This window comes from Anomaloglossus baeobatrachus, chromosome 10, assembly GCF_048569485.1.
Source record: "Anomaloglossus baeobatrachus isolate aAnoBae1 chromosome 10, aAnoBae1.hap1, whole genome shotgun sequence".
NCBI classification, from domain to species: domain Eukaryota; kingdom Metazoa; phylum Chordata; class Amphibia; order Anura; family Aromobatidae; genus Anomaloglossus; species Anomaloglossus baeobatrachus.
Window position 1 is genome coordinate 207160561 of NC_134362.1, and position 288358 is coordinate 207448918.

The following is a 288358-nucleotide window of genomic DNA, read 5'->3' on the forward strand; positions in this document are numbered from 1 at the left end:
CTGTGATCTTGAGACCGTGCCATGAACGTCGGGACCTTGTTGTTGTGCCGGGACGCCATTAGGTCGACGTCCGGCATGCCCCAGCGGCAACAGATCTCCTGAAACACGTCCGGGTGAAGGGACCATTCCCCTGCGTCCATGCCCTGGCGACTGAGAAAATCTGCTTCCCAGTTTTCTACGCCCGGGATGTGAACTGCGGATATGGTGGAGGCTGTGGCTTCCACCCATAGCAGAATCCGCCGGACTTCCTGGAAGGCTTGCCGACTGCGTGTCCCGCCTTGGTGGTTGATGTATGCCACCGCTGTGGAGTTGTCCGACTGAATTCGGATCTGTTTGCCTTCCAGCCACGGCTGGAACGCCTTTAGGGCAAGATACACTGCCCTGATCTCCAGAACATTGATCTGAAGGGAGGACTCTGTCTGAGTCCAAGTCCCCTGAGCCCTGTGGTGGAGAAAGACCGCTCCCCACCCTGACAGGCTCGCGTCCGTCGTGACCACAGCCCAGGATGGGGGCAGGAAGGATTTCCCCTTCGACAGAGAAGTGGGAAGAAGCCACCACTGAAGGGAAGCTTTGGCTGCCCGAGAAAGGGAGACGTTCCTGTCGAGGGACGTCGACTTCCTGTCCCATTTGCGGAGAATGTCCCATTGAAGTGGGCGTAGATGAAACTGCGCAAAAGGAACTGCCTCCATTGCTGCCACCATCTTCCCTAGGAAGTGCATGAGGCGCCTCAGGGGGTGTGACTGACCATGAAGGAGAGATTGTACCCCTGTCTGTAGTGAACGCTGTTTGTTCAGCGGAAGCTTCACTATCGCTGAGAGAGTATGAAACTCCATGCCAAGATATGTCAGTGATTGGGCCGGTGTCAGATTTGACTTTGGAAAATTGATGATCCACCCGAAACTCTGGAGAGTTTCCAGAGCAATGTTCAGGCTGTGTTGGCATGCCCCTTGAGAGGGTGCCTTGACCAGTAGATCGTCTAAGTAAGGGATCACCGAGTGTCCCTGAGAGTGTAGGATTGCCACCACTGTTGCCATGACCTTGGTGAAGACCCGTGGGGCTGTTGCCAGGCCAAAAGGTAGTGCCACGAACTGAGGGGGTTCGTCCCCTATGGCGAAGCGCAGGAAGCGCTGATGCTCTGGCGCAATCGGTACGTGGAGATAAGCATCTTTGATGTCTATTGATGCCAGGAATCTCCTTGGGACATGGAGGCGATGACGGAGCGAAGCGATTCCATCCGGAACCGCCTGGTTTTCACATGCTTGTTGAGCACCTTTAGGTCCAGAACGGGACGGAAGGATCCGTCCTTTTTTGGCACCACGAACAAGTTGGAGTAAAAACCGTGACCCCGTTGCTTAAGAGGAACCGGGATCACCACTCCTTCCGCCTTCAGGGTGCCCACCGCCTGCATAAGAGCCTCGGCTCTGTCGGGGGGTGGAGATGTTCTGAAGAAACGAGTCGGAGGACGAGAGTTGAACTCTATCCTGTAACCGTGACATAGAATGTCTCTCACCCATCGGTCTTTTACTTGTGGCAGCCAGATGTCGCAAAAGCGGGAGAGCCTGCCACCGACCGAGGATGCGGTTTGAAGAGGCCGAAAGTCATGAGGAGGCCGCTTTGGGAGCGGTGCCTCCGGCGGTCTTTTTAGGACGTGACTTAGACCGCCATGCATCTGAGTTCCTCTGATCTTTCTGAGGCCTTTTGGACGAGGAAAATTGAGATCTGCCCGCGGTCCGAAAGGACCGAAACCTCGATTGTACCTTCCGTGGTTGAGGTCTGTTTGGTTTGGACTGGGGTAAGGATGAATCCTTTCCCTTGGATTGTTTAATGATTTCATCCAATCGCTCACCAAACAAGCGGTCGCCAGCCAATGGCAAACCGGTTAAGAACTTTTTGGAAGCAGAGTCTGCCTTCCATTCACGTAGCCACATGGCCCTGCGGAGTACCACCGAGTTGGCGGATGCCACCGCCGTACGGCTCGCAGAGTCGAGGATAGCATTAATGGCGTAGGACGCAAACGCCGACGCCTGATTGGTTAAGGACACCACTTGTGGGGCAGATGTACGTGTTACCGCATGAATCTGCGCCTGACAGGCTGAGATAGCTTGGAGTGCCCATACGGCTGCGAATGCTGGAGCAAAAGACGCGCCGATAGCTTCATAGATGGATTTCAACCATAGCTCCATCTGTCTGTCAGTGGCATCTTTGAGTGAAGCCCCGTCTTCCACTGCAACTATGGATCTAGCCGCCAGTCTGGAGATTGGAGGATCCACCTTAGGACACTGAGTCCAGCCCTTGACAACCTCGGGGGGGAAGGGATAACGTGTGTCCTTAAGGCGCTTGGAAAAACGCTTGTCTGGACAGTCCTGGTTTTTCTGGATTGCCTCTCTGAAGTCAGAGTGATCCAGAAACATATTTAATGTACGCTTTGGAAACCTGAAACGGAATTTCTCCTGAGAAGCAGACTCCTCAATTGGAGGAGCTGGGGGAGAAATATCCAACACCTGATTGATGGTCGCTATAAGGTCATTCACTACTGCGTCACCTTCAGGTGTATCTAGGTTGAGAGCGGCTTCAGTATCAGAATCCTGATCTGAGACCTCCGCTTCATCCTCCAGAGAGTCCCCCTGCTGGGACCCTGAACAGTGTGATGAAGTGGAGGGAATTTCCCAGCGACCCCGCTTGGGCGGCCTGGGACTGCGGTCCGTGTCAGAGACCTCACCCTGGGACAGGTGGGTTACCCCCGGGGCACATTGCTGTTCCAATTGAGGGGGACCAGGGGTCAAGGATTGGATAGTGCCCGGGGCCTGAATCACCGGTCTGGACTGCAAAGCTTCCAGTATTTTAGCAGACCATTTATCCATAGTGTCAGACAGCTTGTCCGCAAAGGCTGCAAACTCCGTCCCGGTCACCTGGACAGTGGTAGCAGGTGGATCCACCTGGGCCACTTGTAGCAGAGGCTCCGGCTGAGTAAGCGCAACCGGGGCCGAGCATTGCACACAATGAGGGTCAGTGGACCCTGCCGGTAGTACAGCTGTACATGAGGTACAGGTTGCAAAATACGTCTGTGCTGTGGCACCCTTGCCTTTTGCAGATGACATGTTGTCTCCTCTGAGAACAACCAGGAGGGTATATAGCCAAAACTCAACAGAGCGACCGTACAGTGCAATGTATAGCCTAAAGAAGGGAATTTTGTTTACTTACCGTAAATTCCTTTTCTTCTAGCTCCAATTGGGAGACCCAGACAATTGGGTGTATAGGCTATGCCTCCGGAGGCCGCACAAAGTATTACACTTAAAAGTGTTAAGCCCCTCCCCTTCTGCCTATACACCCCCCGTGCTCCCACGGGCTCCTCAGTTTTGGTGCAAAAGCAAGAAGGAGGAAAAAGAATTAAAGAAGGGAATTTTGTTACTTACCGTAAATTCCTTTTCTTCTAGCTCCAATTGGGAGACCCAGACGATTGGGTGTATAGCTACTGCCTCCGGAGGCCACACAAAGTATTACACTAAAAAGTGTAAGGCCCCTCCCCTTCTGCATATACACCCCCCGTGGATCACGGGCTGCTTCAGTTTTAGTGCAAAAGCAAGAAGGAGGAAAGCCAATAACTGGTTAAACAATTCAATCCGAAGGAACATCGGAGAACTGAAACCATTCAACATGAACAACATGTGTACTCGAACAACCAAAAAATCCCGAAGGAACAGGGGCGGGTGCTGGGTCTCCCAATTGGAGCTAGAAGAAAAGGAATTTACGGTAAGTAACAAAATTCCCTTCTTCTTCGGCGCTCCATTGGGAGACCCAGACGATTGGGACGTCCAAAAGCAGTCCCTGGGTGGGTAAAGTAATACCTCAAGTGAGAGCTGCAAAACAGCCCTGTCCTACGAGGAGGCAACCGCCGCCTGCAGGACTCTTCTACTTAGGCTGGCATCCGCCTAAGCGTAGGCATGCACCTGAGAACGCTTGGTGAAGGTGTGCAGACTCGCCCAGGTAGCCGCCTGGCACACCTGCTGAGCCGTAGCCTGGTGTGTAATGTCCAGGACGCACCCACGGCTCTGGTAGAATGGGCCTTCAGCCCTGATGGAACCGGAAGCCCAGCAGAACGGTAGGCTTCAAGAATTGGTTCCTTGATCCATCGAGCCAGGGTGGATTTGGAAGCCTGCGACCCTTTGCGCTGACCAGCGACAAGTACAAAGGGTGCATCCGAGCGGCGCAGGGGCGCCGTGCGGGAAATGTAGATTCTGAGCGCTCTCATCAGATCCAACAAATACAAATCCAATTCATATCGATGAACTGGATGAGGACAAAAGGAAGGTAAGGAGATATCCTGACTGAGATGAAAAGGGGGATACCACCTTAGGGAGAAACCCCGGAATCAGGCGCAGCACTACCTTGTCTTGGTGAAACACCAAGAAGGGAGCTTTGGATGACCGCGCTGCGAGCTCGGACACTCTCTGAAGAGACGTGACCGCTACCAAAAAGGCCACTTTCTGTGAAAGTCGAGAAGTGAAACATCCCTCAGAGGCTCAAAGGGCGGCTCCTGGAGAGCAATTAGTACCCTGTTCAGATCCCATGGGTCTAACGGCCTCTTGTACGGAGGGACAATGTGACAAACCCCCTGCAGGAACGTGCGTACCTGAGGAAGTCGCCCTATGCGCTTCTGAAAGAATACAGACAGCGCTGGGACTCGTCCGTTAAGGGAGCCGAGCGACAAACCTTTTCCCAAACCAGATTGCAGGAAGGAAGGAAAAGTAGGTAATGCAAATGTCCAGGGAGACACTCCCTGAGCAGAGCACTAAGATAAGAATATCTTCCACGTCTTGTGGTGGATCTCGGCAGACGTCGGCTTCCTAGCCCGTCTCATGGTGACAATGACGTCTTGAGATAATCCTGAAGACGCTAGGATCCAGGACTCAATAGCCACCAGTCAGGTTCAGGGCTGTAGAATTCAGATGGAAAAAACGGCCCTTGGGACAGTAAGTCTGGCCGGTCTGGTAGTGCCCACGGTTGGCCGACCGTGAGATGCCACAGATGCAGGTACCACGACCTCCTCGGCCAGTCTGGGGCGACGAGGATGGCGCGGCGGCAATCGGAGCTGATCTTGCGTAGCCCTCTGGGCAACAGTGTCAGAGGGGGAAACACATAGGGTAGCTGGAACTGCGACCAATCCTGAACTAAGGCGCCTGCCGCCAGAGCTCTTTGATCGTGAGACCGCGCCATGAAAATCGGGCCCTTGTTGTTGTGCCGAGACGCCATTAGGTCGACGTCCGGCCTCCCCCAGCGGCTACAGATTTCTTGAGACCCGTCCGGGTGCCGAGACCATTCCCCTGCGTCCATGCCCTGGCGACTGAGGAAGTCTGCTTCCCAGTTTTCTACGCCCGGGATGTGAACTGCGGATATGGTGTATGCTCTGTCTTCCACCCACATCAGAAGCCGCCGGACTTCCTGGGAGGCTTGCCGACTGCGTGTTCCGCCTTGGTGGTTGATGTATGCCACCGCTGCGAAGTTGTCCGACTGAATTCGGATCTGTTTGCCTTCCAGCCTCTGGTGGAAGGCTTGCAGGGCAAGATACCCTGCCCAGATTTCCAGAACATTGATCTGAAGGGTGGACTCCTCTGAAGAGAGTCCTTGCCCGTCTGAGAAAGGGGTACGTTCCTGTCTAGGGACGTTGACTTCCCATCCCATTGGCGAAGAATGTCCTATAGAAGTGGACGCAGATGAAACTGCGCGAAAAGGACTGCCTCTGCATGAGGCGTCTTAAGGGGTGTGACTGGCCTTGAAGGAGAGACTGCACCCCCGTCTGTAGTGAACGCTGTATGTCCAGCGGGAGCTGCACTATCGCTGAGAGAGTGTGAAGCTCCATGCCAAGATATGTCAGCGATTGGGTAGGTGTCAGATTTAACTTTGAAAAGTTTATGATCCACCCGAAACTCTGGAGAGTCTCCAGCGCCACGTTCAGGCTGTGTTGGCATGCCTCTTGAGAGGGTGCCTTGACAAGTAGATCGTCCAAGTAAGGGATCACAGAGTGACCCTGAGAGTGCAGGACTACTCCCACTGCTGCCATGAACTTGTGAAAAGCCGTGGGGCTGTCGCCAGACCGAAGGGCAGGGCTACGAACTGAAGATGCTCGTCTTCAATAACGAATCGTAGCCAACACCGGTGCTCTGGAGCAATCGGCACGTGGAGATAAGCATCCTGATGTCTATTGACGTTAGGAAATCTCCTTGAGATATGGAGGCAATGACGGAGCGGAGGGATTCCATCCGGAACCGCCTGGTTTTCACGTGCTTGTTGAGCAGGTTTAGGTCCAAAACGGAACGGAAGAGCCGTCGTTTTTTGGTACCACAACCAGATTGGAGTAAAAACCGTATCTTGTTCCTGAGGAGGAACAGGGATTACCACTCCTTCTGCCTGCAGAAGAGCATCGGCTCGGTCGGGAGGTGAGGAAGTTCTGAAAATCTAGTCGGAGGACGAGAACAGAACTCTATCCTGTACACGTGAGACAAAATGTCTCTCACCCACCGGTCTTTGACCTGTGGCAGCTAAATGTCGCCAAAGCGGGAGAGTCTGCCACCGACCGCGGATGCGGAGAGAGAGAGAGATGAACGTCATGAGGAAACCGCCTTGGTAGCGGTTCCTCCGGCTGCCTTCCTTGGGCGTGATTGAGCCTGCCAGGAATCTGCGCCTCTCTGAGCTTTTTGAGTCCTTTTGGACGAGGACAATTGGGACCTGCCCGAGCCTGGGAAGGACCGAAACCTCGACTGTCCCTTCCTCTGTTGGGTGTTGTTTGATCTGGGCTGGTGTAAGGAAGAGTCCTTACCCTTGGACTGTTTAATGATTTCATCCAATCGCTCACCAAACAGTCTGTCACCAGATAACGGCAAACTGGTTAAGCACTTTTTTGGAAGCAGAATCTGCTTTCCATTCCCTCAACCACAAGGCTCTGCGTAAAACCACGGAGTTGGCGGACGCCACTGACGTACGGCTCGTAGAGTGCAGGACAGCATTAATAGCGTAAGTCGCAATGCAGACATTGCGAGGTTAAGGACGCCATCTGCGGCACAGATGTACATGTGACAGTGTCCACGTGCGCAAGACCAGCTGAAAAAGCTTGGAATGCCCATACGGCTGCGAATGCCGGAGCAACCGACACGCCGATAGCTTCATAGACAGAATTCAACCAGAGGACCATCTGTCTGTCAATGGCATCTTTAAGTGAAGTCCCATCTTCCACTGCAACTATGGATCTAGCCGCAAGCCTGGAGATAGGGGAATCCACCTTTGGACACTGGGTCCAGCGCTTGACCACGTCAGGGAGAAAAAAGGATAACGTGTATCCTTAATACGATTGGAGAACGCTTATCTGGATAAGTGTGGTGTTTCCGGATTGCTTCTCTGAAGTCAGAGTGGCCAGAAAAGTACTCAATATACGCTTGAGATACTGAAAAGGGATTTCTCCTGCTGTGAAGCTGACTCCTCCACCGGAGGAGCTGAGGGAGAAATATCCAACATTCCCTTGATGGACGCTAGAAGATCATTCACTATGGCGTCACCATCCGGAGTATCCGGATTGAGAGCGGTCTCAGGATCAGAGTCCTGATCAGCTACGTCTGCCTCATCATACAGAGAGTCCCGCTGGGACCCTAACCAGTGATGAAGCCGAGTGCCGCTCCCAGCGAGCTCGCTTAGACTGTCTGGGACTGTCGTCCGTGTCAGAGCCTGCGCCCTGGGATGCATGGGACCCCCCCGGAGCACTGATTTGTTCCAAATGAGGGCGTATCAACATTGCCCATGGTCCGTCTGGACTGCAAAGTCTCTAAGATGTTAGTCACAGTCACAGACCTATCAGCCGAAACTGCAACTCCGTCCCTGTCCCTGGACAGGGTTCACAGGTGGTTCCTTTAGCCACCTCTAGCAGAGACCCCGGCTGACCAAGTGCTACAGGGGAGCATTGCACACAATGGGGACAGTGGAACCTGCCGTGTGGAACAGTATCACGTGCAGTACAAGCAGTACAAGCAGCAAAGAAAGCCTGTGCCTTGGCACCCTTTCTATTTTGCTGCTGTTGTCTAGTCATCTAGAAGCATATAGCCAAGAATAGCGACCGTACAGTGCAATGTATAGCATACAAGCAGAAAGTACAAATGAACACTTCAGCACATGCAGTACAAGCAGCATAGAAAGCCTGTGCCTTAGCACCCTTGCTTTTTTGCTGCTGTTGTCCAGCCATCTAGGAGTATATAGCCAAGAATAGCGACCGTACAGTGCAGTGTATAGCATACCAGCATAAAGTACAAATGAACACTTCAGCACATGCAATACAAGCAGCCTAGAAAGCCTGTGCCTTAGCACCCTTGCTTTTTGCTGCTGTAGTCTAGCCATCTAGGCATAAAGTACAAATGGCATTAGTGGGGTCAGCACTTCAGGTGCTGCTTACCGCCCGCCCAAAGGCGGGTGTGTGGTCGCCCGAATCCTGTGACTGGTTGCCCAGAGCTTGTCTCCCTTCTCCAGCCCAGACTGCGTGCAGGAATGGCTGCCGGCGTCTTGTGAAGAGGGGCGGGCCGTGGGCGTGCCCCAGACAAGAGCGGGAAACTGGCGTCCCACTGTGTCCAGTGAAGGGGGCTGGAGAATGCAAAGCAGACTCCAGCTCTCGGCGCTGACTGTCTGTACAGCGTCCCGCCCCTCCCCTGACTGGCAGGGCTGGGGGCGGGAACGAAGTGAAAACTAGGCCGCAAAGCCGGGGACTCGAGTAATAAGCGCGGCCGTCCTATGTGCACGGCCAGCGCGGAAGTCCCCGGCGCACCACAAGTCCCAGCCGCGCCACAGTGTAAAAACACCCCGCAGCGGCCGGCGCGGCAGTTTCTAACACATAAATTCACTCAGCTAAGCTGCAGTGAATAATAGCACAAGCGCTCCGCGCTGTTGTCCCCGGCGCACTAGCACTCCCAGCAATCCTGGTGTGTGTGTGCGCGATGTGTACGGGGACACAGAGTACCTTAATGTAGCAGGGCCCTGTCCCTGACGATACCCAGCTCCATATCCAGCAGGATCTCCGGGTCTGTGGATGGAGCCCGGTCTCAGTGCCTGGAGACCGGTAAGATCCCACTTCACCCAGAGCCCCGAGGGGGGATGGGGAAGGAAAACAGCATGTGGGCTCCAGCCTCCGTACCCGCAATGGGTACCTCAACCTTAACAAACACCCGACAAAAGTGGGGTGAGAAGGGAGCATGCTGGGGGCCCTAGTATGGGCCCTCTTTTCTTCCATCCGAAATAGTCACCAGCTGCTGCTGACTAAAAACAGTGGAGCTATGCGTGGATGTCTGACCTCCTTCGCACAAAGCATAAAACTGAAGCAGCCCGTGATCCACGGGGGGTGTATATGCAGAAGGGGAGGGGCCTTACACTTTTTAGTGTAATACTTTGTGTGGCCTCCGGAGGCAGTAGCTATACACCCAATCGTCTGGGTCTCCCAATGGAGCGCCGAAGAAAACTGGTTTAAAGTAACTTCAATCCGAAGGAATATCGGAGAACTGAAACCATTCAACATGAACAACATGTGTACACAAAAAAACAGGGGCGGGCGCTGGGTCTCCCAATTGGAGCTAGAAGAAAAGGAATTTACGGTAAGTAAACAAAATTCCCTTCTTCTTTGTCGCTCCATTGGGAGACCCAGACAATTGGGTCGTCCAAAAGCAGTCCCTGGGTGGGTAAAATAATACCTTGTAAGAGAGCCGTAAAACGGCCTCTTCCTACAGGTGGGCAACCGCCGCCTGAAGGACTCGTCTATCTAGGCTGGCATCCGCCGAAGCATAGGTATGCACCTGATAGTGTTTCGTGAAAGTGTGCAGGCTCGACCAGGTAGCCGCCTGACACACCTGCTGAGCCGTAGCCTGGTGCCTCAAAGCCCAGGACGCGCCCACGGCTCTGGTAGAATGGGCCTTCAGCCCTGAGGGAACCGGAAGCCCAGCCGAACGGTAGGCTTCGAGAATTGGCTCCTTGATCCACCGAGCCAAGGTTGATTTGGAAGCCTGTGACCCTTTACACTGGCCAGCGACAAGGACAAAGAGTACATCCGAGCGGCGCAGGGGCGCCGTATGAGAAATGTAGAGTCTGAGTGCTCTCACCAGATCTAACAAGTGCAAATCCTTTTCACATTGGTGAACTGGATGAGGACAAAAAGAAGGTAAGGAGATATCCTGATTGAGATGAAAGGGGGATACCACCTTAGGGAGAAATTCCGGAACCGGACGCAGAACCACCTTGTCCTGGTGAAAAACCAGGAAAGGGGCTTTGCATGACAGCGCTGCTAGCTCAGACACTCTCCGAAGTGAAGTGACTGCTACTAGAAAAACCACTTTCTGCGAAAGGCGTGAGAGAGAAATATCTCTCATTGGCTCGAATGGTGGTTTCTGAAGAGCCACCAGCACCCTGTTCAGATCCCAGGGTTCTAACGGCCGCTTGTAAGGAGGAACGATGTGACAAACCCCCTGCAGGAACGTGCGTACCTGTGGAAGTCTGGCTAGGCGCTTCTGGAAAAACACAGAGAGCGCTGAGACTTGTCCCTTAAGGGAGCCGAGCGACAAACCCTTTTCCAGTCCAGATTGAAGGAAGGACAGAAAAGTGGGCAAGGCAAAAGGCCAGGGAGAAAAACCCTGAGCAGAGCACCACGACAGGAAAATTTTCCACGTCCTGTGGTAGATCTTGGCGGACGTTGGTTTCCTAGCCTGTCTCATAGTGGCAATGACATCTTGAGATAACCCTGAAGACGCTAGGATCCAGGACTCAATGGCCACACAGTCAGGTTGAGGGCCGCAGAATTCAGATGGAAAAACGGCCCTTGAGATAGCAAGTCTGGTCGGTCTGGTAGTGCCCACGGTTGGCCGACCGTGAGATGCCACAGATCCGGGTACCACGACCGCCTCGGCCAGTCTGGAGCGACGAGGATGACGCGGCGGCAGTCGGCCCTGATCTTGCGTAACACTCTGGGCAACAGTGCCAGCGGAGGAAACACATAAGGGAGCTGAAACTGCGACCAATCCTGAACTAAGGTGTCTGCCGCCAGAGCTCTGGGATCTTGAGACCGTGCCATGAACGCCGGTACCTTGTTGTTGTGCCGGGACGCCATGAGATCGACGTCCGGCACCCCCCAGCGGCAACAGATCTCCTGAAACACGTCCGGGTGAAGGGACCATTCCCCTGCGTCCATGCCCTGGCGACTGAGAAAATCTGCTTCCCAGTTTTCCACGCCTGGAATGTGAACTGCAGAGATGGTGGAGGCCGTGGCTTCCACCCACATCAAAATCCGCCGGACTTCCTGGAAGGCTTGCCGACTGCGTGTGCCGCCTTGGTGATTGATGTATGCCACCGCTGTGGAATTGTCCGACTGAATTCTGATCTGCTTGCCTTCCAGCCACTGCTGGAACGCCTTCAGGGCAAGATACACTGCCCGTATTTCCAGAACATTGATCTGAAGCGAGGACTCTTGCTGGGTCCACGTACCCTGAGCCCTGTGGTGGAGAAAAACCGCTCCCCACCCTGACAGACTCGCGTCCGTCGTGACCACCTCCCAGGATGGGGGTAGGAAGGATTTCCCCTTCGATAATGAAGTGGGAAGAAGCCACCACCGAAGGGAAGCTTTGGTCGCCTGAGAGAGGGAGACGTTCCTGTCGAGGGACGTCGGCTTCCTGTCCCATTTGCGTAGGATGTCCCATTGAAGTGGACGCAGGTGAAACTGCGCGAACGGAACTGCCTCCATTGCTGCCACCATCTTCCCCAGGAAGTGCATGAGGCGCCTCAAGGGGTGTGACTGGCCTTGAAGGAGAGATTGTACCCCTGTCTGTAGTGACCGCTGCTTGATCAGTGGAAGCTTCACTATCGCTGAGAGGGTATGAAACTCCATGCCAAGATATGTCAGTGATTGGGCCGGTGTCAGATTTGACTTTGGAAAATTGATGATCCACCCGAAACTCTGGAGAGTCTCCAGGGTAGCGTCGAGGCTATGTTGGCATGCCTCTAGAGAGGGTGCCTTGATCAACAGATCGTCCAAGTACGGGATCACCGAGTGACCCTGAGAGTGGAGGACCGCTACTACAGTAGCCATAACCTTGGTGAAAACCCGTGGGGCTGTTGCCAGGCCGAACGGCAGTGCCACGAACTGCAGGTGTTCGTTTTCTATGGCGAAGCGCAAGAAGCGCTGGTGCTCTGGAGCAATCGGTACGTGGAGATATGCATCCTTGATATCGATCGATGCAAGGAAATCTCCTTGGGACATTGAGGCGATGACGGAGCGGAGGGATTCCATCCGGAACCGCCTGGTCTTTACGTGTTTGTTGAGAAGTTTCAGGTCCAGGACAGGACGGAAAGACCCGTCCTTCTTTGGAACCACAAACAGGTTGGAGTAAAAACCGTGACCCTGTTGCTGAAGAGGAACAGGGACCACCACTCCTTCTGCCTTCAGAGTGCCCAGCGCCTGCAGAAGAGCGTCGGCTCGCTCGGGAGGCGGGGATGACCTGAAGAATCGAGTCGGGGGACGAGAGGTGAACTCTATCTTGTAACCGTGAGACAGAATGTCTCTCACCCAACGGTCTTTTACCCGTGGCAGCCAGGTGTCGCAAAAGCGGGAGAGCCTGCCACCGACCGAAGATGCGGAGTGGGGAGGCCGAAAGTCATGAGGAAGCCGCTTTGGTAGCGGCACCTCCGGTGGCCTTTTTAGGACGTGACTTAGACCGCCATGCATCAGAGTTCCTTTGATCTTTCTGAGGCCTTGTGGACGAGGAGAATTGGGACCTGCCCGCGCCCCGAAAGGACCGAAAACTCGACTGCCCCCTCCTCTGTTGGGGTATTTTCGGTTTGGGCTGGGGTAAGGATGTATCCTTTCCCTTGGATTGTTTGATGATTTCATCCAAACGCTCGCCAAACAATCGGTTGGCAGAAATTGGCAAACTGGTTAAGCGCTTTTTGGAAACAGAATCTGCCTTCCATTCCCGTAGCCACAAGGCCCTGCGGAGTACCACCGAATTGGCGGCTGCAACCGCCGTACGGCTCGCAGAGTCCAGGACAGAATTAATAGCGTAAGACGCAAATGCCGAAGTCTGTGTGGTTATGGACGCCACCTGTGGCGCGGACGTGCGTGTGGCTGCGTCGATTTGCGCTTGACCTGCTGAGATAGCTTGCAGCGCCCATACGGCTGCGAATGCTGGGGCAAAAGAAGCGCCGATAGCTTCATAGATGGATTTCAACCAGAGCTCCATCTGCCTGTCAGTGGCATCTTTGAGTGAAGCCCCGTCTTCCACTGCAAGTATGGATCTAGCTGCCAGTCTGGAGATTGGAGGATCCACTTTGGGACACTGAGCCCAACTTTTGACCACGTCAGGGGGAAAGGGATAACGTGTATCCTTAAGGCGCTTAGAAAAACGCTTATCTGGACAAGCATGGTGATTCTGGACTGCCTCTCTGAAATCAGAGTGGTCCAGAAACATACTCGGTGTACGCTTGGGAAACCTGAAACGGAATTTCTCCTGCTGTGAAGCTGACTCCTCCACCGGAGGAGCTGAGGGAGAAATATCCAACATACGATTGATGGACGCAATAAGGTCGTTCACTATGGCGTCCCCGTCCGGAGTATCAAGATTGAGAGCGGCCTCAGGATCAGAATCCTGATCAGCTGTCTCTGCATCATCCACTAGAGATTCCCCCCGCTGAGACCCTGAACAATATGAGGATGTCAAGGGAATTATCAAGCGAGCTCGCTTAGTCGGTCTGGGGCCGGGGTCTGTGTCAAAACCCTCAGCCTGGGATCCATGAGACACCCCAGGAGGACATTGTTGGTCCAACTGAGGTGGGCCAGGGGACAAAGATTCAACAGAGTCCCTGTGCTGAGATACCGGCCTGGACTGCAAGGCTTCTAGTATCTTAGCCATAGTCTCAGAGAGTTTTGCAAACTCTGTCCCCGTCACCTGAACAGTGTCAGCAGGTGGCTCCCCCTGGGCCCCTCTTAGCAGAGGCTCTAGCTGAGTAAGTGCCACAGGGGCCGAACAGTGCACACAATGAGGGTCAGTGGAACCTGCCGGTAGCGGGGTCATACATGCGGCGCAGGCAGCATAATAAGCCTGTGTTTTGGCACCCCTGCCTTTCGTGGGCGCCATGCTATTATCTTCCCTGAGTAACACAATAGGGTATATAGCCAGAAATCAACTGTGCACCATACAGTGTAAAATATGTATACCATAAACATATAATTTTACACTACTGCACAATGGGGCTAGCACCACAGGTGCTGCTTACCACCCGCTTAAAGCGGTTGTGAGGCCACCAGAGTCCCTGCCTGAGTCTCCCACACTTTGTCCCCCTCTGTAGCGTCCGAGGAGCTGACAGGAATGGCTGCCGGCGTCCTGAGGAGAGGAGGGAGCCGTGGGCGTGACCCAGAAAGTGCGGGAACTGGTGCCCGCACTGTGCACAGTGAGAGGGGTGGAGTATGCAAAGCATGCTCCAGCCCTCAGTGCTGCTCGTTCTGTGCAGCGTCCCGCCCTTCCCCTGCCTGTCAGGGCTGTGGGCGGGAGGAAAGGAAACTAGGCCGCAAAAAGCCGGGGACTCTAGTAATAAACGCGGCCGCCGTAAAAGCGCGGCCGGCGCGAAAGTCCCCGGCGCACTACAAGTCCCAGCCGCGCCGCAGTGTTTCCCTGGCAGCGGCGGTTAGTGCGGCAGTCCCTATACATGAACACACTCAGCAGCGCTGAGTGTGTAATGGCACATATTAACCCTGTCAGCGCCGCGGTCCCCGGTGCACTAGCACACCCAGCAATGCTGGAGTGTTGCTGTGCGCGGTCCCCACAGGGATACAGAGTACCTCCAAGTAGCAGGGCCATGTCCCTGAACGATACCCGGCTCCTATTCAGCAGTCTCCCAGGAGTTGTGGATGAAGCACGGTCTCAGTGCCTGGAGACCGATAGGATCCCACTTCACCAGAGCCCTGAGGGGGATGGGGAAGGAAAACAGCATGTGGGCTCCAGCCTCCGTACCCGCAATGGATGCCTCAACCTTAACTACACCGCCGACAAGAGTGGGGTGAGAAGGGAGCATGCTGGGGGCCCTATATGGGCCCACTTTTCTTCCATCCGATATAGTCAGCAGCTGCTGCTGACCAATCTGTGGAGCTGTGCGTGCGTGTCTGACCTCCTTCGCACAAAGCAAAAAACTGAGGAGCCCGTGGGAGCACGGGGGGTGTATAGGCAGAAGGGGAGGGGCTTAACACTTTTAAGTGTAATACTTTGTGCGGCCTCCGGAGGCATAGCCTATACACCCAATTGTCTGGGTCTCCCAATGGAGCGACAAAGAAAGCCTATATATATATATATATATATACACTTCGGTACTCAGTGGGGCCAGCACCACAGGTGCTGCTTACCGACCGCTCAGAGCGGTTGTGTGGTCGCCAGATTCCCTGCCTGGGTCTCCCTGTGTTGCCTCTCCTCCTCAGCGTCTGAATCGCTGACAGGAATGGCTGCCGGCATTCTGTGAGGAGGAGGAGACCGTGGGCGTGCCCAAGAAAAGTGCGGGAATCCAGCGTCTTACTGTACTGAGTGAGGAGGGAGGAGGATACGAATGTATGCTCCAGCCCTCTGCTGACGATCCGTGCAGCGTCCCGCCCCTCCCCTGACTGGCAGGCCTGTGGGCGGGAAAGAACGACACTAGGCCGCAGAAGCCGGGGACTAAAGTTATAAGCGCGGCCGGCAATAAGCGCGGCCGCGCGTAGTCCCCCGGCGCACTAACACCTCCAGCAGTGCTGGAAAGTGTATGGCACTAACGTTTCATGTCCGGCGCACTAACACACCCAGCAGAGCTGGAAAGTGTCTGGTACAAGCACTCCATGTCCGGCGCACTAACACACCCAGCAGAGCTGGAAAGTGTCTGGTACAAGCACTCCATGTCCGGCGCACTAACACACCCAGCAGAGCTGGAAAGTGTCTGGCCCAAACGCTCCATGTCCGGCGCACTAACACACCCAGCAGAGATGGAAAGTGTCTGGCACAAGCGCTCCATGCCCGGCGCACTAACACAACCAGCCGTGCTGTAATGTGTATGGGACCAGCGCTCCATGCGCGGTCCCCACGGAGACACAGAGTACCTTATAGTAGCAGGGCTTTGTCCCTGACGCTATCCAGCTCCTATCCTGCAGATTCCCAAGGGCTGCGGAGGGAGCACGGTCCCAGTGCCTGGAGACCGATCCGGATCCCACTTCACCCAGAGCCCTTACGGGATAGGGAAGGAAAACAGCATGTGGCTCCTGCCTGTGTACCCGCAATGGGCACCTCAACCTTAACAACACCGCCGACAAGAGTGGGGTGAGAAGGGAGCATGCTGGGGGCCCTGTTATGGGCCCTCTTTTCTTCCATCCGACCTAGTCAGCAGCTGCTGCTGACCAAGCAGTGGAGCTATGCGTGGATGTCTGCCTCCTTCGCACAAAGCAAGAAAACTGAGGAGCCCGTGAGCACGGGGGGTGTATAGGCAGAAGGGGAGGGGCTTTACACTTTTAGTGTAATGCTTTGTGTGGCCTCCGGAGGCAGAAGCTATACACCCCAAGTGTCTGGGTCTCCCAATGGAGCGACAAAGAAACAGGGTATACAGCCCGACCGAACAGAAATATATATATATATAAATACGTATCTATTCCGGCACCCTAGGGGGGACCAGCACCGGGTGACCGGTGTGGCTCACCGACCGCTAACAAGCGGAGTGTGTGCCTCCAGATTCCCAGCTTTAGGTCCCCTTGGAGCTGCAGAGCTGTTCCTGAGAATCCTCCACCGGCAGAATGCTCAAAAAATGGCTGCCGGAGATCTCAGGGGAGGAGTGGAGCCGTGGGCGGCGCCAGGAAAGTGCGGGAATCTGGGGTCCCCACAGTGATCAGTGAGGGGGAGGAAACATGCAGGATGCTCCAGCCCTCACATCCGACGTCAGGTCGGCAGTCCCGCCCTTACCCCTGACAGGCAGGCCCGGGGGCGGGATTTTTGCGACTAGGCCGCGATGAAGCCGGGGACTAAATTTGAGACCGCGCCCGACAAGCAGGCACGGTCGGCGCGGAAGTCCGCCGGTCTTCTCAATTCAGCAGCTGCCGCAGCGTCCGGGAAGAAGGTGCGCTCCTGCACATTCCCCAATGGGGACACAGAGTACCTTATAGTTGCAGGGCCCGGTCCCTGAGGTTGAATAGACTCCGGTCCGGCAGATTCCCACAGGGGCTGCGGAGGGAGCACGGTCCCAGAAACTGGATGACCGTTCAGGATCCCACTTCTCCCAGAGCCGCTAAGGGATGGTGAAGGAGACGGCATGAGGCTCCGGCCTTTGTACCCGCAATGGGTACCTCAACCTTAACAACACCGCCGATGTAGTGGGGTGAGAAGGGAACATGCCGGGGGCCCCTTGGGGGCCCTCTTTTCTTCCAAACGACATAACTAATATGAGAATGCATGAGTGGATGTGTGCCTCCTTCCACACAAAGCATAAAACTGAGGAGCCCGTGATCCACGGGAGGGTGTATAGGCAGAGGGGAGGGGTTACACTTTTTAAAGTGTAATACTTTGTGTGGCCTCCGGAGGCAGAAGCTATACACCCAATTGTCTGGGTCTCCCAATGGAGCGACAAAGAAAATCTGTTTGGCGGGCTGGAAGAGAATTCTATCCTGTAGCCGTGAGAGATGATATCTCTCACCCACTGATCGGAGACTTGTTGAAACCAAGCGTCGCCAAAGTGGGAGAGCCTGCCACCGACTAAGGACGTTGCTGGAGCGGGCAGAGAGTCACGAGGAGGCTGCCTTAGTGGCAGGACCTCCTGCGGTCTTCTGTGGACGCGCTCTTGAGCGTCAGTTGGATTTCTGGTCCTTAGCTGAGTTAGCGGACGAGGCGGAGGGCTTAGAAGACGACCAGTTGGAGGAACGAAAGGAGCGAAACCTCGACTGAATCCTACCCTGGGCAGGTTTCCTGGCTTTGGTTTGTGGCATGGAAGTACTCTTCCCGCCAGTAGCTTCTTTAATAATTTCATCCAGCTGTTCACCGAACAGCCGGGAACCAGCAAAAGGAAGCCCAGCAAGGTACTTCTTTGAAGAAGCATCTGCCTTCGACTCTCGAAGCCAAAAGATCCTGCGGATAACGAGGGAATTAGCCAAAGCCACCGCAGTGCGGTGAGAAGCCTCTAGCATGGCAGACATGGCATAGAGGAAAAAGCTGAAGCTTGAGAAGTTAAGGCAACCATCTCGGGCATAGATTCCCTGGTGAGGGAATGCATCTCCTCTAGAGAAGCAGAGATGGCTTTGAGGGCCCACACTGCTGCAAAAGTTTGGGAAAACGCGGCCCCCGCTGCTTCATACACGGATTTGGCCAGAAGGTCAATCTGACGGTCGGTGGCATCCCTAAGGGAAGTGCCATCAGCCACCGACACAACGGTCCGGGCTGAGAGCCTAGACACCGGAGGGTCTACCTTTGGGGAGTGAGCCCACTCGTTGACCACCTCAGGTGGAAAGGGAAAACGGTCATCAGAACCACGCTTTGGGAAGCGTTTGTCAGGGCAGGCCCTGGGTTTGGTCACAGCGGCCTGAAAACTGGAGTGGTTAAAGAACACACTCTTTGCTTTCTTAGGCAAGGTAAACTGGTGCTTTTCTGCCAGAGAGGGTTGCTCCTCTGATACTGGTGGATTGAGATCCAGTACAGAATTAATAGAAGCAATCAAGTCACTAAGTTCTGAGTCACCCTCGGAAAGATCAATGGGGCACATGGAGTTAGCTTCCGAGCCCCCTGTAAAGGCATCCTCCTCATCCTGCGAGCCAGCTCTTGAATCAGAGCCGCGGGATGAGGAGGGAGAGGAAACCCTGCGGCGCCTCTTAGGAGGACGGGGTCTGTGCCCTGATGATGAATCCTCTGTGAGCTCCAGTGGACGGAGGTCAGAGGATAGATATCCTAAAGGACCCTTAGCAAGGGCATTAGAGGCACCCTGTGAAGGGGGCTGATGCATATTCATCAAAGTCCTGGACAGAAGTCCCATGGACTCAGCAAATGACTGGGAGATAGACCTAGAAAAGGATTCTACCCAAGCCGGGGGTTCAGCCACAGGTGCAGAAGCAGCCTGAGAGACCACTGGGGGTGAGACTCCAGGCTGTGGCACCTCCAAGTTAGAGCAGACATCACAATGTGGATAGGTGCTCGGTTCAGGCAGCAGGAGCTTACATGCAGCACATACAGTATAAAAGTTTGGAGCCTTGCTCCTCGTGTGAGACATGCTGCTGGAGTGGGGAAACAGCTTCTACAAAGAGAATGAACCCCAGGGAGTATATTCAGAGGTCCACAACCGGAGACCGGCTGTGTCTTACCAGACCGCTGGAAGCGGTGTTGTGTGCCCTCCAGATCCCGAAGCCCGGACCCCCAATGCACAGCACCTCAACAGGGACGCCAGGATGGCCCAGCGCAGAGTGAACCCTGTCCAAGAAAATGGCCGCCGGAGCGAAGAGAGGGGGCGGGACGGGGGCGTCCCTGTAGGAAAGCGGGAACTGGAGGGCCATAGAGACCTGCAAGGGTTGGGGGGGGGGCGGGGGGGGGGGGTAGTCACACACAAGCAGTGGGGTGCGTCCCTCCCCTGTGCAGGACGGCCGCCGGGAGGAGCCGTGCCTCTCCCTCTGTATGAGTGACATGCGAGGGCAGGAAACAGAGACTAGGCCTCCGGCGAAGTTGGGGCCTAAATTTGAGCAGCGAGGCCGACGCGCAGGCACCATCGGCGCGGTTCTCGGGCGAAAGCCAGAGGACCCGCCGGAAATGCCAAAACATATACAACAAACACACTCTCCCCATACAATAAAGTACAATAAGGTACAGGGACCCCCAACATAAGAACGTCTCAGGTACTTAGCTGCTGAGACGCAGGGCCAGGTCCCTGGGGATGAGTGCTCCGGTCCAGCAGAGTCTTCAAGGAGCTGTGGACGGAGACCGGTTTCCTGCCAGGCATGGAGACCGCGCTGGCTCCCACTTCAATCCAGAGCCCAGGAGGGATGGTGAAGGAGCACGGCATGTAAGGCTCCAGCCTTGGAAATCAACCTTACAAACACCACCTACACAGTGGGGTGAGAAGGGATATGCCGGGGGTCCAGACGTGGACCCGCACTTCTTCAATCTTTGTCCAAAAGAAAAAAAATCATATGAGAATGCATCTGTGGATGTATGCCTCCTGAACACAAAGCGATAAACTGGCTGTGACTGGCTCACCAGGGGGTGTATAGGCTCAGAGGGAGGAGCTACAGTTTTAGGTGTAGTACTTTGTGTGTCCTCCGGAGGCAGAAGCTAAACACCCAAGGTCAAGGTCTGGGTCTCCCAAAAAAACGATAAAGAAATAGATTATCAATAATCATATAATACAATACGTTATGATTATGGTAAACTAGAAAATTACAGATAATGTATCTCCTCGAATCAGGTGAGAATTTTTGATCGTTAGCAGTCGCTCGTAGGTGTCACTCGCTAACGAGGCCGGATGTGCGTCATGAATTCCGTGACCCCAGCGACATCTCGTTAGCGATGTCGCTGTGTGTAAAGCGGCCTTAATAATAGAGCAGCCATTATAGCAAGAAAGACCGTAACCAGTATGATATATGAAGAAAGCATAATCCAGACCGACCTAGAACTGATGCTGCAATGGCAAGTGCCGCCTCCACCTTAATGTGCTCCGACTGAGAGTGCCGCAACAACGCGATCAGGAACTTCAGCCCCCGGGAACTGGCGACAGCGCTCTGGATTCTTACATGAGGAATAAAGCCTAAGAAAGAAAAGAAAAAATATATCTTAGTACCGTGTTAGCCAGTAGAGATAAAAAAATTGTTTAAAAAAAATTGAGACTCTCAGTTTAAGAAAAAATATGTCACTTGTCATTATGTAAAAATACAATTGGATTTTTGCACATAACGTAAATCCTTTTCCATTGAATATATTTTTGGACAGAGGACCATGGGTATACATTCCCCGGGGAATCGGAGTCCAGGAGGGGAGAAAGTGTCCCATCTGCTGTGCCGCCATCCTGGAAGTGATCCGGGGAGCCCTAGGAGCAGCTACGGAGCACAATCATTCAACTCGTGAGCGCATCTTGCAGGAAGGTGGGGTTGGCTCCTCAGGTTGTGTGTCAGAAAGGAGAACAGACTGCTTAGGCCAGCGAGCACTGCTGGCAAAGCGCTCCAGGGAATCGAGTATAGATTGGATTGGATAAGATGGGGCATTCATGAGGAACGCAGGTCACGAGGTGGAAGATCTGAAACATCCTAAACAGAAAGGGGGTTAAGGCACTGGGGCGTATGGAGCCTGATTGACCACATGGTAAATTTTTGTTGCTGCGTGAACAAATGAAATAGGTGGCTAATAGGTGACACTCGAAAGACAGAAAGGACCAAAGACTGGAAAGAGGGGGCCAGGAGATTTACAGGGGATGGTCAACTGTCTGTGCCCCCCCAAAGCATGAAATGTCGTGCTGCAAGAAGCACATTAAAATGGGATCAGCCGACCCTTCAAAAAAGCAAAAGAAAACAAAAACACAACATGGAAAACTGGGGAGCCCCAAGGTGGAAAGAAGAAGATCCTTCGATCTTTGGACGTCCATTGCGTCAACCCTCCAAGGCCTCTCACGATTGTGGGGACTCAAACACTCCACTGCAGCATCAAGGCACAGCGGAGCGGCACAGACATGGTGTCTGCAAGGAGGTATGCTATAATGGAGTGCAGGGTAACCTCCTTGGGTTTAAAGGCCTGAGTCACATTTGCAAGTGGCCTCACGTGTAACTCGCACGAGTCTCTCATTGAATCACCCGACACGGCCGCACACTCTCCGGACAGGAGCGGGTCGGTTGCATGTATCTCTATGCAGCTGAGATGCTCCTGTCTGGAGAGCGTGTGGCCGTGCCGGGTGATTCAATGAGAGACTTGCGCGAGATACAAGCGAGGCACTCGCAAGTGTGACTCCGGCCTAAGCAGGATTTCAGCACCACCCAGCTACGGACACAGTCTGAGCAGAGGAAACTGCTCACTTTGTTTTTCTCACCTAGACCCGAGCCTCCGAGTAGCAGAGCGTATACCCCTGGTCCTGTGTCCCCCAATTATATTAACAAGAAAATGTCTGACATTCCCAATCAGTTTGGAGAATGTATAGATTGTGTGCATTTAGGAGATTTTTATAGCCATTTCTCAAAATAGGACCAACAAAGATATTGCTAAAAAGCAGACCATGAAAAGAAGGGAATTTTGTTTACTTACCGTAAATTCCTTTTCTTCTAGCTCCTATTGGGAGACCCATACAATTGGGTGTATAGCTTCTGCCTCCGGAGGCCACACAAAGTATTACACTTTAAAAAGTGTAACCCCTCCCCTCTGCCTATACACCCTCCCGTGGATCACGGGCTCCTCAGTTTTGGTGCAAAAGCAGGAAGGAGAAAACTTATAAATTGGTCTAGGGTAAATTCAATCCGAAGGATGTTCGGAGAACTGAACCATGAACCAAAAGAACAATTCAACATGAACAACATGTGTACACAAAAGAACAACCAGCCCGAAGGGAACAGGGGCGGGTGCTGGGTCTCCCAATAGGAGCTAGAAGAAAAGGAATTTACGGTAAGTAAACAAAATTCCCTTCTTCTTTGTCGCTCCATTGGGAGACCCAGACAATTGGGACGTCCAAAAGCAGTCCCTGGGTGGGTAAAAGAATACCTCAATAAAAAGAGCCGAACGGCCCTCCTCTTACAGGTGGGCAACCGCCGCCTGAAGGACTCGCCTACCTAGACTGGCGTCTGCCGAAGCATAGGTATGCACTTGATAGTGCTTTGTGAAAGTGTGCAGACTAGACCACGTCGCTGCCTGACACACCTGCTGAGCCGTAGCCCTGTGCCGCAATGCCCAGGACGCACCCACGGCTCTGGTAGAATGGGCTTTCAGCCCTGAACGAAGCGGAAGCCCAGAAGAACGGTAGGCTTCAAGAATCGGTTCCTTGATCCACCGAGCCAAGGTTGACTTGGAAGCCTGCGAACCCTTACGCTGGCCAGCGACAAGGACAAAGAGCGCATCTGAACGACGCAGGGGCGCCGTGCGAGACACGTAGAGCCGGAGTGCTCTCACCAGATCCAAAGAGTGCAAATCCTTTTCACATTGGTGAATTGGATTAGGGCAAAATGAAGGTAAGGAGATATCCTGATTGAGATGAAAAGTAGATACCACCTTAGGGAGAAATTCCGGAACCGGACGCAGAACCACCTTACCCTGGTGAAACACCAGGAAGGGGGCTTTGCATGACAGCGCTGCAAGCTCAGACACTCTCCGGAGTGATGTAATTGCCACTAGGAAGGCCACCTTTTGCGAAAGACGTGATAAAGAGAGACCCCGCAGTGGCTCGAAAGGTGGTTTCTGAAGAGCAGTTAGCACCCTGTTAAGATCCCAGGGTTCCAGCAGACGCTTGTAAGGTGGGACTATGTGGCAAACTCCCTGCAGGAACGTGCGGACCTGCGGAAGCCTGGCTAGACGCTTTTGAAAAAATACGGAGAGCGCCGATACTTGGCCCTTGAGAGAGCCGAGTGACAAACCCTTGTCCATTCCGGATTGGAGGAATGAAAGAAAAGTGGGTAAGGCAAACGGCCATGGAGAGAAACCGTTATCAGAGCACCAGGATAAGAAGATTTGCCAAGACCTGTAATAGATCTTGGCGGACGTTGGCTTCCTCGCTTGTCTCATGGTGGCAATGACATCCTGAGATAACCCTGAAGACGCTAGGAGCCAGGACTCAATGGCCACACAGTCAGGTTGAGGGCCACAGAATTCAGATGGAAAAATGGCCCTTGTGACAGCAAGTCTGGGCGGTCTGGAAGCGCCCACGGCTGACCCACCGTGAGATGCCACAGATCCGGGTACCACGACCGCCTCGGCCAGTCTGGAGCGACGAGAATGGCGCGACGGCAGTCGGACCTGATCTTGCGTAACACTCTGGGCAGCATCGCCAGAGGAGGAAACACATAAGGCAGTCGGAACTGCGACCAGTCCTGAACTAACGCGTCCGCCGCCAGGGCTCTGTGATCCTGAGACCGTGCCATGAATGCCGGGACTTTGTTGTTGTGCCGTGACGCCATGAGATCGACGTCCGGCGTTCCCCAGCGGCGACAGATCTCTCGAAACACTTCCGGGTGCAGAGACCATTCCCCCGCATCCATGCCCTGACGACTGAGAAAATCTGCTTCCCAGTTTTCTACGCCCGGGATGTGAACTGTGGAGATGGTGGAGGCTGTGGCTTCCACCCACTGCAGAATCCGCCGGACTTCCTGGAAGGCTTGACGACTGCGAGTGCCGCCTTGGTGGTTGATGTATGCGACGGCAATGGCGTTGTCCGACTGGATACGGATCTGCCTGCCCTCCAGCCACCGCTGAAAAGCCAATAGGGCTAGATACACTGCCCTTATTTCCAGAACATTGATCTGAAGGGAAGACTCTGTCGGAGTCCAGGTTCCCTGAGCCCTGTGGTGGAGAAAAACCGCTCCCCACCCTGACAGGCTCGCGTCCGTGGTGACCACAGCCCAGGTTGGGGGTAGGAAGGATTTTCCCTGCGATAGAGAATTGGGAAGGAGCCACCACCGAAGTGACGTCTTGGTTGCAAGGGAAAGAGACGTTCCTGTCGAGGGAAGCCGACCTCCTGTCCCATTTGCGGAGAATGTCCCATTGGAGCTGCCGTAGATGGAATTGCGCGAACGGCACTGCCTCCATCGCTGCCACCATCTTCCCCAGGAAGTGCATGAGGCGCCTTAAGGGGTGTGACTGACTCCGAAGAAGTGATTGCACCCCTGCCTGCAGAGAAAGCTGTTTGTCTCGCGGTAGCTTGACTACCGCTGACTGTGTATGAAACTCCATCCTGGAGGTAAGTCAGTGATTGGGTCGGTGTCAACTTGGATTTTGGGAAGTTGATGATCCACCCGAACTGCTGGAGAGTCGTCAGAGCGACTGTAAGGCTCCGACGACTCTCCAGCAAGAGTAAGGCAACACATGACACGCCACCCGAGAAGGGGCCCTGACTAGATCGTCTAGGTAGGGAATCACCGAGTGGCCCTGAGAGTGTAGGACCGCCACGACGGATGCCATGACTTTGGTGAAAACCCGTGGGGCTGTCGCCAGGCCGAAAGGCAATGCCACGAACTGAAGGTGTTCGTCCCTGATGGCGAAACGCAAGAAGCGTTGATGTTCGGGTGCGATCGGCACGTGGAGATAAGCATCTTTGATGTCGATCGATGCTAGGAAGTCTCCTTGTGACATCGAGGCGATGACCGAGCAGAGAGATTCCATCCGAAACCTTCTGGTTCTCACGTGTCTGTTGAGCAGTTTGAGGTCCAGAACGGGACGGAATGATCCGTCCTTTTTTGGCACCACGAACAAGTTGGAGTAAAAGCCGCGACCACGTTCCTGAAGGGGAACGGGGGTCACAACTCCTTCTGTCTTCAGAGCGTCCAGTCCACCGCCTGAAAAAGTGCGTCGGCCTGAGCGGGGGGCGGAGAGGTTCTGAAGAAATGAGCCGCAGGACGGGAGCTGAACTCTATCCTGTAACCGTGAGACAGAATGTCTCTCACCCATCGGTCTTGAACATGTGGCCACCAGGCGTCGCCAAAGCGGGAGAGCCTGCCACCGACCGAGGATGCGGTTAGGGGATGCAGAGAGTCATGAGGAGGCCGCCTTGGAGGCAGTGCCTCCTGCGGCCTTTTGGGGGCGTGACTTGGACCGCCACGCATAGGAGTTCCTCTGGCCTTTCTCCTGCCTGCTGGACGAAGAGGATTGGGGCTTGGCGGAGGGACGAAAGGACCGAAACCTCGATTGTATTTTCCGTTGTTAAGGTCTCTTAGGTCTGGACTGGGGTAAGGAGGAGTCCTTTCCCTTGGATTCCTTAATAATCTCATCCAATCGTTCGCCAAACAAGCGTTCGCCAGAAAACGGCAAACCGGTTAAGAACCTCTTGGAGGCCGAGTCTGCCTTCCATTCGCGCAGCCACATGGCCCTGCGGACTGCCACAGAGTTAGCGGATGCCACAGCTGTACGGCTAGCCGAGTCTAGGACTGCGTTCACGGCGTAAGAAGAAAAAGCTGACGCTTGAGAAGTCAAAGACGCAACTTGCGGAGCAGAATTACGTGTGACAGCATTAATCTCAGTCAGACAAGCCGAGATAGCTTGGAGTGCCCACACGGCTGCAAAGGCCGGGGCAAAAGACGCGCCCGTGGCCTCATAGATGGACTTCACCAGGAGCTCTATCTGCCTGTCAGTGGCATCCTTTAGCGATGAGCCATCTGCCACCAATACCACAGATCTAGCCGCCAATCTAGAGACTGGAGGATCCACCTTGGGACATTGAGCCCACCCCTTAACGACTTCAGCGGGGGAAGGGGTAACGCGTGTCAGTGAGGCGCTTAGTAAAGCGCTTGTCCGGAACCGCTCTGGGCTTCTGGACAGCGTCTCTGAAGTTAGAGTGATCGAAGAATGCACTACGTGTACGTTTGGGGAACCGAAACTGGTGTTTCTCCTGCTGAGACGCCGACTCCTCCACAGTAGGAGGCGGGGGAGAGAGATCCAACACCTGGTTGATGGACGAGATAAGATCATTCACTAATGCGTCCCCCTCAGGTGTATCAAGGTTAAGGGCGACGTCAGGGTCAGAACCTTGAGCTGCTACGTCCGCCTCGTCCTCCAGAGAGTCCTCAAGCTGGGAACCCGAGCAGCGTGAAGAAGTCGGGGAAGATTCCCAGCGAGCCCGCTTAGCCTGTCTAGGACTGTGGTCCTGGCAGGAGTCCTCCGCGTGGGACCTAGGGCCCAACCTGGGAGCGCGCTGCGGCTCAGATCGAGAGGGGCCTGGAGGTGACGATCCAACAGGGGCCGGGGCCTGTGTAAGGACCGGTTTGGACTGCAAGGCTTCTAGCAGCTTGGCAGACCATTTGTCCATAGACTGAGCCATGGATTGTGAAAGTGACTCAGAGAGTTTCTCAGCAAAAGAGGAGAACTCTGTCCCTGCAGCCTGGACAGGGGGAGCAGGGGGGTCTACATGAGCCGAGGGGTCCACTAGTGACCGAGGCTCCGGCTGAGCAAGTGAAACAGGGGTCGAGCATTGCTCACAGTGAGGGTAGGTGGAACCCGCAGGTAACATAGCCCCACAAGAGGTACAGGCCGCAAAAAACCCCTGTGCCTTAACAGCTTTGCTCCTTGTGGACGACATGCTGTTGTCTCCTAGGAGAATGATCACTGAGGGTATATGGGCAAAGAAGGGAATTTTGTTTACTTACCGTAAATTCCTTTTCTTCTAGCTCTAATTGGGAGACCCAGACAATTGGGTGTATAGGCTATGCCTCCGGAGGCTGCACAAAGTATTACACTTAAAAGTGTTAAGCCCCTCCCCTTCTGCCTATACACCCCCCGTGCTCTCACGGGATCCTCAGTTTTGGTGCAAAAGCAAGAAGGAGGAAAAAATTATAAACTGATTTAAAGTAGATTCAATCCGAAGGAATATCGGAGAACTGAAACCATTCAACATGAACAACATGTGTACACAAAAAAACAGGGGCGGGTGCTGGGTCTCCCAATTAGAGCTAGAAGAAAAGGAATTTACGGTAAGTAAACAAAATTCCCTTCTTCTTTGTCGCTCTATTGGGAGACCCAGACAATTGGGATGTCCAAAAGCAATCCCTGGGTGGGTAAAATAATACCTCGTAATAGAGCCGAAAAAACGGCCCCTTCCTACAGGTGGGCAACCGCCGCCTGAAGGACACGTCTGCCTATGCTGGCATCCGCCGAAGCATAGGTATGAACCTGATAGTGTTTCGTGAAAGTGTGCAGGCTCGACCAGGTAGCCGCCTGACACACCTGCTGAGCCGTAGCCTGGTGCCTCAAAGCCCAGGACGCGTCCACGGCTCTGGTAGAATGGGCCTTCAGCCCTGAGAGAACCGGAAGCCCAGCCGAACGGTAGGCTTCGAAAATTGGCTCTTTGATCCACCGAGTCAAGGTTGATTTGGAAGCCTGTGACCCTTTACGCTGGCCAGCGACAAGGACAAAGAGTGCATCCGAGCGGCGCAGAGGCGCCGTACGAGAAATGTAGAGTCTGAGTGCTCTCACCAGATCTAACAAGTGCAAATCCTTTTCACATTGGTGAACTGGATGAGGACAAAAAGAAGGTAAGGAGATATCCTGATTGAGATGAAAGGGGGATACCACCTTAGGGAAAAATTCCGTAACCGGACGCAGAACCACCTTGTCCTGGTGAAAACCAGGAAAGGGGCCTTGCATGACAGCGCTGCTAGCTCAGACACTCTCCGAAGTGAAGTGACTGGTACTAGAAAAACCACTTTCTGCGAAAGGCGTGAGAGCGAAATATCTCTCATTGGCTCGAATGGTGGTTTCTGAAGAACATCAGCACCCTGTTCAGATCCGAAGGTTGTAACGGCCGCTTGTAAAAAGGAACGATGTGACAAACCCCCTTCAGGAACGTGTGTACCTGTGGAAGTCTGGCTAGGCACTTCTGGAAAAAACACAGAGAGCGCTGAGACTTGTCCCTTAAGGGAGCCGAGCGACGAACCCTTTTCCAGTCCAAATTGAAGGAAGGACAGGGAAGGGGGCAAGGCAAATGGCCAGGGAGAAAAAACCCTGAGCAGAGCACCACGACAGGAATATTTTCCGCGTCCTGTGGTTAGACCTTGGCGGACGTTTGTTTACTAGCCTGTCTCATAGTGGCAATGGCTTCTTGAGATAATCCTGAAGACGCTAGAATCCAGGACTCAATGGCCACACAGCCAGGTTGAGGGCCCCAGAATTCAGATGGAAAAAACGGCCCTTGAGACAGCAATTCTGGTCGGTCTGGCAGTGCCCCCGGTCAGCCGACCGTGAGATGCCACAGATCCGGGACCACGACCTCCTCGGCCAGTCTGGAGCGACGGGGATGACGCGGCGGCAGCCGCGGCAGTCTGCCGTGATCTTGCGTAACACTCTGGGCAACCGTGCCAACGGTGGGAGCACGTAAGTAAGCTGAAACTGCGACCAGTGTTGAACGAAGGCGTCTGTCGCCATAGCTCTGGGATCTTGAGACTGTGCCATGAACGTCGGAACCCTGTTGTGGTGCCGGAACGCAATTAGGTCGACGTCCGGCATGCCCTAGTGGCAACATATCTCGTGAAACCCGTCCTGGTGAAGGGACCCTTGCTCTGCGTCCATGCCCTGGCGACTGAGAAAGTCTGCCCCAAGTGTTCCACGCCTGGGATGTGAACTGCGGATATGGTGGAGGCTGTGGCTTCCATCCACAGCAGAAGCCGCCGGACTGTAAGCCACCGCTGTGGAGTTGTCCGACTGAACTCGGATCTTCTTACCTTCCAGCCACTGCTGGAACGCTTTTAGGACGAGATACACTGCTCTGATCTCCAGAACATTGATCAGAAGCGAGGACTCAATGGTGAGTCCACGTACCTTGAGCCCTGTGGTGGAGAAAAATTGCTCCCCACGGAAACCTACTCACGTCCGTCGTGACCACTGCCCAGGATGGGAGAAGGAAGGAATTTCCCCTCGACAATGAAGTGGTATGCCTGAGAGAGGGAGACGTTCCTGTTGAGGAATGTCGGTTTCCTGTCTCCTTGCGTAGGAGTCCCTTTAGGACGCTGATGAACACTGCGTGAAAGGGACTGCCCCCATTGCTGCCACCATCTTCCCGAGGAAGTGCGTGGGGCGCCTCAAGGGGAGTGACTGACCTAGAGATTGCACCCCCGTCTGTAGTGAACGGTGTTTGTTCAGCGGAAGCTTCACTATCGCTGAGAGGGTATGACAACTCCATGTCAAGATATGTCAGCGATTGGGCCGGTGTCAGATTTGACTTTGGAAAATTGATGATCCACCCGAAAGTCTGGAGAGTATCCAGAGTAGCGGTGAGGCTGTGCTGGCATGCCTCTTGAGAGGGAGCCTTGACCAGCAGATCGTCTAAGGAAGGGATCACCGAGTGACCCTGAGAGTGTAGGATCGCAAGTACTGCAGCCATGATCTTGGTGAAAACCTGTGGGGCTGTCGCCAGGCCGAACGGCAGTGCCACGAACTTCAGGTGTTCATCTCCGATGGCGAAGCGCAGGAAGCGCTGATGCTCTGGAGCAATAAGTACGTGGAGATAAGCCTCCTTGATATCGATCGATGCAAGGAAATTTCCTTGGGACATTGAGGCGATGACGGAGCGGAGGGATTCCATCCTGAACCGCTTGGCTTTTACATGTTTGTGGAGCAGTTTTAGGTCCAGGACAGGACGGAAAGATCCGTCCTTCTTTGGGACCACAAACAGGTTGGAGTAAAAACCGTGACCCTGTTGCTGAAGAGGAACCGGGATCACCACTCCTTCTGTTTTCAGAGTGCCCAGCGCCTGTAGAAGAGCATCGGCTCGCCCGGGAGGCGGGGATGTTCTGAAAAATCAAGTCGGAGGACGAGAGTTGACTCTATCCTGTGACCGTGAGACAGAATGTCTCTCACCCAACGGTCCTTAACCTGTGGCAGCGAAATGTCTGAAAGGCGGGAGAGCCTGTCTCCGACCGAGGATGGGGTGTGAGGGCCGTAGGTCATGAGGAAGCCGACTTGGTGGCGGCACCTCCGGCGGTCTTTTAAGGGCGTGCCTTAGACCGCCATGGATCGGAGTTCCTCTGACCCTTCTGAGGACGTTTGGGCGAGGAGAATTGGGACCTGCCCGCGCCCGGAAAGGACCGAAACCTCGACTGTCCCATTCTCTGTTGGGGTAATCTTGGTTTGGTCTGGGGTAAGGATGTTTCCTTTCCCAGGATTGGTTGATGATTTCATCCAGCCTCTCACCAAACAAACGGTCGCCAGAAAATGGCAAACCGGTTAAGCACTTTTTTGGAAGCTGAGTCTGCCTTCCATTCCCGAAGCCACAAGGCCCTGCATATTGCCACCGAATTGTCGGCTGCAACCGCCGTACGGCTCGCAGAGTCCAGGACAGCATTAATAGCGTAGGACGCAATGCCGAAGTTTGAGAGGTTACAGACGCCACTTGCGGCGCAGACGTACGTGCAAGTGCGTCAATTTGCGCATGACCCGCTGCAATAGCTTGGAGCGCCCATAGGGCTGCGAATGCTGGAGCAAAAGGCGCGCCGATAGCTTCATAGATGGATTTCAACCAGAGCTCCATCTGCCTGTCAGTGGCATCCCTGAGCGAATCCCCATCTTCAACTGCCACTATAGATCTAGCCGCCAGTCTAGAGATTGGAGAATCCACCTTGGGACACTGAGTCCAGCCCTGACCACGTCAGGGGGGAAGGGATAAAGTGTATCCTTAAAGCGCTTGGAAGAAACGCTTATCCGGACAAACTCGGCGTGTCTGGACTGCCTCCGAGACGTCAGAGTGATCCAGAAACCTACTCGCTGTACTCTTGGGGGACCTTGAGAAGGTGACCCTTCTGCTGGATGAGCCTGAGAGAGAAACATCCAGCATCATTTTTATGGACGCAATAAGAGCATTCACTATGGCGTCCGCCTCAGGGATATCAAGGTAGAGAGCGGCATCAGGATCAGAATCCTGATCAGCCACCTCCTCTTCTGATACAGAGAGTCATTTCTCTGAGACCCTGAACAATGTGATGAGGTCGAGGGGGTGTCTAAGCGAGCTCGCCTAGGCGGTCTGGGACTGCGGTCCGTGTCAGAGCTTCACCCTGGGACCTATGAGACACCCCGGGGGAACATTGTTGTTCCAACTGAGGGGAATAGAGGGCAGTGATTGTACAGTGCCCATGGTCTGAGATACCAGTCTGGACTGCCAGCTTCTAGTATTTTAGCCATAGTCTCAGAAAGTCTGTCAGTAAAAACTGCAAACTCCGTCCCTGTCACCTGGATCTGTTTGGTTGTTGTCCCTGGGACCCCTTGAGCAGAGGCCAGAACAAATGCCACAGGGGTCCACCATGAGGGTCAATGGAACCTGCCGGTTTGCACATGCAGCGCTGGCAGCTCAGTAAGCCTGTGTTTTGTTGCCCCTTGAGCCACACCACAGGGTATATGACCAGAAAATTGACTGTGCACCATACAGTGTAAAGTATAGCAAAGATATAAACTCTAAACACACTACTACACCAGGGAAATCAGCACCTCAGGTGCTGCTTACCGCCCGCTGAAAGCGGTTGTGTGGCCCCCTGAACTCGTGCCTGGGTCCCCCAGAGTTTGTCTCCCCTCTGCAGCGTCCTAGGAGCTGACAGTAATGGCTGCCGGCGTCCTGAGGAGATGAGGGAGTCGTGGGCGTGACCGAGAAAGTGCGGGAGTTGGAGTCACAGTGTGCACAGTGAGGGGGGTGGAGTATGCAAAGCATGCTCCAGCCCTCAGTGCTGCTCGTCCTGTGCAGCGTCCCGCCCTTCCCCTGACTGGCAGGGCTGAGGGCGGGAAGAACGGAAACTAGGCCCAAAAAGCCGGGGACTCTAGTTATAAGCGCGGCCGCCGTAAAAGCGCGGCCAGCGCAGAGTCCCCGGCGCACTACAAGTCCCAGCCGCGCCTCAGTAAAAACAATGGCGGCGGCGGTCAGCGCGGCCGTCCCCATACACAAATACACTCCGCACCGCTGCAGTGTATAATGGCACCAAAGGCGGTCAGCGCCGCAGTCCCCGGTGCACTAGCACACCCAGCAATGCTGGAGTGCTGCTGTGCGCGGTCCCCACGGGGACACAGAGTACCTCAAAGATGCAGGGCCCTGTCCCTGATCGATACCCGGCTCCTATCCAGCAGGCTCCTCAGGAGTTGTGGATGGAGCACGGCCTCAGTGCCTGGAGACCGATAGGATCCCACTTCCACCAGAGCCCTGAGGGGGATGGGGAAGGAAAGCAGCATGTGGGCTCCAGCCTCCGTACCCGCAATGGGTACCTCAACCTTAACAACACCGCCGACAAGAGTGGGGTGAGAAGGGAGCATGCTGGGGGCCCTATATGGGCCCTCTTTTCTTCCATCCGAAATAGTCAGCAGCTGCTGCTGACCAATCTGTGGAGCTATGTGTGCAGGTCTGCCTCCTTCGCACAAAGCAAAAAAACTGAGGATCCCGTGAGAGCACGGGGGGTGTATAGGCAGAAGGGGAGGGGCTTAACACTTTTAAGTGTAATACTTTGTGCAGCCTCCGGAGGCATAGCCTATACACCCAATTGTCTGGGTCTCCCAATAGAGCGACAAAGAAAACAGGGTATACAGCCCGACCGAACAGAAATATATATATATAAATACGTATCTATTCCGGCACCCTAGGGGGGGACCAGCACCGGGTGACCGGTGTGGCTTACCGACCGCTAACAAGCGGAGTGTGTGCCTCCAGATTCCCAGCTTTAGGTCCCCTGGAGCTGCAGAGCTGTTCCTGAGAATCCTCCACCGGCAGAATGCCCAAAAAATGGCTGCCGGAGATCTCAGGGGAGGAGTGGAGCCGTGGGCGGCGCCAGGAAAGTGCGGGAATCTGGGGTCCCCACAGTGATCAGTGAGGGGGGAGGAAACATGCAGGATGCTCCAGCCCTCACATCCGACGTCAGGTCGGCAGTCCCGCCCTTACCCCTGACAGGCAGGCCCGGGGGCGGGATTTTTGCGACTAGGACGCGATGAAGCCGGGGACTAAATTTGAGACCGCGCCCGACAAGCAGGCACGGTCGGCGCGGAAGTCCGCCGGTCTTCTCAATTCAGCAGCTGCCGCAGCGTCCGGGAAGAAGGTGCGCTCCTGCATATTCCCCAATGGGGACACAGAGTACCTTAGAGTTGCAGGGCCCGGTCCCTGAGGTTGAATAGACTCCGATCCGGCAGATTCCCACAGGGGCTGCGGAGGGAGCACGGTCCCAGCAAATGGCTGACCGTTCAGGATCCCACTTCTCCCAGAGCCGCTAAGGGATGGTGAAGGAGACGGCATGAGGCTCCGGCCTTTGTACCCGCAATGGGTACCTCAACCTTAACAACACCGCCGACATAGTGGGGTGAGAAGGGAACATGCCGGGGGCCCCGTGGGGGCCCTCTTTTCTTCCAACCGACATAACTAATATGAGAATGCATGAGTGGATGTGTGCCTCCTTCCACACAAAGCATAAAACTGAGGAGCCCGTGATCCACGGGAGGGTGTATAGGCAGAGGGGAGGGGTTACACTTTTTAAAGTGTAATACTTTGTGTGGCCTCCGGAGGCAGAAGCTATACACCCAATTGTCTGGGTCTCCCAATGGAGCGACAAAGAAACAGAGTGTTCGCTGCCCCATATTTCTGCGTATGACGCAGCGGAAGATACAAAGGTCATCATGAATCCCCTACAGGTTCTGATATACTGGACCCTGACCCGGAGGAGACGATCTGATCGTCCAGGTCTGTAGCCCGCCATTGTGCCGGTTCGTGTTGGATACACGGCTGACTTCTATTATGTGTTTGCCTACAAGCTTTATGTTTGGCCACATGTCAGTAATATACACTGTGAGCCTGACGGATGCTGTTTACTTTCCAGAATGACCGCTTCCAATGAGATCTATCAGGAGCCATTGTCCCCGAGTCTCGTTATAATGGATGAGGCCCGGGCGCTGAACAAGGTGCGCACAAAGCTAAAAATCAGATCATACAACATGTAAAATAATACTTCTGTGTTGAATTATAAAGATCTGACTGTTAATACAGACATACAGCTATGGATCTTCCGTGCTTGGGCGAGAACGATTACCTTCTATTCTCTTTAGTGTTTATTGGAGTTTACTTCCCATCTCATCACAAAATGTGCTACTTTTTCTCCCATGCTTTACACTGCAGCTTTGCTGCATAAGGCTATTGTCGTGATCCAGGCTGGTATCTGCCGCTGCGGTTTCACCCAGCTCTGACCTGGTCATGTCAGGGGTTAATTCCTCCCTGCCTCGTTCCGAGATGCTCTATCTTGGCGCTGCACCTCCGGTTTAGCGCCAGTGATAGTTTATGCTCTGCAGCGTGTATTACTGGCTCTGGTGAGTTTCCTGATCTGTTCTGCTTCCTGCTACCTGGTTCTGACCTGTACTCTCCTCGTTCGTCCGTCTGTCCCAGTCCCTAACTACCCACTCATGTCTACAGTGTACCCCTCCCTGTCTATCCTCCTCCCTGGTTTGCACTTGGACTTCCCGGCATCTGACCTGTATCCATGTTCCTGACCCCGACCTCCGTCTCTCCCTTTGGCTGTACCTGTGACTTCCCGGCTTCCGACCCTCGGCTATCACCAGACCGCTATTTGTCTATCCCTGTGCTATTGATGAGATCTCCTGCTGCTGACCCGGTATGCTGACTACTCTATTGCCCTCTGGTGGTTTACCTGCTAACTGCACTCTGAAGGTACATTGCATGTAACTTCAGCTTCTCCTAGTGCAGCGTGACAGCTATGTTGCACAGCTGTGACCAATTTATCCAGCTTAGCTGTTGCAGTCTACTAGAGTCTAAATCCACCTCGCGTCTCATCATAGGCTAATAATATGTCCTCCTTCCTTTACACTTCAACTGTGCTCATGACAATGACTTTATGTACAAAGAGGCTAAACCCCTAATAAAACACCTGTCCTCACCTGTTGTACCACCACCCATTCCCTGTAGACTGTGAGCCCTCGCGGGCAGGGTCCTCTCTCCTCCTATACTAGTCTGTTTTGTACTGTTGATGATTGTTGTACGTATACACTCTTTCATTTGTAAAGTGCCATGGAATAAATGGCTCTATAATAATAATCATAATAATAATAAAAGGTTAGACAGCCCCTCCGTGCCCCTGGCATCTCTGCGTGAGGTCCACATACCAACACCAAGGCAAATGTGCTGCAGAGCTTGTATGGCACTGAGGACGACATCCTCCCGGGGAGATCTCAGGAGGCGCACGAGCTGACGGGCCCCATTAGCAGACATAACTGCGTTCCTCAAGTCATAGGCTCCTTGTATCAAGACCCTCAGTCCCCTGGTTCCAATCAAATTAAGGATGTAAGATGGAGAAGAGAGAAATTCAACCAGGAGAGGTATGCCTGGAAAATAAGTGAACAGGTTTAAATTAGAGAGTAAATACCGTATGTAGTGCAATTGATTAGCGCCACTGACGGTTTCTACTATAAACTATAAACCACAGCAGCACAGATTGTTTTAAGGAGGAGAGTAATTTCTTTATGTTTAGGTTTCCATGTAGTTTTCAGAATTAAATCCTATGTAATTACTCTTATTAGTGCTCACTACATAATCCACCATTCATGGTCAGGACACTTAACACCCACACGTCATGGCGCCTTGTAACACGATAAATACAGGACACAAAAAGTAAAAATGTCACCTGACACTCACCTATCCTGGCCGCCACCATCCTCTGAGTCTCTGGATCCAGTCCGGACAGGGTCCACAGGGTCTTGGCAATGGCTTCCTGTGTGAACTGAGACTTGCTCCTTCTTAACAGATGTATGAGTGGAGAGAAGTTCTTAGACTCAATGACTTTCTTCTGTGCCTGTGGATTTCCTTCCACAAGTCTGGAGAAAAAAAAAAAAAAAAATTTAATTAGTATATATTAATGAATAAATTCCTTTATACATATGGATATCAAACCCTCACAAATCTGATAACTGAGAGACCTGTACGTGACCGGGAATTGGCTCTGTTTGTGGTTCCAGATGAAGAATTCCCAATGAAGCAGAAACATCTTAGTAAACACCCTGGGGCGATTCCTGGAGCGAGTCGTCCCCTGCCATGAATTGTGCAGGTATTATAATGAATTAATATTGCTACAAGTGGACAAGAATCCTGTCTGCTCGGAGATTAACTGTGCTTTGAGGTGAAATATCTATCAAGTAGTGACAGACCCGGTAATGTGTGAGATTACCTTGTGGGGCAGCTTTACATTGCATTTATCTTACTGTTCATGACCCGGTCATGTCACAATCCCCGAAAAATGGGATTCAGATCCTCACTGAGCCATAAGATTAATTAGGCAAACGAAGTCCAACACTTGCAACTTTGGATTCCACTTGCCTCATTGAACTTAACGGCTCCACCGGAAACACATCTGAGTCCGGTTATTGGGGATCGAGAAGGAAGCCCCTGATTGAGTCATGAACGTGGAGAGAATCGTGATGTTAACGGGCCTTAAAGGGGTTTCCACCACTTGGCTAACCCCTTCTCATTCTCTTTGTTCGCCCCCAAAAAAATAATAATCCTATAGTCGCCTATGGTGCGACCTCAGTTCCAGCAATATCTGATGCCAAGTTTCCAGGGCTCACGTGACATTGACACGTGGGCGCCACAACCAGTCAGCGCCGACTTCCTTCTTCCCGCCTTTGGACGGCAATAAGTCAGCGCAGCATTCACATCCTGCTCAAATGTCCAAAAGACAGACACCAGGCTTCAGATATCGCTGGAACCACGGCCGCACCGGAGGAGAGTATAGGCTTATTTATTTTTACGAGGGCAAAAAAGGGGAATGAGTAAGGGTTGTCCAAATCGTGAACATCCCCTTTAAATTGGCCATTAGATAAAGGCTTAAGAGGTCACAGTTCCTGGTCACCTTACACAGTCTGCTGATGGTGGTGCACGGTATCCCACCAATTTACTAAATTAAGTGGTCACTGCCCACCACGCTATGACACATGTTGCTCATTTGTTACTGTTGTGACACAGACTTAGGGAAAAGACAGTGTGAGGAAAACACACAACTGACAGGGGTTTTACCTAGACAAACCGGGGTACACCAGGACATTTTAACAATGGTGGGTCCTGATGCTAGTGAGAGGGAAGCTGGACACCTCCTCCACTTACCTGCCGCTGTACCCTGCACTCCTAGCCATTTCCTATACAGGTTCCTCACCTGTCGCTGAACAGGAACCTGAAGGCCTGAGAGACCCTCCACTAAGCCCCGGCTAGTTAGTGGGAAGGTAAGGATCACTAGTCCTATCAGTGCACTGAAAAAACACACCAAGGGAGGCAAGATAGACAGGGGGGAAACAACAGACTGACTCCAACAACTGGGATGCAGACTACACCACTACCAAAAGCAATGACTCCAGCAGCTCCTTCCACCTCCAGGCCCATAATCCAAATGGCAAAGCGAATAATCTGCACCCTCTGCTGGAAGCAGAGGGTCTATAAAAGGAACTGGGAGTGGTCACAAACCGGAAACACCTGACAAGGAGTCAGAAGCTGCTGGCAAGGAAAACTGACATTAACCTTTGTCACACCTAAAGAAAGAAAACACGTTTAATATGTAGAGTCTCGGATGACAATACGAGACTCTAGTACTGAAATGATTCACTTTTTTTATCATCACACATTGTGGATGTGCTGAGGTTTTTCTTCTTTTTCTGTGAGATCACACATAGGTAACTCCCCCAGGGACCCAGAAGACCAGTGCCGGTAACAAAACATTACAGTTAATCCCTGTTTTTCCCCCAATTCCCCAAAGACTGGTGCCAGACTAGGGTTGGACTCAATGGATGGCCACCTAGAGGATGGAGCCGATCCAGTCCACTAGACTACCAGGAGGGAGGGGGCAGACAGTAGAGAGTCAGAGAGTGAGGAGTGCGACAGTGACCTGCGGGCCCAGGCGTGTGGTGGAGTACTCCCGGAACCATAGTGCCAACAGGGTACAGAATCCTAGGTCAGGCAGACCTGATAAAATCTGCACAGTGAGGGGTCCATCAAGGACCTCACTGACCTTGAAGTTCGGGACACAGTAGCAACGGGAGAACTGGGGACACGGACCAGAGAAACCAACCCCACAGGGTTCACGCTACCATCATATGGACTAAAGTTGAGAGACCACCAGGAAGGGACCCCCAGACACTCCAAGCCACGGGGACCCACCAACCAGAGACCGGTGCAGGGGAAAGAAGCCACCAGGTCACTACACCGGCACTGGGACTAAGGGGACCAGGCGGCCTCGGGTGACCAGTTTCCATCTCACTGTGAGTAAAGGAACCAGTTACACTGCAATCCCTTGTGTGGCCTGCCTTCTTTCTGCACCCATCAACATCACCTATCGTCTGGGGCCTGGCCCTACTTGCGGAGAGCCCAACATCCAGGCTGCCACCAACACCATCCCCAGTAGTGAGAACTCTACAGCGTCGGCTCCATTAAATAGCCCGCAATAAACTTTATTCTAATCTGCCCTGTACATATACCCCTTTCAAAGCTTTCCCAGGGTCACGGAACCGGGCAACGATCACCAAGTGACATCTCCCCAGCAATACACCACCCGGGACAGAGTACCCCATAGCCCTGAGCGACATGTTAGCACTTGGTAAAAATGCTACATGTCAACCCTTAAGTGTTTCTGGCATACTACATCGCCCTTATTCATAGGGAAAATACATTTTTTATCATCACCATTGTGGGTGTGCCGACATTTGTCTTCTTTTTTGTGTTATTTCTGCCACACTGCAGCATCGATGGGACCCGCCTTCTATGTTCGGACATGGACTTGTGATATACAGCATTGTCAGCTAACTATCTACATGTCTGATCTCATACATTGCCGTGTCAGTTGTATTACCTGTACAGAGTTTTCACTGCAGACATCTGAAGGTCTCTTTTATGGGATTTTAACATTTGATGAAGATATGAACCAATATTTTCATTAAGAAAACTATCTTGATTGCTTCTGTTTCCTTCAGAGATGCTGTCAATAGCTCCGCTCCAAACCGTCAGTAAGGAGCGTGCTTGACAAGCCTTAAAGAGTTTTACGAGGATGCCAAGAAGACCGGATTCTTTACCAATACTGTCCTTACATATTGCCGACCCGGCTGCTAGAAGGCCCAAGACTTTTAATGTTGACTGGAGAACATCATCTTGGTTGTCCTGCTCTAAATTAGAGAGCAGCTTGATGAGCACCGGCATGACAGTTTTCGACAGGTCTTCTGCAAAGTCTTTATCTGCTGCCAGTTCGTAGATGCAGCCCATGACTCCAGGGAGGAGCAATTTATATCCTTTGAAGATTAGAGACACCAGAACCTGGAGCCTTCCTCCTCCACCATCTTTCTTCTCACATTCTTATTCTGCAAGATACACTTCAACAGATTTAAGGTTTGCATCTTCAGATCCTCAGCAAAATTTTTCTTAAGTATATCGACCACCTTGGATACAAGCCCCTCATCTACAAGATGGTTGAGATGACAGATTGACTCCTGCTCCTCCGATTGGCGGGTCAGCTCCAACATGACCACACAAGCCCCTCTGACGGTGTCGTCTGAATCGTCGTCTAGGAGAGCTGTTAATTTTTTATACACATTTAAGTTCCTATTATGAAGGCTCAAAAAGTATCTGACAAGGTCGGAGTGATGAAAAAGAGCAGAAATCTCTATCACCCCCTGCCGGGAGGTGTTCATATAGGAGACATCAGCTCCATGACTGACCAATAGTTGCACCATAGGGAGACTTCCACGACAGACGGCCAAAAGCAAAGGAGTGTTCTGACTATCATCGTCGGTCTTCTCCTCGAGGTGCTCGTAACCTGAAGATTTAATTAGACGCTCTGCAAGCATCGGATGGTTTTTGGAGGCTGCATGATGGATTGGAGACCACCCAGAGTCATTCATAGCTGCCATAGGAAACAATCTGTGACAAAGCAGAAGATTTGAGATATTTTGTTAGTATAAACACTCTATAAATGCTATAAAAGTATCCCTGTTGGTGTCATAAAATATATAAAGGGAAGTGTTGCTACAAGATTCTTCCACTTTAAGAGAATTTAACTAACTAGAAATATGTAATGCGCTTGTATTGTGCACAGAAGCTATAAAAGCCTTGACGGGAATGGAGAGAAACGCAGTTAGAAGTTCTCCTGCTTCTCTGACTCATGACTTTTGCGGAGTTTTGTGCCATCGCCGTCCTTGCATTCACATGGTGTGTGTCATCCGTGTTCAGCATATTGTCAGATAAGTGGCTTTCATCCGCAAAGCAATGAAGACATCCTGGAACCAGGCTCACAGTCAGAGAATATTGCATTTTAACAGTGTACGGTATATACAATTTGTAAGCTCTTTGCAGAAACAAAAGTTTTTGGGAGATTGTCAATTATAGATATTGTCATTTAGCATCTCTACAACTTGCATGAAAGAATGTTTCCTTCTATAAAGAAAAATCTTTTACGCAAAATGCAGAGAGCCAATTCCATGACATAAGACTGTAAAATTAAAGGAGCAGCCCCACATAAATAGCAGATTTAGCAGAACTACAGAGTGTGCTACCGCGACCAGATCGCAATGTTCGAAGATCCAAAAGTCTCTCAGACTGCTTTCACACATACGTTTTTTTGCCGTCAGGCACAATCTGGCGAAATGCGGATAAAACGGATCCGGCGCCGGATCAGTTTTGTTCCCTATTGACTTGTATTAGCGCCGGATGGCCTTGTGTTGCATCTGGCGTCCACCGGATTTGGCAAAATGTCATCGTCCGGCTGCCGGAAAGGACGCAGCATGCAGCGTTTTTTGTCTCTAGGAAGAAAACCGGACCACACCGTATCCGGCATGTTGTATAATGTAATGGAAAACTATGGGCGCCGGATCCGTCATCATCCGGCATATGACGGAATCCAACAACGGATCTGGTTTTTTTGAACTGAGCATGCTCAGTATCACAACGGATCCGTCAAATAACAGAAGGAACGCATGGAAAAATCTGATGCAATGGATCCGTTTTTTCGCCGGATGGCTAAAAGCGGATGTGTGAAAGCAGCCTAAGCTGGTCTGTTAGGATGACTATACCGCAGCCCATTCACTTGGAAAATTCACCACGAGCAATGACTCAGTGGACAGTGTCATTATGACTGCAAAGCTGACTGCCGGCTGGTATATAGCTGCATTAATGCAGGATATTGTTATGTCCAGAAATATTGGGCCAGGTATCTACTCTTAGAGATTTCAGCTCTGCAGGTCTCTTAATTTTTGATTTAGATGAAACAACTAAGAAGTGGAGACATTCAGGTTTAATGGGGTTGAAGAAAAATATTCTGTAAAATGTTTAGGAATTGAAGCCATTTTTCTACAAATCCTCCTCATTTCAGGGGCTCAAAAGTAACTGGACAAAGTAACTTTACAATAAAATGTTAGTTTAATCCCTTTCTAGAGAATACTTTGCTGCAATGACTGAAGTCTTTCCTCCATGGACATCGCCATCACTGGTTTCTTCCGGTGTGAGGTTTTGCCGCCTTTAGTTCAGTTGTTTCTTGTTTGTGGCTCTTTCTGGCGAGGACTCGCAGAATATTCACCTTCTTCGCTTTTGCAGGATACTTTGGGTCATTGTCCTTCTCCAGACTTTGTTCTTCCATCATTCTGGTACAGGTTGATCTTAGGCTCATCCGTTCTCTGCTGCTTTTCCAGAACAGAGCGGCTTCTTTAGTTATTTTTTGCAAAGTCTAATCTGGCCTATTTTTTCGGTCTGATGAATGGTTTGCACCTTGAGGTGACACCTCTGTATTTGCCCCTTGTGGTGACACCTCTGTATCTGCTCCTAGTGGTGACCCCTCTGTATTTGCCCCTTGTGGTGACACCTCTGTATCTGCTCCTTGTGGTGACCCCTCTGTATTTGCCCCTTGTGGTGACACCTCTGTATCTGCTCCTAGTGGTGACCCCTCTGTATTTGCCCCTTGTGGTGACACCTCTGTATCTGCTCCTAGTGGTGCCCCCTCTGTATTTGCTTCTTGTGGTGACTCCTCTGTATTTGCTCCTTGGGGTGACTCCTCTGTATTTGCACCTTGTGGTGACACCTCTGTATTTGCCCCTTGTGGTGACACCTCTGTATTTGCCCCTTGTGGTGACCCCTCTGGATTTGCCCCTTGTGGTGACCCCTCTGGATTTGCCCCTTGTGGTGACCCCTCTGGATTTGCCCCTTGTGGTGACTCCTCTTGATTTGCCCCTTGTGGTGACTCCTCTGTATTTGCTCCTTGTGGGGACTCCTCTGTATTTGCCGGTTGTGGGGACTCCTCTGTATTTGCTTCTTGTAGTGACTCCTCTGTATTTGCCGCTTGTGGTGACCCCTCTGTATTTGCTCCTTGTGGTGACCCCTCTGTATTTGCTCCTTGTGGTGACCCCTCTGGATTTGCCCCTTGTGGTGACCCCTCTGGATTTGCCCCTTGTGGTGACCCCTCTGGATTTGCCCCTTGTGGTGACTCCTCTGTATTTGCTCCTTGTGGGGACTCCTCTGTATTTGCCGGTTGTGGGGACTCCTCTGTATTTGCTCCTTGTAGTGACTCCTCTGTATTTGCCGCTTGTGGTGACCCCTCTGTATTTGCTCCTTGTGGTGACCCCTCTGTATTTGCTCCTTGTGGTGACCCCTCTGTATTTGCCCCTTGTGGTGACCCCTCTGTATTTGCTCCTTGTGGTGACCCCTCTGTATTTGATCCTTGTGGTGACCCCTCTGTATTTGATCCTTGTGGTGACCCCTCTGTATTTGATCCTTGTGGTGACCCCTCTGTATTTGCCCCTTGTGGTGACTCCTCTGTATGTGCTCCTTGTGGTGACCCCTCTCTATGTGCTCCTTGTGGTGACTCCTCTGTATTTGCCCCTTGTGGTGACTCCTCTGTATTTGCCCCTTGTGGTGACTCCTCTGTATTTGCCCCTTGTGGTGACACCTCTGTATTTCCTCCTTGTGGTGACTCCTCTGTAATTGCCCCTTGTGGTGACCCCTCTGTATTTGCTCCTTGTGGTGACCCCTCTGTATTTGCTCCTTGTGGTGACCCCTCTGTATTTGCCCCTTGTGGTGACCCCTCTGTATTTGCTCCTTGTGGTGACCCCTCTGTATTTGCTCCTTGTGGTGACCCCTCTGTATTTGCCCCTTGTGGTGACCCCTCTGTATTTGCTCCTTGTGGTGACCCCTCTGTATTTGCTCCTTGTGGTGACTCCTCTGTATTTGCCCCTTGTGGTGACTCCTCTGTATTTGCCCCTTGTGGTGACTCCTCTGTATTTGCTCCTTGTGGTGACCCCTCTGTATTTGCTCCTTGTGGTGACCCCTCTGTATTTGCTCCTTGTGGTGACTCCTCTGTATTTGCCCCTTGTGGTGACTCCTCTGTATTTGCTCCTTGTGGTGACTCCTCTGTATTTGCTCCTTGTGGTGACCCCTCTGTATGTGCTCCTTGTGGTGACTCCTCTGTATTTGCTCCTTGTGGTGACCCCTCTGTATTTGCTCTCATGTTCTCTTTATGGTGGACTTAGATCCTGAAACACCGGGGCGGGGAGCGCTGTTGTAGTTTTTCTTCACCATGGAAAAGATTCTGTGATCATCCACCACTGATGTCTTCTGGAGAGATCCAGGCCTTTTTCACTTCCCGACTCACCAGTTCCACTTTTGCAGAATGCATCAAACTGTTGATTTGTCCTCTCCTAACACTTCTGGTCTCTCTGATGGATTTCTTCTTCTTTTTTAGCCTAATGATAAGACTGTTTCTCGTTCTCTGACCACATGTTGTGGGTTCACAGCAACAGCTCAAAATGCAAATGCCGCACCTGGAATCAGCTCTAAACCTTTTACCTGACTAATTGATGATAGATCAATGGGGGAATCACCTATGAACCCAGTAAAGAGCTTCAGAGATAATTGTCCAATTACTTATGGTCCCTTAAAAAAGAGGCAGCGACATATTAAAGAGCTGAAATCTCTAAACCCTTCTTCTAATAAGGATGGGAATCCCTCAAGCTAAAGCTGGGAGCTGGCACTTTATGCCCAGATTGTTATAGAACGGAGTCTGGAATAAGTTTTGGTAAAAAGCTAAAATGACAAAAACTTGTGTCACCGTCCAGATATCTCTGGACCTAACTGTATCCATAGAGGACCCAGCACAGATCCTTTCTATTGCTTTAGCTTTCAGGCTCTGTAGGCAGACTGGACTCTTACCTGTGTTGAGCTCTCAGAGGGTGATCAGGTCCAGTTCAGCTTGTTGTGCCCTGGTCCATTCTGTGCAGGATTATGTAGGAAGGTCTAATTTATGAGCCCACAAAACAGCGATTGGAGGGAGTGTCGGAGCCTGTCCTCCGTGTGTACAGGGCTGAGCTGTCATTAATTACACAAGCTCTTAGCAACTTCACATGTGCACTCAAGTAAATGAAAATCCAAACTTTCTTCTCAGGCTGGTTTCACAAGAATCAAAGTTATTTTTTCTGTGTTTTTTCCTGCCATATTTTTGTGATTTTTTTTCCCCTTTTTTGCACTGTGACCAAATGTGGCTTGTAGCCAATAGCAAAACAGAAAACACAGGAATTGTAGTCTGTCATAGCTGTCGGGACCAAGCTGATACTGGAAGATCTGGGCCTTTGGAAATAAAAGGTATATTAGTTCTCTCCATATAATCATACTAGGCAACATCTAAAATTAATTTTCTTTAAACTGACATCTTGTAACGTCAGCATTCTGGTTCCATACTTACGGCGTCCCAGCGCCAACTTCCTCGCGTTCTCCTCCCTCCTCCCCAGCTGGGATACCATTGCAATTTCGTTTTGAATGATTTCGTGGATCCCTGCTCTGCCACTCAGGTGTTGTTTGGTCCTCTGCTGTCCCGTACAGCCATCCACGTGTGTTCAGTCCCTGGGTCCCAGGCCCTGAACTTGTCCTGATAGGTTCTTGGTTAACACCAAGGGTGCGAGCACGCTCATCTTCTCCGCTTATATTAGGGCGGTGCACGCACCTTGAATTGGTGTCCCCGACCTATGGCTGGGAAGCATCTGGTATAAAAGTTCCCTTCCCTCATGGGCATGGCTGAGCAACTGCTTTAGGTTCAGTAACCTAGTTCTGTGTTGGTCCTGCCATGTTGCTCTGGTCTCCCCATATCCAGCTTCAATCCGGACTACTTTAGTTCTGGTATGCTGATGTCTGCCCTGGACCCGACTTGTCCATGTGTTCCCCAGGTATCAGTCTGTATCCTGTACCTGAATTCCTGATGTTTTCTGTACCTGAATAACTACTGTGTTGTTTCTGTAACCCTGCTGTGAATAAAGTCCTGTTTGAAGAATGTGTAACAAATACCAATTAGGTTGTAGTGCGAAGCAATGGTATTAAAAAAATGGTAGTGTAATGCAATGGTATTTAATACCATTGCTTTACTCTAAAGTCCTGTTTGTGTTTTAAGCCTGAAGTCTGGATTTCCTGCTGTGCCTGCACCACCCTGTTGCGGTCCAAGCCCGCTGCGCCTGTACCACCCTGTTGCGGTCCAAGCCCGATGTGCCTGTATCACCCTGTTGCGGTCCATGCCCTTGCCTGTACCACCCTGTTGCGGTCCAAGCCTGCTGTGCCTGTACCACCCTGTTGCAGTCCAAGCCCGCTGTGCCTGTACCACCCTGTTGCAGTCCAAGTCCGCTGGGCCTGTACCACCCTGTTGAGGTACCAGCCCGCTGGACCTGTACCGCCTTGCTGCGGTCTGTGCTTATTTTGCCTGAGGTCTGGTGTCTGATGACCTCTTCCCGATGTCTGGAGCCTTACCCGATGTCCAGTGTCTGATGACCTCTGCCCGATGCATGGCCTGATGACTTCCGGTGTCTGTCCTGTTCCTGAGTCGGTTGTCCTGTGTTCCTGTGCGTCTCCATAGCCAGGACCAGCCAGTATGGCTAAGAACACACATCCGGCTTTTCTCACGTTTGTCGGATGCGGCGCACTCCCGTACAATTTATACAGTACAGTGGCTGCGCTGCAACTTCCTGGTCACATGCTCCGGTCACATGACAGCACGTGACCGGAGCTTGTCGCGCAGCCACTGTACTGTATAAACTTTACGGGAGCGCGCCGGATCCGACAAACGCGAGAAAAGCCAGATGTGTGGCGCCCTGGACTAGCCAGGTCATCACAGGTACTATAACACACACCCCCACCCTGAGACAGGCACATCAGCCAGACACAAAATCCTTGTTGCCTCCCTCCAGGGGCTGATGTCCACACCAGGTGGGGTGGAGCCAGGCGGTTGGCCCCACCCACTGAGGAGTTCACAGTCCTGGAGGCGGGAAAAGGAAGGGAGTTGAGTTCGGTTAGGGAAGTGTGAGGAGTGAAGTAGTAGTGGAGGAGTAAACTGACCGTGTCCGGGTGCGTGGCCCGGACACCTACAGCAAGGTTGGCAGACGGTGGTGGCCGTCTGCAGGAGAGGCCGATCAACGCGGAACCGTAGGACCAGGGACGGGCGGTGGCCCGCCGGTACCGAACCGGGGAGCGAGGTGAAGCCAGCACACACAGGCAGGGCCTGCGGACCCCGACCAGGCTTGGAGCCGCCGTTAAAGGTCAAATCAGTCAGTGACCGGAACCCCAGGGGTTTCCTAGCAGCCAAGACCCGATAGAAGGCAACCGTCCGACCAGAGAAAGGAAATACAGCTACCGCCACAGCTAGAGTTCCGAGGGCCAGAGCCTGCGGGCAAAAGGGGCTCCTCTGGCACCTATACGCTGGGGAGCGGGTTACCGGTGGGAAGCCATCGGAGCCGAACACAAACAGGTGCAGGGAAAGACAGCCGCCATCAACTGTCCGGGAGAAGCCACAGCAGCCGGCTGCGGGACCCGTCCATCCAGCCGTTTGGTTTACCAGAGACTTAGCGTGTATCTGTTGCTGAGTGAGTACACCAGTGCCATCCGGCACCGCGCCGCGCTGTCCCCGCGACCCTGCACCTCGCCAGCCCTGCTTCCCCGTCACCTCACCGGGCCCCGGGACCACCAACCCCTACCCACGGAGGGGGAAAAACATCTCAGCTGCTCTCTAACAACGCTCCCGGGATCCCCGTCACCAGCAGCGCTGGTGCTCACCTTCACCACAAAATCCCCAAACCAAACCACCCCTTTCACTCACGGGCGAGGAGCGCAGCTCGAGTTCCCGGATCCGGCCCACCGCTCGAGCCACCAAGCAGCCGTCGCAGCAGCGCCAGACCCGAGCGTACAGCGTGAGCAGCGGTGCACCCCCCGCCCGCGACAGATGTGTGTTCGTAGCCTATCCCTGAACCGTCCTGCCTGAGTTTCTGGTCCATTTCTGTGTCCTGGGACCAGCCTGATCCTGACCCATTCCTGAACTGTACTGTGTTCCTGTGTCAGTCATGTCTGTCCCCCTGTCCAGTAGTAACCTAGCCCCGGCTCAGCTGCCATAGTCCCTGGATGCCGCTCTTCCCTTCTCTTGGTGAGTCCGGGTCCCCCCTGTGGTGCAGTGGGTCCACCTCACCCTTGGGATGCGTCATATCCCTGCGCTCGCCGCCTCATCCCCGGCAATGAGTGTGACACCTCCTTTTAGGATTCTATTCCAAGTCTTGAGTAGAAACAAAAACTACCTGGCGTGATCAGTGAAATATTACATAAGAAGCCATTATACATGAAGTGAGGGTGTCCAGTGCCATAAACTTGAAGATACTTGTATTTGTATCTCCTCTATCTCCAGAGCTTGTGCTGCTGTTATATCCCTGTATCATAGTATAAAGAAGCTGAAGTAACTGTTCTGAAGATGTCTTAACTTAATTGCTTGGGATTAAAGTTTTTTTATGCAGGGATTAATCTGTAGCTTTGAAGGCCGATAGTATCACATTACATTGTACCCCCTGGTGAGATGTCGGGAAATATCCTGCGGGTTGATAATAATGCAATTGACCTTGGAGAACAATATGGATGTTTAGTTTTCATAAACTAACAGATATTTGGATACATGACAATACCCCCTGTGTGTCCCACATTCATTGGGGCAGTGCCAGATTATCAGCAGACAGCAGGCCCCCCTCCATGACATTATAAAGTGGATTTCAGTTTTGACGTTATTTTTAGGTAATTTCTATATGTAAATTTCTTTCTTGATTTTGGCTTGAAATGTAGACACATATTTCACTTACTCCATTATATTGGCGGCACAGCTAATTAGAAGCCTCCCTGAGGGTATTACATGATAAAGGAGTATCTGCCTGGATTTCTTAGTGTCACGTCCAGATGACCAGACAAAAGGAAAGTGGGTCCACTGGTCCAAGATACCGTTCACTGACCCGGAGGAGCGGACCTGAGCGGCTACTGAGACTGCACCACAACCACAGGAGGTGGAAGCAGACAGATCACTGATAGGTAGTGCGCCAGGAGGCAGCCCCGGGGGATCCCCATAGAGAGCAGCGCGGCCGTGCCCTAAGCGCACTCACGAGAGCCCTACTGCTCATGCGCAGGCCTCAGAAACGAGGGGAAGGAACGGGACTCTTAGAGCAGGAGGAATGTTGGTGCCCCTGACACACAGGGAGCGGGGGTGCAGATGGAGGGACAGGAGGGATCCGGGGACTGCACCGGCACTACCAAGGCAGTGGAGATGAGCAGGTAAAAGCGTCCTGGGCTGGGAGCGCCAACAATCTAAAAGGCAGGTTGAGGACATCAAGAAATAGGCAATGTTATTGGCTCTATCTGCACAACCTACAACTACGGTATCTTAAGACCATCCTGTCTGCTCAGCCCTCACCAGTGACGGACACATAAAAAGGTCCCTGTGCAAGAGCAGTATGTGGTCCCGTTACAGCCCAATAATTCTGACAGTAGCTACACATTGATTTAGAGGTAGCGGTGTACCCCTTTACCCCTGCCCCCCTGGTTCAATGTTACCGTCTCCTCAAAACCAGTAGATAAACAAGCCTGTCATCCATGGAGTGCAGTGGTCACAGCGATGCTGAAATGAGAGAAATACAATGTCAGAAATTCTCACTGGTCTACATTTTATCCAATTATATTACTCACCCTTGGCCAATAAATGTGTCTCATACATTGGCTTTTGCAGTGAATGTACAGACCAATATATAGCAACATATCAATGCGTTATTGTCTCAATATATGGTGACATAGATACTAAGTACACCTTTGAAACAATCTGTTTTATATCTGCCAACCCATTTAATAGCAAGCAGACCAATAGTGGTTTGGGTCCTGAGACCCTCACAAATTACTCCTCCCCTCACCCCAGAGAGGTGCGCAGCTCAGGAGACAGTTTACTTACTCTAAGGTGGTTTTTCAATTTAGAGAAACAGTCCTAAAAACATATACATACAAGCTACAATAAATAGATTCAAGTCTTTCATGTAATGTACAGTATACGCTGACGGACACAGTCATAAGTACTGGGGGGTAGGTGTGGTCCTCCAAGACCTCCCTCTGGAACGTGTGGTCCTCCAAGACCTCCCTCTGGAACGTGTGGTCCTCCAAGACCTCCCTCTGGAACGTGTGGTCCTCCAAGACCTCCCTCTGGAAGGTGTGGTCCTCCAAGACCTCCCTCTGGAAGGTGTGGTCCTCCAAGACCTCCCTCTGGAAGGTGTGGTCCTCCAAGACCTCCCTCTGGAAGGTGTGGTCCTCCAAGACCTCCCTCTGGAAGGTGTGGTCCTCCAAGACCTCCCTCTGGAAGGTGTGGTCCTCCAAGACCTCCCTCTGGAAGGTGTGGTCCTCCAAGACCTCCCTCTGGAAGGTGTGGTCCTCCAAGACCTCCCTCTGGAAGGTGTGGTCCTCCAAGACCTCCCTCTGGAAGGTGTGGTCCTCCAAGACCTCCCTCTGGAAGGTGTGGTCCTCCAAGACCTCCCTCTGGAAGGTGTGGTCCTCCAAGACCTCCCTCTGGAAGGTGTGGTCCTCCAAGACCTCCCTCTGGAAGGTGTGGTCCTCCAAGACCTCCCTCTGGAAGGTGTGGTCCTCCAAGACCTCCCTCTGGAAGGTGTGGTCCTCCAAGACCTCCCTCTGGAAGGTGTGGTCCTCCAAGACCTCCCTCTGGAAGGTGTGGTCCTCCAAGACCTCCCTCTGGAAGGTGTGGTCCTCCAAGACCTCCCTCTGGAAGGTGTGGTCCTCCAAGACCTCCCTCTGGAAGGTGTGGTCCTCCAAGACCTCCCTCTGGAAGGTGTGGTCCTCCAAGACCTCCCTCTGGAAGGTGTGGTCCTCCAAGACCTCCCTCTGGAAGGTGTGGTCCTCCAAGACCTCCCTCTGGAAGGTGTGGTCCTCCAAGACCTCCCTCTGGAAGGTGTCATCCTCCAAGACCTCCCTCTGGAAGGTGTCATCCTCCAAGACCTCCCTCTGGAAGGTGTCATCCTCTAAGACCTCCATCTATTAGTCTCCAGGTTATCTGAAACATTCTTGCATTTGTGGGTTGTTTCATTGATTATTTGAAAGCTAAAATCACCCTGAAGAATAGAATAACTGGTGCAGCCTATATTACACGGGATCGAGGCCTCTCCTACATTACACAGGATCTAAGACCTCTATCATCCTCCAAAAGCTCTATCTAGAAGGTATCATCCTCCAAGACCTCTCCCTGGAATATGTCATCTTCCAAGACCACTACCTGGAATGGGTCATCCTCCAATACCTCTATAGGGAAGGTGTCATCCTTTAAGACCTGTATCTGCAAGGCGTGGTCCTCTAAGACCTCCATCTATTCGTCTCCAGGTTAGGCGGCTTTCACACATCCGGCTTGAGCTCTGCGGCTCAATCCGGCTGTGAAACCTATTCAACGGATGCGGTGAAAACACTGCATCCTTTGCATAAGTTTTTCCCATGCGGCCCGTCCGTTTTTTGCTGCTTGCGGCATGCTACTGAGCATGCGCAGTGTCAAAAACCACACGCGGCGGCCGGATGCGGTGTTTGCCGCATCACGCCGCATCCGGCCGCCATAGGCATGCATTGAAAAATGCGCCGCATTGGCCGAATGCGGCGCGCTGCGGGTTTTTTTGCCGCACGAAAAAACGTGCCAGGCAACGTTCCATCCGGCCGCCGCATCGGCTAAATCTGCCGCATGCGGCAAAAAACGGATGGAACGCAAGGCCTTGCGGCACAATGCGGCACTAATTAAAGTCTATGCAGAAAAAACGCAACTGGCAGCATAAAAAAACGGTTGCGATTTTCCTGCAAAGTGCCGGATTGTGCCACATTGCAGAAATCGGATGTGTGAAAGCAGCCTAATCTAAAACATTCTTGCATTTGTGGGTTGTTTCATTGATCATTTGAAAGCTAAAATCACCATGGAGAAAAGAATAACTGGTGCAGCTCATACCAGTCAGTTAACACTAGGTGGCGCTATAATCACTCACATTTCCTCTATTTCTCTCCTTTTTTCTATTGAACGGTAGCATTGCTGAGGTGCAGATGCATTTACCTGTCTAAAATCTGCAACACGGCGACCCTCCAGTCCTAACCTGCATCAACACACAAAGACGTCCACCCACAGAGGCAGCAGGTATATGTACCCTGGATACATACAGTGGGGTTCCCCTATTACCGGAGAATCCTGCACTTATATGGCAATGCCGGCAGACAACGTCATCAGATCAGAGACGCCTGACTAAAAGGAGGCAGCCATGTTAACCCTTTCACTGGAGTGTACAGGCTCAGTTTATTCAGGATTGATCAATTTAATGATTTAATATCTCGGCTGCTGCAAATTGTGCTAAATTATGTATAGAAGTATAACTGCATTTCACACACAGGCAATCACTCATTAACACTAGAACTACTGGACTCGTGACACCTATATAGAAATACATAGTGCAAAGTAGTCAAAATGACTACCTCAGTAGTTCTAGTGTTAAAGGGCTTGTGCAGGAATCTGATCTTGATGTATAATTCAAGTGACTGATCTGAGCTGCAGTACCTGGGAACGGCCACTGCACAATGAGCGGAGCTGTGGGGATCTGGCTGCCATGGGGGCTGCATACAGCAGATCAGTGGGGCGCCAGGTGTTGCAGACCCTCCTTGTATCGATGGTGAGAGTTGTAGTTTTGCAATAAACCACCACTGTACTGACAGGGGGCTGAAGACACATGGGCTCTTATAGTCAGGGCTAACAGCAGACACCAAAAGGCAGAATGAAGCTTTGGATAGGACTAGAGAATTTTCAGTGCCACAAATTCCCCAACTTTCCATTTATCTGAATGGGGTTTGCAGAGATGCACATTCTTATTTAAAACAACCTCAATCAGCTCAATGAAACCGCTTTAGTGGCAGAAATTTAGTAGCGTGCAAATATAATATATTACTGATTTTGGTAATAAGTGTCGCAGATGAGTGACAATCCGCGGCTGAGTCATCCTAATTGTTATGGATATGAGTTCTTCTGAAGAATTTCCCCTGAAAAAACAGCAATTAGGTCGCTTTTCATTTATCTCCACAGTCATCTACTTAATTCAACATAAATAATGCTGAAGATAAAGCTGCAGGTGGGTGATCGGAGAACAACGCTCTATATAGAGTATTAACCTGCACGAGGCTGACAGCACTGTGCTAGCCGAGGAGGAAAGGCTCCCGGCCACCAGCCCATCGTCTGCTCCTTAGTGACGGCCATCCTGACTCTAGTGAGCTGGATCGTTTGCTTCACGTCACTCACAAAAGCTGGCACTTTTCAACAACTCTTAAGCCCCCCATACACACTCGGTTCATGTTGGCCAGAATGTCATGAACTATATCTGGGGAACCGCGGGGTCCCTATACTGGTCCTCAGGTTATAGAGCCATAGCTGTCCCTTATCAAAGAGGTACTTCTGATAGTGAAGAGGTCTGGACCGCCAGCCTAGCCCTGTTCTAATACCCCCCTCTCCACCACCCCAGGGAAGGGCCAGGACAGGAGTGGTTAAACCCACACAAATAGACTTTTGGTTTCCCCGTTTGTCTATCTCACAGCAATCACACACAGAGGTATAGACATTACATGATCAGGAGGAAATAAAGAGCAGGGAGGGAATAATAAGATGACAAGAGAATTCCCACAACGCACCAAACAGCACTCAATAGTTCAACAGTAACTGGATCACAATAGCACATGGGCCGGTATAGCTTAAAGCTATAATCGGCACAGGAAGTCAGTTTCCACCATCTTAAAGGGGTGGGGAGAATCTGTGATAGGTTTCTCATAGCATGTGAACCAAAAGGTAACCAGCAGGCTAGGAGAGATTAATTCTTGCCAGTCCGATCACTAATGAACACATAGCTGGTTGATGCCCCAACCTGCCTGTGCAACTCAGAAACCCCAGAGAAACCACAGTGTGGAGTGTCAGAGGTGTGAACAGCGTCAGATACCGCCATGACACTGGGCGAGTTTTGAGCCAAACGCCATGTGACACAGACCTGCTGATATCGACAGTCTAATGTGTACGGGGACCACGAACAAATGACATATGAGGGAGTTAAGGGTGGTACGGTAGCTCAGTGGTTAGCACTGCAGTCTTGTGGTAGCTCAGTGGTTAGCATTGCAGTCTTGCAGCACTGGGGTCCTGGATTCAAATCCCACCAAGGACAACATCTGCAAGGAGTTTGTATGTTCTCCCTGTGTTTGCGTGGGTTTCCTCAGGGTACTCCGGCTTCCTCACACACGCCAAAGACATACAGATAGGGACTCTACATTGTGAGCCCCAATGGGGACAGTGTTGCCAATGTATGTAAAGCGCTGCGGAATTAATAGCGCTATATAAATGAATAAAATTATTATTATTATTATTATTAGTTAAGGACTCGGTCTTTCGATCCTTTTGTTCTCCCTGAGATAAGTAACCGCTAGACCACAGACAAGGGAACGCTCAGTCAAACCAATGTTCATCCCACAGCCATTAAAGGTATATGAGGGACTTATATTAATACTAGTTAAAATACACATGTGCAAAGCAAATCAAGGAAAAAGTGCAGTGTCCTGCCAATAGGCCAATGGCTTCAAAATTTTTAGGATACAAATCGAGCTGCTGCATGTGTGGGACGGATTTTGGCCACATTAGAAGCCAGGTAACATTATTTTGCAATCAGTCAGAGCCAGATCATGGAGCATTTGTGGCTTTCGATAGACAAGAAGATTTGCAGCAGCGGCATCGGTTGACGGTGGACCGAGGCAGTGCGAACGTCCCGCTACTTTCAGCAGCACATCCTCTGCTGATCGGCCCGCCGCTGGGCCTACATTTCTGGCACAGCCGCCACCATTTGAGAATAACCCTAAAGTCATCAAAAAGTATTTTACATTTCACTCTAAACACTCCCTTTATTAGGACTGGCTTAAAAATGCCAGCTTTGGGGGCGTGGCCGGAGCTTCATGGAGTAGGACGCCTGAGGGTTAAGCTCCTCTGCCCGGGAGAAAAATAAGCCCATTTATACTAGCTTGGAGTGCCCAGGATGGGGAAGAGGAAGCACCTTAAGACCACCAGAGACCCAGGAGCCCCAGCACCGCTTACCCTGGACTCCTTCCTAACGAGAGAGCTGCCAGGGGAACAGGATCAGGAGGACGCCCGGACGGCTGGAGCGCCGCATCACCTGCTTCCACAGACGGCGGCAGCACCAGGAGGTATGGGAGGCAGCAGACGGGGAGAGCCGGTCCACGTCGCAGACGGAGGGAGAGGTGAGGAGCCCGAAGAGACCGACGGCGCAGATGGAGGAAGAGCCGGAGATCCCGCGGACGCCGGCAGGAGGGGAGTCAGCCTCGTGGTCAAGATGGCGGCGCCGGAGAAGACGCAAGGTGACTCACCTGCTTGCGGGCGGGAGCGGGACTGCAGCGAGCTGGCTGCGAGCGTGAGCCCGGGGACTACGGGACCGGACAGGAGGTACATGTTCTCCCTGGACACGAGCTCCGGCGGTCACACGGAGATGGTGGAGATGCCGCCCCTCCCCCCTCTAGAGATCCTGGAGAGCAGCAGCGGTTGGAGCCCGTCGGCTCCTGTGGAACACTCACAGGGGGAGTCCGGTGCCATGACCTGGTGCGGCGGGAGTGGTGGAGCCCCGACTGTGGGATGTTGGATGGCGGAGGGGGGGACTGGGGAGAGGCACAGAAGGAGGCTCGAGAGGCCAGGAGTGAGGCCCTACAGCCTGCTATAATTCCCCAGCCTGTGTGGGATGACCCTGAATCTCCTAAAGATGCCCCCCTGTCCTCCCCACTGGGACCACCAATATTACAGAGTGAGTCTCTCACTCCCAGGCCCCAAAGAAGCCAGAACCTATCTGGAGATACAGGATCAGGGAGCCCAGCCCCTGTGGCACAGCTTAAAGGGACCTCCAGGACCCCACTGAGCTCGCCTGCTAGAGAAGCTTCCAGGAAGGGAGCTCCGGAAACCCTGATCGCTGCACCCACACAGCCTCCATGTCCTCCAGCGGATTGGTGGGAATTTGTGCGTCAGTTTCCTACAAAAAAGGACTTCCAAGCACTTATCTCTGAAGTAAAAGACACCTGCAGGTCTGAAATAGCGGCGGTCCGACAGGATGTAGTCTCTATCTCCAAAAGAACAAACCAGCTGGAGACCGACCATAATGATGCTAGAACAACCATTCGCTACCTCCAGTCCCATACCTCCTCCCAAGCAGACGCCATAAGAGAGTTACAACGTCATATTGAAGATCTTGACAACAGAGGCAGACGCCACAATATAAGGGTCAGAGGTGTTCCTGAGGCCCAAATAAAGGAGGACGTTACAAAAATCCTGCAGACCATATTTAACTCACTCCTCCAGCGTCCTCCTGATAGCCCAATTCCTATGGACAGAGCACACAGGGCCTTGCGCCCCAAAAATTTGACAGGGAACCCGAGAGACATTATCTGTCACATCGTGGACTTCCAACTTAAAGAGGAAATAATGTTCAGAGCACGACCGCCAAAACAAGCGATGTACCAAGATACTAAGATCAGGGTGGATTGATTTAAATCACGCCGATTTAAATCATGATTTAAATCACGATTTAAATCAAAAGATTTTTTTCTATTTAAATCGGATCGATTTAAATCATGATTTTAATCATGATTTAAATCACTGATTTAAATCAAAAGGGTTTTTTTTAATATAAATCACGATTAAAATGAGAAGTGAGAGCAGTGTGCATGTGCGCCCATAGTTACACGGACGAAACTAGGGGCAACGATCTAACGCCAGGGTGAGGGGGGGACCCCAAAGTAAGTAAAAATCTTTTTTGTTTTACTATATGGCAATAGGTAGGTGTTTAAAAGCAGCATGTCTTAATTGTATAAACTATTAATACTGAAATTGAAGTGTGAATCTGCACCATTTCAAAAATACATGTTTGCAGATAACGTCGTTAATGAACTAAAACCACTGGACTGGTGGAAGTCGCAATCACTTGTTCTTCCAGCAAAGATAATAAATCTAGCTACTCAGCTACTGACTGCATCGGCTTCATCCGCAGGAGTAGAGAGATTGTTTTCTTCATTTGGTTTTGTGCACACAACAGTCCGAAACCGCTTAGGAACTGCTAAAGCAGGACAACTGGTTTTCCTATTAAAAGTCCTAAATAAACAGTAGGCTTAAAGGACTGATGTATTCACTGAAGATGTTTGCTTACTTCAAACGTTAGAGATAGGCTATTGTTAAAAAGTACTTACTCTCTGTAGTTCAATTCTGAGTGTTTAAAAGTGCAAATAAAAATTATTAGGTTTCATAATCAACTGTTTTAATATTTTTATTTGTGTAAAACAATTAGATTTGCAAAAAGACAAAGTTTTGCTTGTGTACAACTTGATTAAAAAATCTGATTTAAATCAAATGATTTAAATCAAAAAAATCTGATTTAAATCAAAAAAATCTGATTTTTTTGATTTTTTTAAAAAAATCAAGATTTTTATCCACCCTGACTAAGATTCAACTGTTTCAGGATCTCTCATGGTTGACACTACAGCAGCGGAGGGCCCTTCGCCCATTACTGTCATCCCTAAAGGCCAATAATATCCTCTATAGATGGGGGTTCTCGTTCAGCCTATCTGCACGGCGGGGGGAGACGTCGGCCAGCCTTCGGACCCCTGCAGACTTGGAGTCTTTTTGCCGGGCATTTGACCTTCCTGTCCCGGACCTACCAGATTGGACTTTGCCCCAACAGATACCGCAGCTTCCTCAGACCTGGCAACCAGCTACAGCAACACGTAAACGGCGACCTAGAGGCCCAAGAGCGGAAAGACCTACCTGATTGCTTTTTCCCATGATTTTACAGTCATATTTTGATCTCATATGGGAATCCCAGGGGGTCAACTGGTCTGCTTATATTGCTTCCCTTTTTCCTGGGACTTTCTCCTTCTTAAAAAATCCCGGGGGGGGGGGGGGGAGGTTTGGATCCCTAGTCCGGTTTGTGAGGTTCCGCCACTCACCCTTCTGCAGAGTCGTACCAATTGATTCGCACTTTGGTTTATAGTGCAGGTTATATTTAGTGAGATACCCTTAACTTTGTATAAAAGTAAGTCGACTCTGCTGGTGGGGTAGTGGACGGTCGGGGTTGATTCCATACCCTTATTGCATAATTGAAGAGTTTCTATTTTGTAGTAGAACATAGGTATGTTTTGGTTTATTCTTTATTGTTCTGGTTGTACTCACAGGTATACAACTTACTATAGTAGAGGCGCTCTGTTTCAGAAGGGCCCAGGGAGTATATCTACCTTGCATATCAAGCGACAGTCTCAAACACTAGTCCTCACACTAGCTTACATTAAGGCACCGGGATGGCTACGTTGATGAGCCTTAACGTGAAGGGGTTGAATTCTGATGTTAAAAAGGAGGCTGGTTCTCCAGGAGATGCGAAAATCACTGGCGGATGTGATGTTTCTGCAAGAGACACACTTCACGGAAAAAAGCTCTTTTAACTTTGCCCGCCATTGGTTTCCTCAATCCTTTTCGGCTACAAACACAAAAAAGAAAGCTGGGGTGGCTATACTAATTTCCCGCACTTGCCCGCTCCAAGTGAGTAAGTGGGAGGCAGATCCCTCGGGTCGTTACCTGATCATCCAGGGCACGCAATCAATGTCCCACCCAGATAGAACAACAATATTGAATGATTATTTGACTGACTGTCACCTTCCAAAACTGTCCCAGGAGGCTCTGGAGGATCTTAACCGAGAAATAGTCCCAGACGAGATCCATCAGACCATTAAAGACCTCCCAAACCACAAAGCTCCGGGCCCGGATGGGTTTACTTACCTATATTATAAAGCCTTCCTGGGAGAACTGTCACCTCATTTGACTCATCTTTTCAATCTTTTTATGAAGGGTGAGGACATCCCAAATACTTTTTTACACTCTTACATAACTGTCATCCCTAAAGTGGGTATGGAATGTGCGAGCTATCGCCCTATCAGCCTCTTAAATTCTGATCTCAAAATATTCACCAAACTGTTGGCGGACAGCCTAAATAATTGGCTTCCACAGCTGGTCCATAAAGACCAAGTAGGTTTCGTTCGCTATCGACAGGCGGGGGACAACACCCGAAGGATCTTAGATCTGGTGGAAGTGGTGAATAGGGAAGGAGTAGAAGCACTTCTTCTGGAACTAGACGCGGAGAAGGCTTTCGATAGGCTGGATTGGTCCTTCATGTTTTCTGTGTTGGACCACTTCGGCCTGTCGGGACCATTTGTCTCAGTCCTGCGGGGCTTGTATTCTCTCCCTGCGGCGACAATTCGCCTCCCTCATGCACACTCAAATCCCCTGCCCATCCGAAATGGAACTAGGCAGGGCTGTCCTCTGTCCCCTTTGCTATATGTCCTAAGCATTGAACCACTGGCAGCACATATTCGACTCAATCCGGACATTATGGGGGTCAAGGTTCGGGATAAATCCTTTAAAGTGGCCCTATTTGCAGACGACGTTCTGTTGTCCCTGACTAATCCCGTCATTTCCCTACCAAACTTACACGCAGTACTAACTCAATACGCTAGACTCTCGGGTTATAAACTTAACTCCGACAAAACAGAGGCCTTGCCGCTCAACATCCCAGAAACTAAATTACAGACCCTCAAACAAAATGTTAAGTACTCTTGGCGTTCAGATTCCCTACGATATTTAGGTGTCAAAATAACCCCCAGTTAGTTATAAAACATTATACCAAGCCAATTTCCCGCCCCTGATACGCGAAGTGGAAAATAGTCTGAAAAAATGGTCATCATTACAGATCTCTTTTTTGGGTAAAATCGCTACAATTAAAATGTCAGTCAACCCTAAATTTCTGTATCTGTTTGAAACAATCCCGGTGCGGGTTCCCCTGGGGGTACTGAAAAAAGTCCAATCAAAACTCTTGCAATTTATATGGCACTCAGGAAGGCACCGCATCCCAGACTCAGTACTATATGCACCACGTACAAAGGGGGGCTTGTCGTGTCCGAATCTTAAGCTTTATTACTATGCCGCACACCTGCGCAGCCTGGCGTCATGGACGACCCTGCCGGCTTTTAACAAGTGGACGGAGATAGAAAAGCTTTGGATGGCACCTTTCCACCCCAGCTGTCTAATATGGGGACGCCCTAGTGAAACCCCCTCCAGAGACCACCTAGGCCCGATGGCATTTACAAGAGAGGTGTGGCGACAGTGTAGAATGAAGTTCCAGCTGGCCTCGCAGTCTTCCCTATTGACCCCTTTCTTGTTCACACCACACTTGACAAAGGGCATGAATCCGGGGGTGACGGGGCAGTGGGCAAAGGCAGGCCTCTACTGTTTTCGGGATGTGGTCAACCCGGCTACGCTGAAATTGAAGCCATTTTCTGATTTACGATATCAATACAACCTACCTCTCCATCTATATTCCTCATATCAACAGGTATCACATTTTTTCGCAGACATTATGGGACAGGCGGGGGTGCGGCGTCCCACAGCATTCGAAACCCTTTGTTCTGGCAGGACCTCGACCAGGGGACTGATCTCGGCCATCTATAACATTCTGATAATCGGGGACTCACCGGAGGCACTGAAGCATTCATACATGAAGAGATGGGAGGGATGGGTTGGACGCCCCCTTTCAGACGCATTCTGGTCAGTAATATGGGCTAGGACATTTCAGTCCTCAATTAGCACTCTTTATAAGGAAAACCAAGTAAAGATCCTCATGACATGGTACCACACACCAGAACTCCTTCACAAATTTAACCGTACCTATCCAGACGTGTGTTGGAGATGTGGCCTTGGGGGAGCATCCCAGTACCATATATTTTGGACATGCCCGACCATCGATGGCTTTGGGAGGAGGTGGAGTCCCTGATTGACAGTTAAGTGGGTGGTAATGTGACCAGAGATCCGGTAGTGTATTTGCTGAATGCCCTTCCATCGTCTTTAAGCAAACCTGAACTAAAGCTTTTACTCCATGTCCTTACTGCGGCCAAGTGTCTAATTTCTCTGTTCTGGAGAAGGGTAGCCCCGCCCTCTGTCTCAGATCTATATGCCAGAATAAAGGATGTCAGGAATATGGAAAAGCTCACAGCCCAGCTCCATAATACAATGGATAAGTTCACAGTGACATGGTCTCTTTGGGATGCCCTTGTGGACACCTACCAGATGTTGGGTCGGATATAGGATTGGAGTGACTGATACTCGGGATTTAGACCGGTTTCAAGTGTTGCGAGAATTTTTTTTTTCTAGGCCCCCCTTGACTGAGCCCCGATATCTCCCTCCTTGGGGCCTGTTACAAGAGTGCACCTTCCACCTTCTATTTGACAATTAGAGTGTTAATGATATAGCCCATCTGTAAGCATACTTGTGAAATGGTACATCTATTCATGTAATTGCATGTCTGTGTGTTTTTCTTTTCCTTTTTGTTGTAAAACATGTTTAAAAAAAACCTTTTTCAAAATAAAAAGTTGAATAACAAAAAAAAAAAAAAAATGCCAGCTTTACTGTATCAGTGCTATAATTTTAAAATAATTATTTCTGATCGGGTAACTGGAGTAACACATAGGGCTAACTGGAAAGTTTTCTCGACTCACTTCTGTCATTGCAGACCCTTTGTAATATATCGCCCACCATAATCCCTGCAGACAAGTGTTATGTGTTAGTGTACATCCACCACAAATACAGAGCGCGTTGCAGGGAAATCTGCATCAAAATCAACTAAAATAATAAATCTATATACTCACCTTCCCACTGGTAACATAGTCGATGTCCCCGGCGTTGTATGTCCACCCAGCCTCCAACGTTGACCTGGTGACAGGCAGAATGTGACCACAGAGTCATTACTAGGGGCTCGGTACACAACACATTGACGACTATCCGCACTGCAGACTTTACAGTGGATACACAGGTACCTGGAGCAAAATGTGAAGTAAAACTGTTTAACTGCAAATGTATGTCTAAAATGAAAAGGAAAATAAATGTGCAAAACCAGCTGTTCTTTCACCTCCAAAACCACAGGTTTTTTTTGTCATTGTGAAGTTCACAACTTTGGGATATCCATAGTGGAAAGGTCCAGTGTGAGTGTACCTCAAAAGTGGAAATCCACAACAAATCCATGCTTTTCCTCCTTTGTATACTGACATTCTGTGGATGTAAAAAACAGCATTGCAGCGTATGGATAATGTTGCCATAAAGCCCCGGAGGGTGCAGTGTTTGTGCTGATGTTACCAGAGGAGGTCTGCAGTTATGCGGCAGTACAACGGTGGATGCTTTTCTGCCCTGTGCTCCTCAGCACTTGGTGACCCCCTCTGTAGAGCTATGGGGTCTCCACTTCATGGCTGTGGTCCCTTCCACTTGTCAATAATAATGTCTCCCAGCTAATGAGGTAAGAAATGTCATGAACGGACCTGTTACACCATCATTTAGCTCTTTTTCCAAGACCAGTACTGTCATACGTTAGGTGGTAGACAGCACAATGTGCGGCTGGATGCTGAACAATGGGACTGAAAGAAAAAGCAAACCAGAATTGAATGATTTAGGCTGCTTTCACACCTCCGGTTTCTGCAATGCGGCACAATCCGGCACTTTGCAGGAAAATCGCAACCGTTTTTTTTTTTGCTGCCGGTTGCGTTTTTCCTGCATAGACTTTAATTAGTGCCGCATTGTGCCGCATGGCCTTGCGTTCCATCCGGTTTTTGCCGCATGCGGCCGATTTAGCCGATGCGGCGGCCGGTTTGAACGTTGCCTGGCACGTTTTTCGTGCGGCAAAAAAACCCGCATCACGCCGCATCCTGCCGATGCGGCGCATTTTTCAATGCATGCCTATGGACGCCGGGTGCGGCGCGATGCGGAAAAAATGCATCCGGCCGCAGCATGCGGTTTCTTCCACTGCGCAGGTAGCGTGCCGCAACCGGAAAAAACTGGACCGGCCGCATGTAAAAACTTATGCAAAGGATGCGGTGTTTTCACCGCATCCGTTGCATAGGTTTCACAGCCGGATTGAGCCGCACGGCTCAAACCGGATGTGTGAAAGTAGCCTAAGGCTACATGCGCACGCTGCTTCTTTTTCGTGTTCACAAACTGCAGCCAAAACGGCAGCCAAAACTGCACCTTGTCAGAGAGAGCCTGGAAATATCACAAAAAATGTAGGTGCTTTTTGGTGCGTTTTTGCTGCTTTTTTGGTGCGTTTTTGGCTGCAGTTTTGTCAACAATTGTTTCATGTATTTTTCAGTTCAAACAAGCCCATAAAGCTTGTTGAATTGAAAAAAAAAATTAGAAATAAATAATTAAAAAAAACTGGCGTGCGGTCCCCCCCAATTTTAATGCCAGCCAGATAAAGCCATACAGCTGAAGGCTGGTATTCTCAGGATGGGGAGCTCCACGTTATGGGGAGCCCCCCCAGCCTAACAATATCAGTCAGCAGCCGCCCAGAATGGCCGCATCCATTAGATGCGACAGTTCTGGGACTGTACCCGGCTCTTCCCGATTTGCCCTGGTGCGTTGGCAAATCGGGGTAATAAGGAGTTATTGGCAGCCCATAGCTGCCAATAAGTCCTAGATTAATCATGTCAGGCGTCTCCCCGAGATACCTTCCATGATTAATCTGTAAATTACAGTAAATAAACACACACACCCGAAAAATCCTTTATTAGAAATAAAAAACACAAACACATTCCCTCATTACCAATTTATTAACCCCGACAAAGCCCTCCATGTCCGGCGTAATCCAGGATGCTCCAGCGTCGCATCCAGCTCTGCTGCATTGAAGTGACCGGAGAAGCAGCAGACACCGCCGCTCCGGTCACCTCCATGCAGCTAATGAAGGCAGCCGCGCGATCAGCTGAGCTGTCACCGAGGTTACCCGCGGCCACCGCTGAATCCAGCGGTGGCCGCGAGTAACCTCAGTGACAGCTCAGCTGATCGCGCTACTGCGTGGAGCTGACAGGAGCGTGGAGGACGGGACTTTCAGCGGTGGCAGTGAGAGGGGTCCATCATCTCCCCTGTGCGGGGACAGCGGTACTTCGGGGAACACGTGGAGGACGGGACTATCAGCGGCAGCAGCGAGAGGGGGATGGACATTGGCAGCTAAAAACATTGATTTTTCCCTCTCGCTGCTGCCGCCGCTGATAGTTCCGTCCTCCACATCTCCCCTGTGCCTGCATGCTGGGGACAGTGGTACTTCGGGGAACACGTGGAGGACGGGACTATCAGCAGCGGCGGCAGCGAGAGGGAAAAATCAATGTTTTCAGCTGCCCATGTCCATCCCCCTCTCGCCGCCGCCGCTGATAGTCCCGTCCTCTACATCATCTCCCCTTTGCGTGCATGCTGGGGACAGTGGTACTTCGGGGAACACGTGGAGGACGGGACTATCAGCGGCGGCGGCGAGAGGGGGATGGACATTGGCAGCTGAAAACATTGATTTTTCCCCTCTCGCTGCCGCCGATGATGATAGTCCCGTCCTCCACATCATCTCCCCTGGGGACAGCGGTACTTCGGGGAACACGTGGAGGACGGGAGGGACCACTTGCCTGACCTCACTTCCTGACAAATCACCTGCGTTTTTGGTACCAAAAACGCAGGTAAAAGGCAGGTAAAATGCACCACTTTTGATAGCATGCATTTTTCCTGCGTTTTTGATGCCCTCATTGATTTCAATGGGTGACAAATGTTGACAAAAACGCAGGAAGAATGAACATGCTGCATTTTTTTTGTCACAAACTTTTGACAAAAAAAACGCTGACAAATAAACTGTAATGTGCGCATGACAAAAGCAGCGTGCGCATGTAGCCTAAGACATGCGGCTACTTTTCTCCATGTATTATAATCATGTGACATGTCCTTCTTCACACGCTGTATTATGAATTACATCCACTAGATGGCGATCACTTGCAGAGATTGGAAGTTATTAGACTCATGGAGTCAGGATGGCGGATAGCTCAGCAGGTGAGGGGAGGATGGCGGATAGCTCAGCAGGTGAGGGGAGGATGGCGGATAGCTCAGCAGGTGAGGGGAGGATGGCGGATAGCTCAGCAGGTGAGGGGAGGATGGCGGATAGCTCAGCAGGTGAGGGGAGGATGGCGGATAGCTCAGCAGGTGAGGGGAGGATGGCGGATAGCTCAGCAGGTGAGGGGAGGATGGCGGATAGCTCAGCAGGTGAGGGGAGGATGGCGGATAGCTCAGCAGGTGAGGGGAGGATGGCGGATAGCTCAGCAGGTGAGGGGAGGATGGCGGATAGCTCAGCAGGTGAGGGGAGGATGGCGGATAGCTCAGCAGGTGAGGGGAGGATGGCGGATAGCTCAGCAGGTGAGGGGAGGATGGCGGATAGCTCAGCAGGTGAGGGGAGGATGGCGGATAGCTCAGCAGGTGAGGGGAGGATGGCGGATAGCTCAGCAGGTGAGGGGAGGATGGCGGATAGCTCAGCAGGTGAGGGGAGGATGGCGGATAGCTCAGCAGGTGAGGGGAGGATGGCGGATAGCTCAGCAGGTGAGGGGAGGATGGCGGATAGCTCAGCAGGTGAGGGGAGGATGGCGGATAGCTCAGCAGGTGAGGGGAGGATGGCGGATAGCTCAGCAGGTGAGGGGAGGATGGCGGATAGCTCAGCAGGTGAGGGGAGGATGGCGGATAGCTCAGCAGGTGAGGGGAGGATGGCGGATAGCTCAGCAGGTGAGGGGAGGATGGCGGATAGCTCAGCAGGTGAGGGGAGGATGGCGGATAGCTCAGCAGGTGAGGGGAGGATGGCGGATAGCTCAGCAGGTGAGGGGAGGATGGCGGATAGCTCAGCAGGTGAGGGGAGGATGGCGGATAGCTCAGCAGGTGAGGGGAGGATGGCGGATAGCTCAGCAGGTGAGGGGAGGATGGCGGATAGCTCAGCAGGTGAGGGGAGGATGGCGGATAGCTCAGCAGGTGAGGGGAGGATGGCGGATAGCTCAGCAGGTGAGGGGAGGATGGCGGATAGCTCAGCAGGTGAGGGGAGGATGGCGGATAGCTCAGCAGGTGAGGGGAGGATGTCGGATAGCTCAGCAGGTGAGGGGAGGATGTCGGATAGCTCAGCAGGTGAGGGGAGGATGTCGGATAGCTCAGCAGGTGAGGGGAGGATGTCGGATAGCTCAGCAGGTGAGGGGAGGATGTCGGATAGCTCAGCAGGTGAGGGGAGGATGTCGGATAGCTCAGCAGGTGAGGGGAGGATGTCGGATAGCTCAGCAGGTGAGGGGAGGATGTCGGATAGCTCAGCAGGTGAGGGGAGGATGTCGGATAGCTCAGCAGGTGAGGGGAGGATGTCGGATAGCTCAGCAGGTGAGGGGAGGATGTCGGATAGCTCAGCAGGTGAGGGGAGGATGTCGGATAGCTCAGCAGGTGAGGGGAGGATGTCGGATAGCTCAGCAGGTGAGGGGAGGATGTCGGATAGCTCAGCAGGTGAGGGGAGGATGTCGGATAGCTCAGCAGGTGAGGGGAGGATGTCGGATAGCTCAGCAGGTGAGGGGAGGATGTCGGATAGCTCAGCAGGTGAGGGGAGGATGTCGGATAGCTCAGCAGGTGAGGGGAGGATGTCGGATAGCTCAGCAGGTGAGGGGAGGATGTCGGATAGCTCAGCAGGTGAGGGGAGGATGTCGGATAGCTCAGCAGGTGAGGGGAGGATGTCGGATAGCTCAGCAGGTGAGGGGAGGATGTCGGATAGCTCAGCAGGTGAGGGGAGGATGGGGGATAGCTCAGCAGGTGAGGGGAGGATGTCGGATAGCTCAGCAGGTGAGGGAAGGATGGCGGATAGCTCAGCAGGTGAAGGGAGGATGGCGGATAGCTCAGCAGGTGAGGGGGGGATGGCGGATAGCTCAGCAGGTGAGGGGGGGATGGCGGATAGCTCAGCAGGTGAGGGGGGGATGGCGGATAGCTCAGCAGGTGAGGGGAGGATGGCGGATAGCTCAGCAGGTGAGGGGAGGATGGCGGATAGCTCAGCAGGTGAGGGGAGGATGGCGGATAGCTCAGCAGGTGAGGGGAGGATGGCGGATAGCTCAGCAGGTGAGGGGAGGATGGCGGATAGCTCAGCAGGTGAGGGGAGGATGGCGGATAGCTCAGCAGGTGAGGGGAGGATGGCGGATAGCTCAGCAGGTGAGGGGAGGATGGCGGATAGCTCAGCAGGTGAGGGGAGGATGGCGGATAGCTCAGCAGGTGAGGGGAGGATGGCGGATAGCTCAGCAGGTGAGGGGAGGATGGCGGATAGCTCAGCAGGTGAGGGGAGGATGGCGGATAGCTCAGCAGGTGAGGGGAGGATGGCGGATAGCTCAGCAGGTGAGGGGAGGATGGCGGATAGCTCAGCAGGTGAGGGGAGGATGGCGGATAGCTCAGCAGGTGAGGGGAGGATGGCGGATAGCTCAGCAGGTGAGGGGAGGATGGCGGATAGCTCAGCAGGTGAGGGGAGGATGGCGGATAGCTCAGCAGGTGAGGGGAGGATGGCGGATAGCTCAGCAGGTGAGGGGAGGATGGCGGATAGCTCAGCAGGTGAGGGGAGGATGGCGGATAGCTCAGCAGGTGAGGGGAGGATGGCGGATAGCTCAGCAGGTGAGGGGAGGATGGCGGATAGCTCAGCAGGTGAGGGGAGGATGGCGGATAGCTCAGCAGGTGAGGGGAGGATGGCGGATAGCTCAGCAGGTGAGGGGAGGATGGCGGATAGCTCAGCAGGTGAGGGGAGGATGGCGGATAGCTCAGCAGGTGAGGGGAGGATGGCGGATAGCTCAGCAGGTGAGGGGAGGATGGCGGATAGCTCAGCAGGTGAGGGGAGGATGGCGGATAGCTCAGCAGGTGAGGGGAGGATGGCGGATAGCTCAGCAGGTGAGGGGAGGATGGCGGATAGCTCAGCAGGTGAGGGGAGGATGGCGGATAGCTCAGCAGGTGAGGGGAGGATGGCGGATAGCTCAGCAGGTGAGGGGAGGATGGCGGATAGCTCAGCAGGTGAGGGGAGGATGGCGGATAGCTCAGCAGGTGAGGGGAGGATGGCGGATAGCTCAGCAGGTGAGGGGAGGATGGCGGATAGCTCAGCAGGTGAGGGGAGGATGGCGGATAGCTCAGCAGGTGAGGGGAGGATGGCGGATAGCTCAGCAGGTGAGGGGAGGATGGCGGATAGCTCAGCAGGTGAGGGGAGGATGGCGGATAGCTCAGCAGGTGAGGGGAGGATGGCGGATAGCTCAGCAGGTGAGGGGAGGATGGCGGATAGCTCAGCAGGTGAGGGGAGGATGGCGGATAGCTCAGCAGGTGAGGGGAGGATGGCGGATAGCTCAGCAGGTGAGGGGAGGATGGCGGATAGCTCAGCAGGTGAGGGGAGGATGGCGGATAGCTCAGCAGGTGAGGGGAGGATGGCGGATAGCTCAGCAGGTGAGGGGAGGATGGCGGATAGCTCAGCAGGTGAGGGGAGGATGGCGGATAGCTCAGCAGGTGAGGGGAGGATGGCGGATAGCTCAGCAGGTGAGGGGAGGATGGCGGATAGCTCAGCAGGTGAGGGGAGGATGGCGGATAGCTCAGCAGGTGAGGGGAGGATGGCGGATAGCTCAGCAGGTGAGGGGAGGATGGCGGAAAGCTCAGCAGGTGAGGGGAGGATGGCGGAAAGCTCAGCAGGTGAGGGGAGGATGGCGGAAAGCTCAGCAGGTGAGGGGAAGATGGCGGATAGCTCAGCAGGTGAGGGGAGGATGGCGGATAGCTCAGCAGGTGAGGGGAGGATGGCGCATAGCTCAGCAGGTGAGGGGAGGATGGCGGATAGCTCAGCAGGTGAGGGGAGGATGGCGGATAGCTCAGCAGGTGAGGGGAGGATGGCGGATAGCTCAGCAGGTGAGGGGAGGATGGCGGATAGCTCAGCAGGTGAGGGGAGGATGGCGGATAGCTCAGCAGGTGAGGGGAGGATGGCGGATAGCTCAGCAGGTGAGGGGAGGATGGCGGATAGCTCAGCAGGTGAGGGGAGGATGGCGGATAGCTCAGCAGGTGAGGGGAGGATGGCGGATAGCTCAGCAGGTGAGGGGAGGATGGCGGATAGCTCAGCAGGTGAGGGGAGGATGGCGGATAGCTCAGCAGGTGAGGGAAGGATGGCGGATAGCTCAGCAGGTGAGGGGAGGATGGCGGATAGCTCAGCAGGTGAGGGGAGGATGGCGGATAGCTCAGCAGGTGAGGGGAGGATGGCGGATAGCTCAGCAGGTGAGGGGAGGATGGCGGATAGCTCAGCAGGTGAGGGGAGGATGGCGGATAGCTCAGCAGGTGAGGGGAGGATGGCGGATAGCTCAGCAGGTGAGGGGAGGATGGCGGATAGCTCAGCAGGTGAGGGGAGGATGGCGGATAGCTCAGCAGGTGAGGGGAGGATGGCGGATAGCTCAGCAGGTGAGGGGAGGATGGCGGATAGCTCAGCAGGTGAGGGGAGGATGGCGGATAGCTCAGCAGGTGAGGGGAGGATGGCGGATAGCTCAGCAGGTGAGGGGAGGATGGCGGATAGCTCAGCAGGTGAGGGGAGGATGGCGGATAGCTCAGCAGGTGAGGGGAGGATGGCGGATAGCTCAGCAGGTGAGGGGAGGATGGCGGATAGCTCAGCAGGTGAGGGGAGGATGGCGGATAGCTCAGCAGGTGAGGGGAGGATGGCGGATAGCTCAGCAGGTGAGGGGAGGATGGCGGATAGCTCAGCAGGTGAGGGGAGGATGGCGGATAGCTCAGCAGGTGAGGGGAGGATGGCGGATAGCTCAGCAGGTGAGGGGAGGATGGCGGATAGCTCAGCAGGTGAGGGGAGGATGGCGGATAGCTCAGCAGGTGAGGGGAGGATGGCGGATAGCTCAGCAGGTGAGGGGAGGATGGCGGATAGCTCAGCAGGTGAGGGGAGGATGGCGGATAGCTCAGCAGGTGAGGGGAGGATGGCGGATAGCTCAGCAGGTGAGGGGAGGATGGCGGATAGCTCAGAAGGTGAGGGGAGGATGGCGGATAGCTCAGCAGGTGAGGGGAGGATGGCGGATAGCTCAGCAGGTGAGGGGAGGATGGCGGATAGCTCAGCAGGTGAGGGGAGGATGGCGGATAGCTCAGCAGGTGAGGGGAGGATGGCGGATAGCTCAGCAGGTGAGGGGAGGATGGCGGATAGCTCAGCAGGTGAGGGGAGGATGGCGGATAGCTCAGCAGGTGAGGGGAGGATGGCGGATAGCTCAGCAGGTGAGGGGAGGATGGCGGATAGCTCAGCAGGTGAGGGGAGGATGGCGGATAGCTCAGCAGGTGAGGGGAGGATGGCGGATAGCTCAGCAGGGGAGGGGAGGATGGCGGATAGCTCAGCAGGGGAGGGGAGGATGGCGGATAGCTCAGCAGGGGAGGGGAGGATGGCGGATAGCTCAGCAGGGGAGGGGAGGATGGCGGATAGCTCAGCAGGGGAGGGGAGGATGGCGGATAGCTCAGCAGGTGAGGGGAGGATGGCGGATAGCTCAGCAGGTGAGGGGAGGATGTCGGATAGCTCAGCAGGTGAGGGGAGGATGTCGGATAGCTCAGCAGGTGAGGGGAGGATGTCGGATAGCTCAGCAGGTGAGGGGAGGATGTCGGATAGCTCAGCAGGTGAGGGGAGGATGTCGGATAGCTCAGCAGGTGAGGGGAGGATGTCGGATAGCTCAGCAGGTGAGGGGAGGATGTCGGATAGCTCAGCAGGTGAGGGGAGGATGTCGGATAGCTCAGCAGGTGAGGGGAGGATGTCGGATAGCTCAGCAGGTGAGGGGAGGATGTCGGATAGCTCAGCAGGTGAGGGGAGGATGTCGGATAGCTCAGCAGGTGAGGGGAGGATGTCGGATAGCTCAGCAGGTGAGGGGAGGATGTCGGATAGCTCAGCAGGTGAGGGGAGGATGTCGGATAGCTCAGCAGGTGAGGGGAGGATGTCGGATAGCTCAGCAGGTGAGGGGAGGATGGCGGATAGCTCAGCAGGTGAGGGGAGGATGGCGGATAGCTCAGCAGGTGAGGGAAGGATGGCGGATAGCTCAGCAGGTGAAGGGAGGATGGCGGATAGCTCAGCAGGTGAGGGGAGGATGGCGGATAGCTCAGCAGGTGAGGGGGGGATGGCGGATAGCTCAGCAGGTGAGGGGGGGATGGCGGATAGCTCAGCAGGTGAGGGGAGGATGGCGGATAGCTCAGCAGGTGAGGGGAGGATGGCGGATAGCTCAGCAGGTGAGGGGAGGATGGCGGATAGCTCAGCAGGTGAGGGGAGGATGGCGGATAGCTCAGCAGGTGAGGGGAGGATGGCGGATAGCTCAGCAGGTGAGGGGAGGATGGCGGATAGCTCAGCAGGTAATACCCGATACTGCAGGGTACCTTTCCTTATTTTACCATAGGGGTGATATACAACAACTGGTAGTCTAAAGTTAGCCATAAACATTAGATGGATGTTGGCTGGATGATGCTTTGACTGATAGTTCAGCCAACAGCCATCTTATTGATACACGAGCGCTCGTTCAAATGCCACAGACAGACATCTCCAGGAGAACTAAAACTTTTTGCCCTTTGTAACTGACCCAGAAACTTTCTGAAAAAGACGTCGGGGCTTAGCAAAAAAGGTTGTGGCCTTCGGCTACTCATCAAATCTACTGTAAAGTACGTCAGAAAACTGTACGTTGTAACGGGAATGTTCGCCAGTTCCGGCTCATAGAAGGGACTTATCTTCATTTTCTGAAGCATGGATTACCCCAAATATACTTTGACACCTCTTACTCCACTGGGCTAAAGAGGGAATACATCAGAGGAGAATTTTTTTAAGTCACTTTTGCTTGTGTTGCTGATATTTCCACCAAACACGTGACCCCGTGTTTGATAAATCTGATGCATCTTTACATATAAGGTTGTGTGCAGATTGAGAATATTTGTTGTTTTTTTAGTTTTTGTTTTTTTATAGTTCTGCTTAGAAAAAAAAAATGCACACACATTACTTAGAACTCTATCCTTCAAGCCACACATCCAAGCCCCTTCCACCTGCTTCAACTCAAAAATATCTTCCGTATCGTATTTGTGCATTCCTTAACCAAGAATCAGGAAAAACACTAGTACATGCCTTCATCATCTCCCGCCTCAACTACTGCAACTTCCTCCTCTCTGGCCTCCCTTCTTATGCCTGCTTTACATGCTTCAATAAATCTTTCAATCCGTCGTCGGGGGTCAAGTTGTAAGTGACGCACATCCTGCATCGTTCATGACGTATTTGCGTGTGACACCTATGTGCAATCAAGATTGAACGAAAATACGGTGATCGCATACACGTCGTTTATTCCTCATACATTGGACGTTTTGTTGTATGAACCTAGTCAATTGAAACGTGTGACATCCCTCATATGATTGTGATGTCTGATGCTATGTGCGCAGGTGTGCGCTCTGCACCGCAGCTTAAAAAAGGTCCGCTTCAGAGCGCAGCTGAAAAGCTGCGTTCTGAAGCGCCTCACAATGACTGTCATTCACTAATCTCTGTCAGTCGGTCACTATCTCTGTCCCTCTCTCTCTGTCCATGTTAGTCTATCCCTCTTACCCCCTCTCTCATACTCACCGATCCCCGATCTCCGGCGCGGCGCTGCACGGCGTTCACACTGCTCCGGCGGCTTTTAGTATTTTGAAAAAGCCGGCTGCCCATTAACACTAGAACTACTGGACTCGTGACACCTATATAGAAGTACATGGTGCAAAGTAGTCAAAATGACTACCTCAGTAGTTCTAATGTTAAACAATCTCGTATTCCCTGCTTTCCCCGCCCACAGGCGCCTATGATTGGTTGCAGTGAGACACGCCCCCACGCTGAGTGACAGGTGTCTCACTGCAACCAATCACAGCAGCCAGTGGGCGTGTCTATACTGTGCAGTGAAATAAATAATTAAATAAAAAAAACGGCGTGAGGTCCCCCCCTATTTTAATACCAGCCAGATAAAGCCATACGGCTGAAGGCTGGTATTCTCAGGATGGGGAGCTCCACGTTATGGGGAGCCCCCCAGCCTAACAATATCAGCCAGCAGCCGCCCAGAATTGCTGCATACATTAGATGCGACAGTTCTGGGACTGTACCCTGCTCTTCCCGATTTGCCCTGGTGCGTTGGCAAATCGGGGTAATAAGGAGTTATTGGCAGCCCATAGCTGCCACTAAATCCTAGATTAATCATGTCAGGCGTCTCCCCGAGATACCTTCCATGATTAATCTGTAAGTGACAGTAAATAAACACACACACACGAAAAAATCCTTTATTAGAAATAAAAAACACAAACATATACCCTGGTTAACCACTTTAATAAGCTCGAAAAAGCCCTCCATGTCCGGCGTAATCCAGGATAGTCCAGCGTCGCTTCCAGCTCTGCTGCATGGAGGTGACCGGAGCTGCAGAAGACACAGCCGCTCCTGTCAGCTCCACGCAGCAACTGAAGACAGCCGCGCGATCAGCTGAGCTGTCACTGAGGTTACCCGCTGTCACTGGATGACAATCTGTGGGCGGCTTCCACTAAAGACGCTCGCACTCTATACTTGAGAGTATAAAGTGAAAGATGCCGCAAAAGTGACTGCAAAACTGCTTGGGAAAGTAACAGCCGACGTTGTCCTGAAGCGGCTTCGCCCAGGAATACTTGGCGGGTGCACAGGCACCTAAATAATGTGTGCACAAAGCCTAACACTACTTCCCAGAGATGGGTCTCCAGACTTTAGGCCAGGGCTACACGTCTCGTGCAACATTGCACCTAATAGTTTTTTATGGAGACCTGCAACAGAGTCACAAATGTTTCCAAACGTGATGGATTTTCTGCAGCCAGCGGACAACTCACGACTGCAAAATGCCTGCGACTTGGCCGACTTATTCAGAGCTGGAAAACTAGTCAAAAAAACCTGTCCAATAACTGCTGCCTTCAGGTGGGGGCTGTTCAGAAATATGGCTGTGAAACAGGAAAAGATCACTATATACTGCTGCTACATCACATCACCAAACCAGTGAGCGGGGTCAGACCGTGACCACAACAAGCAAGTTGGCAACTTTGTGTGACTTGCTTGTTGCGATGTGACCGGCTTCACTGCCAAAGTCGCCGTGGAGCCACAAACTCGAGCGAGAATTGATTATATTATTTTTTTAAACTTCTTAATCTAGACATAATGTACCCTTAGGCCACATTCACACATTGCGTATTTGGTGATTTTTTTTTTTTTTTACCTCAGAACTTGTAGCAAAACCAGGAGTGGGGCAATCAGAGGTAAAGTAGAATAGAAACATGGGCACCATTATTCACCCACTCCTAGTTTTGGCTACAAATACTGAGGTAAAAAACCCCTCACCAAATACGGAGGTAAAAAAACCCTCACCAAATACTGAGGTAAAAAAAACACCTCAACAAATACTGAGGTAAAAAAAACACCTCAACAAATACTGAGGTAAAAAAAACACCTCACCAAATACTGAGGTAAAAAAACCCTCACCAAATACGGAGGTAAAAAAAAACCCTCACCAAATACTGAGGTAAAAAAACCCTCACCAAATACTGAGGTAAAAAAACACCTCAACAAATACTGAGGTAAAAAAAACACCTCACCAAATACTGAGGTAAAAAAACCCTCACCAAATACTGAGGTAAAAAAAACACCTCACCAAATACTGAGGTAAAAAAACCCTCACCAAATACTGAGGTAAAAAAACCCCTCACCAAATACTGAGGTAAAAAAACCCTCACCAAATACTGAGGTAAAAAAAACCCTCACCAAATACTGAGGTAAAAAAAACCCTCACCAAATACTGAGGTAAAAAAAACCCTCACCAAATACTGAGGTAAAAAAAACCCTCACCAAATACTGAGGTAAAAAAAACCCCTCACCAAATACTGAGGTAAAAAAAACCCCTCACCAAATACTGAGGTAAAAAAAACCCCTCACCAAATACTGAGGTAAAAAAACCCTCACCAAGTACTGAGGTAAAAAAACCCCTCACCAAATACTGAGGTACAAAACCCCTCACCAAATACTGAGGTAAAAAAACCCTCACCAAATACTGAGGTAAAAAAAACCCTCACCAAATACTGAGGTAAAAAAAACCCTCACCAAATACTGAGGTAAAAAAAACCCTCACCAAATACTGAGGTAAAAAAAAACCCTCACCAAATACTGAGGTAAAAAACCCCTCACCAAGTACTGAGGTAAAAAAAACCCTCACCAAATACTGAGGTAAAAAACCCCTCACCAAATACTGAGGTACAAAACCCCTCACCAAATACTGAGGTACAAAACCCCTCACCAAATACTGAGGTAAAAAACCCCTCACCAAATACTGAGGTAAAAAACCCCTCACCAAATACGGAGGGAAAAATTCAAACACTGAATGTGTGCACGTGGCCTAAAATGGGATCAATAAAAACTACACGGCCGTGTTCACACATTAAGTAAAATGCTGCATTTTTCTTCTGCACCATAATAAGCAATACAGGTTTTTACAGGTTTTTGATGTATTTTTTCCGTTTTGTTTTCTGCATTTTTGGTGCAGATTTGAAGCGGTTTTTTGTTTTTTTTTTTAGTACAGAAAAGCTTCAATTCTGTAACTGTATTTTTTAAGTTTTGTTTTTTTTTAAGGCTCCACATAGCATAGAAGCCGATGAGGGGGAAAAAAAATTGAAAACGCATAAAAAAAATTGTTTTTTTTTGCCTCTTTCAACCACTAAAAAATTAAAATGTATAATAATAATAATAATAATAATAATAATAAAAACTCCACAAGTTTGGTACTGCCATAACCGTAGTAGTCTGGAGAATACCATTACCGTCTCTTTTTTTCAGCACAATGGTTGCCGTAAAAAAAAATGACACCCCCCCCCAAAAAAAATAATAAAAAATAAAATTGGAGGAAGATGAGGAAAAGAAAGAGCAAACACATTTTTTTATAACGGTGTTAGGTTTCCGCTATCTACAGATTATACGTCGGCCCGTTACATCACCTGGCGCCATGTTACCTCACCGAAGGACCAACAATCCGGCCACTGCCCTGTGGAAGGGACAAACAACCATATTTCTGAGCAAAATAAACATTGTTATGACATAAATCTGCATGTTTGCTGCTTTTCCTGCTCTGGCTGTTGCCATGGATACAAAAATCAGCCTTCAGGTGAAAAATTGGAAAACTTTTACCTCAGAAATCATCAAATGTTTCTTCACATTTTCCTCAAGTCACACCTGCCCCGCTGGACTACATTTCCCAGCATGCACTCCTCCACAGACACTGGGCAGATGGCTGTGATTGGTGGATCCTACGCATGCTCAGTGCGGGCTCTGATCATCTGGCACTCAAAAAAGACCGCTGGGAACTGGTGAAGGAGACTCATGAGAAGACATGTCAGGGACATGCCCATAGCAACCAATCAGACAGCAGATCCCATTCGTTAGGAACAATGTAAGCTAGTACTTGATTGGTTGCCTTGCATTACTGTCTGTAGGCACACTCCCTATAGCAACCAATCAGGTAGCGTAATAAGTCCTGATCTGCACTAGACAGATAGCAACTAAAATCTCATTGGTTCAGGTTGCTGGTGAGTAACCAATCAGAGCCCTTTGAGGGTGAAAGCCGACCAACTCGGGTCATGTTGTCCCTGAGGAGCCATGTCTGAGGGGAGAAGTGATGAGCGGTTTCTGAGGTAAATTTCTCTTGGTTTTTGTTGCTGATTTCTGGAGAGTTCTCACATTAAGAATACTTTATATTACAGATATTTTCCCTTTATCTTCCTGCTCCTTCAATTACATCGATTATGAGGGAAGGAAAAAGCCTCAGAGACCAAATCTGAAGTTCCCACCACCATCTTACATGTTTGCATCTCCTAATTCTTTCCCTCCTTTCTTCCAAGAGCCGGGACTTAGTGTTTTTCTATCAGGGCTTGTTTTTTGCAGGACGAATTGTAGGTTATCATTCCACCATTCATTTTACCACATAATATACTGAAAAACAGGAAAAAAATAACAATTCTCTTCTTTTTTTTTTGGGGGGGGGGAGGGGGGGAGGGTTTCGTTTAGACGGCTTTGTATACTAAAAATAACCAGAAAACATAATTCCCTAGGCCAGAGCCATCGCTGTGATAATATATATATATATATATATATATCTATATATATAATTGCCTTATTCTGTCTGTCTGTCTGTCTGTCTGTCTGTCTGTCTGTCTGTCTGTCTGTCATGCTCCGAAATTGTGTCCTTACGGTGACACAAAGCTGATTGGCCGCTGGGCTCGCCATGGCCCCGCCCCCCCACACGGATTGGCCTCTCGCCCCGGCTCTCTGCAGGCCCCGCCCCCTCACGCAATGCACGCTCGCTGTGGCCCAACTGACACGGGGCTCCGATTCCCAGGTGAGTACACACACATCAGATCACACTCACTCTCACACATCACATCCACACACTCACAACATGCTGGGATATCGCTTGCTTCTACACCGGCTCCGTCAGGATCCCGGCAGCGCCAGACATAACCTTGCGATGCTGGGATCTTAACGGAGGCCGTGAAAGCTGGTAACCATTATACACATCGGGTAACTAAGGTCCCTTAGTTACCCGATGTGTATCATAGTTACCAGTGTACACCGGCTCACACTCACACACACATCACATCGCATCCACACATCAAGGTCCTGCAGCTGCAGAACATACATAACATAACAGCACACACACACACACACACACAAATCAGATCACACTCACACACACCTCACACATCACATCGCATCCACATACTCACAACATCCTGGGATATCGCTTGCTTCTCGGCGGCGGTACTGTGCTGTGAGCTTCCAGGACCTGACGGAGGATCACATGGCCAGAAGCATGTGATATCCCCGGATGTTGTGAGTATCAGCGCGTATGTGCAATATCGTCAGTGTCTGTGTGTGTGAGTGTATGCGATCGGGTGTGTGTGAGTGTATGCGATCGGGTGTGTGTGTGAGTGTATGCGATCGGGTGTGTGTGAGTGTATGCGATCGGGTGTGTGTGTGAGTGTATGCGATCGGGTGTGTGTGAGTGTATGTGATCGGGTGTGTGTGTGAGTGTATGCGATCGGGTGTGTGTGTGTGAGTGTATGCGATCGGGTGTGTGTGTGAGTGGATGCGATCGGGTGTGTGTGTGAGTGTATGCGATCGGGTGTGTGTGTGAGTGTATGCGATCGGGTGTGTGTGTGAGTGGATGCGATCGGTTGTGTGTGTGAGTGGATGCGATCGGTTGTGTGTGTGAGTGGATGCGATCGGTTGTGTGTGTGAGTGGATGCGATCGGTTGTGTGGGTGAGTGGATGCGATCGGTTGTGTGGGTGAGTGTCGGCAGAGGAGCACGGCGTGCTGGAGGAGGCTGGGAGCAGAGAGGCTGATCTTGGGGAAGGCTGGGAGGGGGGGGCTGATGCTGAGGGAGGCTGGAAGGAGAGAGGCTGAGCAAACGTGCTCCATCCGCCATACTGCGCACTCCCCATCGTGCTGCATCCCCCATGCTGCGCACTCCCAAACGTGGTCCATCCGCCATGCTGCGCACTCCCAAACGTGGTCCATCCGCCATGCTGCGCACTCCCAAACGTGGTCCATCCGCCATGCTGCGCACTCCCAAACGTGCTCCATCCGCCATGCTGCGCACTCCCAAACGTGCTCCATCCGCCATACTGCGCACTCCCCATCGTGCACCATCCGGCATGCTGCGCACTCCTAAGCGGATGGAGCATGATGGGGGGTGCGCAGCATGGCGGATGGAGCACGTTTGGGAGTGCGCAGCATGGCGGATGGAGCACGTTTCGGAGTGCGCAGCATGACGGATGGAGCACGTTTGGGAGTGCGCAGCATGACGGATGGAGCATGTTTGGGAGTGCGCAGCATGCCGGATGGTGCACGATGGGGAGTGCGCAGTATGGCGGATGGAGCACGTTTGGGAGTGCGCAGTATGGCGGTTGGAGCACGTTTCGGAGTGCGCAGCATGGCGGATGGAGCACGTTTGGGAGTGCGCAGCATGGCGGATGGACCACGTTTGGGAGCGCGCAGCATAGCGGATGGAGCACGTTTGGGAGTGCGCAGCATGGCGGATGGAGCACGTTTGGAAGTGCGCAGCATGGCGGATGGAGCACGTTTGGGAGTGCGCAGCATGGCGGATGGAGCACGTTTGGGAGTGCGCAGCATGCCGGATGGTGCACGATGGGGAGTGCGCAGTATGGCGGATGGAGCACGTTTGGGAGTGCGCAGCATGGCGGATGGAGCACGTTTGGGAGTGCGCAGCATGGCGGATGGACCACGTTTGGGAGTGCGCAGCATGGCGGATGGAGCACGTTTGGGAGTGCGCAGCATGGCGGATGGAGCACGTTTGGGAGTGCGCAGCATGGCGGGTGGAGCACGTTTGGGAGTGCGCAGCATGGCGGATGGAGCATGATAGGGGGTGCGCAGCATGGCGGATGGAGCACGTTTGGGAGTGCGCAGCATGGCGGATGGAGCACGTTTGGGAGTGTGCAGCATGGCGGATAGAGCACGATGGGGAGTGCACAGTATGGCGGATGGAGCACGTTTGGGAGTGCGCAGTATGGCGGATGGAGCACGTTTCGGAGTGCGCAGCATGGCGGATGGAGCACGTTTGGGAGTGCGCAGCATGGCGGATGGACCACGTTTGGGAGCGCGCAGCATGGCGGATGGAGCACGTTTGGGAGTGCGCAGCATGGCGGATGGAGCACGTTTGGAAGTGCGCAGCATGGCGGATGGAGCACGTTTGAGAGTGCGCAGCATGGCGGATGGAGCACGTTTGGGAGTGCGCAGCATGCCGGATGGTGCACGATGGGGAGTGCGCAGTATGGCGGATGGAGCACGTTTGGGAGTGCGCAGCATGGCGGATGGAGCACGTTTGGGAGTGCGCAGCATGGCGGATGGACCACGTTTGGGAGTGCGCAGCATGGCGGATGGAGCACGTTTGGGAGTGCGCAGCATGGCGGATGCAGCACGTTTGGGAGTGCGCAGCATGGCGGGTGGAGCACGTTTGGGAGTGCGCAGCATGGCGGATGGAGCATGATAGGGGGTGCGCAGCATGGCGGATGGAGCACGTTTGGGAGTGCGCAGCATGGCGGATGGAGCACGTTTGGGAGTGTGCAGCATGGCGGATAGAGCACGATGGGGAGTGCGCAGCATGGGGGATGGAGCACGATGGGAGGTGCACACCTCCCCCCAACACACACACACACACACACGCACTGCACAACACACACACACTAGGAATCACAAACAACGCCCTACACAGACACCCACACACACAGACAACGCTGCACACACAAATATACGCACATACTGCACAACACACACATTGCTCAAAACATACCTCCCCCCAAAACACACCACACCCACACAAACCGCACAACACACACACACAACGCTACAGACACACAGCGCTCCACAAACAACGCAACACACGCAACACACATACAACACCGCTCTCACCCCCCGCGACACTCAGAACATGTACAGCGCCCTACACAAACACTTCGTAACTACACACAACAACATCTATATATATAACAAAAATCATACATGAACTACACAATACGTAAATTCTAGAATACCCGATGCGTAGAATCGGGCCACCTTCTAGTATATATATATATATATATATATATATATATAAATATTCCTAAAATAATTCCAAATTAAAAAAAATAAATTTGGTAGCATCATTTTCCTGAAATTTTTCTGTGGGAGTCTTTTATTTATTTATATGTAGTTTTTATTCGTATTATTTTGGGGTACATGTAACATTTTTATTTTTTATGGCCTTTTTTTATTGCTTTCTTTTTTTTTTCTGTGCCAGTAATAAAACAAAAAACAGGAATTTTTGTTTTGCTACATATAGTATACGAGTTGCTAAATGTTATATTTTGATCTGATTTTTATTGTAGCTGCCACAGTGCATATGTTTAGTTATAGAGTTTTTGTTATTTTTTTTTTTTTTTTTTACAGAAAAAAAATGCTGGGATTGAACATTTTAAAAATTTAGGCGGCACAACGGACAGCACTAGGCGGCACAACGGACAGCGCTAGGCGGCACAACGGGCAGCACAGAGAGCACTAGGTGGCAGCACAGGGAGCACTAGGTGGCAGCACAGGGAGCACTAGGTGGCAGCACAGGGAGCACTAGGTGGCAGCACAGGGAGCACTAGGTGGCAGCACAAAGAGCACTAGGTGGCAGCACAAAGAACACTGACAGTGACAGCACAAAGAGCACTGACAGTGACAGCACAGAGAGCACTGACAGTGACAGCACAAAGAGCACTGACAGTGACAGCACAGAGAGCACTAGGTGGCAGCACAGAGAGCACTAGGTGGCAGCACAGAGAGCACTAGGTGGCAGCACAGAGAGCACTAGGTGGCAGCACAGAGAGCACTAGGTGGCAGCACAAAGAGCACTAGGTGGCAGCACAAAGAGCACTAGGTGGCAGCACAAAGAACACTAGGTGGCAGCACAAAGAGCACTGACAGTGACAGCACTAAAAGGCAGCATGGAGAGCATTAGGTGACAGCACTAGGAGGCAGCAGGGAGAGCACGATGTGGCAGCACTGACAGCACTAGGAGGCTGCACAGATTACACACCACTGAGGGGTTACACACAGTACTGGGGGGTACACAGCACTTGGGGCTACACACAGTACTAGGGGGTACACAGCACTGGATGGGGGGGCAGCGATGGGTTGCATACTCACAGTACAAGGGGAGGAGGAGGAGTTACATAGCACAGGTCCGGGAGGCATGTACAGCAGGAAGGCATGTACAGCAGGAAGGCATCTGCTGCACCTCTTCTGCTGTGACTGGAGCACAGCGCGCTGTTTACCCCGCCCTCAAGGTAAACCCTCAGCATGCGAGCACAGTCCCGGGTTCAGTCTAGAATGTATGGGTTGTAGTCAGGTCCCGAAAAGAGCCCGTACATTCTAGTACGGGCTGCAATCAGGATCTGTAAATACATTTTAGCATCTACCCATAACACACTAGGATTTTAAAGGGCCGGCGGCTGGAAAAAGCGCAAGTGCCGCTCGAGCACTGGGGTAGCCTGGAATGTGCCCGGGGGCCACATTAAATGTCATGCGTATGCGGCCCGCGGGCCGGAGGTTCCCCACCCCTGGTCTAATTGATGCCGGCAATTCCGGGCGGCTGCAGGCTGATATTTTTAGGGTAATAACGTGGAGCTCCCCATCCTAAGAATACCAGCCATCAGCCGTGTGGCTTTACCCTGGCTGGTATCAAAATTGGGGGGGGGACCGCACGCTGTTTTTTTTTTTTTGTTTTTTTTTTTTATTATTATTATTATTTATTTATTTAACTTCATGATATAGACTCGCCCACCGGCGGCTGTAATTGGTTGCAGGGAGACAGCTGTCACTCATTGTGGGGGCGTGTCTGACTGCAACCAATCATAGGCGCTGGTGGGCGGGGAAAGCAGGGAATACGAGATTGAATAATGAGCGGCCGGCTTTTTCAAAAGAGGAGAAGCTGCCGGAGCAGTGTGAACGCCGTGCAGCGCCGCGCCCGTGATCGGGGATCAGTGAGTATGAGAGGGGGGGGAGGAAGAGACCGACATGGACAGAGAGAGAGAGATAGAGAGACCGACTGACAGAGATAGACCGACATTGTGAGACCTCACTCATTTCCAGTGTTTTCTGAAACATGCGATAAATGTATTTAGAAAAACGGATGACACTAGGATGGTGTGTGTGCGCCATCCGTGTGACATGTGTTTATTTACCCGCTCCCTTAGCGTTGCATTGAAGAGACTCGCACGAGAAACTCTCCAAAACGCAGCATGCTGCGATTTATTTATTTATTTTTTTCTCAGTCCGATTTGGACTGAAAAAAAAATAGGAGATGGGAGCTGCCTCATTGATTAACATGGGGCCGATGCAATGCGAGAATTTCTCGCATTGCACTCGTGTGAGTTAATCGCAAGTGAGAAGCCGGCCTGAGGGAGAGCAGATGGTCAGCTTTTTTTCTCATCCTGGTTCTGGATGAACAAAAAGTCGCAGCATGCTGCAATTGTCAGCGAGAGATGTGTCACATCGGGCTGCACTCAGATGACATCCAAGTGCAATGCAATATGTCTCATCAGGTGACAATGGGGGAGATTAATCCCGACCCCTCCTCCGCAGCTGTGACCTGATCACAGGATCAGATCACAGTTGCATGACACTCGGCTCTCGCATCGGATGTCATACGATCGTCTGAATCTAGATAAAGTCTTTGGAGCCTCATTTTTATGCTTTATAGACTCACATTATGACAGCTCACACATAAATCTCAATGTGATCCAAAGAGTCAGAATTGCAGTCACGTGACCCAGAAGATGACCGGATTGGTGCTGGAAACCGAAGAAGACATTGATCGCGAAGTATGTTATTGCATATATGCTGCAAAATATACACTTACACAGAATTAGGGCATACAATCTTCATGGGAGTGCATCTTTAATAAGTAATAAAAAGTATACAGATGGTAACCTGTGTGTGAGCTGTGATTTTTGCACACCCATTGATTATAATGGGTGAGTCTGGTCTGAAATAGGGATTAAAGTCGTGTATGAAGCAATTTTTTTTCCCCCTATGCAGACCATCAGTCCAGGATCAGACATACCATTGTGCAACTGTATAGCCACACAAGCTCAAAGTAGGCGGAATTGGGAACTGTGATGAGAAAACAGCCTGCAAAGGGCTCAAAAACGGCTGTGGCCCTTTTCTGTCTGGTTCCCTCCTGCATTGGTCCATATGTAAAAACTTTCATGTGAACGACCACATTGACTTACATTGGTCAGTGTGCTCTCAATACACTACCCACTTAACACACAGACTGATGATACATTCGTCCGAACAAGCCCTTATGTCGGGTTCAAATAATTGTATTGGAAAGTGGGCATAAGCACAATTGTTGTAGACATGATGTGACTTGGCATAACGTGCATTATTCGGGTCTGTAAAACGGAAAGTGTGCACATTTTTTTTCATTTAGACTATTGGTCCACGTGGAAAATCGACCATGTGCACTTGCTGGCTATAATGCGTCCATGTACTGTCCGTGGCACACACAGACGGCACTCACACCGATTATATGCTCTGAACAAGTCTGGAGAAACTTGACATTTTTGTATATTTTTTTTTTTTTTTTTTTTTTTTTTAAAGCATATGAGAAAATCACTGATGAAACATAATAATAACTGACACACTTACCAAATTGTTATGAAATTGGGCCATTTTTTTGCATCGAAGAAAAATTACTGATGTGTGAATGAGGTCTAAGACCTTGAGATGATTCCATGTGTGTATATAATATATTTGTGTGTTATTTGCATTTGCCCTTTCCAGCTCCAGCCCTTATGCTGTATGTGCAGATAATACTATACATGACAGTGAGCACGGGTGACTACATATTTTCCATGTCATTTGGCTGTGCACATATCTCAATGGGTAAGAGTGAATTAGGTTATATTTAGCCTGCGACATATTGCCCTGCTATAAACAGCGAGCCTTTCTAATCACAGCCACGCTGCTCATTGAACTTTCTAAGTCTGTGCTCCAAAAATAGCCAGCAGGTCAATACCTCCCAACCGAAGCGCGGCTATTAACAGGCCCCACTTAGCCCGCAGAGTCTTCTCATTGTTCGCTTTTTTTTATTTTATTTTTTTTTGTTTTATTGCTCGAGGTGTTGACTGCCGCCTCTTATATGCCAGGCCGATAGATCTACAGGCGGCTTTGTTGTTCCAGGGAAGGCTGTGTGTCAAATCTGTCAAAATCCAAACGCAAATGGAACTCAATCAATACAACAAACACGCTTTCAGCTGCCATAAAACAGAACAGTAAACTGCAATTGTTAAACAAAAGCAAAAGGGACGAGAGGATATTATTTTTTTCCCCCAGTATTTTCCACAAACAAAAGAGAGATGAGGTTATTAATTAAATTCTTGTGAATTATTAATGAATAATGCAGCATGAAGATATACAGTTCTTTTTATTGCAGTGTGGTCGCTGCTTTATTGTAGCCCTACTCTTGGCTTTTTAGTTTTGTAGACGCTGCGTATGGATCTGCGTATCTGCCTAACGGTTGTGTAGTGGCCAGTAACTTGTCATTGCTGTTCCTTTTGGCAGTAAGCAGAGAGAAATACCTAATAATTGGAAGTGTAATGAAATATAAAACAGGTGAAATAAGTATTGAACACGTCACCAATTTTAAAAGTAAATATATTTCTATAGGTGCTATCGACATGAAAGTCTCACCAGATGTCAGTAATAACCTATCCAATCCATAGAGGCAAAGAAATCAAACCATAGATGTCCATAAAATACTGTATTTTCCGGATTATAAAACGCACTTCTCCCCCAAAAACTGGGGGTAAAAGGGGGTGCGTCTTATACTCAATGTATGGCTTGCCGGAACGGCAGTGGTGGAGCGGGGTCACAGCAGGCAGGGTCGGCATTACTGAGGGCTCAGAGGAGAGGGTGTTGCTACAGTGGAGCAACTCAAGAGGGTCGGCCATGCAGCGGGCACCATTGATCTGACATTGGACTTGTAGACTCCACTAAATCGCCTGCAGTTGAAGAACTTCAAGAAAATTGCTGCGGAGGCGGCGCATCTGCAGATTGATGCGATGGACTTCAAGAAAAGGCCTATCTGCACACGTGCCGCCTCCGCGGCCATTTTCTTGAAGTCAATCTTATCAACCGTGGGCGATTCAATGGCACCCGTAGTCCGCCGACAGATCAATGGTGCCTGCCACGACACCCCTGAGCCCGCAGTATCGCCGACCCTCCATCCACTAACCCTCCTGAGATATTATAAGACGCACTAGGATTGTAATACGGACCCTCATTTTAACATTAAAAACTATTTTTTCCTATCATCCTCTTCTAACTTTGGGGTGCGTCTTATTAAAGAAAAAATACAGTATGTGTAATAATAAGCAATGACACAGGGAAAAAATATTGAACACATTACTGAAATGTATTTAATACTTTGTACAAAAAATCTTTGTTGGTGATGAAGCTTCCAGATGTCTCGTTTATGGAGAAACTATTCGCCTGTATATACACTGTGTGAAGAATTATTAGGCAAATGAGTATTTTGATCACATGATGCTTTTTATACATGTCGTCCTACTCCAAGCTGTATAGGCTGAGAGCCAACTACCAATTAAGTAAATCAGGTGATGTGCATCTCTGTAATGAGGAGGGGTGCGGTGTAATGACATCAACACCCTATATAAGGGGTGCTTCATTATTAGGCAACTTCCTTTCCTTTGGCAAAATGGGTCAGAAGAGAGATTTGACAGGCTCTGAAAAGTCCACAATTGTGAGATGTCTTGCAGAAAGACGCAGCAGTCTTGAAATTGCCAAACTTTGGAAGTGTGATCACCGAACAATCAAGCGTTTCATGGCAAATAGCCAACAGGGTTGCAAGAAGCATGCTGGGGAAAAAAGGAGCAAAATAACGGCCCATGAATTGAGGAAAATCAAGCGTGAAGCTGCCAAGATGCCATTTGCCACCAGTTTGACCATATTTCAGAGCTGCAACGTTACTGGAGTATCAAAAAGCACAAGGTGCGCCATACTCCGGGATATGGCCAAGGTAAGGAAGGCTGAAAAATCACCACCTCGGAACAAGAAACAGAAGATAAAACCTCAAGACTGGGCCAAGAAATATCTGAAGACTGATTTTTTTTCAAAGGTTTTCTGGACTGATGAAATGAGTGACTCTTGATGGGCCAGATGGATGGGCCAGAGGCTGGATCAGTAAAGGGCAGAGAGCTCCACTCCGACTCAGACTCCAGCAAGGTGGAGGTGGGGCACTGGTATGGCCTGGGATCAGCAAAGATCAGCTTGTGGGACCTTTTCGGGTTGAGGATGGAGTGAAGCTCAACTCCCAGACCTACTGCCTGTTTCTGGAAGACAACTTCTTCAAGCAGTGGTACAGGAAGAAGTCGCTATCGTTCAAGAAACACATGATTTTCATGTAGGACAATGCTCCATCACATGCATCCAACTACTCCACAGCGTGGCTGGCCAGTAAAGGTCTAAAAGAGGAAAAAATGACATAACCCCCTTGTTCACCTGATTTGAACCCCATAGAGAACCTGTGGTCCCTCATAAAATGTGAGATCTACAGGGAGCGAAAACAGTCCACCTCTGGGAACAGTGTCTGGAGGCTGTGGTGGTTGCTGCACGCAATGTGGATCGTAAACAGATCAAGCAATGACAGAATCTATGGATGGTCGCTGCTGAGTGTCATCAGAAAGAAAGGGGGCTATATTGGGCAATTTTTTGGGGTTTTGTTTTTGCATGTAAGAAATGTTTATTTCTAAATTTTGTGCAGTTATATTGGTTTACCTGGTGACAATAAACAAGTGAGATGGGAATAGATTTGTTTTTTATTAAGTTGCCTAATAAGTAATAGTCACCTGCACAAACAACCAGATCTAAAAAAAAAAAAACCACTCCAACTGCCAAAAATATTAAGCTTTGAAATTTATGAGTCTTTTGGGTTGATCGAGACCATACAGTCATGGCCAAAAGTTTTGAGAATGACACCAAAATTATATTTTCCCATGATCTGTTGCCCTCTGGTGTTTAATTGTGTTTGTCTGATGTTTACATCACATACAGAAATATAATTGCAATCATATTATGAGACCAAAAGGTTCTATTGACAGAATGAGTTAATGCAGCAAGTCAATATTTGCAGTGCTGACCCTTCTTCTTCAGGACCTCTGCAATTCTCCCTGGCATGCTCTCAATCAACTTCTGGAGCAAATCCTGACTGATCGCTGTCCATTCTTGCATAAGCAACACTTGCATTTTGCCAGAATTTGTTGGCGTTTGTTTGTCCACCCGTCTCTTGATTGCCCACAAGTTCTCAATGGGATTAAGATCTGGGGAGTTTCCAGGCCATGGACCCAAAATCTCTATGTTTTGTTCCATGAGCCATTTAGTGATCACCTTTGCTTTATGGCAAGGTGCTCCATCATGCTGGAAAAGGCATTGTTGGGCGCCAAACTGCTCTTGGACAGTTGGGAGAAGTTGCTCTTGGAGGACATTCTGGTGCATTCTTTATTCATGGCTGTGTTTTTAGGCAAGACTGTGAGTGGTGCGATCCCCTTGGCTGAGAAGCAACCCCACACATGAATGGTTTCAGGATGCTTAACAGTTGGCATGAGACAAGACTGGTGGTAGCGCTCACCTCTTTCTTCTCCTAATAAGCTGTTTTCCAGATGTCCCAAACAATCAAAGGGGATTCATCTGAGAAAATGCCTTTCCCCCAGTCCTCAGGAGTCACTCCCTGCACCTTTTGTAGAATATCAGTCGGTCCCTGATGTTTTTTCTGGAGAGAAGTGGCTTCTTTGCTGCCCTCCTTGAAAACAGGCATTGCTCAAGCAGTCTCCGCCTCACAGTGTGTGCAGAAGCCCTCACACCAGCCTGCTGCCATTGCTGCGCTAGCTCGGCACTGCTGGTAGTCCCATCCCGCAGCTGAAACAGGTTTAAGATACGGTCCTGGCGTTTGCTGGTCCTTCTTGGGCGCCCTGGAGCCTTTTTGGCAACAATGGAAGCGCTCTCCTTGAAGTTCTTGATGATGCGATAGATTGTTGACTGAGGTGCAATCTTTGTAGCTGCGATACTCTTCCCTGTTAGGTCATTTTTGTGCAGAGCAATGATGGCTGCACGTGTTTCTTTAGAGATAACCATGGTTAACTGAAGAGAAACAATGATACCAAGCACCAGCCTCCTTTTAAAGTGTCCAGTGGAGTCAATCTTACTTAATCATGACTGATCGCCAGCCCTGTCCTCATCAACACCCACACCTGTGTTAATGGAACAATCACTAAAACAATGTTAGCTGCTCCTTTTAAGGCAGGAATGCAATGATGCTGAAATGTGTTTTGGGGGTTAAAGTTCTTTTTCTTAGCCAATATTGACTTTGCAAGTAATTGCTGTTAAGCTGATCACTCTTTATGACATTCTGGAGTATATGCAAATTGCCATTAGAAAAACTGAAGCAGTAGACTTTGTAAAAATTAATATTTGTAGCATTCTGAAAACTTTTGGCCATGACTGTAGTTGTTTATCAATAATAAAAAAAAAAATCCTGTAAAATACAACTTGCCTAATAATTCTGCACACGGTGTATATCTGCATCTCAGGCTCCATCCGTTCATTCTCGATAGCTCCACATGACATTTCATTTGTTGCAAGTTTTAAGGACTTGAGCACACGGAACTTTTTTCCTCCTTGATAAGTCATTCTTTACTGCTGGGTTACACCAGGTTTACGCATATATTGGCCAGGCCACTGTCAGCACCAGGATAATGTGCACAGCTGCCATGACCAACTTGATTTCAGTTTCCCATGGCATTAAGGTCAAATATTCTGTGTTCTTACGAAGGCAAAGGTAGGTTAGAAACTGGATTTTATTTTATTTTTGTCACTGAAGTGTTATTCATTTTTGTATTTTAGATGCATTCACAGAATGAAAATATATAGTGATAGCAAAAAGAAAACACTTGAGACCGTGTTCAGATCTGCATCGAAACCGAAGTCACAGATTTTGTCAAAATGATGGAAAGACACCAAGTGTAAGTTGATTGTGTCTATTAAGTAATAGTGGTGACTGTTATGTGGCGGATCAACTGTTGCATTTCTTGGTGATATTACACTGATACTTGAAAGTTTGTGAACCCTACAGAATATTGCATATTATGCATAAATTAAACCTAAAAATACAACAGATTTTCACACGAGTCCTAAAAGTAGATAAATAAGCCAATCAAACAAATGCATAATAAATATTAGACTTTAAAATGATTGCGGAAAATGATCTGCTATTGCATGTCTGAGTGCAGAAGTACAGTGGGTACGGAAAGTATTCAGACCCCTTCACATTTTTCACTCTTTGCTTCATTGCAGCCATTTGGTAAATTCAAAAGTTTATATTTTTCTCATTAATGTACACTCTGCCCCCTATCCCCCATCTTGAGAGAAAAAAAAAACAAATGTAGACATTTTTGAAAATGTATTAAACAAGAGAAACTGAAATATCCCATGGTCATAAGTATTCAGCCCCTTTTCTCAGACACTCATATTTAAGTCACATGCTGTCCATTTCCTTATGATCCTTCTTGAGTTGGTTCTACTCCTTCATTGGAGACCAGCTGTGTGTAATTAAACTGATAGGTGTGCACCTTTCCAAATCAATTCCTATCTATATAAGACCTCACAGTGCATGTCAGACCAAATGAGAATTAGGAGGTCAAAGGAGCTCCGAGACAGAATTGTGGCAAGGCACAGATCTGGCCAAGGTTACAAAAGAATTTCTGCAGTACTCTAGGTTCCATAATCCTTAGATGGAAGAAGTTTGGGACCACCAGAACTCTTCCTAGACCTGGCCGTCCAGCCAAACTGAGCAATTTTGGGAGAAGAGCCTTGGTGAGAAACGTAAAGAAGAACCCCAAGATCACTGTGGCTGAGCTCCAAAGATGCAGTAGTGAGATGGGAGAAAGTTCCACTAAGTGAACTATCACTGCTGCCCTCCACCAGTCGGGCCTTTATGGTAGAGTGGCCTGACGGAAGCCTCTCCTCAGTGCAAGACATATGAAAGCCCTCATAGAGTTTGCAAAAAAAAAAACACATTAAGGACTCCCAGACTATGAAAAATAAGATTCTCTGGTCTGATGAGACAGAGAGAACACTTTGGTGATAATTCTAAGCGGTATGTGTGGAGAAAACCAGGCACTGCTCATCACCTGCCAAATACAATCCCCACAGTGAAACATGGTGGTAGCAGTATCATGCTATGGGGGCAGGGACAGGATGACTGGTTGCAATTGAAGGAAAGATGAATGCAGCCACGTACAGAGATATCCTGGAAGAAAACCTCTTCCAGAGTGCTCTGGACCTCAGACTTGGCTGAAGGTTCACCTTCCAACAAGACAATGACCCTAAGCACACAGCTAAAATAACAAAGGAGTGGATTCAGAACAACTCTGTGACCATTCTTGCCAGCCAGAGCCCTGACCTAAACCGAATTGAACATCTTTGGAGAGACCTGAAAATGGCGTCCACCAACGTTCACCATCCAACATGAAGGAACTGGAAAGGATCTACAAGGAGGAATGGCAGAGGATCCCCAAATCCAGGATCCCAAGAAGACTCATGGCTGTACTAGCTCAAAAGGGAGGGCGCCTCTACTCAATACTGAGCAAAGGGGCTGAATACTTATGACCATGTGATCTACTGAGCAAAGGGGTTGAATACTTAAACATTTCCGGTAATTGTATAGACGAGGGAGAGACCTGTTAATCACTTGGGGCGGCGTTGGGAGAAGCCAGCCGGCGGCGGTGCTAGTTTTGTCTCCAGCTATGGTTTTCGGCCCGATCTTCACTACACTATGCCGGGAAGGTTTTCAGAGAAAAATATAGCTGGCTGCAATTATACTGTCTGCGATGATAGGTTTCCTTTCATTGTTCTTTTGTAGAATGTATTGTGGCTTTGGGTCGCTGTCTTGTTGCATGAGCCACATTCTCTTGAGATGCAGCCCCTGGACAGATGTCATCACATTTTCCCTTTAGAATTTGTTGATGTAATTTTGCACTAATTATTCCATCAATGATGGCAGCCATCCTGGCCCACATACAGCAAAACTGGCCCAAACCATTATACTACCGCAGTGTTTCACAAATGTGTGATGCTTTTATGCTGTAATGCAGTGATTTCTTTCTCCAAACATATTGCTTTTCCTTTTAAACCAAGAAGCTCTATTTTGATCTCATCTATCCACAAAACAATGTTCCAATAGCCTCCCCTCTTAACCAGATGGTATTTACCAGGTTGCAGATGGGCAGCAATGTTCTGTGTGGAGAGCAGTGGCTCTCTCCTTACGATCCTACCATGCAGACCATTGTAGTTCAGTCTCCTCCTGGTGGTGGGACTCTTGAACCTTAACATTAAGAGGCCTTTAGTTGTTTAGAGGTTACCTTGGTTTCCTTTGTAACCTTGGACTATTTTATGTCTTTTAGCCCCCGTCACACACAGCAAGATCACTAGCGAGATCGCTGACACGTCACAGGTTTTGTGACGTATCAGCGACCTCGCCAGTGATCTCGCTGTGTGTGACAGGCAGCAGCGAGCGGGCCTCTGCTGTGAGGTCGCTGATCGTTACAAAACTATCAGGACCATTTTTTTGCTCGTTGGTCTTCTGATGTGTAGCACGTATCGGCGTGTTTGACGGCGGGAGACCAACTATCTGAATGTGCAGGGAGCCAGCGTCTGGCAGCCTGTAAGCGGCGGTACGCTGGTAACCATGGTACACATCGGGCAACTATGCAAAGCGCTTTGCTTAGTTACCCTAATGTATACCATGGTTACCAGCGTACGCCGCTAACAGGCTGCCAGGCGCCGGCTCCCTGCACACGTAGCCACAGTACACATCAGGTAACTATGCAAAGTGCTTTGCTTAGTATCCCGATGTGTACCCTGGCTACCAAGCACAGCTTCGTTACACGGGTCGCTGGTGGCTGTTCGTCGTGGAGATCTGCCTGATTGACAGCTCACCAGCGACCATGTAGCGACGCTCCAGCGATCCCTGCCAGGTTGAATCGCTGGTCGCGTCGTTACGTATAACGGGACCCTTTCTCTCTGACTAATCTTTGAAGGTTGACTATTCCTGCGGAGGACAATAATGGTTATTTCTTCCATTTGTACACAATTTGTCTGACTTGAGTAAAAAACGGTTAGAGATGTTTTTATAACCCAACTCTTATTTGGATCTCATAAATCCCCTTTTTTCGAGCCATTATACACTTCCACAAATGTATTGTGAAGACTAGATTTAGATAGATCCCAGTCACATCTGAATGTCATCTCATTGATTGAAGCCCCCAGACTTGCAAACGTGTGATATTACACAGCTTTCCCATTTAAAAAAAAAAAATCCTCATTTGTTTTCATTTTAGCATTTATCTTGTGTAAAAATCTGATGTTGTTTTAGGTCCAATTTATGTAGAAATACAGAAAATTCTGAAGGGTTCACAAACTTTCAAGCAGCAGTGTCATTGTGAGAGAGGTGAGCGCCATTACCTGTATTAAGGCCCTGCTTAGTTGTGGAGCCTCAGAATAGCATTTCTGTCCGTAGTAATAAATATAGCCCAGTAATAATAAATATAGCCCAGTAATCCCTGTTTGGTTTCCCCGCCTGTGATAAGTGCGTTACTCGAGCCCTCATGAAAGGCCCTTGTTCAAATATTTGTAACGTTTAATCTGTCAGGGGCCACAGAGAGGTCCAGAGTCTTGCAGGATTTACAAGATTATATTTAAACATCTCCCCACGGTTTTACACTTAAAGGGAACCAATCATCAGGATTTTCGTGTATAAGCTGCAGCCAGTGCAGTGCTGGCACTATCATGCACATTGTGTACATACCATCAGGGGGCAGCTCGTGTGTTTAGGCAGTGAAATACAACTTTATAAAGTTTGAAATTTCGTGCACTTTTTGATTGACGTGTGCACCTCTGCAGATAATGTCCGGGCGTGTTATGCAGGAGTTCCCCGCCCTCCCACCAGCCTGTTCCTCCCTCTCTCCTGATGTCCGGGCGGGTTATGCAGGAGTTCCCCGCCCTCCCACCAGCCTGTTCCTCCCTCTCTCCTGATGTCCGGGCGGGTTATGCAGGAGTTCCCCGCCCCCCCACCAGCCTGTTCCTCCCTCTCTCCTGATGTCCGGGCGGGTTATGCAGGAGTTCCCCGCCCCCCCGCGCCGCCTGTTCCTCCCTCCCTCCGGCTGAATGTAAAATGCTAATCTTCAGAAACATGGCGCCGGAGTGGGCCTCTGCGCATAGCGCTTATCTCCGGCGCCATGTTTCTGAAGCCCGCATTACACAGCTTGGTGTCTGCAGACTGCAGAACAGCTGATCGGAGGACGCGATCAGCTGTAGCTATGATGACGTGCCGCCTCAGGACACCGGGCCAGAACAGGAGCCTGCCAGCGACATCGGGGGTCAGGTGAGGTAAGTTCACAATGGACTCACATGACCCCGTGACGGCAGTGCTGCGAGACCCGGTCACGGTAGTGATATCGGGTGGCACTGTCTTCACGGGGTCAGGTGAATGAAATTACTAGCACCTGTGATGTCATTGCCCCAGCAGGCACGCACACATTATACACACACACATACACACACTATATATATATATATATATATATATATATATATATATATATATATATATACATATATATATATACACACACCCACACTGCTGTGTGTGCGCCCCTGCGTTGACCTGGGCTCACCTTCTGAGTTCCAGGTCACTGCAGGAAAGCACTCACAGCTGTGTGTGTATAATGTGTGTATGCGCGTGTGTATAATGTGTGTATGCGCGTGTGTATAATGTGTGTATGCGCGTGTGTATAATGTGTGTATGCGCGTGTGTATAATGTGTGTGCGCGCGCGTGTATAATGTGTGTGCGCGCGCGTGTATAATGTGTGTGCGCGCGCGTGTATAATGTGTGTGCGCGCGCGTGTATAATGTGTGTGTGTGCGCGCGCGTGTATAATGTGTGCGCGCGCGCGCGTGTGTGTGTGTGTATAATGTGTGTGTGCGCGCGTGTATAATGTGTGTGCGCGCGCGCACGCGTATAATGTGTGTGTGCGCGCGTGTATAATGTGCGTGCGCGCGCGTGTATAATGTGCGCGCGCGCGCGTGTATAATGTGCGCGCGCGCGTGTATAATGTGCGCGCGCGCGTGTATAATATGCGCGCGCGCGTGTATAATGTGCGCGCGCGTGTATAATGTGCGCGCGCGCGTGTATAATGTGCGCGCGCGCGTGTATAATGTGCGCGCGCGCGTGTATAATGTGCGCGCGCGCGCGTGTATAATGTGTGCGCGCGTGTATAATGTGTGCGTGCGCGCGCGCGTGTATAATGTGTGTGTGCGCGCGCGCGTGTATAATGTGTGTGTGCGCGCACGCGTGTATAATGTGTGTGCGCGCACGCGTGTATAATGTGTGTGCGCGCACGCGTGTATGTGTGTGCGCACACGCGTGTATAATGTGTGTGCGCACACGCGTGTATGTGTAGTGTGTGTGTATAGTGTGTGTGTATAGTGTGTGTATAGTGTATAGTGTGTGTGTGTGTATAGTGTGTGTGTATAGTGTGTGTATAGTGTATAGTGTGTGTGTGTGTATAGTGTGTGTTTAGTGTATAGTGTGTGTGTGTGTATAGTGTGTGTGTATAGTGTATAGTGTGTGTGTATAGTGTGTGTATAGTGTATAGTGTGTGTGTATAGTGTATAGTGTGTGTGTGTGTGTATAGTGTGTGTATAGTGTGTGTATAGTGTGTGTGTGTGTATAGTGTGTGTGTGTGTATAGTGTGTATAGTGTATAGTGTGTGTATAGTGTATAGTGTGTGTGTGTGTATAGTGTGTGTGTGTGTGTATAGTGTGTGTGTGTATAGTGTGTGTGTGTATAGTGTGTGTATAGTGTGTGTATAGTGTGTGTATAATGTGTGTGCGCGTGCGTGTGTATAATGTGTGTGTGCGCGTATAATATGTGTGTGTGTGCGCGCGCGCCTCTCTGCTGGGGCAATGACGTCACAGGTGGAAGTGAGGGGCTGCTCTCACAATCAATGGGGGACTTTTAGTTCTGCATTAAAGGGGTGGTTCACCCATTTTTTTTTTTCCCCCCAATGATCAGATGATATTGGATCCGGATTGGACGGCGCGGGACCCTAACCCAGGATTACTGCGGAGGGGGGTTTATTTCAATAAAGATGGAGTCACTAATTGTGTTGTGTTTTATTTCTAATAAAAATATTTTTCTGTGTGTTGTGTATTATTTTTTTTTTTTATCATTACTAGAAAATCATGGTGGCCATGTCTAATATTGGCGTGACACCATGAATTTCGGGCTTAGGGCTAGCTGATAATATACAGCTAGCCCTAACTCCATTATTACCTGGCTAGCCACCCGGCATCAGGGCAGCTGGAAGAGTTGGATACAGCGCCAGAAGATGGCGCTTCTATGAAAGCGCCATTTTCTGGGGTGGCTGCGGACTGCAATTCGCAGTGGGGGTGCCCAGAAAGCATGGGCACCCTGCACTGTGGATTCCAATCCCCAGCTGCCTAGTTGTACCCGGCTGGACACCAAAATTAGGCGAAGCTCACGTCATTTTTTTATTTATTATTTCATGAAATTCATGAAATAATTAAAAAAAAAAAAAAAAAAGGGCTTCTCTATATTTTTGGTTCCCAGCTGGGTACAAATAGGCAGCTGGGGGTTGGGGGCAGCCCGTACCTGCCTGCTGTACCCGGCTAGCATACAAAAATATGGCGAAGCCCACATCATTTTTTTTTTCTTTTTTGGCAAAAAACTGCATACAGTCCGGGATGGAGTATGCTGAGCCTCGTAGTTCTGCAGCTGCTGTCTTCTCTCCTGCTTACACTAGTGAATGGAGGATACTGAGGCTTGTAGTTCTGCAGCTGCTGTCTGCTCTCCTGTATACACTAGTGAATGGAGGATGCTGAGCCTTGTAGTTCTGCAGCTGCTGTCTGCTCTCATGCATACACTAGTGAATGGAGGATGCTGAGCCTTGTAGTTCTGCTCCCCCTGCCTCTCCCTCCAGCATACAGTCCTGGATAGAGCATGCTGAGCCCTGTAGTTCTGCAGCTGTATGCTCTCCTGCATACACTAGTGGAGAATGAAGAACATATTGAAGAAGGAAATTACTTCAGACCTTTTTTATTTTTTTTTTTTCTTTCAACAATCTTTCTCTGATAAAAAAAAGCATAAAAACACAGAGCAAAAAACGCACCAAAACCCGGTAAAAACGCGTCTGTTGTTTGCCACGTATGGTTTTTTGACGCAAAAAAACGCACAAAAACACCGCTTAAATAAAACGACGCAGTGTGTGAACTTAGCCAAAATCCACACTGTTACTTGTCATGCATGGGACTACAAGGCTCAGCATCCTCCATCCAGGACTGTATGCAGTTTTTTACCCAAAAAGAAAAAAAAATGACATGGGCTTCGCCATATTTTTGTATGCTAGCCGGGTACAGCAGGCAGGTACGGGCTGCCCCCAACCCCCAGCTGCCTATTTGTACCCGGCTGGGAACCAAAAATATAGAGAAGCCCTTTTTTTTTTATTTTATTTCATGAATTTCATGAAATAATTTAAAAAAAAAATGACGTGAGCTTCGCCTAATTTTGGTGTCCAGCCGGGTACAACTAGGCAGCTGGGGATTGGAATCCACAGTGAAGGGTGCCCAAGCTTTCTGGGCACCCCCACTGCGAATTGCAGTCCGCAGCCACCCCAGAAAATGGCGCTTTCATAGAAGCGCCATCTTCTGGCGCTGTATCCAACTCTTCCAGCTGCCCTGATGCCGGGTGGCTAGCCAGGTAATAATGGAGTTAGGGCTAGCTGTATATTATCAGCTAGCCCTAAGCCCGAAATTCATGGTGTCACGCCAATATTAGACATGGCCACCATGAATTTCTAGTAATGATAGATAAAAAAAAAAATACACAACACACAGAAAAATATTTTTATTAGAAATAAAACACAACACAATTAGTGACTCCATCTTTATTGAAATAAACCCCCCTCCGCAGTAATCCTGGGTTAGGGTCCCGCGCCGTCCAATCCGGATCCAATATCATCTGATCATTGGGGAAAAAAAAAAAAAAAAAAAATGGGTGAACCACCCCTTTAATGCAGAACTAAAAGTCCCCCATTGATTGTGAGAGCAGCCCCTCACTTCCACCTGTGACGTCATTGCCCCAGCAGAGTGGCGCGCGCGCGCAGACACACACATATTATACGCGCGCACACACATTATACACACGCGCGCACACACATTATACACACACACTATACACACACACTATACACACACACACACTATATACACACACACACACACACACACACTATATACACACACACACGCGCGTGCGCGCACACACATTATACACGTGTGCGCACACACATTATACACGCGTGCGCACACACATTATACACGCGTGCGCGCACACACATTATACACGCGTGCGCGCACACACATTATACACGCGTGCGCGCACACACATTATACACGCGTGCGCGCACACACATTATACACGCGTGCGCGCACACACATTATACACGCGTGCGCGCACACACATTATACACGCGTGCGCGCACACACATTATACACGCGTGCGCGCACACACATTATACACGCGTGCGCGCACACACATTATACACGCGTGCGCGCACACACATTATACACACACACAGCTGTGAGTGCTTTCCTGCAGTGACCTGGAACTGAGAAGGTGAGCCCAGGTCAACGCAGGGGCGCACACACAGCAGTGTGTGTGTGTGTGTATATATATATATATATATAGTGTGTGTATGTGTGTGTATAATGTGTGCGTGCCTGCTGGGGCAATGACATCACAGGTGCTAGTAATTTCATTCACCTGACCCCGTGAAGACAGTGCCACCCGATATCACTACCGTGACCGGGTCTCGCAGCACTGCCGTCACGGGGTCATGTGAGTCCATTGTGAACTTACCTCACCTGACCCCCGATGTCGCTGGCAGGCTCCTGTTCTGGCCCGGTGTCCTGAGGCGGCACGTCATCATAGCTACAGCTGATCGCGTCCTCCGATCAGCTGTTCTGCAGTCTGCAGACACCAAGCTGTGTAATGCGGGCTTCAGAAACATGGCGCCGGAGATAAGCGCTATGCGCAGAGGCCCACTCCGGCGCCATGTTTCTGAAGATTAGCATTTTACATTCAGCCGGAGGGAGGGAGGAACAGGCGGCGCGGGGGGGCGGGGAACTCCTGCATAACCCGCCCGGACATCAGGAGAGAGGGAGGAACAGGCTGGTGGGGGGGCGGGGAACTCCTGCATAACCCGCCCGGACATCAGGAGAGAGGGAGGAACAGGCTGGTGGGGGGGCGGGGAACTCCTGCATAACCCGCCCGGACATCAGGAGAGAGGGAGGAACAGGCTGGTGGGGGGGCGGGGAACTCCTGCATAACACGCCCGGACATTATCTGCAGAGGTGCACACGTCAATCAAAAAGTGCACGAAATTTCAAACTTTATAAAGTTGTATTTCACTGACTAAACACCCGAGCTGCCCCCTGATGGTATGTACACAATGTGCATGATAGTGCCAGCACTGCACTGGCTGCAGCTTATACACGAAAATCCTGATGATTGGTTCCCTTTAAGTTTTTGTTGCTCATATTAGTGACCACTTAACCTAATAAGTCCCAGGATGAAACCAGGATCTTGTGTAAGGGCATCATTAGGTGATTGTGTGTTCTGAGAAACGTTTCTTGTTTTTTTTTGTTTGTTTTTTTTAAAAGACAATGTGCACCAAAATCCACTCCCCAAAAAAGTTCAAATACCGTGTGAACACTTTTTCCATTTTAATTTCGATGAAGCACTTCTTTGAGTATGTACGAGGAATTTTTCTTTCGGTCGGATACCTCGTGGAATCCACTTTAAACTTGACTGTCAAACTGCTGCAAAAATCCTCTTCGGGGAAAAAATACAGTTAAAAAAAAAATACAACAAGAAAAGTGGCTTTCCTTATGCGGATTCTGCTGTAAAACCTGTCCCACTTGATTCAACCACAACTGACAGAGATGCACAGCCAATAAAGCGGTTAACACTGTTTACAGTGATGGTGGATGGGGCTAGAAACCAACCAGTGCAACGTTTGCGTACAGCAGGTTGACACTGAAAATTGTTTTCACTCCTGGGAAAACTGTAGCACCTTATTAGCCTCAAAATACTTGATGTAATAGTGTATAAAGCCTTTACAAGAAGTACAAAGGCTTTATACACTATTACACCAAGTATTTTGAGGCTAATAAGGTGCTACGGTTTTCCCAGGAGTGAAAACAATTCTGTAATTTGGCTATAATATGTTACTGCTTTGCAAAACCTCTTTTGAGCACCTTCTCTTATGTAAAAGTCTGGCTGTTGATGGGCCCCTGGGAACCCGTTTGGCAAAACCTTTGTCCTAGATTTTTATACGTCCTACTTTACCTTTATGGATTTTCCTATGGGCATTCCAGTTTTTCTCGATATAGACCTACTACTAGATAATATTGTAGTAGATTGTAACGATGACTATGGGGAAAGCAGGAAACCGCGGCTCCTACGCTGACCCTCAGGCTAGGGGGCCCTATGCTATCCCTAGTCTTAGGGATACCCCTAAAGGTGGGGATGTCGTAGTCTCCTTCCTGGCTTCATTCCTGAACAGCCCTGATCTGATATCCCCTCCCCCAGGGATTAAACTCAATATAGACAGACAAGGGAAACCAAAACTCTGTCACACAGCACGCGCTCACAGAGGTATAAAACAATCAAATATAAGGAGGAAAACAAGAGCAGGGAGGAAACAACAAGACAATGGGTAAACTCTACAACCAATACAGGCAAAAAGCAACCCTTTTGAGATAGTCTGGGACACCAAAGCACAAAGACCAACACAGTAAAACCTATAGCTGGCGTAGGTAGAAGATTTAAGCCAGCTTTAATATGAGGGGAGCAGATGTGATTGGCTTCCTCACAACATGTGATCAAAGGAGCGTAACAATCAAGCTAGCAGAGGTTATCTCTTACTAACCTGACTATGACTGAGCACACAGCAGATCGATGCCCAAGTCTGCCCGTGTTGATGAGAGAAACCATCGGTTGGAGTGTTAGTATCTGTAATGTGAACAGAACCTGATGCCACCATGACAGTTGGCGAAGTTCGTGCAAAACTCTGTGTGACATAGGTTTCCTTGGGAATTCCTTACAAGATTATATTGTAATCTCCACTAATTGACAAAGTATGTTGGTTCTGGTCACTGGGTCTTAAGGCTGCTTTACACCAGACAATCTATCGTGCGATAGATCGTCGGGGTCACGGTTTTTGTGACGCACATCCGGCATCGCTGGCGATGTCGCCTCGTGTGACACCTCCTAGCGTCGCAGTATCGCTCACAAATCGTGAGTCGTGTACTGGTCGCTAGGTTCCATAATATCGGTTCTGAAATCGTGTGCCGGTTCTGAAATCGTTCCCGTGGCATCACACGTCGCTCCGCTTGACACCACGGGAGCGATGAACATCGCGTACCTGCAACCCGCGTCAGCCACCGGCTCTATGTGGAAGGAAGGAGGTGGGCGGGATGTTTACATCCTGCTCATCTCCGCCCCTCCGCTTCTATTGGCCGGCGGCCGTGTGACGTCGCTGTGATGCCGAACGTCCCTCCCACTCCAGGAAGTGGATGTTCGCCGCCCACAGCGTGGTCGTACGAGAGGTAAGTATGTGTGACGGGGGGTTACCGACTTTGTGCGCCATGGGCAGCGATTTGCCCGTGACGCAAAAAGGACGGGGGCGGGTACAATTGATTGTGAAATCACACAATCGGTCGTACCATGTAAAGCAGCCTTTACTCCAGTATACACCCAATTAACAGAGCAAGGGATGAGTGAACAGTCCCAAGAACCTTTTTTATTACATGCAAACTGAAAGGTCCATAAAACAGTCCACCACACAAAGGGTAAAATAGTCCAGGAACACTGGTATAGTCCAGTAACAAGATAAATATGCTCTGGGAGAGGAGTCAGTCCTCCATTTTTTTTTTTTTTTTTTTTTTAGGGTAATCAGAGTTTCTCCAAGTTTCCAGGGCGTTATGGCCATAACATCAGCGTCCCACAAAGGATCAGTCCCCTGCTTCTGACGTTGTCCTCGATTTTATGTTTGGACGAAATAGTCAAAATTGGCTTATTTGTCTGACTTTTGTGTGTTCAGACGCCATTGGAGGAGTATTAGGCTATGTGCCCACGTTGCGTCCAGTCCCTGCAGAAATTTCTGCAGCGATTTCACAGTACATGTGCGCGGCAAATCACTGCAGAAACACCGATTTTCATGCGCTCTGGATGCAGCCCCCACCATAGACAGAGCGGGAGCTGCAACCAAAGCGCATGGAAGAAGTGACATGTTGCTTTTTATAACGCAGCGATTTGGCAGCATGCAAATCGCTGCATTCTAAAACGCAACGTGCGCATGTATTATGCACAATCTTCATAGATTGCTCAGGACGCATACAGTTACACTGCACGCAAATACGCAACGTGGGCACAGAGCCTTACAATTGCATTCAAGACAATGAAAGTATACGTGGAAAACAATCAGAATTCTGAATTTTGCCCAGAACCCTCCTGTAACCGCTTGTCAATATTCACTCTTCAACTATGTGATCTATCAGCCCTGCAAATGTATATTTAATCGCACTACATCTAATACATCTTTTTTTGGTTTGGGCTTGTAGACAACTACTAAACTGTGCGAACAAATTATAGTGATTGAATCAGTCATAGTCAATTATGGCAAAAAACGCGCAGGCGTCATTGACTTGGTTTGTAAATACCCTTTATTGCTTTGTGAGATACATTTACAAAGGTCACAAGTCTGTGTATACCATTCTTATAATTTACTACTGACCACTATAGTTATTGGATCTATTTGTTTTACGTTTTGAATAAAGTCTTCCATAATGACCAGTCGGGGAGCAGGTTATGATCATGAGTGATCTTTATCCAAGCATTGTTGCTGGTCAGACTGATACCAGCAAAGGCTCCAGAGATCAGGTGTCCTTTATACCTGACTGCTCTCCATGGAAAATCCAGTGTTACAAAATGTAAATACAAAGACCTTGGTCAGATAAGTTTCACTTGACTATTCATAACAGACTAGAACCTTACACCGGCGCGGGGTCTTTTCTACAATCCCACCATGAAAGATAGATGAACTTCTGACAGCCTATTATGAAGTTCAAACTGTGCCAAGTTTCCAGGGAATGTAAGTGATAAGACCCGCAGAAGATACTAACCTTGTGTGTGGGAATAAGTCTTGGCGGAGTCGAAATAGAAACCGTTCTAAGTTTAATGCAGATAGCTAAAAACAGGCGGCTTCACGCCTGCTATAATTAAGCATCTCATACAAGGTGCTCTTGTTAAAACCCATGGACACGGTCCTATATTTGGCGTGACACGCGGGCTAAAGTGATAGTAGCAGAAGCTCCTTGGATACGCAAACAAACAAAGTTAATCAGCATGGGGTGGGATGTAGGCCAGGAGCGAGGGAAGTGTGATTCCAAAGAAAAGACAGGGAAGACACCGTGCCCCTGTCATGTGGCCATGCTGCTCTGACTCCTAAGAAGAACAGATATTAATACTAACTCCTTTTTTATTCAGTCCCATGAGACCTGAGCTATATATACTGCATATCTGTCCAAACATATACTGTAATATATATATATATATATATATATATATATATATATAAAAAAATCTGTCTATATAAATTTATATATCTCCTTTGTCATCTAAATGTTATAAAATATTTTCCTTCAACTAGGGACATACAACTGCATGTCAATAAATTAGAATGTCATTAAAAAGTTAATTTATTTCAGTTATTCAATTCTCTATGGGGTTTAGGTCAGGCGAGTTTGCTGGCCAATCAACCACAAGTGACACTGTGGTTAGTAATCCAGGTATTGGTACTTTTGGCAGTGTGGACAGGGGCCAAGTCCTGCTGGAAAATGACATTTCCATCTCCAAAAAGCAGAGGGAAGCATGAAGTGCTGTAAATTGTCCTGGTAGACGGCTGCGCTGACTTTGGTGTTGATAAAACACAGTGGAGCTGCACCAGCAGATGACACGGCTCCCCAAACCATCACTGATTGTGGAGGCTTCACACTAGACCTCAGCAGCTTGGATTGTGACCTTCACTCTTCCTCCAGACTCTGGGACCACGATTTCCAAATGAAATGCAAAATGTACTTTCATCCGAAAACAACACCTTGTACTACTGAGCAATAGTCCAGTTATTTTCCTTCTTGGCCCAGGTAAGACGCTTCTGGCATTGTCTATTGGTCATGAGTGGCGTGACACAAGGAATGCAACACTTGTAGCACATGTCCAGGATACGTCTGTGTGTGTGGTGGCTCTTGCAGCGCTGACTCCAGCAGCGTCCACTCCTTGTGAATCCCCCCCAAATTTTTGAATGGTCTTTTCTTAACAATCCTATCAAGGTTGCAGTTATCCCGGTTGCTTGTTCACTTTTTTTTTTACCTCTTTTTTTCCTTCCATTCAACTTTCCATTAATATGCTTGGACTCTGTGCACTCTGTGAGCAGCCAGCTTCTTTAGCAATGACCTTTTGTGGCTTATACTCCTTGTGCAGTGTGTCGATGATGGCCTTCTGTACATCTCTGTCAAGTCAGCAGTCTTCCCCAGGATTGTGTAGCCTACAGAACCAGACTAGGGGACCATTTTAAACGCTTAGGAAGCTTTTGCAGGTGTTTTGTGGTAATTCTAATTTTCTGAGATAATGACTTTTGCGCTTTCATTGGTTGTAAGCCATAATCCTCAACATTAACAGAAATAAACATGTGAAATAGATCACTGTGTGTAATGGCTCTATATAATATATAATAAACACGTGAAATATATCCCTCTGTGTGTAATGACTCTATATAATGTTTCCCTCTTTGTATTTAATTACTGAAATAAATTACCGTAACTTCTTGATGATATTCTAATTTTTTGAGATGCACTTGTAAGTATTCTATCTAATATTCAAAGCATCAAGTGACATTACCTTAGGCCTCTGCCACACTCACGTGAAATTCACGCACGTGCCGAGAGACACGTATTTTCCCTGCGTGTTGCGTGCAGGTAAGTACGTGTCTCTGGTACGTGCGTGACACGTGTGTTCTACGTGTGCTATCCGCGATAGCACACGTAGAATCGGTAATTATTATACTCACCTGGTCCTTCCTGATGTCCACGCTGCTGTCCGTGGTGCTGATCCTCGGTCTCCAGCCCTCCCGTCTCCCCGCTGCTGCTGCTGCCAGGCAGTGAAGTGAATATTCAATGAGAATAATGAGCGGCGGTCGGCAGCAAGAGGCAGCAGCGGCAGAGACAGGAGGGCTGGAGAAGGTGAGTTAATGTTTTGTTTTTTTTTCAATGACATGTGTGTTTTCTCCGGCGCGTGTCACACGGGACCGCATCCACACTACACCCGTGTGGTGCGGGCCGTGTGACACCCGTGCTGCCGGTGAAAAAACGGACATGTCAGCGCTTTCAAAAACGCACACACGTACAAACGCACACGGACACACGTTCCGTGTGGTTTTACGTGTGTGTGCCTGCTACAATAGGGTAGCATTGGTTAAAGTGTCTCCGTGCCGCCGGTACGTGTAAAAAATGACAAACACGTGCCGGAGGCACGGATGTGTGGCGCAGGCCTTACAGAGCATTTTATCCAAGAATCAAAAGGTCCCCAGTAAAAGGCCTCATGTTTACTGATCTATTAGGATGTGTTACTCTTGAGGGGAGCACTTCATGGCCTATAAGTCTCCCTATGCGATCGTGGTACCCTCCACACAGAGAAATGTTACCTCTTAGACATCTTATCAATGGCATCTCACCCAACCAACAACTACTCCTGCTTTGCAAAAACCCCAAAACGCTGCATATGGAGCTTCAGGTGTGGCTTTTTCTCTTAAGTGAGTTTGCAAGGCCTTTTAAAGGGAACCTGTGATCTCATTCAAAGTGCCCCAACCATGAGAGGCATGAAACACATTCTGGCTGCACAAAATATTTTTCAGACTAGACACTTTTGTGTTTTTTCTCTTTCCCAAATTTCGAAGGAAAGTTGGGAGGGGGTGCATCTTATAGTCCGGATCACAGGAGGCAGGATGCAGTGGTGGCTGGGGTTAACACATGTACCACAATTAAAGAAAAATGACTATTCACTGTTCCCCATGTCTATAATCCCACCCAGCTCTAAAGCCAACGCCAAGAGGTAGGCGGGATTAGGGGCATGGGGAGGGGTGAATAGTCATTTTCCTTAATTGTGGGCACACATGTTCACTGTAGCCTCCGGCTACCTGCAGCTGCTGGGGTGATCCTGTGTCCGCTATTAAAGAAAATGAATATTCACTGCTCACCACACCCTTGGTCCCTGGCTTGGGAAGCCGTGAATATTCATCTTGGATTATCTAGCAGCTGACTTTGGCGTGTAACTTCAGGAGCATGGCACTGACGTTGGCTCTGCCCCACTTACACACCAAAGACAATTCCGGCATCAGAAGAGGACGCCGCCCACCGGGGAAGAGGAATGAAGGTAATTGTTTATATGTGAGGCATATATACCAGGGTGGGCCCATGATGAGGAACATATATACCAAGATGGGGCCTATAACGGGGAACATATATACCAGGATGGACAACATGTATACCAGGATGGGGGACATATATACCAAGATGGGGCCTATAATGGGGAACATATATACCAGGATGGACGACATGTATACCAGGATGGGGGACGTATATACTAGGATGGGACCATAATGGGGAACATATATACCAAGATGGGGCCTATAATGGGGAACATATATACCAGGATGGACAACATGTATACCAGGATGGGGGACATATATACCAGGATGGGCCCATAATGGGGAACATATATACCAAGATGGGGCCTATAATGGGGAACATATATACCAGGATGGACGACATGTATACCAGGATGGGGGACGTATATACCAGGATGGGCCCATAATGGGGAACATATATACCAAGATGGGGCCTATAATAGGGAACATATATACCAGGATGGACGACATGTATACCAGGATGGGGGACGTATATACCAGGATGGGACCATAATGGGGAACATATATACCAGGATGGTATAAATATGGTATTTTTCTCTGAAACGCTCTGGTGTTTCAGACAAACTATCCTTTGAAGATCTGGCTATAGAGGAGAATGACCGGTCTCACTATCGTGTGTGCGTACATAGGGATAGAGCTGTCAGTCACCTGCAGCAGCACTGGGAAGAGCCGACTGGGAGCAAAGACGGGGGAAATCTTTACACTAATGTCTCTCTGAAACGCAGAGAAAAATATACATTGCTGTAATCGTGCAGCGAGGCCCTGATTTATGCTTCCTGCGGATCGGGCAGCATGTATCAGATGCAGGTTCATTATTGACTTAGTGTTGCAACCTCCAATATGTGGCATTACAGTCCCTGTTCTTTTGCTCTATGAAGAGTCTACTAGATACTGTAAAGTAAAATATGGAGCGAGAAGACTTAATATGTCACTGACATAATCTTGGACTGTGCCTTTTGGGTATCATATGACTTACGCTGTAACGATGGTCAAAATAGTTGTCACCCGGCTGTCCTGAAAATACATCGCAAAGGTTTTCTATTACCTAATACAATCTGAAGTCTTCTACTGACTGTAAAGTTTTCTTTTTATAGTGAAATATCTATAAATTGTCTATTTTACTTAAAATAAACCTCTAATGATCAGTAATTTGTGTGTAATTCAATCACCACTAACACTTATACAAAGATGGATTCTTTTCTAAGTACATAAGATGGGTGATGCTGGTTCTGCAGTTTATGACATTGGGCGCTCACAACATAAAACCTCTGCATTTAGGGTAAGAATTTTGTACAAGCTGTTATTTTATTAGCAGCCGAGAGCCGCTGCCTCCATCTGATTTATGTCCTTGGTTTGAGTTTGGAGGAGAATGAGCTTTTTGTTTGCTCGGAGCTTAAGGCATTTTCCATCCACTTCGATTTAGTTCAGATTTATTTTAAACAATAGCACATCTTCACTTACTAAATCAGCGCAGCAGGAAAACTGTGGACTATTTAAGTGTTAGTTACTTTTTATTTACCCCAAGTGACACCGTGTCATCGTTCTGTTAAGGCCCCTTTACACACTGAGACTTTCTAGCGATCCCAACCTGACCGGGATCGCTACAAAGTCTCTGGTGAGTCTCTGGTGAGCTGTCAAACAGGCATACCTGGAAAACAACGCAACAGCGATCCGGACCTGCAGAACGACCTCGCTAGTCATTGGGGACGTTGTAAAGCAGCTTTTTGAAAGGGAAGTCGCTAACGAAGTCGCTGTAAAGGCCCCTTTACACTCTCAGACTTTCTAGCGATCATGCTGCACAGCGGGAAACAAAGGACCAAAGAATGGTCCTGAGAGATGTGTAATGATCAGCAACTTCACAGCAGGGCCAGGTCGCTGATGTGTTTCACACACTGAGATAAAAATGCTAACTCCGTTGTTTTCCACCAGGTGGCGCTATAGGTGGTTTCATTGTGTAGCGCATGGCTACTTTACTATATCTAGACACCACTTCTATGCCTATAGCTGCCGCCGTTCTCAAGTTAATGGCGGTGGACAGGATATGGGTGGACACACTGTATATACAGTTAGGTCCAGAAATATTTGGACAGTGACACAAGTTTTGTTATTTCAGCTGTTTACAAAAACATGTTCAGAAATACAATTATATATATAATATGGGCTGAAAGTGCACACTCCCAGCTGCAATATGAGAGTTTTCACATCCAAATCGGAGAAAGGGTTTAGGAATCATAGCTCTGTAATGCATAGTCTCCTCTTTTTCAAGGGACCAAAAGTAATTGGACAAGGGACTCTAAGGGCTGCAATTAACTCTGAAGGCATCTCCCTCGTTAACCTGTAATCAATGAAGTAGTTAAAAGGTCTGGGGTTGATTACAGGTGTGTGGTTTTGCATTTGGAAGCTGTTGCTGTGACCAGACAACATGTGGTCTAAGGAACTCTCAATTGAGGTGAAGCAGAACATCCTGAGGCTGAAAAAAAAGAAAAAATCCATCAGAGAGATAGCAGACATGCTTGGAGTAGCAAAATCAACAGTCGGGTACATTCTGAGAAAAAAGGAATTGACTGGTGAGCTTGGGAACTCAAAAAGGCCTGGGCGTCCACGGATGACAACAGTGGTGGATGATCGCCGCATACTTTCTTTGGTGAAGAAGAACCCGTTCACAACATCAACTGAAGTCCAGAACACTCTCAGTGAAGTAGGTGTATCTGTCTCTAAGTCACCAGTAAAGAGAAGACTCCATGAAAGTAAATACAAAGGGTTCACATCTAGATGCAAACCATTCATCAATTCCAAAAATAGACAGGCCAGAGTTAAATTTGGTGAAAAACACCTCATGAAGCCAGCTCAGTTCTGGAAAAGTATTCTATGGACAGATGAGACAAAGATCAACCTGTACCAGAATGATGGGAAGAAAAAAGTTTGGAGAAGAAAGGGAACGACACATGATCCAAGGCACACCACATCCTCTGTAAAACATGGTGGAGGCAACGTGATGGCATGGGCATGCATGGCTTTCAATGGCACTGGGTCACTTGTGTTTATTGATGACATAACAGCAGACAAGAGTAGCTGGATGAATTCTGAAGTGTACCGGGATATACTTTCAGCCCAGATTCAGCCAAATGCCGCAAAGTTGATCGGACGGCGCTTCATAGTACAGATGGACAATGACCCCAAGCATACAGCCAAAGCTACCCAGGAGTTCATGAGTGCAAAAAAGTGGAACATTCTGCAATGGCCAAGTCAATCACCAGATCTTAACCCAATTGAGCATGCATTTCACTTGCTCAAATCCAGACTTAAGACGGAAAGACCCACAAACAAGCAAGACCTGAAGGCTGCGGCTGTAAAGGCCTGGCAAAGCATTAAGAAGGAGGAAACCCAGCGTTTGGTGATGTCCATGGGTTCCAGACTTAAGGCAGTGATTGCCTCCAAAGGATTCGCAACTAAATATTGAAAATAAAAATATTTTGTTTGGGTTTGGTTTATTTGTCCAATTACTTTTGACCTCCTAAAATGTGGAGTGTTTATAAAGAAATGTGACAATTCATACAATTTCTATCAGATATTTTTGTTCAAACCTTCAAATTAAACGTTACAATCTGCACTTGAATTCTGTTGTAGAGGTTTCATTTCAAATCCAATGTGGTGGCATGCAGAGCCCAACTCGCCAAAATTGTGTCACTGGCCAAAGATTTCTGGACCTAACTGTAGGTGCAGTGTATACAGGATATGGGTGGACACACTGTATATAGGTGCGGTGTATACAGGATACGGGTGGACACACTGTATATAGGTGCGGTGTATACAGGATATGGGTGGACACACTGTATATAGGTGCGGTGTATACAGGATATGGGTGGACACGCTGTATATAGGTGCGGTGTATACAGGATATGGGTGGACACGCTGTATATAGGTGCGGTGTATACAGGATATTGGTGGACACGCTGTATATAGGTGCGGTGTATACAGGATATGGGTGGACACGCTGTATATAGGTGCGGTGTATACAGGAGATGGGTGGACACGCTGTATATAGGTGCGGTGTATACAGGATATGGGTGGACACACTGTATATAGGTGCGGTGTATACAGGATATGGGGGGACACACTGTATATAGGTGCGGTGTGTATACAGGATATGGGGGGACACACTGTATATATATATATAGGTGCGGTGTATACAGGATATGGGTGGACACGCTGTATATAGGTGCGGTGTATACAGGATATGGGTGGACAGCCTGTATATAGGTGCGGTGTATACAGGATATGGGTGGACACACTGTATATAGGTGCGGTGTATACAGGATATGGGTGGACACTGTATATAGGTGCGGTGTATACAGGATATGGGTGGACACACTGTATATAGGTGCGGTGTATACAGGATATGGGTGGACACGCTGTATATAGGTGCGGTGTATACAGGATATGGGTGGACACACTGTATATAGGTGCGGTGTATACAGGATATGGGTGGACACACTGTATATACCGTACTTTAGATCCTTTACATGTTTGGGTTTTTTTTAGGTTAGATCACAGTGATATAAAAAATGATGAATTTAAAACAATTTATTAAAAATTACATATTTTATACACAGTGACTTTGCTTAATTTATAATGAAATTCATCTCATTTGTTGTGCGTGGTACAGTCATGGTCAGGATTCAGTCTAATAATTTACATTGATCTTTTTAAGTCAGGAGATGACATTGTGATGATAGAAAGCCGGTCAATGGAGAAATCTTGGCATTACTGACCTATTTTGTTGGTCACGAGTGGCACGATCGGACGTATTGCAATCAGATTGCATGCCGAAGTGGAGTTTAATTATCTTATTGTCAATCATTGCCATTAGTTAAAAAAGGCTTTGTTGCTGGTAATGGTGGCAAGTATATGTAATCTGTCTGAAATATAATCCATTACAATCCCATGTCTGAGCTCAATGGCAGATGGTGAAAGATTCAGAAGGCTGCAAGGTACAGGAGCAGTGTATAAGAACAGTGATATGGCGCACCCGTGTTTTGGCAAAGTACTTGTAAATGGGAAAAACCCTTTTTCGAAGAGAGATTCAGCCGAAAAGACGTTCTACCTGCACACAATCATCCAGACTATTGTGCATTTCCTCAAACTCTAAATACTTCATCACAACTATCTCTGGCTGGATGGGCTCACTTTCTATGTTGGGAGCTCCAATTCCCTCTTAAATTTTATGTAGAGGATAGTTGAGTCACATCCCCCTGAGAATGGTTGTAATATTTTTTGGCTACCCATTATTCCACCTAGCCATCTTTAAAAGCATGCGTCCAGTGATCCACTTAGAAAACATGTTAGAATATACAGCCCTTTTGCTTCCTCCTGATTAAGAAAAGGCTAAAGAGAGATTATAATATCTCTGGAAAGTCAGTTCCCTAAACACACACGATGTTCTTTCTAGTAAAGTCCTGTGATCACAGCAGCATCTGCAGTGATATTGTCCCGATTGTCTCCCCGCATGTTGAGACCAGACACAGCCTTTAGTCTGGAGCCTCTCATCTGGCTCTTTACATTTCAGGGTACTCTCACACTTGCGTTCAGCGCAGTCCGTCACTATGAAGAATAGTGCAGTCAGTCCGTTAACGCACTGCGCTATTCTCCATAGACTTGTATGGACGACGCACTGTAACGCAAGTGTCAGCGTTTCATCCGCTGGACGATGCAGCATCGTTATTTTGACGCTGCATCGGGTGGAATGAACGCAGCATGTAACGTTTTTTTGAGCGGCGGAAACCTTTATTTTTCACTGCGCATGGTCATATTTTTTTTTTTTTTTAAATCATAGAAACTTTATTTTGTTTCTCGGTGGCCGAACGTTAAGCTGAGCGCCCGACCGCCGGCATGTGAGAGCTCTCAGCTGAGCCGCTGGCATGTGAGAGCTCTCAGCTGAGCCGCCGGCATGTGAGAGCTCTCAGCTGAGCCCCCGGCCACCGGCATGTGAGAGCTCTCAGCTGAGCGCCCGGCCGCCGGCATGTGAGAGCTCTCAGCTGAGCCGCCGGCATGTGAGAGCTCTCAGCTGAGCCGCCGGCATGTGAGAGCTCTCAGCTGAGCCGCCGGCATGTGAGAGCTCTCAGCTGAGCCGCCGGCATGTGAGAGCTCTCAGCTGAGCTCCCGGCCGCCGGCATGTGAGAGCGCTCAGCTGAGCGCCCGGCAGCCGGCTATTGAGAGCTCTCAGCTGAGCCCCCGGCCGCCGGGTGATCAGCTGATCGTTCACAATAGTCTGCTGCCGGTAAAACTGTAAAGAAGAAAAAAAATTTTTAAAAAAAGCTTTCCGTTGTTTTGCAGCATCCGTTGTGCCATTATATGCAACGCATCCGTTACATCCGTCACACAACGCAATGCAACGCACTAAGTAGTCACACCATTCAGCTTTAAATAGTGGTGTATCCCAGCATTCCCTGCTGAAGATCCAAAGTCATTTGTGTCCTGGCCACCTTTTGAGGAAGGTTCTGCTAGTCTAGTTCCTGTGCTCAGGCTATATCCTTTTGGTGGTTACTTTTCCCCATGTTTTGTATTTATTATTATCCTGGTGTGTTGTTAGTTCAGCGGTGAGGACTAGTGAACCCCACCTGCCCCTCACTAGTCAGGGTTACTATAGGGTCTTTCGAGAGTCTCAGGTTCCTGTTCGGTGACAGTTGCAGAAACTGTGTAGGGACTGGTGAGGAGAGAAGGGACAGTTGCAGGTGAGGTTCGGAGGTGCCCACCTTCCCCTCTCACTAGTTCCAGGGCCTCCTGTTCTTTTTGTGTCCCCAGTGCCCCCTTTTCTTGTGTTATTGTTGTGCTTCATACTCACGTAATTCTGAATGCACCTCGCCGCACTTGCTAAACCCGGTGAGTGTGACAGATATAGGCATTCATTGTCTCTGCAAGACAATAAGAGTTGAGGGGAATAGAGATGGAGGGTATAAACTGCGGCACGATGTCACGTGAGGCCGACTTATAGACGAGAGTAATGGGGACTGTACGGGAGACAATTACAAGTTTGGAAGAAAGCCATGCACAAACCTTTTGAGCTTCAAAGGGAAGACTTCACAAAGGGCCTTTAGGAATGGATCAAAGAGTGATGTTTGCTGTACCCGCTCTTCACCCACTTTTTGTACAAGCAGATTTCTGACTCGTGCAGATTTATTAGATATTTCCCATTGTGTAGGTCGCCTGAGCTATAGCTTGTTTGTTCAAACGTAATAAGAATATCTGTGTATATAAATAATCAAAATGTAGATGTAGTTGCATAATTATCTGTCTGTCTATGTAGCCATCGCATAGACCCATAATGTAATTCTAAGCTGTATAGTCATGAATGAGTTAACCAAAGATAATGAAGCCAGAATGTGAAGCTGCAAAGTCTTATCAGTAGCTTTCACACAGAATGTACAAGAAACAAACAATGTGCTGGGAGAAAATAGGGAGTGAAATACTCCTTATTCCCTTGTTCTAGCTTCAAGGTTAGAGATGCAAACTGTATAATTGGTTGTCTTGCAATATACGAGTTCAGTTGATGACGCTGGCTCAAGGAGAACATGTCTGTGTCCATTGTCTTATACATTGATATATCGGCACTGATAAACAGCTAATATGGCACCGTCTCTGGATATCCCAAACAAAGACTCCATTAGCAGTCTTTACCTAAATTCCTCCCTTGACACCATCTCTACATAATTTGCAGCTCTCATATTTGACATGTTTCTTATTTTTTTTTTTTGTCCCCCTCCCCCCACATTTCTGTCCCATAAGATGTCAATGTGTTAATCATTTTGAATCTTGTAAAGAATAATATAAAGTGATTTACTTCTATTGTATTAGTTGAACAATTAAACAAGCAATTAACATTTAGCAAGTAAAACACTGTCATTAATTATCATTAAGACTAGCAAGGATACTTTTGAAAAATGAACTTCATTTTGGGGAAGGAAAGGAGAAAGGAGGGGGGTGATGTATAAGTGAAGATCAGAACAGTCTTTATCCCGGAGTGCATTGCTGACATTTTGTACTGGAACACTAATGACTGTAGAGCCAGACAGCGCAGGAACGAGGGGGTGTGACGACAGCATCTGAATTACACCGACTTTAATTACAAATTCGGCTGCTTTGTCAGCCCTTCTTTTTTTAATTACTGGAGAAAGATTACAGCGTGAGAAAGCTTTTGCTTCATTGAAGGTCTCGACAGAATTAGGAAATTCTGTTAGGAGAGAAATGCACAGAATTTGTGAAACACAAAGGGAGGATTCATTATGATTCTCCCATTAGGTTTCTACTTTATAAAAGTCAAAATTTTATTTTTGCATTATGTAGTTTACACTTCTTTCTACAAAATTTGGCTCCCAACATGCCAATTGTTTGCAGTCACCGGCTTTACACAGTGCTCCAAGCCAGAACATCACCGCTGCATTGTCACGGGTGACAGTCATGGGATTTCTGGCTATAGAAGGTCACAGCGTTTGGCTGCGCAAAATGCTCCCTGGCTTTCTATTATTCCTGCTGTTAGTGTTTGTTTTAATAAGTAGTTTTCCTTCTGGATTTTCATCTCTTCCCCTTTAGGACCCAGCGGAGCTCTCCTTCCATCCAGCTTCTGATTATCAGTATTTTTTATCTCTTTAAATATCTTCCCAGGACTTGTGTTGGTGATATTATTCAATTCATTCAAGCTCTGGTTGCAAGCAGATGGCTTGCTCTCATCTGTAGTATCGTGGCTGAAACTTTGCCGAACTTCTAACTGAGTCATCTGTGGATAAGTAATTCATGCTTTTCCCCCTGCGTGTCCTCCTTGTGTCTTCTTTAATGTTTAGTGGGGTTGACAAAGAGCTCATCCCACCCGTTCCCTATTTAGGGCCCAGCACTAGGGATACTTAGGGTAACACATCTGGCTCGGCGCATAGGTGCGGAACCTATCTAGGGTGGTGAGGGACCCCAGGGACCATAAGTAGGTTTGGTCAGGGGTCACTATTTCCCCCTTCCCTACGATTTCACTTACCATTTGCTGTTCGCTTGGTACTTCCCCGTACCTAGCGTGACATCTATACCCAGCATAGTGGCCATTATCTGTTACAGCTATGTGCCCACAGTGCTTTTTTTTTTTTTTTTCATGCTTTTTTACTTGCTTTTTTTTTTTTAATCAATATAAAGCAAAGAAAATGCATCCTAGCAAAGTCTATGAGAATCGTGACTCACTGTGCCCACATTGCTTCTTTTTTTCCTTGCTTTATTTGTTGCTGAAAAAAGAAGCAACATGTCAATTTTTTCCGCTTTTTTCCCTGTTCCCCCCCCCTCCCCCTATCTCAATAAATAAAAAGCATGAAAGGAAGCGTGAAAGCATGAAAAGAAGCATAAAAAAAGTTTGGTTTTTTTTGTGCTGAAAAAAAAAAGCACTGTGGGCCTTAGAGCTTTCCTCCTTAATGGGATATAAGTTGCAGTACCCGGGAATGGCCACTGCAAAGTAAACTAGTCTGTACACGACTACCGCCAGAGCCACAAACAGCTGATTGGAGGGGGTGTCAGATCCCGCGGATCTGATATTTTAAGAACAGTATCTAACTCCTGGATAACCCATTTAATGAATTTGGTGCATCTTACACCAGCAGAGCAATGTTGCTTTTTTTCCACTACAGGGGTTAATAGATCACATTCTTCCATTTGCTCAATCCTGAAATAAATGACATTTTCCTTTTAAGTCCCATTCAGCATTTACTTTTTGGCATCTAATATCAACAAGTGAGGACAATAAGGCTATGTGCCCACGCTGCGGATTTACCGCGGATTTTGCCGCGGATTTACCGCGGATTTGCCGAAAATCTGCAGCAGCAGCACTTCCAAGCCATTTCAATGGCATTTTGGAAATGCTGTGCCCATGCTGCGGATTTTTCCGCGGCGGATTTGCCGCGGATTTTGATCCGGAAAAATCTGCAGCATGTCAATTGTTTGTTGCAGATTTGGTGCGGATTTTTGGTTTTGAATGGGGAAAAAAAAAAAAAAATCCGCGGTAAATCCGCGGGTGCGGATTTGCCGCGAAAGTCGCGGATTTTCAGGCAGAAAAATCCGCAGGTACATTCTACCGTGGGCACATAGCCTAAGTGCGATAATAAGTAAGAGCTCTTCTACGATTCAGTCACGTGTCCTGCCGCTTCTTATTACATGGAGAGTGGAGATTTATGATCTCTTGACTGGAGAGAGATATTTATTATAATAAAACACCGTGGAAGAAAGAATGGAAAATATTATTCATTCTCACATGTCACCGAGCGCCATGGGGGGAGGGTTATCAATACTGGTGAGACACGGACAGTATGCCCGCCTCTCATCCAGAGATTCATCAAAGCCACGATATTCCTGCTGATGCATTTGTCATGGTCCTGACATAACGCCAGTTTGTATAAAAGCTTTGGAAATCAGGCAGAAATGAGTCACACGAAGGGTTACTCGGAAGCTTCATGAGTATGGCATTGTGCATGAGATCAGTAGTCTTCTGTATATTTACCGTACACATTTTTCTGCCTCCGTTAGTGCTGATCAGGAGCCATAGCTAGAATTTTATAAAATGCCCAGGTTATATCAGCATGAAGAGGATGTATAACTTTTAAACCAGCTGTGCATATGTAACTATATACAGGAGATGCCCAGGTTATACCAGCTGTACATATATAATTATATACAGGGGATGCCCAGGTTATACCGGCTGTACATATATAATTATATACAGGAGATGCCCGGGTTATACCGGCTGTACATATATAATTATATACAGGAGATGCCCAGGTTATACCAGCTGTACATATATAATTATATACAGGAGATACCCAGGTTATACCGGCTGTACATATATAATTATATACAGGAGATGCCCAGGTTATACCGGCTGTACATATATAATTATATACAGGAGATGTCCGGGTTATACCGGCTGTACATATATAATTATATACAGGAGATGCCCGGGTTATACCGGCTGTACATATATAATTATATATAGGAGATGCCCAGGTTATACCAGCTGTACATATATAATTATATACAGGAGATGCCCAGGTTATACCGGCTGTACATATATAATTATATACAGGAGATGCCCAGGTTATACCGGCTGTACATATATAATTATATACAGGAGATGCCCAGGTTATACCGGCTGTACATATATAATTATATACAGGAGATGCCCAGGTTATACCGGCTGTACATATATAATTATATACAGGAGATGCCCAGGTTATACCGGCTGTACATATATAATTATATACAGGAGATGCCCAGGTTATACCGGCTGTACATATATAATTATATACAGGAGATGCCCGGGTTATACCGGCTGTACATATATAATTATATACAGGAGATGCCCGGGTTATACCGGCTGTACATATATAATTATATACAGGACATGCCCAGGTTATACTGGATGTACATATATAATTATATACAGGAGATGCCCAGGTTATACCGGCTGTACATATATAATTATATACAGGAGATGCCCGGGTTATACCAGCTGTACATATATAATTATATACAGGAGATGCCCAGGTTATACCGGCTGTACATATATAATTATATACAGGAGATGCCCAGGTTATACCGGCTGTACATATATAATTATATACAGGAGATGCCCAGGTTATAGCAGCTGTACATATATAATTATATACAGGAGATGCCCAGGTTATACCGGCTGTACATATATAATTATATACAGGAGATGCCCAGGTTATACCGGCTGTACATATATAATTATATACAGGAGATGCCCAGGTTATAGCAGCTGTACATATATAATTATATACAGGAGATGCCCGGGTTATACCGGCTGTACATATATAATTATATACAGGAGATGCCCAGGTTATACTGGCTGTACATATATAATGATATACAGGAGATGCCCGGGTTATAGCAGTGTTATACAGTGAATAGTTGCTGTATGAAGCCCCTTGCAGAGCTCATTCTGTGCCGCTTTCTCGGAGGGATGAATGTCCTGTGATTGGTGCGGCCATCGCTCGCCCTGTCCCGTACAGCAAGACTCGCCGTTCGTTATCCACTTATCGGGAGGCCGGCGGCGGAGCGACTCGGGATACACAGACTTTTCTGGAGTGAGTTAACCACAGCTAATGTTTCTGTTACACAACGCTCTGTCGGGGCATTTAAGAAGTGGAAACTTCTTTAAAAGCAAAATGGAAAAATGTTTGTAGGCTTTTTCTGTGGCTTGTTTGATCAGTTGTCAGGCGCACTGGTGGCTGCAGATGAGATTTTCCTCGGTTTAATGTAGCAAATGAGTTTCTTATGTTTCATAAGATAGAAACATATAAATAGATCGCTTTGTAAAACTAATTATGTCAGAGAGGAAATTTGCTTAACTGCTACCCTAGTGGGCTGATGACTATTGCAGTCTATAGTCGGGTATGAGAGACTTTGTCAATGGCCATTATTTGTAAGGACTTGAGTTATCATGATCTTCCCCAAAAAATAATTTACAGGGCATTTCTTATACAATATAGTATAATTAATATAAAGGCTTTATTAGTCAGCATCTGTGAAATAAATATCAGTCATAGAATGCTGCAGGCGTACATTGAAGAGAATGGTCCCATAACCATGATCAAGATACGCACCCACCATTGGGCCAGATAATTTGGACTTCTTTACTAAGTGACTAGAAGGACTTGTGCTGATTTCATACCCATGTGACCAGAAGGAGCCGGGCCTCAGCCAACAGAAAAATAATGTTGCTTCCTGGTATCAGCTATGTTGGCTGAGCCAACGCCCCTTCTGGTCACATGGGTATGACATCAGCACAGGTCCTTCTTAGTAAATCGATTCTATAATAGAATTAGCATAAATAATAGGTTGAGGACAGACAGACAGGGGGCGGGAATCACTATCAAACCCCACCCCAGCTATTAGTTGATTGGCAGCTGCTGCCACTCAAAAAGCTGCTCATTTAACAAACTTTACTTGCTTGTGTTTCAAAACCTATACATCCTAGCTGACACCTAAAGGTATGTATAGAATCAGCCTGATAGTGCCAGTATAGCACTGTATGTATAGAATCAGCCTGATAGTGCCAGTATAGCACTGTATGTATAGAATCAGCCTGATAGTGCCAGTATAGCACTGTATGTATAGAATCAGCCTGATAGTGCCAGTATAGCACTGTATGTATAGAATCAGCCTGATAGCGCCAGTATAGCATTGTATGTATAGAATCAGCCTGATAGCGCCAGTATAGCGCTGTATGTATAGAATCAGCCTGATAATGCCAGTATAGCACTGTATGTATAGAATCAGCCTGATAGTGCCAGTATAGCACTGTATGTATAGAATCAGCCTGATAGTGCCAGTATAGCACTGTATGTATAGAATCAGCCTGATAGTGCCAGTATAGCACTGTATGTATAGACTCAGCCTGATAGTGCCAGTATAGCACTGTATGTATAGAATCAGCCTGATAGTGCCAGTATAAGCACTATATGTATAGAATCAGCCTGATAGTGCCAGTATAGCACTGTATGGATAGAATCAGCCTGATAGCGCCAGTATAGCACTGTATGTATAGAATCAGCATGATAGTGCCAGTATAGCACTGTATGTATAGAATCAGCCTGATAGTGCCAGTATAGCACTGTATGTATAGAATCAGCCTGATAGTGCCAGTATAGCACTGTATGTATAGAATCAGCCTGATAGCGCCAGTATAGCATTGTATGTATAGAATCAGCCTGATAGTGCCAGTATAGCACTGTATGTATAGAATCAGCCTGATAGTGCCAGTATAGCGCTGGCATTAGGTTATATAGGAAAATCCTGGTGATTGGTGCGCTTTAATCTTGCCCAATGGTAGAAATTTTTATAAGTAGATATGCCGTATACAGTTACTAGGGATCTTTACGATGCGAACAGTTATATGAACCGGTGACTTCTCACTGTTACCCTGACTATGGGTTTAAAAAAAAAAAAAAGTGCCATATGATCCCAGAGATATGGGCCTTTTTTATTTAGTGCAATTTTTAAATAGTCTTCATCAAGGGGGCTTGGATCACAAGGTTATAATGCAGAACAGCCCAAAGGCACACCTAAGCTGGCCACTTCTGGTGACTGCTCCTGTTTAATATCTAAGCTGCAGGGAGCAACATATAGTATAGAGTCGCTTTTTATTCTAAAAAAAAAATACATATTTTTTTTCAAAGTTTATTAGTAAATACAGAAAGCAAACATGCCTAAAACAGGGGTGGGGTGGGGGGCTCCTGTGTCATGCCTCCTTCACATGTATTTGAAAAAAATGGTACTGTGTCATCAGTGTGTAACGCCTGCCTGGATCAACAGACTCAGGTGGGATGTAATGGACAGACTAGAGGGAAGCCACTCACCAAGCAGGACCCCCAGAACCCTGAAACCCTTTAACCCCTATATAGGGATTTGGAATTACACAGGGCCCGGGAGATCACTACCTGTGGAAGGCTGCAGTCCGATGAGAGTAGTCGTCAGGCAGGGTCAAACCAGGAATAGCAGAACAGGGACAGAATCGTCAGACAAGGACATAATCAGAAAACGTAGCAGAGGTCAAATCTGGATCGGGCAGCGAGGTACAAAAACAGCAGGCAGAAGGGTAGTCAGAAAACACGCAGAAGTCAGCACACAGGAATCACAAAACAGAATAGGGCGGACCAGGAGCCAGGAAATCAGAACTATCTCTGGCAGTGGTCAGCAGACAGGAGGGGAGCTAAGAAGAGTGTGGTGTCTTCCCAATGGCTGTAGCTGAACGCTGGCAACTTCAGCTGGAAGACACACGCCACCCACAGTCAGCCAGTGGTACTGCATATCCCAAGATAACCCAGCCCAGTGGATGATCGGAGCCTGCGCCCACCGGTGCCGCTGGCATCGACTCCTCTCCCATCACCAGCACCATCCACGACAGGAACACGGCGTCGCCTGGCAATCGGAGCAGAAGTCGCTGGAGTGGACTCCGGTGGGGACGTAACACAGTGTTTTAGATCAAGGTGTCATTGGTGTATCGGCCATGTGTACGTTTTTACCATCAGTCAGCAGTGTTTTCCATGGATGGCTAAAGAAATGACGAAGCTTCGATACTTTTCAATGTTACACGTACAGCACATGGATGTTCCCCGGCAGCTGTACGTATTTGTCACAGAATCATAGACTTGTATTGGCGCTCGTCATCCACGACATAAGATCAGCCCCACAGGTTATAATGGGTGCATGTGATATCCATGAAAAAAAACCGATATCCCACGTATTGGGAAAAAGTACATGTGAAGGAGGCCTTTTATAGTGATTTCTCTTACAGACACAATGTTCCCCAAAAAACAATATGTGAATAGCACCATAGACTTTAATGGGCACTTTGTTTTACCTGTGAAAATCATGGATAGATCACATATAGTCATGGCCGAGAGTTTTGACAAACTTGAAATTGTTCCAGAAAATGAAGTATTTATCCTAGAAAATTATTATAATTACACATGTTTTGTCATACATAGGTTTGTTTTCTTTGTGTTTATTGGAACAACACATAAAGAAACCAGAGAAATAAAAGGCAAATTGGACTTCATTTCACACACAACTCCAAAAATGGGCCCAACAAAATTACCGCCACCTTTCCAAAATTGTGGGTTAACAACTTTTTTTCCAAGCCTGTGATGCTCGTTCAGACTCACCTCTGGCAAGTTACAATTGTGGGCAATATGAAAATCATACCTGAAACCAGATAAAAAAAAAAAGGGGAGAAGTTGACGCAATCTTTGCATTGTGTGTCCCACACTAAGCATGGAGAACAGAAAAAGGAGAGCGAGAACCGTCTGAGGACTTAAAAAAAACCAAAATTGTTGGAAGAAATATCAAGAATCTCAAAGTTACAAGTCCATCTACAGAGATCTTGATGTTCCTTTGTCCACGGTACATAAGATATTCAAGAAGTTTGCAATCCATGGCGCTGTAGATAATCTCCCTGGATGTGGATGGCCGAGAAAAAAAAACTGCTGAAGAGTTATAACGCAAAATAGTCTAGATGGTGGGTATTCCGTTCCAAAGAAATTCAAGCCGCCCTACAGGCTCAGGAACATCAGTGTGAGCGCAAGCTATCCTCCCACAGATGAATGAAATGAAATGCTGTGGTGGAGACCCAGGAGGACCCCACTGTTGACACAGAGACAGAAAAAAAGCCAAAATATACGTGAGTAACCAAACTCCTGGGAAAGCGTCTTGTCGGACAGATGAGACCAGGATAGAGCTTTTTGGTAAATGACATCAGTCTACTGTTTACAAAAAAAAAAGAGTGAAGCTAACAAAGTAAAGAACACAGCACCTACAGTCACATATGATACAGGCTCAGAGATATTTTGTTATCTCTGCCTCTGGGGGCCTTGACTTTGCGCAAGACATAAAATCTGAAGATTACCAATATATTCTGGGTGGCAATGTAGAGCCCAGCGTCAGAAAGCTGGAGAGTGCGTCCTAGGTCAGGGGTCTCCAGCAGGTCAATGACCCCAAACACTTCAAGAAGCCCCAGAAATGGCTGGAAACAAAGCGCTGGAGGGATCTGAAGAGGCCGCAATGAGTCCGGATCTAAACCCCATTGACCCCTATGTGGAGAACTTGAAATTGCTGCTAAGAGGAGAGGAGACGCCTTCAGATACGAGAGACCTGGAGACGTTTATAAAGAAGAGTCTGAGATTCCAGGTGAGAGGAGGAAGAAGCTGTGGACGGGGACAGGAGGCGACTGATGGAAGGGATTTATTCCAGAGGTTGGAATCAAATATTAAGTTGTGAGTGCCAACAATTTTGTCCAGCCCATTTTTGGGGTTTTGTATGAAATTATGTCTAATTTGCCAATTTATTTATTTTTTTATAATTTGTGTTGATGCAATACACACATAGAAAATTAAACATGAGTAATTGCAATAATTTTCTGGGAGAAATACTTCTTTTTCTGGTACAATTTCAAGGGTGCCGATACTTTTGGCCGTGGCTGGGATTTATGGACATCTGAATGAAGTCTTGCTTTTATCAACGGCGTCAAAATCTGGAATCTTTTCCAATACTTTCTAGATAGAACTAAAGAGTGAGGAGGACAGACCCTGAGATACATAAATATGTTACAGGAATAGTCGTTACCAATCAAAGCAGCACCGAGTACAGAAGTGAAGAGAAGGAAAATCTGGCTTTGTTGCTAGAAAATGCTGACCGTGTCCTCCTCCACCTGACAGCGGCTCATTCAGGCCACGCTCCGCAGCGGAATAGCGTCCGGCGTGTCTCTGCTCTTAATCGGTTGTGAATGGGCCAAGCGACAGAAGACAATGATGAGAATAAGACCTGAAAGAAAGTAACACATACAGCAATATCTTATAGCAGCGTTTCTTAATTAGAAAATGTTTGTAATTATGTAGATATCGTAGAATAACTTGGACTATATGGTGACCAAAATATTGTTTTTGCTATCTCATTTGAGAGCAGCATAACGTTGGCATAGAGGCCCTGAATCCAACAATGTATCATTTAGTTTACTGGACGCAGTGTTTCTGACACTGAGATTTTAGATTTTTACATGCAACAGAGCTGAGAAAGCTGCTGTCGCCCACACCAGGCTCTCTATATACTATGACTGTCACGTGAATAAGGACAGACTCGGGGTCAGCGCTCTCATTTACCATCTGGGACCAGCCACTTTTACATGTAGTTTTTTTTTTTTCTTCAGGCACATTAAGAGTTAATTCCTGCAGACTTGCTCAGCTCTCAGCACTTAATCACTTCTGTCTGTGATATAAGCCCTCTGCTTCCTGGGTATTGTGCTGGTTATTCTATTCAGTTAGGAGCTAGCCTAGGAGCAGAGAGGACGTGGTGGTTGCTGCTGTGCTGTCTGCTGTGATCTGTGCAAGGTGAGGGTTTTTGCTCTACCTCATTTACCTTATTATTCCTCACCCGTATTTCCTTGATTGCTTCAGGTGTAAGTTTTGGTGTGCATGAGTTTTTTTTGTTACCCCATCTGTTGTTCTGTGTTGGTGGGCTGTTAGGCTCCATCCGCGTCCATCCCCTGGGTGGTAGGGAGGCAGTTATTAGAGTCTGGACAGGAGACAGGGTCATGTTGGAGGATTGACCCTGACTACCACTAAGTCTACCATCGGGATAAGGTACAGCTCAGTGTTCCTAGTCGTAGGGTCAACCTAGGAACCCTGTATCATCCTATTCGCCGTATTACCCCATGACAATGTCTATAAACAGTGAGCTGCTAATCACAGAAGGGGGTGTACTGGACTAGCTGATGTAGTCCGGCAATAATAATTTCTGAAGCTAAAACAAACATAGTAGGTAAACAACAGTACACAGTTTGATAAGACATACACTGCTGAAATCTGTGTGTTAACCCTTACAGCATGCTGTATTCAGACTGTAGAGCAAAAACCAGCAGACAGATTGCCTTTAAACATCACATCTAACAATTACGACCCACAGTCTACGGCAGAGTTGAGTTTTGGTCTCAGATCACACATGACTTTTTGCATCAAGTGGTTTTCAAGTTTGCAACGTCTATGCAGTTTGATTGTAATTATTTTAGAGTTGCCAAAACAAAGTAAGGAGTCAAATGTTTTTGATCATACAACTAGTCTAAGAATTGTCTCCGTGTAGCCCTAGCCTTAAAGGGGTTATCCAGGACTGTAATATTTATGGCCTATCTTTAAAACAGGTAACGTATTTTTTGTTTTATAAGACACAGTGAATTATAAGACGCACCCCAAATTTAGAGGAGGAAAAAAAGGGGGTCCGCCTTCTAATCCGGTGGTGTCTTACCAAGGGGGGCGGCAGTGGTGGTGGAGCTGGAGGCAGGGGCGGTCGTGGAGCAGGGCGGTGTGACGGCGGTGGTGGAGTGGGTGTCACAGGAGGCAGGGGCGTGGAGCAGGGCGGTGTGGCAGCGGTGGTGGAGTGGGCGTCACTGGACGCAGGGGCGGTGGTGGAGCAGGGCGGTGTGGCAGCGGTGGTGGAGTGTGCGTCACAGGAGGCAGAGGCGGGCGTGGAGCAGGGCGGTGTGGCAGCGGTGGTGTAGTGGGTGTCACAGGAGGCAGGGGCGGGCGTGGAGCAGGGCGGTGTGGCAGTGGTGGTGGAGTGGGCGTCACAGGAGGCAGAGGTGGTCGTGGAGCAGGGCGGTGTGGCAGCGGTGGTGGAGTGGGCATCACAGGAGGCAGAGGTGGTCGTGGAGCAGGGCGGTGTGGCAGCGGTGGTGGAGTGGGTGTCACAGGAGGCAGGGGCGGGCGTGGAGCAGGGCGGTGCGGCGGGTGTTCCAGATGCTTGGCAGCGCTGTAAAGCAAAGAAAACATCCAGGACCGGTCAGTTGTGCGGGCTTCAAAGATATGGCATTCGGAGTTGGCGTGTGCGCAGATTGCGTTTATTGGCTCAATGACAAGCCGAGAGCTCATCTTCACCTCCGGGCGCCATTTTCCTTAATTCCGCTGCTGGGACATCAATGGGTCGGAAGCAACGCGTGCGCAGATGAAATCTTGATCGAAGAGCACCATTATTTGAAGCCTGCACCGCCAACGTTTTCAGGATGGTCCCTGCCTCACCGCACAGAGCAGCGCCTTCTGCCGCACAGCCCTAACATATCACAGTCCGCAGCATCGCCCCTGCCTCCTGTCCCCACTCTCCACCACCCCTCCGATAACCTACACTAGGATTATAGGACTCGCTCCTCATTTTCCTCTTATAATTGGAAAAATACGTTAATTAATATCAGGTCATCAAGGGGACAACTCCCCACCAATCCCAGTGCAGACGCCAAGTGTACACAGTGTACAGACCCGAGCGGCACGTCTTCGTACATTGTGTAGTGCACGCTCTAGGGTGATACCATCCGGCTCCTATTTACTTTAATAGGAGCTGAGCTACAGAACTGAGACGTGCTGCTCCTCAGAGGGAGCTAATGACCGCTAATCAGTGGGGATTGCAGGAGTCTGTACCCCACCCATATGGTATTAATTAGTCATCAATATCACAGGTCTGGACAACCTGAGATGTATAGGATGCGATGATAATGAGGCCTTACCTATAGCTGCCAATGTGCCCAGGATGATGCCCAGGGCTGACGAGACTGTGGGCATGCCCTCCATCCGGTCTACGTTAATCTTGCAGTGCCCTCTGGTATTACAGTGACAGACCTTAACTGGGAGGAAACAAGGAGAATAGTCAGATACATACAGTGGGGTCCGGAGTAATCTGGGGTTGATAACTATGTGTTGTTGACAACCCCTTAAAAAGTTACTTAAGGCTAGTTTCACACTTGGGTTGGGCGAAATCCGCTGGGTCCGTTGCTGCGTCGTTTTGACGCATCCGTTATTTTTGTGGTGTCAACGGATGCAACGGATCCGTTATTTCACAGTAATCCGTTAGCTGATTCCTGTGAAATAACGGACCGTTGTATCCGTTTGGCATCCGTTAGGCGACCGTCTAACGGAATCCGTCGGCTCTGTTTTTTTTCCATTTTTTTTTTTTCATTCTGGGCATGCTCAGTAGAAATTAGCGGAATCCAGCAGCGGATTCCGTTGTTAAGCACTTAGCAACGGAATCTGCTACCATAGGGAACCATTATAAATTTTAACGGAACCAACGGAATTTGACGCAAGCATTTAACGTTACATTCTGCGTTGCTTCCGCTCGAAGCAACGGAGTGTCGGCCAACGGAAGCAACGCAGGTACTTTTGGCACAATCCGTCATCAATGCAAGTCTATGGGAAACAGCGGAATCCGTTAACGGATTCCGCTGTTTCCCAAGACAGCGGATTGCGGCAAAAAAAAAAAAACAACGCAAGTGTGAAAGTACCCTTATCCACAGCAACCAGATTGTCCCCAAATACTCAACTAAACCCTCATTGTCAGAGTCACCAGGCGCAGCCGTCACTTCATCGTCATCTCATGAATAGGGGGGTTTATAAAAATATATGTGCATGGGAAATCTCTCTCAACTGGAAATTATTTTTCTCTCCCACAACAAACCATATTACAAGATATAAAGAGCGGTCTGACACATGATTAGAGAGGTTGGAGGTTGTTGTCCACGTTTTCACACTCGGCTGAAGTCCTTGTGTCAGCTGTAATAAGTTCTGCCGGCCTGAAAAACCCACGTGAAGCACGAAGAAGCCGCTTTTCAGCCTAATTGGCACATGGCAATTACAATAAGTTACCGAGCGCTGGGGATGCGAGCTGAGTCACTCCGGAGATAATGAGCGCACTCTTTGTCCACATTCACACCGCTTTCAATTTTTCTAAAAATTATTTCCACATCAAACTCAATCGAGAGAGTTGAGAGTCTTGAATGAAAGAACAAGGCTGGCGTCCCCCAGTGACTTCAAGCCGAGCCGCGGGACCACCGGCTGCTTCTTGTAACTAAATGATCTGTCCTCGGAGACGTTCGTTGTTACATACATGTGTTCTTATATAAAGACCAGCAACAGCCAATGTGATTAAAACGCAACCCTCAATCTATTGTATTACTGAGCGGAGGAGAGGCCATGGCAAAAGGCCCAGTCACACTAAACTACTTACCAGCGATCCCAACAACGATACAACCTGATAGGGATCGCTGGTAAGTTGCTAGGAGGTCGCTGGTGAGATGTCACACTAAGCGACGCTCCAGCGATCTCACCAGCAACCTGACCTGGCAGGGATCGCTGGAGCGTCGCTACACGTGGAAGCGATGCTGCGCTTGGTAAGGTAAATATCGGGTAACCAACCCGATATTTACCTTGGTTACCAGCTCACACCGCTTAGCGCTGGCTCCCTGCACACCTAGCCACAGTACACATCGGGTTAATTACCCGATGTGTACTCTGCTACGTGTTCAGGCAGCAGGGAGCCGGCTTCTGCGGACGCTGGTAACCACGGTAAACATTGGGTAACCAAGAAGCCAGGAGTCAGGAAGGAATTTTTTTTCCCCATTGGAGCTTATTTGACACATTGGGGTTTTTTTGCCTTCCTCTGGATCAACATGTTAGGCTACGGGTTGAACTAGATGGACTTAGTCTCCCTTCAACCTTAAAAACTATGAAACTATGAAGCCCTTCCCTTGGTTACCCGATATTTATCTTCGTTACCAGCGTCCGCCGCTCTCACACTGCCAGTGCCGGCTCCCTGCACTCCTAGCCACAGTACACATCGGGTTAATTACCCAATGTGTACTCCAGCTACGTGTGCAGGGAGCAGGGAGCCGGCACTGGCAGCTGAGAGCGGCGGACGCTGGTAACGAAGGCAAATATCAGATAACCAAGGGAAAGGCTTCTTGGTTACCCGATATTTACCTTGGTTACCAGCGTCCGCAGAAGCCGGCTCCCTGCACATTTAGTTGTTGCTGTCGCGCTGTCACACACAGCGATGTGCGCTTCACAGCGGGAGAGCAACAACTAAAAAATGGTCCAGGACATTCAGCAACAACCAGCGACCTCACAGCAGGGGCCAGGTTGTTGCTGGATGTCACACACAGCGACATCACTAGCAAGTTGTGCCTCAGCAGCGATGTTGCTAGCGATGTTGCTTAGTGTGACGGTACCTAAAGACTGTAAGGTATTGTGAAAGATGATAAAAGGAAGTTTTATCTGGAGATTGCTGGGCACAGAAGCGCCAAACTTGTCACTGTGCTGTATTGACATGCTGGCAATTGGGATACTGGACACTGACTCTTAAGGGTGCTTTACACGCTGCGACATCGCTAGCGATGTTGCACGCGATAGCACCCGCCCCCGTCGTGTGTACGATATTGTGTGATCGCTGCCGTAGCGAACATTATCGCTACGGCAGCGTCACACGCACATACCTGGTCAGCGACATCGCTCTGGCCGGCGATCCGCCTCCTTTCTAAGGGGGCGGTTCGTGCGGCGTCATAGCGACATCACACGGCAGCCGTCCAATAGCAGAGGAGGGGTGGAGATGAGCGGCAGGAAAATGTCGCCCACCTCCTTCCTTCCTCATTGCCGGTGGAGGCAGGTAAGGCGATGTTCCTCGCTCCTGCGGTGTCACACATAGCGATGTATGCTGCCGCAGGAACGACGAACAACATCGCTACTAAGCAGACAACGATATTTGGTTTTTGGACGACCCCTCCAAAAGCAACGATTTTGTCTCTTTGCGATCGTTTAAGGTCGCTTGTACGTGTCACACGCTGCGATGTCGCTAACTGCGCCGGATGTGCGTCACTAACACCGTGACCCCGACGATAAATCGTTAGCGATATTGCAGCGTGTAAATCCCCCTTTACACTGACACTCTGGGTACAGGATATTGACACTGCTACTTGGGGTACAGGATAATGACACATTTGGGAGGCAAGATTATGACACAGACACTTGGTGTAATACTTATATATGTTCTGAGGATTTCGATAGCGTAGGGCAATGACAATCAGAGACGAGTTCTTGGTACAAGATATTTTATAATATGTAACCACGGTAGATACACAACGGAAAACACAGCGGTACAAATACACACAATACCTTCCCGAAACGGAGCGAAGGGAATTCCCGGGGCCACGCACCGGACTCCCCCAGGGAGACCACCAGAGCGAACCCCTATACAGGGACTGTCCGGCAATCACCCCGGAAGGCCTAAATGCGCAGCAGCCGGGACACAAGGGGCAAGCGGTAAAAGTCCAGGAGTGTCCGTACGGGATGAATGTCCAGAGTGGTTACGAACCAGAGAGAACCGGGCAGAGTGCTGACCGAAGATGGCAGACGGAATCCGGGCACAGCTTGAGAAACCGGGTAAGGTCCAGAGTCGGTCGGTCGGTAGTCTTTAGGAGGATCCAAAGGCAAACAGGATTTGCAGCAGCAAAGCAGGAGCACACAACAAGCAGTATACTCAGGCACTGGACTAGGCTTAGAGGCGGCCTTTTAAGCAGCTAGACAGGAAGTAGGGCAACAGAACAGTAAACTCCATGTTAACCGAGGGCAAGCTCATTCAAAAGAGAACTGGAAAACCTGGAAACCTGACACTTGGAGGCAAGATAATGAAGCAGACACTTGGGGTGTGGGAGAATGATACTGACACTTGGGGGCAGGATTATGAACGGACAATCGAGGTACAGGATAGGATAATGACACTGGGTGAGCAGTATAATGACTCTGATACTTGGGGTACAGGATAATGATACACAGACATTTGGGTAACAAAGATGGGCGAACCCGTGGTTGTTCAGTGGCGTCCATCCATCGCTACCTGTTCAGGACCAGATTGACCCCGGATTCCAAACCCCATTTAAGTATATGGAAACCTGAACTTGAGTGTTATAAAATGGTGATAGTAAGGGCGAGGGGGCTGCAAAAGGAAGCAAAATGGGAATAAAGCAGGACAATTAGACTGTGGATTACATCGGATATGCAGGTGTCTTTTAGGGGTTAATAAAATGGAGAAAGAGGGTTTTTTTTAAAATAATTTTTCTGTGTTTTGGGTTTATTTCTTTTTACTTAATTATAAATAGACCCCCTACAGATAGACCTCTCCCCGTTACTAACCTTGAGCTTGATGACAACTGTGATTTTTCTTTTTGACAAATCATAGCTAAAATTAACCCCTTATATTACACTGATTGCCACTGCTCCAGGGTAAAGTGTCGGGTTTGTCGCATCTAATTGATGTGCCAATTCTACGGCAGCTGCAGGCTGCTATTTTTTGGCTGGGTAGGTCCAATAACCATGGACCTCCCCAGCCTGAGAGTACCAGCACCCAGCTGTCTGCTTTATCTTGACTGGGTGTCAAAATTGGGAGGGAGTGACTACACAATGCTTTTTTTTTTTTTTTAAATTTTATTTAAATAATTAAAAAATAATAAAGCTGCAATGGGTCCCTTTTATTTTGATACATGGCCAAGATAAGCATACGGCTGGCAGGATGTCCCCATAAAGGGCTATTAATAAACACAACCATTGGTGGTGAGTGCCGCACATTCAGTCATGGAAGTTACATGTCTTTGCCTGAGCACAATGTATACCGGCTAATGCCTGAAAAACATCAGATTCCTTGTGTGCTCTTTATTAGTTTTATTTGCCTATGCAGCAGTGCCGGCGAGCATCATTATTTCTACTTGGAAACCTGTACACATTATGCAGCTATTTTTGCTCACATCTCTGCCTGTTGCGTTCTCAGCTGTCAAGCATAAAAATATCCATTATATGCATTAATGATTCTCCTATACTTTACTCAGCCTGGTATAGAAAAGCAAATTATGTGAAGTCGACTTTTCCATTTACCCTGAAAGGGGTTTTGGCCGCTGTGCATTTACAAGAATGTAACAGCAACGGCCGGGTAATATGGAATGGACCAGCAGGGGGCAGAGTAGATTCAGGTGGAGCCGGGGCCCTGCGCAGCGCTGACTTCACTTTACAGATGTGAAAGCCCCATCGCTCAGCTGCCAGGAGGATCACAGCTGCTGCCAGGAGGATCACAGCTGCTGCCAAGGAAGAAATGAATGCATTGTTATGGTGATTGTTTTTTTCTACTTGTCAAGCATTCGAACATTCCCCAGCCAGGCAGCGCTAAATGTCAGGGAATTATACAAAATAATATAATAATGGAAGCACCAAACTGATGTGAACTTGCTTATTATGTAATTATACGTGCCCTTTACATGTGGAATAATAATCACTTTACATCCAGGGGGTTTAATCTGCAAAAGGCTGATCCCTACTGGAAGCAACAAAGGTTACCACTGGTTTTAGATCAGATCACTTCATGGGTGAGATACACTGCGAGCTCCGTTATTAAGCGGTCAGTATTTTCACCATATTATCCTTTTTTATGCACATTTTTCACCTCCAGGCTATAAAATCGTGAATGCCTATTGGACCTATACCTATAGGTGATATGCTTATGTCGCACACCCTCATTAGGCTAGTTTCACACTTGCGTTGAACGGCATCCGTTGCATTGCATTGTGTGACGGATACAACGGATGCGTTGCATATAATGGCGCAACGGAAAGCTTTTTTTTTTCTTCTTCTTTACAGTTTTACCGGCAGCAGACTATTGTGAACGCTCAGCTGAGCGCTCTCACATGCCGGCGGCCAGGCGCTCAGCTGAGCGCTCTCACATGCCGGCAGCTGGGCGCTCAGCTGAGCGCTCTCACATGCCGGCGGCCGGGGGCTCAGGTGAGCGCTCTCACATGCCGGCAGCCGGGCTCTCAGCTGAGCGCTCTCACATGCCGGCGGCTGGGCGCTCAGCTGAGCGCTCTCACATGCCGGCAGCCGGGCGCTCAGCTGAGCGCTCTCACATGCCGGCAGCTGAGCGCTCTCACATGCCGGCGGCCGGGCACTCAGCTGAGCGCTCACATGCCGGCGGCCGGGCGCTCAGCTGAGCACTCTCACATGCCGGCGGCCGGGCGCTCAGCTGAGCGCTCTCACATGCCGGCGGCCGGGCGCTCAGTTGAGCGCTCTCACATGCCGGCGGCTAGGCGCTCAGTTGAGCACTCTCACATACCCGCGGCCGGGCGCTGAGCTGAACGTTCGGCCACCGAGAAACAAAATAAAGTTTCTGTGATTAAAAAAAAAAAAAAAAAAAAAAGAGCATGCGCAGTGAAAAATAAAGGTTTCCGCCACTCAAAAAAGCGTTACATGCTGCGTTCCTTCTGCCCGATGCGTCAAAATAACGACGCTGTGTCATCCAGCGGATGCAACACTGACACTTGCGTTACAGTGCATCGACCATACAAGTCTATGGAGAATAGCGCAGTGCGTTAACTGACTGCGCTATTCTCCATAGTGACGGACTGCGCTGAACGCAAGTGTGAAAGTACCCTTACATAACTGGACATCATACCCTTTATCAGGGTGTGCAGAATTAAGCAGCTTGTGCTTATGTTTTTCTTTTCTCGGGCAAAATGGGCCAAAAAAGATATTTATCTATATATATTTAGTATATTTACTATTTTTAGTATAAGGTGTTCAGTGATCCGAGACACAGCCGAGGTGAGGATGCTGAGCCCGACCACCACTGAGCAAGACCCAGAAGTACAAGGTGTTCAGTGCCCAGAGACAAAACCGAGGTGAGGATGCTGAGCCCGACCACCACTGAGCAAGACCCAGAGCTATAATGTGTTCAGTGATCCGAGACACAGCCGAGGTGAGGATGCTGAGCCCGACCACCACTGAGCAAGACCCAGAAGTACAAGGTGTTCAGTGCCCAGAGACCCGGTCGAGGTGAATAGGCAGACCCTGACCAGCACTGAGTATGACACAGAAGTACAAGATGTTCAGTGCTCAGAGACACGGCCGAGGTAAGGAGGTCCGAAGCCGACCACTACTAAACAAGACCCAGAAGTACAAGGTGTTCAGTGCTCAGAGACACAGCCGAGGTAAGGAGGTCCGAAGCCGACCACTACTAAACAAGACCCAGAAGTACAAGGTGTTCAGTGCTCAGAGACAGCCGAGGTAAGGAGGTCCGAAGCCGACCACTACTAAACAAGACCCAGAAGTACAAGGTGTTCAGTGCTCAGAGACACGGCCGAGGTAAGGAGGTCCGAAGCCGACCACTACTAAACAAGACCCAGAAGTACAAGGTGTTCAGTGCTCAGAGACACAGCCGAGGTAAGGAGGTCCGAAGCCGACCACTACTAAACAAGACCCAGAAGTACAAGGTGTTCAGTGCTCAGAGACACGGCCGAGGTAAGGAGGTCCGAAGCCGACCACTACTAAACAAGACCCAGAAGTACAAGGTGTTCAGTGCTCAGAGACACAGCCGAGGTAAGGAGGTCCGAAGCCGACCACTACTAAACAAGACCCAGAAGTACAAGGTGTTCAGTGCTCAGAGACAGCCGAGGTAAGGAGGTCCGAAGCCGACCACTACTAAACAAGACCCAGAAGTACAAGGTGTTCAGTGCTCAGAGACAGCCGAGGTAAGGAGGTCCGAAGCCGACCACTACTAAACAAGACCCAGAAGTACAAGGTGTTCAGTGCTCAGAGACACGGCCGAGGTAAGGAGGTCCAAAGCCGACCACTACTAAACAAGACCCAGAAGTACAAGGTGTTCAGTGCTCAGAGACACAGCCGAGGTAAGGAGGTCCGAAGCCGACCACTACTAAACAAGACCCAGAAGTACAAGGTGTTCAGTGCTCAGAGACACAGCCGAGGTAAGGAGGTCCGAAGCCGACCACTACTAAACAAGACCCAGAAGTACAAGGTGTTCAGTGCTCAGAGACAGCCGAGGTAAGGAGGTCCGAAGCCGACCACTACTAAACAAGACCCAGAAGTACAAGGTGTTCAGTGCTCAGAGACACAGCCGAGGTAAGGAGGTCCGAAGCCGACCACTACTAAACAAGACCCAGAAGTACAAGGTGTTCAGTGCTCAGAGACACGGTTGAGGTGCGGAGGCAGAGCCCGAGTACCACTCAGCAAGACAAAAAACATCAAGACTGGGCCAAAAAGTATCTGAAGACTGTTCATTATGTACTGATGAGATGAAAGTGACTCATTCCGTAGCAGATGGATGGGCCCATGGCCAGATAAGTACCTGGCAAAGAGCTCTGCTTCCACTCAGACCCCAGCAAGGTGGAGGTGGGGTCCTTCTATGGACTGGAATTATTAAAGTTGAGTTATTTGGACCTTTTTTGGTTTGAAAATGGTCTCAAAATCAACTCCCAAACCTACTACCAATTTTTACAGGACACTTTCTTCAATCATTGGTACAGGGAGAATGTTTGAATCTATCAAGAAAACCCTGGAGAATTATCCTGCAGAACAAAGTCTTTACTGCTCGGTGCTAGTAAAGGCCTTTAAGATGAAGAATAAGGACTCTGCCCCTTCCTCACCAGACCCTACTGAGAACTTCTTACACGAGAGATTTACTTTGGTGAAGGAGAACCGTCCGCTCTGGAAACTGTTGGAACATAAGTAGTCAGAAAGTTGGACAAAACCTTACTGTAAAGGGATAAGATGTGAGATAAGATTGGTAAATGTTTCCCCTCAGGACCGTTCCTTGCTCCTCTGACGCCTTCAGTCTCCAGAAGCCCACAGCAAAACTAAATTTAGCCCTGCGTGTCTTCACCTCCCCGGTCCCAGGAGATGTGCGGCTGTGTTTGTGTCTAGCACTCAGCACTATCCTGCCGTAGTTCACCGGGAGATGTATGGGAGCGAGCACTCAAAACACACTGAAAATAGAACGAGGAGTCAGCCCCGAGGCCCAGGCAGCACCACTCATTAGTAACACCAAGCCTCGCTTGCCAAAAGCAATGTTTATTGGGCCAGAGAACCATTTTTTCTGTGTGACAAGCACACTTTAGCCGACAGATCATGTACACAGACTTCAGCGAACGTGAAAGGGTCAGGAGTACACAAGCCTAAATATTAGAGAATCTGCAACGTTATGCCTCCACGAAGAAAGTCGTCAATAAATCAAATGGCCGTACAGCCTGTCCACGGACGATGTGTGATTTGGATCCCGCAGTGATAACGATTCATGTATTTTTCCATGATCTTACCTCTCAGTTGCACTTGTTGACTTTGTGGATCCGTCCCATTATCAGTAATGAGGATCCGCATGTGTTGAACCGTAGGTTCTATATAATGCACCACCATGGATAGATACGCATGGGTACCTGCGGAGTAATGGCAGCATGATACAGTATAATATGTATATACCTGTCACCTAATGGGTTCATTGTAGCAATATAAAAAACATCATTTTCTCCAGAGCTGCACTCCTTTTCTATGCCAGTATATAATGCAGCCTGAATACAGCTGTAATTTCCCTCATATCTGATACAACTTAGAATATAATAAGTGCAAAATGTAATATACGATATAAAGCTCAGTGTATGTATGTGTGTATGTCCGCTAAAGAAATTTGCACCGTCGCATTTACAATCACGAAATTTTGCACAGGCGCCTTATGTGACTCAGGGAACGTCATAGACTACGTTTTGACGGGAAAATGTAACCCCGCGCTTTACAGTTACTCTCCAAAATCCTGCCTCCATTAAACTGAATGGAGGTGGGAGCTACAGGCTATTAATAGCAACTGTCAGTGGTTGCTATAGGAACAAAATAAACTGTTAGTATAAGAAGCTTATGTGTGAGGTTATATGATGTCGGTGGGGAGACGGATAAAGAGAGACAGACAGAGACAGCCCTGGCAAGAGACAGACGGGGAAAGAGAGAGACAGACAGACACTCATATAGGGACAGACACATAGAGAGAGACAGACAGACACAGATGGAGACAGACTAATACAAATACAGACAGAGAGAGAAACAGACAGAGACATAGACACAGACAGACAAACAAAGACACAGTCAGAGAGACAGACAGCGACACAGAGACTGGGAGAGAGACAGAGACAGTTACTATCCTGGGCAATGCCCGGGTACTACAGCTAGTGGTTTATAAAATCGTGCAACATTTTATTCCTGTGTGCTATTGTGTAGTCCAGTACCTACCATTCAAAGCAGTCACCTTCCACTGTCGGCGAAGTGCAGTATCATCGGGAAGCCTGAATGTGAAGGGGGCGCTGTATCCTCTGTCACAAGCCCTGAGGACAACTCTTTGCGTTTCTCGTTTCGGTGTGCAGACATGCGCATTTATGATGCCAGCGGGACTGTGGTTGCAAGAAACGACATCGTCGACCTCCATTAACCGTATTGTCACATCTGCGGTAGCTGATAGGCCGCCGACATCTGAAAAATGTCAATAAGCTTTGGATTTCCATTGTTTATCTTTACCTTTCTATACATGGAGATGAGAGGTTTTCTTTCCTAATCAGAATTTGCAGTCTTATATCCAACAAGGTTCCTGTGCTGCCAATATAAGCAGTTATATAGCATTCTGCGTCTACTCACCTGCTCTAACAATTGCCTGCATCGGTAAATTCCACCCCTACCGTTTAAGCTTTTTCCCCTATTTGTCTCATAGGAAGTCAGCAGTGCCCTCGGGCGCTCGCCCCTTTCCCTTACACCCCACTGCTGCCAGCTCTTGGCTTTGTGCATTTGCTTTGTGCCAAGCAGATGTTCTCGGCCTGGTGACTATGCGCCGCTCCTGTTGGGGAAGTAGGCGGTTCGAGGCGAGATTAATTGTGCAATCATCTACATTTAATCTGCATGCCAATTATCTCAATTATTCCTAATATGAAGGGAGGGAGGGATGAGTAACTGTGTGGGTAACATGTACCCATTACTTTCAGTGTCTGAGGACACAAAGACTGAGCCGGCAGCAGCCTCCCCCAGCACTTTATATTTCAATGCTTTTTTTTATTAAAGATGTAACAAGCATAAGAAAAGTATAGCGGTATAAATAGCAACATAAAGCGAGTGCTGGGAATGTGATCAGATATTAACATCGCAATTCTAACAATAGCAAAGACTCATGAACAGCTCGCAAGTTCACAGGAGCGCCATCATGTTTTATTTTTATTGAATTTTTTTTTTTACATTTTTATGTCAACCAGATGAGTTCAACCTGAACCCCCTTATCCTCTATGGCGTCCATATACCCTGACAGTGAACTACATTAGCATGTCCCCAAAAATCTGCAGTATGTGATCAGATATTACATGAAATAATGGAGTTCTGAATCTGGACCGGGTGCACTCAAATGGATTGACTGACCACGGGTCCCAAACCTCAGCTGTGACTGGTTTGACACGGTAAACAGGAGTGAGGGGCACCTAGACCGGTCCTCAGACTTAAACTGTCTCTTATTCCAGAAATAGGCTTGATGGTAGACATGTCTGGACCGCCAAGATAACCCTAACTCCTGCACAGTCCTGGTCTAAGACCCCTAGGGAGGGCTGGGACAGGAGTATAGAATCGCACAAATACCGACAGACATGGGAAAACCAAGGCTAAAACTCACTGCTAGCACACACAGGGGAAAATACAATACCTGCTCAGGGAGAAATAAGTTACAGGGTGGAAATAAAGAAACAAGGATATTTCCGCAGCACACCAAATTGCATACAACAATTCACCGACAACTGGATCACCACGCACAAAGACCAATAACGCTGGAGCTATTTTCGGCATGTGAGGCTGGGCTTCACCATTTTATATAAGGCGGAGGCGGCTGTGATAGAACGTCAGCAACCTTTGACCTCAGCAGCCATTCCCCAGCCAGCAGGAATGAACTCTTGCTAAACCGAGGGCCACAGAACAGAAACAGACGACGCCCGGCTCTGTCGGAAAAACTAAGACGCATCAGGTTGCCTTCCAGACTCTGCAATGTGAACAGAGTTTGGAGCCGCCATGACACCTAGTGAGTAAGGGGCAGAACACCGCATGACATCAGCTTGGCAGCCTCATGGACATGGCACACTGTCACAATTCCTCTGTGCAGAGCATCTTACACTGTGTTTTCTGGACTGCTGAACTGGCAGGTTGATTGACTGTGCAGTATGCCATTCTGTTCTGCGATTTGTGTACTCGGGTGTTTAATCTTTCTGGTTATTGCCTTGTTGCTTTACTGAGCATGCTCCCCCACAAACTTGCCAGTCGTACATTCTGGTTTGGTAGTCGTATTGCTACCCTGTGTCTTAGCTTTTGTTCTGATCTTTGTTTTCTGACCCCGGATTGTTGCTTGACTTCTCTTTGCCCGCTCCCTGTTCCTGTCGTCACTTCTTGGCTTTTGACCCCGGACCGTTATCGGACTACGTCTCAGTTTTCTCCCTGAAGTTATTACGGGTCTTCCTGGAATTCTGGCCCCGTATCGTGACCCGACTACACCTGAATTCTCCCTGTGCCCATACATGTCGTCCTGTTACCACACCCCGGCTTTCCTGACTACTCTTCCATCTGTTCTACCCATAAGTAGTGGTTTGCATTACACAGGTTATATCAAGAACTATACCATATGAATGTGTGACTACAACCTTACATGTAATGTATTCCTCCTTGGTGAATGCCCTGGTAATGGATGGGTTTCTTCTGGGTTTTGCCTGCCCACCCCAACATTGCATTATTTTCTGATGCCCTCATTCATCACTTATTCTGCGGGACGTAAGGATGAATAAAAATCCTTTGCTCAGCGCCGTCTACATAATGAAAACAGACAAACCTCTCTCCATGTGCAGACCTGGCGGAAAAATAAATTGTTTATTTAAATAGACTATTTATTATCTTCTTGTAGGCAGAAGCAGCTTCAAGAAAGGATTAAAGGGAACCTGTCAGCAGAAATTTCGTAATAAACCTAAAAGATTCCCCCTCTGCAGCTCCTGGGCTGCATTCTAGCAAGGTTCCTGTTGTTATTCTGCCCCCTTTGAGAACTAAATAAATTGTTTATAAAGTCTTACTTTTTGTATGCAAATATTTTTTCTGTACACGGGGGCGAGCTCTCTTGCGTCCGTTAGTCGCCCTCCTGCCGCTTTATGCCGTCCTCCATTGCTCATTTCCATACTGAGGACACCGCCCAGTGCTCCCGAGGTCTCGCACATGCGCCGTGCAGCACTCGCGGCACTGCACAGTGTGACCGCTGGAGACGTGATTGCACAGGCGTGAGATTATGGGCGGCGCTGTGATTGTCATCAGCAAGTACCCGCCCATAATCTCGTGCCCGCGCTTTCCCCTCTGCCTCCACCGTTCTGCGCAAGCGCTGGCCAGATGAACCCTGTTGATCGGTGGTGTGCTCCGCTCCCCCATCTATTTCCTGCTCCAGGGAAACATGGGTAAGAGGTGATGTGGGTTCATCTGGCCAGCGCTTGCGCAGAACGGTGGAGGCAGAGGGGAAAGCGCGGGCACAAGATTATGGGCGGGTACTTGCTGATGACAATCACAGCGCTGCCCATAATCTCACGCCTGTGCAATCACGTCACCAGCAGTCACACTGTGCACAGTGCACAGTACCGCGAGAGTGGCACGGCGCATGCGCGAGACCTCAGGAGCACTGGGCTGTGGCTTCAGTATGGAAATGAGCGATGGGGGACGGCGTAAAGCGGCAGGAGGGCGACTAACGGACACGAGAGAGCTCGCCCCCGTGTACAGAAAAAAATATTTGCATACAAAAAGTAAGACTTTATAAACTATTTATTTAGTTCTCAAAGGGGGCAGAATAACAACAGGAACCTTGCTAGAATGCAGCCCAGCAGCTGCAGAGGGGGAATCTTTTAGGTTTATTACGAAATTTCTGCTGACAGGTTCCCTTTAACTGTTTGATTGCCCTGCGCTTGCATCAGAATACGTTCAACTTTTTTCTGATTGTTGAGAGTAAAAAAAAACTTCTTAAGGCCCTGTGCAAACTTACCGTTTTTTCCCGCGGATTTCCTGCGGTTTTGCTGCATGTTTCGCTGCAGAAAATGTTCATAACATCTCTGCAGTGAATCACCAGCAAAATCTATGGAAAAAAAAAAATGCTGTGCGCACTATGCGGAATTTGACAGCTGCATGTTTTGCTGCGGGATTCCCGCAGCAAAGACAATTGCATGTCACTTCTTTTCCGCACGTCGCTGTGGGATTTCACTCCATTGACTGCAATGTAATCGTGAAATCCCGCAGGGAATAACGCAGGCAGCAAATTCTGTGCGGTTCATTGCGTTTTCCTGCGTTATTCCCTCTGGTATTTCGCAGTTTACCTGCGGTAATGTTCATCGCTGCCTGTGGTTTGCAGGGAAGTGATGTCATTATGACAGGAAGAGGAAGCGGAGCAGAGAGTAAACACACACAGATCACAGACATTGACATATAGAATACACATAAAAAGCAAACGGAAATCTAGAAAACAAAACACGTGGGCTCCTCTGTATTTTTACCTTCCAGCCGAGGTAAGCACACAGCGGCGGCCCGGTATTCTCAGGCTGGGGAGGGCGAGGGGCAGGGTTAATGTCCCCCGCCTCCCTCCCACCTCCCGCAGCCGAGAATATCAGCCGCAGCTGCCCCGGGACTGTCGCATGCATTATGCGACAGTACCGGAGTGTCCCCGACTCTTCTTGTTGCCGTGATGTGGTGGCAATCAAGGTAATGTAAGGAGTTAATGGCGGCGGATCGCCACCAATAAGTCCAGGCTTGATCATGGCAGCGTCTATGAGACAGCTTACATGATCAACCCGTAAGTAAAGTGAAAAAACACACACACCGAAAAATCCTTTATTTTAAATAAAACACAAAAGAGCTCCTGGTTCACCATTTTATTAACCCCCCCGAAACACACAGCTCCGGCGTAATCGACGTCCTGCGATGCTTGCATCCAGCCGCGACTGAAACAGACCCAGCGCTGAATGCAGCCTCGCAGCGAGACAGCAGAGGTAACCACAGGGCATTTCCCACTGCCGACAGTGAGAAATGCAGTGTGTGCTCACAGGGACTCTATCCTATCTATCTATCTATCTATTCTTCTATCTATTCTTCTATCTGTCTATTTCTCTATCTATCTCAGAATGAAATGACTTTTTTTTTTTTTTTTCTTTTTTCAATGTGCTTTATTGCATTGAATGCAATAATGCACATGTACCAACCCGCATGCGGCAATACCGCGGTAAAACCGCGGCAAAGCGCATGCAGTTTTCGGGTGCGGTTTGCCGCGTTTTTACCGCGGGTGCAGTAATCTTTCATTGCCTGCATTCCAGTGCGCAAAGGGCCTAAAGGGGCTGTCCAATTTGACGACAATTTAAAAAAAGTGACTAGCTCAACTGCATTAAAGCCCACCTCCTGCTTTATCAGAGGCGTGGTTCCTCCCCCCATGCTGTACACTGCCATTCTGCTTTCTCATATAGGCTGCCGTGTGTAGGCAGTACATAGCGAGCTGTAGCACTAGTACTGCAGTAGGTAAGGAAGGGATTGAGAAAGTGATCAATATTCTTCTATTTCCCACAGATCTTCTTCCATAAGACCATTTGCTATGAGAATTTAGAATATATTGCCTTTCCCAATTATTCCTCATAGTCTTAGGGCGGCTTTGCACGTTGCGACATTGCACGTGCGATGTCGATGGGGTCAAATCGAAAGTGACGCACATCCGGCGTCGCAGTCGATATCGCAACGTGTAAAACCTTTTTGATACGATGAATGAGCGCAAAAGCGTCGTTATCGTATCATCGCTGCAGCCTCCGACATTTCCATAATGCCGATGGTGCGACAGGTACAATGTTGTTCCTCGCTCCAGCGGCAGCACACATCGCTGTGTGTGAAGCCGCAGGAGCGAGGAACATCACCTTACCTGCCGCCCGGCTGCAATGAGAAGGACGGAGGTGGGCGGGATGTTTACATACTGCTCATCTCCGCCCCTCCACTCATATTGGCCGCCTGCCGTGTGACGTCGCTGTGACGCCACACGGCCCGCCCTCCTAAGGAAGGAGGCAGGTCGCCGACCAGAGGGACGTCGCACTGCAGGTAAGTGCGTGTGAAGCTGCCGTAGTGATAATAATCGCTACGGCAGCTTTCACTAGATATGCGACGGGGGCGGGACTATCGCTGCAGCATCGGTAACACATTGTTACCGATGTCGCAACGTGCAAAGCCCGCCTTAGTCTTAGCTTCTAATCGACACAAGTCAGGAACAAATTGATGAGTGGAAGGTTCCTGCAAATTGTAGAAACATAAAAAGCAATTTAATGGATTGTTCTAATGCTTTTTCTTCCGGAGCGCAGCGTTCCCCTGCTTGCTGTTTTGCAGGGGCAGCACGCTCCTGAAGATGGACAGTGTTGACCAGCTGCACAATTGCACTTCTGGCCCAAACTGAGCGCTCTCCCTGGCTCTCATCAGAGACGGATGTGCCGCCTCAGCATGGCCTCAGCATGGGAGATGCACGGGGGCACCGGGGCGGGTTGGATCCAGTGATCTGGCCGGCTTCAGAGCTGAACTTGCAGACTGTAAAGCATAGAGCCAGCTAGCAGCACACACTCGTTACCTAGGTAATCAGCCACTCCGAAACCGCAGGATGGCCGGTAACCAAGGCAATGAGCTGTATATTGTAAAATTAATAACCCTAATTCTAGAGAACAGAGAGGATTATTTACAACAGGGGTTTGTTCCATGAGTCGCCCAATAAATTTTGGGGTTCAACTAGAAATTGTATTAAACCGTCCTCATCACACTGTTCACATTTTGACATCATGAGACCAAGACGACACCTAACAATTGATCAGCAGCACCGCGCCATTGAGCGGCTTCAAGCAGGACGTTCTAAGATGGACGTGGCCACTGAGCTTAGAGTGTCACCAGCAGGTTGTACAGAGATACAGAGAGAATGGAAGAGTCACAAAAAGGCAGAGAAGTGGCCACTGAGCTTAGACTGTCAGTGTCACCAGCAGATTGTACAGAGATTCAGAGAGACTGGAAGAGTCAAGGATAGGCTGAGAAGTGGACATCCTCTGCCACATCCCACACTGATGACTGATTCATTGTGAACAATGCCCTGTGGAATGGATGATGAATGCAACACAACTCCAGGCACATTTAAGGGAGGTGAGAGGCCCCTAAGTGTCACGTCAGACCATTTGAAACCATTTATTTCTGCGTGCTAGACAACTTACACAAGGTACCTGACCGCACCACCAGGCACAGGCGTTATCTACGCTGGATGAAGGATCAGTGGCTTCACTGCTGGTGACTGATGACATTCGATTCACGCTGAGCAGAAATGATGGCGCCAACAATGTTGGAGACTTGAAGGAGAGCGCTGTGAATCAGTCACTGTTGTCACCAGACGAGGCTTTGATGGTGGTATTACAGTGTAGGCCGTGTGTCTAGTCATTACAGAACGGCCCTACACTTTGTGAATGGTACAGTTACAGCCCCTACTACTGGAATAACATCATTAATCCAGTCATTGTGCCTCTGCATGAGCAACATCAGCCCAATTTCATGTTCATGGATGACCATGCTCCAGTTCATTGAGGTCCCTGGAGACTGGGGAACCACAAATGGAGCCATCAGCACTTTCTCCAGACCTGAATCCCATAGAAAACCTATGGGATCAGCTGAGTCGCAGTGTAGAGGCTCGTAATTCTGTACCCCAGAACCACAATGACCTGAAGAGAAGAGTGGGATGCTGCCTCTGAAGACAATAACTCCACCGGTGACCAGCAGGAGACCTCTTTGGCAGCTGGAAATGATGCTCAAGGCCACATGACAAGTTATCGAAACCCTGATATTTTTTGGTGGGGTTTATTCATCAATGTTGTTGACTTGTGTTTCAATAAATTGTTTGCGATGAGGAAATCGCCATTACATGCTTTTACTTAGATGCACCATTTTCATGATACAATTTAATTGTAGTGTGATCTTTCTACGTTTTATATAAATTTCACCCAAAAGACAAATATCCCGAACTTTGAGTATATAAAGTGTCTGTTGTTGTACAGTAGCAGTTTGCGCGCTCCTCACTAATCCCCTCTGAACCCTCCTATTGACATCGTACATTAAATACTCTGTTTCATTTCAATTCAGAAAGGAACAATAGAGCAATCATGGATTATTACGGCTTTTATACCCAGCTGACTGTAAACGAGGGGAGAGATGAGAAAAGACTGCACAGAAAAATCATGACAACCTGCCTTCCCATTTTTACATTGCTGGCATAAGGATAGATACACAAATTTGGTCAACAATCTACACGATATAGTGCACCAAATCTGCAACTAAAAACTCAGCGTGCGCACACAGCCTTAATATTTGCTGGTCTGCGTCTCCTGTGAGCACATATTGTGGGGAGGCCTATCACATCTGCTCCCCTCCTAATTGTGCTGGTTGAATCCTTCCACCCATGCCAGCTATGGTTTGTTCTTTGTTAGTCTGTGAGGTGTGGTGTTCCAGGCATTCTGGACATAGTTGTGCTCATTGCTTGGTGCGGTTGTGGAGGTTACCCGTGTTGCTTTGTAGCTACCCTTCTGCTTTTGTATTTTCTCCTGAATCTCTTATTGTCTTTACGTTTTGAGAGAGTTTAGGTTTTCCCTTGTCTTTCCATCTGTGGGTTCCTTCTGTCCCATCCCTCCCTAGGGAGAGGCGAAATCAGATCAGGACTTGTCAGGAGCAGGGCCAGGAAGGAGACTCTGGCCTCTCCACCATCAAGAGTATCCATGAGGTTATGGATAACCATTTCTAATGTGAATCAAATGTTATATATCGGATGTCTCCGTTGTGTCTGTAAATATTTGTTCATTTATGCTCTATAATTGGTGGTATTTATGATCCTTGCTGTTCTTTAGTTCCCTAAGTCAGCCCTAGATAAGGAGCCTCTCTTAAGGCTGCTTTACACCAGACAATCTATCGTGCGATAGATCGTCGGGGTCACGGATTTTGTGACGCACATGCGGCATCGCTGGCGATGCCGGCCTGTGTGACACCTCCTAGCGACGCAGTATCGCTCACAAATCGTGAGTCGGGTACTGCTCGTTAGGTTCCATAATATCGTTTAATTTAGTTGACCATCGTTTCCGTGGTAGCACACGCCGCTCCGTGTGACACCACGGGAACGATGAGCAGCTCACCTGCCTCCCGCGGCCGCCGCCGGCTCTATGTGGAAGGAAGGAGGTGGGCGGGATGTTTACGTCCCGCTCATCTCCGCCCCTCCACTTCTATTGGCCGGCGGCCGTGTGACGTCGCTGTGACGCCGAACGTCCCTCCCACTCCAGGAAGTGGACGTTCGCCGCCCACAGCGAGGTCGCACGAGAGGTAAGTATGTGTGACGGGGGTTACTAACTTTGTGCGACACGGGCAGTGATTTGCCCGTGACGCAAAAAGGACGGGGGCGGGTACGATCGATTGTGAAATCACACAATCGGTCGTACCGTGTAAAGCAGGCTTTAGACCATTGTGTATATATAGGGATAGTGAGGGTAAGACTGTGATAGCCATCTTAAGCCTGCTTTACACGGTACGACCGATTGTGCGATTTCACAATCGATCGTACCCGCCCCCGTCCTTTTTGCGTCACGGGCAAATCGCTGCCCGTGTCGCACAAAGTTACTAAACCCCGTCACACATACTTACCTCTCGTGAGAGACGCACTTCCATTTATCTGTATCTGCGTCTTTAAGACGCGAATACAGATAAACTGTGGGCGCCGCCGGGCACAGAGAACTGATTGACCCTGGAAGTGCCTGCACTTCCGAGGTCAGAGGCGCGCCAATCAGCTCCGTGCTGTGGCATCCAATGCTGCAGATGCCGCGGAGGACAGAACACTCACCGGAGCCAGCAGCAGCAGGAGGATGACAGACACCGTAGGAGGAGCGGCAGCAGCAAGAGGAGGCGGGAGGCACAAGAGCAGGTAACTGCTGGCAGAGTTCCAGTGCTGTGAAGTGAGAATTCTGGGGGAGGGGCAGGCAGACTACAATGTGAGTATAGTGGACGAGGGACAGGCAGAGGCTGCAATGTGAGTATAGTGGACGAGGGGCAGGCAGAGGCTGCAATGTGAGGATAGTGGACGAGGGGCAGGCAGAGGCTAAGACTGGGGGGAGGCTGGAGGGAGGCAGAGGCTGAGACTGGAAAGAGGCTGGAGGGAGGCAGAGGCCGAGACTGGGGGGAGGCTGGAGGGAGGCAGAGGCTGAGACTGGGGAGAGGCTGGAGGGAGGCAGAGGGTGAGACTGGGGGGAGGCTGGAGGAAGGCAGAGGCTGAGACTGGGGGCAGGCTCGGGGGGGCAAAGGCTGAGACTGGGGGGGGGGGGCTGGGGGGAGGCTGAGACTGGGGGGAGGCAGAGGCTGAGACTGGGGGGGAGGCTGGGGGGAGGCAGAGGCTGAGACTGGGGGGAGGCTGAGACTGGGGGGAGGCAGAGGCTGAGACTGGGGGGGAGGCTGGGGGGAGGCAGAGGCTGAGACTGGGGGGGAGGCTGGGGGAAGGCAGAGGCTGAGACTGGGGGGAGGCAGAGGCTGATGCTGGTGGAGGCTGGGGGGAGAGAGGCTGGTGCTGGAGGATGATGGGGGGGTGAGGCTGATGCTGGCGGAGACTGGGGAGTGAGGCTGATGCTGGGGGAGGCTAGGGGGAGAGAGGCTGAAGCTGGGGGAGAGAGGCTGATGCTGAGGGAAGAGAGGCTGAGGCTGGGGGAGAGGCTGCTGCTGGAGGCGGGGGGAGAAAGGCTGCTGCTGGGGGAGTGGGAGATAGGGGCTAATGCTAGAGACAGGGGACAAGGATTGAGGGATAGAGCAATGATAAAATCGATTGGGTGGGGCGAGTGTAAGGACTCAGAATTAGAGGGGGGCAGAATTGGGAGCTCATTATGGAGAAGGGGCAGCATGTGTGGGCTCAGTATGGACTGGAGCAATGTAGGGGAGTCAATATCAAGAGTGGGGTAGTGTGTGTGTGGAGGGGTGTCTCAGCATAAGCTCTAGTGTGGTGGTCTTAGCATGAGTGGGGCAAAATGGAGGTGTCATTATGGAAAAGAGGAAGGCAGCATTAGGAGCTCATGGAGAGGGGCAGCATGCATGGGACATGGTGAGGAAGGGGTAGCATGCATGGGACACTGTGAGGAGGGGGCAGCATGCACGGGACATTGTGAGGAGGGGGCAGCATGCATGGGACACTGAGGAGGGGGCAGCATGCATGGGACACTGTGAGGAGGGGGCAGCATGCATGGGACACTGAGGAGGGGGCAGCATGCATGGGACACTGTGAGGAGGGGGCAGCATGCATGGGACACTGAGGAGGGGGCAGCATGCATGGGACACTGTGAGGAGGGGGCAGCATGCATGGGACACTGAGGAGGGGGCAGCATGCACGGGACACTGAGGAGGGGGCAGCATGCACGGGACACTGTGAGGAGGAGGAGGAAGCATGCACAGGACACTGTGAGGAGGGGGAAGCATGCATGGGACGAGAGGGCAGCATGCACGGGACTTGTGAGGAGGGGGCAGCATGCACGGGACATTGTGAGGAGGGGGCAGCATGCATGGGACATTATGAGGATGGGGCAGCATGTACGGGACACTGAGGAGGGGGCAGCATGCATGGGACACTGTGAGGAGGGGGCAGCATGCATGGGACATTGTGAGGAGAGGGAAGCATGCATGGGACACTGTGAGGAGGGGGCAGCATGCACGGGACACTGTGAGGAGGGGGCAGCATGCACGGGACACTGTGAGGAGGGGGAAGCATGCATGGGACATTGTGAGGAGGGGGCAGCATGCACGGCACACTGTGAGGAGGGAGCAGCATGCACGGGACACTGTGAGGAGGGGGCAGCATGCACGGGACACTGTGAGGAGGGGGCAGCATGCATGGGACATTGAGGAGGGGGCAGCATGCATGGGACATTGTGAGGAGGGGGCAGCATGCATGGGACATTGTGAGGAGGGGGCAGCATGCATGGGACACTGTGAGGAGGGGGCAGCATGCATGGGACATTGTGAGGAGGGGGCAGCATGCATGGGACGCTGTGAGGAGGGGGCAGCATGCATGGGACATTGTGAGGAGGGGGCAGCATGCATGGGACATTGTGAGGAGGGGGCAGCATGCATGGGACACTGTGAGGAGGGGGCAGCATGCATGGGACATTGTGAGGAGGGAAAGCATGCATGGGACATTGTGAGGAGGGGGCAGCATGCATGGGACATTGTGAGGAGGGGGCAGCATGCATGGGACATTGTGAGGAGGGAGCAGCATGCATGGGACATTGTGAGGAGGGAGCAGCATGCATGGGACATTGTGAGGAGGGGGCAGCATGCATGGGACACTGTGAGGAGGGGGCAGCATGCATGGGACATTTTGAGGAGGGAAAGCATGCATGGGACATTGTGAGGAGGGGGCAGCATGCATGGGACATTGTGAGGAGGGGGCAGCATGCATGGGATACTGTGAGGAGGGGGCAGCATACATGGGACATTGTTAGGAGGGAGCAGCATGCATGGGACATTGTGAGGAGGGGGCAGCATGCATGGGACATTGTGAGGAGGGGGCAGAATGCATGGGACATTGTGAGGAGGGGGAAGCATGCATGGGACATTGTGAGGAGGGGGCAGCATGCATGGGACACTGTGAGGAGGGGGCAGCATGCATGGGACATTGTGAGGAGGGGGAAGCATGCATGGGACATTGTGAGGAGGGGGCAGCATGCATGGGACACTGTGAGGAGGGGGCAGCATGCATGGGACATTGTGAGGAGGGGGCAGCATGCATGGGACATTGTGAGGAAGGGGCAGCATGCATGGGACATTGTGAGGAGGGGGCAGCATGCATAGGACATTGTGAGGAGGGGGCAGCATGCATGGGACATTGTGAGGAGGGGGCAGCATGCATGGGACACTGTGAGGAGGGGGCAGCATGCATGGGACATTGTGAGGAGGGGGCAGCATGCATGGGACATTGGGAGGAGGGGGCAGCATGCATGGGACATTGTGAGGAGGGGGCAGCATGCATGGGACATTGTGAGGAGGGGGCAGCATGCATGGGACATTGGGAGGAGGGGGCAGCATGCATGGGACACTGTGAGGAGGGGGCAGCATGATGTGAGGTCAATGTGCAGATCATATTTCGAGGAAGGTGTGGATATACTTTATATGGGAGGGTAGTGTGTAGTTTATTAGGGGCAGTGTCACAGTATATAAGTGGGGAAGGTGTGGATATACTTTATATGGGAGGGCAGTGTGTAGTTTATTAGGGGCAGTGTCAGAGTATATAAGTGGGGACGGTGGGAATATTTTATACTCATGCTATGTTTTGATGTGCCTGTGGTGATCCCCATTGGGGGGGGGGTTAGTGCCCTTCGTTTCTCATTAATACTTTTTAAAGTGTTTTACAGAGTAGATCTGCCTTAAACAGATGTCGTGTGTGAAAACTCAGTTTTACGTTGTCACTAAGGGGCACGACCACTTAAAGTGCCTAGGGCAGCACGAAGGCAAAATACAGCCCTGATGTGTATGTATCTGTATGTGCGTGTCTGCGTGTGCATGGGGCCCACTGAGGCTCGTTTGCCCGGGGCCCATGAGAACCTGCAGCCGGACCTGGTTATCCCCCAAAAAAAGAGTTGGAGATGGGGTGTAAAGTGGAATACCGTGCAAGTGCAATATGTGTGTTATAACCGCAGACTGGTGCATTGAGTACTCGCGTGTTCATCTGACAGCGTCCACAGCGTGTGATCCGGAGGTCCTCATCCAGTGAAGTCCAGGAGAACCTCTATGCTGTGCATTAGTTCCCTGCTTTGGTGGCGAATAATCCAGAGGATGGATGCGCTGGCCGGGATCGGATTACCTGCAGCCTCATTATGTAAGGAGGATTCAAAGATGATTTCCTCAGCAATTAAATATTGCTATAAATGACCCTGTCTTTTTCTACACTAGACCCATCAATACCAATAGACGTGTGAATCACTGTCCTCAGGGGGAAAATGTCATCATCCCCTCCTGTCACCGGCCCAACGGGCACCCTTAACCCCTGCATTGCCAGTGAAGGACACAGACGAACAATAAGTTGCTGACACCCCCGCTACTGCTCTGTCAATGAAAAGTTGCCTATTTGCAAGGTGGTTTAGGTCGAGCAGTGAGTCAGCGGCCAAAAATATATTGTTATGCACACTTATTTTTGGAACAATACTAACAATAACATGCAGATTCTTTCAGTCTATTTATTATATAAAATGATAATGCAACATGAAAAAGCATAATATCCTTATCCGAATAGGTAAGCCAATCGATAAGCTGTGTATAAGTAGAAAAACTACCGTAATCACTTATCAGCTGAGACCCCCAGCTAGTGCTACAAATGGGGTGTCCCCAATGCTCATTCAGATGTCATGTATTGTGGAAATCAAGATGATACCCAATAACTGAAAAAACATATACGGTATATATTACCAGTCATTCCTACCTCTGTCCCGTGCTATAACCTGCATGTGATAAGTGTCTCCAAACCGCGTTCTGTCCAATGAATGGAGAAGCTGGATCTGACCAGAATCCTCTGTGATGGAAAACCATGTTCTGGAATCATTTGTGATGCTGTAACTGTTCAACAAACACATCACTAAATAAGATTGTAGACAATGCAAACAATTGAAAATCATACAAAATGGCACTCACAACCTGGCACACGCACTTTAAGGGGATCGGACCAAGTTTAGAACATTTCCCCTATCCTTTGAACTCTGCTATCTATGACAAACTGTATAGAAAATTAATTAAGTAAAGGTCTTCGAGGCTATGCAGAATTGTGGGGGTCCTAGTGCCAGTATAGCAGTTATATTCTTGTACATAGGGGCAGTATTTATAGCAGTTATATTCTTGTACATAGGGGCAGTATTATAGTAGTTATATTCTTGTACATAGGGGCAGTATTATAATAGTTATATTCTTGTACATAGGGGCAGTACTATAGTAGTTATATTCTTGTATTTATGAGTAGTATTATAGTAGTTATATTCTTGTACATAGGGGGCAGTATTATAGTAGTTATATTCTTGTACATAGGGGCAGTATTATAGTAGTTATATTCTTGTACATAGGGGCAGTATTATAGTAGTTATATTCCTGTATATAGGGGCAGTATTATAGTAGTTATATTCTTGTACACAGGAGCAGTATTATAGTACTTATATTCTTGTACATAGGGGGGCAGTATTATAGTAGTTATATTCTTGTACATAGGGGGGCAGTATTATAGTAGTTATATTCTTGTACATAGGAGCAGTATTATAGTAGTTATATTCTTGTACATAGGAGCAGTATTATAGTAGTTATATTCTTGTACACAGGAGCAGTATTATAGTAGTTATATTCTTGTACATAGGGGGCAGTATTATAGTAGTTATATTCTTGTACATAGGGGGCAGTATTATAGTAGTTATATTCTTGTACATAGGGGGGCAGTATTATAGTAGTTATATTCTTGTACATAGGAGCAGTATTATAGTAGTTATATTCTTGTACACAGGAGCAGTATTATAGTAGTTATATTCTTGTATATAGGGGGCAGTATTATAGTAGTTATATTCTTGTATATAGGAGCAGTAAGATAGTAGTTATATTCTTGTACATAGGGGCAGTATTATAGTAGTTATATTCTTGTACATAGGGGCAGTATTATAGTAGTTATATTCTTGTTCATAGGAGCAGTATTATAGTAGTTATATTCTTGTATATAGGAGCAGTATTATAGTAGTTATATTCTTGTACATAGGAGCAGTATTATAGTAGTTATATTCCTGTACATAGGGGCAGTATTATAGTAGTTATATTCTTGTACATAGGGGCAGTATTATAGTAGTTATATTCTTGTACATAGGGGCAGTATTATAGTAGTTATATTCTTGTACATAGGGGCAGTATTATAGTAGTTATATTCCTGTATATAGGGGCAGTATTATAGTAGTTATATTCTTGTACATAGGGGCAGTATTATAGTAGTTATATTTTTGTACATAGGGAACAGTATTATAGCAGTTATATTCTTGTATATAGGGGCAGTATTATAGTAGTTATATTCTTGTACATAGGGGCTGTATTATAGTAGTTATATTCTTGTACATAGGGGGCAGTATTATAGTAGTTGTATTCCTGTACATAGGGGCAGTATTATAGTAGTCATATTCCTGTATATAGGGGGCAGTATTATAGTAGTTATATTCTTGTACATAGGGGCAGTATTATAGTAGTTATATTCTTGTACATAGGGGTCAGTATTATAGTAGTTATATTCTTGTATATAGGAGCAGTATTATAGTAGTTATATTCTTGTATATAGGAGTAGTATTATAGTAGTTATATTCTTGTACATAGGAGCAGTATTATAGTAGTTATATTCCTGTACATAGGGGCAGTATTATAGTAGTTATATTCTTGTACATAGGGGCAGTATTATAGTAGTTATATTCTTGTACATAGGGGCAGTATTATAGTAGTTATATTCTTGTACATAGGGGCAGTATTATAGTAGTTATATTCCTGTATATAGGGGCAGTATTATAGTAGTTATATTCTTGTACATAGGGGCAGTATTATAGCAGTTATATTCCTGTATATAGGGGCAGTATTATAGTAGTTATATTCTTGTACATAGGGGCAGTATTATAGTAGTTATATTCCTGTATATAGGGGCAGTATTATAGTAGTTATATTCTTGTACATAGGGGCAGTATTATAGTAGTTATATTCCTGTATATAGGGACAGTATTATAGTAGTTATATTCTTGTACATAGGGGCAGTATTATAGTAGTTATATTCCTGTATATAGGGGCAGTATTATAGTAGTTATATTCTTGTACATAGGGGCAATATTATAGTAGTTATATTCTTGTACATAGGGGCAGTATTATAGTAGTTATATTTTTGTACATAGGGAACAGTATTATAGCAGTTATATTCTTCTATATAGGGGCAGTATTATAGGCGTTATATTCCTGTACATAGGGGCTGTATTGTAGCAGTTTTAGTTTTGTACATAGGGGCAGTATTATAGCAGTTATATTGCTGTTCATAGTTGGTAATATTTTATTTTAGTAGTTTTTTTTTTTTGTAAAACCAGAGGATCCCCGACACTCCACTGAAGTGAAAATATAAATTTCTCACGATACAAGCCGCCGTCTGCTGAATTGTTCCTATAATCTTCATCTCATTAAGAAATCCTTTTGAGACGATATTAAATGTAATATAACAGTACATTGTGTTCGTTCTTCTCCCTCCAGACGGCTCAGCTATATATAACTTTCTTTATCATTATGGAGTGGCCTGGACTTGGCTTTTTGATGACTAGAAACTGCAATTATGACCACTCGGGTGCATTCTGATAGTTTAATCAGTGATTAATACCTGTAACTAATCTTTGTACAAATAATGGGATCAACTGCCTCCACGGCTATAGTAACACTAATAGAGCAGAGCCAGACATTAAATAAGACTTCAATTATCCCGAGGCCGTATCTGAGCCAGGAGAAGATAATACATTGATTTTTCCATTTTGCAGACACCAGATCTCGTGGTGCCCTCCTGATAGCATTATTGATCGGTGTTCTTTTTCATGCCCGCTCCTTGGCTTTGGGCCAAGCACCTACAAAGACATCACGAATGTGCTGACTTCTGCAATATGGAAGGTTTATTTTTAAACACTAGAAAGTTGTCAAACAATTTTGTATGAAAATATTGTGATTGATTTTTTGTTCTAAGAGTTCACTGATTCTTTGTTACTTCATTCTACGGCCAGCAATAGACCGTGCCACAAAAAGGATATAGAAGATACAACAAACTTGTTAATGAAACGAGATAGCAAAAATAAAACATACTGGCACAGAAAGTATCCATATCTTTTAAAACCCCTAAACACATTAGTTTAAAGCAGGCTCAAGCATCCGACCTCGGCAGAACTGGCCAGTAGGGATGAGCGAACCCAAACAGTAAAGTTCGGCATTCGTACCGAACACCGGGTGTCTGGGTCTTGGATCCATGCACAGACTTTTGCCTGTACAACAGATTACTGTTCAGGTTTGTCATCCAAATAAAGCTTGTTGACAGGTTGCAGAGCAGCCAATCAGCAAGCTTTTCTTGTGTCGGCACTTCCAGCCCCATGAAAGCCAAGTGAAGTATTGACATGGCTATGATTTGTCCGGGACACAAAAAAAACAAATGATGTGCACTCCTGCCCTTTTTGATAACAACACTGCTAAATCAGCAGCTGCAGGTTGCAACCCCCAGCTGTCAGCCTTACTGTGGATGGGTATCAAAAATAGAAGGGATCCCATGCCGGTTTTTTAAAATGTATTTAAAGAAATGATTTTTAAAAAAACAATGTACGCCCCCCTCTCCTTTTTTTTGTTTTATCCAGCCACAGTAAAGCTGACAGGTGGAGGCTGGTATTATTAGAGTGGGAAGGGCCATGGTTATTGGCCCCTCCCAGCCTAAAAAGATTAGCCTGCAGCCACCCCAGAATTGGCGCTGCCATAAGATGTGCCAATTCTGGCATTTTACCCGGCTCATCCTGATTTTCCCTGGTGAGGTGGTAATCGGGATAATATATACGGTTGATGACAGCTGTGATTTGTCAAAAATCACAGCTGCCATCAAACCCTAAGTTAGTAATGAGTAGGGGTCTATGAGACACCCCCATTACTAACCAGTAAGTCAAAAGAAAATGCACAAACATCGAAAAATCCTTGGTAAAGCATCACAGTTGGCATATCTTATGGATGCGCCAATTCTGGGCGGCTGCGGGCTAGTATTTTTAGGCTTGGAGGGTCCAATAACTATGGCTCTTCCCAGCCTGATACTAGCCCCACCTGTTAGCTTTACGTTGGCTGGATATATAAAATGGGGAGGATCCTAAGTTGTCTTTTTATATTATTTATTAATATAATTTAAAAAAAATGGTGCAGGATCCACCCCGATATTTTTGATCTGCAGCCAAGGTAAAGCAGACTACTGGAGTTTGCGGCTTATAGATAGTCGTCTGTTTTATCAGGTTATTAAAAATGGGGCGGGAGCCTACAACATTTTTTAAAATTATTTATTTTTATACTGCCATACAGCAAGCTGACTGCAACTAATTACAGACACCGATACAAAGGGTGGGGGGCGTGTATAGCAGTCTGCAACCAATCACAAATGCTGGCACAGAAGGTGGGCGGGGGAAGCAGTGAATATTTATGAAGATTAATGAGTGGGCCCTGAAAAGAGTCAGACAACAGTTTTATCTTCTGGAAAACAGGACCTGGCCTGCTGTTACCTCCATTTTGCTTCCTTTTGTTGCCCCCTAGCCCTTACTATGACGATTTTATAGCACAGAACTTCTCGTCCCCGTTGACTTGTAAGGGGTTCATTGTCCAGGGTCAAATTCGGTTCCCAAACTAAACATTTTGTTTTTTTTCGATGAACCCGAATATCCACGGGTCCGCTCATGTCTACTGGCCAGTCATCTGACTCCTGATGTTGGGGAAGGGAAGGCTCCGGTGTCCGCTGAGCCGAATCTTCATGGGTTTTAAGTTTGGAGATATGGACGTACCCGAGCTTTCACAATTAAGAGTTTGTACTTGGAGGTTTTTTTGTCACTCACCGTAAGTTGGTCTTGTCAGAGACATCTGGATCGAAGGCCTCCACTGTCAGTATAATTGATCCAATTTGTGCGTTTTCTGCGACTTGTGCCTCATATTGATCCACCGTAAATACCGGAGCTTCATTTACATTGTGAACGCTGATCAGAATGGTGGCAGTAGAGCTATCGCCGTACTCCGCTCCTGAAAGTTCAACTCTGTTCCTGGCTTCAATGATTAGGATGTATTTATTAACTTGCTCATAATCCAGATCCTGTAAGGGATAAGTACATTCAGTAATGGACATCCATAATGAGTGCAAAACCGTCACATTATTGATATTTGTTACTTATCTGTCCCAGCTCCATCATCGGGCTTTACTTACCCTGCAGCCGGCTTCAGCTTCTACGGTAAAACAGTAAACACCTTTTGACCTCCTCAACCAAGGCCACCTTAGGCAGCTTTGTGCCACCTGAGTATTCAGGAATTAGAGCATCCTATTACTGTTTGTTTTCCCAGCAATATACCTCCTCTTCATTTAAGTGTCTAATAAGACATAATAGGTGATGGGGAAGGTGTGAGCTGTGATATATTCTGTTGTGAATATTGGATCATGTGTTATCTACTGTATATAGAGATGTCACAGCTCACCGCCCTCCTCCTGTTCAGTGACTGATCACACATCTATATACAGCTGATAACACAGGGCCGTCATTACGTGATCTTAGGGTGCCAACCTCTGTTGTAAGGCAGGGACAAATCAGGGTAAGGTCTAGGGTAAATATTAGCCTGTTTTGAGAGCTGTGGATTTATCCATCCCTATGAGAGTATTAGGGTTCAGTCGAACAGTTGTGCCATCGCCTCATGTTGCAGCATGATAATGCCCCATGTTGCAAGGATCTGTACACTATTCCTTGATGTTGTGATTTATACCGTAGTCATTTACTCACAGGCAAGTCTGAAGACAGGGTAGTCTGAACATCCAGGGTCAGATACCAGGAGAGCTCGTTGTGGATACAAGGAGAAAACTGAAATGTAGTCAGGTACCAGTCCAGGGTCAGGATACCAGAAGAGCTCATTGTGGATACAAGGAGAAGACTGAAATGTAGTCAGGTAACAGTCCAGGGTCAGGATACAAGGAGAAGACTGAAATGTAGTCAGGTAACAGTCCAGGGTCAGGACACCAGAAGAGCTCATTGAAGATACAAGGAGAAGACTGAAATGTAGTCAGGTAACAGTCCAGGGTCAGGACACCAGAAGAGCTCATTGTGGATACAAGGAGAAGACTGAAATGTAGTCAGGTAACAGTCCAGGGTCAGGATACAAGGAGAAGACTGAAATGTAGTCAGGTAACAGTCCAGGGTCAGGACACCAGAAGAGCTCATTGAAGATACAAGGAGAAGACTGAAATGTAGTCAGGTAACAGTCCAGGGTCAGGACACCAGAAGAGCTCATTGTGGATACAAGGAGATGACTGAAATGTAGTCAGGTAACAGTCCAGGGTCAGGACACCAGAAGAGCTCATTGTGGATACAAGGAGAAGACTGAAATGTAGTCAGGTAACAGTCCAGGGTCAGGATACAAGGAGAAGACTGAAATGTAGTCAGGTAACAGTCCAGGGTCAGGACACCAGAAGAGCTCATTGTGGATACAAGGAGAAGACTGAAATGTAGTCAGGTAACAGTCCAGGGTCAGGACACCAGAAGAGCTCATTGTGGATACAAGGAGAAGACTGAAATGTAGTCAGGTAACAGTCCAGGGTCAGGATACCAGAAGAGCTCATTGTGGATACAAGGAGAAGACTGAAATGTAGTCAGGTAACAGTCCAGGGTCAGGATACCAGAAGAGCTCATTGTGGATACAAGGAGAAGACTGAAATGTAGTCTGGTAACAGTCCAGGGTCAGGATACCAGAAGAGCTCATTGTGGATACAAGGAGAAGAGTGAAATCTAGTCAGGTAACAGTCCAGGGTCAGGATACCAGAAGAGCTCATTGTGGATACAAGGAGAAGACTGAAATGTAGTCAGGTAACAGTCCAGGGTCAGGACACCAGAAGAGCTCATTGTGGATACAAGGAGAAGACTGAAATGTAGTCAGGTAACAGTCCAGGGTCAGGATACCAGAAGAGCTCATTGTGGATACAAGGAGAAGACTGAAATGTAGTCAGGTAACAGTCCAGGGTCAGGATACCAGAAGAGCTCATTGTGGATACAAGGAGAAGACTGAAATGTAGTCAGGTAACAGTCCAGGGTCAGGATACAAGGAGAAGACTGAAATGTAGTCAGGTAACAGTCCAGGGTCAGGACACCAGAAGAGCTCATTGTGGATACAAGGAGAAGAGTGAAATGTAGTCAGGTAACAGTCCAGGGTCAGGATACCAGAAGAGCTCATTGTGGATACAAGGAGAAGACTGAAATGTAGTCAGGTAACAGTCCAGGGTCAGGACACCAGAAGAGCTCATTGTGGATACAAGGAGAAGACTGAAATGTAGTCAGGTAACAGTCCAGGGTCAGGACACCAGAAGAGCTCATTGTGGATACAAGGAGAAGACTGAAATGTAGTCAGGTAACAGTCCAGGGTCAGGACACCAGAAGAGCTCATTGTGGATACAAGGAGAAGACTGAAATGTAGTCAGGTAACAGTCCAGGGTCAGGATACCAGAAAAGCTCATTGTGGATACAAGGAGAAGACTGAAATGTAGTCAGGTAACAGTCCAGGGTCAGGATACCAGAAGAGCTCATTGTGGATACAAGGAGAAGAGTGAAATGTAGTCAGGTAACAGTCCAGGGTCAGGACACCAGAAGAGCTCATTGTGGATACAAGGAGAAGACTGAAATGTAGTCAGGTAACAGTCCAGGGTCAGGATACAAGGAGAAGACTGAAATGTAGTCAGGTAACAGTCCAGGGTCAGGACACCAGAAGAGCTCATTGTGGATACAAGGAGAAGACTGAAATGTAGTCAGGTAACAGTCCAGGGTCAGGATAAAAGAAGAGCTCATTGTGGATACAAGGAGAAGACTGAAATGTAGTCAGGTAACAGTCCAGGGTCAGGATACCAGAAGAGCTCATTGTGGATACAAGGAGAAGACTGAAATGTAGTCTGGTAACAGTCCAGGGTCAGGACACCAGAAGAGCTCATTGTGGATACAAGGAGAAGACTGAAATGTAGTCAGGTAACAGTCCAGGGTCAGGATAAAAGAAGAGCTCATTGTGGATACAAGGAGAAGACTGAAATGTAGTCAGGTAACAGTCCAGGGTCAGGATAAAAGAAGAGCTCATTGTGGATACAAGGAGAAGACTGAAATGTAGTCAGGTAACAGTCCAGGGTCAGGATACCAGAAGAGCTCATTGTGGATACAAGGAGAAGACTGAAATGTAGTCTGGTAACAGTCCAGGGTCAGGATACCAGAAGAGCTCATTGTGGATACAAGGAGAAGAGTGAAATGTAGTCAGGTAACAGTCCAGGGTCAGGATACCAGAAGAGCTCATTGTGGATACAAGGAGAAGACTGAAATGTAGTCAGGTAACAGTCCAGGGTCAGGATACCAGAAGAGCTCATTGTGGATACAAGGAGAAGAGTGAAATGTAGTCAGGTAACAGTCCAGGGTCAGGACACCAGAAGAGCTCATTGTGGATACAAGGAGAAGAGTGAAATGTAGTCAGGTAACAGTCCAGGGTCAGGATACCAGAAGAGCTCATTGTGGATACAAGGAGAAGACTGAAATGTAGTCAGGTAACAGTCCAGGGTCAGGACACCAGAAGAGCTCATTGTGGATACAAGGAGAAGAGTGAAATGTAGTCAGGTAACAGTCCAGGGTCAGGACACCAGAAGAGCTCATTGTGGATACAAGGAGAAGACTGAAATGTAGTCAGGTAACAGTCCAGGGTCAGGACACCAGAAGAGCTCATTGAATATACAAGGAGTAATCTGAGGCATAGTCAGATCACAGTCTGGGGGTCAGAAAACCAAGAGGGCACGTAGCGATCAAACAGATGAATAGTCAGGCATCGGTCCAGGGTCCCATAACAATAAGGCCCCTTCACATGTCTCTAATTTTGCTGTTTTTGCTGTATCATGGATAGCACACGGAGAACACACGTGCCAAAATCACGGCACACGGAGGGCTAAATGCATCTTGAACACGTCAGTGAAAAAGTGTGTGTTTTTGACTGATGTGTGAAAGAGGCTTAATGAGAACTAGCAGAACACCGGTCAGCAGAGCGACGACTGGCAGGGGTCCGGTAGATACTGCTGAGCTTAGTAGCCGAGCAATCACTGGGAAAATGGAACAACCTCCCAGCACCAGACTGGAGGACTCGCTGACGGCTCAGCACACCCAGATATCATAGTCCCAGCAGACAGTCCTCATTACGTCCTAGGCGCAGTGCGCAGAGGAAGCCTGACCACATCCCAGGTCTTTCCATGGCGGCATACTCACCGGACATGTCACCCATTGAGCAAGTGTCGAAGGCTTTGGATCAGCGTAAAAAAATATAAAAAAGAATTTCACTTAGCCTAATCAAACAATAGGTCGTTGCTGATGACACATTCCCTTTAAGTTGAAATGACAGATCATGTCTCCTAATGGTCAGTCTCAAAAGAGGTGGCGATAAAATGTATAGCCTTCCTATGTGTCCCTGCTTTACAGGAGACTTTATCCAAAGGGGGCCGCACGGGATCAACAAGTCGCTGGTTTTGCAACAACTAGTTAAAATGTCTGCAGTTTAGAAATGTCACCTCTGCGCGTTCTCTCCTGTGCGTGGGAATAATGTCAGAATTTCAATCTCTCTCTTTCTGACTGCGAAATGATGGAGATTGGTGCTTTAACCCACTGTGACACAGAGCGATTAAGCCGGCTCCTTCCAATCAAACAGGTACATTACTCCGGGCTGCTGTTCAATAAGTCTATATGACAGACACTCTACACATGCAGTAAATCTCAGTAAGTACAGCACTTTCCCGAAAACGCCTCCTCGTTACCCAGAGGCTTGATCCATCCACCCCCTCGCCACTCCAAAGTGCCAATTTAGGTCAGCGGGGAAGCTGAACTGACAGGAGCTCTAAAAGGATGAAAGAATTAAGAAAAAAAAAATGAAAAGACGTGGCACTTTCATAACACCGGCAGGGGAACGCTGAGCCTAAAGTGCGCACACAAAGGTTTCTATGATCTGGAGTGGAAGAAAGGTGGAAGGAGAAGAAAGCCATGGTGTAAGCGGGCTTAGAAAGGAGCATAATAACAGGCATTTACAGGCAGTTATAGGTAATTCCTCAACAACAAAAAAATTCTACAGAAAAAAAAGCATAAACCTGGATTTGTAGAAACGGAGCAATGTAATGGTAAACCTGGGCATAAGTGCGTCCAGATAAGCCGGGCTTCACCATCATTTACTGGATGTGTTTCCTAAGGATTTATGTCGCGGGCGGAGGAGGGGACGCTGTGCTCTCCCACTGCTCGGGTCCGGCTGCGGCTGCGGCCTGCTGCTTGCTCGGTGGCTCGAGCGATGGGCCGGATCCTGGGGACTCGAGCGGCGCTCCTCGCCCGTGAGTGAAAGGGGATTGGTTTTTGGGATTGTTTGTGGTCCGTGACGCCACCCACGGTTGTGGTGATGATGTGGACACCACCGCTGCTCTGTCTGGGGTTCCCGGGAGTGATGGTATGGAGCAGCTAGATGTTGGTTTGCCCCTCCGTGGGTAGGGGTTTTGGGTAGTCCCGGGGCCCGATGATGGGGAGGTCAGGATGGTGGACAGGCGGGTTATGGGGCCTGTGGAGGTGCAGGGACGCAGGGGTAGCACTGTGCCGCACGGCACGGAGGTACTCACTCAGCCCAAGGAAGACGACACAGTTCACGGTAAACAAACGGCTGGTTGGACGGGTCCCTCGGACGGCTACGGTACTGATGTTCCCTGCAGTTAGCGGTGACGGTCACTTTCCTGCACCTCAGTACGGTTCTTTGGTAGCGATGGATTCCCACCGGTAACCCGCTCCCCAGCTTGGATATGAGCCGGGGGAGCCCCTCTCTTGCGCTGGCCCTGGGAAACTGGTGCCCTGGCGGTGGCGGTGTCTCCCCTTCACGGTCAGACTGTTGCCTTCAATCGGGACTTGGTTGTTGGGAGACCCAGAGGTCCCCTTCACTGACGGATTTGGCAAATTATGGCGACTCCTAGCTTTGCCGGGATCCGAAAGGCCCCTGCCAATGGTGCTGACTGCTCTTCGTATACCGCTCCGGTACCGCCGGGCCACCACCCGTCCACGGTCCTTTCAGCAACCTCCAAGCAGCCTCTCCTGCAGACAGTCACCGCCGTCTGCCAACCTTGCTGTCTCAGTCCGGGGCACACACCCGGACTAACTTCAGGCTTTCAACTGTCACTTTCTCTGTCACTTTTACTCCTCTCTTGCTCCTCTGCCACTTCCCTCTTTACTCCTTCACTTCCCTAGCTTCACTGCTGGTTTTCCCGCCTCTAGGGCTGTGTACTCCTCGGTGGGCGGAGCCAACCGCCTGGCCCACCCCCTGGTGTGGACATCAGCTCCTGGAGGAAGGCAACAAGGATTTGTGTTTTGACTTTGGTGTTCCTGCAGAGAATGTGGGGTGCGTGGTGGTGTTGTGACCTGTGACCCCTGGCTTGCCCAGGGCGTCACATTTGTGATGTAGAAATCAGTGCAAACTGATATTGCATTAGTCTGTGCTTCTCACTCACGCTGTCCATTTTCTACTGTTTAGAAGAAACTTGGACATTTTTTTTATTTTTGTAGGCAAAAAAATTACTAAAACAATAAAAAAAATAAATTGTGCATCTTTTCTGCATCTAATGTTAATATCAGTTTGACATTTGGTTAATCGATATCAGTTTTTATTTTTAATTAAATTTTGGTAAGCTGGTGAATTACCGTATTTTTCATTTTATAAGACGCACTGGATTATAAGACGCACCCCAAATTTAGAGATTAAAAAAAAGAAAGAGGTTTGTCTTTTATTCCAATGGTATCTTACCGGAGAGGGGCGGCAGTGGTAGAGCGGAGGCACAGGAGGCAGGGGCGGTGCTGGAGAGTTCTGTACTGGCAGCGGTGGGGTCTGTGCTGGCAGCAGAAGCTGTGCTGGCTGTGTGGAGTAGGTTGGTGTGGCAGGTGTCCCAGATGCTCTGTTGTCAGGGCGGGCTTCAAAGAAATAACGCCCGGAACGGAGCATGCTCAGATTGAGCTCTCAGCTCAATGACAAGATCTGAGCCAAGACCTCCATCTGCGTACGCGCCGACTCCGGGCGCCATCATTTGAAGTCAGAGCATCTGGGTCATCCGCCGCACCGCCCTGCTGCACACTGCCACCGCAGCCCCCAGAGACCGCACAGCTAGCCGCCCGCACAGATACACGCCCGCACAGCCCCCGCACCAATTCTCCACCTCCCAATAAGCTACATTTGGATTTTAAGACACCCCCTTCATTTTCCTCCCAAATTTTTGGGAGGAAAAGTACGTCTTCTAATCTGAAAAATATGGTACTTTCCGCTGTACAATGTAATAAGTACTGCTGAAAGCCTTTATGACAGGTCCTTGGCTGGGATGGAACGGCTCGTCTCCTCAATTTATTACATTTGACACTATTTAATTTTCAAAGTTTTGTTGCGAAGGACACAAAATAGTTAGAGCTGAGCTTTTTACACACAGCGATGGCCAAAGCATTTGAGAAAGACAAGAATTTAGTTTTTCAGAAGGTTTGATACTTCAGTAATTGTGGATTGTTATGAAGATTGAGCAGATGAATTGTAAGTGTAAATTGTCCATTTATCAGATCATCAAGAACTTCAAAGAGAGAGAGTCAATTGCTGTGAAGAAGGCTTCAGGGTGCCCAAGACAAGTACCAGGTACGCCTCCTAAAGAGGACTGAGCTACAGGATCACTTTTACTCCAGTGCAGAGCTTGCTCTGAAACGGCAGCAGACAGGTGTCAGTGCATCTGCACGCACAGGGGATCGAAGGCTTTTCGAGGCAGGCTGGTGTTAAGCAGGGCAGAAAAGAAGCCACTTTTCTCCAGAAAAGCATCAAGGACAGACTGACATTGTGCAGGAAGAACAGATGTTGGACTTCAGATGACTGAAATTAAGTTATTTTCTCTGTCAGTCACGAATTTGCCCAAAATCTGATTTTTAGCTGCCAGGAAAAATTGCAAGAGTCTTGGAAAAATAAGGGTCAACACTGTAATTGTTGTGTCTTTACATAAACTTCATGTATTTGTCAATAAAAGTGTAAAAACTTAATGTAATTGTACTTCAGTAGCCACAGAAACATTAGACTTAGGCCACGTGCACATGTTGAGTATTTGGTGAGTTTGTTACTCACCAAATACTCCACAAACTGAAGCAGTGGTGCCCATATTTCTGTTACTCTTCCTTTGATTGTAGCCAAAACTAGGGGTGGAACAAATACTGAAGTAAAAAAACCTCACTAAATACTGAACGTGTACATGTGGCCTAAAAGATCTTAGCAGCAAAATGTGAAAACCAAAAGTTCTGTCAGTCTCAAAACTTTTGGCCACGACAGTACTAACTAAATGTCACACTTTGCTCCTAGACGTTTATACAGATGACTTCAGAGAAATTATTTCTAATATCATTTCCATCAGAAATCAAATAATCTGACTTCTACAAACCAGCACAAGTCTATCGGCACAAGTATATACTTATATATATGCTGGAGTAAGGAATATGGAGATTAAGGCTTTGTGCGCACAATGCGTTTTTTCCATGTTTTTCGGGTGCATGCATTTGTGGCGCCCCTGGGCTTCAGGCGCCACAGGGTATTACACCTCATTTTAGGGGTAATATCCATCCCGGGTTAGGATGGGGTTAACTGCTGGTGCCTTCACAAAAACACACACATACAACAGTAAAGTGCTTTCCCACAGGGGGGTGGACTAGGGCAGACTTGGTGGTTAGCCATCACGAAGCATGGGATGTCCCCGGTTGTTAGGACAACCACTGGGAGCGGGCACCACTTGGGGTAAGAAGTAGGCACAACCATCACACTAGAACAGACTTTCTGCGGCACAGCTTGGGATAACATCTCGCACAGACAACAGGAGTTTAGCGTTCCTCTCTCTTTGTGGGCCCGTGACTTGGAGCTGGAGGCTTGGCCCACGTTCCGAATAGCAACCGAGGGACACTTCACTAGAAACACTTCCACGGGCACCAGCGAGGACCGTCGACTACCCGGGATCGGCTGGAGCCCATCGTGGCAGAGATCGGTACTCTGGGGCAGCGCCTGAACTACCTGTGAGTAAAAGACCAGGAACCGAAGCCCCTGCCTCTGCCTCTCATTTGCCGGCGCCAACGGGTACTACCACCACCCCCGTCCGTCCTCCATCATCCTCCCCGGGGTAACCCCTCTCCACCTGTGGGGAGTGACACTATCCCGGCTGCGACCTTCACCATCAGCCCCGGAGAGCAGCACCCGCAGCGGCGGCCTATTCCTGGCCGCGGACCACAGGTGGCGTCACTATGTAAAAAGATTTTCCTAACCATCTCTACCACGCCCATCCTCCATCCTTCCTCCCGTCCACCGCCTTCCATCCCTCCTGTACGTCTTGGGGTCCCGAAACCGGGCCAGCCCGTGACGATGCAGAGGATATGCACCCCTGGCCCGGCGACGTGTCGGATGACAACCCCTCGACCCCGGGGTGTTACATATTTCCTTCCCTAGCAAAGTCTATGAATTTCATTTTTTCTGCGCGTACGTTGCAGTTTAGTTTGGCTGCATCTTTGTGGTGACCATTGCAGTATGTCGATTCATTTTGCGTTTTGTCCCTGCACTTCGGAGGACTGGCAGATCAATCTCCCGATGACTCAGGATTGGTGGGGGATTGATCCCTGGTATCTGGCCAGATGCTGGTCCCCATATAAAGTCTATAGGGACCAGAATCCGGCGCAAAGGGGTAGGAGGAAGCGCTTCCTGCTTACCGAGTCCCCGGGGCGGCTGTCACAGTGCTCCCGCAGCCTTTCATACTTCTTCCCAAGGTGCTCATTAGGCTCATACATATTCACTGCTTTCCCCGCCCACCGGCATCTGTGATTGGTTGCAGTCGGACGAACCCCCATGCTGAGTGACAGCGTGTCTGAGGCTTCCAATCACAGATGTCGTGGGCGAGTCTACATTGTACAGTAAGATAAATTAAAAAAATTGGATCCCCCCATAATATGATACCAGCACAGATAAATCCCAATTGGTGGGGGCTGGTATTCTCAGGCTGGGGATACCTATGGTTATTGGGCGCCCCCCAGACTAAAAATATTAGCCAGCAGCCGCCTGGAATTGCTGCATCATGTGACCAGAAGGGGCGGGGCCTCAGCCAACATAGCTGATACCAGGAAACAACATTATTTTTCTGTTGACTGAGGCCCCACCCTTTCTAGTCACATGGGTATGACATCAGCACAGGTCCTTCTAGTCACTTAGTAAAACGATTCTATAATAGAATTGGCATAAATAACAGAGGGAGGACGGACAGGCAGGAGATGGGGAATCACTATGAAACCCCCCCAGCTATCAGCTGATCGGCAGCTGCTGCCACTCAAAAAGCCGCTCGTTTTACAAACTTTACTTGCTTGAGTTTTAAAACCTATACATCCGAGCTGACTACTACAGGTATGTATAGAATCAACCTGATAGTGCCAGTATAGCACTGCATGTATAGAATCAGCCTGGTAGTGCCAGTATAGCACTGCATGTATAGAATCAACCTGATAGTGCCAGTATAGCACTGTATGCATAGAATCAACCTGATAGAGCCAGTATAGTACTGTATGTATAGAATCAGCCTGATAGTGCCAGTATAGCACTGTATGTATAGAAACAACCTGATAGTGCCAGTATAGCACTGTATGCATAGAATCAACCTGATAGTGCCAGTATAGCACTGTATGTATAGAATCAGCCTGATAGTGCCAGTATAGCACTGTATGTATAGAATCAGCCTGATAGTGCCAGTATAGCACTGTATGTATAGAATCAGCCTGATAGTGCCAGTATAGCACTGTATGTATAGAATCAGCCTGATAGTGCCAGTATAGCACTGTATGTATAGAATCAGCCTGATAGTGCCAGTATAGCACTGTATGCATAGAATCAACCTGATAGTGCCAGTATAGCACTGTATGTATAGAATCAGCCTGATAGTGCCAGTATAGCACTGTATGTATAGAATCAGCCTGATAGTGCCAGTATAGCGCTGTATGTATAGAATCAGCCTGATAGTGCCAGTATAGCACTGTATGTATAGAATCAGCCTGATAGTGCCAGTATAGCACTGTATGTATAGAATCAGCCTGATAGTGCCAGTATAGCACTGTATGTATAGAATCAGTCTGATAGTGCCAGTATAGCACTGTATGTATAGAATCAACCTGATAGTGCCAGTATAGCACTGTATGTATAGAATCAACCTGATAGTGCCAGTATAGCACTGTATGTATAGTATCAGCCTGATAGCGCCAGTATAGCACGGTATGTATAGAATCAGCCTGATAGTGCCAATATAGCACTGTATGTATAGAATCAACCTGATAGTGCCAGTATAGCACTGTATGTATAGAATCAGCCTGATAGCGCCAGTATAGCACTGTATGTATAGAATCAGCCTGATAGTGCCAGTATAGTACTGTATGTATAGACTCAGCCTGATAGCGCCAGTATAGCACTGTATGTATAAACTCAGCCTGATAGCGCCAGTATAGCACTGTATGTATAGAATCAGCCTGATAGCACCAGTATAGCACGGTATGTATAGAATCAGCCTGATAGTGCCAGTATAGCACTGTATGTATAGAATCAACCTGATAGTGCCAGTATAGCACTGTATGTATAGAATCAGCCTGATAGCGCCAGTATAGCACTGTATGTATAGAATCAGCCTGATAGTGCCAGTATAGCACTGTATGTATAGAATCAGCATTATAGTGCCAGTATAGTACTGTATGTATAGACTCAGCCTGATATCGCCAGTATAGCACTGTATGTATAGAATCAGCCTGATAGTTCCAGTATAGCACTGTATGTATAGAATCAGCCTGATAGTGCCAGTATAGCACTGCATGTATAGAATCAGCCTGATAGTGCCAGTATAGCACTGCATGTATAGAATCAGCCTGATAGCGCCAGTATAGCACTGTATGTATAGAATCAGCCTGATAGTGCCAGTATAGCACTGCATGTATAGAATCAGCCTGATAGCGCCAGTATAGCACTGTATGTATAGACTCAGCCTGATAGCGCCAGTATAGCACTGTATGCATAGAATCAGCCTGATAGTGCCAGTATAGCACTGTATGTATAGAATCAGCCTGATAATGTCAGTATAGCACTGTATGTATAGAATCAGCCTGATAGTGCCAGTATAGCACTGTATGTATAGAATCAGCCTGATAGTGCCAGTATAGCACTGTATGCATAGAATCAGCCTGATAGTGCCAGTATAGCACTGTATGTATAGAATCAGCCTGATAGTGCCAGTATAGCACTGTATGTATAGAATCAGCCTGATAGTGCCAGTATAGCACCGGCTTTAGGTTATATACCAAAACTGGTGATTGGTGCGCTTTTAATCCACTGGAAAAGATGCTCAGTTTTGTGCAGTTTTTGAAGCTGCGGTTCTGGAAAGTGCAGAACAAATTAGTCACATGTAGACAGATCCTAGAGACAATTGTATAACCACTATTGGTCACCGGTCATGTTGCTTTCGTATTTCCGTGTTTCACATGCTCAGTGAGAGTTCAGTTTGGATTACGTAATATAAAATAAATCTTTTTGTTTATTTACGAACGCTGAGGCATGCAATGTCCGTATTCCCGGAGGAGAGGTTATTATCGTGTCCCGGGGACGCTCGTCATACCTGATGACGTTTGCATTAAGCTTCCCGAGCCTGAGCTGACTCACTGCGATGTGGCTACCTGCAGATCGTATCCCCTGCCGTGATCAAATTGCTGCCAGGTCTCAGGAAGCCAAACTTGCCAAATCTGTTCACTAATGTCCAGCTGAAGCCTCCGTGCACACAGAGATCCTCACGATGAACGCAGCTTGGGACAAGACCTTTCATGACTACAGCCTGTGTTATTGTATCAGATGTTCCCGAAGAGAAGATTCAAGGAATTGTGACATCAGGTGTTCTGCAGACTGGTGACCGGGCCACGTAGAACCAATCCTGGAGTGCCACTGTTCTATCTGATATTGGAAAATATGGCTGCAATCTCAGTTTAGCATCAGGGTAAATGTTTCCCGAGACTTTAGAAATGTTTTAATTAGAGAAAATAATGGCTCTGGACATATTCTGCCATTTTATTAGAAGGAACTGGCCATGGACGTTAAGAAACCAATTGGACCAGGCCTCAAGAGGGTCACCCTCCCTCCTCAGGGGGGTGATTTACAGAAATTATTGTTACAGATAGAGGCAAAACTAATAATAAACTATGGAGCGCAGGGTGACCTAGGTTTGAATGACCGTGTCGATCTTGCAATATTTTTGTGATAATTGAACTCCCATTTTGTTTTTTCCTGTACCTCGTGTCTTGGTTTTTTAATGTAAATATAATGATGTTTTGTATTTGCATGCATGGTTCATGTAGTTTTAATGTTATGTCATTCCCCATTGTTTTTAATGTGGTTGTGACGTAACCTGTATGCACTCCTATAAAAGGGGTGGTGTTCTACTACCACATGTGGACCCGTGGAAGCTTAATTAATAGGCGAAACGGCCGTCGTCCATAGCAGGAGCTGGCATACAGGTTGCCTCCAGCTTTTTACCTTGCACCTGTCTGAATAAAGTTTCCAGCACAGCGAAGGAGTGCGGTCCTCTTTCTTACCTTATCATCACTAAATTCTTAGAATTAAAGACACTGTATAAATCCTATTCCCACCAGGAGACAACACTAAAGGGTACTTTACACGCTGCGATATCTGTACCGATATCGCTAGCGTGCGTACCCGCCCCCGCCAGTTGTGCGACACTGGCGAATTGCTACCCGTGACACACAACATCGCTAAAACACGTCACACGGACTTACCTTCCCTGCGACGTCGCTCTGGCCGGCGATCTGCCTCCTTTCTAAGGGGGCGGTTCATGCGACGTCACACGGCAGCCATCCAATAGCAGAGGAGGGGGCGGAGATGAGCGGCTGGAACATGCCGCCCACCTCCTTCCTTCCTCATTGCCGGTGGACGCAGGTAAGGAGATGTTCCTCGTTCCTGCAGTGTCACACATAGCGATGTATGATGCCGCAGGAACGACGAACAACATCGTACCTGCAACAGCAACGATATTAAGGAAATGAACGACGTGTCAACGAGCAACGATTTTTCACATTTTTGCGCTCCTTGATCGTCGCTCATTGGTGTCACACGCTGCGATGTCGCTAACGGCGCCGGATGTGCGTCACTAACGACGTGACCCCGACGATATATCGTTAGCGATGTCGCAGCGTGTAAAGCCCCCTAAAGGGCACACCTGTACAGGGGAGTGATCATTAAAACTAAAATTGTTAATTTTTGCAAATTGAAATTGTACCATTTTTTGGGGAATTTTTGACACAGAAAAAAAAAAGTGCCATAGCTGCGATGATAAATTTGAGTTGTTTAAGGTATTCACATTTTTGTTACATGACGTCAGCTTTAAGCAGTGAGACAAGCAAGGTCTTTGTGGGTTGTGAAACCAAACTGTCACAATTCACCTTTGGCTCTGCTCCTTGCAGAGCCATTGGGTTCTGTCTATTGCTCGGTGGTTTGTATTCCCCGGGTGCTTGCTGGTGGGCAGGGCTTGTTTGGTGCCTTGTAACGTTAAAGCAAGGCGATTATCTGTGGGCTGTTTCCACCAGGACTTCACCAGTGATAGTTCCTGCTCTGCAGACTGCGCTTCTGGTTCCCCTGAGTTCGTTCTGATCCTTGTTTCGCTACCCCGACTCCTCTCCCTGTCCACTGCTCCGTACGTCTTTTCTGTGCTCCTTGACTTCATGACCCTCTGGTTGTCTTGTTCCCTCAGTCCCTCCCCCCCTTTTGCTCTGACATTTCCCTTCAGCTTCTGACCCTGGCTTGCTCTCTGACTACAGTTCTTCTCCCCATCTGTACCTAACGTTACCTCCAGGCTACCAACCTTAGGCTTCCTTGTGACTTCGGCTCCTCTTCCTCCTTTGCACTGACGTGACCTCCTGGCTCTGACTCTAGGCTTGTACGAGCATTCTGCTACCTCTCCCGTCTAGATACTGGTGACATCTAGTGGGCAGACGCCACATTACATCTATGAGCTCTACATCTCTCCTGTACCTGCACCCCCTGGTGGTAGCATTACAAAAACTAATGAAGATTTATAGAGGAAGGAGGAGGCAGGCAGAAGAAAAGCAAAGAATGAAAGGTCACGGCCATAAGAGAAAGCGGTGCTCTATACTCAGCATTGAGTGAGCAATAAGACGTACAAAAACATTGACTATGTAGAATTTGTGCCATGTGGGATAACTCTCACGCCTCCGTATGTTTTCTAATAGTTCTGGCCCATTTAGGCTATGTGCGCACTAGAGCTTTTTACCCGCGGATTTGCCGCGGAAATTTCTTGAGAAATGTCTGCAATCTTTGTGCAGACATTTCCCAGCAAATTCTATGGCAAAAAAAAATAGCTGTGCGCACTGGTGCGGATTTTTCTCAAGAAATTTCCGCGAGAAGAATTTCTCGAGAAACTTTCTTGAGAAAATGAACATGTCCATTATTTCCGCAGGTACCCTGCGGATTTCGGCAGTACAGCCTGCAGAAATCCGCAGGGAACCACCCGCGGGAAAATCGCGGCAATTCCGCGGCTAATCCGCGGCAAATCCGCATGCGGATTTGGTGCGGATTTTTTCCGGAGGTCCGGAAATCTTTCACTCCCAGAAGTTTCTCGAGAAATTTTCTTGAGAAACTTCACATCTCTAGTGCGCACATAGCCTTATAAAGAAAAGCGCGGTGTGCTGACATGATCTGGTAATGGCATCCGTGTAATCATTGGCTCTAGACATACAGTGCCTACAAGTAGTCTTCAACCCCCTGCAGATTTAGCAGGTTTGATAAGATGCAAATAAGTTAGAGCCTGCAAACTTCAAACAAGAGCAGGATTTATTAACAGATGCATAAATCTTACAAACCAACAAGTTATGTTGCTCAGTTAAATTTTAATAAATTTTCAACATAAAAGTGTGGGTCAATTATTATTCAACCCCTAGGTTTAATATTTTGTGGAATAACCCTTGTTTGCAATTACAGCTAATAATCGTCTTTTATAAGACCTGATCAGGCCGGCACAGGTCTCTGGAGTTATCTTGGTCCACTCCTCCATGCAGATCTTCTCCAAGTTATCTAGGTTCTTTGGGTGTCTCATGTGGACTTTAATCTTGAGCTCCTTCCACAAGTTTTCAACTGGGTTAAGGTCAGGAGACTGACTAGGCCACTGCAACACCTTGATTTTTTTCCCTCTTGAACAAGGCCTTGGTTTTCTTGGCTGTGTGCTTTGGGTCGTTGTCTTGTTGGAAGATGAAATGACGACCCATCTTAAGATCCTTGATGGAGGATCGGAGGTTCTTGGCAAAAATCTCCATGTAGTCCGTGCTATCCATCTTCCCATGGATGCGGACCAGATGGCCAGGCCCCTTGGCTGAGAAACAGCCCCACAGCATGATGCTGCCACCACCATGCTTGACTGTAGGGATGGTATTCTTGGGATCGTATGCAGTGCCATCCAGTCTCCAAACGTCACGTGTGTGGTTGGCACCAAAGATCTCGATCTTGGTCTCATCAGACCAGAGAACCTTGAACCAGTCTGTCTCAGAGTCCTCCAAGTGATCATGAGCAAACTGTAGACGAGCCTTGACATGACGCTTTGAAAGTAAAGGTACCTTACGGGCTCGTCTGGAACGGAGATCATTGCGGTGGAGTACGTTACTTATGGTATTGACTGAAACCAATGTCCCCACTGCCATGAGATCTTCCCGGAGCTCCTTCCTTGTTGTCCTTGGGTTAGCCTTGACTCTTCGGACAAGCCTGGCCTCGGCACGGGTGGAAACTTTCAAAGGCTGTCCAGGCCGTGGAAGGCTAACAGTAGTTCCATAAGCCTTCCACTTCCGGATGATGCTCCCAACAGTGGAGACAGGTAGGCCCAACTCCTTGGAAAGGGTTTTGTACCCCTTGCCAGCCTTGTGACCCTCCACGATCTTGTCTCTGATGGCCTTGGAATGCTCCTTTGTCTTTCCCATGTTGACCATGTATGAGTGCTGTTCACAAGTTTGGGGAGGGTCTTAATTAGTCAGAAAAGGCTGGAAAAAGAGATAATTATTCCAAACATGTGAAGCTCATTGTTCTTTGTGCCTGAAATACTTCTTAATACTTTAGGGGAACCAAACAGAATTCTGGTGGCTTGAGGGGTTGAATAATAAATGACCTCTGAATAAACTTTTCACAATTTAAAAAAAAAAAAGAAATAACATTCTTTTTTGCTGCATTTCACACTTCCAGGCTGATCTACAGTCCAAATGTCACAATGCCAAATTATTCCGAATGTGTAAACCTGCTAAATCTGCAGGGGGTTGAATACTACTTGTAGGCACTGTATAACAAGCAAACTGCTTTTTTAAACTCTTTAGGCGCCTTTTGTTTGTTTAGTTCTGTTTAAAGTTGATTGCAATGAAGACTTGGACATACCTTCTGTAGTGTGATGGACACCCCGTCGTGATCCGCAGTCAGGCCAAAGGTTTGGTCTTCATTCTCAGATAATATGGAGAAGTCTGTGAGTTTATTTTCCAGGTCCACATCCTGATCAGTGGCAGTCAGCGTTGCGATTACTGCACCAACATCCATGTCCTCCGGCACAACAAATGGTGGAAACTGGGAAGAAGAAGAAGACACTGGTGTAGATACTGGATGAATAGGCTGCTCTTTGGAATATTTATGTAAGTCTATGTGCACTTAACCTGCGTAAGGCTATGTGCGCACTGGGAAATGGAATTTTCTTGAGAAAATTCCGCATGCTCTCAAACATTACCGCACCTGCGGTAAAAAACCGCGGGAAACCGCACCCGAAAACCGCATGCGGTTTGTCGCGGTTTTACAGCGGTATTGTTCGCGGTATTGCCGCAGTTTTGCCGCGTGCGGATTGGGATGTGCTTTATTGCATTCAATGCAATAAAGCACATTGAAGAAAAAAAAAAAAAGAAAAAAAAAAGTCATTTAATTCTGAGATAGTAGATAGATAGACAGAAGAATAGATAGAGGGATAGATAGATAGACAGACAGAGGGATAGATAGATAGATAGAGGACAGATCGCTGCATTTCCCACGGTCGGCAGTGAGTTCACATTACTGGGAAATGACCGGTAATTACCTCTGCTCTCTGCTGCTTTCATTCAGCGCTGTGTCTGTGACAGTCGCGGCTGGATGTAAGCAGCGCAGGACCTGTGGATTACGCCGGAGCTGTGGATTACGCCGGAGCGGTGGATTACGCCGGAGCTTTGTTGCGGGAGGGGTTAATAAAATGGTGAACGAGGCTTGTTTTTTTTATTTAAAATAAAGGATTTTTCTGTGTGTGTGTTTTATTCACTTTACTTACGGGTTGATCATGTCAGCTGTCACATAGGCGCTGCCATGATCAAGCCTGGAGTTAATGGCGGGGGTCCCCCACCATCATTAACCCCTTGTATTACCTTGCTGCCACTGCTACACGGCAGCAAGAAGAGCCGGGGACACGCCGGTGCTGCCGCATAATGCATGCGACAGTGCCGGGGCAGCTGCGGCTGATATTCTCAGCTGCGGGAGGTGGGAGTGAGGCGGGGGACATTAACCCTGCCCCTCTCCCTCCCCAGCCTGAGAAAACCGGGCCACCGCTGTGTGCTTACCTCGGCTGGAAGGTAAATATGCAGCGGAGCCCACGTTCTTTGTTTTCTATATTTCCGTTTTCTTTCTATGTGTGTTCTGTGTCTGTGTTCTATGTCTGTGATGTCTGTGTCTGTGATGTGTTTGTGTTTACTCTCTGCACGGCTTCCTCTTCCTGTAATGACATCACTTCCCTGCAAACCGCAGACAAGCGATGTACATTACCGGAGGTAAACCGCGAAATACCGCAGGGAATAACGCAGGAAAACGCAGTGAACCGCACAGAATTTGCTGCCTGAGTTATTCCCTGCGGGATTTCATGATTAACATTGGAGTCAATGGAGTGAAATCCCGCAGCGATGTGCGGAAAAGAATTGACATGCACTTGTTTTTGCTGCGGGATTCCCGCAGCAAAACATGCAGCTGTCAAATTCCGCCTAGTGCGCACAGGATTTTTTTTCTCCATAGGATTTGCTGGTGATTCACTGCAGAGATGTTATGAACATTTTCTGCAGCGAAACATGCAGCAAATCCGCGGAAAATCCGCGGCAAAATCCGGTAAGTGCGCACAGAGCCTAAGGTTTCATGTCTACATATGACTATTGTAGTATAACGGCACAATCATGTCATCAGGCTGTCTCACTGGGCAAAATCTGTAGCAGGGCCTACAAGCAAACCTAGCTGTTTGGAGAAGTGCTGGTCTATGTCGCTGGCTACATGGCGTATAATACCATTCTTTTTCCCTTTGGTGGCTAGAAGAGTTGATCTGATGACAAATGCTTACTTAAAGGGGTTGTACCAAGTTTTAAGGTCAACCCCTAGCTGGAAGGAGCCGAGTACAGTCTATCTACTGCAGTCTTATGAGATTAAATGGAGGACAGGTGTCTATACTTGACCTCAACCTCATTTAGAGGGGGATCTTCGAAGCTACATTTCAAAGGACGGGATAACTGAAAAACTTGTATAACCTCTTTTATTATGTTGCACATGTCATCACAAGTAGAGATGAGCGGACCCATTGAAATTCTGTTTGGCAGGTTCAGCCCGGACTTTAAGGTTTGATTCTGAACCCGAACTTGACCTGAAATCCAATGAAAGTCACTGATTGGGCAGTTCAGATCTCCGCCAACATATAGCCAGCCATAAACAAATCACTTCTGAGAGAGGGTGAGCGGGCTTTTTCTTTGGTGCACACTACATCTGATAACGCTCAAACGCTGCAAATGGCTTGCACTGGGCTGAGCCCGAGCACTGCCATGCTCGAGCGAGTGGTTAGCATATGTTAAAGATGTGTAAAGATGATAGAGAAAGATAAAGTGTACAGCTATAAATAATGAAAAAGAAAAATGGCGTGGAGTCCCCCTGTATTTTTGTTACCAGCAAAGGTAAAGCAGACAGCGAGAGGCTGATATCAGGTTGGGAAGGCCCATGGTTATTTAGCCCTTCCCAGTTAAAAAAAATACCAGCCCGCAGCTGCCCCAGAAGAGGCACATCACATTAATGTTACAATGTGACTGCAGGGTAGTGAGAGACAAGGGGGTCCTATACTGTCCCTCACCCTAGGGGACACTAGGCTATCCCTGTCTTCAGGGTTACCCCTAACAGTGGAGAGTCCCATGCCTCATTATTCTCCTGACCAGAGCTAATCTGTCCCCCCCCCCCCCCCACTCAGGAAAGGAAGGTGCATGAGTGTGATGGAAACACAGATTTTGACAGACTGGAAAAAACACAAACACACTGCAAACTCACAGGAACAAACAATAAGAAACTAAGGAGAAAAGCTAAAGAAGTTAGGCAGCAGCAAAAGCGCATCAAGGGTTAAAACCACAACTGCTCACAGCAGTAATTCACTACAACCACCAGTAAGTCTGGATCAAACCATCTATCCAGATCAGTATAGACAGGCTATAGCTGGCATTAATGGACGTGTCCAGCCAACATATACAGGGGAGGAGTGAATATGACTGGCTCTCCCATAGCATGTGACTAAAGTAGATTAACAAGCAGCCCAGCAGAGAGTAACTCTTGCCAGCCTGCCTATGAACTACAAGTCTGTGGGTCGACACCTGAGTCTCCCTGCGCTGATCACAGACATCAGAGAAGTTGGAAGGCAGAGTGCCAGAGTCTGGAGTCTCCACAGTTCCTGACGCTGCCATAACAGTCAGCGATGCTTGGAAAAGCCTCCTTGTGACAATTAGATGTGCCAATGCTTAAGCTTTTCCTCAGCTTTTCCCGATTTCCCTAGTGCTTTATGAGTATTGATCAGTGTGTTTGTTTTTTTTATGTTTTTTTTTATCACTGGGTTAGTAATGGTAATGGGGGTGTCTAGTAGACCTCTGTAGTGCCGTTACAGACATCCCCGCACTGTCTTGCTCCCTTTTTCCAACAGGGATGCCAGCACACTCACCCTCCTGGCTGCCCAACTGTAGCACATTACTAGCACCTGGGCTTGGTGCCAGCTGTGTTTTTGGACACTTTAGTTGATATCAACCTCAAAACCTACTCGGATTGCCAGCAGAGCAATCGGGAAGAGCTAAGTCGTTGCTCCAGAATTGGTGGAGCTAATGTGATGCACCTCTTCTGGGACGGCTGTGGGCTGCTATTTTTAGGGTGGGAAGGGCCCAATAACCATGGACCTTCCCAGCCTGATAACATCTGCCTTCAGCTGTCTGCTTTACCTTTGCTGGTTATCAAAAATGTGGGGGATCCCATGCTGTTTTTTTTTTTCTTTTACTATCTATTTATCTAGATTGTTCAGTGAAAATGGTTGTTTTTATTTAACCAAAACAGCCAGTAGTTTCGTTCTTTACATTAAAAGGTAAAGTGGAAAGATACAGATCTCCAAACATCATTGAAATGATTTGCAATTTTGGACAATAAAACTTCTGCACCTTACAGGGAAATTATAACATTTGACATGAGGTTTACTGAACGGGTTTTTCTCATATCATACAATCCGGGCATTGTGCACGGATGTGAGTGGAAACTTTGCGTCTCCCAGAGGTAGGTATACAGTAAAACGTGCTATAGGGTATCCATTTAGCCTAAGGATGACATACTGTATATGTTCGAGGTATATGCTAGGAGACACACTCCATTTATACTTCCACTAACAGGCTCACAACGTGATGTGAACAAAGCCCAATTATACCACGTACAGACCAATAACACTCATCATCCATTGGTAAGAGTTATTGGGTGGTGGGAGTGAATTGTCGTTATCATGGTCTGTAACAAGATAAGTATTTACTAAGTGATTATGGAGGCAGGGGCCGGGGCGGAGGAGGTTGTCACACAATGAATCGTCTCTGGTGGCAGAAATCAATAAAAGCAATCTGCGTGGTATATGTCCTCCGCTACGAGACGCCGCTCCTGTCTGATGTGTCCCTGTTACATCTTGTTCTTGGATTTAAGTACCAAGCACCTGGCGCTGCACTTAGCACCTCAGGCGAGCGGATGTCTAAATGTTTAGACAGAAAACTTGCCAGACCCTAAACCAATCTTCAGAATCGAAGATGACTGTTCCATCATCTTGTACATGACTGATTCATCAAATACATTTACATATTCTATCCTTTCCATAGAGAAAAGGCACTTGCAACTCTTTCATATTCGGAGATGGACGAGGGAAGATTCAGCAGCTTTCCATTACATATCTATTAGGACCAATATTACTTATTAGCAGGAGGTTTTATGTCCGCGTTTGTCATAGGTTATAACCACAGCCTGTATTCTGTTAGAGACACACCTCTTATAGCTATAGGTGATAGAAGTGTATATTGAAGGGGCTTTCCTATTTATAGTGTGAAGGTGGTCTGAGCTGTAGTATGTTTGTTTAAACGTAATAAGAATATCTGTATATGTAAATAATCAAAATGTAGATGTAGTTGTATTAATTTGTCTGTATGTAGCAATTGCACAGATCTCTAATACTCCCTGTTCAAAGTTGTATAGTCATGCAGGGGTTACCAAGGATAAGTGAACAGATGTACAAATAATGGAAGTTTTCAAATAATGAGCAAAAGTCTTATCAGTAATGTTCACACAGAAAGCATGTGCAAGGAACAAAGATGTGTTTTACAAGATGCTGTGAGAAATTAAGGAGTGGAGAACTCCCTGTTTAGCTTCAAGGCCAAAGTAGCTTTTCTGTATAATTGGGTGTCTTCCAATACACGAGTTCAGTTGGTGATGCTTGCTCAAGGAGAACATGACTTATGTATTCATTGTCTGATACATTGATATATCGGCACTGGTATACAGCTAATACGGCACCGTCTCTGGATATCCCAAACGAAGACTCCATTAGCAGTCTTCACCCAAATTCTTCCCTTGACAATAGGATAAGCGATGACGTATAGATTAGTGGGGGTCCAACTGTGGGTTCCACACCGATCAGCAAACTGGGAACATATATCTCCGATATTCCCGTTTAGAAAAGAGCGTTAATGCACATGTCCAAGGAATGCTCCATTCATTCCCTATAGATCTGTTGGGAAAAGTAGAGCACAGAGCTCAGCAGCCACATAGGGAATGACACTACAGCTCTACTCTAAGAGGGATAAAAGTTCCCTGTTCTGCTGAGCAATGAGGTTCTCGGCTGTCAGACCCCACGATCTATAAGTTATCCTATAGATAGGTGAGGACTCATTTTCAACAGACAGACAATCAAGATGGCCCTGTGTTCTCTGCCTTTTCTTGCTCTGGCTGCTCATTTTCTCTATCCTTGCATATCTACATGTACTGATCAGTTTACCTAGTGCATGTGCCTGTAACCACGAAGGAGCATCTAACAAGTGCAATAAATCATAATCCTGTTATACTAAAAACATTACAATTCAAAGGAGTATAAACTCCAGAAATCCTGGGTGGGCATCCGCCCTTACCTGATTCATCACAAAAACGGGAGGATAGTTATTTATATCCATCACCTCAATTATCACGGTACAGCTGCCGCTTAGTCCTGGAAATGAATAATAGAAACATTTAGTAATACATTTATATGAAGTTAACAAAAATTATTATTGGAAAGACAGATGGAAACTTTGGTAAAAGTCATACCTGCACTCTCTAATTAATGATGACATCCCATGCTTCTGGGACAGCATCCACGTTATATGGATAAAAGTACTGGGACACACATTTTAATCATTGAATTCAGATTTTTCATTCCGCCCCATTGGCACAGATGTATACCATTTGGCTCCCTGTCTCTGGTGTACAACATCCTGCCCCTCAGCCCTGGTGTATAATCTCCAGCCCCTTTCCCTCGGGGATAATTTCCGGCCTCTCTTTCCCCGGTGGATAACCTCCGGCCTCTCTTTCCCCGGTAGATAACCTCTGTCCCTCTTCTCCCCCCCAGTGGATAAAATCTGGCCTATCTTCACCCCTGGAAAACTTCAGCCCCTCTTTCCCCTGTGGATAACCTCTGGCCACTCTTTCCCAGTGGATAGCCTCCGGGCCCTCTTTCCCCGGTGGATAACCTCTGGCTCCTCTTTCCCTGGTGGATAACCTCCGGCCCCTCTTCCCCCAGTGGATAACCTCTGGGCCTTCTTTCCCCAGCGGATAACCTCCGGGCCTTCTATCCCCGGTGGATAGCCTCCGCCCCCCCCCCCCAAGCCCTATAGATGGTGGAGGAGGATAGTGCTCCGGGCTGTCATCAGGGGGCGGCTGTGCTCTCTTATATCCAGTGAAGGAAAATTTTACTCCTCTAGCACAAGACTTTGTGCACAATTGTAACTTCCACCTTTGTGGGAACAGTTTGGGGAGGCCCTTTTCTGTTCCCGCAGGACTCTGGCAGTGCACCGCGCTGTTTTGTATATTGACATAATTAACAATAAGGTATGTAAGGTCTGTATGAGCGCTGATCAAAGCTTTTATTACCTAATGGAAGTTATTAAAAATAAGAGCACTCATTCCTGTATAACTTATGGCTTCCTTGTATTTCTTGAGGAGACGCGTGCCCTGGACCGTATGGGTTCGCCAGTTAATAATAGCTCCTCGTTGCTCTGCAGCAGATGGTACAGGGAACGTGGATGTGATGATGCGGCTGCTGTTTAGTAATTGCAGACAGACACGTGAGGTTTAATTGGCGAATCTCATAATAACACAGTCAATAGCTTTGGCTGGAGAGGCTTTCTCACCACCATTCTGCTCAATACCTCATCTCCATTATGCTTCCATAATGTGCGAGCGATTGTTGAAGATGTTGTAAGTAGCTTACAATCTACAGGAGCCTCATCTATTCTGCAACTAATGGAGGGTCGAAATGCAAGACCAAAACTCGTAACACGTAATGATGAAACATCTATTCATGTGCTCGGGATGTAATGTGCAAATGGACAGGGTGTCATCAGCTTTACATGCAAAACATCAAGATGTCATTATCTAGATCGTTTTGTAATATTGTACTCTCAAGGTCAGTTTTTAATATTCTACATAGTTTGGTGTCATCAGCAAAGACTGACACTTTACTATCGATCCCATCCACAAGGTCATTAATAGGCTGAACTAGATGGACATAAGGTCTTCTTCCTTCAGCCTTAGAAACTATGTTACTATGTTACTATGTCTGCAAGTAAATAGCACTTCAGATGAGTTTAAAAGCTCAGAACCATGGTAAAGATCAAGCACATGCCTTGTTTAACACCAGCTGCTATTTTATGAGCACTGTGTAAGGGTTTATAGACATTGGAGAATGCTTTCCTACATATTTACATAGGTTGAAAAAAGACCTGGGTCCATATAGTTCAACCTTCCTCCACCAATTATATATTTTGTCATTAAGTCATTTGTGCCTAACAATGTTGTGTGTACTGAGGAAATCATCCAGCACTTTTTTAAAAGCTGTTATAGTGTCTGCCATTATTACCTCTTGTGGTCGGCATTCCACAGTCTGACTGCTCTAACTATAAAGAACCCTTCCTGTTTAGCTGCCGGACCCACTTTATTTCCACTCGCAGTGAGTGCCCGCTGGTCCCTAGTATTGTCTTTGAAAGGAATGAGTCCTGCGCCGTCCTTTATATTGACCACACATGTATTTATACATATAAATGAGATCTCCTCTGAGTCGTCTTTTTCAACCTCTCATCATACGGGCGGTCTCCATTCCTTGTAATAATCTAGGTACCCATCTTTGAACTGACTCTAGTTTCTGAATGTTTTTTTTTTTTTTTTAAATATGGAGCCCAAAACTGGATCCCATATTCTAGATGTGGCCTTACAAGTAACTTTTATAGAGGGGTAACAATATGTTGGGATCACGGGATCTAATCTTTTTATACACCCTAAAATCGTGTTTGCTTTTGCAGCTGCTGCCTGACATTGAGTAGTACTCTTAACCAGAATCTCTAAGTCCTTCTCCTGTTCTGTAGTCCGGAGGTTACTTCCATTTAATGTATACACAGCTATAGGATTACTCCGTCCTCAGGGCATTACGTCACATTTATCAACATTAAATCTCCAAGCATCTGCCTATTCTGACATCTTATCCAGATCGTTTTGTAATATTGTACTATCAAGGTCAGTTTTTAATATCCTACATAGTTTGGTGTTGTCAGCAAAAACTGTCACTTTACTATCAATCCCATCCACAAGGTCATTAATAAAGAGATTACCTCCTTCAGCCCCACCAAGATCAGCGGCTAGCACTTCAAGGGTGTATCTTCTTGCAGTCTCCGGCTTTAGACTGTCATCCAGCAATGTTACTTGTCCTGTGCTTTCCCCAATATGAAACATGTTATCACTGGGCAGCGGGGGCTCCTGACTCACAATCCTATACCTTATCTGTGCATTACTAGATCCCGGATCATCAGCATCTTCAGCCTTCAGCTCAATGAGAAGTAAACCTGTAAAATATAAGTCATTAATGATCACTATAAATATATAAGTGATTAATTATAAGTGATTAATAATCACAAGTCCTGCCACCTTCAGACCTGACAATGTACAGTCCGGGAGGAGGGGAGGTTCTGGGTTCTCTTTAATTAGCCACAAGGTCCTATAGATGTGACGTAAAACATTCAGTCCTATTCTTATGTAGAGAATCATCCTTTGTTCCATGTTTCCCTTTTTTTTATACGGACAAATAACTTCTAGTGCTTCCATCATATTCATTGCGGAGGCGAAAGGACCAATCCAATTATAATGAAGGAGAAGAGATGAACAGGTAAAGGGTTGGGGGTGGGGGTATTTACCATCTGTCATGATTTTCGCACGGCTTTGACTCTGCAGAGGCAGTGCATGTATGTTGTCTCCGAGGTTAGATCCGAGGGGTTCGGTCGTGCCTTATTCCAGAGGTCACGCCGCCAAATATTAGTGTTGTTACCTCCGGGACGCCGCCAGTAATAGTTCCTGCTCTGCAGCGTGCAACTGGTTCCTGTGAGTGTATTCTGATCTAGTCCCATTACCCAGTACCGTTCTCCCTGACCTCCAGCCCTCCTGCCCTTCTGACTCCAGTCCTGTTCCATGTCCTCACCTCCCCTCCCTCCTCTGTGCGTATTTGTTCTCCTTGACCTCTAACCCTCCTGCCCAGTCTGTTATCCCTGTCCTCTTGACCCTGGTCCCGTTCCATGTCCTCACCTCCCCTCCCTTCTCTGTGCGTACTTGTTCTCCCTGACCTCCGTCCTTCCTGCCCGGTCTGTCATCCCTGTCCTCCTGACCCTGGTCCCGTTCCATGTCCTCACATCCCCTCCCTTCTCTGTGCGTACTTGTTCTCCCTGACCTCCGTCCCTCCTGCCCGGCCTGTCATCCCTGTCCTCCTGACCCTGGTCCCGTTCTGTGTCCCGACCTCCACTCCCTCCCCTGTGCTTACTTATTCTCCCTGACCACCGACCTCGGTTTGGTTCTTTGACTTTGGCTTTCTGACCCCTCGGTATTGATATGACATCCCGACATAGACCTTGGCTGATTGACTATCTCTGCGCTTGTGTTAGCGACCTCTAGTGGGCCTCTGTATTCCTGCACTCAGGAGTTCTTCCTCTATCAGAGTCCTAGCGCCCCCTAGTGGTAACTTTTTCATTATTAGATGAGAGGGTCAAAAGTAAAAATGGCTTTTTGTATTGTAAGTTGATTGTCTCGTCTCAAGGGACAATCACAGAGGAGTCTAGTGTAGTGCAAGGCATGCTCCAGGGTGGGGAAGGGACGGGTGCAAGCCTTGGGAGTACAACAGGAATATGGCCTGAGTAATGACGTTCCTGTACCGTGCCCTATAGTGGAGGATGGGGAGTGGGAGAAAACGATGTAAATCCATTCCCAGCTATGAAGAAGAGTAGAAATAGTCAGTCATGGGTTATTTGGTGGATAGTCAAGTGGTAGCTATATATGAGCTCTTCTCAGCTCCTGAGAGTACCCACCTTTAGCTGATTTTTCTGTAATTTCCACATGATAGATATCTTGAGGGAACACAGGTCCATTGTCATTCTCATCCATCACTTTAACCGATATCTCCAGGGGGTCGCTGTACAGGACATCATCTGCATTCACAGACGATACTTGGATCTTATACTTTGGTGCAAGTAAAGAAAAAAATTAGCAAAAGCCAAAAAGAAAAAACTGGCATCATAAAAATGCATTACTACAAGCTATGAATATGGATAAGTGCTGCTAGAGGGTTATTTCTGAAAGCTGAAATTCCTACAGATGCATCATATCCGGAGAGACATATGTGCTATATATCACACCATATGCCGGATATCATAGACAACATGGAGGTTATCAGTTACTGCAAATATACATAAATATATATGTACACTCGATGAGAGGCTTAATGCGAAGATTAGATATCTCTTAATAAGAAGATTCAGAATGACCCAGTAAATAGTCGGCCTGACCCCTCAGCCTGACGAAATATAGGGAAGAAAAGCCGCAACCTGATAGCTGTAGCGTGAACACCGGTATATGATGTGATCACCTGTGATTGTCGCTCCCAGTCCAGCTCATTCGTCACATAAATGTTTCCAGACTCATCCACTGTGAAGAGATCCCCTTCAAAATTCCCTGAGAGGCTATACTGCACCTCGGTACTATTCCACAGCACCTGAAAGAGTCGCATTACATTACTCCACATAGGTAAACAGTAAATCTGGCATCAGAAGATTGGAACACGATGGTGTCACACGGAGTTTTGCAAAGACCTCAATGACGATCATGTCGGCGTTGGTCTATGTTCAGATTGCAGATTCTGACACTCCGCCTGATGGTTTATCGAGAGGTTGAGATCAACACAGGCAGACTCGGACATTGACCTGCTGAGTGCTGATTCATATGCAGGCTAGCAAGAGTTAATCTCTGTTGGTCTGTTTGCTCTTTTGATCACATATTGTGGGGAGACCTATCACATCTTCTCCCCTCCTATTTATGCTGGCTGAATCCTTACACTCATGCCAGCTATAGTTTCTGTATGTTGGTCTGTTGTCTGGTGGTGTCCCAAAATTACTGGTGAAAGTTGTGCTCATTGCTTGGTGCAGTTGTGGAGTTTACCCCTGTTGTTTTGTAGCTTCCTTTCTGCTCGTTTTTCCTCCTGGACCTCCTTTTGTCTTAACCTTTTGTGTATGCGTCCTGTGTGACAGAATTTTGGTTTTCCCTTGCCCGTCTATATCTCTGGGTTTCATCTCACTCTGCCCCGTCCCTCCTGGGTTTCATCCCTGTCCCATCCCTCCCTGGGGGAAGGGGAATCAGATCAGGACTGGTCAGGAGCAGGGCCAAGAAGGAGACTCAGGCCTCTCCACCATCAAAAGTATCCCTGAGGTTAAGGATAGCATAGGGCCCCCCTAGCTTGAGGGACAGCTTAACCCTAGAACGCATACCTGGGGCCTTGCAGGCCTGCTGGGTCATTTGTTTTCAATGGTAGATTGAATTGCTTGCGCATTCTAGGGTTAAGCGCCCTGGTTCCCCGCTATTCCATAGTCATTGTGACAGATGCTTCTTTAGATGCATGAATCATATGACTATAAAAGATACTACCTTTGCAGATAGACCAGTGAAAGTTCATTCACAGATTTTGGAACATTTTGGAGGGACTCTTGGCGGTTTTCTGTCCTGCAAATTTGTGATGACCATCCAATAATCCATGAATAGTCCCATTTCTGTTTCATTAGTTGTTGGCTGAACAAACCTTCCCGCTATTCCTCCCGACCTCCCCATACACATGTATCCTTAGTTTTGCCAAGCATGTTATCAGTGTGGAGAAGAGAAAAAGCTGCTGCCAGACACCTTTTGGCAATGGCTTATCTATAATGAGAACAAAGCAGGAGGCATAGTAAAATCCATGTTTAATCCCTTTTCAATTTACAATCTGCCGAACAAACATTGAACTTACTGGTTTCGACAAGTCCAGCCAGTCAACATTCATCTAATACATTTCAGCACATTTTGTCCTATAGTTTATAGCTCTACAGTGGGGGTTACCATGTAGTGAATATTCGTCGCAGCACGAACCGGATGCAGAAACTGTTAATAAGCCGCATGATATCAAAATATCCACACAAAATCATCCATAGGAAGTATCAAGGAAAACGCTGAGGATTGGGAATGGTTGGCGTTACTCAGAAATGCACAGTGGATCCAGGAGAATGTAATATAAGCGATCGCTTTATACAATTTTATTTTTAAAATAATCCTATAAAACAACAAATGATATAAAGATAAAATAAGGTAGATGGATCTAAATACTGTGATGCATTGCAACACCAAACAAGTGGCTTTATAAGGCTAGGTTCACACTTCCGTTAAAATGTATCAGTCACAATCCGCCGCTATGGTAAACAACGCTATCCGTTTAGCAGATTCCATTTTGTCCCCTAGACTTGTATTAGTGGCGGATTGCGACTGATGACCCTGCGTTGCATCCGCTGCGTCGCGGTCAGTCGTTTTTTGACTGACCGCCGGGCGGGAGTAACGCAGAATGTAGCATTGTTCTGGCCATCAAAATTGACGCACCGCACAGGAATCCGCCGCAGTCCGTCACGCTTGTAATGTATGTCTATGGTGCTGGATTCCGTCGTAATCCGTCTTACGATGGAATCCAGCGCTGGATTCAGTCATGCTCTACTGAGCATGCCCAGCATGGTTGCACACCCACTGGGCTGTCCCAAACACAAACGGATCATGACTGATCCGTCAAAAAACGGGCGCACAGCGGATGCCATGGACGCAATGGATCAGTTTTTTCACAGGATTCCTGTGAAAGGAATCCTGTGAAAAACACATCCATTGCATCAGTTGACAACTAAAAAACTACTGATCCGTTGCTGACGGACCTGACGGATTTAAAACAACGGAAGTGTGAACCTAGGCTAAGGTATCTAATTGCAGGAGTACCTGCATGACTATATGGGAGAATTATCTACATGAGAGAGGAAGACGCCTGCATATCATCATGTACGGCAGGAGTGCCTGCTTGACTGATGAAGACACCCGCACGTCATCACATATTGTACGAGTATCTGCATGCCTGATGAAGATGCAAGTGCAGCATTATAAACAGGAGGAGTATCTGCGCCCCATCATATATTGTAGGAATATCTGCATGACTGATGAAGATAAGAGTACAGCATCATATACAGTCAGGAATACCTTCATGTGTGATGAAGAAACCAGTACAGGACCATATACGGGAGGAATACCTGCATGTCTGATGAAGACACCAGTACAGGACCATATACGGGAGGAATACCTACTTGTCTGATGAAGACACCAGTACAGGACCATATACTGGGGGAGTACCTGCATATCTGAAGAAGACACCAGTACAGCATCATATTAGGAGGAGTACCTGCATGTCTGATGCAAACAATAGTATAGCATCTTATACTGGAGGAGTCCCTGCATGCTTGATGAAGACACCAGTACAGAATCATATACAGGAGGAGTACCTGAATGTCTTATGAAGACAGCAGAACAGCATCATATACTAGAGCAGTACCTGCATGTCTGATAAAGACACCAGTACAGGACCATATACTGGAGGAGTACCTGCATATCTGATGAAGACACCAGTACAGCATCATATACGGGAGGCTATATCTATTTCCTTTATTGATTTTATAATATTTGTTGTTTTCTTTTCAATAACCTTTTAATAACGTCTTCTCAGACTATACATTCTGCTGCATCCCCCTCCATTCCTGCTGTGACGTCTCCTATCTGTAGCTCCAGGGCTTGGCTTTTTCTCTGATCCTTCCTACTGATTGCTTTGACATCACATGCCTTCTGAGTGGCTGCTGTTCACATTATATCCTCTATATGTTTTCTTCCCGGTGTTGTGCCTGCTTGCAGTATAACCCCCAGGATGACCGGCTCTGTGGTGGTTTGTTACCAAAGTGGCAGGTTACGAGTTTATCCTAACGTTGTTGTGCTCGGAGGCTCCATGTTTTACTTGTTTCCACAGCCACGCGAACGTCTAGAGATGAACGTTACGATAGCCGGCGTCTCCAGTAAATTAGAATACCCTGAACTGAAGCAGATTTCACTGTTGCTATAGTAAAGATCCACACAAACACTGAGTGTGTGTAAAGATGGCCTCCAGTATCTAGTGCTGTAGATGGAGCGCTCATCTCCCACACTGCACGGCAGCCCCTAACAAGGACAAATCAGGCCGCAACTCTATAAATCAGACTTCGGGACCCCTAAAACTGTCTATTGAACACCACAAATGTTTATATTCCTGCTAATGGCTTTTCAGACCGCTCTTCTGCTCTCCCTCATGTATATGGCCGTATTAAATGGAGATGAGACAGCGCCGGGGGGCGCCTGATGGGACGGTTACTATAGTTTTTATTTCTTCGAGGTTATTTTCCAGTGCAGTATTCGAAGGGTTCCCCCGACGTACAATGAAAGTTTATTATAACTACTGGGAACTAATCTGTTCACGCTGAGTCTTTATATACTAGGAACATGGCATTCATTTACATCCCATACCATATCATATAGCTGCCTAGATAGACTCCTGCTCTAGGCACAGGGGTTTATTTACTTCTATAGTGTGGTGCCATCTTTTCTTGTTGTTGGATTTCCTTCTTAAAGGGACACTCCACTTTTAACATCTTATAGTTTACACTCCTATCAAAAAAGGTAATGTGATGCTACCACTAGGGGGCGCACAAACTCCGGGAGGATGGCGTGCTCCTGAGTGTGGTCTAGCGCAAGCCCACTAGAGGTCACTAGCACCAATGCGGAGATGCAAGAGTGGTCAGTAACCCTAAGGTCGGTGCTGGGAAGTCACGTCTGTACAGAGGAGCAAGAAAAGCTGGAGCCAGGTGAGAGCAGAGGGTCGGAAAGCCAGGAGGTCACGTCAAGAGCCAGAGGGACGCAGAGTCAAAGTCAGAGTACACACCGGGGTCAGAAGCCGAGCAGACAAGTAAGTATGGAGGAGGGAGCAGAAAGGGGATTACAAGTGGAGAGCGGGTACAGAGACAGGGAAGTCAGACAAGACTGGATGGAACGGAGGTCGGGGGGAGAGCGGGTACAGAGACAGGGGAGTCAGACAAGACTGGACAACGGAGGTCAGGGGGAGAGCGGGTACAGAGACCGGGAAGTCAGACAAGACTGGATCGAATGGAGGTCAGGGGGAGAGCGGGTACAGAGACGGGGGAAGTCAGACAAGACTAGACAACTGAGGTCAGGGGGAGAGGGGGTACAGAGACCGGGAAGTCAGACAAGACTGGACAGAACTGAGGTCAGGGGGAGAGGGGGTACAGAGACGGGGGAAGTCAGACAAGACTGGACAACTGAGGTCAGGGGGAGAGGGGGTACAGAGACCGGGAAGTCAGACAAGACTGGATGGAATGGAGGTCAGGGGGAGAGCGGGTACAGAGACGGGGAAGTCAGACAAGACTGGATGGAATGGAGGTCAGGGGGAGAGCGGGTACAGAGACGGGGAAGTCAGACAAGACTAGACAACTGAGGTCAGGGGGAGAGGGGGTACAGAGACCGGGAAGTCAGACAAGACTGGACAGAACTGAGGTCAGGGGGAGAGCGGGTACAGAGACGGGGAAGTCAGACAAGACTGGACAGAACGGAGGTCGGGGGGAGAGCGGGTACAGAGACGGGGAAGTCAGACAAGACTGGACAGAACGGTGGTCGGGGGAGAGCGGGTACAGAGACAGGGAAGTCAGACAAGACTGGATGGAACGGAGGTCAGGGGGAGAGCGGGTACAGAGACGGGGAAGTCAGACAAGACTGGATGGAACGGAGGTCAGGGGGAGAGCGGGTACAGAGACGGGGGAAGTCAGACAAGACTGGATGGAACGGAGGTCAGGGGGAGAGCGGGTACAGAGACGGGGAAGTCAGACAAGACTGGATGGAACGGAGGTCAGGGGGAGAGCGGGTACAGAGACGGGGGAAGTCAGACAAGACTGGATGGAACGGAGGTCAGGGGGAGAGCGGGTACAGAGACGGGGGAAGTCAGACAAGACTGGATGGAACGGAGGTCAGGGGGAGAGCGGGTACAGAGACGGGGAAGTCAGACAAGACTGGACAGAACGGAGGTCGGGGGAGAGCGGGTACAGAGACAGGGAAGTCAGACAAGACTGGACAGAACGGAGGTTGGGGGAGAGCGGGTACAGAGACCGGGAAGTCAGACAAGACTGGATGGAATGGAGGTCAGGGGGAGAGCGGGTACAGAGACCGGGAATTCAGACAAGACTGGATGGAATGGAGGTCAGGGGGAGAGCGGGTACAGAGACAGGGAAGTCAGACAAGACTGGACGGAACGGAAGTCAGGGGGAGAGCGGGTACAGAGACAGGGAAGTCAGACAAGACTGGACAACGGAGGTCAGGGGGAGAGCGGGTACCGAAACGGGGAATTCAGACAAGACTGGACAACGGAGGTCAGAGGGAGAGCGGGTACAGAAACAGGGAATTCAGACAAGACTGGACAACGGAGGTCAGGGGGAGAGCGGGTACAGAGACAGGGAAGTCAGACAAGACTGGACAACGGAGGTCAGGGGGAGAGCGGGTACAGAGACAGGGAAGTCAGACAAGACTGGACAGAACGGAAGTAAGGGGGAGAGCGGGTACAGAAACAGGGAAGTCAGACAAGACTGGACAGAACGGAAGTAAGGGGGAGAGCGGGTACAGAAACAGGGAAGTCAGACAAGACTGGACAGAACGGAAGTAAGGGGGAGAGCGGGTACAGAAACAGGGAAGTCAGACAAGACTGGACAGAACGGAGGTCAGAGGAGGGGAGTACTTGGAAGTGGAACAAGATCAGAAACTCACGGGAACCAGGAAGCGCACCCTGCAAAGCAGGAACTATTAGGCTATGTGTCCACGAGAGAATGTTTCTGTGGATTTTTCGGCATCAAAATCCGCGGCTTTCCCGCAAAATCCGCACCTTTTCAAAGGTGCGGATTTGCCGCGGATTTACTGCGGATTTTGGTGCGTGTATTTTTTTTTTTCTCCCAATTTTAAAGCCAAAATCCGGATCAAAATCCGCAACAATAATTGACATGTTGCAGATTTTTCCGGATCAAAATCCGCACCAAATCCGCCGCGGAAAAATCCGCAGCATGGGCACAGCATTTCCAAAATGCCATAGAAATGGCTGGGAAGTGCCGCTGCTGCAGATTTTCGGGAAATCCGCGGCTTTTCCGCGAGAAATCCGCTGCAAAATCCGCGCATTTTCCGCAGCGTGGGCACATAGCCTTACTGGCAGTATTCAGAGAGGAACAACTCCAATAAAAACCAACGTGACCCCTGGAACGAGGCCAGAAAGAACATGCTCCTCCCACATGACCTAACCCCCGGAGGGAACCGACAGAAGGAAAATAAACACATACACATAGTCTGCAGGAGCCGAGCCAAGAGAGAGTCATGACAGGTAACTTGCTAAAAATACGACAATTTCACTTACTTTAGAAATCGGATGCGGATAATTTCCCTTCAGATTCTCGGGTATGACGAATGGACTTGGAGTAAACCATGTATTTTCCGCAATGACGATTTCCAGGCTCCCGGATGCTGCGTTACCCTTGGGATCATCACCCAGGTCTTTCACCTGAACGGTAATCCTGAAGTGACCGTCATTAGTACGTGATAGGTAAGTGGCCCCTGGGTAATAAGAGAGAGTAAAAAACTGTGAAGGAGCCTGACAAATGCAGAATAGTTCTGTACAATTCACTTTTTTGCTTTTGTTGTTTTTCCAGCCGTAGTCACACACAATAGATGGTTTATACATGAACGCTTTTATCCATTATTTTGTCTGTCACTTAATCAGTAACAGGAGCCTGTACACACAGGCAGTCGCCTGCAGACCGCGCAACATTTATATACTACCCTGACGTCTTTTCATCGTCATTTTCCTTTTAATTGTTCTTTATGTTGTTTTGGAAAAAAATGTAAATATCAGTAAAGATATAGTTATAAAGATCCCTTTCTCTTAAGATTTTATTATATCCCTTTCAATTGAGTAAATCCACCAGCTAATAACCGAGCATGAATTTTTACTGCCATCGGATATGACCGGGGCGGGGGGGTGGGGCGGGGGGGGGGCCCCAGTCACCAAGCTAATGACAACATTGGGTGAGAGAGTTTATGGTTCAATCTATTCCAGAGCGTTTAGTCAGAGTCTTGAAGATGGGGGTGGTTGGGGGAACAGGTTTTGCCTCCATGCTGGTTTTTTTTTGGCCCTGCTTCCTCACAACCATTACCCTGTCTGCAAGCTTGAGGCCGGGAATCAGCACGACTGCAAGTGATGAACGTTTGGAGATAAAAGTGTATGTTGTGTGTATGTAATTTAACAGCTGCCATTCTACACATCAGCTGTCACGGTTCTGTTGTGCGGAGCATTTTGTGTTATATCCTGCCATGCTGCCCTGCAAAGCCGGTACATGTTGTTCCATCGTGCAGAGCTTTTTGCAGGTTTGTTTGCTCTGCTGTTTGTCTTGAACACCTATAGGGTATGTGCGCACGTTGCGTTCTGGGCAGTGCGGAAAAGAGCACACCCTCTGGCAGACTGGACACATGTAAACACTGCGTTTTAAAAAAAAAAATTGCATCCAAAATGCATGCATTTTGGATACATTTTCCATGCGCTTTGCATGCGTATTGGATGCATTTTTGACAGTGCGTTCCCCTGTCAATTCAGTTCTACTACATGCCCGCTGACGACAGACAGAGTCGCGCGATGAGAATGAACTCAGATGAACTTCACCCGATTTCATTGTCATCCCCCGACTCTGTGTCGCGCCCTGATTAGCGGTCACCCATGAAGGACTCATCGCTGACGTCATCGCTGATCGCGCAGCTCACTTCAGTCACTCGGGCGACTTGCTGTCACACTTGGAGGATCCAGCGGTGGCCGCGAGTGACCTGAGTGGTGTCATCGCTGATCCCACGGCTCACTTCAGTTGCTGCGTGGAGCTGACAGAGAGCGGTCATGGTCTGTGGCCATTCCTGGCAGCTTCATGTAGCAGAGCTGGATGCGTCACGGGACCTCGTATGGATTACGTCGGACCTGGATGGGTATTTGGGGATTAATAACTGGGTGAAAGAGGATCGGTTTTTTGTCTTTTATTCCAAATAAAGGATTTTTTTCGGGTGTATGTGTTCATTTTCTTTAACTTACAGATTAATCACGGAAGGTATCACGGGGAGACGCCTGCCATGATTAACCTAGGACTTGGTGGCAGCTCTGGGCTGCTGCCATTAACTCCTTATTACCCCGATTGCCACCGCACCAGGGCAATTCGGGATAAGTTGGGTAGAGTCCTGGGACTGTTACATCTAATGAATGCGGCAGTTCCGGGCGGCTGCTGGCTGATATTATTAGGCTGGGGGGCTTCCCATAACGTGGCGCTCCCCATCCTGAGAATACCAGCCTTCAGCCATGTGGCTTTACCCTGGCTGGTATCAAAATTGGGGGGGGGGGGGGGTGGGACCGCACGTCGTTTTTTTTTTTTAATCATTTATTTATTTTACTGCACGATATAGACCCGCCCACCGGCGGCTGTGATTGGTTGCAGTGAGACAGCTGTCACTCAGTGTGGGGGTGTGTCTGACTGCAACCAATCATAGGTGCCGGTGGGCGGGGAAAGCAGGGAATACAAGATGGAATAATGAGCGGTCGACATTTTCAAAAGAGGAAAAGCCGCCGGAGCTTTGTGACAGCCGTGCAGCGCGCCGGTGATTGGAGATCAGTGAGTATGAAAGAGATAGGGGGGAGAGGCCGACTGACAGAGAGAGGGACAGACATCGACAGACAGAGGGAGATTGACCGACAGAGAGAGACAGAAAAGACCTGCGTTTTGTTTGTCTAAAAAGCATGCGGAACGCAACAAAAATGCAGTCCAAGTGCATTTTGGTTGCGTTTTGACCCACATCATTGATTTCAATGGGTGGAGAACGCAGCTACAACGCACAAAAGAAGTGACATGCTTCTTTTTTTTCCGCGGCGATTTTTGGCATCCATTTTTGCGCATTGAATTTTCGGACTTCTCATAGACTTTGGTGGGGAAGCAGAACGCATGCAATGTGGCACTGAAATGATGCAGTTCAAAACGCAGCTTACGCAGCTTTAACGCGGGGAAAAAACGCAACATGCGCACATAGCCATAGTCGGGTTGTCACTCAGCACTGGGTTCTACGCTGGTCCTGGGAGGTACCTACGCAGATGCTCCTTGTTCCTGGTGATTGCTCTGCTTCATTAGGGAGCATGCTCACACGGAACGTCGTCAGTCATACTTCTTGGTTACTGTAGTGCTCCTGGCTCCCGTAGTGTTTAGTGTTCTGATCTTGATTCTTGACTGTTGTGACTCTTCTCTGCCTGTCTCCATGTTTTTGTCGTTACCTCCTGGCTTCTGACCTTTTGAACCTCCTCCTGACCACATCCCTGCCTGCTCCCTGTATCCTGTACGTACTCTCCTGGAATCTTGACCCTCAATTTGTATTTTGATTTGTCTGACTGACTAACTCTCCATTCACTGCTTGCAAGTAGTGTCTAGTGCCACCTAGTGATGGACATCACATTAGCCTTTTTTATGTTTCTATACGTTTTTTTGCTGCTTTCAAGGCTAGTGTGAGTGTGCTATTCTATACATGACTGTATCCATCGCTGTATATGTTGGAAAGTCCTTCCAAAGAGATGAGCAGTTTGTATTGCGCTGCCGTGGTCCGGTGTCCAGTCCGGTCACCTATGGCAGCCGATCTGTTCTCATTATTCTGGACACGTTTTTGCACTCACTCGGCTCTGTGACATTTTGTCATTGTGAATGGAGATGTAGTCAGACAAACAGAGATCAAAACTGAGAGGACACGGAGAGCAGACAGAGAAGAGGTCAAAATACAAGCCGAGGGTCAGGATTCCAGGAGAGTACGTACAGGATACAGGGAGCAGGCGGGGACGTGGTCAGGAGGAGGTCCGAAGGTCAGAAGCCAGGAGGGAAGACTGGATATCAGACCAGTTCAGCTGGAATCTGATTGCTCTTCTCTTAAATCCACCTTAAGGCCCTGTGCGCGCAGTGCAGTTTTGGTGCACTTTTGGTGCAGTTTGTTGCCTTTAAAGTACGCACATTTCCTTCCACAGCAAAGTCTATCAGAATGCGGAAAGGCTGTGCACATATTGCTTCTTTTTTGCCTGAAGTGCAGAAAAAAAGAAGCAGCATGTCAATTCTTTTTGTGTTTTTCCATTGAATATAGTGAAAAAGCGCATGGGCAAAAACGCATTTTTTTTTTATGCTTTTTTACTCGGCAGAGGGGCGCGTTTTTTGATGAAGAAACAAAACTGCAGTGTGCACACACAGCCTAACACACATGCTGGAGTGGTTTGAACCATGGAGGAGGTTGGAGTGGGTACATTTATTACTCTTCCTTTGTCGCAAAAGAAATGAGACAAAGTAAGGCCCCTTTCACACTGCATTTTTCCCTACGTCCACAGGTCCTGTCGGGGTATCCGTCCGGACCGCCCCTCCCCCACTCTGCAAAGCGTGGTCCAGACGCATGCGCCCGACAGGGCCATTCACTGTTATGGAGCGCACTGCGTTAGCGTGTGCTCTGTTTTGTGCCATTTTTTGCACATATACGTTTCTGCAGACGGACACCCGAACGTAGAGGAGTACGTTCGGGTGTCCGTCTGCAGAAACGTATATGTGCAAAAAATGCCACAAAACAGTGCACATGCTAACGCAGTGCGCTCCATAACAGTGAATGGCCCTGTCGGGCGCATGTGTCCGGAGCACGCTTTGCAGAGTGGGGGAGGGGCGGTCCGGACGGATACCCCGACAGGACCTGTGGACGTAGGGAAAAATGCAGTGTGAAAGTAGCCTAAGACTTAAAGGGAATCTGTCAGCAGATGTTTGCTATGTAATCTGAATCCAGCATGCTGCAAGGGTCAAAACATAGAATCCAGGGATGCCTGTGTTGTCACGGTCCGATCAGTTCTTTATTTTCTATGTTTGTTTAAGCAGTAGGACCCTTATTATTGCTCAGACTACAATGTCACGTGCAATGCAATTTTGCACGCCCCTTCCTGTGATTGACACTTCACTATCAATGTACAATCTCTGTAGAGAGCCCGGTGGGGGCGGGGCCAGCTCTCTCAGCTCTGCTACATGGCTAAATCTAAAAATTCTGATTGCGTCAGAACGGTTGCAGCCTGTAATCCAAGTGATGTATCATTGGATTCAGGGTCTCTCTGCCTATATAATGTGGATCTCAGATGAGATAGCAAAAACTTGCTGACAGAATCCCTTTAACGCTAACTCTTTTCCCAATAAAAGCTATGCGTTTTGGGGTCCATCGACGTCGCCCAGCTGAACCTGTTGCATTATAACTCCTAAGATCAGGACATACAATACTGATCTTACATAAGCGCACGAGATTGCAGCACGTTGGCGAGCTACAATAAGATCAGCCCATTAGCTAACGCTCGTCTCCGCTGTGAAACGCTTGTCCTTGGCATCCTGAATACATCGGCTTTGCGGTAAATGACTGTATTGTACACTCAGAATGAATTCATCACATGTCATAGGCGCAGTAGAAGGCAATTAATGGAGCCTTGTGTTCTGAATGGTTTAAAATGCTGAGATTTGTTCTTTTTTTTTCAAGAGCAGTCAATTTTTTCATGTCAAAATGAGAACACGGAACAAAAATGAGCTCCCATTAATCTATCAGTTCACAAACAGCTCTGTGCCGCGTTCTGTATACAATTATCACCAGACAAAAAGTTTTCTACTTGCTTCAGCATTTACCTAAAATACTGTAAATGATTATTATTTTCAGACGCGGGTTTTGGGGCGGAACATATGTGTCATGTGAGCGGGGGACATTTATTATTGCATTTACGCTAAAAACTGGCATCAAAAGGTTGCAAATTCTGATGCATATACAGCCTAGCGATGCGCAACAAGCAAGTCTACAAAGTCACGTGCCGTGATACAAATTTACAAAAAAAAAAAACAATTGTATTTCTTAGATGTACGCTGTCCATTTATATTTCTGAAGAGGTAGAAACACCAGGGGGGAGATTACTGAATTGTAATCTTGTTATGAAGAGCAGCCTAGAGATACGCAACAAGCAAGTCTACAAGGTCATGTGCCTTGCCACAATCTTACAATAAAAAAAATTGTATTGATCAAATCTATGCTGGCCATTTGTATTTCTGAAGAGGTAGAAACACCAGGGGGGCGAGATTACTGTAACGTAATCTCGTAAAGAGCAGCCTAGAGATACGTAACAAGCAAGTCTACAAGGTCATGTGCCTTGGTACATATTTACAATAAAAAACATTGTATTGATCAAATCTATGCTGGCCATTTGTATTTCTGAAGAGGTAGAAACACCAGGGGGGGGCGAGATTACTGTAACGTAATCTCGTTAAGAGCAGCCTAGAGATACGTAACAAGCAAGTCTACAAGGTCATGTGCCTTGGTACATATTTACAATAAAAAACATTGTATTTATCAAATCTATGCTGGCCATTTGTATTTCTGAAGGCGTAAGAACATCGGGGATTATTACTGTAACGTAATCTCATTATGAAGAGCAGCCAAGACATATGCAACAAGCAAGTCTACAAAGCCACGAGCCATGGTATAAAGTTACAATAAAAAGACATTGTATTTATTAAATCTACGCCTGGCATTTGTATTTCTGAAGACGTAAGAACACATGGGAAGATTACTGTAACGTAATTTCGTTATGAAGATCAGCCTAGAGATACGCAACAAGCAAGTCTACATGGTCACGTGCCGTGGTACAAATTTACAATTAAAAAAATGGTATTTTTCAAATCTACGCTGGCCATTTGTATTTCTGAAGAGGTAGAAACAGCAGGGGGGGGCGAGATTACTGTAACATAATCTTGTTATGAAGAGCAGCCTAGAGATATGCAACAAGCAAGTCTACAAAAGTCGGGCATAGGCCAGGTACACACATCCGGCTTTTTGCCGGTTTGACGGATGCGGCGCACGCCAGTACAGTATGATACAGTACAGTGACAGCGCCGCAACTTCCGGGTCACATGCTCCGGTCACATGACAGCATGTGACCGGCGCTTGTTGTGCTGCCAGTGTACTGTATACACTGTGCGCCGCATCCGTCAAACAGGCGTAAAGCCGGATATATGTACCCGGCCTTAGTTGGACATTTTGCAAGTTGCTTTTCTAGCTCATGGGACTCTAGAGGTTACAATGCAACCCCATAGCGGTTTTTGGCCATGCAACCTTTGCATAGTTATATAGGTTGAAAAAGACCTAGGTCCATCTAGTTCCTCTTCCTCCACCAATTTATATATTTTGTCATTAAATAATTTATAACCAACAATGTTGTGTGCACTGAGGAATCATCCGGCCCTGATAAAAAAAAAGTTGATATAGTATCGGCCATTACTACCTCTTGTGGTCGGCATTCCACAGTCTGACTGCTCTGACTGTAAAGAACCCTTTCCTATTTAGCTGCCGCAACAATTGCCTTTCTTCTTCTGCCCCCTGGTCCCTAGTATTGTCTTTGGAAGGAATAAGGCATGTGCCATGCTTTGTATTGACCACACATGTATTTATACATATAATGAGATCTCTGAAACTTCTTTTTCCACCAATCATCATACGGGCGTCCTCCATTACTCCTCATACGGGCGGCCTCCATTACTCCTCATACAGGCGGCCTCCATTACTCCTCATACAGGCGGCCTCCATTACTCCTCATACGGGCGTCCTCCATTACGCCTCATACAAGCGGCCTCCATTACTCCTCATACAGGCGGCCTCCATTACTCCTCATACGGGTGGTCTCCATTACTCCTCATACGGGCGGCCTCCATTACTCATCATACAGGCGTCCCCCATTACTCATCATACGGGCGGCCTCCATTACTCATCATACGGGCGGCCTCCATTCCTTGTAGTAGTCTAGTTGCCATTTTTGAACTGACTCTAACTTCTGAATGTCCTTTTTAAAAATGTGGAGCCCTAAACTGGATCCCATATTCCAGATGTGGCCTTACAAGTGATTTATAGAGGGGTAACAATACGTTGGGATCACGGGATCTAATCTCTCTTTTTATACACCCTAAAATCTTGATTGCATTAGCAGCTGCTGCCTGACATTGATGCTGCTGCTCAGCTTATTTGTAATGAGAATACCCAAGTCCTTCTCCTGTTCTGTAGTCCCGAGTTTACTTTAATGTATATGCAGCTATAGGATTACTCCGTCCTAGGTGCATTACTTTACATTTATCACCATTAAATCTCATTTGCCAAGTATCTGCCCACTCTGACATCTTATCCAGATCGTTCTGTAATATTGTACTATCAAGGTCAGTTTTTAATATCCTACATAGTTTGGTGTCGTCAGCAAAGACTTCTATCATGTCAGATGTCGCTGTCTATCCCCAGCCTTAAAGCCACAACATTCTCTGCTCATTTTAGCTTTATCGCACCCTGCGTTTTACCTTCCTCTGTTAAGGACACTGCTCCAGACCTGGGCTCCATCTGGAAGACATTCTGGTCACTGCCCTGAATTGAGTAGCGTAAATCTGCGTTCTCCGAGGTCGGATCATCGGCATCTGTCGCCTGAAGGTGCATGAAAGCAACACCTGTAAACGATAATGGAGATTCTCATAGTATAATGCTGAGCCAAGTGGGGTTCAGTGCAGGGTATGTGGGGTGTGCACACATTTCAGCACACAGTGCGCTGTCTATCACCCGGTGATAAAACGGGCCGGCCTTTGAGATTAGCAGGCTAAAATGGTCCTATCTCTCTGGCCTGACAGTTTAGCAGTGAGCCGCAGGGTGTGCGAAGCTTTGTACTGACATCTAAAAGCAGATCGGCAGCGGCACTTCCAGGAGAGGACGTGGGATAATCGGTCACATGCGCGCTGCATTTTCATTCTTTGTTCCCATCTTCAGAATGTCATCTCTGAAGGGTCAGTTAATCCCCCCGTGAAGCCTCAACCTCACACATCTGCACACTATCCAGGCAAGAGGCCTCTATAAGAAGCCAGCCCCATCCTGCCCTGTCGGCATATGGAACTGCTGGCTCCAAGCAAAGTAACATACTGGATAACACTGTACAATCCATGGAATACAAGCATACATACAATACATACAATCTATGGAAAAAGCCCCAGCGATAACAAATTACCCCAAACACTTGAAAGTTTGGTAAAAAGCTAAAGCTGGTGAATTTGTGCCACATACCGGTATATGCCTCTCTACTTTAGCTGTTGAGTGACATCAGTTATCTAAATGTATCTAAAGAATATCGCAAAAATTGGTTTACAGTTTTATATATAAACAAATTAAAAAGTTCACGCCGTTATTACCTGCTCTGCTTCCCCTGCTGACAATCCCATTCAGAGAGCTACTATTCAAAATGGGCATGTTGTCATTTTCATCTGTCACCTCAATGTATATAGTCATGGTCCTGTGTTCTGCAGTAACCTATATAAACAAAATATAATTCCTATAATACTGCCCCTATACAAAGATTATAACTACTGTAATGCTCCATATTGAAGAATATAGCTATTATAATACTGCTCAATGTACATGAATGACTACTATAAGGCTGGGGCCACACGGGCACTACTGCGATCCACTTGCATGAGACTCGGCTCGTGCTGGCAGTACAGCAGAGCCGAGTGTCATGCGTGTGTCCTTGCAACTGAGGTCCGTTCGTGCGAGCAGACCTCAGCTGCGGGGGGCGGGCCGGCACTCAGGAGGGGAGGGAGGGATTTCTCTCCCTCTCTACTGCGTAGCCGGCTATTGCCATTCTCGCACTGCACTAGCGGTACACCGGTGTACCGCGAGTGCAGTGCGATTTTTCTCTCGCCCCATTCACTTGAATGGGTGCGAGAGAAAGAGTCTCAGCTTACAATCGCAGCATGCTGCGATTGTTTTCTCAGTCCGATTAGGGCTGAGAAAATAATCGCCCATGTGTGCTGACACACAGGCTAGAATTGGTCCGAGGGGAATGCGATGTTTTATCGCACTCCACTCGCACTGTTTTACTCGCCGTGTGGCTTAGCCCTAATACTGCTCCTGTGTACAAGAATATAACTACTATAATACTGCTCCCTATACAAGGATTATAACTACTATAATAATGCTCTATATACAAGAATATACAGTCATATGAAAAAGTTTGGGAACCCTATTAATATTACGATAATAATACTCTATATACAAGAATATACAGTCATATGAAAAAGTTTGGGCACCCCTATTAATATTTACCTTTTTTCTTTATAACAATTTGGGTTTTGCTATTTCAGTTTCATATATCTAATAACTGATGGACTGAGTAATATTTCTGGATTGAAATGAGGTTTATTGTACTAACAGAAAATGTGCAATCCGCATTTAAACAACACTTGACCGGTGCAAAAGTATGGGCACCCTTATCAATTTCTTGATTTGAACACTCCTATCTACTTTCTACTGACTTACTAAAGCACTAAATTGGTTTTGTAACCTCATTGAGCTTTGAACTTCATAGGCAGGTGTATCCAATCATGAGAAAAGGTATTTAAGGTGGCCACTTGCAAGTTGTTCTCCTGTTTGAATCTCCTATGAAGAGTGGCATCATGGGCTCCTCAAAACAACTCTCAACTGATCTGAAAACAAAGATTATTCAACATAGTTGTTCAGGGGAAGGTACAAAAAGTTGTCTCAGAGATTTAAACTGTCAGTTTCCACTGTGAGGAACATAGTAAGGAAATGGAAGAACACAGGTACAGTTCTTGTTAAGCCCAGAAGTGGCAGACCAAGAAAAATATCAGAAAGGCAGAGAAGAATGGTGAGAACTGTCAAGGACAATCCACAGACCACCTCCAAAGACCTGCAGCTTCATCTTGCTGCAGATGGTGTCAATGTGTATCTGTCAACAATACAGCGCACGTTGCACAAGGAGAAGCTGTATGGGAGAGTGATGCGAAATAAGCCGTTTCTGCAAGCACGCCACAAACAGAGTCGCCTGAGGTATGCAAAAGCACATTTGGACAAGCCAGTTACATTTTGGAAGAAGGTCCTGTGGACTGATGAAACAAAGATTGAGTTGTTTAGTCATACAAAAAGGCGTTATGCATGGAGGCAAAAAACACGGCATTCCAAGAAAAGCACTTGCTACCCATAGTTAAATTTGGTGCAGGTTGCATCATGGTTTTGGGCTGTATGGCCAATGCCGGCACCGGGAATCTTGTTAAAGTTGAGGGTCGCATGGATTCAACTCAGTATCATCAGATTCTTGACAATAATGTGCAAGAATCAGTGACGAAGTTGAAGTTACGCAGGGGATGGATATTTCAGCAAGACAATGATCCAAAACACCGCTCCAAATCTACTCGGGCATTCATGCAGAGGAACAATTACAATGTCCTGGAATGGCCATCCCAGTCCCCAGACCTGAATATCATTGAACATCTATGGGATGATTTGAAGCGGCTGTCCATGCTTGGCGACCAGCAAACTTAACTGAACTGGAATTGTTTTTTAAACAGGAATGGTCAAATCTACCTTCATCCAGGAACTCATTAAAAGCTACAGGAAGTGACTAGAGGCTGTGATTTCTGCAAAAGGAGGATCTACAAAATATTAATGTCACTTTTATGTTGAGGTGCCCATACTTTTGCACTGGTCAAATTTTGTTTAAATGCAGATTGCACATTTTCTGTTAGTACAATAAACCTCATTTCAATCCAGAAATATTACTCAGTCCATCAGTTATTAGATATATGAAACTGAAATAGCAAAAACCCAAATTGTTATAAAGAAAAAAGGTTAACATTAATAGGGGTGCCCAAACTTTTTCATATAACTGTAACTACTATAATACTGCCGCTATATACAAGAATATAACTACTATAATACTGCCCCTATGTACAAGAATATAACTACTATAATACTGCCCCCTATGTACAAGAATATAACTACTATAATACTGCCCCCTATGTACAAGAATATAACTACTATAATACTGCCCCCTATGTACAAGAATATAACTACTATAATACTGCCCCCTATGTACAAGAATATAACTGCTATAATACTGCCCCCTATGTACAAGAATATAACTACTATAATACTGCCCCCTATGTACAAGAATATAACTGCTATAATACTGCCCCCTATGTACAAGAATATAACTACTATAATACTGCCCCCTGTGTACAAGAATATAACTGCTATAATACTGCCCCCTATATATAAGAATATAACTACTATAATACTGCCCCTATGTACAAGAATATAACTGCTATAATACTGACCCCTATATATAAGAATATAACTACTATAATACTGCCCCCTGTGTACAAGAATATAACTGCTATAATACTGCCCCCTATGTACAAGAATATAACTACTATAATACTGCCCCCTATGTACAAGAATATAACTACTATAATACTGCCCCCTGTGTACAAGAATATAACTGCTATAATACTGCCCCCTATATATAAGAATATAACTACTATAATACTGACCCCTATGTACAAGAATATAACTATTATAATCAGGTTTGTAAATCTTGCCCAGAATATGGAAATTATGACAAATATTTCTTCTTATTAATTTCCCACTGTGTAGACAGCAGCTGAGTATTTATCTGTGAGTACTGACATACATACATCAATATATATATATATATATATATATATATATATATATATATATATATCATGGCTTTGTTACCGTCACGGCATACGAGTCCTTGTTTTCCCGATCAAAGGGCTTGAGAGCACATAAAACTCCTGAGTCTGGATCCAGCTCAAATATTCCGTCATCGTCTCCAGCCAGCTCGGCAATATACCGGCCATCTGCTCCCAGCTCTGTCTAAAACGGGAATTTACTGTAAGGTTAATTGAGAGAATATTTTTTGGCAAAGAAGAGACAAGATCACCAGCAGGCACCCAGCTAGTAAGAATACAACATGTTCCCGAGTGTGTGGCATTAACACATATTAAGACACTTTGCAATGGTTCCAAGCAGACTTAACAGAGGGAAATTCTGTGCCCAACTCAGAGGAACAGATCAGATGTCGCAAAATGAGGTTTGTGAATAAACATTTGGAATTGTCACAATGTTAACTTTGACTGGTTGGATTTGGTTTCTGGAGAGGAAAAAATTTGACTAAGCTTTGTCAATTGCAGTAAACATTTACCAGCCAACAGGCTCCAACAGCTTCTAAATGCTTCATCTCTCCACAGTGGTCAGTTCAGAATGATCTCTATTCTACAACCGTAGGTGATGGGACATGTGACAATTTAAAGGGATGGGCGTGATCACACACCGGTTACACCTGAGATGAACTAATAAGAAACTACCAACAAGGAAAAGAGTCTTTAACCTTTGGTACACCAAAAAAAAGCAAAATACAAACCCAGAGTGTCACAAGGCAATATGAAACTCCAATCCCAAACCTGTAACAAGTCTCCTAATGACGGAAGACACTCGTGACATTAGTAATATCCTTTAGCAATCCAAAGTGCTTATGATAAATGCATAGTATAGTACAATATCCAGATAACGAGTGCTCACTTCCAAAATATAAGATCTTGTTGGGTAAAATCTACCTGGTTTTGAGTTATTACATGACCATAGGCGGAACGGCGTGTCAGTTATTTGCAGTGTTGACCTAGATTGATTGCACTTATTAAATTCAGCACTGTTCACATTCTGCCAATAATCCATTCAGGACCCTCCAGTCATCAGCTCAGATTGTAAAAGTAAACCGTAGAAGAACACTTGTGTACAATCTTTTTTTTTTTTTTCTTACGTTAATATCTTTGGAGAATAAATCTGTTGTGTTTTCTATGTGCAGAACATTCTGTATTGTTCTGCTATGCTCTCCTGCAGAGCCGGTATATGTTGCTTATGGTGCAGAGCGTTTTACAGGATGAATGCTCTGCTGTTTGTTTCACAGCACTGGGTTTCACACTGGTCCTGGTAGATGCTTTCGCAGATGCTTCTCATTCCCGGTGATTACTCTGCTTCATTAGGGAGCGTGTTAGCTCAGCACGCCCCCAGTCGTACTTCCTGCTTACAATTGTACTGTTGGCTCCCGTGGTGCTCAGTGTTCAGATCTTGGTCTCTCGACTCCGGACTGTTGTTTACTCGTACTGCCTGTCCTCCCCTGTTTCTGTTCACTTCCCGTCTTCTGACCTCGGACTTCCTCCTGACCACGTCCCCGCCTGTTCTCTCTATTCTGTACGTACTCTCCTGGAACCCTGACCTTCGGCTTGTATCCTGACCTCGTCTCTGTCTGCCCTGTGTACTGTCGTACCCTCCTGGTTTATGAACCCAGCCTGTCTGACTACCTCTCCATTAACTGTATACAAATAGTGTCTAGCGCCATCTTGTGACAGTCATCACAAAATCATTTTTGAAAATGAGTTGGATTAAAAATGATCTAACTAGATGAAAGTTGTATACAAATGTCTCACAAGACTCCGTGCCCTGAGATTTATGACATAGAGAGGGTGTCTATTTATTAGGGACCCTGTGGTGTAAAATGAGAAAAAAAAACTCCCAAGATGGCGTCGACTCTCCAAGAAGAGGAATCCAGGAGAGCGGCAGAGGACATAGTGAGTGCTGCGCATGGAGGAGCAGCAGCGGTTTGCAGCAAATCGCATCCTAAGGCCCTGTGTGCACTTGTCCGTTTTTGCCGCGGATTTCCTGCGGTTTTGCTGCATGTTTCGCTGCATGTTATGTTCATAACATCTCTGCAGTGATTCACCAGCAAAACTTATGGGGAAAAAAAGTGCCGTGCGCACTATGCGGATTTTGACAGCTGCATGTTTTGCTGCGGAATTCCCGCAGCAAAGACAATTGCATGTCACTTCTTTTCCGCACATCGCTGCGGGATTTCACTCCATTGACTGCAATGTAATCGTGAAATCCCGCAGGGAATAACGCAGGCAGCAAATTCTGTGCGGTTCATTGCGTTTTCCTGCGTTATTCCCTCCGGTATTTTGCGGTTTACCTGCGGTAATGTACTTCGCTGCCTGCGGTTTGCAGGGAAGTGATGTCATTATAACAGGAAGAGGAAGCGGAGCAGAGTAAACACACACACATCACACACACAGACATAGAATACACACACATCACACACACACACAGATCACACAGACATATAGAATACACATACAAATCAAACGGACATATAGAAAAGAAAACACGTGTGCTCCGCCGTATTTTTACCTTCCAGCCAAGGTAAGCACACAGTGGCGGCCCGATATTCTCAGGCTGGGGAGGGCGAGGGGCAGGGTTAATGTTCCCCCCCCCCTCTCCAGCAGCCGAGACTATCAGCCCGCAGCTGCCCCGGGACTGTCGCATCCATTATGCGGCAGTCCCAGAGTGTCCCCGGCTCTTCCTGTTACTGTGATGTGGTGGCAATCAGGGTAATATAAGGAGTTAATGGCGGCGGATCGCTGCCACTAAGTCCAGGCTTGATCATGGCAGCGTCTATGAGACAGCTGACATGATCAACCCATAAGTAAAGTGAAAAAACCACACACACCGAAAAATCCTTTATTTTAAATAAAACACAAAAAGCCCGTTTCACCCCTTTATTAACCCCGCCCAAACACACAGCTCCGGCGTAATCCACAGCTCCGACGTCCTGCGAGGCTTGCATCCAGCCTCGACTGACACATACTGAATGCAGCCTCACAACGAGACCGCAGAGGTAACCACAGGTCATTTCCCACGGCCGGTAATGTGAACAACACATTACCGCTCGGGAGAAATGCAGCGTGTGCTCACAGGGACTCTATCTATCTATCTATCTATCTATCTATCTATTTATCTATCTATCTATTCTTCTGTCTGTCTATTTATCTATCTACTGTACTATCTATCTCAGAAGGAAATGACTTTTTTTTCTTTTTTTTTTCTTTTCTTCAATGTGCTTTATTGCATTGAATGCATTAAACCACATGTACCAATCCGCACACGGCAATACCGCGAACAATACCGCAGTAAACCGCATTGCAGTTTTCGGGTGCGGTTTGCCGCGGTTTTTTACTGCTGGTGCGGTAATCTTTCAGACCCTGCGGAATTTTCTTAAGAAAATTCCGTTTTCTAGTGCGCACAGGGCCTTAAGATGGCAGATTATAGATGGTAAATTATACCATTTTAGGTGTAATGCCCCCTTTTAAGTTACTGACACACGTGCTTAGTTGAATTAAACAGACTTTTTTCTCCTGTATTGTGCACAAAATGGAAAGTGACAGCTTTTGTTCATCGTTAGCTATGCCGATCTCCCAGGCACATGGCGGGCAGCCTTGACTCCAAGGTGAAAGTCTGGAGCTGCTACTTCTTGTATTGTGATCACCATCATGAGATCAGCAGCATCTACCGTATGTGCGTATTGTCGCCTCACACGTGGCTCTGCGTTTTGCTCTCACAATTTTATTTTTCTTAAATTGTTCTGAAGAAGGTCAAGTTGCTCCGGTGGCACATGTCCTGCGCTGAATCACTCTGCATTTCTCTGATGATAATTGTCTGCCACAAAGAACTTGTGAATTTCCCAGCCCTGACCTGTCTGGCATCAATCAGCATTGCTGCAGGTGGATACTGCTGATGATGACTCATTTGGAGCTGTGTTCCATACAAAATAACACAAAGTTGGAAAGTATAATTTCTCCCATCTAGGTGAACAACTCAATCTGACTAAATTCTACATTAATCCATAAGAAATCTGCCCGATACCATGAGGCAAACTGGGACTTGATTGTGAAGCCGAGCACCCAGGTGTAATGAGATGCTAGACCACTAGGAGTTGCTAGATACCCTGGAGGAGATCTGCGGGGAAGTTGAACTAGCCAGGGGTCAAGAGCTGGGAGATCACGTCAGTAACAGAGGGAGAGAGAGAAGGTAAAGTTAGTGTGCTAGCCGAGAGTCAGTAAGCCAGGAAGAGAGTGGAGTTGGGGTCAGAATACAAGCCGAGGTCAGTAGCCAAGAGTCAGTAAGCCAGGAAGAGAGTGGAGCTGGGGTCAGAATACAAGCCGAGGTCAGTAGCCAAGAGTCAGTAAGCCAGGAAGAGAGTGGAGCTGGGGTCAAAATACAAGCCGAGGTCAGTAGCCAAGAGTCAGTAAGCCAGGAAGAGAGTGGAGCTGGGGTCAGAATACAAGCCGAGGTCAGTAGCCAAGAGTCAGTAAGCCAGGAAGAGAGTGGAGCTGGGGTCAGAATACAAGCCGAGGTCAGTAGCCAAGAGTCAGTAAGCCAGGAAGAGAGTGGAGCTGGGGTCAGAATACAAGCCGAGGTCAGTAGCCAAGAGTCAGTAAGCCAGGAAGAGAGTGGAGCTGGGGTCAGAATACAAGCCGAGGTCAGTAGCCAAGAGTCAGTAAGCCGGAAAGAGAGTGGAGCTGGGGTCAGAATACAAGCCGAGGTCAGTAGCCAAGAGGACAAGTCAAGTACATGGGAGACAGCAAAGCCGGGAGTCAGGAACAAGGCGAATGGTTAGGGAGGCAGGGAGTAAAGACTGTGTAGGGGAGGAGAAGGGATGGGGTACGAGGAACTAGGAAGCGGGACAAGATCAGGTCAGTCACTTACAGGAACCAGAAACGTGCACTGCAAAACAAGAACTATCACTGGCGGCATTCCAGGTGGCCTGGCTCCCGCATAAAGCAAGCCATACCCCAAAACAAGGCTTCAAAGAACAGACCCCTCCCACACCACAGAGGACTTATACCGGGAACAACGAATTCACTGGAGAAAAATATGTGGCCCAGTACAGGTTCTGCAGGAGAGAGAGCATTCATCAGAATCAAGACATTGATATAGTAATACAAGGGGTAGGGCTTTATGGTGGAGTCTGACTTCTGCAACCTATTATGGGCTCACCGGACAAGGTGGATTCTCTAACCTGTGGGTCAAGGTGTGCAGCACGGTCCAAGTCGTTGAGGCAGGTGAGCTAGACTAGCCAGATAGCACAAGAAACAGTGTGTATTTGTAGATATGGTGTCATGAGGGTGTCCTGCTTTGGGGAGACCTCTGGCGAGTCTGGGGCCAGAAGGTCACAATGCCTTATTATGCACAGGTCCCCAACTTGTATTTCAGTGAATCTACTGTCTTGTAGTGCTGTAGGTGTAAAGGACTCTTTTCTAGCTGTCCTTTGTAGCCTTATGCAAGCTTTATACGAGACGACCGATTGTGCGATGCCTCCTCAGGGTCACGGTTTTCGTGAAGCACATCCAGCATCGTACACGATGTCGCCTCGTGTGACACCTCCTAGCGACGCAGTATCGCTCACAAATCGTGAGTCGTGTACTCGTCGCTAGGTTTCATAAAATTGTTTAATTAAAATGGCGCCGGTTGTTCATTGTTTCCGTGGCATCACACGTTGCTCCGTGTGACACCACGGGAGCGATGAACACAGCTTACCTGCGTCCCGCGGCACCCGCCGGGTATGCGGAAGGAAGGAGGTGGGTGGGATGTTTACATCCCGCTCATCTCCGCCCCTCCACTTCTATTAGCCGGCTGCCTTGTGACGTTGCTGTGACGCTGCATGTCCCTCCCCATTCAGGAAGTGGCCGTTTGTCGCCCACAGCTAGGTCGTCCAGAAGGTAAGTGCGTGTGACGGGGGTTAAACGAGTTTGTGCGCCACGGGCAGCGATTTGCCCGTGACGCAGAAATGACGGGGGCGGGTACGATCGCTCGTGCTATCGCACGATAGATCGACTCGTGTAAAGCAGGCTTTAATGTCAGGTGCAGCTCTATTGCGACCACTTCCCTTAACAATAAAAAGTCACTTGTTTTACCATCTGATGCCGGTTATAGATTCTCATTCTATGCTGACTACTTTAGGATGGAGCCAGTCTCTGGAAGAAACTGAGGAGTCATGACTATTGCAGCTGTGGTGTTTAGCTGCATTGGAGGAGTTTGGAGTGTTTTCCTTTTTGTGTCTATTTTCCCTTTTCTTCCTTACCTTGTGTTGCATTATTGCATTAGTGAGACTATTGTTCTTGTTGGCCTTCTCACTAGCCAGGGTGAATTTAGGGCATGCGAGAGCTTAGGCACGTGACGGGGAAAGGACCCGTATAGGAATGTTAGAGAGTTTAGGGTACAGGTGAGTTATAGGAGGTGTCCCCTCTCCCTTTTGTCAGGGCCTTCCTTCTATACCATTCACATTGTTGCTCTTGTGTCTGACATCTGGGTATGCAGAACTGCATGGCTTGTGGATCAGCAGAACTATTAGTGCTAAGTGCAGCAAAATTGAGGGTGCGGACTGCACATTGGAGCAGCAGAGACAGGTATGCAGACAGATACCATGGTGCAGCAGCTTTGCAGGATGCCGAGAGCACCCAGAACAAGAGGGAGCTGATCATAGGGGGAGGAATAAGCAGAGCCAGGAAAGCAGAGTCCCCCTGGCAGCATTGATGTAGATTTGATGCATAAGAGTCCTCATAATCTTATATATTTTCTTACCTTAGTTAGGTAAAAGGGAAATGTTCCTTTGTAATTTTCAGGAACTTGTATCTTTTTTACACTGGTGGAAGAAATGGTGACCTGAATTGTAGAAAATAACAAGAGAAAAGATCATGTATCTCATTAACGCAAGCAAATATGAACATAATGGGGTTATATTCCTTTAAGTTCTTAGCTAAGAGCCCAGAAATTTATTTTCCTTAACCTGGAACCTCATTATACCAGAAGCAGAAGACTAGGGACTCAGATGATTAACTGGCCCTGTGTAGGAACTTTGTATTTATCGTAAATATCCCCTTAGTTTTCTTCTAGAAAGTAAATTTAATAAACTTTTCTAAGACTATCCAGCAATTGTGAAAGTGTGGTAATCTGCAATTATTTATCCTGATTCTTCATGGATTTAAAGAAATATTCTCAAATTTTGAAGATCATACCCTAGTCGTCAGATGGGGATAACTTTCTGATCGCTGGAGGTTTGATCGTTGGGGACCCCAGCAATCCCGAGAACCTCCCCGTGTAAATGTAGCAGTGGTTGATCCTTTGCACTGCTCTTTCATTCACTCTTAATAGCAGTGCTGGAGATAGCAGTAACGTTGGGGTCCATGCACTGCCTCGCTGCCTACTCCCGGCAGGGACGTCATTGTGCTCTCCTACACAGCCGGCCATTGGTGTCCTCCTGCTCAGTCTGAGGAGCTTCCTCTGCTTGTTGTCTCCTTGTGCCAGTGCCTGCACACATCGCGCAGGATTTTTATGGCATGTGCATGATCCCCACCTCGTAAAGGGACAGCATGCACACCCTAAAGTGTCCCTAGACTATGCATTTAAGGCACCTTCACCAGTGGGCAGGTTCTTGAGCAATTAAGTTCCTTGTGTATCTAGAACCCACTAGTATACCAGTCTTCTGCTACTCTCCAGTATCGTCTCCTGCCTGCTCCGACTCCGTCCCGCTAGTCTCCAGTACCCACTCCTACTTGATGCTCCGACTCCTTCCTGCCTGCTCTTCCGTACCTCCATCCCTGACCCTTGGATCAGCTGCTGCAGTACCGGGGACTGCCCTGGAGTGGTACCTGGTGTCTAGCGGCAGCCCAGTCCATCCTCACCATCAGAGGCTCTAGTGAAGACCCAGTAAACACTTAGTTACGCTCCTTTAGGGTAAGCGCAGTCGTGGGTCCACACCCGCCAGCGCAACAGTTGCAGAGTGCTGCACTTGGCTGCTCTACACCCCTCCCATTTTTAATGAATCCAGCGGCAGTGAGCATGATCGACCCCTGCTCCATTCACATGGCACTCTATAGAGCCCCAATTCTCAGGATAGCTGAAGCCCCAGCAGTCACACCCCCCAGCGATCGGATAACTTCCGAACTTGAGATTACCCCTTTTAAGGAATTTTACTGTATATAGTAAATGTCACACTTAATGTTATTCTGTAAGTTATTAGTTATACCCCAAACCACCAGGTCTATATCTCACTCCTCCCACTTTCCATCAAACCACACCCCTTTCCATCAACTCCCACCTCTTTTTTTTAGTGAGGGGGGGCTTCCATCAGCAAAGTACTTATCTGTATAACTCGTTTCAATTTTAAATCTATGTTTGTGAAATATCCTGTAATGAATCCGCCTCACTATGTTGGAAATGGGGGCTTTGAATTTAAGGTAAATGGAGGACGACAGCCTCCTAATGAAGAGGACTATGCTGTTATTCAGCTACATGCACATAGATGTACGTTACCTGGATAGATGCAGACAGGATGGTAATGAGATATAAGCAGCTCATCGTCTCTGTAAGAAAATATGTTGGTGTCTTAAGCCGGGATGTCACTCGGGACCCCAAGACACGTGTTTAGGGCCCTTGATAACATACATTATGACTTGTAAGTGTGGTATTGCTGTAATCGTACTGACCTTGAGAATCCCGTTACTGGGTCATATTTACCGCACAATGAATTCGGGCCACCTATTGTCACGATGACTATGGGATATCTGGGAATCATGGTTCTACCCCTCAAGCTAGGGGGCCCTATGCTATCACTAACCTCAGAGATACTCCTGATGGTTGAGAGGACTGAGTCTCCTCCTTGGCCCTGCTCCTGACCAGTCCTGATCCATATGTTAGTTTCTTATTCAAACCCCCTGGTGAGATTGACTCCATCCTATATATCTATTGAGTGTCTCTCTGTAATTGTCACGATGACTATGGGATAGTGGGAACCTGGGGATCCTAAGCTGTTCCTCAAGGTCTATGCTATCCATAACCTCAGTGATACTCCTGATGATGGAGAGGCCTGAGACTCCTTCTTGGCCCTGCTCCTGACCAGTCCTCATCCATATGTTAGTTTCTCATTCAAACCCCCTGGTGAGATTGACTCCATCCTATATATCTATTGGGTGTCTCTCTGTAATTGTCACGATGACTATGGGATTGTGGGAACCTGGGGATCCTAAGCTGTTCCTCAAGGTCTATGCTAACCATAACCTCAGGGATACTCCTGATGATGGAGAGGCCTGTGTCTCCTTCCTGGCCCTACTCCTGACCAGCACTGATCTGTTTTCCCTTCCCCTCAGGGAGAGACAGTACAGGAGTGTGATGAAACCCACAGGTATAGACAGACAGGGGGAAACCAAATCTGTTGTCACACAGCATGCACACAAAGGTTAAGACAATAAGACATTCAGGTGGAGAAACAAAAGAAGGAAGGAAGAACATAACACAGGTAAACTTCACAACTGCACTTGGCAAAAGGCACAACTTTTACCTGAAAATCTGAGACACCACAGTTCTCAAATCAACATAAACAAGCTATAGCTGGCATGGGTGGAAGGATTCAACCAGCATAAATAGGAGGGGAGCAGATTTGATAGGCCTTTTAACAACATGTGATCAAAAGAGCAAGCAGACTAGCAAAGATTAACTTGTGTTAACCTGCCTATGAATCCGCACACAGCAGGTCGACTCCGGAGTCTGCCTTTGTCGATCCCAGACACCAGAGAAACTATCGGACAGTTAGTTGCTCGTGATCGTAACCGTGGATATCTAAGCTGCAATGCCCTGCACACGAGGTAAGTGACATAGCTAATCAGGAGAACCAGACTACATTTCTAACTGGAGGTATTTGCTAATATTATTATTATTACACCTACTGCATATTGGGGTAGGATCTTAAAGATGGGAATAACCCTTTAAAGAACATCTTCCAATTTTAAAGGGTTGTCTCCTACTTTACAAGGAATACTTTTAATGGGCCTAGGGTAAAAATACAAAATTCCCCTACTGGATGGACCAGCGCCGCTCCTCTCACTCGTTATTCTGAAACACCCCCCCCCCAGCTGGTGGTCTCATATCAATATTTGCTGGGGGCATCATATGATCCCAGCAGCCAATCAGTGGCCACTAAGCTCCTATAACCTTCACAAATCCTCCAAACAGGAAACCTTTGCTGATGCACTGTTCAGAGGAAATGTCAGGGCTACACTCCGACTAACTGCAGAGCACTCCGACTAACTGCAGAGCACTCCGACTAACTGCAGAGCACTCCGACTAACTGCAGAGCACTCCGACTAACTGCAGAGCACTCCGACTAACTGCAGAGAACACTCCGACTAACTGCAGAGAACACTCCGACTAACTGCAGAGCACTCCGACTAACTGCAGAGCACTCCGACTAACTGCAGAGCACTCCGACTAACAGCAGAGCACTCCGACTAACAGCAGAGCACTCCGACTAACAGCAGAGCACTCCGACTAACAGCAGAGCACTCCGACTAACAGCAGAGCACTCCGACTAACTGCAAAAACTCTGAATAACTGCAGAACTTGTCAAGTAACTTAAAAGCACTCCAAGTAACTGCAGATCACTCCAATTGCCGAGCGCTCTGACAAAGTAAAGAGCACTCCAAGTAACTGCAGAACACTCCAGCAGCAGTGCACTCCGACTAACTGAACAGCACTCCGTTTTCCGGACATCACTGAAGTCTGCCTATTGGTGCCACAAGTTCACCTGAATGGACATTTGCAGCAACAGAAGAAGCTTTTACTTAGGAAAACCCATTTTACAACAGCAGGCGGAAAAGTTCCTTACCTGACCTGACGCGTGAAGGACAAAAATCCAAATTAGTAGCTTGATATAATAAAACCACTTATAGGTTAATAATTTACTCTATAATTAGAAACGCACCAATCACTGGCAAGATGGAGAATAGACGTCAGATGCCTGGAGCTGTCATTTCACCGAGCTGGGTCAAGATGCCAAGATGTAGTGTGTACAAGTGCATCTCAATAAATTAGAATATCATCACAGAGATCATTTATTTCAGTAATTCGATACAAAAAGGGAAACATATCATATAGAGTCATTACACACAGGGATCTAGTCCTATATATTCTATAGAGTCATTACACACAGAGGGATCTATTCCTATATATTATATAGAGTCATTACACACAGAGGGATCTATTCCTATATATTATATAGAGTCATTACACACAGAGGGATCTATTTCATGTGTATATTATATAGTCATTACACACAGAGGGATCTATTTCATGTGTATATTATATAGTCATTACACACAGAGGGATCTATTTCATGTGTATATTATATAGTCATTACACACAGAGGGATCTATTTCATGTGTTCATTATATATTCTATAGAGTCATTACACACAGAGGGATATATTCCTATATATTATATAGAGTCATTACACACAGAGGGATCTATTCCTATATATTCTATAGAGTCATTACACACAGAGGGATCTATTCCTATATATTATTTAGAGTATTATATAGCGTCATTACACACAGAGGGATCTATTCCTATATATTATATAGAGTATTATATAGCGTCATTACACACAGAGGGATCTATTTCATGTTAGAATAATTACCACAAAACACCTGCAAAGCCTTCCTAAGCGTTTCAAATGGTCCCTTAGTCTGGTTCAGTAGGCTACACAATCCTGGGGAAGACTGCTGACTTGACGGAGATGTACAGAAGGCGGTCATTGACACACTCCACAAGGAGGGTAAGCCACAAAAGGTCATTGCTAAAGAAACTGGCTGTTCTCAGAGTGCTGTATCCAAGCATATTAATGGAATTATTGATATTCTAATTTTTTGAGATGCACCTATATGATACACACTTTATGGACAAATTTTGGGACCCCCCCTCCCCCTTTCCTGTACAGCTACAGGCCTTTCTGCCCTTCCATCCTACAGCCATAGACATTCATATGCAGTTGGACCATCCGCAGGTATATCAACCCCCGCTCTTCTGAGAAAGATTTCTACAAGAATTTGGAGGCGTCTGTGGGACTTTTATCCTCTTCATCCAGAAGAGCATTTGTGAGGTCAGACCCCGATGTTGAGCAGAGGTCGGGCCCCATTGGAGCAGATTTACTAAAATACCGCATGCTGCATAAATAAATGGCGCTACTCACAAAAATAAACTGCAGAAAAAAAGTGATGCATGTTTTTCATGAATTTGGTGGCATTTTGTGACGCGCGCCACGCACTTCATTGTTGTTGAAAATTCACAATTGGATTTTTCTTTCCAATTTGTTTGTTTTGCATTTTCTTTTCTCGCTCAATGAGACGTCTTAGGATACAAGGCACAGACAATTAGGAAGCAATACGCTGAGGAAAAGTATAAAGGCAACAAGTTTCATTTTGCTCCCACTGAACTCTAAGATCTAAGACTTTTTCTATGTCCACAAAGGCCTTTTTCTCGAATATTGCCGCATGGAGATCAGGGCACTGGGACCCTGCCCATGCTGTAAGTGGCCATGTTGAATTTTCATGCTTTTCTGTGAGATCGGAGATTCAGCGAGCGTCCGGCGTCCTGAAGTTCGGTCTTGAGTGTATCTGGCAGCTCTTGTGTTTTTTAATCACGGCACATCTTCAATTAATTATTTCCAGAGTTAAACTGATTAACTGGAGATCGGATTCAGCATTCCTCTAATTCTGTATTAATGTCCGGTGTACTCGGCTGTAGGAACGTTAACCCTTTCTAAGACTAAACACTGGAATCAGGACACTTTGGTGCATCCTTGGGGTGGGTAATGGCTCAGGGTTCCGTCAGTTTATTTTGCATTTTGGGGTTGATAGACTCCCTTTAATGTAATTTTATATGTAACAAGTGCGGAGATAATTCATCCACCTGACAGGTGTGGCATATTAAGATGCTGACAGCATGAGTATTGCATAGGTGTGCCTTAGCCTTGCCAGCACGATCATTGCCCAAGTGCGCCTTAGACTGACCAGCATGATTATTGCACAGGTGCGCCTTAGACTGGCCAGCATGATCATTGCACAGGTGCGCCTTAGACTGGCCAGCATGATCATTGCACAGGTGCGCCTTAGGCTGGCCAGCACGATCATTGCACAGGTGCACCTTAGGCTGGCCAGCACGATCATTGCACAGGTGTGCCTTAGGCTGGCCAGCACGATCACTGCACAGGTGCGCCTTAGCCTGGCCAGCACGATCATTGCACAGGTGCGCCTTAGCCTGGATAGCACAATCATTGCACAGGTGCGCATTAGGCTGGCCAGCACGATCATTGCACAGGTGCGCCTTAGGCTGGCCAGCACGATCATTGCACAGGTGCGCCTTAGGCTGGCTACAATAAAAGGCCACTCTAAAATGTGCAGCAAACCGCTCACCTACACAATACCCTACACGCAATCTGCCATCTGCCCTATACAGTCAAGAACCAGGATTAATTCATGAAGATAACACCTCTCCAATGTGCCAGACGCCATCAAATGTGAGCATTTGCCCGCCTGGATGTAACTAGAGCTATGTTCACACTTTGTGTTTTTGGCATTGTTTTTTTGCAGCATTTTTTTCATGAGCTTTATGCAAATTAAAAGCTGCTTTCTAAAGTACCAGTAAAAGTAAATAAATTGCAGTAAATTGCAGAATCTCACCCACAAAATTGCACACGATTGTTTTTTTTTCCAGACTGAAATTGAAAACTGCTGCATTTTTTAATGAAACAGCGTGTCAATACTTACAGCGTTTTTCACGATTTAAAGCAATGAGAAAGTGTAAAAACGCTGCAAAAACACAACAGCTGCTTTTATGGGGAGTGAAACTAACTTTATTTAAACATGTACTGTAGACAAAGGACACCAAAAACGCAGCCATGGTAGTGCCCGCTCATCACTAGTTACGAGTACAGAGCACCCGAGCATGGTAGTGCCCGCTCATCACTAGTTACAAGTACTGAGCACCCGAGCATGGTATTGCCCGCTCATCACTAGTTACCAGTACTGAGCACCCGAGCATGGTAGTGCCCGCTCATCACTAGTTACGAGTACTGAGCACCCGAGCATGGTAGTGCCCGCTCATCACTAGTTACCAGTACTGAGCACCAGAGCATGGTAGTGTCCGCTCATCACTAGTTACCAGTACTGAGCACCCGAGCATGGTAGTGTCCGCTCATCACTAGTTACTAGAACTGAGCACCTGAGCATGGTAGTGCCCGCTCATCACTAGTTACCAGTACTGAGCACCCGAGCATGGTAGTGCCCGCTCATCACTAGTTACCAGTACTGAGCACCCGAGCATGGTAGTGCCCGCTCATCACTAGTTACCAGTACAGAGCACCCGAGCATGGTAGTGCCCGCTCATCACTAGTTACAAGTACTGAGCACCCGAGCATGGTATTGCCCGCTCATCACTAGTTACCAGTACTGAGCACCCGAGCATGGTAGTGCCCACTCATCACTAGTTACAAGTACTGAGCACCCGAGCATGGTATTGCCCGCTCATCACTAGTTACCAGTACTGAGCACCCGAGCATGGTAGTGCCCGCTCATCACTAGTTACCAGTACTGAGCACCCGAGCATGGTAGTGCCCGCTCATCACTAGTTACCAGTACTGAGCACCCGAGCATGGTAGTGCTCGCTCATCACTAGTTACCAGTACTGAGCACCCGAACATGGTAGTGCTCGCTCATCACTAGTTACCAGTACTGAGCACCCGAGCATGGTAGTGCCCGCTCATCACTAGTTACGTGTACTGAGCACCCGAGCATGGTAGTGCCTGCTCATCACTAGTTACCAGTACTGAGCACCCGAGCATGGTAGTGCCCGCTCATCACTAGTTACCAGTACTGAGCACCCGAGCATGGTAGTGCCCGCTCATCACTAGTTACAAGTCCAGAGCACCCGAGCATGGTAGTGCCTGCTCATCCTTAGTACCGAGCACCCGAGCATGGCAGTGCCCGCTCATCACTAGTTACCAGTACTGAGCACCCGAGCATGGTAGTGCCCGCTCATCACTAGTTACGAGTACAGAGCACCCGAGCATGGTAGTGCCTGCTCATCACTAGTTACCAGTAGTGATGAGCGAGTACTAAAAAGCTCGGGTGCTCGAAGCTCGGGCCGAGCCTCCCAAGATACTCGTGTACTCGGCCCGAGCAACGAGCCCAATGTTATCCTATGGGAGACCCGAGTATTTTTGTGAAATGACCCCCCGGCAGCATGGAGAAACCCTAAAAATGTCACAAAAGTCTCAGAAGAGTGCTCAAATGACATGGCAACAGCATGGGGAAGACCCCTTGAAGCATTTATCACTGAAAAGTCACAGCTGTGAACAATTTTGTCCGCGTTTTACGCCATTTTTACGGACTCACCAGAAAACCTTCCAAAATGACCCCAAAATGATTTTTCATGGCGGAAATGTTAAGGGCAAATACCCAATAGTGAGATAGAGCTGGTGTATGTTACTTTTTGAGATTAATACATGAAAGATTTTACGTGAAAACATTGTGTGGCACTCCGATGTCCCTGAGAAGAGACGTACATGAAGGCCTCTTGAGTCTAATGTGCCCATTTTGAGGAAGTGAGTCTTTGTAGTATTTTCCTTTGCCAGGGCAGTCCAAAATTGTGAGGTTCACCAATGCCCCAGCATACAGACGTGCATGAGGGCCTGTAAACCTGAAGTGCCCATTGTAAGGAAGTGGGTCTATTGTAGTATAGCCCTTAGGCAGGGCAGCCAAAAATTGGGAGGCTCCACATTGTCCCTGGATAGAGACGTGCATGATGGCCTGTAAACCTGAAGTGCCCATTGTAAGGAAGTGGGTCTATTGTAGTATAGCCCTTAGGCAGGGCAGCCAAAAATTGGGAGGCTCCACGTTGTCCCTGGATAGAGACGTGCATGAGGGCCTGTAAACCTGAAGTGCCCATTGTAAGGAAGTGGGTCTATTGTAGTATAGCCCTTAGGCAGGGCAGCCAAAAATTGGGAGGCTCCACGTTGTCCCTGGATAGAGACGTGCATGAGGGCCTGTAAACCTGAAGTGCCCATTGTAAGGAAGTGGGTCTATTGTAGTATAGCCCTTAGGCAGGGCAGCCAAAAATTGGGAGGCTCCACGTTGTCCCTGGATAGAGACGTGCATGAGGGCCTGTAAACCTGAAGTGCCCATTGTCAGGAAGTGGGTGTATTATAGTATAGCCCTTAGGCAGGGCAGCCAAAAATTGGGAGGCTCCACGTTGTCCCTGGATAGAGACGTGCATGAGGGCCTGTAAACCTGAAGTGCCCATTGTCAGGAAGTGGGTGTATTATAGTATAGCCCTTAGGCAGGGCAGCCAAAAATTGGGAGGCTCCACGTTGTCCCTGGATAGAGATCTGTTAGGTTCTTAGTGCCTCCGTGCTTGCATTTAAAAACCGCACGTGTGTGCCTGTTGGTGGCAGCTTTCCGCTGCATTTGTGTGAGTTTTGCAAAAACTTGGATATAACGCACAAGTCTAGTGAATACACATCAGCACAGCATTGCAAAATGCGCAAGGGCGTTGTCAACGAACAAGGAAGTGGACGTGATGGTGGTGCAGGCAGAGACCGAGGTTGTGTGCAAGCTCTAATTTCGCCACAACAAAGGGCCACATCTAGTCGCTCGCACGTCCTGTCCCAAATTCTTGGGGACCGCAGCAGTACACCGCTCTTGAACCAAGACCAGTGTCAACAGGTTGTTAGTTGGATAGCAGATAATGCTTCAAGTCAGATTGGCACCACCACAAACACTCTGTCTTCCACACGGTCAAGTGTCAGTAGCCGTGATACTGCACCGCACATTTCAGAACCTGATCCTCGTTCCTACCACCAGGCCGAGTACACGTCCACGGACATTACTGATCCCACACTTGGACTCTCGGAAGAGCTGTTCGTTCACGTTTCCATTCACAAATTCTGGCCTCTCGCCAGCTCCTGTTGAAGTGGGCCATGACGAGATTGTATGTACAGATGCCCAAATATTTGAGCAGCCACGTTCTCACGAAGTTGGCAACGTGTCTCAACAAGGGGTGGACGATGATGAGACACAATTGTCAGGAAGTCAGGAGGAGGAGCAGGGTGCGGAAGAGGAAGACGACGTGGTGGATGATCCAGTAACTGACCCAACCTGGCAGGAGGATATGCAGAGCGAGGACAGCAGTGCACAGGGGGAGGGAGGCGTAGCATCCCAACAGGCAGTAAGAAGCAGAGTGGTGGCCCCAGGCAGACGTCAGGCAACTGTTCCCCGAAACAACACGACACAAGGTGCCTGTACAAATGTTAGGTCTTCCCGAGTCTGGCTGTAATACTATTGTATGTATTGAGGATTTCGATTGCGTTAGGGCAATGACAACCAGAGACGAGTTCTTGGTGCAAGACGTTTATAATATGCAACCAGCAAATATGTACATAAACGGAACAAAAACACAGTAGAACATAAATACAGGAAATACCTTCCAGGGACGGAGCGAAAGGGAATTCCCGGGACCGCGCACCGGACTCCCACAGGGAGACCACCAAGAGTGAACCCCTATACAGGGACTGTCTGGCAATCACCCCAGAAGCCCTAAATGCGCAGCAGCCGGGACACAAAAGGGCAATAGGTAAGTCCAAAAATGTCCGTACGTGATGTGAGTCCAGAGTGGTATTAAACGGAAGGAACCGGGCAGAAGTGCCGACCAAAGACGGCAAACGGAGTCCGGGCACAGCTAGATGATACCAGATGAAGTCCAGAGTCGGTGTCGGTTGTTTTCCAAGAGGATCCGAATAACAATCAGGAACCAAAAGCAGCAGGGCAGGAGCACACAGGAAGCAGTATACTCAGGCACTGGACTAAGCTTTAGGGGCGGCTTTTAAACAGATGGACAGGAAGTAGGGCAACAGACCAGAAAACTCCATGTTAACAAAGGGCAAGCTCTTTCAAAAGAAAACTGGAAAACCCGGAACTCTGACACTGGCAGTTTTTTAAGTTGGCTCCAGATGATTCTAAAAAGGCCATTTGCAACACCTGCCATGCCAGCATCAGCAGGGGTACCAAAACTAGCAGCCTGACCACCACCAGCATGATCAGGCACATGTCAGCCAAGCACCCGACTTTGTGGGAAGTACAACAGAGTCGAGGAGCAGTGCTTGCTGATGTCACTGCTACGTCTTCGCTGGTTGTGCATGCGAGCCAATCCCCTGTCCATGCTGCCTGCGAACAAGCCTCCTCCGGCCATGCACCTGCAGTTACCCACGCAGAAATAACACCATCATCAAGCACGTCCTTGTCCCAGCGCAGCGTTCAGTTATCCATTCAGCAAACCTTTGAAGCAGGTGCAAATACACTGCCAACGCCCCACATGCCACACTTCTAAATGCTAACTTTTCGCGACTGCTTGCGCTGGAAATGTTGCCTTTTAGGCTGGTTGAGACAGAAGCATTCCGCGACCTGATGGTGGCAGCTGTCCCACGTTACTCGGTCCACAGCCGCCACTATTTCTCCCGGTGTGCCGTCCCCGCATTGCATAACCACGTGTCACAAAACATCACACGTGCCCTGAACAACGCTGTTTCAGCCAAAGTCCACCTAACCACAGACACGTGGACAAGTGCATGTGGGCAAGGCCGCTACATCTCGTTGACGTCACACTGGGTTAATATTGTGCAAGCTGGGACCCAGTCTGAGCGAGGGACGGAACACGTCCTTCACACACCAAGTTTTGCAGGCCCTACCTCAGTCAGGGTTTCACCCACACTCTACAGCTCCGGAATGTCATGCTCCTCAGCCTCCTCCTCCTCCTGCGCATCCTGATCCACTTTACCCTCCACACCAGTCCCAAGCTGGAAGTGTCGCGGGCGGAGGAGGGGACGGTGCGCTCTCCCACTGCTCGGGTCCGGCTGACGCTGCTCTACGGCTGCTGCTGCTCGTTGGCTCGAGCGATGGCCGGATCCCGGGGACTCGAGCGGCGCTACTCGCCCGTGAGTGAAAAGGGGTGGTTTGGGTTTTGGGGATATTGTCCGTGACGCCACCCACGGTTGTGGTGATTGTGTGGACACCACCGCTGCTCTGGACGGGGATCCCGGGAGCCTGTGACAGGGAGCAGCTTTGTTGTTATTTCTCCCCTCCGTGGGTAGGGGGGTTGGTTGTCCCGGGGCCTGGTGATGGGGTAGAGATGGATGACAGGCGGGTTGCGGGGCCTGATGAGGTGCAGGGTCGCAGGGGCAGCACTGTGCCGCACGGCACGGAGGTACTCACTCAGCCCAATGATGATGACACAGTTCACGGTAAAACAAGTGGCTGGATGGACGGGTCCCTCGGACGGCTGCGGTTGTTCCTCCCTGCAGGTTATTGATGACTGTCTCTCCCTGCACCTAAGTTAAGTGTTGGTAGTGATGGTTTCCCAACGGTAACCCGCTCCCCGACCTGGATATGGGCCGGAGGAGCCCCTTTTGCCCACAGGCGCTGGCCCTGGGAGACGGTTGCCCTTAGCGGTGGCGGTGTCTCCCCTTCACGGTTGGACGGTTGCCTTCTATCTGGACTTGGCTGTTTGGAAACCCTGAGGTCCCCTTCACTAACGGATTTGGCAAATTCACGGCGACACCAAGCCTTGCCGGGATCCGAAAGTCCTCTGCCAATGGTGCTGGCTTCTCTTTGTATACCGGTCCGGTACGGCCGGGTCACCACCCGTCCACGGTCCTTACGGCAGACTCCAATCGGCCTCCACTGCAGACGGTCACCACATCCTGCCAACCTTGCTGTCCTGTCCGGGCCACACACCCGGACCAACTTCAGGCTCTTTGCTGTCACTTTTCTCCTCTCTACTACTTTCCTCCTTCCACTTCCTTAGCTTAACTCTCACTGCCTGTGTTTTCCCTCCTCCTCGGTGGGTGGAGACCAACCGCCTGGCTCCACACCCTGGTGTGGACAACAGCCCCTGGGGAAGGCAACAAGGATTTTGTGTTTTGACTATGATATGCCTGCAGGGAGTGTGGGGTGTTTAAGTGTTGTGCTCTGTGGCCCCTGGCTTGTCCAGGGCGACACAGAAGCACTGCAGCACTGCCTCGGCGAAGCGGCAACAGGCAGTCTTGAAGCTAATCTGCATAGGTGACAAACCCCACAATGCAGAAGAGGTGTGGACAGCTCTGAAACAGCAGGCAGATCACTGGCTCACAACTCTGAACCTAAAGCCAGGAAAGGTCGTGTGTGACAATGGCCGGAACCTGGTGGCGGCTTTGAGGCGAGGCCAGCTGACACATGTTCCATGCGTGGCCCATGTGCTCAACCTCGTGGTTCAGCGGTTTCTAAAGTCATACTCAAAGCTGTCTGATCTGCTGGTAAAAGTTCGCCGCCTGTCTGCACATTTTCGAAAGTCACCTACTGCTTCAGCCGGCCTTGCCGGCTTTCAGCGCCGTTTGCATCTTCCGGCACACAGACTGGTGTGTGATGTCCCCACGCGTTGGAATTCAACTCTGCACAAGTTGGTCAGGATATGTGAGCAGAAGAGGGCAGTTGTTGAGTACCTGCATCACCTAAGCCGTCGGGAAATGGGTCAAACTCCACACATAACACCTGAGGAGTGGAGATGGATGTCCGACCTATGCACCATCCGCCAAAACTTTGAGGACTCCACCAAGATGGTGAGTGGTGATGACGCCATTATTAGCGTCACCATACCGCTACTCTGCCTTCTAAAATGGTCTCTGCTCAAAAAACAACCATGATGCATTGCAGGCGGAGCGCGATGAGTTTGAGCAAGAAACAGTAGTGGGTGTGGGTGATAACACACAGCCCAGCCTCGTCTCATCACAACGTGCAGTGGAGGACTATGACGAGGAGGAGGATGAAGACATGGAGCAACTCTCTGGCCAAATTGAGGATATGACATGCAGTCATATCCTCGGTTCAGCGTGGCTGGCCAGAGGACAGGGTAGATGATGAGGAGGAGGAGGAGGAGGACAGCATGTTCAGTCATCGTGTTGGTCAGGATACTGAAGTGATGGCTGTTAAGAGTCTGGCACACATGGCTGACTTTATGGTAAGCTGCCTGTCTCGTGACCCTCGCGTTAAGAACATCTTGGCCGACAATCATTACTGGTTGGTAACACTGTTAGACCCACACTAAAAGGAGAACTTTATGTCTCTTATTCCCGAGGCGGAGAGGTCAGGCAAAATGCAGCAGTTCCAGAAGGCCATAGTCACGGAAGTAGGCAAAGCATTCCCCTCACAAAACGCTAGCGGCATAGGTCAGGAATCAGTGGACAACCAAGGCGTACAGCCGAGAGAGGCACAAGTCCAATCCGCCAGAGGTAGGGGAACAGTCTTTAAGATGTGGGACAGTTTTCTCAGCCCCTCACATACCACAGCCCCTGAGGTGCGGGGTAGTGCCACAAGAAATCCTAAGTTTGGCCAGATGCTCAAGGAGTACCTTGCAGATCGAACAACTGTACTCCGACATTCCTCTGTGCCTTACAATTAATGTGTATCCAAGCTGGACACGTGGCATGAATTGGCTCTCTACGCCTTGGAAGTCCTGGCCTGCCCTGCCGCTAGCGTTTTGTCAGAGCGTGTTTTTAGTGCCGCAGGTGGAATCATTACAGATAAACGCACCTGCCTGTCAACTGTAAATGCTGACAGGCTGACTCTGATCAAGATGAACAAGGGTTGGATTTGGCCAGACTTCACCACACACACCAACCGCAAATTACAGCGGAATTTAAAGTTTGTAACGGGAATTTGCCATGTACCTCCACTCACCCATGGTAACACACTTCTGGACTTTGGCTAATCGCTGGACTGCTCCTCCTTCTCCTCATGCGCCATCATGGTGACCGTTACAATAGTTAAGCCGTTGTTTCAGGTATACCCCCAGTGGTAAATTTTTTCGCCCATTCTTTCTGAATGGACATTACAATGACAGGAGACCCGCTCCTTTGCAATGGGAACAATGTTTTGAGGCCCTCATGCACATCTCTATCCAGGGACAATGTGGAGCCTCCAAATTTTTGGCTGCCCTGCCTAAGGGCTATACTACAATAGACCCACTTCCTTACAATGGGCACTTCATGTTTACATGCCATCATGCACGTCTCTATCCAGGGACAATATGGAGCCTGACGCTGCCACCGACTGCCACACACGTGCTGTTTTTAAATGCAAGCACGGACGCAATAAGAACCTAACTGGTTTTTAGGAGCGACAATTACTGAGAAGTCTGACACTATCTGGACTGTTTTAGACTGTGTACACCAGCCCCAGATATGATGAAGGCTGGTATACGGTCACCACTAGGAATGGCTATATACCCTGCCTGCCTGCCTGTATACTGCTACAATAGTCCTGACAAGGACTCTTCTGGTCACTAGCCTGTATTCCGACCTGGCTATACCCTGCCTGCATATAGCAACAATAGTCCTGAGAAGGACTCTGCTACTGTACTCCGACCTGGCTATACCCTGCCTGCCTGTATACAACTACAATAGTCCTGAGAAGGACTTCTGGTCACACTGTTTGCAGCCCTGCTCCGGAACTAACTATAAAGGGCCGCAAAGCTTTCCCTGAATCAGCGACACTCTCCCTGCACTGACTGTCTGGATAGCTGTGAGCAGAGCACAGCGCGCCGGCCGGTATAAAGGCTCGGTCACGCTGTGCAGGCCGGCCAATCACTGCAATTCCACAACTAACAGGGCTGTGGCATTGCAGTGGTCTGCCAGCCAATCCCTGCATGAGGGCTGGCTCTCAAAAGAGCGCCAACATGCAGAAATGAAGACCACGAGTACAGCACGAGTATCGCGAGATTACTCGGTCCCCGCCGAGCAGCCCGAGTACAGCGATACTCGTGCGAGTACCGAGTAGTTACAAGCATGCTCGCTCATCACTAGTTACCAGTACTGAGCACCCGAGCATGGTAGTGCCCGCTCATCACTAGTTACCAGTACTGAGCACCCGAGCATGGTAGTGCCCGCTCATCACTAGTTACGAGTACAGAGCACCCGAGCATGGTAGTGCCCGCTCATCACTAGTTACCAGTACTGAGCACCCGAGCATGGTAGTGTCCGCTCATCACTAGTTACCAGTACTGAGCACCCGAGCATGGTAGTGCCCGCTCATCACTAGTTACCAGTACTGAGCACCCGAGCATGGTAGTGCCCGCTCATCACTAGTTACCAGTACTGAGCACCCGAGCATGGTAGTGCCCGCTCATCACTAGTTACGAGTACAGAGCACCCGAGCATGGTAGTGCCCGCTCATCACTAGTTACCAGTACTGAGCACCCGAGCATGGTAGTGTCCGCTCATCACTAGTTACCAGTACTGAGCACCCGAGCATGGTAGTGCCCGCTCATCACTAGTTACCAGTACTGAGCACCCGAGCATGGTAGTGCCCGCTCATCACTAGTTACGAGTACAGAGCACCCGAGCATGGTAGTGCCTGCTCATCCTTAGTACTGAGCACCCGAGCATGGCAGTGCCCGCTCATCACTAGTTACCAGTACTAAGCACCCGAGCATGGTAGTGCCCGCTCATCACTAGTTACGAGTACAGAGCACCCGAGCATGGTAGTGCCTGCTCATCACTAGTTACCAGTACTGAGCACCCGAGCATGGTAGTGCCCGCTCATCACTAGTTACCAGTACTGAGCACCCGAGCTTGGCAGTGCCCGCTCATCATTAGTTACCAGTACTGAGCACCCGAGCTTGGCAGTGCCCGCTCATCATTAGTTACCAGTACTGAGCACCCGAGCATGGTAGTGCCCGCTCATCACTAGTTACCAGTACTGAGCACCCGAGCATGGTAGTGCCGGCTCATCACTAGTTACCAGTACTGAGCACCCGAGCATGGTAGTGCCTGCTCATCACTAGTTACCAGTACTGAGCACCCGAGCATGGTAGTGCCCGCTCATCACTAGTTACCAGTACTGAGCACCCGAGCATGGTAGTGCCCGCTCATCACTAGTTACCAGTACTGAGCACCCGAGCATGGTAGTGCCTGCTCATCACTAGTTACCAGTACTGAGCACCTGAGCATGGTAGTGCCCGCTCATCACTAGTTACCAGTATTGAGCACCCGAGCATGGTAGTGTCCGCTCATCACTAGTTACCAGTACTGAGCACCCGAGCATGGTAGTGCCCGCTCATCACTAGTTACCAGTACTGAGCACCTGAGCATGGTAGTGCCCGCTCATCACTAGTTACCAGTACTGAGCACCTGAGCATGGTAGTGCCCGCTCATCACTAGTTACCAGTACTGAGCACCTGAGCATGGTAGTGCCCGCTCATCACTAGTTACCAGTACTGAGCACCTGAGCATGGTAGTGCTCGCTCATCACTAGTTACCAGTACTGAGCACCCGAGCATGGTAGTGCCCGCTCATCACTAGTTACCAGTACTGAGCACCTGAGCATGGTAGTGCTCGCTCATCACTAGTTACCAGTACTGAGCACCTGAGCATGGTAGTGCTCGCTCATCACTAGTTACCAGTACTGAGCACCTGAGCATGGTAGTGCCCGCTCATCACTAGCCATGACATTTTAGTAATTTGAGGTGCAGACAGCTCAGGATGAAGAATGGTCACGTTAAAGCTGGGTTTACACACTGCAACATCGCAAAGGACATCGCTGTAACGTCACCGGTTTGGTGACGCAATAGCGACCTCCCTAAGTCTCTTCTAAGTCTCTGCTAAGTCGCTGGTGAGCTGTCAAACAGGCAAACCTGGCCAACAACGCAACAGCGATCCGGACCTGCAGAGCGACCTAGCTGGTTGTTTGGGGACGTTGATAAGCAGCCTTTTGAAAGGGAAGTTGCTAACAAAGTCGCTGCAAAGTCTTCACACACTGAAACTTCATGCTGCACAGCGGGAAACAAAGGACCTAGGAATGGTCCTGAACGATTTGTAACGATTACAACTTCACAGCAGGGGCCGGGTCGCTGATAGGTTTCACACACTGCAACATCGCAAACAACATCGCTATTGCGTCACAAAACCGGTGACGTTACAGCGATGTCGTTTGAGATGTTGCAGTGTGTAAACCCAGCTTAAGATAGACCTATATCATGAGGAAGATAAGAGGGAATCTCAGGGAAACCATTTATTGGCATTTTTTATCTTCTTATCTTGTAACCCTCACTTTTATTTTCCTTGCTGATATAGCGCCCTCAGATTCTACAACACATTCTCACTGTCCCCATTGGGGCTCACAGTATAAATGCCTGGCATGTGCCTAGGGTGGATTTTCGCACTCCATGTGGCTCTTCTTTCACCCTACTCCTTGGCAGGACCCAAGTGCGGCCTTGTCCTTCTGATCAGCCCAGTTCTCTACGGCTAAAGTGGAAATTAGAGAAAACCAAAAGTTTCCCGTGCAGATTGGAATCAGCTCATTAATGAAGCCTGTGATTAGGGCGGCAGATTACGAGACGCTGATCCGGTGCATCAGATTTTATTAAAGCATGAAGACGTCTTGTGGCAGGAGGGGATTCCCTTTACAGCTTTATAAATAGAACAGAAAGTAAGCGGCAATTACTTTCCATATGGCTCATCTGGCTCCTCTGCCTGATCTGCTCTTTGTACCGCATAATATTAACCCTGCAGCTTCTGGACAGCATTATGCGATATGACAAGGGCATTTAATGTACAGCCAAGATCCTTGCAGCCTGCGGTGATTTACAATGTGTACCCTTCATCTGCTGGTCCAGCGCCAGGACACTACGAGGATCCAGATTCACACATCCGTGAATCCCCTCCATGTTCTGTCCTTGATTTCCACCGATGCACCATATACTCATTAAACTTCGGTGCCATTTTTTTTTTTGCTAAATTAAATGCATGAATAATCAAAATATTCCATATCAGAACACCTTAAATAATCATAAATCTCAAAATACCTTTAAAATAACCCTACAGGTTCATAGAAAAGGAAATTTGTGTCTTTTTTTCTTTATAAAATCAATTTTTATTTAAATGTTTAAAATACATATGAAATATGTTCAAAATCAATTTGGGACAGGATCAAAAACCAAAGTAAGTTAGCAGCGGTATAGCAGGTAATGTACATAACTAGTGGGGGGACCATTATTATAATTATCCATCACTAAAAATATAACATAGTAATAAAGTGCAAAGTGCTATTATGTATATGGTTATATGCAATGGCTATAGAGTAAGGTATAGAAGGCATGACTTGTTGCAATAGAATGCCTGAAAAATGCAAACAATGTTTCTAAGTCAAATATACCTTGTAAATGGTCAGGGAAATCCTGCGTGCCGCTATGCCCCGACGCGCGTTTCAAGCGTGCTTTTCTTGAGCACCCCCTGATGAAAAGCACGCTTGAAACGCGCATCGGGGCATAGCGGCACGCAGGATTTCACTGACCATTTACAAGGTATATTTGACTTTGCCTGAAAAATGCAAAAAATGTTTCTAAGTCAAATATACCTTGTAAATGGTCAGTGAAATCCTGCGTGCCGCTATGCCCCGACGCGCGTTTCAAGCGTGCTTTTCTTGAGCACCCCCTGAAGAAAAGCACGCTTGAAACGCGTGTCGGGGCATAGCGGCACGCAGGATTTCACTGACCAGTTACAAGGTATATTTGACTTTTCCTGAAAAATGCAAAAAATGTTTCTAAGTCAAATATACCTTGTAAATGGTCAGTGAAATCCTGCGTGCCGCTATGCCCCGACGCGCGTTTCAAGCGTGCTTTTCTTGAGCACCCCCTGAAGAAAAGCACGCTTGAAACGCGCGTTGGGGCATAGCGGCACGCAGGATTTCACTGACCATTTACAAGGTATCTTTGACTTAGAAACATTTTTTGCATTTTTCAGGCATTCTATTGCAACAAGTCATGCCTTCTATACCTTTCTCTATAGCCATTGCATATAACCATATACATAATAGCACTTTGCATTTTATTACTATGTTATATTTTCAGTGATGGATAATTATAATAATGGTCCCCACACTAGTTATGTACATTACCTGCTATACCGCTGCTAACTTACTTTGGTTTTTGATCCTGTCCCAAATTGATTTTGAACATATTTCATATGTATTTTAAAAATTTAAATAAAAATTGATTTTATAAGAAAAAAAGACACCAATTTCCTTTTCTATGAACCTGTAGGGTTATTTTAAAGGTATTTTGAGATTTATAAATTAAATGCATGTATTTATTCCAAAAAATAATTTTTGCAATTATTTTTCTTTAAAAGTGTTGCAAAATTTTGCTCGTACTGCCTCTGCACTGTCTATTTCCGGCTGCAGAATGGGTTAACTCAGAATCTGTCAGTGAGCGCATTCTGATGGTCCAATGGGAGAGTTTTTTCTTTTATCTGTCTTTTTTTTTTTAGCTTCTCTCAGCTGATTTATGAGCACAGACCACATCAAAGTTGAATGTGCAGAGAAACATAAGGCCTGGAAAAAAACAAACGGTGCCAAATTATTTTTAAATCAGGTTCATTTTTATTTAACATCAAAATTATACAACACATAAAATAATTCCCTCCATAGAAATATCACAGAAAGGGAAAAAACCTTTAGTCAATAAGAAAAACCACACAAATAACATAATAAACAATGCACCCGCAGTCCACGTCTCATTTCAATATGGGTCTCAAAGTGCATATTATTTCCCAATATATTCTCCATAGTATAGCTTACCCAGCATCATTATGACATTATATATATATACACATATACATACACGCACGCACGCACGCACGCACACACATATACATGCACACACATATACATGCACACACATATACATGCACACACCTTCCAGCAGTACGCATATCACCCTATTTGAGGAAATTTGTTAACCGGTCAGAAGGAGAAGGACCTGGTCGCTCGCACTGTCCTGCAGTAACGCCGAGGAGGGAAGGCCTGGGGTATCCAACCATGCCCCCCAGATCTTATAGAACTTTTTCAATGCATTTCTTTTAAGGTATACTCCTCTCTCCAGTCGAAGTATAGCGTTCACTCTTTCCCTAAAATCCCCGATGACCGGAGGCGCTGGGTCCAACCAGTGGTAGGCCAACAGTTTCCTAGCCTGGTACAAGAGACGTGTAATACCGACCATTACCGGCGAACTCAAGTCCACCCCCCCCTCCAGTAGACCCAGGATACATATAATAGGTCTTGGCTGTAGACGGATATTGAAAACTTGTCTAACCAAATCTAGTACTGCCCTCCAGTAATCTTCAATGTTCCCACAGGACCACATCATATGCATCAGATTCGCACCTTCCTGTCCGCACCTAGGACACAGATCATCCATCCTAACTCCCATCTTATGCAATAGACTAGGTGTCCTATATACTCTATGTAACAGGAATAGCTGCGACAGTCGTTGGCCTTCAGATACAGCAAGGCTTGGAGTCTGAGACAGGACCTCACCCCACTGTTCCTCTGTCATAGGGCCTAGGTCCCTCTCCCACTTCTCTCTAGCCTGCAAAGGGAATTTGTCGAGGTGTCTAGATAACATCACTGTATACAACCTAGAAATAATACCATAGGAGCGATCAGATGTCAACAATTCAGTAAGAGTGTGATTCCGCTCTATCCTAATGTCCATACGACGTGTCTGTGTCTCATAGGCATGACGGAGCTGCAGGTATTGGTAAAAGGAACTGTGCGGTATCCCAAACTCAGCTTGAAGCTGGTCAAATCTTTTAAGTATATTATTCTGAAGAATCTGAGACACCTGATGCACCCCCCTGCTCACCCACATTCTCCAACCCGGGAGTCTCTGCAGCTCCGCCAGTCCACGATTATGCCATAAGGGCCAGTACTCAGTCATTCCTGATATTCCCAGCAACTGCTTCCCTCTATCCCACACCTTGTACATCAATGATAATGTTGGATATAATGTTCCTCCTCTGGGTGAGTATCCTGCATCCAAAAAAGCCACTGGGTGTCCCCATTCTGCAAGGCCCCTCACCAATTTGCCCCCAGCGTCATATGCCTCATCCTTTCCCCACCCCCTGAAGTGCTGCATCTGTGCCGCAACATAATAAACCCACGGGTTGGGGACTGCCAGACCCCCATCCTCCTTCCCTCTCTGCAGGGTCTCAAGGCGGATTCTAGCCTGCTGCTTTTGCCACAAGAGTTCCCGAAACAAAGTGTTGATTTTACGGAAAAATTTCCAGTGGATCCATATTGGGGCGTTGTGGAGAAGATACAGAAGTTTGGGCATCAGTACCATTTTTAGTAGATTAGCACGGCCAATAAGGGACAGTGGGAGTCGACACCAGGCATCTATCTTGTTCCTAAACTGAGCCAACACTGGTTCCAGATTTTGAGAGTAGTAATCACGCGGTCGGGCACTAACCACAATCCCCAGGTATTTAAATTTATCTACGGTGCCAAATTATTAGTGAAACCGAATAGCAAAAATTATTTTTAGCCCCAAATACATGAATTTAAGGTAAAATATATGTATAGCTCATTGCCCCAATTAAAATAAATATAAATCTATACTAATCTACTGCAGCAGAGCTGTTCCAGCAACTTCGGCAGGGACCCGCAAAAAGAGTTGCCTTGTCGCTGGCTGTTGGGCTCACATAAAACGGGCCATTTTTGTATACTAAGTATCTCAATTTTACATAGCAGTAATGCAACTGTCTCTTTTTTGTTACTATGTGCAGGCTGCAGGCAATAAGCGACCGCTCGTCTGATGCACTTTTACTATATTGTCAGAGTGGACATCGGCCCAGATGGAATTATAATGTGCTGCAGCCAAAGAGCAGCCACCGATTAGCCATTGCCTAAAGGTGAGACCAGATATGCCAGTCTGCAGAAACAGCAATGTTGGTGCCACTGCTGGATGTATTGTTTTTATTTTAACTGGGACCCTAAAATGATTTGACTGGATATTTTCAGTAGTGAAAGACATCTTTACGTCATTTTGTTAATACTTTTGCTATTCTGCTGGTGCAGTCACTGTGTACATACATTACTGATCCTGAGTTACCTCCTGTATTATCCTCCAGAGCTGCACTCGCTATTCTGCTGGTGCAGTCACTGTGTACATACATTGCATTACTGATCCTGAGTTACCTCCTGTATTATACTATAGAGCTGCACTCACTATTCTGCTGGTGCAGTCACTGTGTACATACATTACATTACTGATCCTGAGTTACCTCCTGTATTATACTCCAGAGCTGCACTCACTATTCTGCTGGTGTAGTCACTGTGTACATACATTACATTACTTATCCTGTACTTGTCGCTGGCGGAGGAGGGGACGCTGCGCTCTCCCACTGCTCGGGTCCGGCTGCTGCGGCCTGCTGCTGCTCGGTGGCTCGAACGATGGGCCGGATCCCGGGGACTCGAGCGGCGCTCCTCGCCCGTGAGTGAAAGGGGATTGGTTTTTGGGATAGTTTATTGTCCGTGACGCCACCCACGGTTGTGGTGATTGTGTGGACACCACCGCTGCTCTGTATGGGGATCCCGGGAGCGGTGACAGGGAGCAGCAAAGTTGTTAGTTCTCCCCTCCGTGGGTAGGGGGTGGTTGTCCCGGGGCCCAGTGATGAGGTGGGGGATGCTGGATGGCAGGGCCGGTGCAGGGCTTGGTGGGGTGCAGGGACGCAGGGGCAGCGCTGTGCCTTGCGGCACTGTGGTACTCACTCAGCCTGAGACGGTGACACAGTTCTCGGTAAAACACACGGCTGGAAAGACGGTTCCCACGGACGCCTGCAGTTGCTTTTCCCCAGTAGTTGATGGTGACGGTCCCTTTTCCTGCACCTGAGATGATGATGGTAGCGATGGGTTCCCACCGGTAACCCGCTCCCCAGCTTGGATATGTGCCGGAGGAGCCCTACTTTGCCCGCAGGCGCTGGCCCTGGGAAACTGGTGCCCTGGCGGTGGCGGTGTCTCTCTCTAATGGTCGGACTGTTGCCTTCAATCGGGACTTGGTTGTTGGGAGACCCAGAGGTCCCCTTCACTGACGGATTTGGCAAATTCACGGCGACTCCTAGCCTTGCCGGGATCCGAAAGGCCCCTGCCAATGGTGCTGACTGCTCTTCGTATACCGCTCCGGTACCGCTGGGCCACCACCCGTCCACGGTCCTTCCGGCAACCTCCAAGCAGCCTCTCCTGCAGACGGTCACCGCCGTCTGCTGACCTTGCTGTTTCGGTCCGGGCACACACCCGGACCAGCTTCAGGCTTTCTTAACTGTTCCTTTTTCTGTCACTACTCTCACTGTCCTCCTCTACCACTTCCTTCTACTTCACTCCCTAAAACTGATCTGCCTGGTTCTCCCGCCTCCAGGGCTGTGAACTCCTCGGTGGGCGGAGCCAACCGCCTGGCCCTCCCCCTGGTGTGGAAATCAGCCCCTGGAGGAAGGCAACAAGTATTTTTGTGTAGCTTTGGTGTACCTATCTGGGGTGTAGGGTGTGGTGGTGTTATGACCTGTGACCCCTGGCTTGCCCAGGGCGTCACACACTGATCCTGAGAAGATTTATTTCCTCTCCTGTCACACTGTATGTGTATCGGTCACATTTTATTTGTGCACCTCCATATTAATTTAATACTAAGATGTGTGGTATTTTTTTGCATATTTCTCCTCCTATCGTGGTGCTTCTTCAGCATCTGCGGTATGTATGTGATACAATATGGCTCCTCGGGAGCTGTGCTTCAGACTGCAGCCCCTCCCGAGACATTACTAGGACTAGCTGCCGTTTGATTTATGTGACGGGGGCCAATTTATTACATCTCATTTAACACTTTGATGGCCACTTTCTTATATATCTATGGTCTGAACCCCTATGGGTCTTCTCCCAGCCTATGTCTGGGGAGGTGTCACTGCAGCATAACTGGAGGGTTACAGGCTGCAAACCTGGTCTGCACCTCGTCGGGTAGAAGACACGAATCTGCGATTTATAACAGTAAATAGTTTATTATAAAATATTTCCTGTAAACAAATAATAAATTGATAACAATTCATCAAAGTGCAATACAGTTCAAAAAAAATGGCGTCGCCTACACGTCATCACTGCAGAGGTCTATGTGCCAATGTGATCACATGAACATGAACCTGCAAGGTAAAAACAGGAGTGGGGTGTACGAGCCTGCGTACAACAATTCAAGTTTTAACACAAAAGTAGATAGTGATACTATTCACTCTTCAACGCCAAAGCAACCGGTTACGATCGGACACCGAGCGCGTCAGGAGGAGGCACGAAGTCGCTGACTGCCCATCAGTCCTTGCCCAAAAGTCCCAATGTCCTAATGCCACATTCCAGTCCAGCTTATTAAGGCATAAATTAGAAATGAAAATCCGAGTTCTAGATTGGTTTTAATCTATCACTTTATACATCTCCATTTCAAAGAAAGTCAAGTATTTCCTCCAGGTGTCGGGACCACCTCTGCTCAGCTCTTCAGAGGACGGATAAGTCGTGGCAGGATTTGGATTTCTGCTTGAACGCCATCTTCTTGTTATTTTTGGCTACAATCTTCCCCAGGAACCTCTTGGCTTTTTTCCCTATGCTTTCCCGCCTTTTGCTGCTGGCCATTCTCCTTGCGTTGTCTTCTTTGCTGTCTTTGCGGAGTCTGATCTGGCGCACGATGCCCTCGAAAAGGTCCTTGACGTTGTGGTGGAGGGCGGCCGAGGTTTCTATAAACTTGCAGTCAAATACCACAGCGCATGCTCGACCCTCTGTAGGAGAAAATAAGAAGATTGTGTAAGAACCATGAAAGACGCACCATGGCCTGTGGTGTCAACATAGTCCAATAACCATAAAAGCCGCACCATGGCCTGTGGTGTCAACATAGTCCAAGAACCATGAAAGATGCCCCACAGCCTGGGGAGTCAACATAGTCCAAAACCATGAAAGACGCACCATGGACGGTGGTGTCCACATAGTCCAAGAACCGTGAAAGACACACCATGGCTTATGGTGTAAACATAGTCCAATAACCATGAAAGATGCCCCATGGCCTGGGGTGTCAACATAGTCCAAGAACCATGAAAAATGCCCCACAACCTATAGTGTCAGCATAGTCCAAGAACCATGAAAGATGCGCCATGGCCTGTGGTGTCAACATAGTGCAAGAACCATGAAAGACGACCCACGGCCTGTGGTGTCAACATAGTCCAAGAACCATGAAAGACGACCCACGGCCTGTGGTGTCAACATAGTCCAGGAACCATGAAAGACACTCCACGGCCTATGGTGTCAACATAGTCCAGGAACCATGAAAGACACTCCACGGCCTATGGTGTCAACATGCCCAGGAACCATGAAAGATGCCCCACGGCCTGTGGTGTCAACATAGTCCAAGAACTGTGAAAGACACCATGGCCTGTGGTGTCAACATAGTCCAGGAACCATGAAAGACTCCCCACGGCCTGTGGTGTCAACATAGTCCAGGAACCATGAAAGACTCCCCACGGCCTGTGGTGTCAACATAGTCCAGGAACCATGAAAGATGCGCCATGGCCTGTGGTGTCAACATAGTGCAAGAACCATGAAAGACGACCCACGGCCTGTGGTGTCAACATAGTCCAGGAACCATGAAAGACACTCCACGGCCTATGGTGTCAACATAGTCCAGGAACCATGAAAGATGCCCAGTGGCCTATGGTGTCAACATAGTCCAAGAACTGTGAAAGACACACCATGGCCTGTGGTGTCAACATAGTCCAGGAACCATGAAAGACTCCCCACGGCCTGTGGTGTCAACATAGTCCAGGAACCATGAAAGACTCCCCACGGCCTGTGGTGTCAACATAGTCCAGGAACCATGAAAGACTCCCCACGGCCTGTGGTGTCAACATAGTCCAGGAACCATGAAAGACTCCCCACGGCCTGTGGTGTCAACATAGTCCAGGAACCATGAAAGATGCGCCATGGCCTGTGGTGTCAACATAGTGCAAGAACCATGAAAGACGACCCACGGCCTGTGGTGTCAACATAGTCCAGGAACCATGAAAGACACTCCACGGCCTATGGTGTCAACATAGTCCAGGAACCATGAAAGATGCCCAGTGGCCTATGGTGTCAACATAGTCCAAGAACTGTGAAAGACACACCATGGCCTGTGGTGTCAACATAGTCCAGGAACCATGAAAGACTCCCCACGGCCTGTGGTGTCAACATAGTCCAGGAACCATGAAAGACTCCCCACGGCCTGTGGTGTCAACATAGTCCAGGAACCATGAAAGATGCGCCATGGCCTGTGGTGTCAACATAGTGCAAGAACCATGAAAGACGACCCACTGCCTGTGGTGTCAACATAGTCCAGGAACCATGAAAGACTCCCCACGGCCTGTGATGTCAACATAGTCCAGGAACCATGAAAGACACTCCACGGCCTATGGTGTCAACATAGTCCAGGAACCATGAAAGACACTCCACGGCCTATGGTGTCAACATAGTCCAGGAACCATGAAAGATGCCCAGTGGCCTATGGTGTCAACATAGTCCAAGAACTGTGAAAGACACACCATGGCCTGTGGTGTCATAGTCCAAGAACCATGAAAGACTCCCCACGGCCTGCAGTGTCAACATAGTCCAATAACCATAAAAGCCACACCATGGCCTGTGGTGTTAACATAGTCCAAGAACCGTGAAAGACACACCATGGCCGGTGGTGTCCACATAGTCCAAAACCATGAAAGATGCCCCACAGCTTGTGGTGTCAACATAGTCCAGGAACCATGAAAGATGCCCCACGACCTCTGGTGTCAACATAGTCCTAGGTATGGACTGGACGAGAATGATATGGACCTGATGGCTTTATTACTACTCCTTATAATCCCTAATCTTAGTGTCTGGCCATCGCTGCTCACCTTCTACAGAGACCTCCCGTGACCGCACCAAATCGCTCTTATTTCCCACCAGGATGATGGGGATGTCCTCGGACTGCCGGGCTCTGCGCAGCTGGATTCTGAGCTCAGACGCTTTCTCGAAGCTGGCCTTGTCCGTCACCGAGTACACGATGACATAAGCGTCTCCCATTTTCATGCACTGATTGTGCAGCCAGTGGTTGTCATCCTAGAAGCATAAACGTCAAATGTTAATTACCACCAAATCAGTCACTAAGGAGCAATTATTTATGCAAATTACTGCGCATATTGCAGGCACATTATCTCCTGTGTGTTCATTTAATTGCATCTAATGCTTCTCTTCAATGAACCTCTATCTAAACGTGCAGGTTGCAATTGATGTCAATGTGGAAAAATTGTGCCCCCTAGTGGTCAATAATAGAGATGACAATAAAAATGGGGCATTAAGACTGTAGAAAGTCATATCTACAGGTATATAATCCTAAATCCACCAGTAACAACCTATCTGATCCGGAATTATCATTTGTGTTATACTTCAGAGCTGAATTTATAATTCTGCAGACTTTTTTTTTTTTTATAAAGCAAACACCACCTAACAGCTAAGTGCCTACATTGGAAGTAAAGTGCTTGGTGCAAAGAAAAAAAGTAAATCGTATGTAAGTGCAGGGGGATGCTGGAAGATTTCAGCTCTGAAGCAGCAGCATAGTGAATGCAGCTCTGGAGTATAATACATGCAGTACAATGTAAAGATGTTAATATATGTATATAATTGAGTTTTTCTGTAAAAGTCACCAAAGATGTGAATGACAAAACATAATAAATAGAAAGGTAACGCACCTGCTCCCAAATATCGAAGACTAAAAGACTCGCTTCTTCCCCGTCCACCACTATCGACCTGTCGTATGTGTTTCCTGCAAAAAAAATAAATGGATTTGATCAGTGAAACGTCGGTACATGATGTGGGTTGTACTTATTTCAGGAATGCGGAGGGTTAAATATCACACGAAGTAACAAACGCTGAAGTGTCCAATCAATTGTGGCTAAATATAACTGGAATCGGGAAGGATTGTGTCATCTCGGCAACATGGAGGATCACGCTGCATGAATATTATACGTGTCAGGAGCTCACCGAGGGTCACAACAGTCAGCGAGCTGCACGAGGCATCCAGGATCCTGACCGATAACGACAGATCAACACCAAGCCCCGCAGAAAGGCTGGAAGGACACCGGGGTCGTATATAGCCCCCCGACACAAAGGCATGTAGCCCAGAGAACATCATAGAACACTGGGGTCGTATATAGCCCCCCGACACCAAGGCATGTAGCCCAGAGATCATTATAGGACACCGGGGTCGTATATAGCCCCCCCGACACCAAGGCATGTAGCCCAAAGAACATCATAGGGCACTGGGGTCGTATATAGCCCCCCGACACCAAGGCATGTAGCCCAGAGAACATCATAGGACACCAGGGTCGTATATAGCCCCCCGACACCAAGGCATGTAGCCCAGAGAACATCATAGGACACTGGGGTCGTATATAGCCCCCCGACACCAAGGCATGTAGCCCAGAGAACATCATAGGACACTGGGGTTGTATATAACCCCCCAATACCAAGGCATGTAGCCCAGAGAACATCATAGGACACTGGGGTCGTATATAGCCCCCCGACACCAAGGCATGTAGCCCAGAGAACATCATAGGGCACTGGGGTCGTATATAGCCCCCCCGACACCAAGGCATGTAGCCCAGAGAACATCATAGGGCACTGGGGTCGTATATAGTCCCCCGATACCAAGGCATGTAGCCCAGAGATCATTATAGGGCACTGGGGTCGTATATAGCCCCCCGACACCAAGGCATGTAGCCCAGAGAACATCATAGGACACTGGGGTCGTATATAGCCCCCCAACACCAAGGCATGTAGCCCAGAGAACATCATAGGGCACTGGGGTTGTATATAGCCCCCCGACACAAAGGCATGTAGCCCAGAGAACATCATAGGACACTGGGGTCGTATATAGCCCCCCGATACCAAGGCATGTAGCCCAGAGAACATCATAGGACACTGGGGTCGTATATAGTCCCCCGATACCAAGGCATGTAGCCCAGAGAACATCATAGGGCACTGGGGTCGTATATAGTCCCCCGACACCAAGGCATGTAGCCCAGAGAACATCATAGGACACTGGGGTCGTATATAGCCCCCCTATACCAAGGCATGTAGCCCAGAGAACATCATAGGACACTGGGGTCGTATATAGTCCCCCGATACCAAGGCATGTAGCCCAGAGAACATCATAGGGCACTGGGGTCGTATATAGCCCCCCGACACCAAGGCATGTAGCCCAGAGAACATCATAGGACACTGGGGTCGTATATAGTCCCCCGATACCAAGGCATGTAGCCCAGAGAACATCATAGGGCACTGGGGTCGTATATAGCCCCCCGACACCAAGGCATGTAGCCCAAAGAACATCATAGGACACCGGGGTCGTATATAGCCCCCCGATACCAAGGCATGTAGCCCAGAGAACATCATAGGGCACTGGGGTTGTATATAGCCCCCCAATAACAAGGCATGTAGCCCAGAGAACATCATAGGGCACTGGGGTCGTATATAGCCCCCCGACACCAAGGCATGTAGCCCAGAGAACATCATAGGGCACTGGGGTCGTATATAGCCCCCCAATAACAAGGCATGTAGCCCAGAGAACATCATAGGGCACTGGGGTCTTGTACAGCCCCCAATTCCAAAGCATGTAGCCCTGATATGCAGCATATATGGACACTGTTACATGGGCACTGCGGAGGACATCATCATGGGGCACTGGGGTCTTATATACCCCAGAATACCAAGGCATGTAAACCGGAGAACATGATAGGGCACTGGGGTTGTATATAGCCCCCAACAACAAGGCATGTAGCCCGGCCGCCTGAGCACTGAGATTCGGCAGATATGGGCACTATTACAAAGGCACTGCGGAGGACATCATCATGGGGCACTGTGGTCTTATATAGTCCCCATTACCAAAGCATGTAGCCTGGCCACATGAGCGCCCAGATTCAGCACACGTGGGCACTACAGAGGACATCATCACCGGGCATTGGGGTCTTATAGCGCACCGACACCAAGGCATGTAGCCCGGTCGCCTGAGCGTCCCAGATTCAGCACACATGGGCACCGCGGAGGACATCCTCACCGGGCATTGGGGTCTTATATAGCCCTGACTCCAAGGCATGTAGCCCGGAGATTCGGAAAAGATGGGCACAAAGAGCACTGTGGAGGACATCATTATGGGGCATAGCTGGGAGTTGTAGTCCATGTATAAAACTTATTATCTATGTGTTCACGGCAGTAATTATAAGTCCCTGTTCTCAAATGGATGATACCAGAGAACAAAAGCTCACACTCTTCACTTTGTTCGATATTATATATTATATAGATATTATATATCGACATTTTGCAGTTTAGGAACTTTTCCAGTGAGAACATCTTTTCGGGCTCTTACCTGCCTCCTCTACATCCTGGAGATCCTCCACTCCCCCGAAAATCCTGGCCAGGCTGGACTTGCCCACCCCGTGCTCCCCCAGCAGGATGACTTTAAAGAGCTGATCTTCAGAGTCGCTCCCGGAGGAGATGACGGAGTCCGAGGAGTCGGAGGTCCAGCTCTCGCGCTGCTCATCTCCGGGGTTGTACGAGGGGCAGCGCACCAGTTTGGCCAACTCGCTGGCTTTAGAGCCGCCATGTAACTCCTTATCGTCTACGGGCATGCTCCTCCGGTGGAGCTGCTGGTGCACCGCGAAGGGCAGGCTCCCTCGCCTCTTCTCCAGGCTCTTGATCCGGTCGCTGCGGTTCAGGGTCATGTCTTAAAAGGAAAAGACGAAGACAGTTGTTACGAGTTTTATAAGCAGCCGTATTAACCCCTTAATGGAGTCATTCTATAATACAGTCTGTTTCGCTTCCTTCCTCATCTAGTTACAGATTCTCCCATCTGCTGTTACATTAACGTTCTATAAAATATTAACCCCTTAATGGACTCATTCTATAATACAGTCCGTTACGCTTCCTTCCTGTTACATTAATGTTCTACAAAATATTAACCCTTCCCATACAAAACAACTGGCTACAATCCAGGCAGATGTTTGCATTGATTTGTGCCCGTGTTAGCAGGGTACACGGCTACAATCCAGACAGATGTTTGCATTGATTTGTGCCCGTGTTAGCAGGGTGGACGCTTCTGCAGAATGCGCACGAGTTGCAACTTTATCAGTAAATATTCTATCGGATTATATATTGCAATATTTTGGTTACTTACTTTCTGCACTGCGTTGTCGGGTGATCAGTCCCTGCGGTAGTCCTGAGCTGTGTGTGCGGAGTTGCTCCTTTGTGTCGCTCATGCTGGTAGCCGTGCTCTTATGTATGCCGGAGGGGCTAGCACCCTGCGTGACGTCACTGCCCGCCCAGCATATGAGAGCCCGGTACCCTCCCCACTCCATATTAGTCCACCGTGTGACGTCACAGGCTCCCGTGCTTAGTCAGCCTCTCATTTACAATGCCGCTGCTGCCTTGTGGCACAAAAGGATTGGCATGCCAAGACCCCGAGCATCTGCCACCCTTCATGGCATGCCAAATAATGCACCAAGAGCATGCACAGATGAATTATGCACCGACTTCTCGTAATCAGATTAACCCTTTATAACAATCGGGCATACATAGTTGCATTAATGCCGTCATGCATTGTTATTTGATTTAAAAAAAAAAAAATCAAATCTTTATTTTTATATAGCACTAACATATTCCGCAGCGCTTTACATACATCAGGAACACTGTCCCCATTGGGGCTCACAATCTAAAGTCCCTATCTGTATGTCTTTGGATTTTTCATGACATTCTGGCAGATTCCGCTGCCACATTGAATATATTGAATGACTACAGCTCCGACCTTGCAGATGCCTCGTCAGTGTAGCTGATGGGAGGAGAACCTGACTCCATTAGTAACAGACAGCGACGCTGCCCCGGATTGTGTTACAGCGGAGCCAAATGTAGAAGCTGGAAGTCATGCAAGGTGACCGGGCAGCGCCTATAGGTTGGATGCGGAACCCCCACAGCTGCCATGATGATGACGTGTCCCCCCATAACAGGTGCAGCTCAGGAAGTGATACTGTATCACCCCTGGAAACGCCAAAATAAACTACATCAGTGTAGGAGGATTCATCCACTGACTGCACAGCATATCAATGCCATGGATTCACAGGGTATCCTGGGCGTGTGATGCCACAGCTCCATGAATCAGGAACCCCGGAGGGTAGAGGGGATTTTACAGCTCGGAATCCCCCATCGCTTCATGACCATCTGCACAAGTCCCAGCAAGAGGCATAGAAAGCCGGACACGTGGAAATGACGAGCCATGAGTCCATGTCCCAAAAACGAAGCAACTCACTGAATGAGACCTATTCTCAGCCTCTGTGCGGCGCATCCTCATTGCCACAGACCACAAATACATTCCTGGGAAGATGCTGAACAGCTGACATCTACATACAATTATATATATATATATATATATATATATATATATATATATATATATATATATATATAATTGCCTTATTCTGTCTGTCTGTCTGTCTGTCTTGCTCCAAAATTGTGTCCTTACGGTGACACAAAGCTGATTGGCCGCTGGGCTCGCCATGGCCCCGCCCCCCGCACGGATTGGCCACTCGCCCAGGCAACTCGCCCACGCCCCGCCCCCCTCACGCAATGCACGCTCGCTCTGGCCCTGCCCCCCACACGCATTCCCCGAACCGACCGACACGGAGCCACGACTCCCAGGTGAGTACTGTACCCCCGGGAGCCCACATCAGCGTACGCCGCCAACCCAGCCGACACATACCCTCGCATTACTGGGGTTGCCGCCGTATGCTGGTGTGGGCTCCCGTGCGAGCGGGGGACGGGATACGCTGGTAACCATGGTAGCATAGTTACCAGCGCATCAAGGTCCTGCAGCGGCGGAACATACACACACGCACGCACACACACATCAGATCACACTCACTCTCACACACACCTCACACACACATCACATCGCATCCACACACTCACAACATCCTGGGATATCGCTTGCTTCTCGGCGGCGATACTGTGCAGTGACCTTCCAGGACCTGCCGGAGGATCACATGGCCAGAAGCATGTGGTATCTCCGGATGTTGTCAGTGTGAGCGAGTATGTGCAATATTGTCAATGTGTGCGTGCGTGAGTGTATGCGATCGGGTGTGTGTGAGTGTATGCGATCGGGTGTGTGTGAGTGTATGCGATCGGGTGTGTGTGAGTGTATGCGATCGGGTGTGTGTGAGTGTATGCGATCGGGTGTGTGTGAGTGTATGCGATCGTGTGTGTGTGTGTGTGTGTGTGTGTGTATGCGATCGGATCTGTGTCGGCAGAGAAGCACGGCGTGCTGGAGGAGGCTGGGAGGAGAGAGGCTGATCCTGGAGAAGGCTGGGAGGGGAAGGCTGAGAGAAGAGAGGCTGATGCTGGGGGAGGCTGAGGCTGGGGTAGGCTGGGAGGAGAGAGGCTGATGCTGGGGACAGAAAAGGCTGATGCTGGGAGGAGAGAGGCTGATGCTGGGAGGAGAGAGGCTGATGCTGGGAGGAGAGAGGCTGATCCTGGGGAAGGCTTGGAGGGGGAGGCTGAGAGAAGAGAGGCTGATGCTGGGGGAGGCTGAGGCTGGGGTAGGCTGGGAGGAGAGAGGCTGATGCTAGGGACAGAAAAGGCTGATGCTGGGAGGAGAGAGGCTGATGCTGGGAGGAGAGAGGCTGATGCTGGGAGGAGAGAGGCTGATGCTGGCAGAAGAGAGGCTGATGCTGCGGGCAGAGAGGCTGATGCTGGGAGGAGAGAGGCTGATGCTGCGGGCAGAGAGGCTGATGCTGGTGCAGCATGGGGGATGGAGCACGATGGGGAGTGCGCAGCATGGCGGATGGAGCACGTTTGGGAGTGCGCAGCATGGCGGATGGACCACGTTTGGGAGTGCGCAGCATGGGGGATGGAGCACGTTTGGGAGTGCGCAGCATGGCGGATGGACCATGTTTGGGAGTGCGCAGCATGGCGGATGAAGCACGTTTAGGAATGCGCAGCATGGGGGATGGAGCACGTTTGGGAGTGCGCAGCATGGCGGATGGAGCACGTTTGGGAGTGTGCAGCATGGCGGATGGACCACGTTTGGGAGTGTGCAGCATGGCGGATGGACCACGTTTGGGAGTGCGCAGCATGGCGGATGGACCACGTTTGGGAGTGCGCAGCATAGCGGATGGACCACGTTTGGGAGTGCGCAGCATGGCGGATGGAGCACGTTTGGGAGTGCGCAGCATGGCGGATGGAGCACGTTTGGGAGTGTGCAGCATGGCGGATGGAGCACGTTTGGGAGTGCGCAGCATGGCGGATGGAGCACGTTTGGGAGTGTGCAGCATGGCGGATGGAGCACGTTTGGGAGTGCGCAGCATGGCGGATGGAGCACGATGGGGAGTGCGCAGCATGGGGGATGGAGCACGTTTGGGAGTGCGCAGTATGGCGGATGGAGCACGTTTGGGAGTGCGCAGCATGGCGGATGGAGCACGTTTGGGAGTGCATAGCATGGCGGATGGAGCACGATGGGGAGTGCGCAGCATGGGGGATGGAGCATGATGGGGGGTGCGCAGCATGGGGGATGGAGCACGATGGGAGGTGCACACCTCCCCCCAACACACACACACACACACACACACACACACGCGCGCGCACTGCACAACACCCACACACACTGGGAACCACAAACACCGCCCTACACAGACACCCACACACACAGACAACGCTGCACACACACAACACCCAACACACAAACACCGCGGCACACAAATATACGCACATAGCGCACAACACACACGTTGCACAAAACATACCTCCCCCCAAAACACACCACACCCACACAAACCGCGCAACACACACACACACAACGCTACAGACACACAGCGCTCCACAAACAACGCAACACACATACAACACCGCTCTCACCCCCCGCCACACCCAGACAACACCCAGAACATGTACAGCGCCCTACACAAACACTTGGTAACTACACACAACAACATCTATATATATATATAACAAAAATCATACATGAACTACACAATACGTAAATCCTAGAATACCCGATGCGTAGAATCGGGCCACCTTCTAGTATATATATATTATGCTGACCTATCAAGAAATGTGCTTACATGAACTGCAAGAAACAATATAGAAAGAATATTATGTAGTCATTTATTCCTCTGTTCACAACCAACTTTACACTATAAGTCACTATATAATCAATATATAAATACATCTATACATATCGTGCATATAACAATTAGTGATGAGCAGGCACTACCAATAATAACGAGTACAGAGCACCCGAGCATGGTAGTGCCCGCTCATCACTAGTTACCAGTACTGAGCACCCGAGCATGGTAGTGCCCGCTCATCACTAGTTACCAGTACTGAGCACCCGAGCATGGTAGTGCCCGCTCATCACTAGTTACGTGTACTGAGCACCCGAGCATGGTAGTGCCCGCTCATCACTAGTTACCAGTGCTGAGCACCCGAGCATGGTAGAGCCCGCTCATCACTAGTTACCAGTACTGAGCACCCGAGCATGGTAGTGCCCGCTCATCACTAGTTACCAGTACTGAGCACCCGAGCATGGTAGTGCCCGCTCATCACTAGTTACAAGTACAGAGCACCTGAGCATGGTAGAGCCCGCTCATCACTAGTTACCAGTACTGAGCACCTGAGCATGGTAGTGCCCGCTCATCACTAGTTACAAGTACAGAGCACCCGAGCATGGTAGTGCCTGCTCATCACTAGTTACCAGTACTGAGCACCTGAGCATGGTAGAGCCCGCTCATCACTAGTTACCAGTACTGAGCACCTGAGCATGGTAGTGCCCGCTCATCACTAGTTACCAGTACTGAGCACCCGAGCATGGTAGAGCCCGCTCATCACTAGTTACCAGTACTGAGCACCCGAGCATGGTAGAGCCCGCTCATCACTAGTTACCAGTACTGAGCACCTGAGCATGGTAGTGCCCGCTCATCACTAGTTACAAGTACAGAGCACCCGAGCATGGTAGTGCCTGCTCATCACTAGTTACCAGTACTGAGCACCTGAGCATGGTAGAGCCCGCTCATCACTAGTTACCAGTACTGAGCACCTGAGCATGGTAGTGCCCGCTCATCACTAGTTACCAGTACTGAGCACCCGAGCATGGTAGTGCCCGCTCATCACTAGTTACCAGTACTGAGCACCTGAGCATGGTAGTGCCCGCTAATCACTAGTTACCAGTACTGAGCACCTGAGCATGGTAGTGCCCGCTCATCACTAGTTACCAGTACTGAGCACCCGAGCATGTTAGTGCCCGCTCATCACTAGTTACCAGTACTGAGCACCCGAGCATGGTAGTGCCCGCTCATCACTAGTTACCAGTACTGAGCACCCGAGCATGGTAGTGCCCGCTCATCACTAGTTACCAGTACTGAGCACCCGAGCATGTTAGTGCCCGCTCATCACTAGTTACCAGTACTGAGCACCCGAGCATGGCAGTGCCCGCTCATCACTAGTTTCCAGTACTGAGCACCTGAGCATGGTAGTGCCCGCTCATCACTAGTTACCAGTACCGAGCACCCGAGCATGGTAGTGCCCGCTCATCACTAGTTACCAGTACTGAACACCTGAGCATGGTAGTGCCCGCTCATCACTAGTTACGAGTACCGAGCACCCGAGCATGGTAGTGCCCGCTCATCACTAGTTACCAGTACTGAGCACCCGAGCATGGTAGTGCCCGCTCATCTCTAATAACATGTAAACACACTGCACATGGTCATTATATAAACATAATCCCAATTGTCTGTGCCAAATATCCCAAAGCATGTTAGGAATACAGACAATACTGACACTGGCACATGGTCATATTATAGCAGGAACTTGCTGTTATCATTCCTATTTTCTTGTCCTTCCAGTAAGTGACTATGTGCAATCCTCAGTCTTATCTGCTGTCACCTCTCCGAGTAAAATAAATACTGTTCTTCCTGTAAAGTATCTACCCTAATAATAACACTGGCACTTTATCCTCACATCCAGCAGCGATGCCAGTAACCTACAGACCAAGCAGCCGATCACTTATTGCAGGAGCTAAAAGTGCATCTAGTTTACCATTTCCTATAACGGGTGTTATTTACGGTATTTACACTTAAATAGAGCTCTTCATGTGTTTTGATGAAGACTAATTTGAATATGACTGTATTTTCTATTGGAGCAAATTTTATAGTAGTTATATTATTGTACATAGGAGCAGTATTATAGTAGTTATATTCCTGTACATAAGGGGCAGTATTATAGTAGATATATTCTTGTACATAGGGGACAGTATTATAGTAGTTCTATTCTTGTACATAGGGGACAGTATTATAGTAGTTATATTCTTGTACATAGGAGGCAGTATTATAGTAGTTCTATTCTTCTACATAGGGGCAGTATTATAGTAGTTATATTCTTGTACATAGGAGGCAGTATTATAGTAGTTCTATTCTTGTACATAGGGGCAGTATTATAGTAGTTATATTCTTGTACATAGGGGACAGTATTATAGTAGTTATATTCTTGTACATAGGGGCAGTATTATAGTAGTTATATTCTTGTACATAGGGGCAGTATTATAGTAGTTCTATTCTTGTACATAGGGGACAGTATTATAGTAGTTCTATTCTTGTACATAGGAGCAGTATTATAGTAGTTATATTCCTGTACATAAGGGGCAGTATTATAGTAGTTCTATTCTTGTACATAGGGGACAGTATTATAGTAGTTATATTCTTGTACATAGGGGCAGTATTATAGTAGTTATATTCTTGTACATAGGGGGCAGTATTATAGTAGTTATATTCTTGTACATAGGAGCAGTATTATAGTAGTTATATTCTTGTACATAGGGGGCAGTATTATAGTTATATTCCTGTACATAAGGGGCAGTATTATAGTAGTTCTATTCTTGTACATAGGGGGCAGTATTATAGTAATTATATTCTTGTACATAGGGGGCAGTATTACAGTAGTTATATTCTTGTACATAGGGGCAGTATTATAGTAGTTATATTCCTTTACATAGGGGCAGTATTATAGTAGTTATATTCTGGTACATAGGGGGCAGTATTATAGTAGTTATATTCTTGTACATAGGCGCAGTATTATAGTAGTTATATTCTTGTACATAGGGGCAGTATTATAGTAGTTATATTCTTGTATATAGGGGCAGTATTATAGTAGTTATATTCTTGTACATAGGGGGCAGTATTATAGTAGTTATATTCTTGTACATAGGGGGCAGTATTATAGTAGTTATATTCTTGTACATAGGAGCAGTATTATAGTAGTTATATTATTGTATATAGGAGCAGTATTATAGTATTTATATTCTTGTACATAGGGGCAGTATTATAGTAGGTATATTCTTGTATATAGGGGCAGTATTATAGTAGTTATATTCTTGTACATAGGGGGCAGTATTATAGTAGTTATATTCTTGTACATAGGAGCAGTATTATAGTAGTTATATTCTTGTACATAGGAGCAGTATTATAGTAGTTATATTCTTGTACATAGGGGGCAGTATTATAGTAGTTATATTATTGTACATAGGAGCAGTATTATAGTAGTTATATTATTGTATATAGGAGCAGTATTATAGTAGTTATATTCTTATACATAGGGGCAGTATTATAGTAGTTATATTCTTGTATATAAGGGCAGTATTATAGTAGTTATATTCTTGTACATAGAGGGCAGTATTATAGTAGTTATTTTCTTGTACATAGGAGCAGTATTATAGTAGTTATATTCTTGTACATAGGGGGCAGTATTATAATAGTTATTTTCTTGTACATAAGGGCAGTATTATAGTAGTTATATTCTTGTACATAGGGGCAGTATTATAGTAGTTATATTCTTGTACATAGGGGCAGTATTATAGTAGTTATATTCTTGTACATAGGGGCAGTATTATAGTAGTTATATTCTTGTACATAGGAGCAGTATTATAGTAGTTATATTCTTGTACATAGGGGCAGTATTATAGTAGTTCTATTCTTGTACATAGGGGACAGTATTATAGTAGTTCTATTCTTGTACATAGGAGCAGTATTATAGTAGTTATATTCCTGTACATAAGGGGCAGTATTATAGTAGTTCTATTCTTGTACATAGGGGACAGTATTATAGTAGTTATATTCTTGTACATAGGGGCAGTATTATAGTAGTTATATTCTTGTACATAGGGGGCAGTATTATAGTAGTTATATTCTTGTACATAGGAGCAGTATTATAGTAGTTATATTCTTGTACATAGGGGGCAGTATTATAGTTATATTCCTGTACATAAGGGGCAGTATTATAGTAGTTCTATTCTTGTACATAGGGGGCAGTATTATAGTAATTATATTCTTGTACATAGGGGGCAGTATTATAGTAGTTATATTCTGGTACATAGGGGGCAGTATTATAGTAGTTATATTCTTGTACATAGGCGCAGTATTATAGTAGTTATATTCTTGTACATAGGGGCAGTATTATAGTAGTTATATTCTTGTATATAGGGGCAGTATTATAGTAGTTATATTCTTGTACATAGGGGGCAGTATTATAGTAGTTATATTCTTGTACATAGGGGGCAGTATTATAGTAGTTATATTCTTGTACATAGGAGCAGTATTATAGTAGTTATATTATTGTATATAGGAGCAGTATTATAGTATTTATATTCTTGTACATAGGGGCAGTATTATAGTAGGTATATTCTTGTATATAGGGGCAGTATTATAGTAGTTATATTCTTGTACATAGGGGGCAGTATTATAGTAGTTATATTCTTGTACATAGGAGCAGTATTATAGTAGTTATATTCTTGTACATAGGAGCAGTATTATAGTAGTTATATTCTTGTACATAGGGGGCAGTATTATAGTAGTTATATTATTGTACATAGGAGCAGTATTATAGTAGTTATATTATTGTATATAGGAGCAGTATTATAGTAGTTATATTCTTATACATAGGGGCAGTATTATAGTAGTTATATTCTTGTATATAAGGGCAGTATTATAGTAGTTATATTCTTGTACATAGAGGGCAGTATTATAGTAGTTATATTCTTGTACATAGGGGTAGTATTATAGTAGTTATATTGTTGCATATAGTGACAGTATTATATGTTATATTCTGTATATATTAGTATGCTCGCCCTGATAGAACTGACCACACATCATTATCTCATGAAGGAATCCTCCTTGTCACAGTTCAGGATTTGGTTTCATGTAACCTGTTTCCACAGGCAATTGTTACTAACAGATTATGACTTGGAGGTAACCTAATCTTCTGCAGTTCTCCTGGACACCGGTGACAGGGGGGTGTGAGGTTACCATATTGTTGCACAAATTATTATTGGTTAAAAACATACAGTGTCTGTGGGATTCACTGTTGTAACGAAGCTCTTGGGTCATCGGTTTAGACTCGACCAATATAAACAACTCCAAGAAATGTCAATGTTTTCCCGTGTTTATGTGGGCTTCTAGTTATCTTTTGGCTTTGTACAATATATTCCGTTATGTTTCTTTTGAAAGGCCTCTGTATAGGAAAGCATAGTGTTCCAGATGGAGGACAAAAGAACACAGTTCTAGCCTCTCTGGTGAATGGTGGCCTATGGCAATTTTACTGTATTTGATGGGAAAACCACCCATCCTTCTTCACTCTCTGGTATGGCCTCTGTGGTGGCATCCTTCTTCACTCTCCGGTATCTCCTCTGTGGTGGCATCCTTCTTCACTCTCTGGTATCGCCTCTGTGGTGGCATCCTTCTTCACTCTCTGGTATCTCCTCTGTGGTGGCATCCTTCTTCACTCTCCGGTATCTCCTCTGTGGTGGCATCCTTCTTCACTCTCCGGTATCTCCTCTGTGGTGGCATCCTTCTTCACTCTCCGGTATCGCCTCTGTGGTGGCATCCTTCTTCACTCTCCGGTATCTCCTCTGTGGTGGCATCCTTCTTCACTCTCCGGTATCTCCTCTGTGGTGGCATCCTTCTTCACTCTCTGGTATCTCCTCTGTGGTGGCATCCTTCTTCACTCTCCAGTATTGCCTCTGTGGTGGCATCCTTCTTCACTCTCCAGTATCGCCTCTGTGGTGGCATCCTTCTTCACTCTCTGGTATCTCCTCTGTGGTGGCATCCTTCTTCACTCTCCGGTATCGCCTCTGTGGTGGCATCCTTCTTCACTCTCTCGTATCGCCTCTGTGGTGGCATCCTTCTTCACTCTCTGGTATCTCCTCTGTGGTGGCATCCTTCTTCACTCTCTGGTATCGCCTCTGTGGTGGCATTCTTCATCACTGTTCGGGATCGCCTCTGTGGTGGCATTCTTCTTCACTCTCCGGTATCTCCTCTGTGGTGGCATCGTTCTTCACTCTCCGGTATCTCCTCTGTGGTGGCATTCTTCTTCACTGTTCGGGATCACCTCTGTGGTGGCATTCTTCTTCACTATTCGGGATCACCTCTGTGGTGGCATTGTTCATCACTGTTCGGGATCACCTCTGTGGTGGCATTCTTCTTCACTGTTCGGGATCACCTCTGTGGTTGCATTCTTCATCACTGTTCGGGATCGCCTCTGTGGTGGCATTCTTCTTCACTGTTCGGGATCACCTCTGTAGTGGCATTCTTCATCACTGTTCGGGATCGCCTCTGTGGTGGCATTCTTCATCACTGTTCGGGATCACCTCTGTGGTGGCATTCTTCATCACTGTTCGGGATCACCTCTGTGGTGGCATTCTTCTTCACTGTTCGGGATCACCTCTGTGGTGGCATTCTTCATCACTGTTCGGGATCACCTCTGTGGTGGCATTCTTCATCACTGTTCGGGATAACCTCTGTGGTGGCATTCTTCATCACTGTTCGGGATCACCTCTGTGGTGGCATTCTTCATCACTGTTCGGGATCACCTCTGTGGTGGCATTCTTCATCACTGTTCGGGATCGCCTCTGTGGTGGCATTCTTCATCACTGTTCGGGATCGCCTCTGTGGTGGCATGTTTCTTCACTGTTTGGGATCGCCTCTGTGGTGGCATTCTTCTTCACTGTTCGGGATCGCCTCTGTGGTGGCATCCTTCATCACTGTTCGGGATCACCTCTGTGGTGGCATCCTTCATCACTGTTCGGGATCGCCTCTGTGGTGGCATCCTTCATCACTGTTCGGGATCACCTCTGTGGTGGCATTCTTCATCACTGTTCGGGATCACCTCTGTGGTGGCATTCTTCATCACTGTTCGGGATCACCTCTGTGGTGGCATTCTTCATCACTGTTCGGGATCACCTCTGTGGTGGCATTCTTCATCACTGTTCGGGATCGCCTCTGTGGTGGCATTTTTCATCACTGTTCGGGATCACCTCTGTGGTGGCATTCTTCATCACTGTTCGGGATCACCTCTGTGGTGGCATCCTTCATCACTGTTCGGGATCGCCTCTGTGGTGGCATGTTTCTTCACTGTTCGGGATCGCCTCTGTGCTGGCATCCTTCATCACTGTTCGGGATCGCCTCTGTGGTGGCATGTTTCATCACTGTTCGGGATCACCTCTGTGGTGGCATTCTTCATCACTGTTCGGTATCGCCTCTGTGGTGGCATGTTTCTTCACTGTTCGGGATCGCCTCTGTGGTGGCATGTTTCTTCACTGTTCGGGATCGCCTCTGTGCTGGCATCCTTCATCACTGTTCGGGATCGCCTCTGTGGTGGCATTCTTCATCACTGTTCGGGATCGCCTCTGTGGTGGCATGTTTCATCACTGTTCGGGATCGCCTCTGTGGTGGCATTCTTCATCGGTGTTCGAGATCACCTCTGTGGTGGCATTCTTCATCGGTGTTCGGGATCACCTCTGTGGTGGCATTCTTCATCACTGTTCGGGATCACCTCTGTGGTGGCATTCTTCATCACTGTTCGGGATCGCCTCTGTGGTGGCATTCTTCATCACTGTTCGGGATCGCCTCTGTGGTGGCATTCTTCATCACTGTTCGGGATCGCCTCTGTGGTGGCATTCTTCTTTAGTCTCTGGTGTTTCGCCTCTGTGGTGGCATCTGTCACGCTCCCCGGGTCCCCTGTCCAGCTCCCCGGCTCCCCTGCCACGCTCCCCGGCTTCCCTGGCTCGCTCCCCGGCTCCTCTGTCCGGCGTCCCCCGCTCCACAGTCTCCAGGCCTCCTCACCTAGGATCCCCAGGCGTCCCGGTCCCCGCTCCCAGCGTCCGCTGTCAGCTTCGCTCCAGCCCGGCTCCCCTGCCTCCTGTTCGCCGCTCCCTGCCCTGGCTTCTGGCACCTGGGCCGCGCGCATGCGCATTAGGGCGCGCGCGCTGTCATTGACCCTTTCTTAAAGGGCCAGCGTCCACAGACAGGATATTGAACACACAGGTACAGGGTATGAAGGGGTTTAATGTCCAAGTGGGCGGGGCCTGTTCTTCGTGTTTTCTAAGCTAGGAGTCAGGTCTCCTTGTCTCTGTGATATACTCACCTCTCTCTCTTCTAGAGCCGCTCCTGCCTCGCCATCCGGTCCTGCCGATTCCCGAACCCCGAACGCTGACTATCTGCCATCCCGTCAGTCCGTTCCATCTCCGATCCCTGTGGTGACCCGTCCTCTCGCTCCATCGGTTCCGGACTCTGCCTGACAACATCTTGGCCTCCGAACCTGAGCTCCGTCACCCGGACTACCATCAGTGACTCCGTGGTCCCAGGGACTTCTACATTCCACTATTTTGCACGGACTATCCTGCTACCTGTAGTGCTCCGGCTACCGGACTCCTTGCCTTCAGGAAGGTGTTCGGCCCAGTGGATCCACCTCCTGGGTCTGCCCGTCCACCTGGCCCTAACAGCATCCTTCATCACTGTTCGGGATCACCTCTGTGGTGGCATGTTTCTTCACTGTTCGGGATCACCTCTGTGGTGGCATGTTTCTTCACTGTTCGGGATCGCCTCTGTGGTGGCATTCTTCTTCACTGTTCGGGATCACCTCTGTGGTGGCATGTTTCTTCACTGTCGGGATCACCTCTGTCGTGGCATTCTTCTTCACTGTTCGGGATCACCTCTGTGGTGGCATGTTTCTTCACTGTTCGGGATCACCTCTGTCGTGGCATTCTTCTTCACTGTTCGGGATCACCTCTGTGGTGGCATTCTTCTTCACTGTTCGGGATCGCCTCTGTGGTAGCATTCTTCTTCACTGTTCGGGATCGCCTCTGTGGTGGCATTCTTCTTCACTGTTCGGGATCACCTCTGTGGTGGCATTCTTCTTCACTGTTCGGGATCGCCTCTGTGGTGGCATCCTTCATCACTGTTTGGGATCGCCTCTGTGGTGGCATTCTTCATCACTGTTTGGGATCGCCTCTGTGGTGGCATTCTTCATCACTGTTTGGGATCGCCTCTGTGGTGGCATTCTTCATCACTGTTCGGGATCGCCTCTGTGGTGGCATTCTTCATCACTGTTTGGGATTGCCTCTGTGGTGGCATTCTTCTTCACTGTTCGGGATCACCTCTGTGGTGGCATTCTTCATCACTGTTCGGGATCGCCTCTGTGGTGGCATCCTTCATCACTTTTCGGGATCGCCTCTGTGGTGGCATCCTTCATCACTGTTCGGGATCGCCTGTGGTGGCATCCTTCATCACTGTTCGGGATCGCCTGTGGTGGCATCCTTCATCACTGTTCGGGATCGCCTGTGGTGGCATCCTTCATCACTGTTCGGGATCGCCTGTGGTGGCATTCTTCATCACTGTTCGGGATCGCCTCTGTGGTGGCATCCTTCATCACTGTTCGGGATCGCCTCTGTGGTGGCATCCTTCATCACTGTTCGGGATCGCCTCTGTGGTGGCATGTTTCTTCACTCTTCGGGATTGCCTGTGGTGGCATTCTTCTTTAGTCTTTGGTGTATCGCCTCTGTGGTGACATTCTTCATCACTGTTCGGGATCGCCTCTGTGGTGGCATGTTTCTTCACTGTTCGGGATCGCCTCTGTGGTGGCATTCTTCTTTAGTCTCTGGTGTTTCGCCTCTGTGGTGACATTCTTCATCACTGTTCGGGATCGCCTCTGTGGTGGCATCCTTCATCACTGTTCGGGATCGCCTCTGTGGTGGCATTCTTCTTTAGTCTCTGGTGTTTCGCCTCTGTGGTGACATTCTTCATCACTGTTCGGGATCGCCTCTGTGGTGGCATCCTTCATCACTGTTCGGGATCGCCTCTGTGGTGGCATTCTTCATCACTGTTCGGGATCGCCTCTGTGGTGGCATTCTTCATCACTGTTCGGGATCGCCTCTGTGGTGGTATTCTTCATCACTGTTCGGGATCACCTCTGTGGTGGCATTCTTCATCACTGTTCGGGATCACCTCTGTGGTGGCATTCTTCATCACTATTCGGGATCGCCTCTGTGGTGGCATTCTTCATCACTGTTCGGGATCACCTCTGTGGTGGCATTCTTCATCACTGTTCGGGATCACCTCTGTGGTGGCATTCTTCATCACTATTCGGGATCGCCTCTGTGGTGGCATTCTTCATCACTGTTCGGGATCGCCTCTGTGGTGGCATTCTTCATCACTGTTCGGGATCGCCTCTGTGGTGGCATGTTTCTTCACTGTTCAGGATCGCCTGTGGTGGCATCCTTCTTTAGTCTTTGGTGTATCGCCTCTGTGGTGGCATCCTTCTTCAATCTTTGGTATCAGCAGCTCTCCATGGTGTGGAAACACTTTTGGACAGTCTAAAATGCCGATCTTCCAGGATGGAGCTTGTTTTTAGCTCATTTGTGACCCTCTCTATGGTAGTGCGCAATGTATTGTATTGTATGTGCTGCCCTCTTGATAACCAACTGTACCGTAGACCCTTTCTCCCGTGTTGGTGCCCCGCTTCTTTGTGCTAGGCTGATTATTCTGCACGTTTCTGGCCTATTTGCAGCCTTCTTATAAGAGTAATGCACTTCTCAAGACTTCCTTAAATATTTTTGCACCACTGTCCTTTTATGGGACTGGTGTTCAGACTGATGCAATATTTTGTCAGGTCGATGCCCATTCAGCTTGGAGCTGAACTTCTAAAGGCTTTACACGCAGCGACATAGCTATCGATGTTGCTGCCGATCGCACCCACCCCCGTCGTTTGTGTGTCATGGGCAAATCTCTGCCCGTGGCGCACGATATCGCTATTACCCGTCACACGGACTTACCTTCCTAGCGACGTCGCTGTGGCCGGCGAACAGCCCCTTTTCTAAGGGGGAGGTTCGTTCGGCGTCACAGCGACGTCACACGGCAGGCGTCTAATAGAAGCGGAGGGGCGGAGAGCAGCCGCATAAACGACACGCCCACCTCGTTTCCGGAGAACGCAGGTACAATGTTGTTCGGCGTTCCCGGGGTGTCACACGTAGCGATGTGTGCTGCCTCAGGAACGACGAACAACCTGAATCCAGAACGAGCAACGATATTTTGAAAATGAACGACGTGTCAACGATCAACGATTAGGTGAGTATTTTTGATTGTTAGCGGTCGTACGTACGTTTCACACGCAACGAGGCCGGATGTGCGTCACGAATTCCGTGACCACAGCGACATCTCGTTATAGCGATGTTGCTGCGTGTAAAGCGGCCTTTAGTCCGGTCTGACAATCTGGGATTCACAGTCTAGCAAACACAATTTTTTCAATCAGGTTGTCAGACAGCGGGTGCCCAGTAACCAGTCTGCCCGGGCTCCAGATTCTCCTTCCCCTACCATCACAATATACATCCCAGGCATAGGCCAATATAGAGGATTATATGTAACGCTCTCCGGCCATCCACCTGCAGTTATCTTTTTTGTCTTTAGTGTTTTCATGTTGACTTTAAGGGGTTGTCGGATGGACAAATGTTTATTTTTGGTTTTAAAATAATAAAAGGTGAACACTCCCCTTCATCGCCCCCACAGATCCAGAAGTGATGTCTGCCCTGTTTGGAACTCACGGGACCACTGCAGCTTTTGTTTGGCTGCAGCAGTCATGTGACTAAAAGAGGGCATCATCAGATAATTCTCTGACGACTTGTGATTCTGGTCACCTGATTGTCTGCAGCGCCCCTGTGACTTCCGCATAGAGCAGACATCGCTGCTGGAGCAGCCGGCACTGGATCGATGAAGGCACTGGATGGTGGGTCTGCCTCCGTTTATTGTTTTAAAATTATCTGTGCCTAAAAAAAGAAATATTAGGGGTGATATCGGGCAGACGATTGCGGGAGATTAATGAAATTCTACGTAATTGCTGTTTCTTAGGAGAAATTCTTCAGAACTCATATCCATAACAATTAGGATGAGTCACCGCGGGCTCGTCACAGATCTGCGACACTTTTACTAATGCCGAGGAGTTTTTATACTGTGAGTTTAGCTATCAAGGATATCGGGCCAATATTATACTTGCACACAGCAATGTTACTGCAGAAATATCTGCAACTGAATCTCACATCCCGCGACCAATCAAATGGTTTCAAAGCATTTGTGAAAAGGGCGTTTGAGGAATGGAACAATTGCAGAAACCAAATCTACCATTGGGGGGCGTCAATGCGATATTTGGTGTGTAAAGTAAGAAGCGTCTGATATTTTGATGGGTCTTGTGCAGCCATGGTCAGAAGCAGAGGTGAACTGAATGCATCATAGGTAACTGATCTGAAATTACTATGCATTAATATGCAAATCAGAAATTGTCAGTATTACCAAATGCACCCTGGGAAAATGTATGCAAATTAGCTTTTCCCCAGCGTCACCATCTCTGATTCACCAGAGCCCAGGAAACATGGCTGGTTCCTCCTGTAGTCAGCGCTGTTACAGAGCTCTTATTAGGGCTTGTTCACACGCTGCATTTTTTCCATGCATTTTCAAGGGTAAAGCCTCGTGCAGTTTACAGTATCAGCAAACTGCACTCTCATGCACACGCTGCTTATTTTTTCCTTGCAGATTTGATCCTTGTAAGCATTTGTCAAAATCTGCAGTATATCAATTCTCTTAGCGTTTTTGCAGCGTTTTTCACTCTTTCCTAGACAACCCCTTTAATGAGTGATTGCTGCCATGTGTTCTATACATAATTTAGCACAATTTGCAGCAGCCGATATTACATCATTAAATATATCAATCCTGAATAAACTGAGCCTGTACACTCCAGTGAAAGGGTTAACATGGCTGCCTCCTTTTAGTCAGGCGTCTCTGATCTGATGACGTCTGCCGGCATTGCCATATAAGTGCAGGATTCTCCGCTAACCGGGGATTCCCATTGTATGGATATCCAGGGTACGTATATCTGCCTCTGTGGGTGGATATCCCCACTGTATGGATATCCAGGGTACGTATATCTGCCTCTGTGGGTGGATATCCCCACTGTATGGATATCCAGGGTACGTATATCTGCCTCTGTGGGTGGACGTCTTTGTGTGTTGATGCAGGTTAGGATTGCAGGGTCGGCCGTGCTGCAGATTTTAGACAGGTAAATACATCTGCACAAAGGCAATGCTACTGTTCAATAGAAAAAAGGACAAGAATAGTGGAAATGTGAGTGATTATAGCGCCACCTACTGGTAAACTTTGGGTTTACTGCCCCATTCTAAGTCCTGTTGTGTATAAATATGTGACTCTTCAGATTTTGTGTTATATTGAGCCTGATGAAGAGACCTGAGTAGTCTGGAAAGCTGCTATTATTACCATCTTTTCAGTTAGCCATTAAAAGGTATCAACCACTGAGGACTTCAGTTCTTTTAAACAATTTAGTTACCTAGTGGTAAGTGACTGGTATGAGCGGCACCAGTTATTCTATTCTTCAGGGTGATTTTAGCTTTCAAATGATCAATCAAACAACCCACAAATGCAAGAATGTTTTAGAAAACCTGGAGACTAATAGATGGAGGTCTTAGAGGACCACACCATCTAGATAGAGGTCTTGGAGGATGACATCTTCCAGATAGAAGTCTTGGATCCCGTGTAATGTAGGAGAGGCCTCCATCCGGTGTAATGTAGGAGAGGACTCCACCCTGTGTAATGTAGGAGAGGCCTCCACCCTGTGTAATGTAGGAGAGGCCTCTATCCTGTGTAATGTAGGAGAGGCCTCCACCCTGTGTAATGTAGGAGAGGCCTCCATCCGGTGTAATGTAGGAGAGGCCTCCATCCCGTCTAATGTAGGAGAGGCCTCCATCCCGTCTAATGTAGGAGAGGCCTCCACCCCGTGTAATGTAGGAGAGGACTCCACCCTGTGTAATGTAGGAGAGGCCTCCATCCCGTGTAATGTAGGAGAGGCCTCCACCCTGTGTAATGTAGGAGAGGCCTCCATCCGGTGTAATGTAGGAGAGGCCTCCACCCCGTGTAATGTAGGAGAGGCCTCCACCCCGTGTAATGTAGAAGAGGCCTCCATCCGGTGTAATGTAGGAGAGGCCTCCATCCGGTGTAATGTAGGAGAGGCCTCCATCCGGTGTAATGTAGGAGAGGCCTCCATCCCGTGTAATGTAGGAGAGGCCTCCACCCTGTGTAATGTAGGAGAGGCCTCCATCCTGTGTAATGTAGGAGAGGCCTCCACCCGGTGTAATGTAGGAGAGGCCTCCATCCGGTGTAATGTAGGAGAGGCCTCCATCCGGTGTAATGTAGGAGAGGCCTCCATCCCGTGTAATGTAGGAGAGGCCTCCATCCGGTGTAATGTAGGAGAGGCCTCCATCCCGTGTAATGTAGGAGAGGCCTCCATCCGGTGTAATGTAGGAGAGGCCTCAATCCTGTGTAATGTAGGAGAGGCCTCCACCCTGTGTAATGTAGGAGAGGCCTCCATCCTGTGTAATGTAGGAGAGGCCTCCATCCCGTGTAATGTAGGAGAGGCCTCCATCCGGTGTAATGTAGGAGAGGCCTCCACCCCGTGTAATGTAGGAGAGGCCTCCATCCCGTCTAATGTAGGAGAGGCCTCCACCCCGTGTAATGTAGGAGAGGACTCCACCCTGTGTAATGTAGGAGAGGCCTCCATCCCGTGTAATGTAGGAGAGGCCTCCACCCTGTGTAATGTAGGAGAGGCCTCCATCCCATGTAATGTAGGAGAGGCCTCCACCCTGTGTAATATAGGAGAGGCCTCCATCTGGTGTAATGCAGGAGAGGCCTCCATCCGGTGTAATGTAGGAGAGGCCTCTATCCGGTGTAATATAGGAGAGGCCTCCACCCTGTGTAATGTAGGAGAGGCCTCCACCCTGTGTAATGTAGGAGAGGCCTCCATCCTGTGTAATGTAGGAGAGGCCTCCACCCTGTGTAATATAGGAGAGGCCTCCATCTGGTGTAATATAGGAGAGGCCTCCATCCTGTGTAATGTAGGAGAGGCCTCCACCCTGTGTAATGTAGGAGAGGCCTCCATCCTGTGTAATATAGGAGAGGCCTCCATCCTGTGTAATGTAGGAGAGGCCTCCATCCTGTGTAATATAGGAGAGGTCTCCATCCTGTGTAATATAGGAGAGGCCTCCATCCCGTGTAATGTAGGAGAGGCCTCCATCCTGTGTAATGTAGGAGAGGCCTCCATCCCGTGTAATGTAGGAGAGGCCTCCATCCCGTGTAATGTAGGAGAGGCCTCCATCCCGTGTAATGTAGGAGAGGCCTCTATCCGGTGTAATGTAGGAGAGGCCTCCACCCTGTGTAATGTAGGAGAGGCCTCCATCCTGTGTAATGTAGGAGAGGCCTCTATCCTGTGTAATGTAGGAGAGGCCTCCACCCTGTGTAATGTAGGAGAGGCCTCCACCCTGTGTAATGTAGGAGAGGCCTCCATCCTGTGTAATGTAGGAGAGGCCTCTATCCTGTGTAATGTAGGAGAGGCCTCTATCCTGTGTAATGTAGGAGAGGCCTCCACCCTGTGTAATGTAGGAGAGGCCTCCATCCTGTGTAATGTAGGAGAGGCCTCTATCCGGTGTAATGTAGGAGAGGCCTCCATCCTGTGTAATGTAGGAGAGGCCTCCACCCTGTGTAATGTAGGAGAGGCCTCCATCCTGTGTAATGTAGGAGAGGCCTCCATCCCGTGTAATGTAGGAGAGGTCTCCATCCTGTGTAATGTAGGAGAGGCCTCCATCCTGTGTAATGTAGGAGAGGCCTCCACCCTGTGTAATGTAGGAGAGGCCTCTATCCTGTGTAATGTAGGAGAGGCCTCCACCCTGTGTAATGTAGGAGAGGCCTCTATCCTGTGTAATGTAGGAGAGGCCTCCATCCTGTGTAATGTAGGAGAGGCCTCTATCCTGTGTAATATAGGAGAGGCCTCCATCCTGTGTAATGTAGGAGAGGCCTCCACCCTGTGTAATGTAGGAGAGGCCTCCACCCTGTGTAATGTAGGAGAGGCCTCCATCCTGTGTAATGTAGGAGAGGCCTCTATCCTGTGTAATGTAGGAGAGGCCTCTATCCTGTGTAATGTAGGAGAGGCCTCCATCCTGTGTAATGTAGGAGAGGCCTCCACCCTGTGTAATGTAGGAGAGGCCTCCATCCTGTGTAATGTAGGAGAGGCCTCCATCCTGTGTAATGTAGGAGAGGCCTCTATCCTGTGTAATGTAGGAGAGGCCTCCATCCTGTGTAATGTAGGAGAGGCCTCCACCCTGTGTAATGTAGGAGAGGCCTCCATCCTGTGTAATGTAGGAGAGGCCTCTATCCTGTGTAATGTAGGAGAGGCCTCTATCCTGTGTAATGTAGGAGAGGCCTCTATCCTGTGTAATGTAGGAGAGGCCTCCACCCTGTGTAATGTAGGAGAGGCCTCCACCCTGTGTAATGTAGGAGAGGCCTCTATCCTGTGTAATGTAGGAGAGGCCTCTATCCTGTGTAATGTAGGAGAGGCCTCTATCCTGTGTAATGTAGGAGAGGCCTCCACCCTGTGTAATGTAGGAGAGGCCTCCACCCTGTGTAATGTAGGAGAGGCCTCCACCCTGTGTAATGTAGGAGAGGCCTCCATCCCGTGTAATGTAGGAGAGGCCTCTATCCTGTGTAATGTAGGAGAGGCCTCTATCCTGTGTAATGTAGGAGAGGCCTCCATCCTGTGTAATGTAGGAGAGGCCTCCATCCTGTGTAATGTAGGAGAGGCCTCCACCCTGTGTAATGTAGGAGAGGCCTCCATCCTGTGTAATGTAGGAGAGGCCTCCATCCTGTGTAATGTAGGAGAGGCCTCCATCCCGTGTAATGTAGGAGAGGCCTCCACCCTGTGTAATGTAGGAGAGGCCTCCATCCTGTGTAATGTAGGAGAGGCCTCCATCCTGTGTAATGTAGGAGAGGCCTCTATCCTGTGTAATGTAGGAGAGGCCTCTATCCTGTGTAATGTAGGAGAGGCCTCTATCCTGTGTAATGTAGGAGAGGCCTCCATCCTGTGTAATGTAGGAGAGGCCTCCATCCCATGTAATGTAGGAGAGGCCTCTATCCTGTGTAATATAGGAGAGGCCTCCATCTGGTGTAATGCAGGAGAGGCCTCCATCCGGTGTAATGTAGGAGAGGCCTCTATCCTGTGTAATGTAGGAGAGGCCTCTATCCTGTGTAATGTAGGAGAGGCCTCCATCCCGTGTAATGTAGGAGAGGCCTCCATCCCGTGTAATGTAGGAGAGGCCTCTATCCTGTGTAATGTAGGAGAGGCCTCCATCCTGTGTAATGTAGGAGAGGCCTCCATCCCGTGTAATGTAGGAGAGGCCTCCATCCCGTGTAATGTAGGAGAGGCCTCCATCCCGTGTAATGTAGGAGAGGCCTCCATCCTGTGTAATGTAGGAGAGGCCTCCATCCCGTGTAATGTAGGAGAGGCCTCCATCCCGTGTAATGTAGGAGAGGCCTCCATCCCGTGTAATGTAGGAGAGGCCTCCATCCCGTGTAATGTAGGAGAGGCCTCTATCCTGTGTAATGTAGGAGAGGCTTATAATAATTTTGTTGCCTCCTTTGACTCTAACTTTCCATCATCCTTTTTGAGATATGAGAAGCCCAAAACTCGATCCCATATTTTAGATGTGATCTTACAAGTGACGTTCATAGGGGCAATAATACATTTATTAGATGAGTAACGTTACATATATGAAGGGGGGGGTTAATAAATCGGGATCACTGGATTTTATCTTGCTATACCTTACAGTCTTGTGTGCTTTTGCAGCTGCTGCCTGACATTGAGTATCGCTGCCCAGCTTGTAAGCAGAATGTCCCAGACAAAAAAGGGATATGCTCAGACCCTGAACGTTGTGACCTCTGAGGACCATCTTTCCATGCACTTTTGGGTGATCTTCTAAAAAAATGTATTCTGAAAGGCGCAGCAGGAAACCAATCCCTGTGTGCAGAGAAGCATTTTCAGCCGACGTAGTCAGACTGATATATGTAATAATAAGACGTTCCGGATCAATACATGGCAACCATTAGACAGCTCGGTTACTGGAAGTGATGCTTTATATATACAGGGAGATATATGATATGTGCATGGGATATCTATACAGAGGAGAATCCGCGATTGCAGCACTAAAAGGTCATGACGCATTTCTACCTAATGAGGGAGAAATCCCAGTGCTCGGGAATAGACTTACCGGAGAAGATGCCGGTATTATGTGTCGGCCACGGGGGATTTTTATAAGGCTTTTTTTTTTAGAATGCTGTTATTTTTATGTCGGCTAAATTTGTCTCCTTCACTTAAGTCCTATAAAAGTTTAATGTATCTACCCTGGAAAGTATCGACTGAAATGAAAGAGCCGCACAGATAAGCAGCGAGCTGGGAAGGAGGACGGAAGGTCATTAGGAGGACTCTGGAGAGGTCATTTAGATGATTGAAGCAACCACTCTACACCTACAAATCTCAAGACGTTATCCCATATGGCAATTTTAAATTCACTAAAATATGGGTACGAAATCCTGGAGTCAATAGAATGATTGGTTATAATTTAGGGTTTGCATATACATATTTTCCTTAAAGGAACCTCAGGACCAAATAAAAAAGGTGAGGAACAAGGTTATAAATGGACTCCAACAATTGTAAATACACAATACACTGAATTACCTGTGAATTAAAGGGAAGTTTCCATTTTTATATTGATAAAACTTAAAGGGGTTTCCCATCATTTAAAACTTGCCGTGTGTGGGTCAGGATGGGGAATTACCGTAAAATAGTGATTAAAAAAAGCAGTCGTCATGTGACAATATTCTAGGAGACCAGCCGGTGAAGAACGGGGGTCCCAGCAGGGACTAAAGAACATTTCTGTGTTACGGTGACCGAGGAGCAGTGACCGTCCGCGGGTTGACCCACTGGACCTTGCACCTGACTCCCCCGAAGAAGAAACTAGCAGCGAACCCCTATACAGGGTCTGTGTGGCGCTTCAACAGAAGGCCTAAATGCACGGCAGCCAGGGACCGGAGGTGGTAGTATCTACAGATGGGTATAGTCACAATGTTCATTGCAGGAGTGCACCGATGTGGTGGCACAGAGGTGAAGACTAGACAGGATGGCACTGTGGTGTTGACTCAGATGTGGCACCACAGCAGGGATGGCTCAGGTGTGGCATCACAGCAGGGATGATTCGGGTGTGGCATCACAGCAGGGATGATTCGGGTGTGGCGTCACAGCAGGGATGGCTCAGGTGTGGCATCCACAGCAGGGATGGCTCAGGTGTGGCATCACAGCAGGGATGGCTCAGGTGTGGCGTCACAGCAGGGATGGCTCAGGTATGGCGTCACAGCAAGGATGGCTCCAGGATGGCTCAGACGTGGCACCACAGCAGGGATGGCTCAGGTGTGGCGTCACAGCAGGGATGGCTCAGATGTGGCATCACAGCAGGGATGGCTCAGGTGTGGCGTCACAGCAGGGATGGCTCAGATGTGGCATCACAGCAGGGATGGCTCAGGTGTGGCGTCACAGCAGGGATGGCTCAGGTGTGGCGTCACAGCAGGGATGGCTCAGGTGTGGCGTCACAGCAGGCATGGCTCAGGTGTGGCGTCACAGCAGGCATGGCTCAGGTGTGGCGTCACAGCAGGGATGGCTCAGGTGTGGCGTCACAGCAGGGATGGCTCAGGTGTGGCGTCACAGCAGGGATGGCTCAGGTGTGGCGTCACAGCAGGGATGGCTCAGGTGTGGCGTCACAGCAGGCATGGCTCAGGTGTGGCGTCACAGCAGGCATGGCTCAGGTGTGGCGTCACAGCAGGGATGGCTCCGGTGTGGCGTCACAGCAGGGATGGCTCAGGTGTGGCGTCACAGCAGGGATGGCTCCGGTGTGGCGTCACAGCAGGGATGGCTCAGGTGTGGCGTCACAGCAGGGATGGCTCAGGTGTGGCGTCACAGCAGGGATGGCTCAGGTGTGGCGTCACAGCAGGGATGGCTCAGACGTGGCACCACAGCAGGGATGGCTCAGGTGTGGCGTCACAGCAGGGATGGCTCAGGTGTGGCGTCACAGCAGGGATGGCTCAGGTGTGGCGTCACAGCAGGGATGGCTCAGGTGTGGCGTCACAGCAGGGATGGCTCCGGTGTGGCGTCACAGCAGGGATGGCTCCGGTGTGGCGTCACAGCAGGGATGGCTCAGGTGTGGCGTCACAGCAGGGATGGCTCAGGTGTGGCGTCACAGCAGGGATGGCTCAGACGTGGCATCCACAGCAGGGATGGCTCCGGTGTGGCGTCACAGCAAGGATGGCTCCGGTGTGGCGTCACAGCAGGGATGGCTCCGGTGTGGCGTCACAGCAGGGATGGCTTAGTAGTGGCGTCACAGCAAGAATGGCTCAGGTGTGGCGTTACAGCAGGGATAGCTCAGGTGTGGCGTCACAGCAAGAATGGCTCAGGTGTGGCGTCACAGCAGGGATGGCTCAGGTGTGGCGTCACAGCAGGGATGGCTCAGGTGTGGCGTCACAGCAGGGATGGCTCAGGTGTGGCGTCACAGCAGGGATGGCTCCGGTGTGGCGTCACAGCAGGGATGGCTTAGTAGTGGCGTCACAGCAAGAATGGCTCAGGTGTGGCGTTACAGCAGGGATAGCTCAGGTGTGGCGTCACAGCAAGAATGGCTCAGGTGTGGCGTTACAGCAGGGATGGCTCAGGTGTGGCGTCACAGCAGGGATGGCTCAGGTGTGGCGTCACAGCAGGGATGGCTCAGGTGTGGCGTTACAGCAGGGATGGCTCAGGTGTGGCGTCACAGCAGGGATGGCTCAGGTGTGGCGTCACAGCAGGGATGGCTCAGGTGTGGCGTCACAGCAGGGATGGCTCAGGTGTGGCGTTACAGCAGGGATGGCTCAGGTGTGGCATCACAGCAGGGATGGCTCAGGTGTGGCATCCACAGCAGGGATGGCTCCGGTGTGGCGTCACAGCAGGGATGGCTCAGGTGTGGCATCACAGCAGGGATGGCTCAGGTGTGGCGTCACAGCAGGGATGGCTCAGGTGTGGCGTTACAGCAGGGATAGCTTAGGTGTGGCGTCACAGCAATGATGACTCTAGGACAAGACAAAGGTTAGGAACAGACAACTGGTGCTAGGATACAACACAGTAATGCACTGGGACCTGACAACTAGCAACGCGCTATAAGCAACGTTGCCAAGGCACCTCCTGTCAGGGGAGGTTGGCTTAAATATCTTTAACGTAATTGATGACCTCTGGAACAGCTTCCAGGTAATGGAACACTGGCCCTTTAAGAAAGGGGCGTGGCCTCACGCATACCCTACAGGCAGACACAGAAGCTGTGCGCGCGGCCTGAGAGGATGCAGGAGAGGAGGCTGCGGAGCTGCTGGGTAGGTGAGAGGGAGGACGGCCCCCGCTGAAGTCTGGGAGCAGGGGCACATGAGAAAGGCACCCTGGAACTGGGCGGGTGAGAGGGGGGACCCCGCCGGGGCATGGGAGCGGGGACGCGTGGAGATACCACACTGGGATCGGTAGCAGGCGCTACGTTCTGTTATTTACACCACACTTGTGGCATCAGTAATGATGAATTTGTCAGACTATACTTTTCCGTGCCCACTTTTATGCTCTACTCATTTTTTAAAAGCACAAAATTTGCAACAATTTTGCAAATATTTGAAACCGATTTACCCCAGAATTCTGGCGCAAGCTGATGAATCAGAACCAATAAACTTTAAAGTAGGTTTATATCACGTGGTCTGATGGGAAAACCAGGGACCGGGGCTCCTAAACTGCCCCTCATGCTAGAGGGGCTCTAGCTGTCCCTGATCACAGAGATACATCTGATGATGTCGATGTCTGGGCCGCCTTTCTTGCCTTGCTCCTGTACAACCCTGATCTAATACCCCCCTCTCCCTCAACCCTAGGGAGGGCTGGGACAGGAGTAGTAGAATTCACAGATAAGGAAAAACAGGGGAAACCACAACTCGGTCACACAGCACGCTCACACTGATAAGTAGGAAAATAAGAGCAAGGAGGAAACAACGAGATGACAAGAGAACTCCAGCACAACTCCACGCACAAAGCAATACAATCATCAGCAGGACTGGGATATAACAGCACTCGGACCGGTGTAGCTAAAGCTATAGTCGGCATGGGAAGACAGACTCCTCTATCTCAAAAAGGCTGGGAGTGACTCTGATAGCTCTTCCACAAGAGGTGCTCCAAGAGGAAACCAGCAGAAATTAACTCCTAACTAATGAGAATACAACTGATCAACACCCGATCCTGTGTTTGTAACTCAGAAGCACCAAAGGTAGCATAGTGTGGAGTGTCAGAATCTGCAGTGTGAACAGCGTTAGATGCTACCATGACACACGGCGAGTCAAACACCGTGCGACAAGTTATCTTTAAATTATAGGTCCTGCAACTTTATAATGCACTTAAAGGGAAATTGACTAATAGGCTTGTGCCAGATCTCTGACTAATTAAAAGTTGCAAAAATACTTTTTTTTTTTCTCTTCTGCCACTCCCACCGCTTTCCTGAGACTGACTTTAATGGTAACGGCTCAGCCTTCTGCAATCAACAAATTCACTATAATTTATGTCCATGATTGATGTAGATTACAGGTAAATTATCATCTTTACTGGTGTAGATTAGACTTTCGCTCACATGAAGACGTAGAGGAATTACTAGTGACTTACTGACAGCTACGGTAACAGACAATCCTCTATACTCCTATCATTGGCCCTCGACCCTCCTACTACGGATCTTCTCATACCTTTTGTAACGCTTGCCTGGATCAACAGACTCAGGGGGGATGTAATGGACAGACTAGAGGGAAGCCTCTCACCAAGCAGGACCCCCAGAACCCTGAAACCCTTTAACCCCTATACAGGGATTTGGAATTACACAGGGCCCTGGAGATCACTACCTGTGGAAGGCTGCAGTCCGATGAGAGTAGTCGTCAGGCAGGGTCAAACCAGGAATAGCAGAACAGGGACAGAATCGGCAGGCAAGGACGAAATCAGAAAACGTAGCAGAGGTCAAATCTGGATCGGGCAGCGAGGTACAAAAACAGCAGGCAGAAGGGTAGTCAGAAAACACGCAGAAGTCAACACACAGGAATCCCAAAACAGAATAGGGCGGATCAGGAGCCAGGAAATCAGAACTATCTCTGGCAGAGGTCAGCAGACAGGAGGGGAACTAAGAAGGGTGTGGTGTCTTCCCATTGGCTGTAGCTGAACGCTGGCAACTTCAGCTGGAAGACACACGCCACCCACAGTCAGCCAGCGGTACTGCAGATCCCAAGAAAACCCAGCCCAGTGGATGATCGGAGCCTGCGCCCACCGGTGCCGCTGGCATCGACTCCTCTCCCATCACCAGCACCATCCACAGCAGGAACACGGCGTCGCCTGGTGATCGGAGCAGAAGTCGCTGGAGCGGACTCCGGTGGTGACGTAACACCTTTCCAACCACACTTTTAATGTCTGCCACTGATTTGCTACCTCCTTGTCCCGTTCTTTCTCTGTTGATGTCCCTCAAGACTCTGTCCTGGGACCCCTGTTCTTCTCCATCTCTACCATGAGTCTGGGACAACTCATAAAGTCCCATGGCTTCCAGTGCCAGCTATACTCTGATGACCCTCAGATCTATGTTTCTGGCCCTGCTGTCCAGAATCCTGGAGTTTGTCGGTCATGTCCTCCTTCATCCCTGTCTTCCTAAAGCTCAACGTGGACAAGACTGAACTTACGGTATCATCTTTCCCTCATATCACTTATCTTCCTACATTAGCTACCTATTACAATAAATGACAGCTCACTATCCCCCCAGTACTGGAAGTCCACCGCTTCAGAGTAACCATCGACCCTGCCTTGTCCTTCAAACAACACATTCAAGCTCTCGTCACCGTCTGCCACCTCCAACTTATTTTTATTTCCGGAATATGTCCTTTCCTCAACTCTCAATCTACGAAAATGCCTGTATATGCCCTCATCCTCTCCCACCTAGACTACTGAAACACCCTCCTCTGTGACCTCCCTGCTAATACTCTCACAGTCTCTGTAACGCCGGCATTCCCTGGACTAACTGGTACGGACATCGACGTACTCACCGCTCCTCTGTGCCTGCCTTAGCGCACAGCTCCCATGGCTTGCGCACGCCGCATGGGTCTCCTCACTGCGTGCTTAGGACGTACGTGCTTCCCGCTTCTTAAAGGGGCAATGCGCGCACTTTTTCTGTGTTCCTAGCCTATCGCTGAGAAATACCAAGTGATTCCTGATGTGTTCCCAGCCTATCTTTGGGGAGTACCAGGTAACTCCTGATGTGGTTCAACTTATCTCTAGGGAGTACCAAGTATTTAAGGCACCCTCTCCTATTGGGAGAGCCTCTGCAACATTTGTTTCCTGTAGCCAGTGTGCCTTGTGGTTATGAGGTCATTTTCTGGTACCCGGAACCTGTTCCAGATTTAGCCTAAACCAGTCCTGATAATCAACCCGAATCTGTACCTGTCTGAGTATCTGAAGCTGATCTAGTGTCCTGGTCCCTGCCTGTGTTCTGGTGTCCATTCCCTGTACCAGCCTGAGTTCCTGTGTCCTGGTACCAGCTGTGTTCCTGTGTCTGTTCTTGTTTCCCAGTACCAGCCCGAATTCCTGTGTCCCGGTACTAGCCTGTGTTCCTGTGTCCGTTCCTTGTTCCCAGTAGCTGCCTCTATTCCTGTATCCATCCCTGTGTCCCGGTAGCTGCCTGTGTTCTTGTGTCCATTCCTGGTTCCGAGTAGCTGCCTGTGTTCTTGTGTCCATTCCTGGTTCCGGGTAGCTGCCTGTGTTCTTGTGTCCATTCCTGTGTCCCGGTAGCTGCCTGTGTTCTTGTGTCCATTCCTGGTTCCGAGTAGCTGCCTGTGTTCGTGTGTCCGTTCCTGATATCAGCCTGTGTCCGTCCGTGTGTCTGTTTCTTGTTCCCAGTAGCTGCCTCTATTCCTGTATCCATTCCTGTGTCCCAGTAGCTGCCTGTGTTCCTGTGTCCGTTCCTGTTTCCTGGTACCAGCCTGTGTTCCTGTGTCCATTCCTGGTTCCTGGTACCAGCCTGTGTTCCTGTGTCCGTTCTTGGTTCCAGGTAGCTCCCTGTGTTCCTATGTCCGTTCCGGGTAGCTGCCTGTGTTCCTGTGTCCGTTCCTGGTTCTGGGTAGCTGCCTGTGTTCGTGTGTTCATTCCTGGTTCTGGGTAGCTGCCTGTGTTCGTGTGTTCATTCCTGGTTCCGGGTAGCTGCCTGTGTTCCTGTGTCCGTTCCTGATACCAGCCTGTGTTCATTCCTGGTTCCCGGTACCAGCCTGTGTTCCTGTGTCCGTTCCTGGTTCCCGGTACCAGCCTGTGTTCCTGTGTCCGTTCCTGGTTCCCGGTACCAGCCTGTGTTCCTGTGTCCGTTCCTGGTTCCCGGTACCAGCCTGTGTTCCTGTGTCCGTTCCTGGTTCCCGGTACCAGCCTGTGTTCCTGTGTCCGTTCCTGGTTCCCGGTACCAGCCTGTGTTCCTGTGTCCATTCCTGGTTCCCGGTACCAGCCTGTGTTCCTGTGTCCGTTCCTGGTTCCCGGTACCAGCCTATGTTCCTGTGTCTGTTCCTGGTTCCCGGTACCAGCCTATGTTCCTGTGTCCGTTCTGGTTCCCGGTACCGGCCTGTGTTCCTGTGTCCGTTCCTGGTTCCCGGTACCAGCCTGTGTTCCTGTGTCTGTTCCTGGTTCCTGGTTCCCGGTACCAGCCTGTGTTCCTGTGTCCGTTCCTGGTTCCCGGTACCAGCCTATGTTCCTGTGTCCGTTCTGGTTCCCGGTACCGGCCTGTGTTCCTGTGTCCGTTCCTGGTTCCCGGTACCAGCCTGTGTTCCTGTGTCTGTTCCTGGTTCCCGGTACCAGCCTGTGTTCCTGTGTCTGTTCCTGGTTCCCGGTACCAGCCTGTGTTCCTGTGTCCGTTCCTGGTTCCCGGTACCAGCCTGTGTTCCTGTGTCTGTTCCTGGTTCCCGGTACCAGCCTGTGTTCCTGTGTCCGTTCCTGGTTCCCGGTACCAGCCTGTGTTCCTGTGTCTGTTCCTGGTTCCCGGTACCAGCCTGTGTTCCTGTGTCCGTTCCTGGTTCCCGGTACCAGCCTATGTTCCTGTGTCCGTTCCTGGTTCTTGATACCAGCCTGTGTTCCTGTGTCCGTTCCTGGTTCCCGGTACCAGCCTGTGTTCCTGTGTCTGTTCCTGGTTCCTGGTTCCCGGTACCAGCCTGTGTTCCTGTGTCCATTCCTGGTTCCCGGTACCAGCCTGTGTTCCTGTGTCCATTCCTGGTTCCCGGTACCAGCCTGTGTTCCTGTGTCCGTTCCTGGTTCCCGATACCAGCCTGTGTTCCTGTGTCCGTTCCTGGTTCCCGGTACCAGCCTATGTTCCTGTGTCTGTTCCTGGTTCCTGGTTCCCGGTACCAGCCTGTGTTCCTGTGTCCGTTCCTGGTTCCCGGTACCAGCCTGTGTTCCTGTGTCTGTTCCTGGTTCCCGGTACCAGCCTGTGTTCCTGTGTCCGTTCCTGGTTCCCGGTACCAGCCTATGTTCCTGTGTCCGTTCCTGGTTCTCGATACCAGCCTGTGTTCCTGTGTCCGTTCCTGGTTCCCGGTACCAGCCTGTGTTCCTGTGTCTGTTCCTGGTTCCTGGTTCCCGGTACCAGCCTGTGTTCCTGTGTCCGTTCCTGGTTCCCGGTACCAGCCTGTGTTCCTGTGTCCGTTCCTGGTTCCCGGTACCAGCCTGTGTTCCTGTGTCTGTTCCTGGTTCCCGGTACCAGCCTGTGTTCCTGTGTCCGTTCCTGGTTCCCGGTACCAGCCTATGTTCCTGTGTCCGTTCCTGGTTCTCGATACCAGCCTGTGTTCCTGTGTCCGTTCCTGGTTCCCGGTACCAGCCTGTGTTCCTGTGTCTGTTCCTGGTTCCTGGTTCCCGGTACCAGCCTGTGTTCCTGTGTCCGTTCCTGGTTCCCGGTACCAGCCTATGTTCCTGTGTCCGTTCCTGGTTCTCGATACCAGCCTGTGTTCCTGTGTCCGTTCCTGGTTCCCGTGTTCCTGTATCTGTTTCTATGTCGCGGTATCAGTCTGAGTTCTTGTATCCATGTTCCTGTCTGAACCTGAACCTGCCCCGTCTGTTCCAGTACTAGATTCCTTCTGCCACTTATCCAGAGCCTGTCCTGGCTGTGGTTCTGACTCCATCATGCCTGTTTTCGTTAGTGGCAGCTATTGCGGATCCAGGGACTGCCTTGGAGTGGTACCTCCTGGCTACCTGCAGCACTACCCTAACCTTACCAATAGAGGCTCTAGAGAAGACCAGGTTTCACTTACTTATGTCAGGGTAAGTCCGAGATCGATGGCCTAGTGGATTCCAATTGCTGTGTGAAGTCTTTACTTAAGTTGGCTCTCCGACTAATCCACCTCTCTCCTCGCTGGTCCTCCATGTCTCCTGTGAGGTAAATCCGGAGATATGACGATAAATCATGATATTCAAGTATGTCAGGAAGCCCTCTCCTGGTGTCACCCCCCCTTTCCTTCACACAACTGGTTTAGCAACAAATCCCATGGCCATGTCCTGTGATATGGAAATTAGGTGGCTTTAGGACAATGGACACAGGATGACTCCCTGCCGTCACCCTGTAGTAGGAGCTGCTAGCTAGTTAGCAAGGCTATGGAAATAGCCAGACAGAACGACTCCAGTAAAAAATGGTTCATATCTCGCAAGCCATATTTCCGATAAATATGGCAACCATAAAAATGGTGTCTCCGCATGTGGACGATGCCGGCACCCCCTTTTTATGGGAGCAGGACATTGGGAAATGCCCCAGGCGTGATATCAGCCAATGGGGAACTGGCAGACAGGTCATGAGTCCCCTCGTTCTGTAGCTAAATTCATAACTGTCACAATGAGAGCATTGGCGTCCGCCTACGACGCTCCCAGGCAAAGTTATGGCCAATATCCCCTTTGCTGGATAATTCTGATCCATGCAGGGGGAGTGGCAGTGCTTCCCTGTGAGGTCACTAAGGTAGGAGGGGACCTGGATTGCCCAGGTTGATAACCCTACTTCGGCCATTTTCCAGTGTTCTTCTGCTCGGGGGCCTGGTTGGGAAAGACCTGTGAGGGAGTTCCTGGAAACCTGGTCTACAGCGCCCCCCTGTGGCCAGACGCAACAAGGTAACTGCTGGAACTGTGTATGCCTGTTTGTAACCCATGCTTTGATTGTAACTGTACTCTGACATATGTATATTCTGTAGATTCCCTATTGTATATATTGTAGTTTCTAGTGTGCTTTAGGCTGATTAAATTATATAATTAATCTTGGGCTGTTCTGTTATCTCGATCTTGAATCCCACGTCTGTGTGTTCGGCTAATAGTTACCGTAAATCGGTTGGTGGCAGCGAATTGTGCCAAGGATTATTGTGGGGAGGCCAGTGAGATTCGGGGAGATTTTATATATTCCGCCCGCGGAGGTCGGGGGAATATATACCTTACTCTCACCGGGGACCCTTCAATAATCGGCATAAGTAGTATAGCGGCCTCCTTGCTTATGGTCGGGCAATTCCATAATTGGCCTGACTATAAGAGGGGCGCTAGAGAGCGCGTCACGTGCTCTGTCTGTCGGTCGGGAGGTATAAAGGAGGGGTGACCCCCACTTGTTACCCCCCGATTGTGACGTACTGGTAGCCAGCGCGGGGGATTTCTGAGTGACCCCCCCGGTGGTTTGTGACATCTCCCCTCTGCAAATCCCTTCATGGGCTCCCAATTCTCCACCGTATCCAATTCAAACTACTAACACTCTAAAGGGTACTTTGCACGCTGCGACATCGCTACTGCGATATCGTCGGGGTCAATCGAAAGTGACGCACATCCGGCGCCGGTAACGACGTCGCAACGTGTTAAGCCTAGATGCGCCGATAAACGATCGCAAAAGCGTCGTAAATCGGTGATCTGTGTAGCGTCGGACATTTTCATAATGTCGCACCAATAGGAGATACGATGTTGTTCCTCGTTCCTGCGGCAGCACACATCGCTGTGTATGACACCGCAGGAGCGAGGAACCTCTCCTTACCTGCCTCCACCGGCTATGCGGAAGGAAGGAGGTGGGCGGGATGTTAATGTTCCGCTCATCTCCGCCCCTCCACTTCTATTGGCCGCCTGCCGTGTGACATCGCTGTGACGCCGCACGACCAGCCCTCTTAGGAAGGAGTCGGGTCGCCGGCCAGAGCGACGTCGCAGGGCAGGTAAGTGCGTGTGAAGCTGCCGTAGCGATAATGTTCGCTACGACAGCTATCACAAGATATCGCTGCTGCGACGGGGGCAGGGACTATCGCACTCGGCATCGCTAGCATCGGCTAGCGAAGTCGCAGCGTGCAAAGTACCCCTAACACTGACCTATAAAACCGTCCATAATCTGTCACCTCTGTATTTCTCTGACCTGATCTCCAAATATACTCTTAAAACATAATCTCCGGTCCTCCCAACACCTCCTTCTCTCCTCCACACTTATCCATCTAAAAGACGTCTCCCGAGTGTCCCCCATCCTGTGGAATTCTGTGCCCCAACACATCCGATTATTGCTACATTCGGAAGCTTCAAATGGAACTTGAGAACCCATCTCTTCAAAAAGGCTACAGCCTCCAATGACCCAACTGTCGCCTCACTACCGCCGGAGCTTCCGCAACCTCCCGCCCTCCACCACCTACTGTCTCCTTCCAATTATTCTAAAGAATGTAAGTCCCCAAGAGCCGGACCCTCTCCCCTCTGTACCAGTCTGATATTTCTGGTTTGTTTACACAAATGTATGCAGAGGCCTATACCACGCCACAAATGTATGAAGAGGCCTGTACCATGCCACAAATGTATGCAGAGTTCTGTGCCAAGCCACAAATGTATGCAGAGTCCTGTGCCATGCCACAAATGTATGCAGAGGCCTATACTACACCACAAATGTATGCAGAGGCCTGTGCCATGCCACAAATGTATGCAGAGGCCTGTGCCACGCCACAAATGTATGCAGAGGCCTGTGCCACGGCTCAAATGTATGCAGAGGCCTGTGCCACGCCACAAATGTATGCAGAGGCCTGTGCCACGCCACAAATGTATGCAGAGGCCTGTGCCATGCCACAAATGTATGAAGAGGCCTGTGCCACGCCACAAATGTATGCAGAGGCCTGGTCCACGCCACAAATGTATGAAGAGGCCTGTGCCACGCCACAAATGTATACAGAGACCTATGCCATGCCACAAATGTATGAAGAGGCCTGTGCCACGCCACAAATGTATACAGAGACCTGTGCCACGCCACAAATGTATGAAGAGGCCTGTGCCACGCCACAAATGTATGCAGAGGCCTGTGCCACGCCACAAATGTATGCAGAGGCCTGTGCCACGCCACAAATGTATGCAGAGGCCTGTGCCACGCCACAAATGTATGCAGAGGCCTGTGCCACGCCACAAATGTATGAAGAGGCCTGTGCCACGCCACAAATGTATGCAGAGGCCTGGTCCACGCCACAAATGTATGAAGAGGCCTGTGCCATGCCACAAATGTATACAGAGACCTATGCCATGCCACAAATGTATGAAGAGGCCTGTGCCACGCCACAAATGTATACAGAGACCTATGCCATGCCACAAATGTATGAAGAGGCCTGTGCCATGCCTTTTGGTCATACTGTAGTTCACTAAAGTTGGTTTTGGTTTAAGCAAATTCCTCCCTTTGGTGTTATAATTTCTTACCATTTTCAACATCTCTGCTTGCTGGCACCAGGTTCTTTTCACATCGGCTTTCAGAATATAAAGGGTAAACTGGGGAAAGAACGGCTGCAGAATGCTTACTGGGAGCAGATACAGGTAGATTGCATTGCAAGAAAAATAATGAAACGTGCTGAATCCAGCGAAACACAGGCGGCACGTCTATTAATATCATTTACTGGCCCCTCGCTGATACTGTCAGTCAGCAAGAGGATATGCTGGCAAATACGCAGGGGGCAGCCTCGCTCCATTGACCTGCTATATATTGATAAATTAGGCTGCTTACAATGCATCCTCTCTTTTATACATTCCAGATAGAGGGATCCTCATAGATACATCATCCCAAGCACACTAAAGAGCAAAGTATAAGCGAATCCCTCCTAGTTATTAAATGCAATAATCAAGATATTCAAAGGAGACGATAAGTCCTGGTGTGAATGGTCCACAGGAGTAACATGCTAAACTAATTAAGAGGCCTCTAAATGTGTCGCATCTCTCGACCACCATGCTTCCCCTATGGTCAGCTCTCCTTGTGCTAGTCTGCGCCAGGTGACTGTGGAAACCAAAAACACCTCTGATATCATCACCCAAGGCCTTTTAAGACAGACTCGGGCAGCTATGTGAAGTCTGAGTACTCAGGAAGAGTGATGACTGTCACAAGGTGGCGCTAGACACTACTTGTATGCAGTAAATGTAGAGGTAGTCAGACAGGCCGAGATCATAAACCAGGAGGACACGACAGTACACGGGGAGGAGGAGGGGGGGGGCAGACAGAGACGAAGTCAAGATACAAGCCGAAGGTCAGTATTCCAGGAGAGTTTGTACAAAATACAGGGAGCAGGCGGGGAGGTGGTCAGGAGGAAGTCCGAGGTCAGAAGCCAGGAAATAACGCAGCACTATGTCCTCTGCTCGTCTCCTGGATTCCTCTTCTTGCAGAGTCGGAGAGACGCCATCTCGGGTGGGGTTTTTTTTCTCATTTTACACCACAGGGCCCCTAATAAATGATCACCCTCTCTGTGTCATAAATCTCAGGGCAAGGCATCTTGTGAGACATTTGTATACAACTTTCATTTAGTTATATCATTTTTTTAGTTGTATCATCCAACTCTTTTTCAAAAATGATTTTGTGATGACTGTCACTAGATAGCGCTAGACACTACTTGTATGCAGTAAATGAAGAGGTAGTCAGTCAGGCCGAGATCATAAACCAGGAGGACACGACAGTACACGGGGGGGCAGATCGAGACGAGGTCAGGATACAAGCCGAAGGTCAGGGTTCCAGGAGAGTACATACAAAATACAGGGAGCAGGCGGGGACGTGGTCAGGAGGAAGTCTGAGGTCAGAAGCCACCAGGACCAAGGAGCAGAGAGAAACTCAGTGCTGTGAAACAACCAGCAGAGCATTCATCCTGCAAAATGCTCTGCAAGATATACCGGCTCTTCAGGAGAGCATAGCAGAACGATACATAATGTTCTGCTCATTGGAATTGTGACAGGAAGCAAACCTTTCAGTTACCAGGTGTATTACATGAGATGCCTCACCATCCTCCTCACTTTGCTGTCTTGTCCTCTCTTCAGCAAACTCCTGACTCCTATTCAACAACCTGCAGCTGCTTCCTGCTCAGTGCGGTGAATTCTGCTGCTACTGCGCTTCCAACTCTACTGCTACAAATACCTGTTAAAGGACTCGTCTAAGTGATACTGGTGCAGTTCACATCAATGTCTTTGCAAGGTACCTAATTATTTCTCCCTACTATTCCTGTGTGTAATCATCTCTGCAAGCAAGTGACCAGCTTGCCTATTCTTCACTGCTATAAGGTGGTTAACCATTTTCCTGCTGCAAGTTCCTGATTGCATATGTCTGCTATTAACCACTTGCCTACTGCTAGTCCTCAAATGCATACACTTCAGCTATTAACTATTTGCATACTGAAAGTCCCGGATTGTCTATGCATCTATTGTTCCTGTGTGTATCTTTATGTGCTGTTTCTTGCTACATTTATCTGTCTGCCTCCTGCTGGTTCCACATGACAATTGTCAAGGCCCCTCCGCTGCACCATCACCTCTGGACAGTACAGCTCGCCCTGCTCTATGGCTTTCAGAGTTCACCTCGCCAGGTGAGCTAATTTCAGCTGGAATGGTGAGGGTGAGACTTTGCTAAGATCTTCTTTGTACTCCTTTTTTTACTTTAACTCTCATTTCTGCAAACTTCAGAAATGTGGCATAATATTGTGATGTAGTCAATACTTACTGACAGAATGACGGAAGATTAATCAGGAAAGCTGGGGTCTGGGTTCAGGGGGACACGTATGAGCACAAGGAGTAAACAGAGGCGTAGTCAGGTCAATATCCGAGGTTCAGAAATCCAGGAGAAAACATACTAGGTTCAGGGACAAAGCAGAGACGTGGTCAGTTAATGGTCTGAAGTCAATAGGCCGGAAGTCAAGACTGCAACAAGGAGTGGGCCTGCATCCTTCTGCTTTACAAAGTGGCAAAGTACCAAGCTAGCGGCGAAACGTAAGGTAAGGGGACCCATGTGTCTAGGGAAGGTGGAGATGGTGGCCCCTGACCAAATCTACAGATGGTCCATGGGGTCTCTCCCCACCCTAGATAGGTTTCGCACCTATGTGCCGAGTCGGATACCTGATCCTAGGTATCCCTAATGCTTGGCCCTAAATAGGGAACGGGTGGGATGAACTCTTCGTCAACCCCACTAAACACCAGAGAAGACACAAGGAGGACACAGGGGAAAATGTATGAACTACAGATGACTCAGGTAGAATTCAGCAAAGTTTCAGCAACAATTCCGTAGATGAGTACAAGCCACCTGCTTGCAACCAGAGCTTGAATAAACTGAATAATATCACCAGAACAAGTCCAGGGAAGATGGGAGTATCTAAGCACGAGGAAAATACTGATAATCAGCAGCTGGATGGAAGGAGAGCTCCGCTGGGTCCTAAAGGTGAAGAGATGAAAATCCAGCAGGAAAGTTACCTAGTACAATGAATACTGACAGCGTAACAAAGAATGTCAGGGTGCATTTTGCGCAGCCAAACGTTGTGACCTTCTATTGTCAGAAACCACATGACTGATGACTGTCACCCGTGACACGAAGACGACCTACACGGCACTGTCTGATTCTGCAGATTGGTGCCGGCTTGACGTTTCTTCCAGCACACTCCGTTGATGTAAAGCTCACACGCCTGTTTTTTGTCTCTGGCCAGCGGGTGCCAGGAAGAGCCGTGTCCCGGTCTTACTATTTGCAGCTTTTGGGAATCCGTCCCTTGCACTCGTCTTTCTTCCTCTTGAGCCCGTCGGTAAGGCCACGCTCACCGCTTTGCATACTAAGCGCACGCTCTGCTTACCTCAGGGCTATATATAGGGATTTCAACTTAGATACTCGAAGAAAACAAAGCCCTGCCGTGTCGACATTGACTGGCGGCTTATGGAAATAGCAGCATTTATGCAAACAGGAAAATATAGTTTGTGCCCCCCCTCCCCCCACCCATCAGTCATAACCTTGCACCGGTGTCTGACGCCGGCTTCTCGGAGGTCTCGCTTCTTTTCTTATCCTTTATCTCCTTCCCATAAAGCCCCTATTCTTTCAACTTGTCAGAAGCCTTTAAGCTAAGTGGCGATTATTATCCCTGTGATGTAGGAACGCACGGAGATGGCGGCGACAGAGGGCACAATCCACATCGCAGAGATGCGGTGATGACTCACGCGGAGATGATGCAGCATAATGTGTTATTAAATCCTATTTAACCATCACATCTAATAGCTCCACAAATCAAAGCGCGGCCCTCGTCTATTCATCCCGGGTGACACCGTCCACTCCGCCGCGGCGCTAATGAATCAATCCTGGGCTGATAAATTATAGGCATGTATTCAGGGTCTGATCGGCGATCCACGTGTGCAATGTGCTGCATGTGATGTAAGAGGCTACTCCGCGAAAAGACAAAGAAGGCGCACAACGCGCGGTGCGAGTGGGATGGACGATCCGGCGGAGAGGAGTGCACCGCAATCAGTGATGTGCCGCAAAGAAGAAGGTTTACAAAACACAAGCATTCATCAAAAATGAATCAGGCACTTGTCATTAAGTGCGTTACCTGTCTCATTCATAGATGGTACACGAAGCCCACCATCGTAACCGTCAGATCATGCATTATGCAACAAGCAGTGGTACTGTGCAGTGTATATATACAGATACTGAGGATTACACCCAGTATACAGGACAGGAGGAGTGGTACTGTGCAGTGTATATATACAGAATAATACAGATACTGAGGATTACACCCAGTATACAGGACAGGGGAAGTGGTACTGTGCAGTGTATATATACAGAATAATACAGATACTGAGGATTACACCCAGTATACAGGACAGGAAAAGTGGCACTGTGCAGTGTATATATACAGAATAATACACATACTGAGGATCACACCCAGTATACAGGACAGGAGAAGTGGCACTGTGCAGTGTATATATACAGAATAATACAGATACTGAGGATTACACCCAATATACAGGACAGGAGAAGTGGTACTGTGCAGTGTATATATACAGAATAATACAGATACTGAGGATTACACCCAGTATACAGGACAGGAGAAGTGGTACTGTGCAGTGTATATATACAGAATAATACAGATACTGAGGATTACACCCAGTATACAGGACAGGAGAAGTGGTACTGTGCAGTGTATATATACAGAATAATACAGGTACTGAGGATTACACCCAGTATACAGGACAGGAGAAGTGGTACTGTGCAGTGTATATATACAGAATAATACAGATACTGAGGATTACACCCAGTATACAGGACAGGAGAAGTGGTACTGTGCAGTGTATATATACAGAATAATACAGATACTGAGGATTACACCCAGTATACAGGACAGGAGAAGTGCTACTGTGCAGTGTATATATACAGAATAATACAGATACTGAGGATTACACCCAGTATACAGGACAGGAAAAGTGGTACTGTGCAGTGTATATATACAGAATAATACAGATACTGAGGATTACACCCAGTATACAGGACAGGAGAAGTGGTACTGTGCAGTGTATATACAGAATACTACAGGTACTGAGGATTACACCCAGTATACAGGACAGGAGAAGTGGCACTGTGCAGTGTATATATACAGAATAATACAGATACTGAGGATTACACCCAGTATACAGGACAGGAAAAGTGGCACTGTGCAGTGTATATATACAGAATAATACACATACTGAGGATCACACCCAGTATACAGGACAGGAGAAGTGGTACTGTGCAGTGTATATATACAGAATAATACAGATACTGAGGATTACACCCAGTATACAGGACAGGAGAAGTGGTACTGTGCAGTGTATATACAGAATACTACAGGTACTGAGGATTACACCCAGTATACAGGACAGGAGAAGTGGCACTGTGCAGTGTATATATACAGAATAATACAGATACTGAGGATTACACCCAGTATACAGGACAGGAAAAGTGGCACTGTGCAGTGTATATATACAGAATAATACACATACTGAGGATCACACCCAGTATACAGGACAGGAGAAGTGGCACTGTGCAGTGTATATATACAGAATAATACAGATACTGAGGATTACACCCAATATACAGGACAGGAGAAGTGGTACTGTGCAGTGTATATATACAGAATAATACAGATACTGAGGATTACACCCAGTATACAGGACAGGAGAAGTGGTACTGTGCAGTGTATATATACAGAATAATACAGATACTGAGGATTACACCCAGTATACAGGACAGGAGAAGTGGTACTGTGCAGTGTATATATACAGAATAATACAGGTACTGAGGATTACACCCAGTATACAGGACAGGAGAAGTGGTACTGTGCAGTGTATATATACAGAATAATACAGATACTGAGGATTACACCCAGTATACAGGACAGGAGAAGTGGTACTGTGCAGTGTATATATACAGAATAATACAGATACTGAGGATTACACCCAGTATACAGGACAGGAGAAGTGCTACTGTGCAGTGTATATATACAGAATAATACAGATACTGAGGATTACACCCAGTATACAGGACAGGAGAAGTGGTACTGTGCAGTGTATATATACAGAATAATACAGGTACTGAGGATTACACCCAGTATATAGGACAGGAGAAGTGGTACTGTGCAGTGTGTATATATACAGAATAATACAGATACTGAGGATTACACCCAGTATACAGGACAGGAGAAGTGGCACTGTGCAGTGTATATATACAGAATAATACAGATACTGAGGATTACACCCAGTATACAGGACAGGAGAAGTGGTACTGTGCAGTGTATATATACAGAATAATACACATACTGAGGATTACACCCAGTATATAGGACAGGAGAAGTGGTACTGTGCAGTGTATATATACAGAATAAGACAGGTACTGAGGATTACACCCAGTGTATAGGACAGGAGAAGTGGTACTGTGCAGTGTATATATACAGAATAATACAGATACTGAGGATTACACCCAGTATACAGGACAGGAGAAGTGGCACTGTGCAGTGTATATATACAGAATAATACAGATACTGAGGATTACACCCAGTATACAGGACAGGAAAAGTGATACTGTGCAGTGTATATATACAGAATAATACAGATACCGAGGATTACACCCAGTATACAGGACAGGAGAAGTGGTACTGTGCAGTGTATATATACAGAATAATACAGATACCGAGGATTACACCCAGTATACAGGACAGGAGAAGTGGTACTGTGCAGTGTATATATACAGAATAATACACATACTGAGGATTACACCCAGTATATAGGACAGGAGAAGTGGTACTGTGCAGTGTATATACAGAATAATACAGGTACTGAGGATTACACCCAGTATACAGGACAGGAGAAGTGGCACTGTGCAGTGTATATATACAGAATAATACAGATACTGAGGATTACACCCAGTATACAGGACAGGAGAAGTGGTACTGTGCAGTGTATATATACAGAATAATACAGATACTGAGGATTGCACCCAGTATACAGGACAGGAGACGTGGTACTGTGCAGTGTATATATACAGAATAATACAGATACTGAGGATTACACCCAGTATACAGGACAGGAGAAGTGGTACTGTGCAGTGTGTATATATACAGAATAATACAGATACTGAGGATTACACCCAGTATACAGGACAGGAGAAGTGGCACTGTGCAGTGTATATATACAGAATAATACAGATACTGAGGATTACACCCAGTATACAGGACAGGAAAAGTGGCACTGTGCAGTGTATATATACAGAATAATACACATACTGAGGATCACACCCAGTATACAGGACAGGAGAAGTGGCACTGTGCAGTGTATATATACAGAATAATACAGATACTGAGGATTACACCCAATATACAGGACAGGAGAAGTGGTACTGTGCAGTGTATATATACAGAATAATACAGATACTGAGGATTACACCCAGTATACAGGACAGGAGAAGTGGTACTGTGCAGTGTATATATACAGAATAATACAGATACTGAGGATTACACCCAGTATACAGGACAGGAGAAGTGGTACTGTGCAGTGTATATATACAGAATAATACAGGTACTGAGGATTACACCCAGTATACAGGACAGGAGAAGTGGTACTGTGCAGTGTATATATACAGAATAATACAGATACTGAGGATTACACCCAGTATACAGGACAGGAGAAGTGGTACTGTGCAGTGTATATATACAGAATAATACAGATACTGAGGATTACACCCAGTATACAGGACAGGAGAAGTGCTACTGTGCAGTGTATATATACAGAATAATACAGATACTGAGGATTACACCCAGTATGCAGGACAGGAGAAGTGGTACTGTGCAGTGTATATATACAGAATAATACAGGTACTGAGGATTACACCCAGTATATAGGACAGGAGAAGTGGTACTGTGCAGTGTGTATATATACAGAATAATACAGATACTGAGGATTACACCCAGTATACAGGACAGGAGAAGTGGCACTGTGCAGTGTATATATACAGAATAATACAGGTACTGAGGATTACACCCAGTATACAGGACAGGAGAAGTGGTACTGTGCAGTGTATATATACAGAATAATACACATACTGAGGATTACACCCAGTATATAGGACAGGAGAAGTGGTACTGTGCAGTGTATATATACAGAATAATACAGGTACTGAGGATTACACCCAGTGTATAGGACAGGAGAAGTGGTACTGTGCAGTGTATATATACAGAATAATACAGATACTGAGGATTACACCCAGTATACAGGACAGGAGAAGTGGCACTGTGCAGTGTATATATACAGAATAATACAGATACTGAGGATTACACCCAGTATACAGGACAGGAAAAGTGATACTGTGCAGTGTATATATACAGAATAATACAGATACCGAGGATTACACCCAGTATACAGGACAGGAGAAGTGGTACTGTGCAGTGTATATATACAGAATAATACAGATACCGAGGATTACACCCAGTATACAGGACAGGAGAAGTGGTACTGTGCAGTGTATATATACAGAATAATACACATACTGAGGATTACACCCAGTATATAGGACAGGAGAAGTGGTACTGTGCAGTGTATATACAGAATAATACAGGTACTGAGGATTACACCCAGTATACAGGACAGGAGAAGTGGCACTGTGCAGTGTATATATACAGAATAATACAGATACTGAGGATTACACCCAGTATACAGGACAGGAGAAGTGGTACTGTGCAGTGTATATATACAGAATAATACAGATACTGAGGATTGCACCCAGTATACAGGACAGGAGAAGTGGTACTGTGCAGTGTATATATACAGAATAATACAGATACTGAGGATTACACCCAGTATACAGGACAGGAGAAGTGGTACTGTGCAGTGTGTATATATACAGAATAATACAGATACTGAGGATTACACCCAGTATACAGGACAGGAGAAGTGGTATTGTGCAGTGTATACATACAGAATAATACAGATACTGAGGATTACACCCAGTATACAGGACAGGAGGAGTGGTACTGTGCAGTGTATATACACAGAATAATACAGACACTGAGGAGTACACCCAGTATACAGGACAGGTTAAGTGGTACTGTGCAGTGTGTATATATACAGAATAATACAGATACTGAGGATTACAACCAATATACAGGACAGGAGGAGTGGTACTGTGCAGTGTATATATACAGAATAATACAGATACTGAGGATTACACCCAGTATACAGGACAGGAGAAGTGGTACTGTGCAGTGTGTATATATACAGATACTGAGGATTATACCCAGTATACAGGACAGGAGAAGTGGTACTGTGCAGTGTATATATACAGAATAATACAGGTACTGAGGATTACAACCAGTATACAGGACAGGAGAAGTGGTACTGTGCAGTGTATATATACAGAATAATACACATACTGAGGATTACACCCAGTATACAGGACAGGAGAAGTGGTACTGTGCAGTGTATATATACAGAATAATACAGGTACTGAGCATTACACCCAGTATACAGGACAGGAGGAGTGGTACTGTACAGTGTATATATACAGAATAATACACATACTGAGGATTACACCCAGTATACAGGACAGGAGAAGTGGTACTGTGCAGTGTATATATACAGAATAATACAAATACTGAGGATTACACCCAGTATACAGGACAGGAGAAGTGGTACTGTGCAGTGTATATATACAGAATAATACAGGTACTGAGGATTACAACCAGTATACAGGACAGGAGGAGTGGTACTGTGCAGTGTATATATACAGAATAATACACATACTGAGGATTACACCCAGTATACAGGACAGGAGAAGTGGTACTGTGCAGTGTATATATACAGAATAATACACATACTGAGGATTACACCCAGTATACAGGACAGGAGGAGTGGTACTGTGCAGTGTATATATACAGAATAATACAGATACTGAGGATTACACCCAGTATACAGGATAGGAGAAGTGGTACTGTGCAGTGTATATATACAGAATAATACAGATACTGAGGATTACACCCAGTATACAGGACAGGAGAAGTGGTACTGTGCAGTGTATATATACAGAATAATACAGATACTGAGGATTACACCCAGTATACAGGACAGGATAAGTGGTACTGTGCAGTGTATATATACAGAATAATACAGATACTGAGGATTACACCCAGTATACAGGACAGGAGAAGTGGTATTGTGCATTGTATACATACAGAATAATACAGATACTGAGGATTACACCCAGTATACAGGACAGGAGGAGTGGTACTGTGCAGTGTATATACACAGAATAATACAGACACTGAGGAGTACACCCAGTATACAGGACAGGAGAAGTGGTACTGTGCAGTGT

The 288358-nt window shown here is 48.3% G+C and overlaps 2 protein-coding genes across 6 annotated transcripts; both read right to left on the bottom strand.

The window, feature by feature from the left end:
• Positions 1-84162: 84162 nt before the first annotated feature.
• On the bottom strand, positions 84163-212559 carry CDH16 (cadherin 16). 5 transcript variants are annotated; one of them, XR_012727322.1, is made up of 18 exons: positions 212513-212559; positions 210782-210862; positions 204044-204184; positions 200677-200794; positions 199804-199947; positions 191772-191968; positions 184830-184955; positions 184273-184423; positions 182536-182766; positions 179806-179882; positions 173756-173938; positions 156088-156338; positions 150921-151054; positions 136646-136882; positions 135688-135804; positions 126280-126396; positions 123360-123557; positions 84163-84697 (listed from the first exon to the last, which is right to left on the bottom strand). XR_012727322.1 is itself a non-coding variant. In XM_075326208.1 (18 exons), exons 1-17 carry the CDS (start codon positions 212555-212557, stop codon positions 123460-123462), a joined length of 2448 nt encoding a protein of 815 aa, XP_075182323.1. In that variant the 5' UTR covers positions 212558-212559; the 3' UTR covers positions 84163-84697; positions 123430-123459. The 5 variants fall into 5 exon arrangements, 4 of the variants coding, with proteins under 4 accessions (XP_075182323.1, XP_075182321.1, XP_075182324.1 ...); XM_075326208.1 differs by having other exon boundaries at positions 123430-123557; XM_075326206.1 differs by lacking the exon at positions 84163-84697 and having other exon boundaries at positions 120049-123557.
• A 23375-nt stretch (positions 212560-235934) lies between these two features.
• Positions 235935-243221, bottom strand: RRAD (RRAD, Ras related glycolysis inhibitor and calcium channel regulator). Its single transcript, XM_075326215.1, has 5 exons — positions 243143-243221; positions 242336-242692; positions 239661-239734; positions 238827-239031; positions 235935-236690 (listed from the first exon to the last, which is right to left on the bottom strand). Exons 2-5 carry the CDS (start codon positions 242688-242690, stop codon positions 236413-236415), a joined length of 912 nt encoding a protein of 303 aa, XP_075182330.1. The 5' UTR covers positions 242691-242692; positions 243143-243221; the 3' UTR covers positions 235935-236412.
• Positions 243222-288358: the final 45137 nt, after the last annotated feature.

Coding starts and splice junctions, on each gene's coding strand:
- CDH16 (XM_075326205.1), bottom strand. CDS start 212,557: ATGAGCTGCTTATATCTCATTACCATCCTGTCTGCATCTATCCAG. Junction 182,767..184,272: donor TACAGAAAAATCAGCTAAAG/GTGGGTACTCTC, acceptor TATATTTTACAG/GTTTACTTCTCATTGAGCTG. Junction 156,339..173,755: donor TGTCCATCACACTACAGAAG/GTATGTCCAAGT, acceptor TATCCCTTACAG/GATCTGGATTATGAGCAAGT.
- RRAD (XM_075326215.1), bottom strand. CDS start 242,690: ATGACCCTGAACCGCAGCGACCGGATCAAGAGCCTGGAGAAGAGGCGA. Junction 239,735..242,335: donor CCAGGATGTAGAGGAGGCAG/GTAAGAGCCCGA, acceptor TTTTTTTTGCAG/GAAACACATACGACAGGTCG. Junction 239,032..239,660: donor TCTTCGATATTTGGGAGCAG/GTGCGTTACCTT, acceptor TTATGCTTCTAG/GATGACAACCACTGGCTGCA.